We start from the raw sequence: 234,409 nt of genomic DNA, 5'->3' as shown, positions 1-234,409 counted from the left end.
TGAAGAACTCCCCCAGTTTCCATTTGGATTGCATTGAAGCATTTCCTCAGACTCTCCCTTATTCATAACTGCTTTTAGCCTTGCAAATTTGGCATTTTTGTAGCGCTGAGTTCCTAAACACGTGGTGCCTGGTGGAAGTTGTCACTCAGCACATTGCAAACAGACCAAACTGTGGTCACTTCCAGAGAGCGATGCGCAGCACAGCATCTCCCTAAGCTGTTGTGTCCTCTGTGTGTGCGCTCACAGCTGTTTGCATTGCCTTTGTAGCTTACCCAAACACTGTTACACAGCTCCCATTGCATCTCACGCAAAGCCAGTCCTCTCCTCGCATCAGCTTGGCAGAGCAGGATGAAGCTGCCCTTCTTCCCGGGCTGTGCAGTGAGCAGTGGTGCTACGGAGGCTGCAGGGAGGGCATGGGACAAGAGGCAGCACTGCCAAAACAGTCACATGAAGGCAGGTGCACCAAAATGGGTGCTTTTCTGCTGGGATATTGAGAGAAAACCAGAGGTAGTACACATAAATGGGAGTAGCAGACATCCATCCATCCATCCCCAGAAATGAGGCTGTGATGAGGAAAAGTCTAAGATACTTTTTGGACTAAGTACTGGCTGGTGAAAGAGCCTACCATATGACTCAAAGGAAAAATATTATGAAGTTATTACTGCTATTAAACAGAAGCTCTTATTCCGTCATTCCCTATTAGTAATAAGAGTAAAAAGATTTGCTCTGATACATACTTTAACATGTTCATCAAAATTCCTGTAGTCATTTTCAATTAAAGGTTAACTTCTCATCATTTTTTTCAACCCATTGCGTATTCCAAGGTATTATCTTGATCCACATTAGAAGGTTTCCCTTACACCTAATTGCTTTTCTTTTTCAGTCTCTGGCAAATTTGAACTTGTTTATTGCTTCACAAACCTCAAACCATGCAGGCTTTTATTAATTCAAAGATTAATTTTGTGGTTGGCCTGTTCCCTCCACCCATCTCCTCAAGCTGTTTCAGCTGCTCTCCAGCTCCCTTGGCATTACTCTGGTTTGGAGCACTGCAGATGCCTGGCAAGCTCAGCTCACCAGCAGCACTGCTAGCTACATTTTTTCTAGGAAAGAGACAGGTCACAGGACAAATTGAGTTATGGCTTGCCAAGAGATCACTGTGTTCAGTTCTTTTAAAGCATCAGGTCTTTGACTTGGTAGAAAAAAGAGGGGGAAAAAAAAACACACAGTAGAAATAACAGTTTTTCTCTGCTTAGTTCATCTTTGTGAGACTTGCTAACACAAGGAACCGATCCAGAGCACACACTGCAGTGCTGTCACAGCTTTTAGAAACTTTATGTCCATTTACAGCCAGCATAATTCCTCGAGACTTTGCTCAAAAATGTGGGAACACAATAGCAGCCCGAGGCTGGAGGACAGAAGCAGCTCTGTCAGCCTGCTTAAATCAAGTCCAGCAGCCTTTCTTAAAAGCTTTCCCATGATTATTTGGATTTCATAGGCACATATATTCTACCCAAACATGTTGTCTGGTGGATCTGAACTGGGTGCAGGACCCAACAAAACTGTTTCACTGGCCCCTTTACAACTCCGGCAACTAGAAGTGTTGCCACATGCAACATCTCGATCGCTCCCTTCCCAGCCGGATCCCCACGCAGCAGGTGCATGGTGTCCCTGCGTGTTCCCTGGTGGATGTGCTGAATGATGCCAAGAAGATATATGGTGTTCAGTGAGTGCCCTTCCTCAGGCTGACTGATCGTATTTTATATGTTTCCCCAGTCTGAATTTATCTCCTGTTATCTCTCATATCTTAAACTGTGGATTCTTGAGGGCAGAGATGTCAGCGTTACCTGCTGTACAGCGCCCAGCTGCCAGGGGCCAGCTAGGTTTATGTGCTTCTGCAGCACAGAGCGTGAAAAGCATTCTGCTTTAAGAACATTTGCAAGGTTTTTTCTCCTTTGTGCATGATTTCTAAACCAGCAAACACAAAAGCCTAACTGGAGATCACATTGGTGTACAAAATCTATCCTGTGCCAAAACTAAGATATCCAAGTAGCAGAGAAAATAAATCAAAACCTACTGTTTATTTATTCACTCTCCTTAGTGTGTATATGTTAGCGTGTTCCACCCTGCCTTTTCTGGTAGGGCTGTATAAATATGTGCCTTAGCTCCAAGTAGGTTCTGGGAAGGTTTCTCCCAAGTGCACGGGCGTGCAGCTGGCCACAGCTGGCCACCGAGGCTGCAAACACACCTCTGCTAGCCCCGTGCCACCCAGTCCTCCCTGGGGACAACCGCAGGGCCTCCCATGGAACTTTCCTGGCAAGGAAAGCCTCTTCCTACCTTTCCTACCTTTGTTTGCTTTTCCTGACCTCAGCTGCTGGCAGGCTGGGGCTCGCTGCTGGCCGAGGATCCCCAGGTCAGCGGGCTGGCAGCAGCACCGCAGCCGCGCTCTGTGCTCCTACGCACATCTGGCACCTGCACGGGAACATCAGACCCCAGCCAAGTGCCTCAGCTCCCGAAGGCACGGCCAGGTGTACAGAGTGTCCTGTGAAATGGGGGCTGGCAATCTGCAGTTATGGTTTTACTGTTCAACAAGATGAGTCATCAGCAGTCGAGAGGCACAAGTCTTTAAAAGCCTCCTTTTAAAGCTCCTTAAACTAAATTGGCAAGTCTGAGTTGTTAAACAATTTATTATCACTTCTCTGCCAGAAGATCTTGAGAAACAGCTTAAAGAGCAAATAGTGCAAAGTGCCCAAGATTGTCACAGCTGAGGCCTTTCTTTTCTCTCGTGTCACCCGATCCTTTTTACCCTTTCTCCAGACATTCAGCTCTTCTCGGATTAAATAAGTCTTGCTAGTAATTTCCATTACAACAGCAGCATATCTAATAAGTCACATGTCTTCAGCAGCAGTCACAGTGAAAGGGGAATTCATCGCTCCATTTATTAGAACAAGATCTTAAATAGTCACTTTTTATAGCACACAGAACAAATAGTATCGTGCTCTCCCATTCCTCTTGCTATCCCCAGGCCTGCCATGGAAAGCAGCAGGGAGGCCGCGCCTGTTTCCAACTCACTGCTCAGGCGCTTCCAAGACGGTTCCCTCCCCAGAGATTCCTGCCACAGCCTTAAATGAACCTCTCTGCAGCTACTGGGCACGTCACTAGCTTTCTTGGTACTTGTCCCTGTTTGTTTTTTTCTGTCTCTGTCTTTAATGCAGAAGTCTTTCAGCTAGCAGGACAGTCAGACTTTGCTTGACCTGCACTGTAGCTCAAGGGAAGTGGGCAGTGAGAGCTTTTCTTGCTTCCACGACTGCACCATGCTGTCCCGTAGGCTGCTGTGCTGAGCACACCCAAGTGTCTCCAGTGAGGATGCCGCTGTCCCGAGGGTTTGCACAGGGCTTGTCCCATCCAGAAACCTTAGGGCACCGTGGCAGCATTGGTGAGAGCAGCAGCAAAGCAGAGGCTGCAGCATTTTCTCCTGCGAAGGGAGGTTCAGTTTGGTAGCAGGTATCCCAGCCACGTGGAAAAATTGCCCAGGGGACCTGGCAGGTCCTGCTACAGCTACTGACTTCACTAAGAAGTATTCCAGTAAATGCAGGGAAACTCCACCCACAACAGGGAAACCCAAGCCAGCACAGACATACCAAAGCAAACAAGTAAATAGGTAAAATGTAGGCCAACCTCAAAGGCAGGACTCTTGAGAAACCATCGCTTTTATCTAAGAGGGTACATTTAGCAAAGGGCAAGCACTCTTGCACTTATTATTTGGCTGTAAGCAAAGCGACTGCAAAATGAACCTGCCTCTGCCCACCCGGCACAGAGGAAAAATTCAAGCTCTTGGGCAGCTTTCGCAACTGGAAAAGCAGATATGCTTTAGAGCTGAAGAATGCACACACACCGCTAATGGACCTCACTATCTAGCAGCACGATGTTTTGATTTCATATTAGAATTGCTTGAAAATGGGGCCTTTAATACCTCTATTGTTGTACATTTCTCCCTCAAAGTACGTTTGAAGGACTTAATCAGACTCATTTCCTTAATTTCAAGCATATCTCTGAAAATGTATTATCTGAGGCTGATGGCATCAAAGAGTGAATTAGGAATAAAGCCAAGTGAATAAAAACAAAGATATATTTCCTTTCAGTTACTGTGCAGCCTTCACAGGCTACAGAGCATTAGATTACTGAAATACCACTGACACATTCTTCAAGATCTCCAAATTAGTGCCTTGCTTTTATACCCTTAGCATGAAGCAAGAATGCAATCCTTGTTACCACTCAGCCCAGCGAGAGCTATGCTGTGATGAGCAGCTTTAGCTTTGCAGCACTGGAAAAATGTCTTTGAACCAGTGCTGTTTGCATTCCCAGTTTCCAAGACATATTTGTCATAGCAAAATTCCCCTATTGAGCTGGAAAAAAAAAAAAAAAACACCCTGGATTTGATGACCGTTTTGAGGAAATATCTGACAGTGCATGCACCGCTTGCTTTCACCGCCTGTTCTTTGACATCAGCCGTGGAGAAGCAGAAGCCCTTACTGCTGCCCTGGGTCAGGGTGAAGGTCCCTGCACCCCTGTCCACCTCTGATGGGAGCTGCTCAGAGAGGACATGAGACAGGGGTAGGCACGTGCTGAGAAGATGGAGTGAGCTGAAATCAAGGGCAAGGGGACAGCTCCCATTCCTACCCATTGGGGAATCAAGCACAAATCCCCCTTCTAGTGCTATGCTAACAGCAACTGTAATGGGGGCAGAGCAGGGGAAGTTTGGTATCCATGGCTTATCCAGAGTTTTAACACAGAGCTTAAACCAAGAATATCCCTCTTCTGGCAAATTAAGAGGCATCTCCTGGCCGCCGCTGTGGCTGGACCCAGAATGCGATTTTAACAGTGTGCTCCAAGAGAAATGATTGCCACACTATCCACAAGCAATGGCGCCCAGTTTCATAATCCTGGCAAAATTACCATATAAATATAACCTGAAACAGCACCCTCACCGTACACACAACTCGCGGTTGTTATGATAGCATTCCTACACCATATTGTCATCTTCTACTACTCCCTCCTGAAGCCTCCTGTGGACGGGACTTCACAGCACCGCAGCCCTCCTTTGTGCATTTGTGCAAAGTGGCATTTCAGGGCCCTTCAGGGCCCTCCCGCAGCCCCAGGGAGAAACACAGCTGTATGAGGGTCACCTCCAGCCTGGCCGTGGCTGCCCATGACCTCCCACAGCAGCAGAGGGTTTCTTCCCATCCAAGCCCTCACTCTGTGCCTTGTGACACTTGCTGCTGAGAGCTGATCTTGCACCGACAGAAGCAGAGTCCTCACTTCCTTACCATCACTCCTACATTCTCCTGTGCAGCCCCAAAGCTGGAAGGAGCAGAGGGGAGGAAGCAGGCTAGAGGAAAGCTGATCCTTGCCAAAGTGCTCCCACCCCACCAGCTCCTGGGAGGATTTCTCTGCCTCTTGGTTACGTTGAATTACTGCAGATGCATGGATTTCCTAATTTCCCTTTTAGGTGGAACAGTTTCCAGATCCCAACTCACTTCAGTGCCACTGACAGAGAATTTTTCTTTTAGCAGGTCTGAGACCACCAAGTCCTGAGGAGTCCATGTGCAACAGTGGTCTGGTTTGGACCAAGGACACGTCTTTGAAGCAAGTTGTGCGATCAGCCCAATTAGCACCGTGCTTTGCTTCACATCAAAGTAGCCGTGGAGCAAAAGAACCAGGTTCCCTTTGGGTGAGCTAAGCCTGAAGCTGCTCTCCAGGATCCTGCCTGATGTGGTGCAAGTGCTAAAGCAGCTCAGCCTCCGGAGCCAGGCTAGGGCCTGTCCAAGACGTAAAACCCTCTGGAACATACCTGTGGCCCCTCCTCTGCTCTACAGGCCTGGTCCTGCTGTGCCACGCTGCTTGCTGGTGAAGGCATAGGTATCAGCTTTCTGGAGTGCTCCAAAGGGCCTCCGTAATCAGACCTATTAACCATAATCAGACCATTAACAGGTGTGCTGTTTCCACTGCCTTCCCTGCTCACCCCACTTCAGAGACAGACACCTTCATCCCCTCACCACTGCCCGTGCCCGCAGAGGGCACACCGATGCCGTGTCCTTGCCGTGGGTGCCCATGGAGCCATGACACATGGGGACAAGCTCTCCCTACCACCAGCAGCTCTGTGGGCAAGCCACGCTGTCAAGGGGAAATCCACGGGCCCAAAAACTGGGCCATGGAGGCACCGCAGGGCTTGGACCCTGGCCCAAGGAGGGTGTGCTGCAGGTCGGTAAGCACGGGCCGAAGCCACAGCTCCAGCACCAAGCGACTCTCTTGAGCCATGCCAGACAGACAGACTGGTTTCTTTGTGCCTGCATTCCCCAAAAATTTCTGAAAAGATTCTGAAGGCACGAGGCAGGAGGAAGATTTGAGGCACTTAACTATGCAACAAACGAGCAGCCTCTCAGCTGCAGGACACTCATGGTGTTTCCACAGTTTTGCCAGACGGTAAATACGCGGTGTCTAAGTAAGGATGAAAGCAAGCCTCTGGCAAGAAGGCAATGTTCTCTCACTGGCAGTAATTAAGCTGAAATTACAAATGGACGCAAACTGCTAACATTTTTTGTGGCTTTATGCAGACTAAATTCTCCATCCAACCTTAAATTAAGCTCTGCTAAAGACAGGGCAGGGAGAGGGCTTGGCGCAGCAAGGAGGCGATGGGATGGCCACAGCTGCTCTGCCCATACCCATCTGCCCTCCTGGGGCTCTCTCCTGCCTGGGCCATTCTGCCTTGACATGACTTATGCAACCTTGTTCTTCCAGTATTTCTCAGGAAACTGCTTTGCAGCTGGCAGCCCTTGCTGTTACAGCAAAGCTCGAGGCTGGGAGGCCTCCTCTGCCCCGTGCTACCAGGAGGAAAGCCGTGCCCGCTCCAAGCAACGACTGTGCAGGGAGCCAGAGCCTGAGGTGTTGGAGCACCTCCTCGTTGGTCTGGGAGGCAACCCCTTGCCTTCCCTGTGCGTGAGCCCCATCTGCCCCAGTCAGGGAGGCTGGATTTGCTCAGGGGCAGCAGCACCCCAAGAGCACCCTGCCCAGTGGCTGCTGAAGCAGAGCTGCACTGGGGGAGCCTGGGGTTGCAGTCAGACCCACACACTGACACGCACGAACCAGCCTCACAGAAAACAGATCATGTCTGAGGCTCACTGTGCTTTCCTGAAATTGTACAATAAAAGTTACCTGCCCACTTCTCACCCCCTGCTCAGGCTCACTGCATTACTCTGGGCTTTCCTCAGTAACAGCCAGACCTGGGGGGCTGCCAAGAAGCCAGCGAGGGCAGTCGCCTGCTGTCAGGAGTTAGGGATTTCCATCCCCACCCCAGGACAGCACCCAGCAGCCCCACAGAAGTGCTCTGGACTCTCCTTCCCCAGGCCCATGGCAGAAGAGGGCCTCCCATGTGCTCTCCCTCCCAGGGCTCAGCAGGGCAGCAGCTCCAGAGCCTCCACTGCCAAGCAGCTGCTCATCACACTGAACAAGAAGCTGCTGGATCCTTTCCACCATCCTTTGCCCTCTGGGGTCCTTTCTCGTGAATCTGTAAGGTATTAGCATAAGAAGTGACTAATTACTTTTGCAGCTCCACCCTAATGAAGCAAGCTCACCTGCCTCCTCAGGACAGGTCATGCCCTAACAGCCACCTGGCTGCTGGATTGCTTCAGACACCTCCCAGGGCTCTGCAGACAGCGCAGGCTCCAGGGCAGGAGGAGACAAGTGGCTGTGAATAGCGAAGGGCTGAAACAGCTGCTCCCTGTGGCTTTCAACCCCCTGCGCTGGGCGAGCGAGTGGCAGCATGCTCGTGGTGGCTGGGAAACTCAAAGGGAGGAATGTGCAAACACGGTGCTTGCGTGACAGCGCTTCCCACTGCTCACACACGTGTGCAAAGGTGCTCACCCACCTATGTGCCACACTGCGTCCTCCTCCTCCCGAGAGGCAGCGTGCCACGTGCCGATGGAGACCTCACCCAGCAGCTGTGCCTGTGGCAAGGACGGTGTTGGCACCATGGTGTAGCCCTGGACCTGCCTGTGCCAGTGTCCTCGTCTGCACCTCACTTGCCCGGAGCGTCCCCTGCACTCCTCCCGGAGCAGGAGCAGAAAGATGCAGCAGCAGCCCCTCAGGAAAAGCCCTCTCCAAAGCTGTGCCTGCTCAGAGCATTCCCACCCTCACCATTGTTTTGGGAATAGCTGGAAAATGTCAGCAGGGCGCTGGGTGCGGGTGGGGGGTGGGCAGGAAAAAGGAAAAACAGATGATTAGATTTTTTTAAATCAGCCAATAAATTATATTAACTTTTCCATTGACCTTTTGTGGGGTCACATTATCAGACCAGTGAATATGGTTCATGAAGATAGTATTATACTCAGATTTCAAGCTGTGCAGAAAATGCATCCCTAGCAATACCCCAAAATGGAAACGTCAGCTGTGCCAGAGGGATGTGCCGCTGGGCTCATAGGTTCTGGGTGCTCCCTCCAGGAGCAGGGCAGAACCAACACCCACAAATATCACACTCCGATTCCTTGCAGCACCCTCTCTGTTGTTATTTAAAAGGCCCAGTTCCCCAGCAGGCTGGGATTTTGTAAGGCCTGATTTTGCCAGTGGTGCCATTTATTGCATTTTCTTTGAGATTGCCTGCAGAGAGACCTGCCTGTGGTATGTGGCTAGGACAGCGGGGACGAGGGCATGGCTGCAGGCACCAGACACCTACACAGGGCGGGAGGGACTGCATCCCCATGCAGCACCACATCCCTGTGCAGCTCTGCATCCCCATGCAGCATGCACCTGCTGCATGACCACGAAGTGACTCATGCTGGCTCTCCTGTGGCTGTGATGCCTTTCAGGAGGCCCATCAGGGAGGCTGGGGACATCAGTGTCCCTGCACACTGTGCCCCCAGTACTGTGCTCGGTGGGGACAGTGTGACTGAGCCTTGGCAGGTAGGGAAATGAAGCAGGGCAGGAGCCAAGCGCTCCCAAAGCCACAGGGGCAGAGCTTGCCAAGGGCCAAGATGGGTCACCTGCAGCGGTGTGGCTGGCAGCACGACCCTGCCCTCCCCAGGCCAGGGCTATCCTAGCCCCCGTGCAGAGCCCCCCTCACCCTCCGCTAGCCCAGCGAGGCCAAAATTAGCCTCCCCTCTGCATGTGCCGGGTAGAAGAGCCACAATTGTATCTCAGGAAGGCATTATTGTACTCCATGAGCCCTATCTTATCAGGGAGAGAAAAATGGGACTTTGACAAATTGCCTCTGCCGTGGCTGGGGTGAGCACATGATTTTCAGGAATCGCCCACCACGGCCACTATTGTTCCCAGCCCTGGCGCTGCGCGGGGCCGTGCCGCACGACCCTCCCGCTGGGGAAGGAGCACACGGGGCCCCGCACATTGTGTCTGCAGCCCGGCGCTGTGACGGGGAGGCAGCTGAGGTTGCATTGATCCCTTTATCGCCAGCCTCGAGCGCTGATAAGGTGACATCACCCGCCGGAGCGAGGACTCGACCTCTGTTGCAAGAGGAGATTGTTATCGGCGGGCCCTGGCAGGGCCGCGCTGTCCGGCAGCTGGAAGCAGAGCCACCCCGCAAGCCTTTGACACGATAGGAAGGGCTTGTTTCACCCTGCACAATGGCTGCTCAGATCCTGCCCAACAATGCTGCAGCTCGGCACGGGGCAGCCCCAGAGCACACCAAAGGCACTTGGCTTCTCCTCCGCGGTGGCCCAAGGGACCCAGCGGCTGTCCTGGGATGCTCTGCCCAGCCCCAGGGAGTGCCCAGGCCCCAAAGCACCCACTGGGCCCAGGTGGCTGCTGGTCCCAGCCCCAGGCAGCCCGAGAGCAGCCTGTGGGCCCATCACAGCCCATCCCTGCAGGGAACAGGGGCTGCTCCTGGTGCCTCTCCACCGCCAGCACTGCTGCTGCAAGGAGTAACCAGGAGGGAGCAAAGAGCCTCTCGAGCAGGTCCAGATAGAGGCAGAAGACCTGAAAGGCAGCTGTGGTGGCTATGCTCCCAAACAGCCAGCACAAGCCCCCGGTGATGTCCCACATGGGATGTCCACCTGCCCCAGAGCACTAACAGCACAAAGACTGGGCTGGCTGCATGCAAACAAACACATCCTTCAGGCACTCATGCCACTGTGGATGTTGCATGGCCAGCCTGGCAGCAGTGCTGGATGTTGGCTGGAGCCAGCACAGCCTCAGCATGCAGGGAGAGCTCCTCTCCCTCCTGGGTGACCATAGCTGTTGGGGGCACATCCCCATCAGAGGTGCTGGTGCTGCTGGAACCCCCCAAGCACCCCAGCAGAAGGGGGTCTAGAGGGAGAAGCAGTCACTGAGGGCTCCAGGGAGCATGTAGAAAGGGTCACAGGTGACAGCAAACCAGCCATATCGCATTGCCATGCAATACCTACCTGCTGTCGTGTGCTTTGTGCCCTTTTCTGCTCTGCTGCTGGATCCTGGGTCCCAAGGAAGGACGAAGGGGCAGAACGCCAGGCGCTGCAAGCGTCACAGCTACCCAGCCACTAGCTCCTCATGAACCTCCCTGTACCGACAGCACAGCTGAAATCCCTCCTTGTGGCTCATCTCCATCACTTTGCCTACAGAACACCTGGTGATGGCCGTAATCCTCCTGTGTTCTGCTCACTACCCCCTGTGGTGCCCCCACCTCCATTCCAAGCTCTCTGGGCAGGGTCTCTCCTGGCCGGTACCCAGCTTGGTAAGAAGCAGTTCAGGGCACGGGCTGTGCATGAAGAAGAGCCACTTCTTGCCCGAGCACGTCAGGTCCCATGGGGCAGTGCTGCCTGCAGACATGGCCCACAGCCCCCGGGACCACCCAGAAGAGGTGACCTGGCCCTGCCACCTGTTTTATAACAATGGGACACAAAAGAAGGCAATGGGGCAGGTTGGGGATCCACCTCGTCCTGGCGAGCCTGGGCCAAGCATCAGCTGGAGCAGGACCTGTGTGGACAAAGCAGAGCCAGCAGCACAGTGACCTCCTGCCGCCCACCCTCCTGTCCCGGCGGCTGCAGCCTGGGGACTTCCCGAGCAGAGGTGGCAGCCCTGGCCTGTCTCCTTGAGCTCCCCTCATCACTCATCTGAATTTCGCTGCCCAAAATATCCCACAATGATTTCCGCAGCTAATTTGGGCCGTCTCTGAGTGTTCCTCTGGCCGGTTTCATATCAGACCTCTGTGTCCCTGTGCTCTGAGGCACGGCACTGGCACTCGTCCTCGCCTTTCCCCTGCTGCCCTGACAGCACCAGCCCCGTCACATCCCCTTTTTGAGAAAGGCTCCCACTCCACGGTTCTTGCCGTCTGGTCACTTCTCGTTCATACACCACACAACCCCGTGTCCTTGCTCCCCATCTCACAGCCCACACGCCTCTGGGTGCTGTGGACAGCCCTGCTCGGTGTACAGTCCTGTCCCTTACAGCCCCTCTGCAGCCGTGCACAGCCCAAGGACACAGCTGGGCCTGTGTGGTGGGGCAGGAGTGGAGCAGCCTAAGTCACCTCCTGCTCCAAAACAAACCACGGGCACCGCTGCCTGCTCTGGAGGCCCCGTCCTGCACAGATATCCTCCAGGGATCAGCTGCGGTGCCCACCCCACAGCCTGCCACACGGGCTCCTGTTTCACTTGGTGTTATCTTATCGCCATAGGAAAGGCAATACAGCAGAAGAATTTCCTTTCCTTCATGGTTCCAGCCTCTCCATTGTCTAGCGTCTGGATTTCTGAGCCTTGCCACTCAGCAATTCAGCGTGGGCCTTTCGAAATGTGAACGCAAAGGCTTCTTATCAGCACGAGCTCTGCAAGTCTCCTGCCACTGCAGGCAGGCCAGGCAGGGTCTGCCCACCCTGGGGCCCCATCCTCACCCTGATAGCAGTTTCCCCTTGCCTGAGACAGGCCCCAGCTGTGCCCTACACCTGGGGACAGCAGAGCAATGTGACACAGAGGAGCAGAGCAGCAGCCACGCAGGTCCCCACGTCCCCAGCCAGGATCCCCCTGCGGCTCCGACACAGAGAGCTCAGGCCCAGCACCAGCGTGCCCACCGCCTCCCCGCCTGGCACAGCAGGGCACAGCCCGTGGATTTCAAAGCCAAGGCTGGGGACAAAGCAGTGCTTGATGTGTCACAGCTACGTCAGTGTGGGCTGCAGGGCCCCAGGGATCCCACACACTGCAGCTGCGGCCTCACCAGCACACGCGTGGCCCGAGGCACTAGCACGTGTCCAGTGCTGTGCAGGCGAACTGGCTGCTTCCTCCCCATCCTTCTGGGGGTTCCCCCATTTCTGCAGCTTCCTCTGCTCTGCACCATGCAGGCTTTAAGGCACAATGTCACCCCAGGAAGAGAAGTTTGCCATCTCGGAGGGGCTGCGGGCTGGCCGAAGGTGCCCCAACACAGCCCCAAGCTGCTGCTGAGTGGGAGAGGCTGAGGAGCAGGGCTGAGGAGCAGGGCTGGGCCAGCTGCAGGGCACAGCCACATCTCCGAAGCCCTGCTGGGAAGGGAAGGAGCCGGCCACACGTGAGGAGGGCACTGCAGGACCGAGCCACCTCCCCCCAGAAAGGGGAACCAGCTGCATCTGAAACTAGAACCTGCCATTTCTCGGGAGCAATGCAAACAGAGCTCAAAGCAGAACAACTTCGGGTTTCTGTTTTGCTCATGCACTCCCTCCCCACCCTGCGACATGACAGAAGGGCTGAGGAGCCCAGAAAGTGCTGGCTGAGGGAAACTTGGAGCATTTCAACAGAGGGAGAATCCGTTTTGCCTGGGAGCTGCACAGCAGCATTTCCTGACCACGATCTGTGCTGGGGACACAGAGAGCTGTCCCCAGAGCCCAGGCAAGGATGTCCTTGGCCCAACCCAGAGCCCAAGGGCCTGGTGCTGCTGCCACTCCTGCAGACAGGCTCCTGTCCCCTGCGGGTGCCAGGACAACTGGGTGGCACACAGCTAAGGGCTGCTCTGCAGGGGCTTCCAGCTTCCCTCTTCTCTTCACTGGCTCCCTGGAGTGTGGTAACTTCCCACTGGGGACATGGCAATGTTTGTTTCTTTGTCCCAACAGTTATGATTCCAAAGTGACAAAGGGCAGGGGGACATTGCCAGCCTCAGTCCAGCAGTGCAAAGCCAGGTTTGCTTCCCTCAGCCTGCAGGGCCCTTCCACACCACCACCACCCACGGGACAGACCCTTTCCCACAGCCCCAGGACTATAGTTCCTCTGACTCAGGAGCGGTTTCTTTTCCTCTCACCTTCACCGTGACTTCTCTTCATGCCCCAAGATATCCTGGGCACCTCAGGCATTTAGCCCCGTGACACTGTACTCTGACATCCTGCAGAGCTGCTCCTCGCCTCGCTGCCACCAACCAGCAGCTCTCCAGACCTGCTCTGAGTTTAAGGCTTCCCAGTAGGAAAAAAAAGATAAAGGAAGAAAAAAGCTGGACTTGAGCCATCACACAGCGGGGTGACAGCACAAGGCTGCTCCTCACAGGGACGTGTGGAGCCCCCAGGCCAGCTTTGCAGGAGCCCCTACCTGGCAAAGGAGCAAGCACACTGTGCTGGGACCGTCCCCAGGGCTGTTTTTTCTCCAGCTGGGCAAGGCCGTCCCCTAACGGCAGGAAAGGGGGATTTCAGCCTCCTCCGGAGAAATCCGAAGTATTTTTGGAGCAGGCAGCGCCAGTGACCGTAGGACCATCTCAGCCTGGGGCCAGCTCACCTGTGCGGGCAGCATGTGAACGAGGGGCCCTTCCCCAGCAGGCAGAGTTGCCAGCACTGACACTGAGGTGCTGTGTCCTTCCCTCGGGCAAGCCCAGGGCAGGACTGCAAAGCTGAGAGCAGGACAGCCCCTCACCAGGGTCCTCCTGGGGCCAAAGCTGTCATCTCCCAGATGCCAGTGCTGAGCCCTCAGGAAACAGCCACAGAAACCCTGGCCTCTGGCCTGATCAGCCACACGGTGTGGCACACAGGGTGGCAGCTCCACAGGGTGCTGGAGGATCATTTTTTTGTGCAGTGCTGGCTCCATAAAGCTGGAAGTACAGCTTACGCATCCCCTGCTGTGTACTGTAAGGTCTTCATACCCCAAACCTGGCCAGCTGTGGAGCTGCAGCAGGAGGTCAGCCAGCAGCCGGAGCCCCAGGACATGCAGCCGCACTCCCCAGTCAGGTCAACAAATCATCTCTCCAGGTATCAGTGCCACAGGTAATATTGGCCAGGAAAATGAGTTGCTCGTGCTGCAGAGCAAAGCCTCTCAGGGAGGCTGAAGGTGCTGCAGACCCCAGCAAACAGCCTGGAACTGGTCACAGTCCACACGCTCCCTCTACACGCACAAGGTGCCCTAAGAAAGCAGCACTCAGAGATGGAAACTTGACTCCCGCAGAAAGCAACTCGACTCCTGCAGAAAGAGAAGTGGAGAAGGGCTCGCTCAGCAGGTGGCTGCAGGGAAGCACAATGTCTCCTTTGTGCAGGCTCATGACAGCAGAGCAGCCTCTGCATTGCCTCACGCCTCGCAGCTGCTGGTGGCTGCTGTGCTGAGCTGTCAACACGGCCAGCCTGGCATTCCCCACCAAGGGTAGGGCAGGGCGGATGCGGTTCAGCAACAGACCAAACCACCACAGGAAAGCATTAAGGCATTAATTTAACCACAGTCCTTGCCTATTATTTAGTTTGCCCACTGTTCAATAGCAGCATAAATATTAATAGGCTTTTGGGCCCAGAACTCTTTTTTTTTTTTTTTTTTTTTTTTTTTTAATTGTCCTTCTTCTATAGAGGCAATAGCCTTTTAGCACAAGCAGCAGTCTGCACGTAACGAACTTGAGCAAACATTACTTACTCAGTCGTATTTACACTGTCCTCCGTTCACTCATGGAAACAGCACAGGGGTTCAGCAAGTCTCATGGCCAAGGGTTTCTGTGAGCAACAAGCAGAATTGTCCAAAGCAGGAGGCTTTGGAAGGGCCTGCCCACCAAGGAGGCTCACAAGAGACCTAACCCTACCCACGTGGCAGGAAAAGGATGAGAATATCGAAAATTCACAGAATCACGGAATGCTAGGGATTGGAAGGGACTTTGAAAGATCATCTGGTCCAATCTCCAGTTCTGGTGGATGCAACATCAACTAAGAATGCAAAATGCTTTGAAAGGAAAAAAAAAATACAAAAAAATATAGAGGGTACCCCAAATTCAGTTTGGCAGGTATTCTGACAAGTAATAGCTTCAGACAAAACAAAAAGAGGTGTTTCTGAGCAATGAGGTCCCTAGCATAGTGGTAGGAACAAAACCACAAAACATCCCCATGAGGAGGGTGGGGAAGTCTGGTAAGTGACCGGTTTGGCTGAGGCACATTCTCTTCAGGAAACAAAGGCAAAAAGCATCTTCTCCAGGCCAGCCAGACAAAATAGCCTCTTTTGAGAAGCCAGTTTCCTTTATGGGACATTGACTCAAAATACCACTGACCGTATTTGTTCCGTGTAATTATGCTTGACTTCTACATGTGGCAGTGAAATATCTTCCCCTTCAATGATTCCATTAAAAACTTCAGAGCAGGGACTCAAGGGAAAAGAGGAGCCAAGGTGACACTGTGGGAAACAGAAGCTGCTGTCAGGGGACCCTCTGTATGCACAGCGCAGCAAAATTGTACAGGACAAGCAACAAAGGGTCCCAAAGGCCACAGCAGTTGCTTGCATGCCCCACATCTGCTGTGGCTCTGCTCAGCAATTGTTTTCATATTTCCATCCACACTTAAGGCCTGGAAAGTACAAAATTACAGGACAGCATTCTCTTTTTAGTATCAGAGACCCGCGTCCACATCTGTCACTGCGCTTCACCACCTAAAAGCAAAACAGAAACTGACTTTGTGTTCCCAGTCCTATCATTACTTCCCATGCTGGACTAGAAACGAAAAGCACTGACCACGTACACAAACATTTTCTCAGCAGGGCAACCAAGAAGTAAATCGCACATCTGACCCCAAGTAAGCAGTTTTTTTAGGATCAAATGCTAATGTGTGCACTAAGACCTGTTACGACATTTCTGAGATGAGACCCATGTATAGCAGAACAGCAAGACAGAACATGACAACATGTGAAGTAAAATCCTAAACATGTTTTAGGACAAATAAGCACCATTTTTTTTTTTTTTGCCAGCCATGTGGAACTGGTGTTTTAAAATACCAGTGGGAAGTCACACAGAACACAACTGATACCAGCTCAGTGTAAAGGACACAAAAGCAGCATTTTCCTCGTATGGCATTCCGTGCTCTGCTCTGCCTTAGGCTGGGAGATAGGAAGTGGTTTCAGTGCAGGATTTCACAGTACAGGGCTCACTGAGCAGAAAAGGAAGAAGGCAATAAAGGTTCTTTTAAAGAAATTTTTCAACACACTGAAGTATTCTGTCAAATCAACAAATAAGCTTACAAAAACGGAGGATGAACAATAGTGTCTCACAGTGTAATAAACATCACTCATTAAGATTCAACTGTTTAAAGATTTTAGTCAAGTTTTACAGGGCTAGCTTTGATCCCTAGTTATAAAATACATCCTTTATGGAAGGAAAAAGCACTTCTGCACCTATCTTCTATCACTGAAAGGACTTCTCAGCAGCAGTCAAATGTCCGGGCTGACTTCCAGATAACACGAATGACCGGGTCTCTTTTATTCTCAGAAAGGATGAGCTCCGAGTATCAGAGCCCATTCTTATCAAGGCCAACCAGAGCACAGAGCTTGCAGGTGAGCCAGTGATGCCCACTTAGTTCGTGCCTGCAGGACAGTGCAGACCCTGCCTTGGGAAAGCCAGATAGTAGTGGCACGGCTAAGCCTCTAGATGCTTAGTGAGCCTGCGAACTTTCTCCTTCTTGTTCCTGTTCCCGTGTTTTTTCCAGGGCTTTCCCACCACATTCCCAGAATTGGCTGTAGGCACAGACACAAGGCCACTGCCAGGCCGGTACCCCATTGTAGCCCGGGCTCCTTTCATCAGGGCACGAACATTCTCCTGGAAAGGAAGACACAGTGACCAGATGAGAAGATATTTAATCACAAGGAACTGTGATATGTTAATAAAACCAGACACAGGCAAGTTCAAACTCTACAAGACCTGCTCAGGCCCCAGCTCCAGAGCTGCAGGAAAGGTCAAGCTGTGCAGCTGAGTAAAGTCTGCCAGTAGTTCCCAGTTCTGCCTGCAGCCATGCCTCACTGAGCCAGGTCCTCAGTGCTCACCGCTGCAAGCAGAGGCAGAGTGTTTACAAGACACTGAACTTCGACAGACATTAGCTGTGGCGCTAGGACTGATTCTCACAGTCTCTGCTTTGCACACAACACATTGTCTCTGCAAACAAATCTGGCGTCTGTGAAAGCCAGAACCTAAAATAACTTGCTGGAGTCTGGAGCGTGGGTAGCACTGCTGGGGCTCACAGCCAGACGTGCCAGCACTTTGGGCAGCCAGAGGAAGAGTCTGGTAATCCCAAAAATTCTTTTCAGGTCACAGCTTTCTGAAACAGCTTGCTGTTTCTGAAAAGGGTCTGAGTTTTTGGTTTCAAAATGCATGACTATCTTTAGCTGTGCTGAAACAAATACTGTTCATACCCAACTACTCAAGCTGAATGGATCATGCTGTGACACATTTACTTCACTGCTAAACACTCCATTCTGATCTCTGTCAGGTGTGCAGACTTCATCAGTCATGCATTTGACATTTCACTACAAGTCATTAATATTTCTTTTCAGTAGTGTAGGTGCAGAACAGATCCCTGTGGGACCTAACAAGAAGCATGTACGTTCAGAGAAATTCTCATTTTCCACTTCAGGACTTCTCAACTCAATTTCAAATCAGTTTCTATGTTCTATTCTTTCTTTCTGATTTTAAGTTCTGAATCAAAATAACCTCACAGTACTAAACTTGTCTTAAAGATGGTTATTACATCTCCCTCTAAATACATGATCTCAAGAAAGAAAAGTAAGTTTGAAGGACCTTAGTTAGTCCAAAACCACACTCTTGGTTGGTTGCTGTGTCATACCACCTCTTTCCTTTGTCTTTCTTCCCAGTCATTCTCCTGTTTGCTCAAGATTGATGTTAGGCTCATAATGACAAGGGTCACCCTGCTGACACTTTAAAATCAACTTATGTGCTCCTTATTAGCTTATCTTTCAGTCACCTAAGACATTCCCGGTGACTTATGAGATAATAAAAAGAACACAGAGCTCTTGGGTAGAAATTAGGTGTGGATCTCATAGCTTTTAACACCATTAACTCAACCCAGCAGCCCTCCACCCTCAAAGCTATTTTTTCCAGTAATTATGACACACCAGTGCCGCTGTAAAAAATTCCTTTGAAATTTCCCCCAGAATTACCTGGTGGAAAAATGTTTTGTCCACCACATTTTCAATTTGTTTTACTTTGGTATTCTTCTCAGGCTTCGCCTGTCTGCTGGCCTGGACAGTTCTGCTGTCTGGGCATCTTTTATGCTGGTGCTGAAAATCGTTTGGGTCAATGCCAGGAGGTGGATGGCAATATAACAGCTTCCCCTGTGAAAACAGTGGTGTTGAGTTGTTATCAAAAAAGTCAGAGAGACCCCCAGAGAGGAAAAAGAACAACTTCAGAGCTAAGAAGGGCCCCCAGAAGTTCAGGGCCTCACACTGGCAGACTATCAGTACACCTGGTGTCTCTTTCCAGGCAAACCCCTGGTTCAACTTCTAAGTTAAAGCACTGTCCCACTTGAAAGCATCACTCTCAGCTGCAACATTCAGCTTTGAGCAATGCAGTACGAAACTCTCAGAGGAGTACTGGAATATCCTATTAAGAAATACTCAGTGATATGTTGCTGAGAGGTGCTGTAGAAGCATGCAGTACTACAACACTCAGAACTGCAGTCCTTCGTGCCAAATATTGACCCAACTAAACAAAATGGTTTCATTTCCAGAATACCTGCTCCCTCTTTTAAAGGGATCATGATTCCATTTATTTAAAACATTAAAATAGTATGATTTAAGGAGTATTTTAATGTACAGCGATTTTATCCAAAGAAAGTGAATTCACTTTATTGTTATTCTTCATGCTGGAGTGAAACCTTCAGTTCACCTCTTATCAGGAAGGAAAACACAGATGCAGAAAGAACTTACATTGACGTAGTCTTTTAACACGTATCTAGCCGATCTTGGCTGGTCTGGCTGTCCATGGGCTGTCATAAAGCCTCTCATATCTGGAAGACAAATCAGAAGTACATTCCATGTCAGTACGAGAGAATTAACACATTCTTCTTGTCTGCCTAACTGCACGTTTGTATTCTTCCTCGAAAAACAAAAAAAACAAAAACAAATAAACAAACAAACACAACACACTCCCTCAGAAAGAGGTTTCTGTTGGGGAAAGCATGAAGTAAAGGAGAATTTCGCTGACTGCAGAAGAAATGCAGAAGCATCCTAACCTAAAAGGAATGATGTGAGCTGACATCTCCCTACCACCAGAAAATCTGTGGTTTTTTTTTTTAATTTCTTTTTAAAACCAAAGATAAGCTGCATCAAAGAATCAGACAAGGAACATAAACCTTCACTGCATTCTTCACAGCCTAATTCAAGCCACAGTTGATGGGAGGTATCAATAAAGACGAGAGTGACAGAGAACAACTGGTAGCTTCAAGGATACAGCAGCGTACTACTGGCAGGTCATTTCATGAACCTCCTCAATAAAAACACTACAGCTGTTCTCCTGCCGCCATGTTCAGGAGCAGGCACAAAGTAAAGGTTTTAAAGGTCTCATCACTTACATCCGTATGCTGTTAGCAGCTCTTCAGCTGTTGGCTTTCGATCTGGATCCTCATCTTCCCTTGGCCTTATGATACTTATTCCATAGGTTGCTTCCAAAATGTTTCGTGGGATATGCTGGCAAACGTAAGCTAGTGAAGGAAACCACCTTGTGCTTTTTGGCTACACGAGTAATCCTGCCCATGTCACTCCAAGTGCACGTTAGAAATGGTTATGGACTTTGGCACAATGCAAAATTTATTTATTTTTTTTGGTCAAAAAAAACAATGCAACTCTGCTAACAGGATAAACCAAAAATGAGGCAGGGAACAACAAACCCAGCAGGGCTGTTTTATCCAATATGCTCTCAATGCATGACCACACAAATGCCTAGCAGGGCTGGAACATACTACATCCCATATTCCATATCCAACACTTGCAGCCACCTTCACAAAGCCCATGCAAAGGATATTAAAGAAATGGGGGGGACATGGTCCCTCATCTGGTCTATGGGCAGAATTCCAGAACAAATCATCTCTGCTTTGGTGGAGATGAAAGATGGCATCACCAGACCAGGGCAGTCACAGAGGCACAGGCCAGGCTCCACATACAGGGTCTACACAAGAAATAATCAATGAGTTCACCAAGGCGAGGCAGTGTCCATGGAGGAAAAAGAAACGAGATCAAATGCATTGATGAAACAGAGATGCAAATGAGAATAAGCAGAAATTTTACTAACAGCTATCTGCCCTGCCAGCCCCAGCCAGTGAATTAAAAAAATCCCACGTCAAAGACAGCAACACTTCCAGGGTTCATAAATAAGGTGTCCAGATGGGGGCAGCAAGATCTTCAGCTCTCCAGTCTGTTGGGTCACTGCCTGTCAGAGGAGAAGCACTCCAGAAACCTTTAAGGTGTTGGACCTTTTGAAATAGGCAGGAGACCGCAGAAGTATAAACATCACAACGTTCACTGTAGTGCTGGAGCTGCCAACCCAAAATTATGAACTCGATCAACATCAGGCATAACTAGACTTATTCATAGCAATGACTGAGGACAAGAAGGTTGGTTTGAAGCATGACCTTAAGCTACTCAGAAGAGCACTTAGTTTTCAAAGGTTCTCTCCTCAAGGCCAGAGTTGAAAAAAGAAGGGCCAAGCTACCTAAATAAAATTAAGACAGAGAAAATATATTCCACTGCACAGCAGCTCTCTTGAAAGATCCTCAAAGCATAACAAGAGTTTGGAAGCAAGGACTCAAGTTTCAAAATGATATACACCGAGCCCACTCTCTCCAACTTAAATGCTGGTGGGCAGAGTTCAGGTTGGCAGACAGTTCTCAGAGAGTCCACACAGCTGCAACTATTTCACAAGGAAGTTCTCTTCTACCAGGGAACAAAATAAATAAAGCAAAGCTCTTTGTCAACAATACCTGAAAGTGTTTCGTACGTCCTGGTGTAGCAGACACTGACACCTTCTTATCTCCAAGGATTGTGTTGATGGTCGAACTTTTGCCTACATTAGGGTAACCCACCTAGATAACAAAGTAGAATGGTAACAATGACATTAGGCAGGGTCATTCCAGAATACCAGCAGAGCTCTGACAAAAGCACTTTAATAAATAGTATTGAAAAATCAGGTCAGCAGCAAAGAATACCAAGTTCCAACACTGTAGAATTAATCTTTCCACAAAACCCTTAGTAACTTGCGCTTGCTAGTTTTTTTATCCTTACACAAAGCCAGGTTACAGGATGAACATTGCCCATGGAAGGTATATGGAATTAAAACTTAGATTTAGCAAGTTCCATTTTAAGCACAAGGTCCAACTCACCAGTCCAACATTTACTTCCCCATCCTTCACCCTTGGTCCATTGTGCATGGTTTTGAAGATTTCCAGCAGTTCATTTCTCTGTACCAGATGGCTGAAGTTCTTGATGTTCCTTTTCTGCTCCTGCACTGCATGTTGCACTGCAGTACCATCAGTTCTTTCTACTCTCTTTGGGGCAATACCATTTACTTTGCCCCCACCTTCATCTTCAGAACAGGTTTGCCAGGCATCCTCTTCATCATCTTCACAGTCTTCATATTCATCACTACTGTCATCATCACTAACCAGAACTTGGTATTGCAAAGCACTGCCTGCAGATGTGCTTTCTGCACTATTGTCTACTGTGTCATCTTCTTGACTGGAGCTTTCCTCCTCAGAATCACTCAGGTCCTCTGCTACATCTTCAGTACCTAGTTCCTGTGTGAACAGTATTTCACAGGTGAAATTTAAAGGTGGTTCTAAGTCTTGTACTTTACTGTACTTACTGCAGTGCAATCGCATATTTTTTCATTATCCAGATCCCAAGGACTGACAATCCAGTCCTAATGTCTCACGTTTTTTTTAGGGGTCTTAACAAGGATTTGGAAAAAACTAACCCACTTTAGGAGACTGAAAAAAATATTCCTGATTGTATTGTTAGCTTCACTGTGAAGGTATTAGAGATATCTCTCTCCAGGACCACAATTGTCAGCGTGCACACGCTCACTTCCTTACACATAGCAGCAGCAGAGCCCAGCAAATAATTTTTTTTAATTTGTCAAATGTTCCTAGTAATAGGAATGAAAAAACTTCCAGATGTCCAGAACACAAAAATGTTCTGTCTCGTATCTAAACATAACAATAATTTCTAGCTGTCTCATTTTTAGTCTAAACCATTACATTTCTTCCCTGCAAGCAGTTCACATTTAAACATAAAGACCTTTTCATAAGGGCAGTAATTTTGACTTTTTTTAAAAAAAAAAAAAAAAGACAAGAGAACCAACACATTTTACATCAATCTGTAAAAACATTTTATCCAAGAACTGTGAACCAGCTGAACAGGCTACATATTTTTGAAAGGAGATAATGGATATTCCATAGCTGAGTGGCAATGGCTCTAACAGAAGAACCTAGCAAACCCTGAAAGTGGAATTTATTGATAACATATAACTTGAGGCAGCAACACATTTTGTTCCACTGTGCAAGAAAGGTTTCTCAGTTACTTTAGGTTCTCAAAGAAACACCACCACTCAGCAGGAGAGAAAAATCCTCTGTATAGATAACCACATACCTCACAGCATCCCTCTTGGAAAGGATTCCAACTCGTTGAGGTATTGTTTACAGACAGATATACAAGGACTGTTTCTGTAGCTATTCATCAGTAAGTTCAAGAAACAAATTCACATTCTACTTCAATATTCTTTACCATTTCATTAACTTTGAAATTGCAAGCTCTATGAACAGCGACAGAAAGGTGTACCGCTTCATTCACCATTTTAATTTCCTCGTTTTTGTCTCTGAATCAGTTATTAAAATGCTGTTTTAGAGCCAGTCAGGTCCGCAGAGAAATCCTTCCATGAGACAAAGCCTCTGCCTTTCTTTCCTAGAAAGGAGCTCAGGTATATCACAAGCTTAACTGCAAAACAAGTTACCAGAGGCAGCCAGCACACACCCAGTTCGAACTGGTCATTTACAGTACCTTCTCTTCTCCAGATAACCGTTTGCACTCTGCCAAAGCTGACCAGAACACCACTTTTACGCCCTCTTTCTCAAAGAACTGTGCCCAAGCAGCCCGCTGCTCTTCACTCAGCAAATCTGCTTTGTTTATCAGGATCATGTTCTCCTTGTCACTGCTGACTTCCTTGACATAACTTTCCTGAAGAAAATAAGAGAAAAAAAAGTAGTTCTTACTCTGGTCTGGACTCCTCCCACAAGGCGATATAAAAGCAGCAAGGCAAGTTGTCACATCCAGCTCCATGCGAGTGTAGCTAAGCTTACTGGCCCTTGGGCTAGATAGATCTGGTGTTGAGCAGACACCACAGGCACAAATGGGAGCACGCAACCACTGCAATACAGGTTGTTTCTGGCCATGCGTGCAAACGTCTTTTCTGCTTAGATTGATGGCAAGACATTAACCAGCACCTCACAGCAAGAACTCTTAAGATCAACCGTTTGAGTAATTTCATATTGCATTGACGCAATGCAATGATGAATGCATTGACTGCACTGCATGATGGAATAAAAATGGATGGTTAAGTGTGGACACTTCCAGAGCACAGTCAGGAGCAGAAATATATCTGCAATATAACACCAGCAGAACTGTCTCTAAATCAACTATGTTTTGTGTGAAATATCAAAAAGCACTTAAGAAAAATAATGTAATGCCAGAATTCTTGAATAGTAAGGCATCCAGTTAAACACAACAGCTGAACAGCTTCAGCATATGTGGCTTAATGTATTGAAAGAAAATAAATCACATGAATAAACTCTCAGAAATAAAAATGAAAATAGTCAAGAAGGTGGTTTACTTACCAGATCTTGGCATCTAAACAGAAGGGGGTTTCGAGCATCCACAATCTGGACTACAATGTCGCTGCAAAAAATAAAAAGAAGCCCCATGAAATACTCCTCCTTACACTGCCACAAAAAAAAGCAAGAACACTTTACTCACTTTCATTTTTTAAATGAATTTTACGTTTTAATTATATTATCTTATTATGTACCTTTACTGAATTAACAAAGTGTCTTAGCATTCCACATGCCCTAAGAGAGCCACATTCATGCCACACGGCAGCATTGCTGTACAATACTTTTGCTTGTCTTGCTCAGCTAATTCTCCAGCACAGTAAGCAAAGGGAAAGCAGGTATACATGGTTTGCCACCTAACCTTTGGAAATGTTCAGCAGGCAAGAACAAGACTACAAGTATTCTATCACTCAGAATGTTACACAGCTTTGTCTCTATCTGTTCTCAGACCCAAACTGCAGCAATGTGCTACAGAGGAAGAAGAGGTGGTTTTCCTACACAAGAAGATTTTCCAGAACACTGTTGTCCCCTTTGCATGGGGGAAGATGTACAAAGTCTCCAACAAATGACCTGAAGATACTGAGCATTTGCTGTCAGGTATCTTCAAAATTTCTTTCGTACTCTTTGCTTCACAAAAAGCATAGAACAGTGGAAGAAGTCTTACACTTCAATAAAACGTTGTTCCTCCACGTAAGAAAGGCCTTGTAAGTCTGCTTTTAAGAAATCCAGCCATCAGGCTGCCACCACATACATGACAAAGACTCATCAGTTCTATGTGCAAATTAAATGCAATGGCTTCAGATATGAGCATTCATGTCTCTTCTTTCAAAAGGGTGGGAAAATATAACTACATCATCTTCCACTAGAACTTCTCCAGTTACATGATTTAAAATACTGGTTAGCAGATGCTGATTTTATTTGTCTGATGATTCTATTTGTTGTTTTCTGTTAGCTCCAGACAACTTCAGAACACTACAGGTTGAACGGAGGGATTTCAAGTCTCACAAGACAATTACTTAAAAATAAATAAATAAGAAACCCCAAGGAAGTCATTACATAAGTCACATGGGTACAAAGTATTGCACATTTACAGAAATTCAGAGATCAATTTGAAAGACAAATGACACCATGTACTGTGATAGGATACAGAAAAGTCATTGAATGACACTGCTGGGAACTAGCTTGAAACAGTGATGAGAAAAGGCTGACAATGAATCAAATCTAACTGGCAACAGAAGGGACTGGGTGACTTTCCCATTAGGTTCTAAGACAGTATACTCACCCTACCTGAAATAAAGAGCTGCAAGAAGAGCCAAAAAACATTAATAACACTTTCCAGGCTCAAAACACACACTCATAGGGCACATCATGATATGCTGTAGCAGATGCTCCTGACCCAGCCCTCACAAACTCAAAGCCCTGGTAGCACCCAGCACAAAGACACTTCTGTGAAAGGATCAGCTCACCATGACCTCACTGATGAAGTATTTTTCAATTTTATGAAAATCAGAAGAGATTCTCAAACTTAATTACTAGTGAAATTAAATGCCCCAGTCAGATTAACTTAGGAAAAAGCACTCCTATTGTATTACAGCTCTGCAGAGCAAACAAAGCTATTTCTGTGATATGACAGGCTGCTGCCTTTTCTGCACTGCTGCAATTTCTCTGCATGACGAGAAGCCAAAGACCAAGAGGCTCTTTCTTTCTAAATGCTACTTCGTTTTTCTCCCTTCTCTCCCGCCCCTGGAAGTCAGGATACAACTGTGTGGTTAAAAGAGAGGGGCAAGGGTTAATCTTGGCTTAAGAGCTCAAAGAAACATTCTTAGAAGATGCCTCCCACACAGAGTTACTGGAAGAAGCCAAGAGCAGCAGCATCTGAAGAATCACTGGAGACTCACAGTGAACTGTCTGCAGAATTGCCATGCTGAGAGCTAGCGTGCACTATCAGCTGCTCTTCCTGACGTCACCTTTTGATCGCTTCAAAACAAAATCACTTCAGTGCTGATAACAGAACATTACTTACTGTAATTGCTTTTCCAGTGCTCAGAAACTTGATATGTGGCTCAAAAACTTCAGTTCAGGAAAAAACATTAAACGTTACTTTTAAAAAGCAGGCAGTAATTTTTTTTTTTTTTACCTTCTTTCAATGACTCTCCAAAGTTGACGCCAAAACTCCAAGTTCCGTTCAAATGGGGTTAGAATTAACTTTTTTTCTTCCTCAAGGCTATGGTAAAACAGAGTAAAGACATCGTATTTGGTGCACGTCAGGCAAAAAGCACACCACTGGCTCCTCCTTAGGCCCATGAGACTTTAGTTACAGAGAGAGCTATCAAAATCAGACTCAAATGCAGGTACTGTTTCTGCTAGTTTTGCAAATAGATGAGGCGCCCAGGTAAAGTCATGTCAGTGGCACTGATTCAATAGGAACACAATGGCTCCTGACTGTACCAACAGGGAAACAGTAAATAATGAAAAGGGCAAAAACTCATCAAAAGACTTCCTGTGAAATTTCAGAGCTGTAGTAACGAACCTGGGAAGTTATCCCAAATGCCAGCAGTTATTATGCAACCAAGTATCACCTTGAGAAAATAATGCATTTCAGGACAATACCTGAAATAGCTCTATACAATCTTTAACTCACTATTAGCAGAGCCCGAGCGACTTTGCTCAGGGCAAAGCAGGCTCACTGTGTGCATGCTGATACAACCTAACTCCCCAGGCCAGTAGAGGCAGCACAGGACCAGCACAATCTGCTGTAGACAGAGCTGGCAGCACCACTCTCAGGGCAGCACTGCTGCTCTTAGATGACACATTCATCACTCCAAAGTCAAGAGCACAACACACTCCGTCGTGAACATTAGGGAATCACAGGGGCAAGGCTGAATGCAGTACTTTTAAAAAAGCAGATAACACAGTTTGGAGATTGAGAAACAGCAGCTATGGGTAAGCAGTGCAAGAATTTGGGCTGTAAGCAGTACAAGAATGTGCACGCACAGTAGAACTACGTGCAGCTCACCACAAAGGTGTGTCTGTACTGTGACTGGGATGTCCAACCTTCTAGAAGAAGTAAAAGGAGCCACTGAGAAGAGGTTAATTTTAGATGTCTAACAAGGATAAGTACAACCCATCTCTTCCTGGGGAAGGATCCAAATCTGAACAGCCATACACCACACACTCGCAAATGCATACTCACTGGGCAAGTTGTCGCCTCCATTCAAGAAAGCTTTCCCTCTCAGCTTGTTTCAAGTCTTCTGCACTGGTTGTCCTATCCCAATATGGCCTGCAACAAATGTATTTTGGAGCAGATGGTCAAAAGTTTTAGTGGTTATACCAGTTATATTATTATAGCAAGCATCTACAAAGAACACAGGTACCACATGCTCAGTTACAGTGACGTGGTTGTAGGTCACATGTACAGGCAACTATTTTCTGCTGCTTTAAGTACTTCTCATTTCCTTGGTCCCTTTAAACCCCGCCAGCTAAAGTGAAATGGACATTACCCTACACACAGCGTATCTCACACAGTTGGTCTCCCCAACTGAGATTTGCAGGGCGTTGAAAACAGAGGATTCATCTCTCTGTCTATTGTGCATAAAAGGTCTGAAAGGTTTGCAGGGTGGAAGGCCAGGTCACGGCACCCCCCAAAACACGGGGCTGACAAAGCAGCGTCCCCAGGCTGACAGAGCCCACACGGGAGCCCACCACCTCAGCGGGCGCCCAGCCCAGCATCACCCACCTCCTCGGGATGCGCAGGAACCGCCGGTTCTCCTCGTGCAGCTGCTGGACGTGCTGGGCCTCCTGCGCCGTGAGCAGCCCGGTGCGGCTCTGTGCAGACACAAACTGGATGTTCAGCCGCTCTGAGGGACGGGACGGACAGAGGAGATCACACAGAGCCTGATGTGCCTGGCAGCACCCCTGCTGCCTGCCCCCATTACCCCAGCCCCCCTGCCCCATTCCCACAGCCCCACAGCCCCCCCCCGGCCCTTTCCAGCCCCTCACCGGCCACGAAGCGGGTGCCGGCCAGCTCGGCCGTGGCCAGGAACTCCTCCAGCGGGCTCTGCTCCACCGCCGACCGCTGCTCGGGGCCAGCCTCGTCGCCCACCTCGCTGGCGTGCCGCTGCCGGGACGGGACAAGAGGCCGCCGTTAGCCCGCACCGATACCCCCCCGGCCATACCCCCCCGGCCATGCACCCCCGGCCCCATCCCCGCCGCCCTACCCATGAGGCGGCCCCGCGGCGCCCCGCGCCCCGCTGCAGGCAGCGGCCGAGCCCCGCGCCCCGCTTCCTCCCCATGCGGCCCGCCCGGAACCGGCCGCCCGGCAACCGGAGCTCCCCGCAGCCGCCGCTCCGCCGCGGCCCCGCTGCGCCGTTCCGGGGAGGGAAGGTTCCGCCCGCTGGCCCCGTGGCCGGCCTGGGTCCCCCCCTTGTCCCCGTCCTGCGTCCCCGTTGTCCCCTCTGTGTGCCCTGCCCGGCCCCGCGGCCGCCGCTCGCTGCCCTGTCCCGCCGGCTGTCCCTGTGTGCAAAGAAAGAAGGGCTCGGTGGGATGCCCGCAGCCCGCTCAGCTGCCTCTTTCCCCTCGTTTTTTCCCCAAAACCACCACACAGAGGGCACACGGTGGTCCTGGTGCCTCAGGGGACCCTCAGCAGAGGACTGAGCCAACGACCCGCTGCTCAGCACCTCACCGGCTTTCATCCAGCCTCCTTCCACAAACCCACCTCAGGCCTTCAGCAGGGTGCATCAGCAAGGGTCACTGCACAGAGCAGTGCTGAGGGAGACACAGACTAGGTGGCCAAGTGACAGAGACAGCCAAGTCTCGCCTAGGTCCTTAATTCCCTATTTTTAACTGCAGCATTCCCCAGCCCACCCATCGCTGTGCTGCGTCTACCTCAGCAAGATGGTTGTACCTCACCTGGCAACCTGCTTCTCCTAGATGACATTTACTGAGGAGTAAAAGTCTTCTAGGAGAAGACACAGGAGCTGCGTAGAGGTGGCCTGGGTACCCATGCACATACATTAGGGGCTGAGAGCTCGGGACAGCATGGAGGAGATGAGTACAAAATCTCCAGCAGCACAGCCCCGCTTGGCTGCACCACCAGGCTCCTCTGCTCCATGTTAACAGAGCGCCTGGCTGGCTGGAGGGCAGCCACAGCTGCTGGGACTGCTCACAAAAAATCCTGGACAGACAAAGGCAAAGTCTGCTCCCCTTCCACTGCAGGGTAATCATCTGCTAGTACCAAAAAGGCTGGCTTCCCTCCCAACTTCTTCTGCCTTGGAGCAAAACCATTGCTCCAGTTTTTCATGCAAATCCCGAGAATTATTTAGTAGCAGCAGCTCATTTTCAAAAGCCAGCAGTGCCAGTGCATTTTGCCTAAAGGAAACATTGTTCTTTCTGGACAACTTTTCCTCCATTTTCCTTTAAGGCAGCACTGGGAGATCTCAGGACTGTGTCTCTGAAATATTCATGTGATGGCTATTCATTATTCATGCGGTTTCACAATGCTTGATTCAGCGGTATTACCGGCTCAAGCCTGACAAGCAGATAGACTAAGAACCACCCCCTGCCCCCCAAGGCACCCCTGAAAGGACACACGGACAGTTCTGCTCTGTGCAGCATTGCATCTGCCTGAATCCCCTTGTTTGCAGCTGCAGTCAGACACGTGTCAGCACGGCAGGGAGATGGGCCTGAAGAGCGGCAGGGCTCCTGCTGGGCAGGAGGGCACCATGTATTCACCCAAGGTCTGGAGAGCAGCTGGGACAGGGCTGGCCAGGGAGGGGACAAACTGACACGCAGAGCCAGCAGCAGCACCAGGCTGTCCTCACGGGTGGGACAGAGGTGCCAGAGGAGCCCTGGGCCTGGCAGAAGGGCCACCACGACGTGCCACAGGGCAGGCTGAAACCATCCTGCGCCTGGGACCACCAGGAAAAGGGGGAGCCTGGTCTTTTGGGAGTGAGCTCACTCCTCTCCAGGAGCAGGCTGAGTGCTGGGAAGGCACCAACCCTGCTGGTGCCCTCCAGCAAGTTTTTCAGACTCCGCTTATTCCACCAGCCACACGAAGATAAAATCACCTTCCTGCCTGTTGGGGTGGGGGAAGGTTAATCAGGCAGGGCCACGTGCATCGGAGCAGGCAGGGGATTTCTCCAGCTTCCCAGGCACTGGCTCGACCTGGGCTCAGCCCCGCTGCCCCGTGGCTCCCCGGTCCCCTCCACACGGACAGGGGCAGCCCTCGTGGCACTGGGACGTCAGGCAGAGGACACCGCCCTGACGCCACCTCTGCCCCTCAGCTGCTGGCACAGCAGGAGGTCAGATGCTTGGCACGGTCTGTGAGCACCTCCCGGGGGCTCTGCCCCCCGCTGCCCTTCTAATTATAGCAGCGGGCGCAGGAAGCACGGGGCTGCCTGTGCAGGAAGCGGGGTGTGCCCGCCCTCGGTGTCTGAAAAACAACTGCGGTGGCAGAGGTGTGCCGCGACCGCCGCGGCCTCAGCTGCCCTGCCCAGAGGCACATCCCCGGCCCCGGGGCTGCGGCACCCCGAGCTGTGCCAGCAGCAGCCCTCGGTGCGCCAAGGGACCCAGGGCTGTCACCGCGTGGGCACCCTGCGCTCCTCACGCCCTCCTGGCATCGCTCCTTCCAAGCCCTGGCCCATCAGGATGGGGTGCTGATGCCCTTTGGCACCCACGCAGGGTGGCAGGAGGTGTTAATTAAAGGCCATTAATGACCCTTTTCCTTGAGAGCTGGGGTGTGCCTCACGCCACCCCCTGCCCAGCTCATCTCGGGCTGCCCCAGCTCCATGCAGCAGGTGAGAGCTGGAGGAGCAGCACTGCGACAGGGCACACTGCACTTGTCCTGCCCTGTGGGGGCCTGGGCTCTGCTCAGGCTTTCGTTTTCATGGGAAATCCTGACATTTCAACGCTTCCTTTGTCCCACTTGGGAACAAAGGGTTGAAGCTCCGCCGCTTATCACAGTTACAGGGCCTCGAAAACGCTTTGTTTTGGAAAATACCGAAATGCCGGTTTGAAGCGTTTCGCTTTGACTGTGTCACTTCGTCTGCTGCAGCAAGATGAGATCTGCTGCTATCTAGGGTGTGTTCACATGCTGACAAAATCGATACAACCCCATGAATTATTTCGGCCTCCTCACATCCACTTTCCTCCATCGGCAGGCTGCTCGGGCACAAGCAGCACCCACTGCCCTCCCTGGCCACGCAGACCTCCGCCAGCTCCAGCTGCAGGGCACAGAAACCACCCTGGTGCTGGGGCTGCTCCCCGCAGGGTGTCACCCATCCGGGAAGCACCAGCGGGGCAGGCAGCACACGTCCCAGCAGGGGCGATGAGCAGCACACCCCGAGCCCGCAGCCGGCAGTGGGGTGCAGCTCTGGGCCTCATCCTGCAGAGCGAGGAGGAGGAGGGTGGAGCAGGGCAGGAAGGGGCAGTGCTGCCAAGGGCCAGGCACAGCGCTGCAGCTCAGGCTGTGAGCAGGGAAGGCTGGGCTGCTGGGGAGAGATTGTATCTGCCAGACTTTCCCACGCCGTGGAAAAGCTCTCCAGGCGGGCGGGCGCACAGAGGCAGGTGATGCTCGGTAGCTGCTGGTGTGTAACGTAAATGGAGAGCAGGCTGCTTGGCTCCCCCCGGGCTACGGGGCTGTGTAGATAAGCCCCTGGAGTGAATGCCCTGCAGAGCTCGGGTCCTGCTGTCCTCGCAGGGAGCCTTGTGCTTGTCCCGGCCCTGCAGGGCTGGCCGCTGTCGTGCTGTACCTCAGGTTCCCCTCCTGGCAATGAAACACAGACATCCTCGGGAGCATCCACACGCTTAGGGCTGGTGTCTCAGACATAACTGAGCCTCTCTGTGCTGCCAGACTTCGTGCAGACACCCAGCAGCAGCACCACCCAGCCTTGGGCTAGAAACACCGCAGCACAGCCCCCAGCTCAGGGCTACAAGGGGTCGGCCCCGAACCGAAGCAGACAGAGACGGTCCTGATGCTAATCAGGCCCACTAACGAAGCATGGAAGGCTGCAGTGGTCTGGCACTCCAAACGGTGAGAAAGTACAGTTAGGAGCCGAGCTGAGACAATTTCCATCCTGAGACAGGGTTTAAACCACAAGGCGCCTTCCCTGCAGCTGCACTTTCGGCTGGCCCACAGGCAGCTGCACTGGGTGCTGCTCCCCGGCTGCGGCACCCGTCGGGCTCCGTGATGGGCGACGCTGAAACCTGCACCCCGTGTACGTGTGCTGAGCCCAGAGCAGCATTTCAGAGGGTGCAGGGCTTTACACTCAGGACAGAAAACGAAGCCTGCCCTTCCCAGAGCCAGCGACAGACTTTCTAAACCTGCAAAAGTGCTGCGCTAGACCCGCCAGAGACAGGAAACGCCGTGTTGCAGACACACACCCAGCAGCGCCTCTGGAAACAGATGCGGTCATGGGTCCCTGCCGCCGGCCCGGGCTGGGCCCCTGGGGACCGCGTCTGCAGCGCTGCCCGCGGTGCGGGGCCGGTTTGGAGGGGAAGCAGGAGGGCAGCTGGGCTCCGAGCAATGGGCCCCGGCCGCCGCGGTTGCCTGCAGTTCCCGGGCACGCTGCTAGGTGGCACGATGCAATAATAATAACGCCAATTAGCTCTAATTGATCCAAACTCTGTAAACGATTTGTCAAGACGATTTAAGCGCACTTTTGCCTGTTTTACCGCATTAATAAGTATTCGCTCCCGTTCTGCCGGGCGCTTCTGGACACCCCGACAAAGCAGCTCGGGACTCGCTCCGCAGAGGGCAGGACACCGCTGCGGGAAGCTGCGGCGAGCAGCCGGGGGCCGCCTTTTCTGAAGCTCTGCTTTAGGGGACCGTGCCCCAGCATCCCCACCAGAGAGCTGCAGGAAGCTTCTGCTCTCCCTGCTGCACCGGGGGGGGCCGCACAGCACCTGCCGGCCTCCCCCCACCGCAACCCCCCCGGTGCCCGGTGCGCGGTGCCCGGTGCGCGGCGCCCGGCGGGGGCGCACGGCGGCGGGGCCGGGGCGCTGCGGGGCGGCGCGGCGGGGCTGACACCGCCCCCTGCCCGCCCCTCGGTGGCGGTGGCGGTGCCGGGGCCGGGGCCGGGGCCGCAGAGCAGCGGCGGCGGCGCAGAGCAGAGCGGAGCGGAGCGGCGGCGGCGGCGGCGGCTCCGCGGGCCGCGGGCAGCGGGCGCTCCGCCCTCGGTGCGCGGGGCCTCCCCTCTCCGCGCCCGCGGAGCGCCGGCAGCCGCCCTATATCTCCGGTCCGCGGCCCCGCGAGGATGTGAGGCGGGCGGGCAGCCCGGCCGCCCCCGCCGTGGCATGAGCCCCCTCGGCCCGAGCCGTCGGCGCGGCGTGTAGCCGAGGCTGGGCTGGGGCGATGCTGCCCTGGAAGCGGAGCAAGGTGGAGCTGGGCGCCGGCGAGGCGAGGCGGCAGGGCAAGGCCAAGGGCTACGCGGTGAGCGTGCACTACTCGGCGCTCACCTCGCTGGCTCGAGCGTGCCCCGAGAGCGCCCTGCACCGCGTGGGCAGCATGTTCCGCTCCAAGCGGCGGAAATTCCGCGTGACCAGCGAGGATCCCACGTACACCGTGCTCTACCTGGGCAACGCCACCACCATCCAGTCCAAGGGCGAGGGCTGCACCGACCTGGCCGTCTGCAAGATCTGGAGCAAGAGCGAGGCCGGCCGGCAGGGCACCAAGATGAAGCTGACCATCAGCGCGCAGGGCATCCGCATGGCCCACGCCGAGGACAAGGGGCTGCGGCGGCCCGGCCACCTCTACCTGCTGCACCGCGTCACCTACTGCGTGGCCGACCCGCGCCTGCCCCGCGTCTTCGCCTGGATCTACCGCCACGAGCTGAAGCACAAGGCGGTGATGCTGCGCTGCCACGCCGTGCTGGTCTCCAAGCCCGAGAAGGCGAAGGCCATGGCCCTGCTGCTCTACCAGACCTCGGCCACGGCGCTGGCCGAGTTCCGGCGCCTGAAGAAGCGGGACGACGCGCGGCACCAGCAGCAGCAGCTGGTGGGCGAGCAGAGCATCCCGCTGGTGCCGCTGCGCAAGCTGCTCAACGGGCAGTGCTGCTACAAGCCGCCGGTGGAGCGGAGCCGCAGCGCGCCCAAGCTGGGCTCCATCACCGAGGACCTGCTGGGCGAGGAGCAGGAGGAGCGGGCCATGCACTGCGAGGACTGCGAGGACATCCTGGAGGCGCTGGGCGAGCCCGAGGGCGAGCTGCTGCGCTCCGGCGCCGGCCGCGGCGAGGCTCCGGAGCTGGGCCAGCTCCTGCGCGACCTGGGCGAGCTCAGCCTGGGCAACGACCTGCGCTCGCTGCGCGCCGACCTCCGCGTCCGGCGGCTGCTCTCCGGGGAGAGCACGGGCAGCGAGTCCTCCCTGGAGAGCAACGGCCCCGACGGCGCCGCCCCGGCCTGCAACGGCGCCGAGCAGCCGCCCCCCGGCGACCCGGAGACCGGCTGAGCGCACGGCGGCGCCGGGGGCGCACGGCTCGGCCCGGGGCACCGGCGGCCCCCCCGGCAGCGAACGGCCCCTGCCGGGAGTGCGAGGCTCCGCCGGGCCGCCCTCGGAACACCGGGGTGCCCCCGAGCCCCCCCGGGAGCACCGGGTCCCCTCCGCAGTCAGCGCACGGTGTCCCCCCCGCCCCGGAGCCCGTGGCTTCACCGGGGAGCACCGGGACCCCCCTGGCGGCACCGCGTGGTCCCCACTCGGTTGTGCATGGCCCCTCCGGGTCCCCTCCGGGTCCCCCCGGCCCCTCCGGGAGCGCACCGGGTCCCTCCGAGCTCCCCCGGCCCCTCCGGGAGCGCACCGGGTCCCCGCGGCGCCGCCGCGTCCCGAGACCGGGGGCCGGGGGCTGCCGCGGCCCGAGGACGGGAGGTGGCTGCGGGCTGTTTACCTCCGGCTCAGCCCTTGAAGATCTGCCAAATTCCTGGAATAGCTTTCCCCGGGGAGGGAGGGAGGGAGGAGGGAGGTGTTGCGCCTTGTTTACAGTCAGAAATCTCACATCCGAGGGGAGGGGGGTGCGGGGGGGCGCCGTTTTCTACATTAAAGTCACTCCATCGTGCTGTCGTGTCCGAGAGGTTTGCACTGTTGTGAATTTTTTTTATTATTATTATTTTTAATTTAGACCCTCTTTTTTTTTTGGGCCCCGGTCCTGTCCCCGGTCTCAACGCTCTAGATCTTTTGCTGTGCAAAAGAAAACTCTACTTGTGGCTGTTCACCTGTACATAGGGAAATGTATGCAAATACATTGGGTTATTTTTAAGAACACCACCATCGCGATCTCCTCTGTTTGCACATACGTGAAGAAAATAAAGATGACGATAATTTAAAAGAACTGGGGTCGCTGTGGTGATTTGTCCTCGTTTGTGTGCGTTCCTGGAAGGAGTGGGGGGGGTTAGCTCCCTTGAGACACGTTGTACGGGGTGCTTAAGGTCTTTTCTGAGACACGGGGATGGGATTGCCTGTACCAACAGGGACAGGAACGTGCACGAGGCCTCGTGTCTGCTGTTGGATCGTAGCTCTTCTATCACTGCTAATTATTATAATCACTGAGGCTGCCTTCAGCCGCAGCACCTGGGCTGTGCCCCGCTGGGCTCACCACTGCAGCAGGGCCGGGATGATGCTGGGTGCTCTGGTAGGTGGGAGTGGGACGGGACTGGTGCATGGGATGATGGTGCTTGGGTAAGCTGCTTCTTGCCTCGCCATGCACTCTGGGGCTGCTGTGAGGCTTGCAGCTGGGTGCTGCAGCACGCAGCCACCGCTGGATCCTCGCTGCTCGCGCTGCCAGCCCGAGCCAATTTCATAACCTCAGCTGGGTAAGCAGTGAAGTTGATTAGCCACAGGACTGCCGTGGTATTTTTAGCTCTAAATCTGTTTGCAAGTGGCAGGCTCCTGGGGTAGTAGGGATGTTCCGGTTTCATTTGTCCCCAGGTGGAGGTATCAATTAAGAGATAATTAATCTGGCACTTCTGATGTCTCCGTGTTTTCCCCCGTGCTGCAATCAGGCAAGGTGCAGGAATGTCACCCCATGGCCCAGCCACTCCTGAGACCATCAGCTGCCGGGGCCAGCCCGGACTCCTTGTGCAAGGAGCCAGCCGCCGAAGCTGTAAATACCTCATTAAAACATTGCAAAATCTGCCGCCGCACCAGTGAGGAGCTTGTACAATCGCCTCGCTGTGAGTCAGCGTAAGGAGGGAGGAACGGCGGGGCTGCCCGCACATGAAGGGGATCCCGGGGAGAGAACCAAGCACCTTTTGGAGGTGGTGAGGGTGAAACACAGCAGGGAAAGTCCTGCAGCCTTTTCCCCTGCCCCGAGCTGCTCGCCCTTCAGGGGGGGACCGTCAGGGTGCTGGAAGTGGTGCGTGACCACAGCCCGTGTGTCGTGGGGTGCAGGGAGCAGCTCGCTCAAGTATGGCGGTGTGAGCAGAGCCGGGCAAGCCCGGAGTGTCACAGGCTGTTCCGAGCTCACGCCAGCCGCTGAGTGACCCGGCGGTGTTTGCTTTTACATCCTCCGTGTGTGCTTAGAGGCGGTTAATGGCATTAGCTCAGTCAATGCCTTTCCCTTCTCCAGGAGAGCCATCATGTCTGCAGAAGTAAGGAAGCGATTTTATCGCATGCCATCGCCGCAAGCAGAATTCCCCGAGCAGCGAGAGCCGCGAGCAGGGCCTGGAGCATTTCCCCTCAGAGCCATTAGCCGGGCTGCCGTGCAGTTTCCTTGGGAGGAAGAGGCCAGCACAGCTCATTAGCTGCAAATGCAGAGTTCAAATCCCTTTGTGATATTTTCGCACTGGAACCATTGAAAAAGCTCACACAGAGCTAGCGTGCGAGGCTATCTGCATGCGCTCAGCTGCCCTGCCCTCCCCTAGCAGCAAGCACGGGCCTGCAAATCCCAACAAGTGCATGTGAGAAGAAGAAAAAGGTCATTAGATTTTCTGCACAGCAAGCCTGAAGGAGCATCTCCCTCGGGTGAGGAGAGAGACCCTCTCTGTACTAGGTCCAGGAGAAGCCCTGAGCTGCCGATGGTTTCCCTTTGAGACAAGCAGCGTCTTGCCGGGCTGCAGAGCCTGCTGGCAGGAGGCAGCCCTGGGAGAACGCCCGCGCTCCCGGCACAGGCTCTGGGAAGGGCTCCACGGGACACGCAGCCCCTGCTGCCTGCCGAGGCCGCTCCCTGCTCACGGCGGAGCCTCACGTTCCCCCACGGATCTGTCTCCCTCCGTCAGCGCTAGCTCGGCTCCGCAGCTGGCAAGGGTGAATCAGCCCCTGACGCAGCTGCAGCGTGTGGGCTGCGAGAAAGCACGGCAGCCTTGGCGGCTCTGCTCCCCAGGAGCCAGCCACCCCGTCCCAGCACCCATTTCCCAAGGACAGCCCCGCAAAGGAGAGAAAAAGCAGCCTAAATGCTCTGCCGGTATGTTTGGGCCATGCGGGGAGAAGTCCAGTGTTGGAATTGAGGTTTGCCAAACTACCTGTCCAGCCTTGCTGGCACAAATCACCCCCTTGCCCAAATGCACAGCAGCCAAGGGATGGCGAGCCGTGCCCTGCCTGTTGGGCAGCCCAAGGGGGGTTAGCACCAAGCTCCACACAGCCCTGGCTTCACAGACAGCGTGATGAGCTGGCCAGCCAGCACCCACACAGGTACAACAGCAGGAAAGGCCAGGGTCCCGATAGACGGGTGTGACACAGGGCAGCTGCCGGCTAGGAGATGGCACGCTGGGCTGGTGCCTTGGCAAGCCACCTTCACCAGCGGCCTGAGCTTTGCCAAACATGTTATGGCTGATCAGAGCACGCCGTTCTTCCAGGCAGAACACCAAGAGATTAAGGGAAAAAGAGCACTTGATGCCAGTGCCACTTGTGGACTCTGTGTTTGCTGGTGTCTTGCTCCTGCACGTAGGGAAGGAGCTGAGGAGAGCTGCACAAATGTGCAAGTGTTTGTAGGATCCCATGTGCAGCCTCTTGCTTTTCTCTGCCCTTAGCATGCCCTTCTCCAGTCCCTAGGCCTTCCTTAACCTCGACAGGAAAAAATATCATTTACAACCAGAAAAACTAGCCAGCGGCCGGGTGGTGTGAGCCAGGTGGCGAAGTGACTTTTAGCACAGACTCTGGTGCCGCTTCAGGCTCAGTGCTGGTGCCTTTCGGGTCAATGTCATGCCTGTGCAGGAAGCAGCCCGTGTGCCTGGCCAGTGGCGGTGCTGCAGGAATTGCTGCCGGCGGGGCTGCTTTGGGCTCCCAGGTGCAATGTCCGGCCGCACGTCCCCAGGCCAGCGGTGAAAACCTGATGTCTTCTGCAGCACACGGCCAGCACCCTGCACCGAGCCCAGCTCCAGCTGCGAGCCACCCTCAGCTCACACCTCGAGCCCCCAGGAGCAGTGGGAAGGAGGCAGGATTTCCTGCACAGCGCTGTGCTGGAGCACAGCATCCGACCTGCCCCATTGCCTCTTGCTCATCCCCAAGCCACCAGCTCTGCCCCATTGCCTAATTCCCGACCATCAGAGCAAACCAACCATTACTTAGCAGGGGAAAAAACCCAAACCCAGCTGTCGATGGGGAAAAACCTGCCTCTCCTGATGCTTCTCCTGCAGCCAGGATGAAGCCCTGCATTCCCAAGGCAGCCCCAGCCCCTGGCTGATGCTGAGCCTGCGTGCTGTGGGCGTGCTGCCCCTCACCGCCCCGCTGCCCCACCGGGGGGATGATGTTTGGGGACAGGAATGTGAGGGCAGGGACAGCATGGGGCCAGGGTCCAGGCTGGGTCAGTTCATCCGAAGGTGACACCTCGGGCTTGCAGGGGGACGGGAAGGGGCCACAGCTTGGTTCGTGCCCTGCGAGGTGGGTGAGCGGCGGGGGGCGGGCTGGGTGTTGCTGCAAGTCGGCGGGAGATCCGAGTTATGCGCTCGGAAAAACATGACACCCCCCTCGCCGGTGGGAGCTCTGTGTGCTGCGAAAACACCAGGAAGACGGTTACATAAGGAAGGGCACGGGGCCCATCCTGCCCTCAGCCTGCCGCTGCAGCTCCACGAGGTGCTGAGCCCCTGCAAGGGGCTGTGAGGCTCTGGGCTGCAGCTGCTCAGCACCCGCCAGGATCTGGTCCTGGTCATGAGCTGGACGGCGTTCGGTGCTGCTGCTGAGGGCAGGAGAAAGGCTGCAAAATGCTTTTCCTGACCTGGGAGATGCTCTGTGGGCTCAGCCCTTCAGCTCCATCCCACGGCCCTGTCCCTGTGCTGGCACATCGTGCTGTGTCCCTGGACCTTTCCCCAATACCCCAAAGTGTCCTCACCTCTGCGTGACGGATGCCAGCTCTACCCTGGGGAGCTGCCCCCAGCAATGGGGTTGTGCAGCTCCTCCCGTGCTCCCTGCTCTGAAATGGGGCTCTCTGTGGCCTGTCCCCTGCTGCCAGCCCCGCCACCTCCCCACACAGAGGGGTGACACGCTCTGCATCACGTCCCCGCTCTGGTGCGGGCTGCCTGCTGCCCCAGGGGACGTGAGGACGGGAGTCGTGGCTCTTCCCATGGCACCGTGGAGTTGCAGGCAGTCTGCTGGGATCTGTGAGCAAGCTCCACGGTGACATTAATTGCAGCTGACAGCGCTCCTGGGGAGCCATGGTGCCAAAGCTGCTGCTGCCGGGGGACAGCAATCATCTGTGCTGTGCTCAGAGCGGGACTCGAGTCCCACAGCGCTGAGCTCTGGGCTCACCCTGTCTCCTAACATCATGGTGGCAGGGACACCTCAGCCCCAGGGGACAGGAGGCACCGTGCTCACCTGGAGCACTGGCTACGGGGGGAGCAGAGCAGGCCACAGTCCCAGCCCCTTTTCAGGCCCCATAGCAGCTTAGCTCCGGCTCCCTCCAGGCGCCAGCAGGGACCGGCGAGCCCTCCTGCTGCCCAAATCCTGCCCTGGCACAGCCTCTGCCTCCCCCAGCCCTGCAGGCAGGATGCACACTCCCTTCCAGCTTTCTCTGCTTTCCCTGGCTCCCTGTGCCTGGCAGCACCTCACGTGCTGTATCTCACACCCCAGTTTCATGCCGAGGAAGAGCTGCCACTTCTGCTGCTTCAGCCAGCACTGCTGAGGAAGGTGAGAGCTGCCTGCACGCAGCGTGGGCAGCCCAGGTCTCCTCCTCCGGGCAGCAAAGGGTTAAGGGAATTAGGATGGTAAGTTGATAGAAATAATTCACTAACTCCTGTATGAAGATTGCGATTTCGCTTAATTATCATAATTACATCTTCAATCTCCCTGATGATAATTCTGAAACAATAGAGCAAGATCCAAACACAGCCGCCTGCCTCCCCTGCCAGCTACGCAGGGACACGCTGCTCCCCTACCCCTCACTCTGACGAGGGCTTTCCTCCTGCTCTGCCCAACACCTTAGCTCCAGCATCTGCAACTGGAGGGAAGGTGGAAAAAAGGTCCTCTGATACCTGCTTCAAACCAAGTTAAGATCACCCTGGTGCTCAATTGGGTTCCCCGAGCAACCCAGGGGCTGCCCCTGCAGCAGCGCTAGGGCAGCCACCAGCCTGTGCTCACCTCCACACTGCGGGCACCCCATCGCAGACAAGGAATTTTAGGCATTTCGCTTTTCATTGTCCTCCCCCACAATGGCATTCTCCTGCTGTCAATAGCCGCTGAGCCGAAGACACAACAAGGCACTGCTTCCCCCAGACAGCTCCAGCAAAAACAAACGAAGGAAGCACAGAGGGGTCTGAGCAGAGCCCGCTGCCGGCTGTGGGACACCCCACGGACCCCACAGGGACCCCACAGCCCCTAGAGCACAAGAGCCAGAGGGAACAGCATCAGGGGAGACAGGCACAGCTGCTTCCAGCCGTTAGGGCACTGAGGCAACCCCTCACCACCGCCTCCAACACCGTGACCAGCAGCGAGGCTTTGCTCTCCCTCCCCGAGGAATGCTGCTAACTGAAACCGAAGCGCAGAGGCAGGGCAATGGCTTGGCAGAGCGGTGTGGCAACTGGTAAAAAGAAGAACTTGTTTTCTTCATCTTGCAACTGAAAATTGCACAACGAGGCTTGCAGTGTCTTCTGCCCTGCGTGTTTGCAAGCAAAGGCTTCGGGGAGATATAAAATTCAGGCTGCTATATGGACCGTGTGCTGCCCGTAAAGGGGGCAGCCGTGGAGGCAGGGATGGTGGTGGTCACACTCACCTTACCAATGGGACACAAGCAAGCAGGACAGGGCTGCACAAAGGAACAGCAAGTGATGATTTCCCTACTGGGGCAATGTGCTGAGGGCTTTGAGGTCTGATTACATAGTGGGTTTTGCTAGGCTAAGGGCATAAATGGAGGCTGTTGTCACACAACACGCACCCAGGGCAGCACCTACAGGTTGCCAGGAGGACAGTGGGGACACTGGTGACCCATCCTCATTTCACAGCCTCCTTCACAGCCTTTGACTCATAAAAGCCACCTAAAGCCCTGTGGAGGATGCAGCCTGGGGCCTGGATGGGGTACAGCAACCAGGGAGGAGCCAGCACCTCTGTGGCGATGGCCTCTGGGCCCAGGGGTGAGGCAAGAGATGCACAAAGCAAGGAGAGCACTGGAGAGCTCAGTTCTCTGAGTTGCCACAAGAACAGTTGCAGTGATGATGAATTGGTGAGGGGTCTAGGAAACAAGGAGCAGCTGAGGGAATCAGGGTTGTTCAGCCTAGAGAAAAGGAGACTCAGGGGAGACTTTAACATCCTATGCAATTGCCTTAAAGGAGGCTATAGTGAGTTGGGGATCAGGCTCTTCTCCCAAGCACCAAGTGATGAAACAAGGAGAAATGGCCTCAAGGGGAGGTTTAGGTTGATTTCAGGAGAAATGTATTTACTGAAAGGGTTGTGTGGCATTGCAATAGGCTGCCCAGGGAAGTGGCTGAGTCACCATCCCTATGGGTTTCTTTAAGAAACCGATAGATGTAGAACTTAGCAGCATGGTATAGTGGTGATGGGCTTTAGTACTAGGTTAAAGGCTGAACTATGTGATCTTAGGGGTCTGTTCCAACCTGAATGATTCTAGGACTGGAGCTGTTTAACCCATAGCTACTCTTCACATGGTGAATGGATGCTCTGTATGTCAGCCTGGAGTAGAAGAGAGCACAAGTCCCTGGCCCCTGTGACAGCCCGTGCTCAATTAGGATTTACTGCTTGCCTTGGTGCGACCACTGTCTACCCCAGGCACAGATCTGAGATGTAGAGAAAGATAAGAAAACCCTAGCAGTGCTCAGAAGAAGATGAGTGAGTGCCCCCTTGAAAATGAACACCTGGCCATGCGCTGCCTGGGCACACCAGGGGGTTCCTGGTGGGCACAGGCTGCTGCTGCCCTGTCCTGGATTTGCCACTTGGATGTGAATAGGAATGTTCCGGCATGGGTCAGCAGTCAGGGACACTGTATTTTATTCAGCTCAGAAAAGGCAATTAGGTGTTAAAAAGAAAAATGGGGAAAAAAATAACCCACAAAAACCTTCCAGCCCAGTTTTGTCCCAGTTTTAAATGGCAAAATCTGTACTTTGTTCTCAGCTGTTGTTGCAAAATTGAACCACTTTCAGTCTCTCGCCTTACTTAACCACAGGCTACATCCTCGCAGAGCTGCTGAGTGCGATGCAGAATCAAAGACTGTGCCTGGCCCAGAAACCTGAACGGTGTGAACTTTGCTAAAAGTACACAAGGAAGCCTGGCTTCCAAGTGAAGCCGTCACGAGCCAGTGAGCCCCCAAAGAACCGCTGGTGCGTGCTGTGCCAAACCAAGGAGCGCGCCTCCAGCAAAGACATGCTGTGCTGCACATCCATGCAGGGCCCTCCCCAAAGCTTCCCCAGCCCAGCAGCAGTGAGGTGCTACATGGGGCTGCACCTCATTTCCCAGGCAATTTGTCCATGAACAGAGTCCTGGCCTGTTCAGGCACCACTCAGGAGTGTTTCTTGATGGAGCAAGGTGCTCCAGTCAGCATCTCTCTGCAGGGGAGGCACGGATGCTGCTGCTGTCAGCAGGTAACGTGGGGAGGATAATTCACTTATCAAGCCATTTAACGTAATTCTTAGATATTAATGCTGTGCTTTCTATGTCTTTTAGGCCTTGAGTAATCCCTTCCCTGCTCTGACTCACACCACCCCATAGAGCCAGGGCCGTGCACTGCATTACTGCTGCTGCGGTCCCTATGCACGAGCTCCCCAGCCATGCCTGTCCTTGCCAAGGGGGAGCTTCCCCCATGTTCCTCCACCTGGCAGCACCAGCCACCAAACTGACGCCTGCGCCTCAGCAGGAGCAGCCCAAGCTCTGTAACCATCAGCCCTGCCGCAGCCAGCAGCGGCTCGCTCAGCGCCAGTCTGTCTGCAGTGCCTCCCTGGTGACTGTTTTATCTGAGGCCACCCTGAACGCTGGAAAAAGTGTGATTCCAGCCCAACAGAAGGGCTACATACACAGTATACATATAACTATATATTTATATGACTGAAAGAGTCAAACGTGCCATGCTATAAGCTGTGTCTGACACCCAGCTGGTGTTTCCCCAGAGTGTCTTCCAAAAGCAGGGGCCCCCAACCAGCACAAAGCCCTGGCCCCATGAGTGCCCAGCCTACACCCACCGAGCCCCAGGCAGGCTCGGGGTCTTTCCTCCTCCCCACTTCTCCACCCCTGGGGCCTCCTGGAGGCCAGGAGGGTGCAGGGTGCCAGCTGCCCGCGAGCAGCCCGGCTTTTGCAATGCACTCCAGCCCTGCGGCGCGGCTCGCCCGCCCCAGCCTGCTGCTGTTAATTGAGTTGCCACTTTATCTGATGCCTCCCTTCCCAGACAGCACGTCTTGCTCGGTTGCAGCTTTCATAGCTTCATTACAAGTGACGTATCTCATATCACGGGGGATGTTATTTACACAGCAGCTCTCGCTGTCTGACATCTGCATTTAGATTACAGCGCAGCAAAGCCCCCATGCTCCGTGCACCCAGGACCCAACGCTTCCCCTTCGGCTCCTCGGCCCCTTCTCCTACAGGCAGGGAACTGCCACCCCCACAAGCCATGCTGCAAAGAGCTGCGTGCAGGGGGTTGTGCTCAGGTGTCCCACAACAAGGCCAGTGCCACCCTGCAGTGCCACCCCTCTCCTCCGCAGGGCTCTGGGTGCTGAGGATGCTCTGTGTGGGGCAGATATCCAGACCTGGTGTGTGGTGGCAGCGAGAGCTGCTGTAGGTAGCCAGACACGGGCTGGACTTGAAACCAGGCTTCATGAGTTATTTATAAGCTACGGGAGGGAAGCGTCAATAAATAATACATCAGCACTCTCACATTCTGCAAGTGCGTGTCTACAGATAAATATTTCATTCTCCAGGAATACGCACAGACTTGTTGATAAATAAAAATTGGAAAATGTTCCATTGGATGGTTTTAAATGTGACTCCAAACTTGCATCCAAAGAACAGTGTGTACCTTGTATACAGCACAAAGATGCTAATTTTCCCCAGCAGAGGCTGCCTCAAATGTATCGTTGCAGCACACTGGGCACAGTGCCCGGTGCAGCACGCACACCCCAGAAACACACAGCCCCAGCTTTCCCTTCCACACCATTATTTTAACATCACTTCTATAACAACAGCATTCAAGCAGCTTCTCTAATTATACCTTGTACCGCCTGGGATCGGGACACAGCTGTCAGGCTTCCAAATATTAGCGGAGAGACCCAGAAGGCAGCACGTTTCCTCTTCTAAGTGTCACTGAAGATCACATCGTGCTCAGGCGTGGCTGGCGATGCAAAGCTTGCTGCTGCTGTTTAATCAGGCAGGTGGCTTCTCCCCTAGGAAGAGCATGAGATACAGAGCGTGAGATACATGTACAGCCACCCCCAGCAGGGGCTCATCGCCCCTGCCCTCCTCCTCAGCAGGGACAGTCCTGCACCACCACCTTTTCCTTTGCAGGGGGCTTTTTCCCCCACCTGCTACTTTATGAAGCACACAGGGAGAGAGAAACGTGCTAAACGTGACAAGTCTGAAATGACACAACGTGCATCTTCTGTGCAACAAGTGCAGGAATTTCACTCCTGGTCTGATCTGTTCCCTGTGTTGCAGGTCCCCCTCTTCTTCCAGCCCCATTAGAAACCGTCCAGGCTCTGTTACATGTCAGGAAATAAGTTCAGAAAGAAGATAGGGCATGGGAAAGATGTATCTCCTCCTCCTCTAATACTGGTTTATCACCCTGAATAAACTGGAGTAATTGTGCAGAAAATTGCTCGATCCACAGCGTGCCCATGAGGAATTTCTGCCCTGGGTAACTGGCTGTCACCAGCAGCCAGGACCCCAGCAGTGGTGTCCCAGGCACACGGGGTCATGTAGGGGTGCTGTGTAATGAGGCAGGACATCCTCCTGCAGCCCTGCACTGGGGTGGGCACAGCCTCTCAGTGCCCCCCAGCTCCCACCCACATTGGGCAGTGCTGTGCAGGGCAGGGGGGAGAAGCACCATCCCCATCCCCCCAAAAACACATCTTCTCCCCCAGCTGGGTGCTGAAGGGTGCCCAAACCTGGGGTTTGTTCCCTGTGGGGTGCAGCCCCCACATCCTCACCCTGCTCGTCTGGGTGTGCTGGGCTGGCTCGCCTCAGGGGTGGCAGGGCTGCCACAGGGACGTGGGGCACCCAGGCACTCTGTTCCTCTTTGCAACACCGTGGTGCTGGCGAGCATTTTGGCAAAAACTGGACGGTGGGTCCTGAACCACACACAGGTCCATCCCTCACCATGGCAGCTGGTCCCTGGAGAGGCCTGGGAGAGATGCAGGGCAGCAGATGTGGCTTGGCACAGACCCGTGGGGAACACACCATGATTTTCACCGCTTCATCCCACAGCAGGGCACAGACAGGAGCAGAGCTGTCCAGAGGAGGGTGGATCCAGGATGAAGCCAGTGCTAAAAGGGAGAGCTTGGGTGAGTATTTAAAACATTAACCCTGGCAGCAAACCCCATCTTGCTGCTCCCTGGCAGCTCTGGGCACAACGACAGCTCTGATAAATAGCCAGCACCTCACTGGAAACCTTCACAGCCCTCACCAGCACTCAAAGTCTGTCCCTACTTAATCCCTGCGCAGTAATTTCCTTCCTCATGAGGGGTATGCAAATACATTTAATGTTGATAAATCCCTTATGTATCAACTTCCAGGGACATTTAGGCAGCAAAACTTCACTTCATTGCAATGCAGATGGAGGAAGCCCAGTCACTGTGAGTGGGGAGGAGCGCTCACACCGCCTGCCCCTGCCACTTCATGCCACACGAGCACCCTGGTTCTGCTGCTCCAGCACCAATTGTGCTCATGGGGCACAGCACAGAGCTTGGACGTGTTTCAGTGAGCAGGGACAGGGAAGTAACCAGCCCAGGTTTTAAGGGTGAGGAAGCAGATCCTCCTCCCAGCAGCTCTTCCACCAGGTTTCCTTCCCCAGAGCCTTTTCTCACCCTCTGCCCCTCCCCTGAGATAACTATCAGTGATACCGCGGGTTTAATTAATGTTTTTGACTTCCAGCACACTGATGGGATTTCTCCTCTGTGCCTTTGCCAGGAGTCTTATGATCCTGCCAAGCAGCCAGGAAATCTGGGCCGGCAAGAGCAGCTCCCCACCTGCAGCTGCTGGCCAGGCAAGGGGCCGTGCATCAGGCACTCAGGTCTTGTGCTGGGCATCGCATGAAAAGCAGCAGTAGCTGGGTGAAACACTGGCCTCCCAGCACCACAGCACCAGTCCCAGCCTCACTGGGGCAAGAAAAGGGACCGTGACCCACAGACAGCTGTCACCACGTCCCCCATGGTAGCACAGGCTCCTAGTGTGCTTGATGGCACTCCTCCCCAGCTCTGCTCACTCCTGAGGCGAGGGTCACCCCTCTGGTGTCACGGCCACATCCCTCGGGCAGGCACACGACACCTTCACCTCTGTTCCTTGCTCTGCTCCATGCCTCCAGCCCTTGCAGGCTGCCTCCAGGGTCCCAGACACCCGGGCACGAAGCTGCATGCAGGCCGGCACGTGGCAGCAGGGAGACGTGCACCCAAGCAGCACCAGAAGTGGCCAGGAGCCTTAAAAGGGCTCTTTAGCTCTCTGGTCCACTGCTCCTATCATTACAATTAATTACCAACTAGCCAGGGTGGCTCCCCTCCATCAGACAGGGCTCCCATCCCCATGGGACAGGTTTGGGGAGGGCTGGTGTCCCCAGCCACCAGTGAATAGAAAATGGCCAGGACAGGACACAAGCTTGACCAAAGGCACGGGCAGGGTGTGATGCACAGGGATGAGCAGTGAACAGATCCTCTCCAGCAGAATATATGCCCCGTGCTCCCTGCAGCTGCAGAAACCAGGACCACTGCCTCCATCCCCACCATGCAGCCCCGGCCCCTCTGCACCAAAATAGCTGCTCAGCCCCAGCCTCCAGCTCTGCCTCCCTGCTAACCGAAATAGCCCTGCTAGCAGCTGGTGCACCGCCGCCGTCCGGGGCCTTTCTACTTCTGTCCAAGATGCTCAGACGATGTAAAATTAGATTTCCTTTAAAATGCAGCCCTACTCTTAAGAAGAAATGCTAATAACACGTAGCCCAAGGGCTAAAGATGGAGCCAAGCCCATTAATACACTGGCGCCTTTGCCATCCCAAGTGGGATTTCAGAGCCAGCTCGCTGCACCACAGCCAGGGATGTGCTGCTGCTGCTGCTCCAGAGCCGACTCCAGCCATGGCTCTCTCTCCTGCAGGGAGGCAAGGGAATCCAGTGCAGGTGGCTGCCTCTAATTACAGGGAGGGCTTCTTCCCAGGGTGTTTAATTAGTGCCGGAGGGCAGAGAGGTGCTATTAGAGCCAAGGCAGCCTCAGTGTGGTCTGGCAGACATGTGGCAGCGAAGGCAATCAGGCAGCAGTGGAGTGGGGAGCTCACTGCACTGGATTGGAGGTCCCCAGCGAGATCAGAGAGTGGTGCTGGGGACATGCTCACCTCCTGGCTGCATCCACACCATCACAGTTTCCTTTCTGCAGGAAGGACTGCAGAAAGAGGAGGTCATGATCCTGCTTCTCCCCATCCTGCTGCATTGCAATGCTACTGTGATTTTGTGAGCCCCAGAAAACCCTCACAAGGACCACAGCATTTTGCTAAGCCTATTAATGAAACCAAATTTGAGAGCTAAAAGTTCCCCAAGAAAGGTGCTGTCTGCACTCGGAGCAGACGTCCCTGTCCAGTGGCCAGGGCTGCAGGAATACTGGTGGGCAAAACACCCCCCTTGCAGTGAAGTACAGAGTCACTGGGCAGCAGCACACCCTGGGGAGGAGCTGTGCCTTTCCCAGCCATCATCAGCCTCAGGAGAAGGCTGTGAACTTCTCAGCTGTGCTCATTACTGCCAGCGAGCTGTGAAGCCCCCCCTGCAAGCCTTCCCGGCTCTGCAGCTGAGCCAGAGGTGCTGCTGTCTGGGCTGCTTGGTTAAATGCTTACTGCGAAGCAGGCTGCTTTCTGTGAAACTCACTGCAGAGACCTGCTTGCTTCCAGCACGGGCGATCGATGCACACAGACCTCACTGCATACAAGCCTGGCTGGTCAGAGAGCTCAGCCCTGGCTCTGGCTGCTTCCCAGCAGCCGCTTAACCATTGCCTGGCAGCGGGGCCCCAGCAATAACATGGTCACTGCCACAGCCACGGGCAGCACTGGGCCAGATGGGGCTGGCATGTATCCCTGCCACAGCCAGGGTGCCCATAGGCACCACTGCACCCGCACCTCCAGGAGCATCCTCGCTCCTGGTGGTCTCTGTCTCTTCCTGGGCTCCTCCACACACCCCACAGGCACTCCGGCCATCACAAGGTGCAGTAGTGCTGTGCCAGGGATGTCCCAGTAGGGAAGACTTGCACCAGCCTTCCCTCCTGTGGTGCTGCCCAGCACAAATCCCTTTAAACACTCCAGGACACCACACCTCAAGCCTCTCTGATGGACATAAGGTTACTTATAACACCCTAAGCTCCTCAGCAGATGACTGCTTGAGACCATCAAAGAGGACTTAAAAGCTTAAGGCAGGTAAACATTTAAATTGCTCTAAGCCCCCATGGTGCCACAGCCAGGCCGGAGGGAAGTCCCCACGATGCAGCCTCCTCTGGGCCTCCAAGGTTTCAGCCACCCCCCGACCAAAACCACACTGTGGAGGCTCTCCCCGCCACGTCTCCCCCGGCACCATATTTATTTTCTGTCTAGACGCTGGTGGATTTGATATGCAGCCCTCTGCACCTCTGCCAGGGCTTCTGCGCCGTTTCATCAGGAGAGCAATAAAACTAATGGCTTTCTGTGGGCAGTTGCACGCTTAATTCGAGCTCTACCCACTGAAAAAGCCTGAATGAAATTGCACAGAGCTCAGTTGGTGCCCCAGGAGTGTTGTCATAAATAAATCTTGAGGTTTCAGTGGGATCTTTAATACACACTAAGTGGGAGTCTGTCACAAATATGTCCTCTTGCTAAGGGACAGCAGAATAGATCTTGTTTACAACAGCAGATCAATCCACACATATTTTCCTCAAGTGGTTTCTCAGTGTCATTAATGACTCTTCCCTTCTGGTTGCACAGAACTGTATTTGCAGGCACTGGGTACTGCAAATTACTTCATTCACTTTCAAGGCACCGAAGCTGCCCTTAAGCTCAACATTGCAAGTTATTGCAGGTATCTGCCCTTCTCGTCTCTGAGGAGCCATGAGAAGAGCCTTGCTGCCTGTCTCCCTTCCCAGTTCTTGTGCTCCAACGTGATCGTTTGCAGTGTGGGAACAAACCGAGCTCTCTGGTTCATGCCATGTATTTGCCCTGGGGGTGGCTGTAACGGAGGAGGACCCTGGGCACAGGATGCTCGCCCTCCGCAGGCTCCTTTAGCCCAGCCAGTGCCACTGGCACAGCCTTTCCAAACGAACCCTGAGGGGCACAACCAACCTGTCCCTTCCCAGAGCTCGCTGCCCACCTTGGAGCAGGGCTGGCTCTCAGATTCCCTGTTACGACTACAAATATTTATTCCTACAGCAGCAGCCTTGCAGGCACTTGAGCTTGCTATTTAACTTCACTGGGATATACACCACCTGAAGCACACAGGTGTTGCAAAGGCAACAAGGCAAATTAATGTTTTACTTCAGCAGAAGGAAGATCCCATCCAACCAAGCAACTACGCACCCACACAATTCCATTTCAGCACCCTTCTAGCTGAGCACAAGGGCTCCCATATCCCATGCTGTGTGTGGTGCTGCCGCCATTCCCACACCTTTTCCACTCCTGGCCTCTGTTCCCCCTCTCGAACAGGCACAGGAGGAGCCCCAGCAGTGGCAGGGATGGCAGGGAGCAACCCCCAGCAGGCGATGGATCACTGCTGTTAGCCCTGCAACAGCCATGGGAATCTGCTCTCGGGTCTCTCACGGGTTTTATCTCTGTGTAAAGCCATAAGCTGAGGGGGAAAGGCAGCCAAGCACTTTGATGTGGATCAGCACAGAGTTCCCAGTGTTCAGGCAGCCACTTCAGGCTCCCCAGGTCAGCAGAGGATGCTGGCTTCCTCCAGCTAAAGGCCCAGACCTCTGAGAAACGCTCCAGACCCAGGAACCCCGCCAGGGGCGAACACACACTTGGAGGGGCAGGAGGATTTCCACATGAAAGGTGGAATCCTCCATATGAAAGCAGGACTTGGGCAGAAGCACAGAGACTGCAGCGTGACGCTAACATGAAAAGCGAACTCATGCATACGGACTGTGTGTGAGCGCCTGCAGACGCCCGTTTCCACGCTTCACAAGTGCGGGCTCGCACCACGCGCAGCAGGAACGCCCGCAGGGCCGGCCGGGCCCTCACGCTGCCAGAAGCCGCTCTGAGAGTCCTACAACAGTGCTAGGAGCCCAGGGGTGCTCGCCTGCCTCTGTACCACCTCAGTGGGACCCCACAGATGGGCACAGCTGCAGGCCCCATCCCAAAAAGCACAGCTCCACGGTCACACCCTGGAGGCCCCAGGCCCTTGGCACAGCAGGCATGAGGCACACAGCTCCCTACAGCTGCCGTGCCTTCACGCTGAAGGATCCCCACATCCGCTTCACCACTTCTTTAAACAAAACCCAAGCCCTGGCCAGCAAATGGAATCCTTTACCACGGTGCTAAGCTTCGTACGAATTTCAAGCCCTAAAAAAGCAATTTATTATGAAGCTATTTAAGTAATCACCATACAATTACATCATGAGAGACAGGGAAACAGCGAGAGAATTTATAAAAAAGCCAGGCTTACTCAGCTTTTAATGTAGCACAAGTGTTCACTCAGGCATTCTTGGAATGAGAATTTTAAATTAAGGTTGATGATAGCTTGAAATAATAAGCTCCACACTGTCTACAAGGCTTTTATTCTATTAACTGCTGCATCTCAAACAGGATGATAAATCCACTCAGTACTGGTCAATTAGCACTTTTCCTTCAGCCTGTGTTCTCTGCAGATACATCCTCTGCAATCCAGTCTGTGCTGGTGCTGAGCTCTTGCAAAAAGCCTTCCTGTTCAACTGAATTTAATGACTGAGAGGCTTGCTGTTGGGCAAGTCCTGGTCCCTGGGGTGAAACCAAATGGGACATGCCTTCACATCTCTCCACTCAATGCTTTGACACTTCTTTTTAACTAATATCCCTGAAGCCCCAGGGAACAGGGTAGCACATTCCTAACCCCAGCCCTATAGTCTCCATGCCCTGGTTTGGCTTCCTTTCCCCTTTCTAGGTTCAGACCCACTCCCATTTTTGGGGAATATCTTCACCCCCTAGCTGCCATTTCTCTCTCACCCTGCTCTGTCACCAAATTTGTGGCAGGGTCACCACTTGGCCTCCACTAACAAGGGTGACAGGACACTTGCTGATAGGTGAGGCACCCTGGGGAGCCTCCTTGGCTTGGGACCCTGGGAACCTGCTGGGAGAAAGAGCAAATGACTTAAGGAAATGAATACGCAGATGGGAGCAGCTGCTTTGCTGGCATCTTGCTCAGGACGCCATCTCACCCAGTATCTCAGCCCCAACTGTGGCCCTAAAGAAAGGAGCAAGCAGAAGGATGTTTTAACATTGTGTCCCAGCACATGCTAACAGCCATGGAGGATTTGTGGTGCTGGGACTTTGAGCCAGAGGTGATACCTTGTCTTTCTAGCCTCCAAGGGACACATTTTCAGAAGGAACTACCCCAGTTCGCTGCATCCTAAACAACAGCCCTAGAGAAAGCAGAGCTGGCTCCCAGGGAGAGCTCATCACCTGCCTGACCAACAGCAGAGCCCAGCATTCGCTGCAAGGCCCTGCCCTGGCTGCAAAGCATGAGGCTTTCTCAGAGCTCCCTGAGAAAACCCCATGCACAGCCCCTTCCTGACACCTCCCCACAGTGCTGCAGAGGCGCTGGGGATTGCTGTTAGCATGGACCATCTCCTGCACAGAGCGCTACCTCCCTGGGATGCATGCTCCTGCCAGGCTCAGCACCGAGCAGAGCCCTGCTGGGAAGCTGGGAGATGCCCCCGGGCTTTGCTGAGATCAGGAGGACAAACTGGGCAGACTGGTCGCTGGGTCTGCTGTGGGAACGCAGAGCATTCGAACGAGGCCTGGCCTAAATACAGCATCTCATTTAAGGACATGAAAGGCAGCAGCAAAGAGCTCTACTGATTTATACTCAGGATAGAGGTACAATAAGCAATTCAGTAAATAAAATGAAATGCCAGCTGGGGAGGGCTCACTTATCCCCTTAGAAATAGCAATTCAACAGTCTGACATTGCGAGTGTCCTAAATTCCTTAAACTGGACATGTAACTGGAAAATGCCATGGTGGCACTACCTCTGCAATGACACAGGAGAATTCAAGTCCCAGTTCCCCCATCCCCTTCCCCTGCCTGGTGTTTTTCCATGGCCTGGTTATCCTTTGGACACATCCCAGGTTCCTTCCTGTGGTGGTCTCTGAAATTCATTTAAATCAGGAAATTACCCTGCCTGTTTTTCTCCACTGGCTCCATGTGTCTGGGCTGACAAATGACAGCACGACGGGATGTCAACCATCGTTTAACTCTTCACCACCAGGGCAGGACCCTTCTCTGTGACACCTGGCCTCTCCAGCACAGAGCTGAACAGGGAGCCAAGCTGCATCTCAACAAGACCAGAAGGATCAAGGTATATCAAGGTATCCTGCTATAGGACAGGGCATGGGGATTCCTATCCTGTTGGAGAGACCCCAGGTCCTCTGCAACAGCTTGGTGAGCTCACATACATGGGGTATCTTCAGCCCCATGGGGACCTCTGCAGAGGGACCGGGAGCCCAAAGAGCCAGGCTGCACCCAGGCTCAGCCCAGCCAGGGTCCCTGCATGCTCCAGCCCAAATGGCCAAGCAGAGATCTCTGCTCAAAGAGTTGGAAAACATGATTAATAAAGACTTGGAAACAAAGCTGGCTTGATTTCTTTCGAAACAGAGAGCAGTCCCTCAGACAGCAGCAGGCATGAGCCTGCACAGCTTTCAGTGGTGAGGAAGATAAGAGCTTGCCTGGCCTTGGTCCAACCCAGCTCGAGGGAGATGCATCACGAAAGCAAGTGGTTCAAAAAACCCACTGCACCCACTCCCAAGGAACTAAGGTGGGCTTGTAGGACCTGGCCAGAGGCTGCACAGGGAGCCCAGCACCATCCTGGACCATGCTGCTCCTTGCTTTGCACCTGGAGTCAGCACCAGGCACAGTGGCACTGTCACAGCCACCAGTGGGACAGTCACATCCTTGCCCTGCATGGGGCTGGGCAGGGGTCAGGTGCTTCCAGCAAAACCAGCTGGGCCAGGAGCTGATTCACAGCACTGGTAGGAGCTCCAGGTGCTGTGGCAGGAGCTGGTCAATGCGAAGAGAAGCACTGTTGGTTGTTTCACAGCCTGCACTGGCCCTGTAAATCAGATGGGGAGATGTAGCAGGCTCATCATGGTGAGATTAAGGTCTTTTTTTTCTTTTGGTATTATGCCAACACCACTGAGCCTTGCTTCATCACCCTCTCATTTCCAGTGGCTTTAAATAAAAGCCTCTTCCCTGCACTGTTTGTGATGTGGGTAAACAAAGCGCCAGCTCCTGGCCGGAGGGCTGGGGAAGGCAGCAGGGCGAGCCAGCACCATGCACCCCTCTGCTCGCAGCACCAGGGTCAAACGGGGCTGAGCTCCTGTCCCTGCACCCAGGACCACGGCACCCACTGGCCCACCCCAGTCTGCAGCAGGTGGTCCAGGCACAAACCACACCAGCAAAGGGAACTATGGCTTTAATTAGAAACAAGCCTCCCCTGTTAAATAGCCTGCAACACTTCGAGTGCTGTTTGTAAGGAAAACATTTTATTTCCAGGGAGATAGCTCACTTACATAACAGCTGTAAAACCCCATTAATGAGAGGAATGAGAGGATAAGAGCTCTGTAGCTGTTGCAAAAATCCACTGGCTCATTTTTTTATTTTTATTTTTTTGCCTTTAGTGTTGCTTACAATTCAGTCTGCACTCAGGATCACTCATTCAGCAGATGTTAGCATGGCAAGCTCAAGTTATTGGCACTGATGGTCCAAAAAGCCACTCTCTGGGCTCCCACAGCCCCCCACTCCCCCAGGGTTGGGGGCAGCCTGCAAGTCAGCCCACCAGGACAGCACAACTCCCGGGCTCGGGGTGTGATGGCACTAGGGTGGGAGGGTGCCCCAGTGCCATCCCCCTCCCACAAGGGCAATAAAAGGCACACAGGAACACCTCCCAGCTTTACAGATAGAGCAGTGAGTCAATTCAACCTCTCTGCAGTTTGCTCTGTACAGTATAACTAACCACGACTAACAGCTTCCCTCCCTCCTCTTTAAGGGGGCACAAAATCCCCGCTGTAGGAACCACAGCACGAAGTTACACCACAACCGAAACCCCAGCCCAAGCATGCAGGAAACATTTGGGGCAGAAAGGCTCTGACAGCACCCGCCCCAAGCGCCTCCCATGACTGACGCATTTAGGATGCTGAGACACAAGTGCATTCTGTGTTGCACAGAATTGCAGTGCTGTGTCTCCATTTATTTGATTTGTATTGCCTGAAGGAAAATGCTTTTGCTGTCTTCATGCACTCAACTCTAAGCATTCAGCTTCAAAATAAAAGCTCCAGGGACCTGTCATCATATGCTTTCTTCCCCATAAAGGAAGGGCAAGAAGCAACCTTTTCAAGCTGAACTGCAGAAAAGTGCTCAAGACCTCTGCTGCTCCTACACATTGCCCAGAGACGACCTTGCAAAGTTCGCTTTTTAAAGCAGCTCTCTCCTCCTGCTGCACTTTTACATTAGAGCTGCCATACCCTGACTTCCCTGCTTTACCTGGAGGACTTTGATAGCTTTTGGAGGAGATGGAAAAGGAGTAGCACTTAGCACTGCTCAGGCTCTTCCACCCTGAATAAATGCTCTCAAGACTTGACCCAGCACAGCCCATTGCATGAGCGACCTCTTCCACCAGCATCGCAAGCGCTCACGTGTAGCAGCCTGGTGTGCCTCTGTGGGATGGGAACAGGTCCTGGCTGCTGTGGTTGGGGCAATTCCCCTCAATGCCTGGTGGGCTTCAGCAGGATTTCCTCCTCCCCAGCTGTGCACAGGGCTGCGGGTGGGTACATGATGTGTGCAAACACCACGCTCAGCCCTGCTCCTCCAGCCCCATGCATGTATGCATAACCCAGTGCTGCTGGGGAAGAGAAAACCAGTTCCTCAGTTTCTCCCAGTGCAGGTACTGGTTTCAGCCCCAGGTGCCTCGGTTTTGTGCAATGAACTTCCTGCAGTGCTTGCCCCAGAGCCCATCCTGAAGCAGTGTGGGACGGTGCTGCCTGCGGGGTCCCCAGCACCTGCTGCTACCTGCAGCACCACAGCCTCCCTGCCAGCCACAGAGCTCAGTCCTTGTCCTTAGAGTAGGGAAGGGAAAAAAAAAAAAAAGAAAAAAAAAAGAAAAATATTTGAATCATTTACTTTGCAATGGAACAGTAATTCTACAGCCATTTCTACTTCTGCACTGCTGCCAAGCATTGTTTTGTTCTAAAAGCTTCAGCTTGCTCTGGCAACGCTGTTCATGTTGTACCAGCTCTCTCACCCTCTCCTTCTGTCTCTCACTTTCTTTTCACCTCCCCTTCCTCCCCCTCCTGTTATTTCCATTTCCGTTCGGGGAAGCAGCAGAGATGAAACACAGGCTTCCCTGGCTACTCCTGCAGGCTCTGAATTGCCCAAACCAGCCAATTTGGTTCAGCCTCTGCTCCTCTTCTGCACGCCGCTGACGGTCTCTGCAGAAATCATGATGCATTTATTCTTCTGGCACAGCGAGAGCAACGGGACACAAGTGCTCCGAGCATTGTTAAAGACTCTGCAGATGGAGGCTGTGCAGATGCAGGGGCTGGAGGATCCAGAAAGCTTGAACTGGCCCAGCATGGGGCCCCGCTAAATGACTTTCCTAAAACCAATGTCTCAAAAAGCCTTGCTGGAGTTGAGCTGTGCCGATCTGCACCTGAACCAGCCCATGCTATGGCTTCATTTGCCCCCCTGAGCCAGCGCTCCTGCCCAGCAGCCAACACTGCCTACAGAAATCACCAGCCAGCTCCCTTTGCTAGCTTTCCCACTGCTCCTAAGGAAAATACGAGCCTTCAACACTCCTGAAAACTCTGCAGTGAACTCAGGCATCAGGGATGCACAGAGGGGACCTGAAGCAATCACAGCTCAGTCAGCAGCGGGGCCGTGGGTGTTGCTCACCCCGAGAGCTGGAGCCTCCTCTGGCAGCTCCCTGGCCTACTTCTCTTTCATAAATACATAATTGTGACATGGCATTACATAATTTATCACGTTACATCGAGATTGGGGCCATCCTTGTGTAGTTTATTCCACCGAGCGCTGGAGCTGACAGGGAGGAGACACAAACTGTACTGCAGGAGCGCTCACAAGGGGTTTTCTCATCTGAGGACTGATTGCCAGAGGCCCCCGTGCTGTGTGGGCTGTGACCCCTCCAACAGCCCTCTCCTGATCCAATCTGCCTGGAAAGCTTTTGAGCTGAGAACAGAGTTTGAGAGGTGTCCCCAAGGACGTGAGCAAAGTGCCTTGCACAGAGACCGAGCTCCGTGCTTGCTGCAGAGCTCCACACACCGTCCTGCCTCCACCTGCCCCACACCCAGCACAGTCCCGTAACCACTGTGGGCTGGAAAGAACTTGGTACATCAGCAGACTTATCCAGACATCCTGCTCCTTCCCCAGAGCTCCCCAGGTGCTGAGCAAACAAGGGGCAGCCAGTGATCAAGTCACTCACACCCCCCAACACTCCCATGGCACAGGGAGGCTCAGCCAGGAACTGGTGGGAGCAGCCAGCAGTGCTTGCCCCCACAGGGAACTTGCTCCTTCAACCACCTGCAGTTTTCGAGTGATTGTCAGTGACTTTTGGAGAGGCCCTCGGGCTGCAGCTCAGGGCAAGACAGGGTAAGGGTGCCCAGGTGCCACCAATTTCCTCCCACAGCCAAGCATCCAAGCCACCAAGCTGCAAGGTGGTGCCCAGGCACATTATGCCCTGCCAGGCAGCATGCTCCTTGAGAGAGGTTTGTGAGACAGCTGCTGTTCCTAGGCTTTTTTTTTTTTAAACACTACAGTCCTGCCTGACAAGCGGGCTGATGCCTTGTAATCTCCTTTCCTCAAGGTTTTTAATGTCACCTGACATCCCGAGCAAGGACACTGCATGCAAACAGATGCTCTGACCAAATCTGGAGTGCAAGAGAGAATTAGAGATGCCATTTGACTGTTCTGAGCAGCTCCTAGGGATCAGTTCCTAGTGTTGCATAATTTAATGTTTTAACCAATTAACTAAGTGACTAGAAAAATCTTCCCTCGTAAGACAAGCAGATGACACAGGTTGACAGTGCCATAAACAGCACAGAGCACACGCTGCTAATGCCGGTCACCTGAGTCACCCGCAGGATGGCCTCAACACCTTAAAACACTCAGAGCACAAGGGCAGGTTGGGACCTGAGGGCACAGGCGATGCAAAGGAGGAGAGATTTGGTACAGGGAAGCAATGGCTAAGGATGTGACGCAGGGGACATAGCTGATAAAAGCCTCTGAGTCCTCGAAACTGGGCTGTCCTACACTACAAAGGTCAGAGCACCAATAAACCTGTGCTGAAGAACAGTAATACAGGTTGCAAAGAATTTCTGGAGGACTCTGGTCTAACCTCCTGCTCTCTGCAGGACTGTCAAAAAAACACTGGAATGAGCCACTTCGGTTTTGGAGACCCCCCACAGCCACTTCTCTGGGGACCACTTCCAACACTGCACCAAAAGATGAAGGAGGGGGCAGTCCAACAGAGAGCTGCCTTGCTGATAAGGCAAGCCCTCAACGGGAATGGTGTGGAGGGAGGTGCTGCAGGCACACTTGTAGAGCACAGACACACAGGGTGGGGACACGAGCCCTCCATCACTGGGCAGAGAGGCTAAACAGCACCTCAAAGACATTCACCAAAAGCTGCATCAAAACCTCTAGCAGATTTCCCCACAGCCAAATGGATCAAAGGCTGACTGGGGGTCCCGCTGCCACCCCAGCTCTTGAGCACCTCCCTAGAACAGGAGTCTTGTCCTTGGCCAGCCCAGGAGGCTGCTGACTCCCTGAGCCCCATTACCTGTGCCTCTCCCAGGAACACAGCTTCCATGCGCCAGGGGGACGGGTGCCAAGTGAACCTGGGGGTGGCCAGGACCAGGTCCTATCCAACAGTCACAGCATGAGGTGATGAAGAAAGGGCACAGCACCCATGCAAAAGACCACCCTCTGCTACCTGCATCACCTAAATAGCCTGGCCAGCACCAGCTGGGGTGAGCAAAGCCCGTGGATGGCCAATAAAAAAACCAAACAGTGAGGGCAGCGCACAGCTGTGCTGCGTTATGGGTTAGTGCTGCCCAGGGCAGCTGCTGGTGTGCAGCTGTGTGAGAACCCCCTGCACCAGCCAGATCAGCTCTCCATCACACCCCTGTGAGCCCATTTGGTGCTGCTCACACCTACTGGCCTTTGTCACTGCAGTTTCTAGGGCATGGGGCTGTGGCCAGGAAGCAGCGCCCTGTGCTCTGGGATGCTGCCCTTCCCCTGAGCACCTTCCTATTTCCTTATTTCCTTCCCCCTTCTTACCACTGAGTCAGTCCCTGCACAAGCCTGGTGTGATGGCAGCAGATGTGGCACACTGCTGGCACTGCCTTGGGACGGGACAGGGGACAGGGAGCAAGTCTGAGCCATCCCATCCCTTCTGCTTCTGGCCCGGGCTCTGCCCGTGGAGCCAGAGGGGCTGGTGTGGGCTTTTGGGGTGTGGAGCAAGCCATGAACCTGTGCGTGAGCCTGGCTGGGGAGCTCGCCATTCCCCAGCCTCCCAGATCAGCCAATATGTTTCGGCTCTCCAGTGACCATAGGGTGAAACATGCCCCAGCCACACCGCGGCCTCCCTCAAAGGGCGTGCAATTAAAAAGCAAGACTGCAATTTGGTAATTTGTAGAGAAGAAATTAACTGCTGTGTGCATCTCGCCTTGGTCTGCCCGCTCTGGTGGCGGCTGCTCGGGGGCTCCTGGGGAGGTTCATCCCCGGAGATGCTGCTCACCCGGCCGGAGCCACGCAAGCAGAGCCCTGCGCCCTGCCCCAAGGGGCGCCGTGGTGGCGAGGAGCCTTCCCTAACACCAGCTGGATAAAGCTGTCATCACTGGTGCCTGGATTAAAGGCCGGTGCCTTTAATCAGGCGCATCGGAGTGGAGATGTGCGAGTTATAAGGCCTGCTCCCTGCAGCGGGGTGACGGCTCCGGCATTCTTCGCATTTTCTCGTTGTTGCTGGAAGCCAAACGCGTGTCCTGTGTGACGCCCCGTGGGTCACAGCCACGCTCCCCGGGGTGAGGAGGGATGCTGGCTGCCCTGGCCACAGCCCAGGGCCCCGCGGGGAGCAGCACATCGTGTTGATGTTGTGTGGATCCAAAGGCACGGCCTGGGCGGGTGCTTGCAGGACTGCAGCTGCGCTCATCTGAGTCCATGCCTGGGGTGGCTCCTGTCCATGGGGGGCTCGCCTGCTACACGTGGCACGAGGCAGCTGAGGAAATACAGAGCAAGAGAAAGACCTTAGGTTTATAGCACACTGCATGTACCTCTGGAGCCTACACAACTGATGGAAGAAGCAGTGAGCACAGGGAGAAACCTCTGCCCGGCCCTGAGAGGCAGAGGGTGAGAAGTCATGTAAGAAGTCATGGTACTTGATAAATATTTCTGTTCAGCATTTGGAGGGCAAGAGCCAAACAATACAGTGTGTTATAAAACATAATCGCTCTAAAACACTTCCCACCCTCCAAGGGCTGCAGGAAGATGTCAAACAATAGCTACCGAGCTCAGATTTTTAAATCAGCAGCTCTGACACATGGCAGGGCGTAAAGGAGCCGGGTGAGGAACCACCTAATGAGCGTCCCCAGGTGCCGGGGACTTCCCCCAGTGCTGGTGCTGGTGACCTGCCATCGCCTGGCCGGAGTAAACAGGATGTCCCAGGTCCATGCAGCCCCTGCTGGCACCCGTCCTGTGCCACGGGACGGGACGGCCACTGCCAGATTTCATGGATAAAGGACTTGGAGCGGGGAAACGCAATCAGTGTCAATTAGCACGGTTTTATGGGAAAGGGATCTTGGCATGCATGTGATTAGTGTTACCCGTATCAGTCCGGCTTGTGATGGCTCTGAGGTAAGAAGCTTGCGTAAGGTACTTGGCAGTGGGAGCAGCTGGGACGAGGGCTGGAGTGGATGTGCCTGAAGCCCAGGCGCTCCGTGGGTCCCGCAGCGTTGCTGCCCCAGGCAGGGACCTGGGTTTTCAGCTGCCAGCCTGTGCCTCTCGAGCCCCTGCTGCATCAGCCTGGGGCAGCAAGTCCTGGTCCCAGCAGCCTCATCGCTTGCCCGGCTTTGATGGAGCCTCTCCTACACAAACCTGGGGTGAGACACCTTTCTAGAAGAGATCTCGCTGCTGACAAGAAGCAATAAGGAACGCCTGGCTGATTAATATCCTGTCATCTTTGACATGCATGCCAGAAATAGAAGAGTGGATAAGAGGGTGACTGTCAGGAACATGATTAGAGACCCGCAGAGGGAAGGGAACGCGTGCTCCAGACTGCAAGGGGCCGAGCACAGCACCTGAGCCTCTGGCTAGAGGTGGGTCCTGCAATCCAGGCTGGTGCGGAGGCTTCTCTGTCATGGGCTGTTCCTGCCTGGGGATGCAGCGGCTCCTCGCAGAGCCCCCCACAGTGCCAGGCTGGGATGCTGAAGGGGCCGGCTGCTGTCACCAAATCTGAGGCTCCTTGCACTGCTGCAAGCCTCATGGTCCCTGACATCTCCATCACGGCCCCCTTGGCACCGCCGGCTCCTGGGCAGCCTGGCAGAGGTGGCGGCTGGCCGGGACATTGCTGCCTGCCTGCAGCCACTGCTTCTGATAGAGGGGAGGAGTGCGAGGGGCTGGCAGGACAGGAGGCTGCATGTTTTGGAACCCAGCTGCGAAGCACTGAAGGCTGCTCCCCATAAGCACCAGGGCGCAGACTGGCCCGTGGCCCAGTTTCGGTGGTTCCTCTCCCCCATGCAGGAGCAGAGCACGTCTGGGAATCGGGCGGTGACGTTGTGCAAGACTTGCACACAGCCCCTGCACGCAGCTGGCTCCCCCTTGGCCAACTGTCCCGTAGCAGGGGCAGAAGCAACGCCCTGCATTTTGAATGAAGCCAGTCGACGAGCACTGGTGAGCCTGCTTAAAGCTTTTTGCTTATGATGTCTAATAACGATAAGCCTCCCGAAAAGATGAAAGATGTCCCTTGGTGTACTTAGGAAGCCAGAATAAGGCAGGAACAAACACCAGCCTTAAATTACTGTGAAAGCTGACACTGCCTTTTAACATTTAATGTGTAAAAATCCCGTGTCCCACCATATCTTGAAAGGAGTTCTGCATTATAAGCATGACTGATAACTACTGGAGATAATTCGTGCCTCCTTCTGGCTGGTGCAAAAGCTGCCAGCAGGTATTATCTTTCATGCTATCATTTTTCCCTCTGGAGCCATAGGTTCACAGGCTGTGAACATAAATCCATGCAGCAAATACAGCTGATGTTCTCCTAATGCAGCATGCACTGCGCAGAACAGGACCTGGCTACGGCATGACCTGGAAAGGAGGAACAGCAAATGTTCGGGACTTTCCCCTGGCCAGGCAGCACGCAGCACCAAATCTGCCCCCATTCTTCATGTCCCAGTGACATGGGGCTCTCAGAGCACTGCAGAATTGCTCAGGGTTGCCTTAAATAGCCCGGTGCCCCCGAAATTGGGATGGAGACATGATTTTTCTTGGTACACCAGAGGCCAGGTGTGCATCTCCTCCCTGTGTGAGGGCTACAGAGCAAGGTGTCTGTGACCAGACATCTCCACAAGGCCCTGTGTTGCAGCAGAAGCTGCTCAGACCCCAAAACACCCAAGTCTGGGGCTTAAAGATGGTTATCTAATCAAGGAGGAGCCGTGTGGTGCTGCTGCTTAACAAGGACAGTGTTCTCACAGCAGGGCACAGCCCTGCAGACACTGAAGTGCCGGCAGGTCCTCCGAGCAGATGCGCTGTGGTGGGACCCAAGGCCATCTGCAGAGCAGGAGCAGTCCCTGGTCACCCAGCCTGTGCCCTGAGCTGGTGACGGTGCACTGCCACCAGCTGAGATGCTCCTCGTGTCCCCTGTCCCTCCTTGCTGGTGGCTCCTGCTCCTGGATGGTGGCACACGTCTGCAGGGGCCATGGCCTCACCACAGGTCTGCCTCATGAGTCCCAGGCATTGACCCTGCATGTGGGCTGCCCCACAAGGTTGATTTTGCTCTGATTTATACCCAAAGACTCCAGGCAAAACCCACGGGAAGTGGGCTTTTTTTTTTTTTTTCTTAGGGGTTGAAATTGTTTACTGGAATCAATGCAGCCAGCACCAGGTTTTTAGTTTGCTCTCAAGCTCTCAGGCTTTAACGACAGAAGTGCTGGCAGGTATTTCCACCTAGCAGAGTTCTGAATGAGGAAAAATAGCTGAAGCCTCTGGGATTAGCTGCCCTTTCTGTGAGAAGCATTTATCATTGTTCATACAGCTCTCTGCAATCTTTATTTCCACCATCAAACGTGTGTGACCAGAGACCATTGGTCTATCTGAACGCGTTCCTTCCCCATCAAGCACAGCCCCCATGCATACAAATCCCAGTTCGCAGGAAGATTTCAGGTTGCAGACAAGCCGGGCAAGGAGCGTTGCAAGCTCAGTGTGCTCGGTTGGCCACAACATGCTGTTTATGTCCCTAGGAGTTACAGAAAGGACAAATATCTGCCCCCAGATCCCTGTTATCGCACAAGCGTATCGGAGGCAAAGCAGATTTTGCAGCAGGAGGCATGATGGAGCCGGGGCTGCAGCTGGGAGGGAGGTGGGAGCCATGGGGTGGGGGGGACCAGGGCTCTCCATATGGCACACAGTACACTGGACCTCCTTTCAGCTGAAACAAACAAACAAAAATCTATTAAAGATTTGTGTAAAACAGGCATTCTCTCTGATTGATACTCCCAGCTGTAGAAGCATCAAAGTATTTCCAGCGGTTGTTTGTTATGGCAGTCTGAAGAGAACAAACCATCGTCTGGTTATTGCCCAGGCAGCAACGAGGCTGCTTTGGGAACATTTGAAAATATAAAAGCAAACTACAGGCAAATGGTTTGAGCTTTGACAATGTTTGTACATGATAATGGCGATGTTAAACTTGTGAGACACTGTTCTACCACACACTCCAGGAAAATGAGGAGGAATATTTGCTTCCAGCTAATTGCTGAGCCTGTACGCCACGTAACACAACAAAGAGCATTCTAAATAAGTTTCCATTTGATCTTGGAGGTTGTGCAACAAAACTTCTCAATTGCCTTTTCTCATCATCAAAAGAATTTGGGATTACAGGGGAGATTTCATTTTTTCGGCTCTGAGCACATGGCGATGCCGGGGCGAGCCCTGACAGGCCAGCCAGCCTCGTGCTTTGCCACCTGCGGGGCTCTCCTCATGGCTCCCTCCTCATGGCTCCCGGCCCCGAGACCTGCCCTGGTGTGCGGGACCGGGCCGCGGCCTACAGTGGGCAATGGGATGGGGCAGAGGAGGTGCCCGTGGTCCTGTGCAGGTACCCGGTGCCCTGCTGGCTCCACTACTGCGTGGGATTCACTCCCTTATCGCTGGCAGCCTGTTATCATAGCCAAAGTTATCGTTTCGGTGTAACCGGCAGGCCACGTGCTGCTGGTGCCAGCCTGCTGCCCTCTCAGCCCCGCCTCAGCTTCGCGGCACGGCTCCGCAGCTCCTCCACAGCCACCACGCGGCTTTTACCAGGCGTGGTTCAAAATAACACGGTTTGATCTTCTGTACATGAGAGACTGCAACATCTGGTCTCTGGGGGAGAAATTAGAAGGAAGCAAAAGAGTCGGGCTCCCGGCTATCCCCGCGCCGCAGCAGCTAACCGCACCGCCTCTTAAGCTGCTGCTGGCAGCGAGGGCCTGCCCCACGCTCCCACACCTGGGATTTCGAGGAATTAGCACGCCTTTCGCTGTTTTGAACTTCACTGGGCAGCTGGACCGACCATACGAGGTGCAGTGCCCCTGCCCCATGCCTGCCCTGTGCCCACAGCCACCAAGCGGGCAGTGTTGGACAAACGGCTCCCCGGGCAGGGGCCGGACAGACAGACCCCGGCTGGCCGTCAGCCTGGCGCTGTGCTGGGCTGGATTCACCTCTGGTCAGGCTCACGCCTGCTCTTGCATCACCACAGGGCCATATTTTACAAGCAGCTATAAAGGATGCAGAGGGTATCAATTATGGTTTCCAAACAACTGATCCGCAAAAAGCAAAGCTATTTCGCGCAGGATAAATGCAGCCGAGGCCATTACATGTAATTCACATCTGCCCGCAGCATTCCTGCCCTGCTGACTTCGGGAGCTCGGTGGCGGCTCGAGCTCCCCATCCTGCCCCAGATGTGGCTTTGGGGACGGGGGGGTTTTGCTTCCCAGAGCTGCTCCTTCCCCAGCAGGATGACATGGGCCTTTTGCAGGGGCTCAGTGGGCACGGGCTGCAGAGACCCTCGGGCAGGAGGGGCTGCAGACCTGCACCCTCGTGCCTGAGACCACAGAGCAGTTGTCAGGATCTGTGCATGATGCTGCACCCAGCCTGGCTGTGCTCCTGCCCAGATTTAGCTGTCACATTTATTCATTAACAATCCAGTGCTCAGTTTTTATGACAAGCATATGACTGCCTTGGCACTCCCTCCTCAGCCCAGTGTTATTTAAATGTTTCCCCCATTCTTATCCAATAATGCATCCTACTACATATAGCTCTTGAGGGGAGAAGTCGATCAAATGCTATTCACATTTTATATCACCCTTGTTCTCTGCTGGAAAAACTTCACCATAGTGATGACTGGCGGAAGAAATTCAGCAGGATCTGCTGAAAAATTTTTGAGGTTTACAAGTAAATGACTCATGATAGCATATTTTATTGCATTTGGTTTAACACTGCTGACTTCTTGCATTTCCTACTTCTGCAGTGTCTGCTGCTTTGAAAACATGAAGCACGGGCGGGTCAGCGTGGGCACGGAGTGCCAGCCCCAGTGGCTGTTTCGCCATCTGGCATTTTCTCCTCCATCAGTTTCTGCTCGGGAGGAGCACTGCAGCCCCTACAGCACCAACCACTTCCCAAACCACTGAGCAGAGATGCTGCCCAGCGGCAGGACTTGTTTTGGTCCTGGAGACTGTCTGAACATGGCAGATTGAGATAACGTCTGACTGGTTTTCCTGCAGGCCCACAGGGACTCAGCTCAGCTGAGCATCCTTCACCTGGCCGGCTCTCTGCACCCCCCTCCAGAGGCAAGGCGCTCAACCTCACATGCCCTGTGTTTTTCCCTGCTGCTGCCGGTGTTTTTAAGTGCCCCGAATGAAACTTCCCTCTTCTGAGCACGGCGGGTCTTCCTGGAGGGGTTTGTCTTTGCTGTGGTCCCCAGGTAGCCCAAGAAGTCCTCCAGCATAGAAAAGAGATGAGTTTTAAAGTAAAAAGCATGCAGGAAAAAATAAAGAACCCTTCCTTCTGATGTGGTGCCTAGAACCGCATGTGCCACAGGCCATCTGCAGGTGTTTTGTTCCCTAGACGGAGACTGTCCTAAAAGGATCTGTCCCTGAGAGGATCCATTTATCTGAGGAGGGGGTACGTTACGACAAAGGCCCCGAGCCTTTCAATATCTGCAAAATGCACTTACAGCAAGTGGTCTGTAGGAAATAAAGGGAGAAACTTCATGCAGTGCCCTTGTGAGTGTGCAGCCCGTGGCTTGAGCCGCTTTAGGACTGTCACCAGCAGGGTGACAAATTGCTGCTACGGGATTGCCAAGCATCTCTGTCCTCAGGTACAAACCACCAGACCATGGTAGATTCTGCCAGCTCTAAACTCTGCTTTGTTTCAGCTTTTCTTTTTTTGCTCCCCAACAGGCAAATTGCCTAAATTAACTTTGAAATCTTAGGCACAATGCAGCTAATTCCCCTGAAGTATCTCCACAACATAATTTGCTCCCCCCATTAGCAGCTGGTTGGCAAATAAAGAAGTCCCCAAATTTCACAGAGCGAACCCCGACAGCTCTGAAAGAATTACAGGACCAGGCAGCAATTTCTCAGCAATCAGTAATTAAGCCACAGAAGCTCAAGACAGTAAGAGACGGAGCTACCAAAACCTGGCTGCAGTGCTCCCAAGCCAGGTGCCCCTCTGTGGCTCTGCAAAGCGTTTGAGGAAAAGCTCACAAAGCAGTGAAGCTTACTAAAAAGCTGTGCTGAAAGGATAAACTGCCCATGTCCCAGCCTCCCTGCTCCAAACATCCTCTTTTTTCCCTTTCTACTTTCCCTGAGGGCAGCTGTAATGCTACCCGCTGCCTTCCCGAGGACAGGGAGGTGGTCAGGGAGCCCCCCCCACTCTGCTGCAGCGGGCACTTCTTAGGAGGGAAAAATAATAGGGTGGCTTTTTTGTTTTGCAGAGTCAGAAACTGCATCCCAGCGCTTAAGCCTGTTGTTATGTTTTGTGTTGTTCTTGGCACGCTGACCGAAGTGCGCTCGGTATGAATAGCAGAGAGCTGCAAAGTAAATAGCGTGTCCTCTGGGAGCAGCGAGCAGGGGAGGGCGGCTGCGTTGCTTAATGGATCACCCCCAGCGCCTGTTTGGGTTAGGCTTACAGTAATTGCTCCCTAGGTGAGTTTATACCAACAATTGATCATTTCAAATGGGAAAGAAGTACAAATGAGTAAGAGAATAAACACTGACAGCATTACGCAACGCAGGAGAGGTGAGCAAAAATCCCATGCAGCTCGAACGCGGACCTGAAAGCCAAGCCGAGCAGGGATCAGGCGATGCTGTTTGCTTTACACGCAGCTCCTCGTGAATGCTCAACGACGCCAAGCCCGGCAAGACGAGAAATGGAGCCGCTTCCCAGCCTGATCTTCTACAAAGGGCTGGACTGCCAGGTCTGAAGCTCCCCCTTTGCAGGAACAGAACCCCCAGGGTTTTTATTTTTCCATTGGATGAGGCACTAGCATCCTCCCTGGGGTGACATGGGGTGACACAACGTGACATGGGGTGACACAGCACGACACGGGGTGACGCCAGGGATGATCCCCGGGGCCGTGCCCAGCCACAGGGTGTCTCGCTGCTCATCTTGGCCATTCCTCAGCTTGTTCAGTGAAGCCACCAGTGGAGCCGTGCAGGGCTATGTGCAGCAATGAGCAGCTCTGCGTCACGTCCCGAGGGACTGCGCGGGGCCGGGGGGTGAGGGAGAGGGCCCCGGGCACGTGCAGCCGAGGCCAGACGCCAGGACCCGCCGTGTCCCCAGTCACGTCAGCCTGATAGTGCCGGGGCTTTGGCTCTCCCTTCCTGCCCCGGGTGGAAATGGCTCCCACAGGAGCCCCGTGTGTCACCAGTGCCACCGCCGTGCCCCAGCTGAGTCCTCCCCGCGGTGGCAGTGCCCAGAGGGGTGTTCCTGGGCAGCTGCTCAAGGTAATTGCAGGGTCAATGGGAGGTGCCAGCACGGTGACAGAGCAGTGATGCCAACCATGGGACTGTGACACCACGCCAGGAAGCCCTGCCCTCTCTCTGTTCCGCCCAGAGAGCCCCAGAAAGCCCCGTGTCACTGCAGGGGACAGGTGAGGGGCGCATGTCACCCGGGTTGGTGGCCTCTGGGGCTGCCCCAGCCACCCCATGCAAGGCTTGGAAATGCCAGGGGCTGGGGAAACCCCTGCCCTGGGTGGCTCCTTGTCACCCCTGTCCCTGCACCTCAGCAATGCACCAGGCTCGGAGCTGTGCCTGGGCACCTCTCCTGGAGCACCACGTGGAGGAAGAGCCACGGAGACTCCCCAAAATCTAGCCGTGGTGTCAGCGTGGGACGGCGGCAGGGAGGCAGCCCGGGGCCCTTGTATGGGTCAGAGGGACGGGAGCTTCCTCCGCATTGCTGGGCAGCACTGGTTCATTCACAGGCAGAGGTGAGGGAAGCCAGGGAACTCCTGCCACATGCTGCGCCTGCCGTTACTAGGTTAAGCTGTAATTAAGTCCCCAACTCTCTCTCACACGTGCATGTCACACAGATGCGCACACACAGACACACAGACACACAGACACACACACAGACACACACACAGACACACAGACACACACACAGATGCACACACACAGACACACAGACACACACACAGAGCTCAGTTTATAAAAAAAGCAGTTCTGGAAGTGGGTTGTTGTGTTTGTGCCATCCCCTCCTACAGCAGCCTCCCACCGACCTGCAGACAGAGGATGTATTTGGGAGCGGGGCGCTGCAGCCCGGAGCCTGGCATTTGCAGTGCAGGCAGGCCCCAGCTCCTCCCGGACAAGCCCCAGCTACGGGGAGTGATGAGCTTTTTAATATGCCCCAGCATGGGGGCTGCGAGCTGCAGCAGCCAGCGATGCCCTAACACACCTCCCCAGTTGTAAACCAGCTACAGCCTCTTCCAGGTAGCTGGGAGGGGAGAAGTGTCCTTCCTCTGCCTCCTCTTCCTCCTCCGGGGAAACTATTCCTCTGCCCAAGGGCTTGCCAAGCCGTTCTCAAAAGCCCCAAGGAGTCCAACCTCTCTGCACCACAGCTCTTTTGTGGTGAAGCCATCCCGGTGATCTAACAGCCTCTGCTGGTTCTGGAGCTCATCTCAGCGCTGCCTTCCCGGATGGTTTGGGAGATGGAGCAGCCAGGGACCGACAGGTTTCAGCCTGGACAGGGCTTGCTCACACGTGTGGCTGCTGCTGGTGCAACAGCATCGCCCGGCCACTATCATCTGTCTCTGCTGGTTGCCACCCCTGTGGTGTGCACACGCTGCGGTAAGCACAGTGAGTGGATCAGGGCAGGATTTATCGCACCGCTCGCTGGGGGCAGGCATCTCATTAGGCGCAGTGCTAAGCCACGCAGGGCACCGCTTCCATCTGCCCATCAGGTACGTATCAGCCACCTATCAATCACCGTAACAGAACACAAAACCTCCCACGGCACAGGACTTCAGTCGTGCTGCAGAAAAACAGCCAAGTGGGTTTTGCGTTTGCAGCTTTATTACAGTACAAAAGGTTAAAGGCAAAGCTAGAAAAATGAACCAATTTGTACACGCTCGCTGAATGCTTTTAAGACAAGGTATCGCAGTAAAGCTTTTACTGCTAAGGAGAACCAGAGGAAGGCTTTAAAGCTCATCTAGCATTCAATTTTTGTTCACAAGTAACCCAAATTTAAAGCAGCTTTTCAGTCCTTGAAACCCTCTCGCTTTTGTGGAATGCTCAAAAGGAAGATGACCTGAGGACAGCGTCTGCTCTCAAGACGGACCAGACTGATGCTCTGCATGAGGTGCAAAATGGGCCACCAAGGAATGCCAAAACAAAACCCAACCGCCTGGCTCTGAAATCTCGCTGTCAGGCAGCACGATGCTGCACAGCACCCATGGAGCCAGCCCCCAAGCTGTCCCTGGGGGCTGTGGCACAGACAGCACTGTGGACGTGCCCCGAGACCTAAGGGATAGCCAGGAGCTGAGCCCAGGCATATCCACTATAAACATCCTGCTCTAACTCCTGGAGGGGTGAGACTAGGGGTAGTGGGAAACTGAACCCTCTTGGGATTCCCAGGGCTCAGGGATCTCCCTGGGATGCAACAGATCAGGGCTGGTCACCCTTCTGGAGGGACTGGTGCACTGGTCCCTTCTGGAGGGACTGGAGTCACTGCAGCTCTGCACAGCTTTCCAGCACTGCTGCAGTCAGAGCTGCTCCCGGAGGAATTGCTGCCCTAGTCTTCGGGGATCGGGGTGTTGCAGTTCCCGTGGTAAATTTTGACCTCACCATCGCACCGAAAGTACTGGTCAAAGACGTCGCTGTAGCCGTGGTCCTTCCACCACGTGCAAAGCTGCCGGTTCCAGGTGCAGTCGAGCACGTGGAAGAGCTCTGGGTGCTCCATCCCCACCATGGTGAAGAAATCCTGGTCCCCGAGGTGGCCCTTGAAGCGGTACTTCTCGGTGAGCTTCTGCACCATGGCGGGCTCCAGCAGCTGGTTGTAGAGCTTGGAGCGCCTCATGGCCTCCAGGTTGAGGAGCAGGACGCCACTGTTGAAGCCGGGCAGCCCGTCGGGAGGGGGCTCCCCCACCCTGGTTTTGGGGTTCTCGCGGCGGTACTGCCAGAAGGTGTGCCTGGGGAGAGAGCAGAGGCGAGAACAGGGGGTGAGCGAGCACAGAAAGTGGCCAACAGCACTCGGGGCAGGCCTGGAAATGAGAATTGGATGCACCCTGTGAATGCTCAGAGCACCTCTGAGAATGCAAAAGACTGAAACCTTGTGCTGAGACCTGAATTCCCCTCCATATATGCCTGCCAGGTACAAGAACAGCTTCAAGAGGACAAAAGACCCCCCCCCACAGGGCTCTCAGCGCTGTCTTCTGGTGGCTGGAGGCATCCGGCCCCCGGAGCAGCCCCGTGCCTCGCGGGCTGCCCTCTGCCTCCCCACACAGGATATCGCCCAGACCTCAGGCCACTCTTGTTGCCCTCTCCTAAAGCCTCCTTTGTGTTCCTCGGCATCCTCGGGCGAGTGAGCTGGGCGCAGGACCCTGTGACTGCTCACATGGCTGTGCAGGGAGAGGGAATCACATCCCTCGCCCTAAGATCAGCCGACCACGTGCACCCCTCGGCTGCTCGGTGCCGCGTCCCCGCAGTGCTCCCCTGAGCTGGGAGCAGGAGCTGGCATGCAGGGTGTCTGAGGGAGCCCTACAAAGGTCAGGTCTGGCTGCAGGACACGGCTGGGCACTGCTGTGAATTCTATCAGCGTGTTTTACTTCTCTCCAGAGCACTAGTGGGCTGAGCAGGATAAAAAGAGAGCTGTCCTGAGCCACCACACCTGCGATTTACTGCACTCCTCAGGACCTGTCCCCCTCAGAGCCCCCTGCCTGGGGTCAGCTCTGCAGACCCCCACCAGCCAGGGCCTCTGCCTCGCGCCACGTGGATTTGGGGCCCGTGGCTCCCATTCAGCCCCGTGTCCTGCCTGGGGACCTCTGTGTGCTTCACAGTCAGCACGGCCCCTGGTCCCTCAGCACCCATCGGGGGTGGAAGCAGTGGATGGGAAGGTCGGGAACAGAGGCAAAACAGACACCAAGGGGTTTGGGGGTCTCTTGAATAGCACACTGTGCATCTTCTGAATATCTGGGCCTCTATACCGAAGTTCAGCCCTCCCGTGACAGCCATCCCTATCCTCGTCACCCGTTTCCAGAGGAAGGAGCTCACAACCAAGCTGAGCCCCGCTGCACGAGCTGAGGGAGATGACAGAGAAGGGGAAAAGCCAAGCCGTGCCCTGGCTCTCGCTGTCTCTCCCCATGACCGCAGCTTTGGCCCTGCTCCCCCACCAGCGCCCCGTGCGCGGCGCAGGAACCGCTCCCCGCCCTTCCCGCGGCGAGCAGCCACTAAAACCAACCCTCTGGCAGCAACCGCGGTACGGGAGCTCCCTGCAGAACCAGCTCAGCCCCTTCTCCTTCCTGCCAAAAATGCTCTCTGGGGCCCAAGTGAGCACGGTTTGCATGGAGACCCTCCGAGCAGCACCCCGTTGGGCAGCCCGCAGCCCGTCCTGCCCCGCTGTGAAGGAGAGGCGCAGCGCCACGGCCGGCCCAGCCCGGCTCCTGCCCTTCCTGCGGGGACATTGTTGGCGGCAGACAGGACACAATGCCGAGCCCGGCCAGTGCCGGCAGCGATAGCGCGGCCCCGCTCGCACAAAAGCTCCACGATGGCAAACACCGAGCAGGCCCGGGCTGGCTCAGCCTGGCTGCAGTGGGTATGGGGCCGCCAAACCCAGCTGGAGGCGGGCGAGATGGCTTCGACCACACCAGGAACACCTCGGGGACTGCTGCATGAGCCTGTGGTTTGGGAGGGTGAGAGCTGGGCTCAGAGCCCGCAGGGTGCCCCCCTGGTGGGATGCCCAAACACCGCTCACCTGCTTGGACACATGAAACATCTCACTGCTTACCCCACACCCTGCATTTAATGGGATCAGGGTAGCAGAGCACGCGGCATCGTCGCTGTGAGGTGATTACAGGGAAGCGCCACATCAAAACTTGGCCTCGTTTTGAGGCTGTGCAAAAGGGCTTGAAATAAATCCCTCCAAGTAGCAGAAATATTTCTCCTTCTTTTTTTTTTTTTTTTTTTTTTTTTAAAGACACCCGATAGCAAGATCTCATTAGTTAAATAAGCACTGCCTTCAGCATCTGCAGCCCTGGGAAGGCTCAGATGCAGCAGCTCTGGCAGGCGTGATCCTCCCTAGCTCATTTCCAGCTGCCAAGGAGAACAGTGTTGCAAGTTTAGGAACACACGAAATTAACTCAAGAGAGTGATTCAATTGGGAAAAAATTAGACTACCTAAGCAAGCAGCACAAAAACGTCTCTGGCTCCTTGCACAGCCCCGGGGCAGCGAGCACACCCCGCCGTGCACACGAGCTGTTCCCACTTGCAGGAACTGAACTCGTCCCCTGCCATTGCCCAAGCAGCTTCTGCTGGGGCTGAACCCACCCCCACGAATCGGGATGGGGTCTTCTGCCCCTGAGCTGCATCCCCTGCAAGCTGGGGCAGCCGGGAGCTGGCAGAGCTTGTAGGGCAGGGGCAGCCAGGGGGGAGCCCGCACCCCCCAGCCCCGCTGTCTGACAAGGGGGGGGCAGCCCCGCTCTCTCCTCCCAGCCCCAACCCTTCAGGCAGAGCTACAGCACGTTTTTGCACCTTGCTGTGAAGTTGTCAGAGAGAAACGCTGCTGCTGTTAGAGAGAATAAATGAAGCCTGCCCGATTCCTCTCCGAATTTGCCAGGCGCTGACCGAAGGCTCAGCACAGCTGCACAGAAAAGAGGAATTTGTCCGAGCACGGCTTGGATTTCGCACCCAAAGGTGATAAATGCTCCTGTGCTTGGGAGCCGAACTAATTCAGATGTAAGAAGATGCAGGGAAATCAGCCCCTGCAACAGCTGAGGAGTCATGATGGGCACTCCCCCCCTAGGAAAATGTAAATCCAAACGTTTGGTGAAGGCAGCTGTGTTCAGCTCTTAACACGGGGTAGCTGGAGCAGTGCTAAGGCTCGTGCAGAGCACCCACAATTGCAGCACCCTTCTGGCCTCCTTGGGATGCCCTGCGCCTCGAGGGGCCTTGCGCAGGCTCAGTGCAGGGCTGTGCGACCAGCCAAGGCCAGGGCTGGGACTTCACAGCCAGCGGATGAATTATCCCAGCAGAAAATGTGGATCCACTAATAACGACAGCCGGGAGCACGTTTTATATTTCCTGAGCAATAAAGGCAGGAGAATCGGAACTGTACAGCACCAGCACTCCCGTGCTGTTCTCCATTTAAATGCTTCAGATTCAAAACTGAATTTTCTCACTTTTTTTTTTTTTTATGGTCTTTACAGCATTCCCTTTTGGCTGGTTCAGGGCAGAAAGGGTTTTTCCAAGCGCCAATTTCCCCTGGAAGGAAGGACCCAGCTTTTGAACAGCTGTCTCCACACCTCCTGGGGAAGGGGGAGCGGAGCACTTGCTGCAGGCTCGCTGCCTCGTTGGGGAGCGCAGGCAGCAACGCTCCTTGCATCTAAAGCAGGGAGAGGAGAGAAAAGGGCTCTGCCCATGCAAGGAGCAGTTCTGTCCTGGGCACAGACACCAGGCCACTGCAGAGACGATCTGAGGATGCTCACGGGAAAGGAAGCAAAGCACCCCTGGCGTGGCACTAGAGGGAAGCTCGGTGCGCAGAGCCGAGATCCAGCCTCGCACTCACCAGCCTGACGAGCTGCTGGGACGCGGGCTGGTTGGTACACGCTGGCTGGGAGCAGAGCCCCAGAGGGAGGTGCCTTACAGCAGGACAGTGGGGCCCTGGCCACTGACTCAGGCTCTGAGCAACGCCGCTCCCCGGCGGGCTGCTGCAAGAGGGTTGAGCAAGGCAGCAGTGCTGCTGACTACAGGGAGATGAGGTGAGAATGGAGCAGGATTGTTCCAGCGCTTCCTCCTGGCAGGACGGGGCCGGGGATGGGGCTGGGGAGGACGGGTTGTCCCCCGGGATGCGGGGCCGGGGCAGAGCCGCAGGATGCGATGAGCACAGCGAGGCGCCGACGGCTCAGGAACCTGCCCCAGCACTGCGCCGCAGCCTTCCCAGCGCTGGGCTGGGGCCAACTGAGGGAAAGGTGTTTGGGCAGGGCTCAGCTTTCGTCCTTCTAATGGTGGCTTTCCGTCCTCTCCTCCTCCAGGGACTGCGATAGAGAAGAACACGTCTGAAAGGTGCCTCCAGGAGTGTCCTCTTTGGAGGAGACAGGGCCAGGAGGAACGCAGCGACCAGCCGAGGAGCCATCCCAGCCCACACCCCCCTCTGCTCCCTCCCATTGGAAACCACCCAGCTCGAATTTTAGAAAAATATGGGGGCAAAATCCCAGAGGTTTGATGAACAGACTGCCAGGACCCAGGGAGGGGGCTACCAAATCTTGAAACAACCTTCCACTAAGGAACCAAGGCCTGGGTCTGCTGTGCCCATCCCCAACTCCCGCAGCCAGATCAGGGCAGAGGGTCCAGGCAGTGCCCGAGCTGCCAGAAGACCCCTGGCTGGGAAGGGGGTGCCTCCTGCGGTCCCCAGCGGGTGCTGCTGGCAGCTACACCCCGTCCCCTGCTGCTTTTCCTCTCTAACCGAGCTGCCCAGCGCCCAGTTTTTGGCCGCACCCTGTACGATGCGATGTTCTCTGCGGGAAACGAAGCTGCAGGTGCTGGCCAATGGGGAAAGCACACGTGGGCTCATCTTGGCGGTTCTGGAAAAAATGGCATTAGCAGGTGCTCAGCAACAATGGGACAAGCTGCGTAAAACACACAGTTCCCCCAAAACACAGGAAAGGCAGAGCTGGGTGAATCACACGGCCCACGTGGCAGGGAGATACCTGCAAAAAAGGCTGGGGCTGGGCACTGCCCTGGCAGCATGGGGGGGAGGGAAGGGGAAAAATGGAAGGAAAGGGGCTCGCAGGAGGCTCACGCAGGACACTGGGTCTCCTGGGATGCTCTGGGGGCAGCCCCCGCTTCTGCCAAGGCAGGGCTGAAGCCACCAGCAAGCACAAAGCTGCAGCACCGAGACTCCCCGTGCCCTCCTCCCTGCAGCACCGCTGGCCTTGGCGCTGGGGAGGGCTCAGTGCCCACACCCCCAGCAGCGAGAGACCTCCAGCAAGGGCAGGAAGGCAGCGCCAAGCCCCCGGCTGCCACCGGGATGAAAAGCAGCAGGAAACTGCTTGCTGGGAGGAGGGGAGGAGAAAGGAAGAGAAGGCATTTCAGGCTTTTGTTAACCACCGGGCTGGCCGTGGCCCCTCTCGAAGGGAGGGGAAAATTCCTTCCCAGCGGTGACCCCGGGCCCCTGACACCGTAAGAGTTTGGGGCCGGGGCTGCCAGCGCCCGCCTGCGGCCCCGCTGCCCCCGGGCCAGCAGCTGCAAGAGCCGAGGGGCTCTGCTTTGAGGCGCTGTTTATAAACAGAGCCTGCGTGTGCTAGGAAACATCTGGAGAACAGCACTTCCAAGCATTCAAACGCCGGGCCCGGGCAGCCCAGATAAAAAAACACTTCCACCAGGACTTCCCCTGCTGGCCAAGCACGCGCTCCTCCGGCCCGGCCTCCTCCCGTGCAGCCAGCGTCCCCCCTGCCTCCCCGCCTGCGGTCACCAGCCCTGATGGGCAGCTCCAAAGCTGTGCCATGGCAAAAATGCTGGAAACCACAGCTAAAGGGGCAGGGAAACACTGCTGGCAGGGTCAGCACAGCCAGCTGGAGACACCCTGGGGTGGGTTGGTGTGCCGGTACCCAGGGGAGATGCTCAGGAGGCACCCAGGGAGATGGCAGTGCCCATGAGGCAATGCCCCATGCAGACGGCGGTGCTGTTTGAGCAGAGCCTGCCTTTTGAGCCCATTTGCTCAGCACACAGGGGTGCGTTTAACCCTCACACTTTGGGGCAGAATTGTCTTCTGGTGTCCTCAGCACCCCTCGGCTGGTGCTGCCACCATCCCTCGCTGCCAACCCGCAGGCAGCTTTCCCACCTGATCCTCAGCAAGAAGGAAGAGCGTGGCCAGGACACCTCCCCGCAGCCTTCTCTATGCTAAACCCGGCCAGGTGCTCAGATGGTAGCACCAGCACGGCACCAGCACAGCCCCAGCTGCATGGAGGGACGCTCCCCTTCCCCGCCACGGCGCTGCCAGACCTCAGCCAGGACTTTCCCTGCTGCCCAGGGAGGCTGTAACAAAGTGGCCCTTGTTGCTGATTGCTTATTTCCCACGTGCAAATGCTAAACCCTTTAAGGAGCTGAGGGGACAGGTTCAGTACCAGCCCGGGCTGGAGCGCCTTAGCTCAAGCTGGGCAGCTTGTGTAAGCCAGGAAATCCCAGCTTCGCACTGCTGGGGAGCATGGCTCGCCCAGGGGTGTGCCAGAGCTGCAGTGCTAGGGTACTGCCTGCTCCGGAGCTAAAAACATCACCCCGGGGCAAAGCAGGTGCCTCCAGCCCCTGCATCCAGCCCACACGCCCCGCCGCCACCACACCTCGTCTGGAAATCCTTGTGAATTGACAGATTGAGTGCTCAGAGAGGCTTTGGTAATTCCCTAATAAATCTTCCACGTAACGCACAAATGATGTCTGTGCAGCGACAGCCCCTACCAGAAGGCCGTCTGCATGCCAAACCTGTGAAAGGCCTGGTTTTGGGGCAGGAAATCCATTCTGGATGGTTCTATTTCTGCATGGACATAACAATCCAAAACCAGACTCACTGCAATGGCTAATTAGCAAACTCCCTGAGAACGCAGCTCATCACTGGGTGATTAATGAGGGCACTCCCCATGCCCCTGTGGTGCTACTGCCCGGGGACGGGAGCTGCAGCCTGGTGGGATGGGGCCGGAGGGCTCACAGCAGCTTTGGGGTGGAGGAAGCAGCACCAGCAGTCCTGCGCCTTACCCTGAGGTACACACGTGTTGTCGCTGTTCAAAAAAACTCATTTTAACACCCAGAATCTCAGAAGGCACAGGAATACAACTAATATTATTAATAGCTTTAATCCTACTCGATGCCTGTTCGTGGCTGTTAGATGCTGTCAGGTTTATTCATTGCTCTAAATGACATTTCAGCTTTGGTTGGTGATGGGAGAGAGTGCAACGGGGCTTACACATTAGTGATGTGCACAGATGTAAGCACCGAAAACCTCTACCTTCTGGGATTTCAGACATCAGGAAGGAACGCTAAATTCCCCAAATCAATTCTGCTGCCAATTCCTTTCAGGTTCTGCTTGTTCCGTAATTTTGGCTTTTTCTTGGTAGCAATTGCCAAAGAATTCCTAGAATCGTTTCACCCTCGCATCAAGCAGCAGCACCTGCTACAAATCAATTCAAAGCCTCAACATGGCGTAAAATCCAAAGTGCAAAGGGTTCGGCTTGGCTCTGGCTCCCAGGGCTGTGCGCAGGCTGCCACCAACCACCAGTGCCCCTGGAAAGGAAAGGCAAAGATCTCCTGCCTTCTCCAAGAGGGCACTGAGAAGGACGGAGCTCCCTGCTCTCCCAAGCAAATGCACTTGGAGAGGAGCAAAGCCTCCAAATCGGGGCACCCTGCCTGTAGGAGGGGCCCACGATGCCAGGGGATCTGTGGCTGCCCCCAGCCCTGTAGGCCCAGCCGGTTTGCAGGTAGAAGCAGCAGGGTTTCCTCACCCCTCCAGCAGCAGAAGGGGCCGGGGAGGAAGGGAAGCAAGGTCTGGCCATGGTAGGAGCAAGCACAGGCACAGGAGCACGAAGAAAAACCGGTGGGACTGAGCTCACACCTCCAGCAGCTCCTGCTTGGCCACAGTCAAGGACAAAGCTTCTCGTCCTCTTCCCTTCCACGAAAACAAGCCCTGCTCGAGCTCTTCCTAGGCTTGAGGCAGGAGCAAAGACAAACAGCCTGGCAGCCATAAAAGGATCCAAGTGTGGATCCTTTGCAAGCCCTTTGATGTAGATAGCCTTTCCTGCACGATAAACTTTCCTAATTTCCAGTGCCGTGGATTTCCAAGATGCCTCAGGCTTTTATTAGCTCCTTGGGTAATAAAATAATAATTCATCAGGGCCAGCAGTGAGGATCTCACCCTGCAATGCCAAGGAGGGGGGTCTTGCGTGTGTCTGCTGTGACACTGGCAGCTCCAGGCCCCCAGGGACATCCAGCACCAGCGGTCAACCCCAGCGCTCCCCAGCCCCACTGTCTGGGTGCCAAGAGGAGCCAGCAGCTGCCCTGTGCCAGCAGGCTGCTCCGAATGCACCTGAGGAGGATTTGGGAGGTCCAGAAGAGCAGGGTTAGGTGGGGACAATCCCTGCTGTGGGCACACACACCTGCAGCCAGATCTCAGAGCATCTCTGTGCCGTGCTTTGCAACCCCTGCAGCCAGCAGCCGGCACTGCCCAGCAAGCTGAGGGCTGCTGGGGAGGCTTCCAGGTCCCCCTCGGTGCTGAACCCGTCCAGCCCTGGGGTGCCATCCCCAGCGTGAGGCTGCTGAGGGCAGCTGTGTCACCAGTGCCACCAACCTGCTGCAGCTCACACGCCATCGGGGTGATCTCTCACCAGGAACCTCAGGTTTAAGCCTCCTGTAACCTGAACGCTTCTGAGAGCGTTCGGAACATTTCTGGGAGTGCCGCGGCGTCTCCCCGCTCCTCTCAGCGGAGGGGCTGCTTGGACGCTGCAAGTTTCTCCCTTGGGCAGCTGCCAGCACCCAGCTGCCGTGCCCAGGGACACGCAGTGCTGGCAGGGCCGGGCTGTGGCACCCTGCTCCCCCAAACGCCCTGGCTGTGTGCTGGCAGAGACCCGTGCCGTGCCTGCGTGCACGTGGGCGCACCCCAAGCCTGCAGCTCACACCTGATTGTGCCCCATCCCCTCCTCCAGAGGGGTCACAGTTGTGCCAAGCCATCCATGGAGACCCCCCCGGTCCCGTGTGTCCTGCCAGGCTGCTCCCGGATCTGCTGCACGCCCTGGGGACACTTTGCCTGCCCCCCTGAGAGCCTGTGACAGGCTGCACCTGCAGCACGTGCCCGTTAGCAGGGCTGCTGACAGAGCACGGGAGGGGCTGGTCTGCTGAATTGGTTCAGGATCTGGCACGGGAGCCCCAGCACAACATAAATATTGATACAGCACATCACCGCCTGCCCTTTGCAGTCTGGTGAGCAGGACACTGCCAGCACGCCTCAGTAGCTGAAATACTGCAGGGAACAGCAGGGTTTTTAATTAAGACCACGACTCCGCAGATGCACATCCTTTCATGGGAAGCCTTTTGAACCAGACAAACTTCAGATGCAGATTTTAATCTTTCTATCAAAACCATTGACACAGAAGCACGAGGCCCTGGTCTCGGCCGTGGCCTGGCTCCCACGCAGGCAGGCACACGAGCAGACAGACGTCGGTGCTGGGCAGAGGCGCCGGCTGCATCCTGAGCGGGAGCAGGAGCCATCCGAAAACCCACGGGTGTCCAAGAGCCTAGAGCACAGCACCGAGTGTCCTCAGCTCCCTTGGGAGCAGGGGGCAGCTGCAGGTACCCAGCCCCTTGCAGGATGAAGCTCTGCCTCTGCAGCAACTGAAGCCCAGTGTTTCATTGCGGAGGGCCAGGGGATCTTTTTGCTCACAGCAACACGTTTTATCCAAGACAAACAGCGCCCGGGCATTGTTTCAGCATGAGTCAAGCGCATGGAAACACTCCAGTGCCATCCTGTTTTGCTGTCTGGAGGTTTCCCCCTACCTTCCGGATACGCCGACAGGCTCTGGGACGTTTCCTATCTCCTGTTCTCCTGCTCCCCCATTTCCCGTAAGCGCCTGCATGCAGCGCTGCTCAGAGCGCCGCCGCGGCAGCCGAGCATCCTGCAGTCCCAGCCCCTGCCTGGAGAGCACAGCCTGCAGCCCGGCAGCTGGGGGGAACAGCTCTGCCTCCCAGAGATGGTGTATTGCTTACAAAAAATGCCTGCGTGCACACGTTTGCATCCTCTGCTGGGCCAAACAGGCAGCGAGCATCAAGACTGAGAACCTAACACAGCGACCTGATGGATCTCCATCCGTCTTCCCACCACCGTGCAGCCCGGGGAAGAAGGCACACGGGCATTTTGCTGTCAGTGAATGGCTTACCCTGCCCGTGTCCCTGCCAGCCCGCAGCTCTGTGAGCGAGCAGCAGCTCAGGAAAGCTCCGGGCTCCTCGCTGCCTTGCCCTCACCTTTCGGACGCTGTGCCCCACGCTGCTGCTTCCAAGCCCCCAGTGCTCCGAGTGCAGCCGTGTCCCGGCCCACAGGGGACAACCCGGCCACGAGTGCCACGTGGAGCACAGCTCCTGTGCTGGGAGCAGCTGCAGGGCACCGGCACCGCCTGGGGCTGCAAATCCAACCCCGGCGCCTCGCTGGAGATGTTTTGAGCACAGCGGAGGAGCAACACCGGGATAAATACCCTGGGGCAGAGCTGGTGTCATGGAAAGCTGGGCCATGTGGGGAGGGAAAGCAGGAGGGGATTGAGACCCCCCCCATTGCCCAGCAGCACTCCCCCACCCCCAGCCACCTTCCCAGCGGGTGCTCCCAACCTGCACGCATAGCAAATCGCACGGCTCGAGCTGACACCTCCGCTTCACGCCTAGAACACATTTAACTTGCTAAAAATATAAAAATAGCAAAGATTATTATTATTATTTTTTTTTTTTTTACAAACACGCTCATGCTTTGCCAGCTCGTGTTTTTGCCTGGAAGCCCTTTGAGGAGGGAGGTGCGGGGAGCCCTGCGGGGGGCAGGCGGCGCGTTTGGACAGCTCGCCCCACACAGGGCGGCCGGTGACGAGGGACGGCAGGAGCTTGTTTTCACATGGAGAGCAAAACAGCACAACAAGGGCAGCACAACACAGCCAGGACTGAGCCGGCACATCAAAGCCACCCGACAGCGGGCTCAGCCCGAGGCGCAGCACTCGAGGCCCTGTTACTGCTGGGCTGCCTCGAGCCCCCCGCCTGCAGCAGGAGGCCACGGGGCAGGCTCTGCCTCGGGTCGGATAATTGTACAACATTTTTCAGCCCTGCCTTGTCCCTGCCGTGCTGGAGATCTCCTCCTTTAGCCGAGCACCCCGCGGCCCCACTCGGTACCCCTGGCGTGCCCTTTTCTGCAGACCGCCTCCAGGCAGCCGGCCACCATCCCAGCTCTGGCTGTGCACGGAAATGCTGCAAAGCTGATCTGTGCCTGGGCAGAAACGTGGAGGAATAGCACCTGGGGCTGAGTGCAGGCAGAGAAATGCTTCCTTCACCCTCCTCATTGAACTGCCACAGGCTGTGTGGCTAGCAGAAGGGAGCTGGCCTGTTGGGCAAGGCAGGCTTAAGCTCACAATCCAACCGAGCCCCAGCACGGTGCTCAGCTGCAGCTCTTCTCTCTCTCTGCTATTTAAGCCCTAACAATTGGATGTAATTAGCTGGGGCTGGATTTACCATTCTGGGCACCAAAGTCCTGCCAGGACACCCAAAGCGGATACAGGAGCCCTCCGTGCTCTGGGTGTGGTTTTGCCTTTCAGAGAAGACACCTCAGCCTCTGCTGTCCCACTCGTTTCCAAGCCCGTGATCCAGGAGGACCCCGGAGACGGCTTTTCGCAGCCAGGCACAGGGGGGATTTCTGCAGCATGAGCAACCAGAAATGCTCTCGTGAGTACGCTCTCATTTGGCTTCTAGGAAATGATCAGCGGTGATTAATAACCACACGGGACACCAGAACCGAGCAAGGCTCTCAGACTGGAGACACCAGGACAAAACTCATACCCTAATAACAGTGCTGTGCAATTTGCTCTAAAGCCACAGTCCTGGGAGAAGCCACGCAAACTTCAGCTCCATCCATAAATCACTTCGAAAAAACCCAAACTCGTGTTTGGGAACAACCTTATATCATCGAAATGTCGCTGAAACCTTGGTGGAGGGTTGCAGAAAATGATGTAACTTGGCAAGCTCCATCCCTTTCCGCTGACAATCTGTTTTCTCATATGTTTAATATAAAGAACATGGGAAATGTCCAAATCCCTTTTCTCTGCTCAGCATGATTCACTACCTCTGCTCCTGCCCGCGGCGTGACCCTTGCTGGCTGTCGGTCGCGTTTCTAGAGCGAGGAGCAGCACCACGGGGGTGCCCTGGGCACTGCCGACCGGGGAGAGCACGGCACAGCCCGGCCAAAACGTGAGGCAGAGGGTGGGGATGAGATGCGGCTGTGAAACATGGCCAGAAGGGATCACGGCCACACTGGGGCTGGCAAAGCAGGCAGCTGCCATGAGAGCACTGGCCCTGGCCACCTCCACGTGGGCCGTGCCAGTGCCCCCTGTGCCACTGCGCCTTCTGAGCTGCCTCCACTAACAAGGAGTTATAATTAGCCAGCAGCAATCCCGCTGCTGTGTCAGCAATCCCTGTGCACAGCGAAAACCTGGTGTCCCTCACGTGCCCGTCACGGCCCTGCTCCTCGAGGATGCCTGAGCTTCTGCACAGGACGCCAGCTTCACCCCCTGCTCCGCAGGTCAGCGCCGTGATGCTCTCTGCTCCTGGCCTCCAGCAGCTTGCAGGCAGCCCCCTGGCTCCTGGAGAAGTGCCTGCATGGCTGCTTGGCCAGCAGTCCCCTCCTGGAGCACTGCTCTCTGTGTCCAGCCTCGTCCCACCCTCTGGATTCCTGCAGGAGGCCGTCCCGCAGCAGGCACACACAGCACACCCTGCCCTCTGCTAAGGCACACTTGCTGCAAGCTCAGCCTTTGCCTAAGAGCGTTGCTGGCCGTGTCTTTGCAGGTTCAGTTATTGATCTCCTTAGGGCTTCCAGTAGGGAAAGAAAAGGCAGAGAGCTCTTAAGCTTTTTTATCTTTCCCTGAGAACGTTTCCATTAGGATTAGCAAATCTGGCCAGGCTATCTCAGACACTCAAACTCGGCTCAGCTGAAAAGTCATTAAGGCATCCTGAGTTCATGATCTGATTCACCCTGGATTAAAACAAAAACGGAGGTTCATCCTTGGCAGGATACATGTTAAATTCAATCAGTGTACTTAAGTACCACCCCGAGCTGATATCTGATCCCACTCAGCACAGCACCTGCTCAAACACCAACCAATTTCCAGCCGTACCATCCCTCAGGGCTAGAACCTCCTGCGATGCCTCAAAACATCTCCAATCCACCCCTCCTCTAGCTCAGCCCGACTGCGTTGCATGTGGTGACCCAGGGAACAAAGCGAGCGGCAGCAGATGGGGTTGAGGAGAGGCCCCAGGCTGGGGCTGCGTGCTGCCAGCAGCTTTTAGGGCAGAAAGCTGGGGCTGACTTTTCCTCAAGACACGTGTGCTCCGGCTGACGGCAGAGCTGAGTTACGGACCCCAGCAGGACGGCACAGCGACGTGTGATTAGTGCTAACCCCATTACCCCTGCACCTCACACCCCACGTGCCACAGCGCCTTCGCCCCTCACTCTGCGAGCCCTGGCAGAGCTGTGACCGGCCCACGGGGCACGCAGCACCCGGCTCCCCCCAGCAGGGATCCCCTGGGTGCAGCACCAGGGCTGGTCCTGCAGCACAGCACCAGCAGCCAGGAGCCTGCGGGTCCGTGCAGACATCGGTCAGAGCAGAGCCCTTCACCTCCCGCTGAGGCTGCCCGATGTCTGTGTGTGTGAACAGAACCCCCTCCGGATCGCCCAGCGGGGATTTTGCCCTGTGCACGTTTCACAGCCGGCACAGGGAGCACGAAGTCAACCCTCAAGCACAGCTGGAACGAATCCACGGCTCCAGGGCTGCACACAACGGAGGGGACAGCAGCGCCCAGCTCCCACACCGGGAACGCTGCCAACAGCTGAGCCTGGCCTGGCTGCTGCTTGCAGGACCTGAAGGTCTTTTCTGGGAGAGACAAAGTCCCAAAGCCTCCATCAGCTCTGGGAGAGACCAAAACATCTGCACAGCACACCACGGGACTACAGGCATCCCTGCCCATAGCAGGGGAGTGGGACCAGATGATCTTTAAGGCCCCTTCCATCCCAAGCTGTTCTGTGATTCTCTCTGCATGCTTGCAAGCCCAGGTCATCAAGAGAGGTCCCCCTCAGGCTTCTCTGAGCGAACACCTCTTCAATACAAGGTGCACTGCAGCTGGAAGCAGCACCTACTCGTTACTTGGCTGCCAAGACAAGCAGGGGGTCAGATACCGAAGGACCCGCAGCTGCCCCACCTGTGGTCGATGTGACGGGACGCCCGTCTCTCCAACGTGCTGGTCATCTTTGGCACTTCCCAAAAGGTTTCTCACACTCACTGCAAGTAATAGTAGAGCAGGCGGACTGCTCTGCTTATACCGCATGCCAGTGGGATTCCCTGGATGCTAGCTTGGGTATTTTGTGGAAAACATGGGTGGAGAGCAAAGAGGGAAGCTGGAGAGCAGGACGAAAGGCAAACACTGCTCAGAGCCAGGCCCCAGGCAGTGCCAGCCACCTGGCTGCACGCTCACCCCCGTCAGGCTAACACAATGCACGAGTGTAGCCAAAAATAGACTCATCCCAGGTCCACCTGGAACAGGAGGTGTCACCTCTGCTGGGGCAGAGCAGCATTATTCACAGCCCAAACCTCCGAACCCCAGCACGCAAGCTGACATGCCAAACTTCAGTCAGAGCACCTGAACAGGAACAGCTGGGCAAACACACCTCCAACAGGTATTTTGTGCATCTATTTATGGATTAGGCACTCGTTATCAGGAACTTGGCTCTGACAGCCTTGTGACTGTCTGTGAGAACAAGGAAACCACAGCGGTGCTGTACGCTGTGTTCAGACTGGCCTACAAGTCTCAGATTAAATTCCCCTGCAGGGATTACAGCAGGAAGGCTGTTTCTCCCCAGACTTTGTTCCGATGGCTGATCTGAGCTGAACAGAAAATACGAAGGCCACCCGCTGCCCACCCCCTCCTCCCCACGCCATGCCCTGGGCACGCGGCCGTACCTGTACACCGGCTGCATCTCCCTCGCGATCCCGATGACGGCTCCTTCCTTGAAGCTGTCGAACTCCTCAAACAGGTCTCGGATGTTGGCCTTGTACTTCAGGTCCAAGTCTACCTGGATGATTTGTGTTATTTCTGGAAGCACAAGGAGGAAAAATGAGTAAGGCAAGACAAAATCCTGACCAGCGATTACCAATGGCAAGGCGAGGCGAGCAGTTACACCCACCGTGGGCCTGGTGGGGTCAGCCCAGGGGGCAAGACTCAGCTGATTCACGGCAAAAGCAGCTCGGCTGCCGCCTCCATCCAAAGCTGCCAACCTTCACCCATCACGGCAGCACTCACCGGTTTGTATTTTAGGTATGACTGAGTTATGAAACCACTTCTGGTAACGTTCTGTTTCTATCAACCCTCTCCTTTCTTCCAGAAAAATGGTTTTGCACACAGCTGAAAAAAGCAAGAAGCAGCTTCAACGTGGGCTCCCAGCGGGTTTTGGGTATTTCCTCCCTTTCTGGAGGTGCCTCTGCACTCACCTCATGCTCCTTCGAGAAGCTCTACAACCTCACCGAGTGCTCCCCACCTCCAGCCCACGCAGCCAGCCCTGCCTGGAGGTACGAGAGCAAATCCCACTGCCGACACCGTCGGTAATTCAGGAAGGCACACAGCACCTCACAACACCTGCACAGGCTCACGAGCTGCCCGGGGCCTGACATGGGCTTTCCCATCACCTGTGTGCTGTGAGAAATGGGACCCCAGTGATGGGCTCCCCCAGCCCTGGGCAAAGCCGTGGCCATCTTCTGGCCAGCCAAGCTCAGCCCTGCCTGGGGGCTGTGAGGTGTGCACAGTACATTGAGCTGTCCCACGGCCACTGCGTCAGGTAAGGCCACAGCTATTTCTGTGCTACGAAAGCCAAGAGCACGTTGGCCGGGCTGCTCAGCACTAACTGGATTAAAAAGACATCAACCTGTGTCAGTCCCCGCTTACCTCGTGCAGGTGCCACAGCACCTTTCTGCAGGCCAGATGGGCCTTTTATTGCCACTATTTCATTGAATCAGCAAGTAGGGCCCTCATCCTTCCCCCTGCCATTATTTCCAGACAGGAGGATGTCCCCGTGCTTGCCACCCCTCTCCCCACCAGGGCTGCAGCATTGCTGATCGCCCAGGACCCGGGAGGCTGGTGCTCTTGGAGAGCCTCCTGGTGCGGGGCTGGGCTGCTCGGTGTCACCATGCTGCTGGAGGCAGGAGGAAATCACTCGGTTTTCAGCCTCCAGAGCAATTGCTGGGACTGGAGGCCCAGAGACGACGACAAGCAGGCAGACACAGCGATCTGCCAGCACAGGAACCTGACCGTTCCCTTCCAGGTGCATCCATCGCTGGGTGTTTGTTTCCACCAGCCACTGGGCTGTGCAGCGGCTCCGAACTTTTTGCAAATCCTGCCTTAATCCCGGGCTCTCAGCACTTGGCTATATCTAACGCACCGTCCTCAGTTAAGAAGCAAAAAGCCCCGTGATGGTCGGCAAGAAATATACTGCTTAGTCAGTGAAGTACCCGAGCAGGAAGATAAATCACCCAGACGCAGCACCTGAGCTACCATCCCAGCTGTATCTCAATTTATTTTCTTACCGTTCATCACTCTCTGCCTGCTGCAGGGGCAGGCTGCCTGCAGAACGGCAGTCCCCCTGCCCACCTGGTATTTACCACCACCCTAATCCTCTGTTTGCAAAGATTTAAAAGCCAGGCCGAGTAATTCACTACAGGCTAAAGCGGGTCTTGACCTGAAAGCAATTTCCCTCAGCCTTCCTAACGGCCTCGGAAATTGCTAGCACAATTCAGGCAACTGAATAGGCTGGGCAGAGAATTTCTGAATCGGGGAACAAGACGTGTGTCCCAAACACCCAAACCTAAGTCCCATTAAAGCTCTTCCGCAGCTAAGCCTGAACCTCCTGAGCAGCGCAAAACCCCAGATCCCTGACGCTGCTGCCCTCGAGGACAGCCAGCAGGCAGACATCCCAGAGGAGAAAGTCATCTCCCAGTGCAATGCGAGGAGGCACAGCCCCAAAACAAGCTCAGGCAGCACCAGGGAGGGGAACCCAAAGTGTTAGAGGTGCTGCAGAGCTGGGGAGAGGGCTGGGGTCCCTGTCCTGCTCTGGGCAGCAGCCGGGGACTGCTCCAGCACAGCTCAGCCCGGCGCAGCAGCCTTCAGCTGGCTCATCAGGTTTCAATTAAATCAACCGCAAGGCACGTCATCTGATTGTTCTCTGCAATTACAGATGAGCACTAAGTGCAATTAATCACAACTGCGGATGGAAGCGGAGCTGGGGGGGCAGCTCCCACTCCCCCTCTCCCCCATTTTCCCAGCCCTGCCCGCCCTGGCACCAGCACCCCCGGGGAAACACTACCCAGCCAGACCCAGAGAGCACGAAGTACTTCTCCCTCTTTTTATTTTTATTTTTTTGAAGCAAGCATTAACGACAGCAGTGGGACAGAACCAAGCACAGGTCCCGGTGCTGAGCGCTGCCTTGCCAGCTGCAGCGGGCAGGGCCAGACCCATGGCCGGGGCGATTCCTTTGCCACCACTGTCCGCGGCTGGCAGGGGGCCAGGCACTAATATTTCTGATTTATCCTCGTGTTTTGTCCTCTCGCCGAGCACTTTGCCCTGACTGCTGCGTGGGGGTGGACGGATCACATGCTCTTCTTCTCTTTCTGGCACAAACTGCTTGGAGGGGCCCAGCTGGAAGCGTGCAGAAACCCTGACAGCGTTTTGCTCGGAAAGTGCGTTTGCTAACTTTGCTGTGATATATTTTACCCTCTGCTCCACTCTACTCTGGCTCTCCCAGCCACTGCACATAAAGAGGAGTTAAGCCACTCAAAGCAGAGATCTCCATTAGCAGTGACAGTTTTATGACACAGGCTGGCCCCACTTAAAGCTTGTAATTTTTTACTGCAGCCTCGTAACAGCAACCCCAGCAGGGCTGCAGCATGGGCTTGGTGCTGCTCGAGGCTTGCTCAGCCTCCCCCCGAGCTGTGGCCCTGCAGACTGGGACACATCCTCACCACAGCACTGATGCTGCACCGCTCAGGGCTCAAAGACTGACTTTGCCACGCTGACTCGAACCTTCCAGCTCAAATCCTCCCTGCAGAGGTGGACGATGGGCTTCAGGAACGCCTGGTCCTGCCGGGAGCTCCTGCTCTCTGCTATGCAGAATTGAAAGCCAGCAGCAGCACCCAGCACACCTCCTGGCTGTCAGGAGAGGGGGAATCAGCCTTGTGCCAAAGCAGGACTCGGGAGAGATGCTGGCACGGACCCTCTTGTGCAGACACTCCCCCTTTCTGCGCCTTGCTCAGGATGCAGGAGGTCACTCCCTCGTGTCCTGGTATCCCAAGTCCTCCTCCAGCACCCGGCAGAGCTCTGCAGGCAGGACAGGCCCTCGGGGTGCGTGCCCAGGGGCATGGCATCTTGCTCAGCTGCCCGGAGCAGTGCCCAGAGCACCTCTGGCAGGAGGCAGCTTCTGGAGTGAGTCTGACCCAACGCACCCCCTAAGAGCCAAGTGCTCTGCGAGAACAGGCAGCGTACCCCGCTAACTGAGGGCACGTGCCTGGAGCAGGGGTGTGCAGGAGGAGGAGGTGCTTTGGCCAACCCAGCTGGAGCTCCGAGGATGCTCCCTGGCTCCGTCAGCCCAGCCACACGCTGCACCCGGGGGCAAACACCCTCCTGGGCTACCAGCCCTGCCAGGCAGCCCTGCAGTGCTGCCCCAGCCCCTCCTGCCCTGCAGTCACCGCTCAGAGCAGCCTGTGGGCACCTGGAGCTGCACAGCCCCGAGCCTGCCCTTAGCTAGAAATGTTCTGCCCTAAGTCTAAGCTTTGTCTGGATTTAAAACTACAGAAAAGGGGATGGATGGAAGGTCAGGACGCCAAGAGGAGAGGCAGGAAGAGGAGCCTGGGGTAGGTGCCACGCAGAAAAGCCCAGGGGCCCGATTCCCTCGGCTGCTCTGGGAACACCAGCAGCCCCCCAGCTCCAAACCCTCCTCCTGCAGGCAAAGCGGCCAGACCTGGATCAGCGGCACACCTCCACCTCGTGGCTCTGCACAGAGGGGAAGCGAGTGACAGTAATAACGACTCGTGGCAGGTAACAACTGACGGGAAGGAGAGCTGCTGTCACAACGCAGAGCCCCGAAGCTGTCCAGTAGATGCCATGGGCTTAATTGCTGTTAATTGAGCAGTGCTTTGAATAGCGCTAGACTACAAGACGCAAGAAGATTGAAGCGTCCTGCAGCAGCTCTCCAGCTGACGGATGGGCTCTCTGCACAAGCTCAGCTCCCTCATCGGAGCAAAATCCCTGCCTGTAGCAGGTCTGGCAGCAGAGCTGCTGCGCTGGCCAGGCCTTTCCAAGAGGACAAGGGAGTTCCAGGGGTGCTGCTGCTCGGCATAAAGCTGCCCTGACCCAGGCCCTGCAAGCTGAGAGCCTCCCAGCAGCGCTCTGTTATAGCTGCTGCTGTGGTCTCCCTCACCTCTGTCCTGCGGAGATGAGCTGGGGGAAACAGGGAGGGCAGGAGGGGCACAGCCATGGCCCTGCCATGGCCACACAGCGCCTGGATCTCACACATGGCCCTTAAGTAGATGTCTGCCTCTCGTGGGAGCCAGTCGGGGTTTGGCTCTGCTCCCACCACCTTATACAACACTCTCCACCTGTTTCAACAAACTTGTTTGTAAGGACCTAACCACTCTGGGCTGCTGAGCTGACACAGAGACACCCCTCTGACACGTCTCGGACACAGTCCTGCTCCTCCCAGGGGCAAACGCTCTCCGTGCTCCATCACCACCGTGTGCTGGAACAGCTCTGGATCCCCGCAGAGCCTGTTTTGCCTGAGAAATTTGTTTGGGCTTGAGTTTTATTATTCATAACCCCACCTGCTCACAGACAAGCTCCCCGCTTCACCAGACGGTGGATGCTGATCTTCAGTGATTCACTGGTCAGGCTCCCAGCGGGACGATCCCCACCTGCGTGTCTGTGCGGCGATGGCACAGCCAGGGGCCTGACGGTGACAGGCTCACCACCCTCACACACCGAGCCAGCACCGCTGCCTGCACCCCCACAGCCTGCTCCTGGAGCCAGCACAGCGCCCACATCACGAAGGGGATCCTCACCTCCCCCGGGAAGAGGAGCTGTGAGCCCCCAGACGGCCGCCCGAGGCAGCTAAGCGCCCGGAGACACGCGTGGCTCTGACCTCGCCTGCACCGCGCAGCTCCGCACAGCCGCTGGTGCTGGCTGTGAAAGCAGGATCCTCTGCCTGCTGGCTGCGAGGTGTGCGGCCAAGAAAAACACGGCTCCCACAGCCGCTGCCAAGGCTGGGCATGGGCTCGGCTTCCCCAAGAGCCTCCCGCTGCAGCTGCGGCAGGGCACGAGGGCGGCCGCGGTGCCAGGCGGAGATGGCTCAGCCGCGGCCAGCCCGCTGCCACCACCACGCTCCGCTCTTCTGCCTGCCCTTTGTTAGAGGCTTCCTTTGTTTTGCTCGCCCCCACGCTCCTGGCTGCTCCCGGCAGCTTTCCCTTTGCTGTCACGGAGCTCTGAGCAGCTTCCTGTTTTGTTGCGTGCTCCCCTCTCCAGGCCTCGTTTTCCCCTCCGCTCCCGGCGCTAATCACCGCTGCCCGTGCCGCAGGAAGGCAGCGAGGCCGGGGCAGTGCCGACGTGACACCCGCCACAGAGCCCAGCGCCAGCACGTTTTGGGACAAGGGGGAAGCCCCCTCCCAGCACTTTCTTGTCTTTCTCCATAACCTGCACCATGGACCACTTGCCTGGTGCAGGGCAGTGTTTCTGTCCTTGCTCCCGTGTCCCCGGCTGGCTCCTGGCCCAGGGTAACTCGCACATCCCCCAGATCTTAAGCGACCCCACAGCAGACAACGCTGAGCACTCGGCAGCTTTCAGGGTGAGGCTTCAGGCACCGCTCGCTGTGTATTTAATATACGGTGTCACCGGAGGAGGAGTGTGAAGACACTTTTTGGATGCCGGAGTTGGAGCAGCAGGAAACCTTATAATCAGACAAAATAAGGTTTAATTCCAGGTTGCCATAAGACACAAAGCAGCGTGGATGGAAAGCTGTAAAGTAATGAGCGGGTGAGACAGAAAAGGAAACCGAAAAGAGATACAAGAAAATAAATGCAGCAAGGTAAATCATCTCTCATCTTGACGGTGGGGGAAGGAGCTGCAGAGCTGTAGGCAGATTTTGTCCGTGGTTCTTCTTGCTGAACTCTAACAAGCCACGGCCCAGCCACCAGTGAGCTGGAGGGGCCAGCAGCTCCCACCGCCACGGCTGAGCTGGAAGCAGGGCCGGGGTTTTAGCATGGGGTGAAATCCAGCAGCTCCCACGCCTCCCCCTACATATTGGCAGAGGGGGGCTGGCTAGGGATGGAGAAGGGTCTCCCCTCCCTCAGGACAACCAGGAGAAGGCTCCCATCGCCCAGCCCCGCCAGGCGGGTGCCTACCAAGCCCACTGCCCCAACAGGCAGGGGCGAGACCTGGGTGCTCTGTGGGAGGCGGAATCACAGCGTGTGCCTGCCCCGGGCTGACAGATCTAGGACAGCCCAAATAACTGATGCCAACGCTAAGGCGAGGGGCAGCCGATGGAAATAATGAGGAGCGACGCCCCCCGGGGGGCTGCGGGTCACGCTGGACCCAGCAGGGATGGTGCTGCAGGGAACAGGGCTGCCGCGGTGCCGCAGTTCCCCAGGGGTGGCCCCGAGCCGCCTCTCCCACCACCACACCACCATCACAGCTGGGCAGCTCCAGCAGTGCCAAATGCCCCGTGAAACTCGGAGCAGATGGGCTCCCGGCCACAGGGACATGTCTTGCAGGCAGCTGGGTGAGCATTTCACTTCTCCAGGTGGGGACCTTCCTACCACGCTGCAGCCTCCGGCACTTATCTGGGTGGGTTGCAAGGTTTTCTGCTGCCTGCTCCCCCAGAGCAGCATGAAAACAAGGCACAAAGCACAACGGGATTACCCCAACGAGGAACAATGGCTGGCACCACTGTCCTATTGCTTGTCAAACCCTTACTTCAGTCTCTTCTCCGTGCTAGCTCGCCACCAGCGAGTTCGGCTCAGGAGCAGGCTGGGGAAGGAATCTGGCTCTGCTCACACGGCCGAGACGTGAAGCAGGGAGGGAGGGCATGAGAGCACACCAGAAACAATCAACACTCCCTCCATCCCTGTATAAATGGGAACGCTTTGCCAGAAAATAAACCCTCCTGCTACTGCAACGTCTCCTGGGAACTGCGGTTTGAGAGCACGGGGCTCTGGAGCCGTCTCCCATGGCTCCACCACAGCCCCACATTTTCTGTGCCTCTTCACGACATCTCCGCTCCGAGAGCACGATCAGGCCTGCAGCATCTGGGACGCAGGCACTCTCCAAACCTGCTGCATCACCACGTGCCCCCGACACGGTGCGGCTCAGTGAAGATGGCAATGCTCAGCCAGCAGCAAAAGGTCAGGACTGCTGCGCTCTGGAAACGCTCATTTATTAACGCGGAGCACTCACCGAATGATGCAGGTAGCTGGGCTGCGTACACGGCACTGCTGTGCAGCTGGCAAGGAAGAGGAGGTTGTGCTCCCCTCTGCCAGGACCCACGGGACAGACCTCTGATGCCCGTTCAGCATGTAGGACAGGATTAATGCACCGTAACTCGCTGCCAGCAGGTGCTTTACCGAGGATCCATCATCTGCAGGGACTCACCTGGCATCCCAGGGGCACACAGAGGTGTACACAGGCCTGGGCAACCCTGCAGTGCAGCTGCAGAGGCAAACCCCCAGACACGCACGTACGGCTCTGTTTTACAAGGGCAATATATAACATTTCCAGGATGCTGCACGCCTGCTTTCACAGGCTCGCATTAACAGAAGACAATGACTTGTGAAGATGCTGTTCCAGCTAACAGGCTATTTATTTCCTGATGCTTCTGCTTAGTGCTTTCCCCCGGCCCCCACATCAGAGGATGGTTGGGTGAAGCCTTGCCAGGCCAGGCCAGCTTTGTGTCGTTCCTCTGGGCACCAAAACGCATTTGAAGGCACCAAAATGTCTTTCCCTGCAGAAGCTGGGCCAGACAATGCAGTACAGCTCAGTGCAGCGTGTCTCCACCCTGCCCTTTGCCCTGCCTGCAGCTCGGCTCTGTGGGAACGGCACAAGCTGGGGCTCACAAAGGCTGCTGTGTCCAGGCTGGGACTCCCAGAGCGCTCGCAGGGCCGATAGCAGTTTCGTGGGAGATCATCCCCTCAATCAAGCCGGAGCCAGCAGCTGGAGCCTGTTCCAAGCTGCGCCGATTCCCAGGCGGTTTGTGGCTTTGTCATTAACAGGCTTTTGGACAAACATCGCTGCAATCTGGTCTGCGCTTCATAACCAGTCCGACCGTAGATAACGAGCTGGAGAAGTCACCAGAGCCAGGGTTTGAGGCCAGGGAGAGCACTGATCTTCCAGTTTGATCCCAGTGTGTCCCAGGCCTCTGACTCTCACCGCTGTCTGGGCACCCGCTGCAAATCTGCTGGTGCTGCTCTCTGCTGGGGGCCACTTCCCCCCACACCGTGCTGCTTGCTCACCTGCAGCAACTGCCTTCAGGTCCCCCCGAGGTATGCAGGTGATGGTTATCTGCTGTACAACAGCCTTCAGTGGTCTCCTTCCACGCCAGTCCTCCGTACGGCTGGATAAATTTTAGCTCTGCTGCAAGGAGCTCCACAGATTGCGACAGCAGGGTGAATGACCGCCTCTGCTCCCAGTTCTGCCTGCTTTACATCTGCCTCTTGCTAACTGTGATGCCCGCTGGCTCTTGCATGAGCCTGCCTCCTGCAGCTCGTGGCTTTGCAGACTCAGCCGTGACCCCCTCAGCCAGCTTGTCTGCAGACAGAGGGTCCCCACCCGTCGGGGCCATCCTGTGCAGAAGGCGCTGCTCTTCTCTGAGCCCTTCCCAGCTCTTTCCAACACACTATGTTGTGTGCCATAAGTTTAGGAGGTGCATAATGACCGCTTTGTTCTCCCCTAGCAGTTCTCCATCATTTAGCCGTATGAAAACTCACCCACCTCTCCCACTGCTCTTAGTTTCCTTGTGAGCCTTTGATGCACAAGCTCACCCAAGGCACCTGGAAATTGAGCTCCCGAGTTGGCAGCCAGCAAGCACCTGGTTGTGTCCTCCCTGTGGAGCACTGCCCAGCTCCTACTTCTCTTATCCATCGTGTTTCTTAAGTAAGCACTGCAACCAGTGATTTTAATGATTTAGTCAGGTGTATCACCCCCCCAGCTTCAATTATGTCAAGGATTTCTCACCATGTATTTTCTCTCAAGAGTTTCCCAACACATCCAGCCTCATACCCAGATTCCTAACACTGGAATAAATGAGACAGGGGTTTAACTCTTGTCCCCTTCTTGGTCCCATGCTTTCAAAGTATTGAAAGCAGAGCGAGTTGAACTGTGCTTGTCCCTCCCTGGCTGGCAGAGACACCCCTGCCATGGCTCCCACACCTGATGTCTGCATTTGGGACCTTCCATGTTCACACAGGTCACCCCTAGGATGCAGCAGACATCAAATCAGTAAGGAGGCTGGGCACAAGCAGGAAGGAACTATCCTGTTGAGCTGCTTTCCTGGAGATCTCCAAGCCTGATTATATATATATGTGCCTGTAAGAGATCCTGTTAACTGAATCAAACAACGCGTTCACATCCCACCCTGCTCTGCACTCCTCCCTCCCCTGCCCTGTGAGGACGCAGAGCCTCATTAGCGCAAACGAGGACCCACCCTGTGTGGCACTGCTCGTCCTGCAGAAATCCCAGCTGCAGTTCTGCTCAGCTGCATCCCATCAGCTTCAGAGCAGCACAACCACCTCCCTGCCCCTGCCCACCCAGAGCAGCAGCAGGATTAATGAGTCAGTGCTTCAGGGTGCCTGGACCATGCTCCAGGGCTAAGCTCCTGCACTGCAGGAATTGGGAAGCCCGGGGGCCCTTTCCGCCCTGTGCTCACCTCTCATCCTTGGTCAGAGCTGCTGCCTTCACGCTGGGCTGCTCAGAGGGAAAGAAACTCTGAGAGCCTCCCCTCAGCCTGCAGGTGTGAGGAGCAGGACACTTACACGGAGATGATGCTAAGCCCCTCAGGAAGGCCGCCAGCTGTTCGTACAGCTAGCAAACCCTGCTGCCTCCACTCTGTCAAATGCCATTGTCAGTCAAGCTCTGCTACATACCCTGACTCCACATGACACACGTTACCTCCCAGCCAGGTCTCAGAGATTGCCCTGCAGATAACAAGGCTCAGCACCTCTGGTCCAGCCAGCAGAGACAGCCAGGAAACTGCTCCACTGAGAATCTCTGCCAGCTGTAGACAAAAGTTACCTGGGCTTTGCTTTTCCATCCTGTCCTGTTCCCCAGGTACTCTCCCTCTGCTCCTTCCCCTCCTGCCCAACATGGCCATCCTGCAGCACTCAGCAAAACCAGGGCAGGCAAACAAGCCCAGCAGCTCCCACCACTGCATCACCCTCCTGGCTCCCAGAGCAGCTGCTGCCCGCAGTTCCCATTTGTTACTTGGGCATCCCAGCGAAGCTGTGGAGTGCTTGCAGCTCCCTGGAGAAAGCCCTGGATGGAACCAACACCCCACGGGAAACCTGTACAGGGACACACTGACTGCGGTGCTAATGCCAGTTGTTCCACAGAGAAATGCTGCATCTTGTCAAGGAGGCACGCTGCCAGGTACCTGTGCCTAAAAAAAAACACCACAGCAAATTGCTATAGCCAGGCCACGAGACAGCAGTCCCAGGCAGCAGATCATGGTCATTCACGAAGGAAAGCTTCTCACTGGGGGCAGCAGGGAGGAAGGCTCGTGGGTTACACCATGAAAGAGCTGAGCAGGCAGAGGGAATTCAACACCAGGGAGAAGCAGCAGGCTGTGCCCACAAAAATCACAACGCGTACGTGCTGCCTGGGCTCTCACTGCTCTCCCCAGACGTTCCCCCCCAGCCACACGGCACTTACACACGGGCTGATCTCACCCGACACATAAAACTGCGGTGGGGCTGCAGTGGGACAGAGAAATGGAAGGCAAAGCAGCTCTGTTTCACACACAGCCAGGCCAAAAGTCACAAGGGGGCTGAGCAGGGAAGCTGCAGGCTGCTCCATCAGCTCGCCCCCAGAGCTTCCACCCTGGCGCCAGGGGCTGGGGTCTGCTCTGGGGCTCACCAAGGCCAAGCCCTGGGGTTAGGATTAGGAGGGACACCAAGCCTACATCTTCCGCTTGAGCTGAGCTACAAAGGGCTGCTAAACTGCGGGTTGCTAAACTAATTGTTGCTGAAAACTTCCTTACAAGGGCCAGGGACGGGGGAGCTTGGCCTGAGGCTCACCAGGGCCACGCTTGGGGTTAATGCAGAGACAATGGCCAGAGCTCCTAACGAAGGCGCTGCCAAAGGAAGTTGTGGGCTGTCAAAAGATTTCTCCATAATTAGACCAGGACTCGCAAGAGCAGTAAGTTTTCCCAGAACAATCTTTCTGACAGCCCAGACCTCCGTTCGTCAGCCCCTGTCTGACTGCAGCCCCTGGTGCCCTCAGCCCTCGCCCTACCCTGAGCCCCTACCCAAAGCCTGGGGGTCCCTGCCCCTGCCTGCCCTCAGCCCAAGCCCCCTGCCCGGGGAGCACCTTCTGAGAAGCCCTCAGCTCCCCAGGGGCCCTGCCCCAGCTCCCCAGGGCCCTAGCCTTCCTCTGCCCCCAAATTTAGGCCTGGGCAGGCTGCCTGGTGAGCTCTGAGGCCACGACCTGGCTACCACCTGCACGCTGCGGCCGTGCCTCCCGGGCGTTACTGCTTCACGTGTCCCTGCTGGGGATTGCAAACGCTTGCTGGGTCCTGTGCTACAACACTGAAATGACAAGTGATGAGGGGGATTAAAGCCAACCAGCAGGATGTGTACTGAAAGTACAGTAAGAGGCCCCAGCCGCTGCCCTTTCTCTTCCTCACCCAGATGCAGCACTCCTCCCAGGCCTGGATCCCCACGGATCCCAGGATCATTTCATTCCGGCATCGTCCTCATCTTGGCAACCCCTCCTAAGCCTGAACCCCTGAACCCTGCTCATCCTCTCCGTGTGACTTTCCCATCATTTCTCCCTTGCAAAACCACTGGAAGGCACCAAGCCTCCCCCAGCTCCCCGGGCCCGGCCGCGCCGCCCTGAGCCAGGATTGAGGCGGCTGAGGCCCAGCCGGGAGTTAGGCCGTCTGCACTGCTGCACGCCGCATACCAGCTCCCCAGCTGGCTTAAATCAGGTTAACTCCACTGCTGTCAGACATTTAAGGCAAGAGAGTTACATGATTTACAGCAGCTGAGAAGCTGTTGTATTATAGCTTGGCAGCTGTAGGTTTTAGATACAAAGTTCTGCGGGCAAGGATCCCACGCGGCGGTGAAAAACCCAACAGCTGAGTGGCAAAAAAACATTTATTCTCTGTGCAATACGCACGCAGTCATGCAGATGTTCCACTAAAACCTTTAAAAAAACTGCTGCTCAGTTTTTGAGAGCCATCAATCTGCAAGTCAGTGCATCACCACAGCCCTAAGGCTTCAAACAGATCACTAACTCGTGGTCATACAGGAACGCCAGGGCACTTCGAAAATGATAAAGAGGGGATCCTAAAGCTAGGGAACTTTAACACAAGGGGTGCTAGCACTGAAAAAGACTAGAGACAGACTGATACAAATGGAAACAAACATAAGAGAGAATTTAATATTCAAATCATGGCCTTCGTTTCTGCTGGAGCATGTTTAAGCTTGCAATTAAATCCAGCTCCCACAAAAAAATGGTGCTAAAGCTATGGAGACAGACACGCCTGCAAAGACGCAGTGTTCCTGGCAGGTGAAATGGCACAGAAAGGCACCAGGAAAAATGCTAATGCAGCATGAAAATGAAGCTTCAGACATTTCTTCTCCACCCTTAGTAAAGCAACAGCTTCTTCCAGGCCATGGAGAGCGGCTTCTCAGAGAAACAGAGGCAGGGCCAAGGGAGCGGACAGGAGCACAGCACCGTTCCTACACCACTCACAAAATTTCAGGAGGGCAGCAGAGTGTGTAGCCCTGCCTCTCCCCACACAAAAAGCTCTTTTTGTACTTAACAAGCAGGTGGGTAAAAGCACAAGTCCCCCAGCAGAAACCCTGACCTTCACACAGCTCACAGCCGAGGCGGCTGAGCTACAGCGGGGACCAAGAAGCAAGCACCAAATGCAGCTGGAGCAGAACCAGTATCACAAAGCAGCAAAGCAGCTGTCCTTGGTCAAAGAGCATGTCATGTCCTCGCCGCAGCAGCCTGGTTCTTGCCAGCCCGCAACGTACGAGCCTGCTGCTCCTTGTCAGGTCCTCGATGTGCAGCTGGAAGGCAGGGAAGGGGCCCGCGAGCCTTGCCAGACCCATAAATCACCAGGCGCTGCAGGCACCCGGCACAGTACATCTGACCTCCCTTGCAAGGGAAATATAAATCAGCTTTACTAGCAGCTTCTGAAACAAAACCTAAACTCGTGAAACTGTAAAATGCCTCCTTAAACATCCTGCGCACCAAACAGACCATTGCAAGCCCTCATCAGACTGCCAGAGAGCGAGCAAGCTTTTCAAGAGACAACACTACTCACAGGTTGATGAACTGAGAAGACATTTCAGAAGGTGTGATCAGCTTCTTGCTGGAAGGCTGTACAATACGGATATCTTTAGCACACAGCAAAGCTACAGTAGAGGTATCAGCACAAGAAAATTAGCATTAATACCGTCATTTGTATTCAACATACTTCAAAGCACTCACAATGCAGACATCGCCAGACAAAAAACTAGCGAAGTCCAACGAAGAGCTAAGTGCAGCACGTTCACTTAAAGCCCCCGAGTAACAGAACTGCTGAGGCTGGAGGGGATCGCTGCAGCTTACCCCTGCCCACAGCAGGGACACCCAGAGCTGCTGCTCAGACATTGCCCTCTTTGGCTACAGGCCCTCCGAGAATGGAGCCTCGGCAGCTCCCTGGGCCTGTTGCAGCGTGTCACTATTGGAAAATTGTTTTTTTCTTAGATTTAAGTGGAATCTCCCACGTTTCAGTTTGTCCCCGCTGCCCCATCTTGTCACAGGGCACCACATTGAAAAGATTGCCTTTGGCCTCCCTGCTGCCCCCGTTGGATGCTTACACGCATGGATCAGATCAGCTCCCCCAAGCCGGGCAGGAGCACAGCAGGAAAGGGTCCTCCCTGCCTAACGGGCCTGCTGGCACAGCCCCCAGGGCTCTGCTCCCCGGCACATCTCCCATCTCAGTCCTTCTCCTCCTCCTGGCAGCACACCAGCTCTGGCCGTGGTCCCCAGCCCCAGGCTCCTCCATCGCTCCTGTCCCTGCAGCTCACCGGGCTCTGAGCGATGGCCCCGCTGCCTCTGCAGGCTCCGGTAGGACGCACGCCTCTTCTGCCCCTGTGTCTATCCAACAAAAGTGTGCTTATTAAGGTCAATAATGATTTTCTGATGTTCACCTCACCCCCTCTGCAGGACTTTCCCATGCAGCAGACAGGCAAGCCTCTCAGGGAAAGCAAGGCACCTCTCTTTTCCCGGAGAGCACTGAGGAGGCAACCACTGGGCAGGCTGCAGGGCTGCAGGAACGCGGTGCCTGCCTGACACGTGGCCACTGAGCCAGCACTGAGCTCGCAGCCCGGCAAGAGCAAGGCCGTGCCTGAGCTTTGTGGCAGCAGGATTGCAGGCGATGTTATGCCTGGGCAGCCGCCAGCACGCGCTGCCGCTCCGGCCGCGGAGGAAGCCGTGGGAGCCAGCTGAGCACGCCAAGGGAAGAGCTCTGTCACCAGCACACGGCAGCAGGAGCGGGCTGACACCGCACGCCTGGCTTCAGGAGCCTGCAGGGTAATGCAGCCAACACGGAGAGGGCCGAGGGCACAGGACAGCCGGCAGCCCTGCCGCAGAGCACGAGGCAAGGGGCCGGAGCTGCCCTCCGTGCGAGGGAAGTAGTGGTGGGCGTCCCGGCTCTGCAGGGCCAGGTCGGCCAGGGACTTGGTAAGGCAGCCAGGAGTGATCTGCTGCCTTCAGCAAGCGCTCACCAGGCGTTTGAGAAGCGGCTTCTAGATCCTAAAGACGTGGGACATGGATGCTCAAAAGGCTTTCTGGGTCTCCAGGGGAGAAGGGCATCGGTCTGCTTCTTGGAGCAGCCACAGCAGCTGCTTTAATAGCAGGGAGCAGCAGGGAAGCAGCTCAGAGCCCAGGAGCCCGGCAGCCCGTGCCCCCCGCCTGCCCCTCTCCCCCAGCCCAGCACAAGGCCGGAGGGCTGCAGGCTTCGCAGCGGGGCCGCCCCAAACCTCTGCCAGTGCCTCTCGAGTGCGGGCTTGGCGCTGTGACCCTCCCCAAAAGGATGGCCTGGGAACACAGGAAGGAAAGCAGCGTCTGCTCCACTTCCTTCTTGTCTGGCAAGCAAACAGGGTTTGTGAAACCACAGTGGCTCCAGGACATACCAGGGCCCCGAGCAGGCCCCACTGTTTTTAACTCTCTTGCAGAGGCCTTCCCAAATCGCCCTCTCTCGGAGAAGACCCTGCCCCGAGGCGGCCCAGAGGACCCTCAGCGAATGCAGACAGGCCCAGGCACAAGGATGAGCCCTGCTCTGACGGGCAGAGGGGGCTGTATGTGCTGCACCTCCTGCTGTGTGGGGGACAGAGGGGGCCCCTGCCCCCGATGCCACTGTGTCCCCGGGGAGCCCGGGCTCAGCCTGTGCTGGGCTGACACACGGCGTTCGGTGCTTTGCTTGTAAGGGACTACACACCAACAGCAACGTGATCCCGGGCCATCAGTCTTACGGGAAAGCCTCTGACCTTTCTCCCAGCCCCGACCTCAGCGTAAGAAAAACAAGCCTGACCTACAAAATGAGAGGGACACTGAGTGATCTGAGGCTACAGAGCACGTAGGTCCCAGCAGAAATACCCGCACACAGGCGGGGAAGGAAAGCATGGCATGGACCGAGCCGAGCTCCCTTTGCCAGCTGCCTTGTTTCCTTGCAGATTTATTGTTGGTCCCTCACTAACAGCAGAGCGAAGACAATAAAGTTAAGTGATCGGTGGCTGCTACGCAAAGCAAAGCTCAGCAAAGCCCCAGGAGAGGAAGGTGTACGCGGTCACAGCGCTGCTGACACCTGCTAGGGCAGTCACTGCGCTGCCAACACGTGGCACCTCTCTGCTGACACACCAAGGGGAAGGGAGGTTGGAAAACCACCCATGATAAATACACTGCTGCATACGGCCAGACCAGCTCCAGTTTTGCCTCCTCTCACATCTCGGGGAGCGAGGGCAGCACCATCCCGCTGTGCAGCAGCGGCCTCTCCTCATGGTGCCTGGGTCCGTGAGCTCGCGTTGCGTTTCTCGTAGCACCGACCGCTCCCTACAGGCTGAAGAAAAAGCAAGCCCGTGGCTGCAGCTCAGCGGAGGCTTACCTGGGGGCATGATCCGATGCATCGCGACTGACAAGAAGAAGATGGAGTCGCTGTAGTAGGTCCCTGTTCCAGCACTGAAGTGCTTCTGCATGGCTTCGACTATCGGAAACAGCTTTTCGGTCAGCTCGTTCACATCGTGGGTTATTACCTAGGAGAGACACCAGAGACACCCGCTCAGCCACGACGTCCAGCAGCTCTCTCCCCTCGTTGGCAGCCTTTGTTCAGCCTGCACCAGCACGGGCCTGCGAGGCTGTGAGCCCCAAGTATTGCTGCTGGCATCCTGGCTGCACAACGGGGTCTGCCCGTGCTGGACCCTGCTTGCCTCCCCGCCCCAAGAGGCAGCTACATGTGTGGGGACCAGAGGGAAGGATTTTTATGGCCATTCTGGAAATGGGAGGCAGGCACCGAGGGACTCAAATCCATGCACACAACCAAGTCTGTCCAGGGGATGTTCTCCCACAGCCTCTGGTCCCAGCTGTTGACGCTGCCTAAATGTGACCACGGTTCTGGGCTCCCATACGGAGGCGATCACAGGAGGTGTCAGCTCACTCCAGGCTCTGGCATCCCGCAGCTCTGAGGCGAGCCAGGCCACGTCATTTACCCTGAAGACCAAGCCTTGCTCCCTGCCACAAAGGCAGGCTGGGCCGGGGCCAGGAGCTGAGCCCGGATTTCCTGAGCCTCAGCCCAGCGCTGAAGCAAGCTCCGCAGCGTGCCCCCACCGGGGCTGGGGGAGGAAAGGGCGAGCAGGCCACAGCAAGCTGACGAAAATCCAGACATCAGCAGTTACCAGAGAGCCGAGCATCTTCCTTAGCTGGAGGTGAGCCTGCTTGTGCTGGAGCTTCCCGGTGCTGCCCACGCACTGCCACGGGGCAGAAATGGGCCCCAGGGGAAGACAGACCACTCACACCACCCCACACAGCCCCTCTCGTGTGCTTATCCTTGACAGAACACAGAGAAACAAACTTTTAAAATGAAGCAAAGCCCTTCCACGCTGGTTACCGATGACCAAATCAACACTCACAGCCCACACACTGCACCTGTGCTCAGGAGCGACCCGAGAGCTAAGCGATGAAGCCCCATCTGCTCCAAAACCAGGAGCAACTGCGAACAAACTGTCAGCTGCTGGAATTGTGCAGGCGTACACCTAACTGCACGCTGAGTCTGATGAGCAGGAACGCGCAGGCTGCTGCTCGTTACACGCACACGAGGGCACGGGTCACTGACTCACGCCAGAGAACCAGAGGGATTTTTGGTGTAATTACCAGGCGCGGGGGACACGGCCCTGGTGCAGATTAGGGAGTTCAGCAACTCCGAGCTCGAGACTCGAAGTCATGCTGCCTTCTTCAGGCAACAGAAAGCAGGAACTGAGTGCTGGCCAGGACACAACTTAGCAGCAGCACTTCAGTTTTGGGAAGGGAAGCCTGGTTTGAGGATGCTGAGATAGCGCCCGCAGCTGGCCCTGCCTTCGGCAGAGCATTCAGCCCCGGGATCCCCACCGGGCCCTTCCAAACTAAACTACTCTGTGCTCTCACTCCCTTTCCCTACTAGAATTTTATCTGCTTAAAAGCTAGGAAAACTGCACTATACACTTAAACTTGTAGGTTAGACCATTAGCTTTTTTTTTTAAAAAATAAACCCAAGTCAAGTGCCTCAGAAGAGCTCACTAGAGCCTGAGCTGGTGCTGCAGCCGGGCTCTCTGCAGGATGCGCAAGGGGATGCTCTGACACCCAAGGAAGCAGGCACAGACATGGAGGCAGTGACAAAAAGCAGCCTGCAGCTTTTTCCTCCCACACCTTCTTGCTGAAATTGTTCCCCAGATCACAGCTCTCGTGTCAGAGCAGAGCTTGCAGGAGCTGGGGAGCTGTCGGTGGGCCCAGCGGCGCTGAGCACAGCGAGGTGCGTCCACGTCCAGCCTGGGTGCTGGCAGAAGCCCTGAAGCCACCGGGCACAGCACCAAGCCCCCAGTGGCGCGTTGCTGGGGCAGAGTTGAAGCAGCAGCGTTTTGATTTCCTCCTGGGGAAGCGCCCACACACCCGCTCCAGGCCAAGGGCACGGTCTGAGAGCTGGAGGCTCGGCCCTGCGACTTCACAGCAGCGCGACCACGCTGCGAGCTGCGTGTCCTGCAGCTGGCCTCACGCCACGCGGCCTCGGGAGGAAGGCAGGAAGAGCACAGGACAGCACGTACCAGGGAAGTGTGCTGCGAGAGCTCATCGCTGGCCACGCTCCTGTTTGGACAACACGGCGTGCGCAGAGCTTCCCCGAGACGCTGGAGAAGGAGAAACTCGGTTACCAGCAGCATCTCAGCCCAGCTCCCCGAAGCACAGGAGGATGCTGTGCCCCAGGGGCTGTGCACGGCCAGCTCTGCCCTCACCATTAGCACAGGATCACACAATTGCAGCAAGGAGATTTGCAGCACTGCTGCTGGGTGCTGAAACACAGCTGAATGCTGCTGCCCAGGCACACAGAGCCAAGCCCCAGCCCAGAGCACCGACCCAGGGAGCCTCCCCCTGGGAGATCCCTGCCCTGCCACGGCACCGGTGGGAGCAGGTCTCCCTCTGAGAAGTGCCCAGGCTTAAATCACCTCCCAGGTCTGGAGATGATGAACAGCAGAGCAGGGGAAAAAAAAAAAAAGAGAATTCAAACCAACTCCAGTCAGTTCTGGAACGAGCAGAGGGGTGCCAAGCACCGGTGGACAAAAATCAGGGGAAAAACACTGCTGAAACTCCAGACACAGTATCATCTGTCCTCCCTCGCCTTCCAAAGTAAACAGAGGAAAATGTGTTTCTGCTGCCCATCCTTTGGGTAAGCACTTCTGCAACGCAAGCTCCTGACACGACAAATCCTCCTGCAACCACAGGACTGCTGTCCTCACCAGTACTGCGGAGGCTTCTCCTCTCCCCAGCACTGACTGTAGCACAGCTTGTTTATCTGCTGCTAATTTTGTACTTGGTTATTTATTTGCGTAGCAGCTTTCAGTAAATCCCTGTGGCTAAATCTGACCAAGTTTGCTGAGGACATTAAAAAAAGTAAGTTCCACGGGTTTCCTGTGCAACTTGCTTCACAAACACATCTCACGCTGAGAAAAGACCCTTTCAATTGGCTCACTAAAAGGCCACCACACTTTCTCTCTGACTGTCCCTCCGTCTCGTGCCAGGTGCCTCTGCACAGATCCTGTAGGTGCAGGGGCACAGCAGCCCAGCTCGTGACAGCACCAGCCCTGCAGAGGACAAGGAGAGCTCAGCCTTCACCCGCGACCCCGGTGCGGTTCCCAAAGCACCTCCCTAGAGTAGGTGGGTAACTACATCTCACAGAAGGGGACTGAGATGTAAGAGTAGGGCTGACCTGCCCAGGTGAGGAGCACCAACTTGTAGAAATCACCCTCAGGCTTCCTAAAAGGCAGCACTTGAGCCAGCAGTCTCTAAAGCCATGCTATCTCAAATAGATAGCCAGGCCCTGCCAAAAAGCCGGGGCAGGCTGCTCCCTGCTGCATCCACGTCCCGCAGCCCCATGCAGGCGGCGCAGCGCGGAGCACCAGCTCCATCTGCCGCCCGCACGCTGCGCTCCCAGCCCAGTTGCACTTCTGGGAGGTGTCCACGGGCTCAGACACGCAGGGCTGGTGACACCACTGTGATGACTGTCCCGCAGCTTGGGTCTGCCCACCCCGAAGCACTGCTGCTCACCACCTGCACGCTGCCTGCGAAGCTGCAGCCGGCTGCCGCATTCTCCAGAAGGCTTTGAAGTACCTGAGCCCGCACACATGCTGTGGGGGAGATGAGAGCTGGCCCGCTGCCTTCCCCAAGGATCAGGATCCAGATTTTGTGGTGCCTGGGCTCTGCTCTAGCAGAGGTTGTGCCTGATCCCAGCTCTGCTGGGAGGGGGGGCAAGGACAGCTCCAAAAACACAGCCTGAACCCTCCCCATGAAGAAAAAGTAAAGTTCAGGGTTCATCAAACCTACTCAGCAGCTCCAGCGGCCTCCCGAGCACTTTGTCAAGCCTCAGCTCTGGGCCTGCTCCAGGAGAACAGGGTAAGAACGAGGAGAGTGTGCTGGGGATGCCAATAGAAGCCAGGAGGAGAGGTCTCAGGACAGAGACTGGTGACTGCTGACGCAACCAGATGAACAGGCTGAAGGTGAACCTTCCTCAAAACTTTAGCAGCACGAAAAGTCCAGGTTATGCTGATGTCTTCTGCTAACAATGAGGAATGGGAGAGGCTCCAGCAAGAAAAAAGAGGCACTGTCACCTGTTAAGCACATCAGAAATGTCACAATATCACAGGCAAGACTAAGAACTAGTACAGAAGCCTGTGTATTACCAACTGTCTGCCTAAAAATCAGGTAACTGCAGAGATATGAAGTCTGCTGCCAGCCCCAGGCCAACAAACCAAACCAAACATCTCCAGGAGGCATCACGCCTTCCAGGAAAGGGAAGGAGCTCCTGCTGTAGCAGACCCTGGTGAGATGTCACCTGAACTCTCCAGACAACGCTGCTTGATCCCACCCAAAACAGCCCAGCTCTGGTGCAAGAACTACTCCCAGAGCTGAGCCACGGTTCGGTGGAAGTCTGCAGACACCTGAGACACACACAGGGTCACCCCACAAAACGCTCCCGCCTCACACAACACTAACTGGTAAGCCCCACAGGGCCATACCCTCCCGGAGCAGCAGTGCTGGACAGGCTGCCCGCAGAGGAATTTGGCTTCAGACACGAGCAGAGGGCAGTAAGGCAGCTGCACACCCACAGGGGCGTCCGTGAGGGATCCACGTGCTGTCACGGCCCAGCAGCTGAACCTCTCTGAGGGACACGATGCCACAAACCTGAACCAAGCTGCTGCGCTGCACACCTAATGCCAGCTCAACTCCAGCTCTGGGGCAGAACGGCAGCCCCACAGCTGTCTGCTGGCACCGCCACGGGGCACTGCAGGCCACAGCACCGTGCACAATGCCAGCTCTCAGGGCTGCAGCAGGGGAAGGTTTCCAAAGCTGTTACCTGCCACATCCAGACAGCTAGGGATGGCTCGGCAAGGCACAGCGTGTCTGCTACGGGTGACATGGCAGTGCTAGTGCTAGTACAACGGGTTAAGAAGAGAGATGGGATTATTTGCCAACAAGTGCTGTGTGTGAACAACGTGCAGGTTACACCTCAGGCTGTTCTGGTGGAGTTTGGCTAACATGAAACATCTGAAAAACGAGAAACAAAGAGCTATGGCAGAATTAGAAGACTTCTAATTCTGAATAGAAGCATCTCAGGACGGGAGGGTCCCTACTTGGCGTCTCACAGCTCGGTGCCCCCTCCGCTCACCAGCTCCCTGTTAGACGTGAGCCAGCTTCGCACCGGCTGCCTTCAGGGGGGGCTCCGTGTGCCTTCCCCGAGGCTCCCCCCACCCCTCACAGCCCCCGGGGCCGCCTCACCTGGTGCGGGAAGGCGGCGCGGCCGAGCTCGTCCCGCAGCAGCCCCTCGGCGATGTCCCTGCTGTTGCGGTCGGTGACGAGGTGCAGGCGCAGCGCGTCCCCGCGGCCCAGGCGGCCGTGGCGCAGCAGGGAGCGCAGCGCGGCGCGGGCCTTGTCCCGCAGCGAGGGGCCGCGCTCCGCCTTGGTGAACAGCACCAGGAGGTGCAGGGCTCGGCCGCGCCGAGCCGGGCTGGCCGGGGTGGCTCGGAGCCGCCGGGTGGCGGTGGAGAAGGTCTCGCCGCCGCCGCCCAGGTAGTAGAAGGCGCACACGGCCAGGGCGGCCGCCAGCGCCAGGGCGCAGGGCTGAGAGCGGGCCCAGCCCGCCCGCCCCACGGCCATGGCGGCCCCGCTCCTGCCCTACCCGCCGCCCGCCGCCATGCTGAGGCGCGGCCCCGCCCCGCCCGCACACGGCACGGAGCAGGGGCACGGCCGAGGGGGAGCGCGGCTGCTGGGTGCTCGAAGCAAGGACAGGGACACGGAAAAAAGAGCTCGTTTCAGACAGAGCAGGCGCAGGAGCAGTGATTTCTCGGTGATTTCTAGGAAAACAGCACTTGGATTCTTCACAGGAAGGCGAGGGGGATGTCCTCCTCCTTTATCATCTTCTTTCGCTGCCCATGGAAGGAAATAGTGTGCAGAACCAAGGGATGGGCCAAGGTAGTACGCGGAGCCTGGCCCCAGCTCTGCCTTGTGGGCTTGGCCCTGGTGTAAGGTGTTTGTGGCAGCACAGCAGGCTGGAGGATGGTACGAACAGGAATAAACACAAAAACTAACTTACATCTCACCCTGGGACTGGGCAGAGGGCAGCTTGCAATACTGGCTTTTAATGTACTAAAGAATCAGCTCGGTCATTTTGACAGTGGGAAAGCATTGCTTCCTGGGTACTTGCACAGTATTTGTAGCTCTATGAACTGGTCCTTTGGTAATCACTGCGCCATGGGAGGTTCTCGTGATGAAGATGCAGAGTTAACAACCCTATTTTAAAACAGGTGACTGCAGATGAGCATCATCTAGTCACTCCTGTGCTTATTCTAGTTCTTGCTTTTTTCTTTAGTGACTTGAAGTTTCTGCTCTACCAAGCAGAATTCCAGTAACTCAGATGTGTACAGATGGCATACTGCAAAACAGGAGAAGCTTCCTTTTTATGGGGAATTGCTGACAGCAGTAGGAAGATGGGGGTGCATTTACTAAAACTAATTCAGCTCAGTATATAAACTGGTAAAATATAAAACCATAGGAAATGGAAAAACAAAACAAAAAACACAATGTTAACACAATCCTTTAACACAGCGACAACATGAACTGTGAAGGGTACAATCCAAAGCCTCTGAAATCAGGGGAAAGATGGCCATAGATTTCAGTGAGTTTTTGGGTTAAGTCCTGATTGATAAGGAAACTTTGACCATTTACTGTGTTCACCCAAACTTGCGGGAATTTCAATGTCTAATATAATTCAGTAGCACTATTCAGTATAATAATTTAGAAGTTTTACATACATCGTACCAACATTAACAAAACATGAAACCTTTTGAACAGTCAAAACAGTACAGATCCCTATGGAGATACCACAGATACCATCTTAACACGCAACGTAAGTTATACCTCTGAAATTAAGACGCATTAGAATATACGTTGAGATCTTACACATCTGTCTTTCCAAGAGACTTTTGGAACGTGATCCAGCTCTGTCTAGGAGGAATACTTGAAAATCTTTTAATGGACTGTATAGTAAATTACAAAAAATCCACATGAAAGCTGATTTTAAAGTGTTTTTGGAATCTACTGCTTTGTACCCCATTGATTACTGATGACACATTTCATATATAGAGAAACATGAACTGGAATTGAAGCTTTCCATTATCTGGTACAGGGTACAAGGTGTTAACACATACCAGAGTCTTACAGTCTGCTACTCGAGTTACACTCAGCTTCATACTGCAATAAAGAAATGGAAGTTTCCTAACATTATTGTGCAGAACATCAGCACTTGAATCAGAACTTGAGGAAATCCAGATCTCCATAGCACTGGAGTTAATCAGACTTTGTTTTACCAAGGGCTGAATCCTGTAAGGTACAGAGACCCTGGAGCACTGAGCCTGCCAGTGTCCAACAGGACTAAACCCTCGATACATGTTGAGGAACTTAATGGCATATTAATTTTTGCTGATGAGCAGGATCTCCAGACACGTATTGCACCTGGCCTGAAAAATGCAGTTTATCCTGGATATCATAGTGTACCTAAAAGGATCAGGAAATGAGGTTCCAGGATCAGAACTGATACACCTGCTCCCTGAATCACTGAAACTCCAAATCTCCTGAAAAGTCATACAATTTGTGGATTGGGTACGTTACTAGTCCTTTAGCATAAACAGCCTGATACTGCAGAGTATCAGACGAGAGCTGGAAAGCAGTAGATGAATCAGCAGAGCTACAGGGAAAAAACTTTTTGTTGGTAGAAAATTGTCCTGCAAAATTTGTCAGATTTTTTTTTTTTTTTTTTTAGTAGGAAAGAAAACACCAGTGGAGATTGGTTAAGCGTCTCGGATGTTTTCCCAGCAGCGTGGAGTAGGACAGCGATTATGCCACTAAGCTTTCGGGAGCTGTACATTACCAAACATTCACATTGTACACCGACCGTCATGTAGATGGCAAAGGATACAAATCTTCTGAAAAACCCTATGTCTACAGTATATACTATACATAGCCATATCTTACATTGTCCCATCTGTACACAGGGAATTTTACTTTCTCTAAAATCTACTAAATAAATGTCCATTGCTGTTAAATACTATGGATTACAAAGTATATTGTCATTTCATAGACAATTATTTAAAATAAACTTATGAAATCATCTGTAAGCAGTAATTTCTAGTAAGTTGCTTATTATTCAATGAAACACGCTCTTCAAACGGGCAGAGTCTGCTTTTCCTAGCATAATTAGAACACAGATTAAACAAAACTTTTTTAAAGATTCTTTTTCTTGGAAAGACCTGTTGGACACTAAGATGCTATTAACTTCACATCAAGAATTGTCCAGATTAAATGCACTACTATACATTTGCTGCAAAATGATAAATATTTAAAATACATTGTTTAAAAACTTAACATGCCAGGAAGTTCAGTTTTTACCACAATTTACAGAAATTCTTTACCCAATTTTGCTTATACAAGCCAGCCTGGAGAAAAGCCAGTTCCTAAATGCACTTAAACAGAAGGTTAGCATACTGCCATGGCTAATAGGATTATAAAAAACTCACACTGATGGTATGTAACTTAAAAATTCTCCTTAAATTGTCCATAGGGTAGACAGATACAATATGAAGAATTGCATCTGCTGGTTTGTGGCTTCTGGTGATTATTTTAGTAGCACATAACCTGATACACAAGCATGTATCTACAGACACCATTTGTGCATGCACATCAGCAGGTGGAGCTCATCAAAAAAAAAAGCAACTTGCGTTGTTGCCCTCAATACAGCTGGAAAATATTCTCAGTTGTTACTTGGCAAAAATGTGCAGTATAATTCCTAGGTTTTCTTCTGCAAGCCTTAGTTTAGACACACATACATCCACACCTTTGTAGATTATGTTTACCATGCTGTGCTATAAAGGATTGATTGACCTAAATTTAGGGTAGCTGTATTACATATGCATTTTTATATATGCAGCTTAGGGCTAGTAGTGAGAACAGCAAAGAGAAAAGGTGACAAACAGCTGTCATGTGACTGTTCTACACAGACTCCTTTGGCTTTCCATTTTTACTTGGATGTCTCAAATTTCAAGTTTTGGTGTCAAAATACTGACAAACCCCATATCATGTCCAGCAGGATTACATTTATTTCTTTCATTAAAGGTTCCAAGTGCTCATTTAAAAGTTACTTCCTTCACAGCAATCTTCATTTTAGAAGGGGCTCAGGGGAGAAGAGGGGTGCAGAAGAAAATTGACTAACTCTTAGAATTTGGTCCTCCAGGATATATACTGATCGTGACTGACCTGCAGCCACTAGTATAAAAGCCAGCCTGGTGTTAAAACTTCTGCTGCAAAAGAGTTTGCAAAAGAGAAGTTACCACATCTTGTTATTAACAGCCTACCTCTAACCAGAGTCAGGGTAGGAACAAGAAAAGTTACAGGCCCACAAACGGAAGGACAATTCTGTAAGTCATTACCTGATTTCCCTTCCAAACAGTCCAAGAAAATGCAACCTAGACCTTCTTGTCAGAGGCACATCTTTATGGCAGCAGTGAGACCGATGACAGTATAGGATACTAATTAGCAAAGCGGATCCGGTCATCCTGCCACTCAGAGTCTGCAATACATACAGCTATGCTCTGCTACGCTCTGCTAAGTACGAGCTGCAGATGAACTTCATACTTGCTAACTGGTCCTATTTCTACACCAAGCTAGCAGGTATTCCTTTAACTTTAAAACGTTTTCTTCAGCTGCTGAGGTATATGTACTGTGGAACATAAAACTCTTACACATTTCCCCAGCTACCATGATCTACAGCTACATTAGAGTGGTCGTTTTATCCAAACTATCTAACAAAATGCACGTAATTCATTCTGTTAAAGACGACTTGCACTAGAAGGAGCAGGTTCTTTTCCTTCTTGACACTTAAGGCTTCTGGGAATCTGACTGCTGGAAACGGTTTAGCTTCTCTGGATTATTTGATGCCATTTGAGAAAAGTCACGAAAAATGTCCTGATAAATTTCATCTCCTAGAAGGAAGAAAAAGGGGAAACAATTTTAAACACTTGTGTTAATTAACATCATCCATCATTGCACAGACACCTTACCATGCTACCATTTACTGTATAACATCTATAGTAATGTGTAAAGACTTCTTACACAGATGGAATGATGCTGATGTGAACTGGGACTGTTTAATCACATGCACATTCTGTAGAAGCAAATTAAACAAAGCCAAACTATACCTGAAATAGTACCTCAAAGGCAGCCACATAGAGGAAAGTTCAGAGTTAGAAAGGAAAAGTGCAAGCGTTTTTAAGCAACGTAAAAATAAAAATGTTTATTAGCTATCAGAGAAAAAATACTTGGTTTTGGAAAGGACGTGCTAACCAAGACTCATCAGTAAATTAGAATTATGGCATAAAAAAAGATTTACTTGGAAACAGAGGTCAGAAGTCTAACAGCCATAAAAAACTCTCCATGAAAGAAACAATTAGCAAACAAGAGTATATATATAAAAAAAAAAAAAGCAATCCTAAGTAACCAGGGAAATTATTGTTCATAAACATTTTTGGTCTATTACTTACATAAGTATAAATTTTTGATGCATTATCAGACATATATCATTACTTTTATAAACCTAGAAAGTATTTTCTTTAAATTCTTTTTGTTTGCTGCTTATCTTTACCCTTTTTGTCTAAAACCAACTGACTACTAGTGCAAATATTCCAAAATGAGAGCAGGCAGCAATTTTTATCTGCTCTGTCTCCATCCCTTCCTCTATCTACACAGGAAAACCACAATCCAGATAGAATATTTCTTAAGTCATTCTTCTACCATCTCATCTACCATCTACCATCTTCTACCATCTCATTCTTCTACCAAGTCATTCTTCTACCATCTTAAAACGGAGATTTTCACATTTCTTTAATCTGCTGCAGCATTTTGGGCCTTGAATTAACCTTCATTTTAAAACATTAACCGTACCATATTGACTTCAAAGGGAATTAAAATTTGGTCCAGTCAGGAAATGTTCAGCCATCCAAATTGTGCTGTCTTCCCAACATGGATGACTGCATGGGATAAGTTCCCAGCATTACTGCTCCCTGCTGATACCTTGATTAATAATATGACAGAAGAATCATCCCAAAATCTCTACCGTCACGTACATTCCCCCACCCAACCCCCAACAGGATTATGGAAGAAAAAAAAAAGCATCGTTTGACCACTAGTTTCAAAAGGGAAGACTTACAAGGGATTTTATGTTATAGACTGTACTACAGTGAAGAGTTACACTGTTTGGATTTTCCATTTTTTTAATGTACATTTCCAATATTAGAACCATTATCCTTTTCCAGTGTTGGAGATGAGATTGCATTCATTTGAAAACACTTTCAGGAATGACAACTGACTTTCCACAAATACTTAACACTGCACATGGGTTTATATGAAAGTGTAACCGCAGTTCTGCCCAGACTTTAAAGGACAAATGAATTCAACACTACTCTACTAGGAAAACTTAGGTCTAGTAGAATTCCCTTTTGTTTTCAGGTTTAGTTTCAATTATGTTCTAGATATCAAACAGGCATACAACACATTTTATCATTAAGTTTCTGGTAACCGCTTGCACTGAAAGATAAGCACTGAATGAAAGAAGAGTTTGTAACATCCATCAAAAGAACAGGTTCGAAGAGAACAAATGAGAATCAAGCTTGTGTGATGCAAGCAAAGCAACTATGTTTTTATTACAGAAATGGGTCCCATTCACGAACTAGTACTGTAGTTCAAGTTGCTGTATTCTTTCAAATAAAATTGAAAGAAAAAAACCAAAAGCTACTTTTGCAAGGTACATTGTGGCTCTGTTTTTGGCTATTACATAACAAAAATATTACATACAAAAATAGATTAAAATAAAGTGCCCCTTTATGCTGCATTAAAATATTTAATACTGTAAACCTTATAATTATTTTAAAATCTTACTTTGAAACTTAATTCTGGAAATTCCCTTTCCAAGTAATGTTTTCCCTAAAGTGCAGATTTTATATACAAAAATACTATAACACTGCTTTACCATTTAACACCAGAATCAATTAAAAGGCACACATCATACATTCAAGAAAAGATAGGAAGAGAAAAGTAGCAGTACTAATATCAAATAGTTAGCAGACATATTGTAGCACCAGAAGATGAGCACTCAAGTATTATACAAGAAACAGCACAATGGTGCATATGGCTTCTACCACCAGCAACGACCATTTTGTGGAACAAGCTAGTTTCAGCTAGTTCCCATTCTAAGAATATTTTGGAAGACCAACTATACTTTGCAAAGCAATATATACATTCCCTAAGTAGCTCAAACCAGGCAGGTATATTTAAATCAGAGATGTTGACGCTATTAGCTACATTAGTAATTATCAACTGCATTACTAAAGCTGAGCAATATGCAGTTAGCTTCACTGTGATGACATTCTTACATCGATATTTACCCTCACATATCTCCCAACAAACACACAATTGTCTTAAAAATCCTCATTTTTTTCTAGAATCATAATTTTGGAAAAGAGGAGTTCTACAATAAGGGTAATGCAGGTATTTTAACACATCTATGCAGTGAAAAAACCTGCCTTGTCTATGACCAAGTAAGGGTATTTATACATCCTAACAGCTGGACTAAATGCTCTTTGAAGGTCCTTTCCAACTAACTGTTCTATTCTAACAGCAGAGGGGCTTTGTGCTTACACTTACACATTTACACAATCCTTCTAGCAGGCTAGCAGACATTAACATCTAAAACACTCAAATATTTACTTCAACTTTTAAAGAGACCTCAGCAAGTAATATTGCTGTATTCAAAGATACAGCAGGATCATCTGGCTGGGACACTGTGCTGTACAGCTTGTGGTCTGAGTTTCAGTAGGTATTCTAACAATACCCTCGCTTTGATTTTAGGTAAGCTCTACCCCTTGCGGTGGCTCTACTTTCCACTGTCAGTCTTGCCCATTTACAGTGGCTGGAAATTGTCTGTAAAATATCTAGATCAGAATGCATCAGCTGCAGTCCCTAGATTCTACTGTAATACAGACTGGTAGAAAGGTCAAGATATTTTCAATAAAAGGCTCACCTGCTTTTTATCTGCCTAACTGAAGAATCTAAAAATCTTTTAAACAATAATAACAGGGAATAGTCTCCACCCCATCTTCAGTTTGAACAAACATTCATATTTTCATGTACGTAGTGCCTGAATTTATGAATTAGACTGTAAGCCTTGTAATATTTAGGAATCAACTTTGGCTTTTTGTACAAACTATAGAAACATTTTCTACTTCATAATAATTCTCAATTTTTGACATGTCAATTAAGCAATCTAGAATATTCATTTATGATTTAGCACATAGCTTTTGAATCAAAATACCTAATTCACTTAAAATAAATCCATTTCACTATTTTAAACTGAAAGTTTTATTTTTACCTCTTCAAGTGAGAACTAGAAGATTCAAAAATAATTCAATACTTGTTACCTTCAGGCTGTCAGTAAAGTAGTATACATTATATCAGAAAACAGCCTCACATTCAACATGACCAAACAGGTAATAGGTTCCCCTCTCCACGTATGTAACCTGCTACATTTAGAGTGGAGAACTCTTCCTCATTAAGCTCACAATTGAGTATTCATCTCTAAATTATTTTCTGCTCCTCTAGAGAGAGCTTGTGAATGTCTGAGTGTCTTTAGTACTTTCATGGTTTTAACTTGACTTTCCTGGTTTTGTTTACAGATAAATTTGCAGAACATCTACTCTTCAGGAGAAACTTTGTGAAATACATACATTTGGTTGTGATAGCACTAATCTGGGATACTGACAGGAGACTCAACATTGCCCCTTGAGTATATTCCAGCCCCAAACTGGTAAAAGATATAAGCACACAGTCATTATGAATTAATGACAAACACACAAATGCTCCATAAGAGCGAGCCAAGAGTACTCACTCAACCTTAAAAGTAAGGTCTTTCTTCCACTACTGCCCAGCAGACAATGTTTTTGTGCCTACCTTGACTAACCTGACAATCAACTGTGCCTTCATTATTGATCTTTACATGAGATTAGATAAGGTTCTTAGGTAAACATAATAGAGGAAATGGCTTACATAAATATCACATCAGAACATAGTATAAATAGAGACTGACTGCCTGAGAGTAAGTTGCACAGATTCATTAAACAACCTTATTTTCTTGTACTGGTTGCCTCAAATGCCTGCCAGGTGCTTTATGCTTGTTTTTAAAAATCAAACAGTAAGATATTATGCATACAAAAATACGTACTTAAGAATAACTGTTCTGTTACATATCTTAACATAAAATATTTTAAAATAAAAATGGAGGAAATAATGCTTTCCTATTTGTCTGGAGTTATTTTGCAATATTTGATACATGTTTGTACAGTGTAGAAGGATTTTTTTTCCCCTAAAAAAATAATAAAAACAGGTCCATTCCACAAGAAGAAGAATGGTATCCTGTAATAACATGAACTCCTCAAGTGTCTCTGAGCAACCTGGCTTAACAGGCTGCTCTAACTGTCAGGTAAATCCTAACATCACATGAGTTTCAGTGGAATGTCAGTAGGAGAAAACCATACAACAAACAGCAAAACAGATTGGTAATGGTTGTACTATCAAATTACCATAACTATGTACTTTAAACACTGTCCTTTCAGGTCCCCTATATAATCTGACAAAACCGCACCATAATGAAGCTTTAATGTGTGTGTAACGCTTATAAAAACTATTAGTGTATGAAGCTATCTTAAATTCTATTCAGACCCTAAGGATCTAGTTGTAAACTGATAAATTCCTGAATACACTTTTTATACTGCATCTCAGTATGGTTATTAGTAGAGTATTGACCTGGCTGTCCATAGAGTCCTTCTGATTCACGCATTTCTTCATTCATCCTTGCTAAACGCAACCTGTGATTTCAGAAACAAAAAGAATAATGTCACCTTTAAAGCAATGAAGACAACTGCAAGTAAAGTCCCATTTATGAACTTCAACAGCGAGGTCATCTATGGATACTGCACTCTGAATTTTCTTTTGCTCTTCCTACATTTTACGTTTTTACATAAAGGAATTTTGACACTTCTTACATTTTTAACTCGAAATGATATGAAAACTTAAGACACTTAGTAAAAAAACATAACATACAACTTACAATGTTACAATATCTGCATTTGCAGCTTCTACAGCTATACTCAATGGATCTTTCCCATCTTCATCGGTGGCATGCTGGTTTGCTCCTCGTTTTAGGAATAAACACACCTGTCTGTTTAGAAAAATAATTTAAGAACAATTTCCACAACAATAATAGAAAAAAGCAAATAAAGCTGGATGCAATGTATTTGACTTAATTTACCAAAAGTCTCTTGAACATTTCAAAATGGCACTATTCATCTACAGTAATTAAGATGTTAACACAGAAGTAAGCAAAGCTTTTAGCTATCTTTCCAAAGAGGAATAACTGAACTGTCAAATCATGCTATTATAGCAAGGAGCTGAACCCTTTAGAAGGTAAGCCTCTGCCTTTATCATCTTAGGTCACAGAACCAAAAAATTTCATTCTTTTTACTACAACAGAAGAGAAATACTGATCAGAATAAATCAATACCGTAAAGAATCCTCAGACACAGGTGCCTGTTTTACTCTGTAGAAACTGATCTGATTTTTCTCTGCTGTTTTTCATCTATATATGTGCATATATAATATATATGCATGTGTACACACATTTCTTCACCTACATAAACATGGCATGCTGACTAACCTTACACCTCAAACTCTCTCAAGCTGTAAACTTGCACTTTTTCAGGATTGATGCATGCAAAAAGCACGGGCACCACACAACAGATGATGTCCTCATTTGAGCTGAGCTGGCATGGAGTTTCAGTTAAAAGCCATGATTGCAAAATTCAGGATGTGATGTGATACATTTTGAGTTGAAATACTTTCTGAGCAACACACAGGTCAGGTGAAACAAACGTCTTGCCTCACTCACCCCTATTTCTCTTACCATACTTCTCAACAGAACGAGAAACATCTCATGAGCCTTCACCAGATGTCTATGTTATTCCAAAACTTTACTAAATGCACATTTTTCCAAAATGGACTGAAGTGTTTATAGTCATGTGCTTTGCTAGCAGATGAGACATTCAAAAATGTTATTTTCTCGTTACAAAATTTTAAGAAGAAACTCTATCACCTGAAATATATTAAAATGCCTGAATATATTGAGAAGTGAAGCAGCTTTGTGTTAGTAGAAATAGCCCTTTACAGATTCTGGAACAGTGAGTTACCCAGTGTGTCCTAGAACTGTGGCATGGTGCAGGGGTCCTCTTCCTTTTGTGTCCCTGATGTTCACATTGGCACCATTCTGTAGTAAGAATTCACAAGTAACCAATGAGCCCTGTGGAATAAGAGCAAAACAAACAATTTAACACCACATCTCTAGAATCAGAGCCAAACCTGTCCTGCCACCTCACTTCTCAGTCATGCAGTAAAGGGAATGAAAAAGATTGCCTCCATATCAAGTTTAAACGCTGATAGCATGTGCTAAACACTACATGTATAGCACTAGCAAGCAGCAATAGTTCAGAAACAACTTTGAGATAACTTTGTAAAGACAATTTCAGCATGACATTATCATTCAAGAGCAAAGCAAGCAGTTTAGAAGAAGCAGTGACACAAATATCCTTATTACTCCCCTTCCCCTCCCCCCCTCCCACATCAGTCAGGATGTTGTATACCACATACCCCTCGCACTGCCTGAATGAGTGGTGTTGCTTTGTTTTCTTCTATATTGACCCAGTTTACTTCAGCTCCGTGGGCTAATGCTTCTGCCATATCAGGAAGATTCTTCTCAAAAGCAGCTTGATAAAGCTGCAACCCTGGACTAAGCTGTTTGGAGTCAAAGAACACAGAAGACTCTTGCTTGTCTCCTTCTGAAAGGAAAAAGAAATACATACATTGCTTACCTGTAATTCCTGCTTCTCTAAGGTACCTCCTAGAATTCTGACCAAAGACATAACTTCTCTGGCATAAGTCAGCTCTGACTTTGTGAAACACTCTGCACTTTGCCAGAAGTCACCACACACACCTTTAGCTTGTGCCAGCATTCAAGCACGGACACTTCACAGAATTATTACTGCCCAGGAAACCTTCCCTCCATGTTACTGGTGTGTGTGAATATCCTTCAATCTACCTACTCCATGTCATTTCTAAGAAATGGTATTAGCCAAGCAATGCATCTTGTCCCATACTGGAAGATATGAATACAAATAATTGCCTGCTGAGATGTAGTCATACAAATGTATCTTTCTGCAACAGTTTGATACGCCTGAATATATAATGAGGCTAATCCTGTTCTAAGAATTTTCATTAAAAGACACTATTGTCACATACCAGTTATGTGCTGGGGCTATAGTCCTTTGGACTACAGCATAATCTTTCATCTTGAAAAGAGTAATACAGAGTGGAGTGTGGGAAGTAAAAACATTTTTACATATAAGCTTTCATGAGTTACAGCATCGTAAGTGTTTCTACAGAGGATCAGAGTCAGAGGATCTAAGCCCCATGCTGCTTGCCTACAAACCACAGCTGTGAACTATTGCATTTAAAACGTACCTCAGAGCGCTGTGATGTACTAGAATAAGCTTGCTTTGTAATTGTTTTGGATATTTTGATAAGCCATAGTCCATATATCTGTCAGCCCAGGACAATAATAATAGTACATAATTTTATCACTCTATAAAGTTTGAGTAAAGAGCAGTAGTGTTTAAGGGCATGGTCAGTTCAACGTAAACAGAAAACTGAAAAATTAAGCAAGACATTCAAGTAACATGCAATGTTTATTGTCTGTGACTTAACAGGAATTCTTTCTCCAGATATTTAACCATTTATGAAATTATTATAAATTTCTCTGGAGGCACTTCTATAGTAAAATGAAGCACTGCTCCATCCACTAAAAAATTAAGTTTGGGCTCAATATCATCTGACTAAAGAAGTTCTCTGAACTTATTTAGGAGGATTCTATGCCATTCTCCGTACCAAGTCTGGAGGAGAAAAAAGGTCACTCAGGCAATTACTACCCTTGTTAAAATGTTTCAGAACACCAGAACAGAAGAGAGGTGAACATTATCATCAAGCACTAATCATTTTGACATGAACATGTTAGCAAAAAAAAAAAAAGATTAAATCTTCATCTTAAAGTACGAAGCCTAGAGCACCTGGTTCATACAAACTGTTAGCTGATATAGTAGAGGCAAGGTGTTCTCTGCTGTCATCAGCACTCTGCTGGATCCCACTGTCACTGCTTCTTACTGTTTGGGGGAAAAATGGGAATTACTATGCAGACCATAAGTTACCTACGTTTCACAGACATGACAATAAAGCAAGCTCTTATACTTGGTCCTGAATTCATCTTCATTTTTTTCCCCTCCAATGACCAGTAATTATTCATTAATTTAAAAAAAAAATCTGAAGTCACATACTTCAACCATAACATTTACAACAATAGTGTGAAGGATTATTAGAAAGTTAGAAGATCAGGATAAGTAAAAAAGCTTAAATTATTTCATGAAAACACAAAGCAATGCAGTAGCCTGGAGACAATGGATTAAAAGCAGGGAGATGGCCACAACACACAATGGGTCACTAGTGCAAACACTGAACATGCCATAGCTGTAGTACTTACTACTACGTAGTTTTGAAGAGGTATCAAAGTAGGAGAAGAGTGAATCTAGTTCATCAGGACAGAACAGAGACTCCCGCCTCGCCTCGTCGCTAATTACAGCAACCGCTGGGACATGCAAGTTAGCAAAGCACAAAGCAGGCAGTAAGGAAGGGATAGGGCAGGAAAGAACGTTATTGGAAAAAATAAGGATGGAAATACGGAGGAAAGAAGGTGGTTAATATGTTTCTGAATGGTAAGAACCCCCACTCCACACACTCTTCCCATCTCAGAAGTGCACATTGCTCAACAATTTTCTTCCCTGTACTTCTGAACTAGGATATGACCCATTAAAAGAAGGATTTGATTTCTCTGCATGAGGCAGAAAATACAAAATACAAAGAATTACTTTAAAGATAACATGCATAACATAGCTAAGGAGAGAACTGTGTAAATACCTTTGGGGGATGCCACACCTTGTTCCCCTGCCAAAAGAGATTTTTCAGGGGCACTGTGCCTTTTCTCTTCCTGACTTGGAGGCAAAACTTTTGTTCCAGACTCAAGTGGAGATACAGCTGCTACAGGCTGCTTTTCTACAAACTTTCTTTCCACATATTTTGCTTTGATGTACGCCTCTTTCTCCTGCCTGTCATATACAAAATGTTAGGAGTTAGTAAGCTCATATTTTATTATTTTCCTATGTTATAAGACCATCCATTTCACACTACAGCCAGTAATCAAACTGCAATCTGGCACTGCGCATCGGACACACATGACATTTTCAGAAAGATGAAGGGCATATTGTCCCACTCTCTCTGGATTCTTAATTAAATTTTGCGTAAGCCTTAAACAAAAGCAGCTTATGAAAAGTTAAGAATTAAATGTTAAAATAAAGTGTTATATTCATATAGGTCCATTTTCTTTCAGGCAGAGACTCTAGAAAGCAGTACGTGGAAGAAAAACATTATTCACCACATGTTATCTATTAGTACCAATCCCTTAATAACTAATGAATATAGCATATATTTAAATTCTTCAGTAAAAACATTTGTTAAAGGAACATCAAGAATGCATAAGAGAACAGTAATGAAAGCCCCAGGTAGGTACAACCACCAGATGAACCACCATAATGAATGCTGAGATATTTTTCCTTGAAACCTAAGGTTATCATCATACGGCACACACCAATTCTGACACAATGAAGAAAGCAGTTATAAAAGTACTATTACTGAAATCATTGAAAAACAGTTACCACTAGAAGTAATAGCTAGCAAATCTCCTACAGTATTAATGCTATCATTGTCTCCAAATTGCTAGCACTTTATAAATCATGGCTTTCTATAGCATGAAACTGTTTGACAGCAAGCAGCACAGAACTAGAAAGCTAATAAAAATGTTTTAAAAGACTTATCCTTTAAAATAGAACAAAACGTTAGGAAACTACCTTCAAAGAAATTAACATCAAACAGAAACAGTGGACAGGTGTATAGTCATTAGAAGGTTGTTGTAAAATAGAGCTTGTGTGCAATGTAGGAACAAAGAAAAGAGCATATTAGGGATCAGGGAGCAAAAGTCAAACTTAAGAATGAAGTATAGATAGCAGCAAGTGAAACAAGCAGTGGGATATACAAGGTAAAACAAGAGGAGAAGCGTCGCAATGGTACCAACCAAAATCTACAGAGCCTGGAGAGCTGAAGCTAGAATGGAAATTAAGATAACTTTAACTTAACCTGACCCTAGGTCGGGTGGACTCAAAAACACGTGAGGAGAAAGGCAGGCCCCTTTTAGAGAAGCAGACAGGTGAATGATAAAACTGGAATGGGAAGAGGCAGAAGCAATGTGAGAACAGACTGCTAGCTTATACAAGCAAAAACCTTTAATCACTAGAGGAATGCATTGACCCAAAAGATAATCATGCAGCATTTGAAAGCCACAGAAAGTGTATATCCCAGAAAGGCAGTGGTACAAAAGAAGAAATAATAGATCAGGTACTAAGAAGAAAAAAATCATTTGCATTTATATTAAATAATGATGCAAATCATTCAATTTAATGTCATTTATGACTATAATGAACAAATGAAATCTAGGTATATTACTACCTTTGGCTTCCAGGTTGTGGCTTCTTCACTCCCACTTTCTCCAACTTTGCTTCATATATTCTATTTATGACATCATTTCCCAATTCACACATAAGCTATGAAGCAAAATAAATTCAAACACAGTTACAAAAGGCTTTATCTACTTATTAAATTGTTTTTACCTCACTAAGCCTATTTTCCCAACTCACTGAGCTGGGAAACTCAGTGTTTTCACTGAGTTTTCTAAGTCCACTTCCAAAAATAAGCATGGGTTTATTTCATGACAATGAAAAAATCAGTGAATAAAGGGAGCAAATTCAGAATAAGATAACAAAAATACAGTTATTATTGTAAAGTATTATTCCCTTCTGAGAGGGGATTACGAAAATGAATCTGTCATTGAAGAATCCTTTTTTCTGCAATTAGAATGACATTTGCAGGCCTCATCAACAAAGACATTCTTTTCCACCAGCTTTGCTGTTATTCTTATCCCAATCCTTATTTGGTAAGACACAATTTCCTCATTTCTGTTCCAACTGGTCTAATGTACATTTTTGCTGAACCACAATCAGTTACATCTATATGATCAAAGACAAAGCATTCTGCAGATACTACTTTTAGGTGAGCTCAGTCCATGAAAACTGACTTTCTCATGGCAACAAAGATTTCTTGCTTCTAATAGCAGGTAAAATATTCAGCTTTTATTTAAATGAACAGGAAAAGATGTGGGGTGTATTTTTGTTTGGTTTGGTTTGCTTCCCTCCTCCCACCTCCCAGTATGAACTAAACTACTATTCAAAGGGTATTTGTGAACCTGAAAGTAGCGTAAGGCTTTCTGGCTTGCAAGTTCGTATCAAAAATGACTACTAATACTGCAGGCTGCATAAGAATGTATCAATAGAAACAAACAAACAAAACACACACCACTATAAATATTTTCTACTCAAAAGTACAAGACATACACCGGTTACAAATGCAAGTTTTTCCTACACTGAACATTCTGATGCCATGGCTGTAGAACAACAATCTAAGTAGAAACTGTCATTTCAAAAAATTATCATACCTTTAGCAGTTCAGGTTCCCATGAATCCAGTGTTAAAGATCTTACTTTTGAGAAGTGGACTCCTAGGCTCCTAAAGAGGAAAAAAAACAAACTAGTAACTGCATGCAATGTCTTACCTCGGATAGCTTTACCATTGGTTTATGCAAATAAAACTAGTTACCTTCACTCTGTTTACAAAAAGGGTTTCTAATCTTCATTTAATATATACTTTAAGAGGCCAACAACACATCATAATTAAGTCAATGTGAAAGTCAGATTTACTTCTGAAGAGCCAACCAACCTGTGTATCCCAGAGCACTCAATACAAAGCGTGATTCCTAGGTTGATACTGGCCCAGCGAGGATCTGCCAAACCACAGTCACAGCAGGCAGCATTACCAGGAATACACTGAACTCGCTGTAGAGCACTTTCTCCCTTTAACAATTTCTCTTTTGTCTCGCTGCCAGTTTCTAAGCTTCCAGTAGAAGGGGATGGTTTCTTTTCCTGTTTCTAAAAAAGAAACAAAATAAAAGACAAAATTTAAGAAAGAGATCCTAGAAATGCTGATCCTGGCTGTGCACTAGAATCGTAGAGAAGCTTCTGCATTTAAAGCCAAAGAAAGCCACAGAATTGAAAAGAAATTCTTAACCTTTTTTGAAGAAATATAGAACTAAGTATAACGGCATCCAATAATCCTATAAATTTTGATCCCGCTACAGAAAAAATCATCAAAACATACAGGCCGAAGTACCATTAGAAAGATGGAGTGAAAGATAGATCAGACAATTACTGACAAAGTTTCATTGCATTTACACTGAAAGAGATAGCAAATGGATTATTTTTTTTTTAGTTCTCATTAAAAAAAAAATGTTCTCTCTATTTTTAATTCTCAAAATTCAAAAAGAAATGCTTGATTTTTAAACTCACCTCAGATTCATCCCCTTTCTCTCTGTATGCTGTAGCAATACTGGTCTGAACTGCCTTAATCCATGCCTGCCGCAGCTTTTCTGAGTCAGCCTGAAGCATGCAGCTTCTGTGAAGAATCACATATGCAATCAGAGTCAGACTGAGCAAGCCGCAATAAACACACTGTTCAATATAATTCAGACTCACGTCAAAGTCTCTTGCTGTCAGCACAAGTACACTATTTAGTATGCATTGCTTAGTATCCATTTCTTTTCATGTAACAATGCAGCTGACCACAAATTTATTGTCTCAAAACTATTTATAGGTAATACTAAAATATATGACTCTTCAAGTAACCCAGAGAACAGCTTAACTTGCTATTCCCTTTTTTATTAATTCCAAATTTTTCATGTTTATATCCTCACATACAATTTACCTCCATGACTACCTACACAAGATGCAGCTATCAGCCCTGGTGAACACAGTTCATTCACCAAAATAAAATGATTTTGAAACTCTCTTACAACTACTTTTGACACTAACAGCCAAAGGAAACAAATCATGAAGTGTACAGCTGTTGCAACACTTATGGGCTGAAAAACAAGAGGCAAGCAGGAGCAAAATACATATTAATGAACCACAGGCAAGGATGCAAGCATTAGGACAGCTGTCTACTAAGAGGAGAAAAATAAGGATTGGGAAGTATAGATACACCAGAACCTACAATAAGTTTGACTCAGCATCAAAAACTTAAATATGACCACACTCAAACTGTTAATGAAAAAAAAAAATCTTGCCCTGACTGCAGCAGGAACTGCCATACTTACCCAAAATACAACTAATGCACCGTGTTGCCAGAACCCCAAAATATTCGTATTTGGTAGTTTCATTTAGTGCATTCTGAAATGTAATTTAATGTTGCTGACTCAACAACTCATTCTGTGTTTGTTTTTCATTATCTTGATTAGAAATTTAGAGAAACTGAACTATTGTCTACACTACCAGCCACCCTACTTGTGTGGAGTAGAACTACACATTTTCTACCACTTAGCCACAAGAGCTCCATGACCACAAGCCATTTATACATACAGCACAAGAACGCATGTTTATTTTAATATCAAAAGTAAACTAAATACTAGGAATACTTCTCACAGCACCAGTTACTCTTAGCCAAAGTTTCAGAGAACAGAATTGTTCAGATATTTGCCCTGTTTGTCCCAAGAGACATATTCATCTCGTGTTTCACAGCAACCAAGTGTAATTTCATTTATTCATTTTTTAAGTAAACAAGTGCTGCACCACTTCTCCTTACTTTGTTGGAGAAACCACCTCAAAACAGAAACGTCTTTCTATGTCTTCACAGTGTTTAACCGTACAAAGCCGCAAATCTTCAACAACTACTGTGGGATTATCCTAAGAGAAAAAGAGAAAATAAAGGCATCACAGATGAACAAAACAGTTGCTAATACTCTCAAATTACTTCTCATTTCATTTTACTTTCTTGCTTTACGGATTTTTTTCCCATGGATTTTTTTTTTTTTAAATAAATGGTATTAGACATACTTGTCAATAAATATTTACTTCAATTCTCATGCTTGGTTATATTTTGTGAAAGTTTGGATGATGCCTTTTGATCTGCAATCTAATTACCAAATAATCAACACCTTAAACAACAACATTCAAAGGAGCTCAAAGGTAACTGTTTCTCTTCTCAGGACATAACTTCGAAAGAAATCAGAAAGGTTACACCAAAAGAAGCTGTTCTCAGTACCAGGTACAAATACAGAAGCTGGGATGCAGTGGTTTTGAAAGTTTGATTCAAATCAGAAGACATCTATTCTAAGCTAATGGCATTTTAAAGGTTCCTTTTGTAATATAAAAACATATCAAAATGTAATTGGAAATTATAAACACAAACTGCCTAAAACGTGCTAACACAAATTCAACCATTTGTTTCCTTGTCAATCACAAAAACAAATATCTCATTTCCTGATCTGAGAGCATCAGATAACAGGCTCTGAACCTGATCTGGTAACGCTGAATCACCATAAAGGTTTTTTGTTTTTCTTCTTCTTCTGCACCCAGTTCTCTGCTAGTTTTTTTTTTTTCTTTTTCTAAACATCAAGGACAGTTAAAGCCTTGTGGCAACAAATTGATTCTAGAACAGTAAATCAAAGGGACATGGGCCCAAAGGTTGATTGAAAAAGCTGGTTTTAGGCTTGGGCAGAGCTGCTCTTGCTGCTGTATACAGCAGCAGTGATAACAATTGCACTTTGCCACTGGCAAAAAGGCAGACAGACATCAACTGCTGAATTGCCTGATGTGTTTAGTATTAGATGCACGTATGTAGCATCCATAAAAATATGTGTTACAAAACAGTTATGTCTTTTTATTTTCCTCTCTCTCCAAGAACAAAATTGGATATGAAAGACTAGTAACTGGAGAGAGCAAGTCCTTAAGGACTCGAACAGAACAGCCCAGAGAACAGCACGGAGCATTTAGTCTGCCAGCAAGTGTGTACAAGCCTTTTGGGACCAACAACTTCCAAGTCTCTTGGTTAAGTCTTCTCTGTAACAAGGTAACAAAAATGCATTAAATGAAGTATATGATTACAAATACCTGTGCGAGAGTCTGAAAATCTGTAAATCCAGGTGTTAATCTCATTTTACAAAGAAAGAAATTAATTTTGAAAATAAAGGTTGTTCAAGACCATACAGGTCGTCCCTGCTAGCACTGTTTTAGCTTCCCCGTGTCAGAAATACCATCACCCACACCAAACTATCTAGAGACAAATTTTGATACATACCTTAAATTTCTTCTGGTACACAAGTTGGTTATTTTGTATTGAGAACCAGCGCCTATTAGAATAAAAAGACATCCAAACAATATGTAACTGGTTTCACACTTAATTGACTGAAATATGCTAGCATACAGTCTACTTAGAGACTGTAAGAAAAAAAAGAATTCACAGAAGTAACGCCACTCAGTTTTGACAAGTATTTCATGAGACTAATGAAAGAAGGAGAGCAGAGACAAAACAGAACAGGAAGCAAGGATTCAAATAATTCAAGTCCTAAACAAATACATTCGTGTTATGGCAACATTAGTAAAGCTATCGTACACAACACCTTCATTTCAAAGAACATTTACTTCTGTATTTTAGCAGCAAGCTACAATTTTAAGTGTTTTGATAATACAAATTCAGATGGTTTAAATAAGAAACTATGCAAACTACTCACTCCTTAAATATTTTCAGTAGAAGAAATAACTTACCAAAGCATTAGAAAAAAACTACACTGTTACTATTCCATGCAAGTTTCTCTCTGTCTGGCATTTCTTAAAATTTTAGATAAAAAAATGCACATAAACATAAAACAACAATGGAACCTTTTAAGTAGGATCTTAAGTTAAGCCTTCGGTTTATAGGAAACTATTAAAAACATTAAGGCATCTTATAAAATCCAGAAGATAACACTTGAGGAAAAAATCCTCTGAACTGTATCATCCCTTGTCAAACTCCTGTTCAGATAGGATGCAATTGAAAGAGAACAGAAAAACCATTCATTTTTGGGGAAAAATTCTGACCATCTCAGACCCAGAACAACTGCTTTTAATCAGAGCACAGAAAGGTTTAAAAAAGCAAATACAACCATCCCCTTCTAGCTTTTCTGGGGATGTGCAAAATAGAAGCTCATCAGTCACTTGTTTTGAACTGACAAAAAATACAGGAATGCAAAAAGTAATTCAGTCCTGTGGTGAGATTGGCGCATATTTATTTTCCTCAAGCTTAGAACATGAGCCTTTGTTTACCATAACATAATGGCTCAGTTACCTCAAATTTCCCATTTGTACTGCAAATTGCTTTTTCTCCTGCACTGCCAATTCGTTTGAGTGGCAACAGTACACAAAACACCGCTGAGAACGAGATATGGTGCAGTACAAACTGGTGAATATCAAGCTGCAGGTCACTAAAATTAGTAACAAGAGGGCTCCGTATAATTATTCAATCACCACAAGCCATCCATGAAAAGAAGCACACACATTGCACATTGTTAAGAAAATACAAAGGGAAAGAAATTACAAAAGTTAGATTCAAATCAGAAAACCTAGTATTTGTTAGGAAAGTTAGTACGTAGTAGACAGATGAGATTCTACCTTTTAACAGGTATTCTTTTAAAATGTTGTGCAGATATATTTCATTTAAAAGTAACAGAGTCTTCTTTCAATACTGGATTTATGTCAAAATAGCTGTAATCTTTTTGGATTAAAATAATTGAGCAGAATTATGCAAAAACAACTCAGTTGATTAACAACAGTAGTTTTGGTCACTGCTATTTAAAAGGTATCCTTTCTAACATCTATTTAAAAAACATATATAGTAATTAAGCCTCTAATACAAGATAAGGTGGGTAATTGCCAAGATTTAAGTAGGGAACCCAACAAAAAAAAAAAAAAAGCAGACTGGAAAAGGAAAATAAACCAGGCATTTGGTTTTTATTTTATGGAAACTTAATACCAAAGATAAGAACATGAAAAAATAAAAACATGAAAAGCAGTGCCTAAGTTACAATGGAGAGAAAAAAAAAAAGCAGTCCTGGCCCAAGATAACATGCAATGGAGCTTATCTCTGAAACTGAGATTAGCGTGATTTACTTCATTAATGTCATACTTCAGTTGTTCTAAAGCCAAATGTTTAGCAAATTACTAAAGTAAAAATCAGCTCCATTTTCATACCAGATATAAACAAGCACAACAAATTGTACAAGTTTGTGTCATCTTTAAAGCCTAGTCTAGAAGTTTTCAAAAATATTCCAGGCCCCTTTTTTCCCCACTTCCATTAGAGAAATGGAATCTGTTTAAGAAAAGTTGCCAAGTTCTGTCAAAAAGCATTGCTGTATGTGTGTCACTTCTTGACTTTTGTTTTTTTTCTTTTTTTTTTAAAGAAATTTTTACTGAACATGATAAATAAGTTAGAGCACAGCATAATTTATATCTCTCAATTTTGAAGTAGACTTCAATGGAAAATAAAGCTAATACACTTTATTGTACTCTTTAAAAAAATGAAGTGGTGCCTTCCTTCCAAAATGTCAGCACCACAGCAATTTCATTCGGGCCAAAAACTTGATATTTTCTAAATTTAGAATAGTTCATAAACTTTACTGTACAAAACAGAGCACTTGGAGCTCGCAGCAGTAACAGGCAGGAAACCTTTGAGCCATAACACAGGTACTGGAGGTGCTGCTGTGGGGTATACTATAGCCATGGCCTGTGCTAGGATTTGGTGTTCGTGCATCTTTAGGCAGCACACATGGTATAATACTAAAAGTTATTAAAGTTTCCTTAAATGTGACATTCTGTCAAAACAGGAGAGAAGCATGGTGAAAGAAAACACACCGGGAAATCTTAAAGTAATTTGCACTGCACCACTGAGTTTATAGCAGTACTTATATACAGTTGTTTGGGTTTAGAAACTACGTTTTCTGTCATTTACACTAACAATTTAAAAAAGGGTTTGTTAAATATTCATTAAAAAGCACTTCAAATTTCTGAGAACTGAGAGAAGTAATAACAAAAATATTTATTTGAATTTGATATAATAATTGAACCACGCTTTCCTTTTGAAAAATCAGTAAACATTTTCTTCACAGCCATAAGCATACAAATAAAGCAGCGATTAAGAACGCACAACATTTAAAAGTTACATTTCTATTTCCAATGCAGTTGGTGAGAAAAATCCCACCAATGTACAAAGGAAACAAAAAGTCAAGACACTGATCTCATATGCTCAGAAGTTTGAATGCGTAAACTTTGCTTTGATTCCTTTTTAGCTAAAACCAGCTCAACCTTACTAATTCTTTTGAAAGCATTGAGCAGCAGGTGTATTGGTGTCCCAGGCAGAATCCTTCTGTTATTTTCTTAGACTGAGCCACTTCACATCCATTGCAAGTAATCAAAATTAAATGCAGGGTTAATTTAGAGCTTTTGCGTGCCAAAGAAACATTGGGAAGGTATAAAAGAAGCTGGTTGGTACCTGATGTGATCTGGCTTTTTCCTGTCATGTGAAAAAATGGGGGAGGATTAAAACATAAGGGAAAGGAGGAAGAGGAATGAAAAATGCAAAATGAGCAAAATAAGCAAAGAATTAGCATGATCTGAAAATACAGCAGAATTAAAAAGGAAAACATCTAATGCACCAACCCAAAAATTATGCAGAACACACCAGTGTTTGGTGAAGGCTCTCTAGCCACACATACATTTATTCACACACACTTTTTTTTAATCTGAATTCCTAAGAACCAAAAGTATTTTTTTAAACCTATTGTTCCATAATAAATTCAACTGATTTCATTTTCTCATACATCCAGAAAAAAATGCATACAAGATGTCATTTCAACAGAGAAATATACAACCAAAAATGTCTCCATAACAGCTGCTGTGAGACTTTGCAGTAAAGACTTCAATAAAGATTTAATTTTCTTTCCACTAAAACATCTTATCTGAAATACAAACTTACATGTTACATTTTCAGTATAAAAGGGTTCTAAAATCTCCACCTCTTTCAATACAAAGCAACATCAAATGACAATTAGCTCTCATGGTTTACTTGGTAACCTCCCCACAAACCATTTGTTTCTTAACCCAGCGGTGTATCGAACTAGCCTGAGACTAGGAAACTTGACACAAACGTCCATATTAATTGAAGTCTTTGGACAAGTGAACCAAGCTAACAACTGTCTGAAAAACAAATAAAGGAACAAACAAACCCTACATCATCCTGGCAAGAAATTAATTTGGACTGGAAACAAGTTTTGATACATTAGAACAGCTTTGTCCTTCTTCAAAGGTCTGCATTATCTGGTTTCAAGCTTTTCTCTCCACAGCAATTGTACTTTTCCCATTAAAATCCTCTACAGTGTCCATGGATTCCCATACCAAGACATGCACAGAGAAGCATAACGCCATCTAAAATCATAATGACATATCCAAGCCAGGCAAAACTCATTGCACCACTTCCTTTTCTCATGTTTTTAATGCTGGCAATTATGCAGTAATGGTGAAAAAATGTAATGATTTTTCATACCTTTTCCTAGTTTTGTTGTAAAGGTGTATTTTGAAAGGCCTAGAACGATCAAAATACCAACAGAGAGAAGAGAGAAAGTACTGTATTGTAACTGGCACTGCCATCAGCAGTTAGCAAGAAGATGAGTGCCATCAGCATTGGTTTGGAATATCAGGAAACTCCTGTTTTTCTTTCTAGATGAATTATTCTAGTTTTGTTTCAGCTGATTTATTTTACATCCCTCACTTTCCCCTCAAAGATGGGCATATAATGAAGAAGCAAGCTACCTACCTGACCAGAACACTAGGCAAGTATCTTGTCTATATCAGGGGCCTCAGATTTCAGCTCTGAATTCGTCATATAAAATACATCATTCTCTAAATGTTTCCTCCGTTGGTATTTCACTGCACGTTCTCATGCACAGTACAGCTTAAAGCAGTGACAGTCCTTCCTTTGGCTGGAAGTACACTCTAGCCTCCGCTCTATGTCAAACTTCAGCCAGTATTATCGCCACGCAGGTGAAACTGCAGTACTATGAAGTAAAGCATTCCATCAGGGGAAACAGGCAGTGGAAAGAGGCAATGACCACTTCAGTGCCTACAACGTAGCAAGCAATTACAAATGACTCAGAAATAAAAATAGGTTAAAAAAAAAACTTCTGGTTTTAATAAAATGTGAAAAACGAAGCTAGATTCAGATAACAGTTGTCTTCATTAAGGTCACTTATTTGATTTAATATAATAGTAATAAGTTTCACAATTAGTAATGGTTTGTAATTATAAGAAGTACAAAATTAAAATGATTCATTCATTTTTTAAACCATGGATGTAGATGGCTTGTCCACTGCTTAATTCTGACATATCCATCTAGCCTATCACAATGAAATAAATTAGTTTGTCAGTCTTGTGAGAAATAGAAAAAAATACAAGCTCTCATAGCTTTGTTGGGGGATACAGTCATTTTTCTTTGTAGAGGCTTGTGTGATGCTGCATTTGTTTTTTTTATGAAAATAGCAGTGACAGCACAGATGTTTTCAGTTGTTTCTGATTGTCTCCCCAATCCCACCTAGGAAGAGCAAGTGAGCAGCTGCGTGGTGCTTGGTGCCTGATGGGGTTAAACCACAACACCAGCAAGTATTAACTGTCTGTGAGAAGTAGGCTGGCTCTGAGTCATTACTGAGCTGTTTACCTTGGCTCTCTGAAATGACTTCTTGTTTGAATGTTTTGATTGAGTACGTTGAAACATGTAAACTTACACTATGACCTTCCTTCAGGATATCTTGATTTAATTATGACTTCCTTTGTGCCTGTATTAAGTTTTCAATAGACAAATTGGTTTTAATCAAAGCCTATACCCAATCGTCTTAAAGAACGATACAGTTACAGTAATAACAGGTACGAAGCCATGTCGAAAGAATTCTCAGCTACCTTCCAACACTGCTGTCCTGCTTCCTTCTGTTACCCCCCCACAGAGCAAAGCCTTGATAATACACAGAAGAACCCAAAGCAAGTTAGAGTTTTGTCTTCAGTCACTTATCAAGAGGCTGCAGTCAACCCCGCAAAACACCTTGCAAAAAGGACTCTTTGAGCCTGCCGAATATTCAGTGAAGGCCTGCCTCCCGCCCTGCTACTGCAGGGTTTTCTCAAAGTGTGCTTACACTAACACTTCACTTCTGACCAGGCAAGTGCTCTTCAATCAGATCTACAAGGTTTCTCCCTTCACCATTCTTTGATGCCTCACAGAACTCCAAATGCACTCAAAACCAACCCAGAAGGATCATTACCATTACAGACAATCATATCAGCAGAGCAGACTAGAGGTAGTCCAAAGCAAAACCCCTCAGAGGAGCTGCATGCTGCTTGCTAGTAAGTACAGCCTTACCAACGGCAGCAGCCCTTACATCAGTCCAAGGATATAGGTGAAACAACCCCGACTTGCTATGGACTGGTGCTGTTCCAAGATGGTCACAGAATTATTGAACTGGAATTGAGGTTGGAAGGGACCACTTATCTGAATACAGATTCTGGCCTTGGAAACATGGAAAACAGTAAAACAGATACACTGCTGCAAAAAACGTGGAGTATAAGACAAGCTCTATATCAAGACAAACTAACTTTGAAATTCAAGGACTGTACCCAACTATACTGTAAATGCTCCAGAATATTTAACATTTCCTTGAAAAAAAGCATACACCATTAGAAATGCAAAAGAAATCCTGTTCAGTAAGGAAAACATTTAACCAATAGTAAAACAAACATTGTTAAAGAGACAAGAGTAACAGTATATTTTGAATTCCCAACAGGACCATGAAAACTACTCAGTAGAAGTCACTGCACAGCACAGGAATTGTAAAGGAAAACGGTTTCATGCTTTCAGGAAAAGTCACAGTATTTCAATCCTTCACTACATTTCCCTGCTTACAATAGCCATACAACTTCATTTTACATTGTCACCTAACGCTTATTTTCCCAGCATACACATTTACACAGCATATTGTATACAATCATAAGAATTACTCTGTTTCAACACGAAAGTAAAGCCAAAATACCATCACAAAGCCAGACTGTGAATGATAAAGCAAGCCTCCTATACTCAGGACTTCAGTACGCTCCTGAAAAAGGCTTGCAAACAACTAGGACAGACAATAAAGAGAAACAACCACGAAGTGCCATCTCTGCATCAATTCAGAGAGCAGTCCAAAGGTACTGTTGAAACTGGAATCAGTGGGTTGCACAGGTTATAAGTAAGGCCAGAATTCAACTTAACAAGCAGCATCTTACGAAGCCAATAAATAGAGGTTCTGAGTAATTACCTGTTCCAAGTCTTGAAGGCATTGCTGGCTCGCTTAAATAGATAGCCTTCCATAACAATACCATTGGCTGCATCTACATTATATTCTAGTTTGGTATCATCACCGGAGTAATCCTAGTACAAAGGAACAAGACAAGAAAAAACAGATTGTAGTTTCAATTAAAAAGATCAAGTATTGGCCACATTAATGTCAAAAACAGTACTTAACAATAATCTTTCCCTTGCAACATTCACTAGTCATGCTATGACTCTCAGCCCCAACACTTCTTTAAAAAGTATTTTTAGGAGATCAGATGCAGGAGATAATTTTTATTTTGAGACCAGGAATTGCAAGATTGCATTATTTATTTTACTGTTTTCTCAAAGATTAGACGAGAACAAAAGGAAGACAAGGACTGTCTCTGAATCAGAATAGTTGTATTTCAAAGAGGCGCACACTTATCTAAACCCTAGAGAATGAGTTTAATCTTTCACACAATTTAGCTTCTAGGAAATGTTAAGGTTAAAAAAACATGACCATATAAAGTGTTATCATTTGATTAGTACCCAGCATTTATTGTTAATACATAACAAATGCTGACAGCTACTGAAATTCTAAGAGGAGCACTTTGTAGGCAATTATCACCTATATTAAAAGCCCTTGTCTTTGTATCTTTCCTGAGCTTTGCATAAGTACTATGAGTGGGATTTCTCTAGTTTTTCAGAGGTCCAAGTCATCTCATTCCCATCTGGACAGGCATTAAGTAGGCATTCAAATGTATTAAACCTCCAATATCTCCCTCAAGTTCCACACAAATGGAATTTAATAATGGGAGAAGAATTCGTGGTTCTTCACATTCACTGAGTATTTGAAGACTATCAAGTCTTAACATGGTCTTCACTAGATATGAAGTCCAACAGAACCTTTTTACGTTCCAGAGAAAAAAAAAAAATATATAAAAGCATCTGAGTCAAAGATTCAGAGAACAAAACCCACCAACTTTAAGTGGAGGAGCACTGCCAACAACAGACAGACAATGCTACCAGTGTATTTACTGTCCTTTAGATTTGGGATTTAAACAAACATCTCCAAAACTTATCTCTGTAGCAGATGAAAGAAAAAGACACCAGCAATTTCTAACTCCACCCTGCCGTCCACATATTCAGACTTGCTTTCATTAAGACTGAATTTGCTGAGCCAGAATCCAGCCATCTGACACAAGGAATATTTCTTGCTCAGGTATTTGTGACCTCTTTGGCAAACCATCTTGTGGATATTTCAAAGAAAAAGAAGAATAAGGTAGAAGAAAAGTGGCAATGGGCATTGAGCCAAAATTTAAAATGAACTGCAGCCTGGTGCTGAGGACTGTATACAGCCAGCCTTGTAGCATTTTCTTAAGCTCTGTCATCATGACAAGTAAGCCAGATCAGAAATCTGGAGACAAGTAACTTGGACAGCATTGTATTTATTTGTTATCCCTAAATTAAAGTAAATCAAGGTGCTGGCAGAGATGACAACCACCTAATTAAGTTTTCTTCTTCACAATCTGCAACAAGAGTGTGAAGCTAGAACTAGTAAAAGCAATGTTTGTTTTTAATCTAGTAACAAATAACTGCTAGTAACAGTTTTACAATTTTTAGAAAGCTACCATGTCCAGCAAAGGTTGACTAGACTAAGTAGTAAAATGTATGGCAATTATAATCACAAAGCCAAATGTCACAGTACAATTTTAATATAGTATTACACAACTTATAATATACACAAACATTCTCAAACTGTTCATAGTCCTTTCTTTTTTTCTCTTATATCCCAAATAAGAAGAACAGAAGAACCCCCTCCCTCCAAAAGCACAGATTTCTTTTACATGCTGGTGTCAACTCTCTCCTGAACCCCCAAATCAGAAATGAACTTACCAGCTCCCAAACATAATGAAACCTGCTAAAGATTTGCATCTTTCCTGCCTCAGTGTTGCCTGCAATTCCTTGTCTAGTGTAAGGCAATATACACTCCCTCAGTCTTTTCTATCCAAACTACCACGTAATCACATTTTCCTTCATGTTCGGAAAACTTCTGCAGAAAATGCAATGGTCTTTTCCAATGAAGCTCCTTTAAGCTTTGAAGGCACTTAGAAGTAGAACAGGAAAACTCCTTTGGATCATTTATCTCGCTACCCTCTCAGTCTAAGGAGTCCAAACTAGTAAGCCTAATTCATGAAGTGCATTTAGTTTTTATTTTTAATTGCTCTCCTGAATGATTTGCACTTTTACAGAGCAGATAAAGACATAACAGTATGCAGACAGAAGTTTGATATTTTCCTAACTATGCATAGACTACCAGATGGGGGGGCAGAGGGATTGTTAAAGCTTTCATAAGCTTCATCCATAAAGCTTCACTGAAGGTTGTAGTCAAGAAAAAAAGAATAGAAATGAACTTCATTACAATTAAAGGGATTAAAGCAGAAAAAGGAACTAGATAAGCTGTGTCTCATCTTACAGTCTCTTATTTCATAATTAAAGAACAGGGAAAAGCAGTCACATTTAATTTATTTTTATCTTGGCTCATGGAAAAGTTTAATGAATCACAAAAAATAATCAGGGCCGGAGAGAAATACATCCTTATCTTTCCAGTATCCCACATAAGAGAATCACATGTTAATGAAACCAGTCACTTTAAGTGACTCAGAATTTTATATTCTTTAAGCAAACACACAGCTGATAAAGGCTGAGTTTTAAGTATCATTTATTTGCTAATTAGGAGGCAGTTAGAACTACAGTATGCTTCACCTAATTAGCTAAAGAAATTAAATTAGTATGGAAGCTATACTGTAGTGAAATATTACACATTTCATTCAGATTTGAAGGAATCAACACCTATGGCTTCTGTTCTCATTAATTTTTCAAGGTTGGCCAACTACTGGAAGAGAAACATGCAGAAGGGAATTATACAAGTGAAATATACTGGGTGTTTTTATGCCTTTTTTTTTCTTTTAAACAATATCCACGAGGAATAGGAAATCAGATGGCAATAGAAAAAATCCACATTTGCTATTAAGCTGTAGGTCACAGTAGTCTCAAGAGCTTTCAGTGAACAAACATTTCTGTACAAACTTACCAATTTAGCACATACACCAAGTCATTTCATAGCTTACATGCTTTTTGTTTCTCTACTAATTTTCTTGTGCCCAAAACATCACAAACCCTGCTTTTCAGGGGCAGATTCACTTCCAATATGAAGAATACTTCTATGTCAGAAAAGCCACTCAAGCCATTTGATAAGTAAATCACAGGGAGTGTATAAGCATTCTACTTGAAATTTGTATTCAAAGACGTTATTTTTCTTTAAAGAAGCAGAATATAAAAAGCAGTAAAGGGTAGAGAATGAACACCAAAGAAAAGAACAATCTGAAACATTACTCCAGCTGTACGTAGCACAACAGAAGACATTCACTGTGCAAAGCCCAGCTTAAATTCCATTCCCATCCCATAGGATAAGCAAACTGGAAGAGGAGTTGGTTAAGCTGAAGTTGAAAGCGCCTTGAGGAAGAGCTCAAAACAACAACACACAAGTCACAGTTTACAGTCTAAGACAAAGTGCAAAAAGTCAAGGTCATCACTGAACATACAAGTTCCTTGAAATACTGGCACATGTCTATTTTTGTGACAAGAATTTGTCAGCATTATTTCTCAACAGCAGTTTGGGTTTATGCTTGCTTTATGACTGTGGTAGCATCTGGTTTCCTATTACCTTGTTTACTCCAGATGTAAAAAGCTTTTGAATCATTCTTACTACAGCTGTTTCCTGAACAGTCTTTCAGAAACAGGGGTTTTGTTTTTTAAATTATAGTTATTTGAATACAACAAAAACTACTTCAAGTTCCAAGCAAACATTTTTCCTGCATTATTTTCCTGTTTATTGAAAAAAATATTAGCTCTATCACAAAACAAAAAAGCCATAATGCTGCTTATAAGCACTTTTACAATTATTTCGTAATTCAACGTTACTCAAGTAACAGGCTGCAACAAACTCATCACGAAACACAAGGTAAAGATTCCTATAACAAGAACATTTCTAGATTAATCCATACTATGTGTTGCTTCAGAAAAACAAGGAAAAGAAAAAGAGTGTTTCTTACACTAAAAAAAATCTTGCACAGTTGCTGAGTAAATAGAGCACAAGAGTTAAAACAGAAATCAGACACCAATTATCTTCAACAAGAAAACAAAGTAATAGTGGTGACCAAACCCTTCCATGACTTTTACATTAGCCACTCTAACAGTCTAATTAAAAAGGATGATGATTATAAAGAAAAGTGTGATGGGTTATTTAATTAGTGCAATTATTCTGCATGCATATGCACATATATGCAAACACAGGTAGTGGGTGGGTAGGTGTGTGCACATGGGCACTTACCTATGGATTTCAGAAAAGGAACTGCTCTTTATCCACACAATGAAGAAAAGGCATCATTCTGAAGCATCAGATTAAAACTTCAGTATATTAAAAGCATAAATACTTCATGGAATATTCAACTCAAGAAGCATAAGTTTCAGTAGCTATAAAACATGTAAGGATTTGGCACTGGAAGATTTGGGTACATATGCTTAAGGGGCAGCCAGTAGAAAGAAACATGAAAAAGCATGAGAAGAAAACAAAAAACAAAGCTGCCATCCTGGTCAGGCTGACTGGATGACAAAATGTTGTAAAGAACAAGATCCAAGGTCTACAGCAGTTCAAGATTCTGAACTTGGTGGCAAGGCTGGGAAAAGCAAGTAGGAAGAGACAAAAAACAACCAGACAGTATGGTTTGAATAACAAACGAAATAAAAATATATATATATTTGGAGGAGCGCTGAGAGGAATTTCCAATAAGCATGCCCTCCAAAGCCTAGCTGTATTCTAGGCATTATCGTCACAAAACACATTAGTAACTTGACTGACATGGACAAGAGACAACATTTAGTAGAGACAACATACAATACAATCTGAATCTGCTGATTATATTTTTGCAACAGCATAAAATAGTCATTCAATTAAAATACAGAATAAATCAATGATCTCATTATGATGAAATCTCATTATTGCTGTTTGTACAAGAAACCAAGAGAATTTTTATGCATACACACACACACCAGATACACCTTATCAAATCTCACAAAGTTTAGAAGTTTCAATAGCTATTAATACTATTAGAAACAGTTTACCTGTAAAGCAGCCTTAAGCAGCATTTGAAGAAAAAAAAGTGAACATCATTGGCAACAGCAATGACCATAATTCGTGGTAATAACTTATTACTTCTACAGCCAATTAAACATAATTGCCCACAACTAACTTCTTTCACCAGGTACTGCTGTTAGAGCTCTAACAGCAACCCCCCCACCTACTGCCCGCTCCTACAACTAGCCCTGTTGAGCCCAAACAATTTCAAATTTGAACAAACATTAACCTGAGTTCCTTCCCATTCCCCCTTCATATTGATTCCTACTAATGATACCTGAATTGAAATCTTAGCACGTTTTCATTCCTGAATTTACTCAGACTTCAATTACATTAGATTTATTTATTTATTTAAGTATGACACCTGAATAGATACAGAATGTATTTGAATGAGAGTAAGAAGCATTCCATTACCTTCAAACTGGTATCTAATCCCTTTCAAAAGTACCTGCAGTTTTAGCTCACTACCGGAGAGTTCAGTGGAAATATTTTTAACTTCTAGCATTATACCTGCAAAATCAATACTTATCTAGAGCTTATGAAACATCCAAACAATAGAAGTTATTCCCCCCACAACGTGAATTATCTACATTTTTCTCAATAAGCAAAAAATAAGAAGTATTGTACATACAAATGTGTCCAAAACAGCAACTTAATGTTACCACTTTCATATTAGCATAGAGTTGAAGACCATACATTGGACAGCCATTACAAAAGTTTACTTTGCCTCTTTTTAAGCAATAACTGCTGCCATACTCTACAAAGTGCTATATTCATTTGGCACCATCTGGGTAGAAAGTGATACATCAGACTGTAGGACTGTGCAGCGTGTATATACATCTCTTCTACAGGTATACAGGAGGAAAAGATAGCAACTTGTACAACTATACTAATTCCAATCCTATCTTGGATTCAAGAGTTCTAATGAAATGTTTAGGGATCCTCATATAAATCTACTGCTATATTTACGTTTCAGTCAGAAATGAACATAATACCCTGTTCTGCAATATAAAAATGATGATCTGCAATCCCACCCCATGCTTAATAATGTGCAAGTCTAATCATCTGTACTAAAGATAACACCGTTCACAGTTCTGATGCAAAGATGCACTGCTGGGGAGAGATGCGAGAGACAGGAAAATGTATGTGCAGTCTACCCTTTACATTCTCTCAAGTACCTTTTGTTGAATAGTGGAGTGCTTTTGCTCCATATCTCTCTTCTCCTTTGCAGCATCTACAGCCAACTGATCCAGCTGTAAAGAGAAACAGAAAATTGGATCTTTAGATTTCAAAAGAAATTTGGCTCTGTAGATTTCACAATGCTGACAAAAAAAGAACACATTATGTCTAGACATTGCATGACTTGCTTTATTTGCATAGTAAAAAAAAAAATCACTTCTCTGGTCACAGTGTTTACCTTTAATAACCACTGAAGCCTCGTTTAAAGCACTGCACTACCATCCTGAATTAACCTCTATGAAAGGTGTACGTTTCTTGTAAGCCTTCGGAGGAATGTTTGAAAGAACAGCATGGTGCCAAGCATATGCGACTTCTATACCGCATTGGTGCTCAGTCTCTGAAGAGAATGACTCATGCTTTAGCTGCTCCTGCTGGCTGACCGGCCTATGCAGCACTGCTGGCATTAGCAGCAAAAACTAGGAAGAGCAAATGCTAGTGATTTTTCCCCCTCCAGAAAAAAGGAGCGAATTGCCCCAACCAGGCTTTTGCATTGATGGTTTCAATCAAGTCAGCAGCAGTATTTGAGCAGGATTGCTTGGAATTGTCAATAGAACCCAACTGCTTCCAGTTTCAGAAATAATAATCTGATTTTGCAAACAGACTGTCACAACAGAGAGGATTTGATTAAAGTTATCTGTCTTATCACAGACTTTGTAGGGATGCTACCAAAAACGTGTACATCCATGACTATAATATCGCCCTTTTATTTTTTTCTTTTTGAAACCCTAAGGAGAATAAAAAGTAGAAAAATAAGACATCCTGTCAGACTGTAAGTTTGTTTGTACAGGCTCTGATTTTTAACTAAGAAATCTGGTGAAGTGGAGAATCAAGTGCTGCCTGTACACGAAACGCTACAGAATCAGATCAACTCCTCCTCTACCTAGTCTGCAAGGCACAAGTGCCATTATACCCACTCATGGCATTCTACTGGATAATGGCACAACTGCATCACCTACCACAGCTGTACAGCCCACAGCTGTACACCACGTGTGAGGCAGACCTCGTTCTACTCCAGCCCTAGAACCAGGAGACTCTGAACAACGTGCAACTCCAGTTTTCCAGCCTACGTCAGTCATGTAGCAGAGAGGACTATATCAATAACAGACCCTCCCATTTACACACAAATTATATCATCTCCACCCACTCTTACAGCCACAAATGAAAACCCCTGCCAACTCGGTCATCTTTCTCAGTGTTGCATTTCCCTCATTTGAAATGATACAAGTGAGAGGGGGAAAAAGGGCTGCTAACTGGCTCTTATGCCCCTGTATGAGACAGCCTGACAATTACAGCCCCAGACCTCCCGGCCATCTGATGGTTCCAATTCCAAGCTCTGCTAATTTCCTGCAGTCTTCTCTCTCTGGCTTGTTTATCCCAAATGGCTACACGAGCACTTTCCGTCTCACGTGTTCATGTTAACAGAGAGGCACTGGCACAGGCTGCCCAGAGAAGCTGTGGATGCCCCATCCCTGGAGGTGTTCAAGGCCAGGTTGGACAAGTCCCTGGGCAACCTGATCTAGTGGGTGGCATCCCTGCCCATGGCAGGGGAGTTGGGATGAGTATTATACTGGTGTGACATTAATGGTTCCCCTACAATGATCTCATTGATAATATCAGCCTGACTTAAAACATCTAGAAAGCAAAGTTGCTCAATTCTATTCCATCATGTGAACCAGATATTTTGAAAACACACAAAAAAATACAATTGTACTACCTAAGACCACCCTAATTTTAATATTTCATGAGCAATTAAACCTTATAATTAGGATCGTACATAACATTTACCTGTAAATGAAAATTCACTAACAAAAGCAGTTCATAGCATTTTCAGAAAAATCTAACAAACGCCTGTCCCAACATACCTTCTATCTAACCCATCAAAGACAGAAACTTCAACCAATATAACCTGCAAAATCATCAACAGTTAAACTTTAATGAGCTTTTTACAAGTCTGCTTCTGTAGGAAAAGCTATCCGTTACTTAAAACTAAGGTCTGCCACAGGAAAATAATTCAACAAGTTGTATGACTTCAGGGCTTTCACTCACTATCTTTGCTCCACTGTCAATATATTTCAAACATTCAGCTTTGGATTCTTCTAAATTTAGCTCCTTCAGTTGCTATGACACCTGCACCAAAATGAGTATTGCACAACACTCCTTACCAGGTGAAGCAAATGGATGATGAGCCATTAAAAAATAACCTTGTGCTCCTAACTCAAGTAATCCCTAGCTGGTAGCATAAACCACTACCAACTACACTGTTCTCATCTCCTTTCCGCATCCCCTCCTCTGAAGAGATATAGGAAACATTCTATACTCTCACGACCCTACAGTTCAACAATGACAACTCTAAATAGACGGATGTGAAGGAACACGGTCAGCTACGAGCAGTCACATGCACCTGAACCTTTCAATTGCTATTAGAACACCAAACACAAGGGGCTGCAGCTAAACAGCCTCTTCCCTTCTTGATGGAGATGCCAGTTCAAGTAGCCTCTCTCCAGCTCAATCATTTACTTTGCCACACACGTGTGTACACACAAAAGCATATCCTTCTCTGACAGGCATCTATACAAGTAATTATAATTATGAAGACCCATAGTAACCACATTAGGGTACTAATCTATCAGAAGAGTAACTCCAACAATCAAATGTCTAAGTAGTAATTTTCTACAGTTCTCCATCTGCTTCACTGCACAACTCCTCAAGCAGGTTGAGAGGCACGGATGACAACAGCAATGGGGCAGAAATATGCAGCCAGAACTAGAAACTGTTTCAAACCAGGCCAGAACAATGTAATTTCATAAACATTCAACAACGTATCTGCTTGAGATAAATGCAAATATATCTGCTTGCTGTCATTTATATGCTTTCATATATGGATTGACGTTCAGAATTTGGGTTGGCTTTGTTTTGTAGATCAGGTTGTGGAGTGGAAACAGAGGGTGTTAATCAGTGCAGTTGTCGCAAGTCCTCAGACTGAAGCAAAAAAAAAAAAAAAAGGTACAAATATTTCCAGCTACACTCACTTGCACTGAAAGCAAGTCAAGAGACACTGCTGAGCCTTCTCCCTGCACCACAGACAGATCTTCAATTAAATACTCTATGTCCCTAACCTATTTTGCATAACTATTTTCACCGTTCTCTTTTGTGCAGTTGTCCACAGTACATACAATGTTTTGATGATCCTTTCACTGAAAACCCAGAAGTTGCAATTATGTGTTCTTAGAGAACAGAACAGGGCAAGAAGGATTTAATAGTATGAACTCAGTTTTGCACCAGTTATTAAAATAAGACTTGTGTTTTATGGTCTAACTTTAAATTGCTTACATCAATTTTTACATACCAAACAATTTACACAGTATATAACATATACAAATTGAAGGAATCAAATATTATTTTTTTCTTGTTAAATATGTAAGATGTGGCACATATACACTTTTTTTTTTTTTTGAAATAAAAGAAAACCCAGTGCCCTAAATACCACAGAGTACCTCAAGTGGCATCATATGGCTATGATTAGGTATGTAGACCATAAATGCAGCATTACCTTTAATAAAAGGACAACTAACAACTTTAATTCAAACCACTTCAGTATTTTAATGCTTTGCCTTTATCACACTAGTTTCCTTTTCATTGAATAAATCTGCAAAATATCTGATATATGCACATTTTCTTCCATTTCAGTATATAGTTATGAATCTGTAAAGTAATTTCTTACCTGTGCACCAAGATCTTTCATATAGGGCCCAAGCTCGCTGAAAAGGTCATAGCCTTGGTGGAAAAAAGCCAAATGGGCGTACATAAATGATAACATCTGGAAGAAAAGAAGTAGATATTTAAAAAGCTAAGTATTTCAGATATCACAGAAATATGTTCTTTAATTAATCCACATGAATAAACCAAACAAAAAAGGGCAAAACAAATTCCATGGTTATTTTCTGGTATGTTGTCATCTTGCCGCTTTGCATCAATATCTTGTGCAGCTTCCTGTGTTGTAACTAAACATGAGAGGCAAAGGCAGCTAAGAACCATGCCAAAAATCTCAGAAATGAGTTACGGGATTAACAAATAAAAGCTAGTTAAGGGCAGAAAATTACTTCTGATTCTTGTAATCCAAAAAACTTTTGTTAACTCCTGTTTAATTAGGCTATGTACAATAGAGAGGACTACAGAATATATTAATGATCCAAAACCGTAACTTCCATGAACACAGCTGAGAAGAATGTCCAGTGTTGAGAAAGGAAACAAGTTGGGAAGATGCAGAGCGCAACGGCAAGCAGCTAGAAAGCTGCAATTCAACTGAAGTTCTTGCTATCTTTAAATAGCATTTAAATTAAATACAACTTTAGACCTTTGAAAGAAAAGCACCATTTTATCTGGTAATCTATTTTGCAGACAGCATACTAAAGCATATCACGTACTAGCTGACTAAGCTATTTATACAAAAACACCATTTTTGTAGAAAGAGCTGAAACCATCTTAGAGCAGACTACAAGTACTTATCGTTTAGAAATGAATATAACAGGCATAAATAAAATTGAACTTTGCTGAGAATCTTAACTCTTAAACATTTAGGTTTTTACTGCTCTTTTTGTTGAGTGTTCATATCTGAACCATAATGATTACCAAAAACCAGCTGAATATCTAAGCGAGGTTATAGTAAAGGCCAGGCTGACCACCACAAAGTGCCAACTGTACTACTAACGTTTGATGGGCAAAAGGACAAGTTCACTTCATACATTGCTTTGCAGTCACATGTTTAACTTTGGATGTATTTAAATATATTCTAATACAGAAATCAAAGTGTATCTTACCGATTTTAAGATTTCTGATCTTCTTTTAGACTGAAGAACATTGATCTAGAAAAAATAAGTTGCTTATTTTATTCAATTTGCAAGTTCCTCCCACAGAAGTAAGCTTCAGATTCATTCCAAATAATCATACCAAAGCTTAAAACATCAGACAAATATAACTCAGTATCTGATTTCACAAAGCACTTTCAAAGCTGCAGAAGATGCATGCTAATTTAGTAATATTGCAGTTATATTTAATAAAAAAAAGTTATAAAAGCTTGCAAAGCTAGAATTCCACAGTTACAGCCCCACAAGTAAGGAAGTTTGACTCATTTCCCCTTGGGCTAACACCATCTCAAGTGTCCTAAAACTTGGATTAGCCCCAGCCACTGAAACAAGCAAGATTGCGACATCTACAATAAGTAGCGTTTCATATATACTTGCACTTTTAATCTGGCTGAAGTCACTGACCAACAGCATTGCCCTAGAACCTTGAAATATTTCACATTATGTAGAAAGAGGGACATTTTATTTTTGATGTTCATCCAATTCTTTTTTGTTCCCTAATCTTTCAAGTTGCCATCCTGCATTTTACTACATTTGCTTTAAAAGGTCCGTAGAGCAGGAAAAAATGTGCAATTTTGTAATTTAACACCTCTAGATCAGTTTAAAGATTCCAGCAGAAGAAATAAACTTACTGAAGCTATAATCAAAATCAGACTGCACTTCCATACTTAAACAATCAGTATTTTGGAAAACCATCTGCAGCAAAAATAATTAAAAACCGTACAGAACAAACCCTCTACTTACAGGACAAAAAAAAAATAAATAGAGCAAAGCAATGGTTTTGAAGTACAATTTAAAGTCAATACAGCTATAAAGAGACTGCTGTTGTGAAGCCACTTTTCCAGCAGAAGAGTCATCTGAGTAGAAGGGATTCCTATGGGTGAATTCATTTTATGCCTGCACTAAGAGATGCTGGAACTTATCCTCGCTGCTATAAATGCACCTTTATCACAGGAACTGTTCAGCTTTAGAACATACAAATTCCAGAAAGCAAGTGAGTTGCAGGACAATGCACATACAAGTTACTGGCCTACAGCAATGTAGGCAAAAAGCCAAGTTTCCCCCCAGCTCTCTGACAGCTCTGACAGGTCTCTGCCACTTTTTTCTCTTCCTAAGCACTGGAGTCTCCCTTCCTTCACCTCCCTCCCGGGCTCCCCAACACTGCTCTGCTCTCATAGCACTGCACAGAAGTGCATGAACATACGCAGCAGCCTAAGAGGGCAAGGAGGCACCCACTGTGCTGCAGTCACCCCAGCTCCCTGTCGCTGCAGCACTGGGTGAGCTGAAGCAGGGTCCAAGCAGAGCAGCCCAATGTCAGACTGATGGCACAAGCCTCTGTAGCTGAGAAACAATGACCTGGGCTCTGAGAGGAGCATTTCAGCTCAGTAATGAGACCAGCACATGCTGCTAGCTCAAGTGAGAGATGTCAAACTCACACCATTTGAGTACAATTCCAATGCACGTCTCTAATCCACTTTATTGAAACGCGAGCAGAGAAAAGGGGGCTCTAAATCAGCAGCTCCAGTCTCTTCCCATCACACTCACTCAAATCATAATCTCTTTAGGCAGCTCACGTGCTGGGACCCCATAACAGTGAGGAGCAGAGTGCTGTAACAAGCTACTGTTTCAAAACTTCAGCTGGGCTTATAGGACTGGGCACTATAATTTCCTACAGCACAACAGATGCTCGATTGCACTCATGGAAAGGGTGTTAGTACAGTGAAGTGCTACATAATTCACCTGACTTCTCAAACATTGAAATGAACTTTGTCCTTGGTGTCCAAGAAGCAAAAAACCAGGGCTGATCACTGTGCACACTCCAGCTGATCGGATGGACAACCTCTCTAATAGGGGCTTTGAAAATGCCGCCTCACAGACAATACGTATGCACAGGCAACATACACAATTTAAAGAACATGAACTAAGCTTTGAATAACCAGCTGGACTGTCACAAATCAAGATAACTCTTGATATGAAACCAATTTTTAAAAGGATTTTTCTGTGTTTGTATGATCATGAGAACACCAGACACATTTAGGAGTTCACACCCCTTGTGCTGTCCGAGTTACACAGTCCTGTTCTGCTGGAGTTATGGGAAACCATGAGGCATGAATTGGAAGTGTCCATAAAAATATTATTATTTCACAGGCTTCAAAACAGTAGGACAAAGAACACCTCAACACCCTACAGTAGATCCATACTAAAAAGCAAAACAGTAATGTTCTTGACTTCACCCATGGCACAACAAAGTCCTAGGTTCCAGATAAAATAGGATTTATTAAATAAAATTCAAAGCAAACAACTGAAATTGTAGAAATAGACAACATTCTAGATCACAATTATCCATTGAATCTGTGTTTGCTAGGCTACAGTTTATTATTGTTTTATTTATTATTATTACTTGAAATACTTAAGGAACTACAGCACAGAAGACTTACAAAACACATTTAGGTAAGTATTGTTAAATTTGAAGAAATAACATTATTGCTGCGCTTACCTGAAGAACGTAATCCAGAGCTATGTGCCGAAAACATTTCCGTGTTGCAGTCAAAATATTTGTTGCTTCCTCTACTTCATGTTGCTTATTTCTTTGAACTTGAGCATTTTTTACTAGAGCATTCTCTTTTTCTTCACTAACTTTTTCAAACTGTTTCTTTGCATCTTTGAATTTCTTAATATCTCTAAAGAAAATGAAAGATAGATGGCAAATGAATTCCAAAGCACGAAGTAATTGTTTAAAAGAAACACTAAACAGACCCTGCTTGTGACTGTTAGAGCTAATTTCTTTGTTTTCGCATTCTTTTAACAAATGCTCATAACAAATAGAAATCATACAAAGTACGATGGCAGCCTTCCTGTCCTCCTCTTTTGGGGAAAGGATAAACTGAAATTTAAATGCATCTCATGCTCACCGGGAAAAGCTTTAGTAATGACTTTTTTTTTTAAGGCTGGACAACAGCACGTAATTTAAGATTAATAACTTAAACTGTTACGATTTCAACATTTCTGCAGCTGGGTTTGAAGCCTCTGATTTTGAGTGATTTTTGCCAACTTTAACATACATTTCTCAACCTATGGCTGATGGCCTTCAGGAAAAGTGTTTCACCAACTCTCTGAAGTCACATGCTTTTAAATTCAATTTTATGATTTTCCCATTACAAGTCCAAGTTGACTTACTCTTTAACAAAAGTCTGAAGCTGTGCTTTAATTGATCTTTGGGTTTGGTCAAACAGGATCTGAAAGAAAAAGTATTAATATGTAGTTCAGTAATTTTGGCACACTCACAACTTTTCATTTTAGATATGCACAGACAGTACTTAAGAATCCTTTCTGTAGCCCTTTCTAAGCCATGGCTTTCTCACCTGATTGAGAACTCTTGACCTAACAATAGCTTCTGAATTTATTCTGTGTGTCAAGCTGAATACTTTTTCACATTATATGTCACATCCAGGGTTAAAAACATCTTTGAAATCCTTTGCAGAACTTCATTACGTAGCAAAAAAGAAAAAAGGAAATAGTAGTATAGCAATAAAATAAGGCTGATAATATTGCGCCAGCTCACACAGATGTTTATACAGGAAGGCACGAACTTGGAAATTGAGTTACCCATGGCAAAAAGTATTTTACCTTGATGTTACACCAAAAAATAATTATTTCTTAAATTCTCAGAGGCATCTGGATTTTGAGGGATTGGTCACCAATCTTCCAATGCTACAGTAAGTGAAGCAAAAAAATCTTTCACAATGCCTTTGGAAAAAGATGGGTTTGAGTTAAGTGTGCCCAAACCGGCATTGCTGCACGCCCATTTGCAGCAACACACTGTTGGCACAGTGCAGAGATGCTGACGCACGGTGCAAAATCAAAAAAGTGGAGTGGAACCACAGTCAAAGCCACAGCAAAAAGTCTAGCAAGTTATGTCAAAGCAGAGCGTACCTCACCTTCTGTGAGGTCACCTGTTCTGTTGGCACCCAGACAAGTTCAAGTGCAGCACCAATGGCACAGCAAACTATTTGTACAGCTTCACTAATGCAACTCAGCTTTGACCCACATTATAACTCAAATCCAGTTCTTGTCTTTTACAGATGACGGGCAGCCTCTGTTCACGAGCTACATGTATGTTGAACCACGTGCTTGATGGTGCGATCTGGACAGATCTTGAGGTTTAACCCAAGATCAGGAACTGGATTTAAATACTTAAATGTCAGGAAGATCTGTTTTTTTCTTCATAGGTCAAAACCAAAGCGATTTGAGGCACAGTTTTAGCACAAATACATGTGGTTATCACGGAGAATTAGAAAAGAACTCTTATTAGATCTATCAATATCTAACACCAATATATAAAATCCTTCAAAATTGAAGTTGATACTGAAAATGTAAAAATACACAAGTAATTAATAACATCTTCAGATAACAAATTTGTAAATGAAAAACACCCGCAGCTGAACTGCTAAGAAGCAGGATTGCTCCTTTTTTGAAGTGTTCTAAGCCATGCTTCTTAGCGACTTCCCTAAGATTTGGGGAGCCTGAGGGAACAGGAAGGGAATAAATCAACTTATTCAAATTGGAAAGTCTGATAAATTTGTGAAGTTTCCAAGGCCAAAGCACACCTGAATGTTTGACAAATTATTTTCTCTTACGCCCCCAGAGATCCTGGTAAACAAATGAAAATGCACATTCCTTCAGCTTTACACTTGTCTTTCACGTTTCAGGACAGAATGGAACAGGTCAATGGCAACAGGACAAATCCTTTCCCTATCTATCACTGTGCTGACTTGAAATGATGCCCTCACTTCCCACTCTTCTACACCTCCTATTCTGCATTATTAAAAAAAAATGAAGAGGTAAAAGAATACAAGGAAGCAGCAGCTGTTCCAACTGAACAGAATCTCTTCCAAAGGGTACAGATTTAAGCATTAAATAATAACATTGACAGAACAAGTAAAAAACTCAAAGTTTTAAGTCCAATAGTGTTTTCTTGAAACATGTTCTCAGTTTTTGTCACCCTACTCACAAAATCTGGAGGGGTGGGGGAACATGTAATACCAAGTACTGACAGCAAAATCCTTACCAGCTTGTTTTTTTTCCTCTTTCTAGAAAAAATGAAGGTCAGAAAATACAACCGAGTGTAAGTCATCCATTAACAGTGGTACCATACCCTCTACCCAGTCTCCATTCTTGAAAGCTTGAGACCAAACAGGATAAAACACTAAGCAAGCTGCTCCAACCTCTGAGGTGACCTTGCTTGAGGCCAGCAGTTGGACCAGACATCTCCTGAGGCCCCTTCTAATGTGAATTATCCTTTATCTAACAGTAATACAAGGAGCATTCTGAAGATCCTGTTTGTATTTTCACTTAGTGGGGAAAAATAAATCAGAAAAAAAAAACCACACAACAGATAACTAGAATAGATGAAGTACTTCTTGACAAGCTGGAAGTCATACTGGGACTACTCCCACTGCTGACATTTAAGCTTGCCAGTGCCTGAGGAGTGCACCAATCAAGATCAATACAGAAAGAATATAACCAGATGGCAACTCCACCGATTACTGGACTCCCAGAAGCATGAGCCTTATAATTCTACTTACAGTAACAGGGGGGAGGGCACATTAGGCAGAAAAATACACACAATTTTCCCAAAGGAACAGAACAAACTTCCCAGCCCACAATCCGACTACCTTTACACCTTCCAGCACATTACCTTTCATATGCTACAAACCAAGTCTGAGAAAGCTGCGATGTGCCACTAGCTGTAAAAGCCACCTGTCCCCCTGCCACATCATGAGGATGTCACATCAGTCTGGTCCTCAGCCTTTTCCATAGCTACGCCATATACAAGAACAGAGACAGTAACCCACATCCCACTGGGACTATCTCCTACCCCTTCCCTCTTTTTCCTGCAGGGTGCCTGCTCCTCCTTTCTTCCTCTGGCTTTCCCCCACTCACAGGGGCTCTCCTGCCAACATGGTCAGCAGCTGAGCTGACACTGAGCTATTAAGTCCTGCTGAACTAAGCAGATTCACAAAAAGCTAAGCCAGGTCACAGCGTAAATCTGACAAAGCCCTACTTTAGAATCCCATCCCATGCCTCACTCCTTATGCTCGTGCCTTTTGACAGGAGCCACTGTTCTACTCAACACACTTGAGCACAGCAAGAAAGTGGAAGGAAAAAGCAGGACGGAAGACAAGAAGAACCCTACTTTGATATGCAAAGTTTTCTTTTAATATGGCTTGTTCTTCGCTATCTGCACTCAAACTGCCCCAGAGGAAGAGCTGGGATATGCACAATCTTTGCCAAAGCCACAATCATGTAGAACAAGAATAACAGTAAGAATGTAGGGCCTAGGTGAGGTGTGTCAGAAGGAGCATACTTACAGCAACGACATGGTTAAGAGGGTAACCAGCAGCAAGTATCACTGTGCACTCACTTCCCTCTCTACAATTTTCATTATATTTCATTAAGAGGTACAGATACCCAACTCAACAGTATTAATCCACTTCCCTTTGTTTTCCTTCCTTTGAAGCGTGCATTTTAGAAAACGCTGTTCAAACAATTTTGTTAGCATCAACCTAAAGTTGGCCCATAAAATGTAATGAGGGGAAAAAAAGACACAGCTTTAAGCTCCTAGTGGTGGGGAAAAAAAAAAAAAAAAAAAAAAAAACACTCCCAAAGTTTTAAGTGCCCTGCATATCTTCAGCACTTCGGAGATGACTAAGTTGCTTTCCAGCAATTTTCTGGAAAAGGAAAGAAAAGCAGAAGGTGCCAAGGGGAGAAGAAAACAGAAGAAAGAACACACGCCTTTGGCTTTCACAACACAAAACTGGAATCTTTTGTCAAAGGAGGAAAAGTCAGTTTTCCATCCAGGCAAAACTGAGCTTTCTGATGAAGTCTGATATGCGACAAGTCACTATTGGGCATTAATCCCAGTATTTTCTCCTTTCTTTACACTTTAAATTGCTCATATATCCCAAAAAGAAAACTATACAAACATTAGAGGTGCTTTGTTTTGTGCATTACAGAGAACAAAAAAAGGCAGAAAATACAGGAAAGATAATCAGCATTCCAGGGAAGAAATATGCTCATAAATTGCCACTGCTGCCCATCAGTGTGATTAAAATAAACCAAGAATCATCTGTCCTACTGCAAGCACAGCAATGGACTTCAGCAAAGCTTACAAATTCCAGACAAAAAATAAAGATAAAAAATTTGCAGAGAAGTGAATATTTATAAATATTCCATATGCATTACAAACAAAACATTTACAAGCAGCAAATGATGAATATTTACTAACACTCAATTAGTAACTTTTCAAATACTATCAACAAGAAAATACTCTTATTATTCTACTATTAAATATAACTCAACTTAATATATCAGGGTCTTATTCCATCTAAAGATACTTACATTGTGATAATTGATCATTTCCTGTAAGGTGTCAGAGAACTTTGTCAAGCTAGTCTGTAAATAGGCAAAAATACACAAGTTGTTAAAGTTCAGTCCTACTAAATACACAGCACAAAAGCAATGTTTACGGTGTTTGGTAAGAAACTTAAGAATCAATTTTCCTTAGTATGATTATTCCAACTAAAACCATTATGCTAGGAGAACACAAGGATATCATCAAGTAAATTTATTACAACTACAAGCAACAACAAAAAAATGTTACTGCTACCTACCTATATATAAAGGACCAAACTGAAGCAAAGCAGGAAAAATACAAATTAAGTTGACTAAGCTATAGGAAGTCTGCATGTTTTAAAACATAGATTTACAATATTAAACATTAATAAAGATGTAGTACACTAATATTAAACACTAACTCCAAAACCCAATTAATATGTCATAATAATCAGAACACACATTTATTGTGGGAACTGCTGCTTCACAGCTGATATGTTTAGCAACATCAACATGAATCTGTAGAAATAATGTCCCAATTAAAAACAGTTAAAAAATAACAATCCCTAATATATTTGGCTAACTGCTTATCTGACAGTAAGTGTAAGAAAACCTACTTGGAATCAAATAATTGAGTATGTGATAATAAGTAAAACCAAGATGAGTTTTAGGGATTTTGTCATCACTTGGTCATCAAGTTACGACCAAGTCCACTTCCAGACAACAGTCTCAGGCACACACAAGAGCTATACTGAAGTTCACGGGCATTACGAAGTCAACCAGTGTGAAGACACATACATGCGACTCACATTCTGTAACATAACGTGCATTAAAGATGCATGATATACAGACATCTGCACATAATTACACCTATATATTACACAACTTCATTTCAAACTAATACACATGAAACATAAGGTGTTCCAAATTAGCTTAATGAGATGTCAATCTGAGGTTACAACTTCAAAGTTGGCTCTGTACATTTAAAAATCTAAAATTTCTGTGTATTAGATAGAGCTGGATCCAAAACGCAAGCGATCAACTCAAGGAATTCAGTTGCAGAGAACTGGCATTATTTAGTAAACAGGGAACCTGTTCACCACAGCAAACTGTCTTTCTCTACTCTTCCAAAATGACTATTCCTATCCAAAGAGATTTTCTGGGATTTGGAAAATTCTCATCATCTCAGGTTAAAAGTTGAAATGAAACACAGACAAATGCAGGGCACCACAGTCAAAAAAGCTCAATCTTAAAGTATATTCCAAAGAAAAACGAGCTACAAGTAATAGTATAAACTTCAACTAATTCTCTTGCCAAATGTTCTGCTTTGCCCTTTTAAAGTTATGCTTTTCTACTTTAATTTTAACCTCAAGAACTTACCTCAACCAACGCATCTTTACAGGAATATTGTGCAAGGTCTCGAATTCCATTCATGAACTGCTTGTTGGCTGTGCAGAATGCTTTCCCAGTATCAATCATTGCAATGCAAAGCTTTACGAGCTACAACAGAAGAGAAAAAGTGACATGCTAAAAGGTTGATGTTTTTCTTTGTTTGTTTTTTAAACACCAACATAATTTTCTTCACTTTTGGTTCATTGCTTAGTGCCCTTTCTTCCAAAGCAGGGGGAAAAGCAAACAGTGTAGCCCAGAAATCATAATTGTAGGACAATACAGCCAAGTATAATATGACTAACCAAACAAAAGAAGTTGCCATCCAAGCCTACACAAATCATTACCCTTGGGCCATAGTTATTTCAGCTCACACACAAGAAGCCTGGCTTTAGATTAAAGTATTATATTAGATCATTTACTTCATATTACAATTACACTGCTTAAATACAAGTACTTTGTAAACTAGCTCAGAAGTACAAAAGAGCAAAAGGGTTTGAGGTGTTTTTGCTTTGAGGAATACTAGGGCACTGTCTCAGGGTAAAGATTAAATGGATTTTACATGATAACACGGCATTTTTGGCACTGGCCTTCTGCAAGCAGTTCTGCAGTGAGGGTCAAGGCCCCTTAAGGAATTTGAGAATTCTTCCCCTTATGCCCCCAAATGACCCTTTTAGCCCAGTGGGAAACAGACTTTGTAGACAGATGTTCATATCCTTTAAGTGCTTACATATTCAGTCTCACGAAACAGATTAATCACTCCTACAGTAACAACATATCTTAGCCATCACTGTCACCAACATTCACATTCAGCCCTTTGAAAAAAAAGTTTTGAAATAGCAAATGGTTACACTAATTACAAGGAAATAAGGAAGAAGTCTTCCCACTTAAAATTACACTTGACACTGACTTTGCCTCTGTGCAGCCAACTCACAGCTGCCAAAAGAAAGGTCCACATTCAAAACACAGTGAAGGAGGCCAACAAGTGACATCTGTCTGCCACATTACAACACAAGCAACAAATAATTTTACGTATTTAGCATAAAATACAAAGACAGGAGAGTTTCTGGAGATTTAAAACAAAAACAAGCTACACACAAAATGCTAAGAATAAAAGCCTCCAAGTACTACTGGTTAGAGAAAGTGGCAAATGAATTGCAATGCCCTGAAAAGATGCTACACAAATGTCTATTTTACATACGTGCACAAAGCATGACAAAAAGCACGATAAAAACTTACAATAGTGAAGTCCTCCAGCCTGAAGGATGGATATATGTTTATATACACACACCCCTACCATGCTGTAAATGTGCCTGCAGACTACCAGAGACAAAGCATTGGCTTGGGATTTCTACAACAAGACTATCCAGATGTGGCCGTGACCACGCTGGCTCACGCTGCTTACACAGGCTGGGGTCTCTGGGTTGACCCAGGTCCTTCCCCTCTCCAACAGCCACCTCCCAGCTGTGACCTTGAGTTACACCAACCCGAACACATACCTTGTCAGATTTTTTCCAAAGCAGACTTTGTTGAATTAGAAAGCTTACCTTGTCAAGTTTCAGTTCCAGTTCTGTCACATCTCCTTCTACTTCTTCTAGAGCTGCCCTGCATGGATAAAAATGATTCCCTGTAAAACTTTATACAAGAATACTCTGGGACTCAGGGGAAGGGGCAGAGACACATTCATTTAACTCATTTATGGCCACTGAAGTTTCACCTAAATTGCAGCTATTTAACTCAGCACAGATTTCATGTAACTACAGAAAAAACTGACAGAAAAAAAAAATCACATTACTAGAAAAAAGTACAGATAAACCAGACGGCTTAGTAACAAGGATTTGAGATGTAGTATTATACCTTTATGACTGCCACATTTAAATGTTTCCTCTGTCACTGTACAGCCAGTAACCTATTTGTCTGGAGGCCATAACCAAGGAAAGAAATTAAGAATCTGAGTAAAACTGTATTTTTTTTGCTGACACTCGGGACTCAGACAGTCCTCTCCTCGTTCTTTCTGCAAAACTATGGCTACTGACTAAACCGCCTCACAGCAGACTATCAAAAAATACAGCATTTGCCATGAGTCAAGTGACTTGCAGTCAAGCTGAAGATACACCATCAGTTGTCATTTGCCCCTAGTCTAGACCGATTCTGTCCTTTGGGCCAGTGAAATTTTACATGCCAGTAAAAGTTGCCTTCAGAAAACGTATTTGTTAGAATAACTCTTTTGGCTAGAGGGCTGATGTTTCCTTTAACGCCCTCTTCTCTGCTTATTGCAACATGAAAAACAAACAAAGAAACAAAAACCAGGAGACTGAGAAAGGAAGGCACTTTGTTCGGAGAGGTCGTGAACCTAAGTTTCATCAGGCTATTGCCTTGAGAATTTGAACGGACCCATTTCTAGCAACAAATGCTACACTATGAAAACCTGTACACTGAGGCTGTGATTCCCCGTTACAAAAGGGTTGGTTGAAGAGCTGTATTCCTGTCCCTTGCTCCCATCACGGGGCGCCTCAGTCTTTCAGCTCCTCCAGCCTAACTGCTCGCGGAGCCACATTGCTTACCAACAGCAGTCTGCCTCGGGGGAAATAAGAATGAATAGGAAGTTTTCTGCAAAGCTTTTTGGAAAAATCAGGTCAGATATTTCACGTTTCAGTCCCAGCAGAAAAAACACACCACCCCGTTCCTGGAAAAAGTGAGACCAGCAGGGAACTACGATTTGGAGCAGGAATTTCTTGAGCCAGCTTTACCACCGAGGAGAGAGTACACAGAACCACAGCTTCACTGCCTCTTGCTAATTCCGTTCTAGTTCACATGAGTTCAAGCCAAGAAGGAAAAAAAATAAAAAAGCCTGGATCAGGCCCCAAACGCAGGAAAAGCAGTTTTTACAAGAACAGCTCTGAAAAACACTGCCAGTTGCCTGCAGTGCTGAAACACAAGGCATGACATTCCCAGCTTTCTGAGTTTCACCAATACATAGTTACATTCCAGTCCTGTATCTAAAGGCATTCCCACAGCTACATCCTGGGTTTTATATCTAAGCACATTCCCATACAGTTACATTTTGGCTTCTGCCTGTTCTCTGACTTCACACCACAGAGGATTTCAGGCAAAGGCAATTTCTCTTACTTTCTTCTTTTTCTTCCATACATGATTAACTTTCATGTAAGTCTAGAGATTTAAATCTTGTTTCTGAAAGAACTGGGGAGTGCAAAGGAAGGAAAGGATAAACATCTCAATATTTAGCCTGCTGTATTGTATTAGTTTGCTTATAGTCGTGGTGCAAACAATTTTGTTTGTTTCTTTGGCATTAAAAGAAAAGCATGATTAAGTAGATTGTTTACAGAATTGCAGGAAGATCAGATAAGAGATTTTTTTGGTGTATTTAACTAGCAAAGAGTCCTAGCTCCACGGAACTTAATGAGCTAAAAAGGTTGCGGGAGATTTAAGATTAAGAGGGGAGATAAAGGCAGCTGGAGCGGGCAGCGTGAAGGCAACACATCTGCTCAATAATCACACTTGTACTCACCAGGGGGCAGAAACTCTAAGACAGAATTGGCTAAACTGGAATAAAAGCCAGGACAGGATCTCAGAAGACTGAAAAGAGGAGGGCAGCTCAAAAAAGCAGCGTGAAGCCAAGCAGAGACAGACAGCACGGGCAAAGGGAGCACGCAGCCCCTCCGCTCGGCTGGCCGCAGACTCAGCTGCCACCACCAGCAGGCCTCACACCACATATGGCCAAACCCATCCCACTCCCTATTTCTCTGCACCGAAACAGCAGCTTGTACTGCTTCTGTCATATCAGAACGAGTAAAGTTCCCTTCATGGACACAGTATGTAACCAACGCTAGCTTGTGAGCATACGGGTGATGGGTCCAGGTGCCCTCTGGCCACCAGCGAGCAGTGCAAACCTGATAACCTGTAAACATGACAGCACCCATCTGTGCAGAATTAATTTCACACTGGGTTAGGGAACACCTTAAGAACAGCTGGCCCGAGCTCTGCTATGTCCATGTTGTTATTATTTTTTTCTTAATTTAATACTTCATGAAGCCACAGGATACAAAGGTACATTTTTCTAGAACATCTGTCTCAGGAACTAAAGTTCATGGAAAATTGTCACGATTGAGCAAAACCCACGCCCGCGGCCAAGACAAAATCTCCAGCCCTAAACACAGGAAGCGGTCATAAAACAGCACCGAGTGCCAAATGTGACATGTCCCAGGAATGTTTCTCCTTCGTGAAGTGGGAGCTGGGACTGGGGTTTGCGTCAGGGTAACCTCAGCCAAAAGGCTCTGGCATCAGGAGCAAGGATTCAGCCCTTCCAGTCTGCCTCAGTACATGAATCAAAGTCAAACATCTGTGCCTCCCCGAGATGCTCAAACAGCGCAGAGTGAAACACGAAGCCAGAACAGCTGCCGAGGGGCGGAGGACAACTTCTGTGAGCAAGCCTCCTCTCATTTTCTCCATGCTGCCCAACAAGGACTCCCAGGAATGTTTCTCTCAGCCGCTGTCATCCTCTCCTCCATTCTGCCCCTCCCAAAACACAGCCAGCCAGATGCTGTGCAAACATCTTGGTCGATATTTGACCACTACACAGTGCTGACCACAAGGCCAAGCAGCCTGTGGTCACAGACAAGTGCCTGCCTGGCCTGCATCGCCCCATTTAGCCCTACAGTGTAGGGGGTGACAGTGGCCAGTGCTTTTAAGATGGCTGTTCTTCAAACTTCACCACCAGCCTCACATCTTCCACTCAATTTGTCTCATCCACTTGTTCTACCTCACATTTTTATGCTGTATTCCTGGGAGTGAGGAGGCTGGAACCAGTACTCACCATAAATTAGGTGCTGAACAAAGGCAACAAACTGGAGAAGTCAAAGGTGATGTGGATGACCGATTACTGGTTGTAGAATATACCCCGGTATCAAGTTAATAAAGAGAATAACCTATTAGTATTTTCCTGTAGTTTTCGTTTTGCTTTCATTTTCATTAAGGAAACCTGAAAGCCTGAATCTTGAGATTCACATTCTCAGTACACTTTCAGAAGAGCAGAAACAATTACACAAAATCAAGTGCTATTCAGACTGTGTTCATACATTTGGGTCTGTGAAGTGAGAACAGCAGATTCTCACCTTTACAATTTCAACAACATAAAACGTTGTCTTCAAACCTTGGAAAGACACAGATCTCCTACCTGCACATATGCTCTGTGGAATCGCCCCTTAATGCCTGATTGCATTGCAGATGACATACCCTTTCAAGTAACATTCACAACAGTATAACAGTATAAAATTGACATGTAATACTTGCCACAAATTATCAGTACATAAATCAAAGCATTTGAGAACACGTTCAAGTACTACAACACTTTAAAAGAAATATACGTACATTATTTACTGTGGAATAGTTGCCTGAGACCAGCTGTATGTCAGAAGAGTAAATAAAGCAGCTTTAGCATGTCCCACTGCCAAAGCACAACAATTCAGCCTTGGACAGACAAAGAACATTGAACGTGAACCAACAAGTAAATGGAACCGTGATTAACTCCCTTTTGTCCTCTTCAATTCATTTCACTTTTAACATTAAGGACATCAGGAAAACTGAGTAGCGGTTGCAATAATATGTACAGCTCACCAGCTGAAAGGGCCCGAGCTGGATAAAGCTGGTCCATCACTGGATAAGTAAAAGCAACCCATCATTTCAGCTTTTAAATATAAACCCAATACAGACACTATTGGAGACTAGCTGCAAGCTCTCTGTGCATCCCACTGTTCTGGACATGTGTAAAATCAAACTATCAGAATTACCAAGCCCTCATGTTACAGCTCTGTATGATACCAGATGGGTTTCAACCTGTGCTGCCCTGCTCTGCAGTGTCCACCAAGATTCAGATGAAAAGGTCACGGAGGTGACAATTCCCTGCCTTGCTTATCAAACCAGAACAAACTCAGCAGTGGAGGTGTTTATGAACCACTCCTCGTGGTGACTGCATTCAGCATTGTTAACGACTGAAGGGAATAGGAGTAAGTCACTACCTGTATGTTTTACAGTAACAGATACTTCAAAGCAAAAGAATTTCAAAACACCCTATGGACAAGTTGAAAAATTCCCTCTTCAAAACAAACAAAACAAAGAGGACCAACACACATCTCAGTCACAAGGGCCTGTAACACACAGCTGTGGCAAAAGACGCTAAGAAGGGGAATATTTGATGCTGCTGCTCCACCCACGACAAGCTGTAAGTGCTCTATAACCAGTAGGCCTGGTGCTCTCCCCTTGGATGCGAATGGAGGATGGAAGTAGCCCAGGCTGTCTGGGCACCCCATTCCCATGCTTAACCTCCAGTGCACATCATCTGCACTGCTACAACTTTTAACTGTCATCTCCTTCCAATATGCACCTAAAAATAAAATCCCACACCTAGATCTACCACCTAAGTCCCATAACCTCTCACTAGGTAACTGAGGACAACGATGAGCTCCTCCAGGAGCCTTCTCAGCCTGCCGAAGGCACGGCTCTCATCCCCTCCTTTCACACCACGCGATCCAGTACAGCAGCCCTAGGCTGCACGTTTCATTTTTGCAATATCCTTCCTGTACTGTCAGGGCCCAAAATTGGTCATAGTACTCCCAGCTTAGTCTTGTGACTCCTAAGAGGAGCAATTCTCTCTTCCCTCAGCTTGCCAGCTCTGCTCTTGCCAGCGCAGCCCAGCACTCGGCAGGTTTTCACTGCCAACAGACAGCCCATTTCTGTTCACCAGGATGCTGAGGTGTTCGCCCACCAGTACGGCTCTGTGGGGCTGGTCCTCTGCTCAGTCTTTGCATGGCTTGGTTGAAATTCATGAGGTTTCTACCAGTTCTGTCTTCCTCCTCGTCCCTCTGAACAGCAGACCTACCTTCCAGCCTGGCGACTGCTCCCTCCACCCACCGTGTATTTAATTTGGTTTCTTTCATCTCTAATTAGATATAAAAAGAGTATCCTGAGTTATTTTAACCAGCATGCTCACAAGGAATACATTTGGTACATGTAAAATGGTATCAGAAAGCCACTGATCAAAAAAGAAACGTGATGCATGGAGAGTCAAAAGCCACGCACTGACCAACAGGGCCTTGCTGTTGTGGATAACAGCAAGGATACACACATACAAGAAGCATTTCATGACTTACACCATGTCTCATAACCATTAAGATGCTCTGAAGAAAGAATGCTGTTGCAGCCTGTCACAGAGCCCATTGAGGCGCTGGTTTGGCACCACAGAGATTTTTCCCTGCTGGCACGGAGCCCCTCCACGCTGAGGAACAGATGATGAATGCCCCAAGACATGCCGAGATGAACTTCCTCAGTCATACGGATACACTTCACATTATTAATTCTTCAGTCATTACCACAAAGCATTTCATCGATAGCTCAGAAAAGCTTTACAACCTGAATAGTGGGGCGTGGAATCTGAAATACAGCATCCATTCCACCCCCACTCTGAAATCCTATGAATTTTCTGAGCTTGGTGGATTGAAACATGGGAACTGATTTCCTATAATTCCTTTGGATACAAGGAGGGACCCAAAGGATTCTGAAGATTTTTATTTTGGAAAAGGCAAATAAATAAAACAAGTTCTCAGGTTTGTAGCAAGCAACAGATAGATTTCAAGTTTCCCCAGCCAAAAAACAAAACAAGAACTAAGTCCTCGGTATTAGAACTGGTCTTCAATTCCTTCCAGCTCAGACTTGTCTTATTAAAACAAAAGAGAGAAATGAGAGATGGGCGTTTCTCCTTTGAATTCATCTAATCATTAAACTGAAAGTCTGCTTGTAGGTACTGGTCTTTAACATCACCTTCATCTAGAAAGCTTAGTTGATCCTCAGTAATTCACGTGGTCTTCCATTCAACAAGCAACGAAAGCAGACAAATCCCTTTACGATGCATGCTTCTCTTGATTTATTCTTTACTGCAAGATTACACATGGCTCAAAAGATAACCAACGTGATAAAGTAAACTTCAAAAAGGAAAGTTCTGTTGCACCCAGTACACACGGCTGAAAGTCAAACTGATTACCACTGAACTCCCAGCAGTGCAGCACATTTACCTTATCAAACAGCTTTAAGGGCACCTGTACTACCTGCTGGCCCCAAGTTCAAGCTTTTCCCTCTCCATCTACTTGTGCTGTAATTTGCCAGCAATCTCCAACAGTTTTCCCAGTAGCTTTGTCTAATATTTTTTCCCCAAGCTCAAGCAAACCTGATAGTAAGCCCAAGTAAGAAATTACAAATATTTTTGTTCCACAGAGATTCTAATATTCGGTATTTCCTTCATCTTCCAACTTCAATTCTTTACTCACTATGGCCAGCTGCTACCAAGATGGGGACACGATGTCAGTAGCAACCACACAAGCTTCACAGCCAGAGAGCTGATTACATTGCTCAATGCCAACCCAGATAAGAGTGCAGCACATCACAATACCTGTCCTGAACAACTTTAACCTGTAATTCCAACATCAAGGAGTCAAAAGCCTTCTAGGGGGCTTTACTATCAGCTAAGGAAGCAGGACCAGAGCCTCAGGAAGCTAAGCCAACAATTAAAAAAAAGGCAGAAACCGAGGGTGCTGTGTTCAGCCTCTTGTTGCTGAGGGCTCATGATGCTCTGACTACGGGCAACTACTGCTCACGGTCTGGAGTTCCCAGTCAGACACTAGAAGAAAAGCTGACACAACTCCTTAAAAGCTACAAGTAATAACAATCAAAGGAATAACCCAAGAATTAATCCCTCATGGAAGATACCCCTTACACCCCCCAGGCACAGCTGATATAAAGGCCGGATAGCAGCAGCTGAGAAACAGAAGTAAATATCACCAGATCCCCTCGGTGCAAGTTTCTCAGTATCAGTATGCTCGGAATTGCTAACAGCAAGATTTAAACATCCGTACGCAACAACTCCCACAAAGCAGAAGCAACTGGAGATCAGAGGACTCTGTAGTTAAACAAAACCCATTATTTACAGAGATATCCTATAATCTCTCTACGAGTCTTGTGTTATCTTGGATTTCAGAAGAGTAAGGCGATTTCTTCCCTTTCTGTTTGCAGTTTCCTTACTTGCTAGCTCATACCTGCTACGGACAGAAAAGTACCGGCATGCTCAAACCACCGCAAGAGGCCAAAGCCTCTATAACGAGAGCTTGCGGTGTTAGAAGAGGTAAGGAGCATTAGCTCTCTGGAGTGCTACTTACACCAGGTGGATTCTCTTTACTGAAACCAGAGGAAAGTTTCAGCTTCATGAAGAGAGTCATCAGGAAGTATTTACTTTTCGTCCATTTCAATAACATATTTTTGCAACGTTTCCACAACATCAGAACACCTGATTCCACGGGCAGAGGGGAGGCTGCAGCTGTGTTGCAATACACCAGTTCTGAACTTAAAGCTTCTGTTTGCTGTGAGGTGCATGGATGTGCCTACATCTCGCACAGCTACATCAGCTGCATTTTACATGCACGTTATAGTTTCGTTGTTACTTTGCAGTAAGAGGGAACAATCTTTGTTTGCCTTTTCTAGCTCTGCATTTGCACTGAAGAAGCCAAATGAACCCAATCTCAGACCACAGAGCATAAGCATTAGGAGTAGGAGAATACAGATAAACAATGCGTTGGTGTTTTCCTCAAATTTACTGTTGTCACATGTGGAAAAGCCAGTCTCGTTTCCTTTCCATCCCCCTCAAGTGATACTGGGCAATCGATTCAAAAAATAAGTATGTGAATAGCTATAAAAACAAAAACTGCCAAATGCATAAGGCATACCCCCAGCCCCAGAGAAGGCTTGAGTACACTCTGGGTACATTTAGTTACCTTTCACCCACAGCTTTCAGCCATCAGGAGATGTTGGAGACACTGGGCTTTCATTCAGCTATCTAAGCTAATTGCAGGCACGCTGCCCAACAGCAGCTCACACAGCCTTTATCAACTACACATTAGAGGCTTCAGCCCTAAATTGCACCCTCAGTGACACCGCAGAGATTCCTCAGCCACCTTAACAAGTTTCTGTCCCAGTAACAGCCCCAACCCCAAGGCCAGTACTTCTGTTCTCTTCTTGCCATCTGCCCTGCCTGATCAAACAAGGGTACCCACACCCAAGTTACTCACCTCAGTCTCTTGCAAACAATAGCACCGACCACAGCAGTCCCAGGGTGCAGCTCACCTCATCCTGCCATAGGGGGCTAAAGCAAACCAAGCAGTGCTCAGGACACAGCTATTGCTCTTCATGGAGAGCTGCAGGAGCACAGGAGTATGGGGTCCCATAGAAGGAACAATGACTACCCAGCAGCTGAGATGAAATCTACGTTTCCTCTTCAAGGAAATTCAGAAGGGGCCTGTTTCAGTAATTACTGAATTCTCTGTAGAGATAGGATCTCAAAATGTACACGGATGCTACCAATCTAGGAATGACGCGATGCTGCTGGCATTCCCTGGTGAGCTCAGTGAGTCTTCAACACCTTCAACAATCCCCTGGGAGCTCCGGTGAGTCTCGTTGTGCTACTCCTGGCACAGAGCGCAAGGCCCAGCACGGCTCCACCACCAATTCCCTTATTTTCTTCTTCACCCACCCAGTTAGGTAGGTAGTCCTAAACCTAAAGCATATCAGAACAGTGTAGTACCTAAAAAAACAGCGATATTGCAATACTCAACCCACACCTCACCTTAGACAGGATGGGTAACACACAGCCAGGAGGCAGTCCAGAAATGGGGCAGAACCAAAAGCCACCTTCCCCCACCCCAAGCGAGACAATGGACTCCAACCTCAGCCCACAGAGCGCCTTTCCAAGCAGCGAAGGCTCCCCACGATCTACACAGGGTTCCACCAGTCTGTTTGAAATAGGTACAAGATCACCAGCAATTGAAAATTAGGATACTTAAAAAGCACAGAAACGCTTAGTGTGTTTGATACCCATGTGTTCCCACTTAAATCAACATCTGGCACTCGGAGAGATGGAAATCTGGACTCCTCTTGAACGGAGCCTTTTTTAATTTTGACAGATGGAATACATTTCGCTGCATATGGCTTCTCCGGTTTCTCTTTGTATTACATCCAGCTTAAAACACAAATAAATTTTGGAGGTTTAGAAACTTCAAAATCACATCATGCAAACCGCTCGCTAGCTCTGCTTTGTGTTTATGCGTACCGAATTGCCGCTGGAGCTTCTCTTTTAGCGACTTACCGACTGCACATTGTACAGTCACGAAAAAATCAAGTGCTCTGCTCATATGCTCTAAGTAGTGCTAGACTACACATCCTGTGCAAAACCACATAAAACTATCTAAAACCCTCATTACTACTGACAATAACAATAACAGTAATGACAGCAACTCTGGAGATTACTGAGCTGCACCGTGCTTGTAAGCTGCAGCATCCAGACGTTCGAACTTCACACAGGAAGCCTGGCTCACAGGAAAACACATGCCACGTTAGCAGGTTTGCCCATCGTCTATCTGACAGGCATTTTCTCTGTTCAAAACATCTCATAAAACACTGAGACTGTTTTGCAGTAATTCTTATTTTCTTGTGTCTTAACAATTTGGAAATGTACACAGGACATCGTCCCACAGAAAACTTTTGCCCGTGTAGATGAGTAATCTGCAGTGTATCAGAAGAAAACAACTGACCTAGGTCTCAAGTCTGGCTACTTATAGTGTTCAGGGAAACTCCTCCACTGAATATGCAAGGACTCCTCCTGAAGTGATCCTACGGCCAGGCAATGTTTTAATCTGCTTTGTTGTATGCTTACAATTGTGCAGGTTACGACAGTGACAGTATGTACAATTTGTCACGTTCCTGATCTCATCTTTTAGCCACAGAGAGTGGCAACAACAAAAAGAAGGATTGATACTGTCACAGATAGGTATGGAAAACTCCTAGAGATATTACAAATGTCACAGCCCATATGCTAACCTTTATTTCCTCCTAAAGCTCTCCCACTGCAGACAGCTACATCTGCTGGTACTTGTTTCACCAAATAAACAGAAGCCACCCATGTTACCTGAAGTCCTGGGGACCTCTACCTCTGCAGCAAACAGCAGCTATTTGCTCAGAGATCACTTAGGCATTCACAAAGTTTCAACTTCTGTTGGTGCTTTTAAATTGAGTTACGAACACACAAACAAAAACAAAAATAAAAAAAGTAAATTAGAATTTATTCTACTTCCTGCCCATGCAAATGTAAGGCATTATATTAAGTAACCACTTCTTTTTATTTTTGCACTTCCTCATGACGCTTCTGCAATTGCATCCCCCTGAGATGCCGAACTAATTGATGTGAGCAGCAAGGTCTGCAGCAGGACACAGCAAAGAGGTTACTTTGGCTCTGTAACTTCAGTTGTATTTCTGCAGGCAGTGAGAGCTGGATATTTTCCTTTCCTTTTTCACCCAAAGCAGGTTATCAGGATGCAGTTTGCTTTTAAGACTTCAGAATGATTCACCATAGGAAACACTGACCAATAACTTCAGTCATACTGTTCTCTGTGTGTAGCACAGACAGGAGAAATGCTGTCTAAGTAATGCACTCAAGTATGAAGATTGTTAAGAAGCTAAGTGTGAACAACTAAAATCTATCAATCCCAGGACACTGCTAACAGCTCAGCTGGCACGCTGGGCATTTAGTGGCCAACATTTTAACAGAAACATAGGGAAGAACAAAGCTATCCAAAGCTCACCCAGCCCAACATAGACAGGATTGCTATTTTCTAGTTGCCACCTTCCTAACGAACGTTACATTTAACCCTGCTTTCCAGAGATTTCAACATTGATATTCCCCTCCAGTCCCCCTGGAAAAACATCAAGCTATCATTTCCATAACTTCAGTTCTTAATTAAATTACATGAGATGTGTTTGGGCAACGTAAATGAGACGCTCCAGGTAAAGAGCATAACCTCTCCTATATTAACCACCTGAGTGACTGTAAGAGCTCTGATAATTACAGTTATGATACTCACACATAGATAAGCATTCCCTCTAATTTGGCAAGTATTCATTAAAGACCAGTTGCATAGGCCTAATTAACGTCAGTTCTTCAGCAATTGACCCTGCTGCACTGCCAGCCCTGCACCAGCGCTGCACCTCACACATTGCTACCACTTCTCCTGTGAGCTCCCTTCCTGGCTCTTTTTTTCCCCTTTCAAAAAAAACATTCCCAGATAAAAACTTGGGACCAAAACTAAGGAAGGGAACATTTGAAGTTCTTGTCAGCAATTTGGGCTGTTAAATAAAAACACATGGGAAAGCCTTAACATTCATTGCAATGCAAGAACAAATAAAAATTTAAAAAAATTAAAAAAGATGGAATTACTATTACAAAGCTAACATTTGTAATACAAAACAACCATTTTATTTTTTTTTAAAGAAAACAAAAACACACTAAGTGTACTAACCTAATCAGGACAGTCTGATTTCAACACATTTTTCCCTGGTCTCTGCTAGGAAGGATTGCAACAACTTCTTATGAAATCTTTTAAAACCTCTGCAAATTTACTGAGAGCTTTGGAAGAAATGTATTTGAGAAATATGTTTGATGAGAACTCAGTAGGAGAACTCAGTGGAGAACTACTCCAGTAGGACTACCATAGAAGAAATGCTTTAACACTGGATCCTATCCTGCAATAAGTCTTTCTTTAGATAAATTATTTACTTTATATAAGTTCGAAAGATGCAGTCAGACTTGAGAAATAAATGCACTGTTGACTAGAGGCTGAGGAGAACAGCACATCTGCTGCCATTGCCAGAAAAGTGAAGAATCAGAAACGTGGAAGCATTACTTAAGTGCCTCCAACCAACTCTTAGCAGCATGGACGAAGATGCACACATGTACCTCACCAGTGCCCTGCACATCACCAGCCTGCAGCTCGGAAGTGGGCTGTTCTGCAGCCATACACTGCAGATGATAAGCTTAACACAACAGCAGAAGTGTAAAACAGGTGACAGCAAACTTACAAAGTTGGGCGGCCTTCTATTTCCACTTACTGTATCCTACTCGCTCCTTCTGCACTATTTTCCACGCTGCCTTGCCAATAAGTTACAAACTCACTTTCCACTCCTGAACTCCAAGGGCAGAAAGCCCAGACCTAAGGTTTCTTTGAAAGTCTCCCCTGGATGAGCTACGTGAGTCTGAGCAAGACCAAGCCAACCTCCTTGGCCACACACCTCCTATCGCCTTGGCCATGACCGAACTGACTCCAGCGAGCAGCCTCGCCACGAAGACACGGACCAAGAGCATCCTGTTTGGGCGCTTGTGGCACAGTGGGCCAGGGGCTGGAGCACGGTGGCACTGTTTGTGGGGTCCTAAAGGATCACCCACATTCCCATTTCTGCATTCTCCTCCAGAAGTACTTAGCAGACAGGTTAGGTACGTTTGCTGGGCTCTGACAGCTCAACAAGAGCTATTCCAGAGAGGTGAAAGCAGCCACTTCCCTGCCCTAACCGCATCCCCAGGTGACAGAACTCTGCCTCTTACCTGCGGGACAGGTGCCTATTGACCCAACTTGGGTTTCATAGCACTGAACTGGAGAGAAGATCAGAAATGTAGGAAACCCAAAGTGGCATCGGTGACCCGCTCAGACAGCCATCCTCAATAGGCCTTCTGACACAGGACACGCAGCAAACCAGGCTCTCAGTGGAGGTGTTCAGTGATTAACGCACAACAGAATGCTGCCAAGTTCAGAGATGAGATCTTTCAATCATTATGAATCCATACCAAAAAGAACTACTAGGTATTAGATTACTCCTCCCACCAGATCAACACAACTGCCTAAAAACAACAGTTCAAGGAACAGATTTACAGAAAAATAAGCCTTAGAAAAGATTTTAAAAGAGTTTATTCCAGCATGGCACACTTACTGGCATAAGATATACCGAAAAGATTGAAGTTAATCATGTCCTTCATGTTAGAGAAGGAAAGAGATGTTCTAATCTATGTCCTATTCTTCCTGCTCTACGTGCACGCAAAGGGATTCAATCCTTCCTAAAAGCAAATAAATTGCAACAAACGCTGACAGAAGGTAAAAGCCAGTCTTTATTTATTTTAACAGCGGGAGCAGACAGCTCCCTCTAGCACTTCCCCACCCCATGCTCTGCTCACAGCGAGGCCTGTCCCAGCAGGACCCCCTGGCCCGGGCAGCCCCGAGGTTGCGGAGCACACTGACACTCCTGCCACGAGGTCTGCATCCCATTTCCCCTTCCTGTTTCTGCAGAGTATTTAAATGCTCACATATTTGCTACAGCTGACATGAAGGACTGCTTATTGCTTTTGGAGATGCATACTTAAATATAACAGTGAGTGCAAAGCGGTAAATCCTTCACCAGACTGACTGCCCCGCAGACTGCACCCTGCGCCAGAGCTGAACTACCTGAAGTCTGTAACTATTCCTAAAAGCTTGAGTTCTTGAGTTTTGAAAAATCCCAATTTAACAGACTGTCCATGAAGTTTGTCTCCAAAACAAAAGACCAGAAAACAAGCATTACAACAGCCACAGCTTGTTCTAACACCCAAGCCCAAGTCAGACAAAACAAAGGCAAAAGCACTCGTGTATCAGGGAACGCCAGCGACAAGGCCGCTGCCCCGGTGCTGCAGGCCCCCCACGCCACGCAGAGCTGCAGCTACATCTACAGGGAGGACTCCTCGGACAGGTCCCTTCGAGGAAGGCATACCACAGCCACCAATTCTACTCAAACCACCCCTTACATGCTTTCACTAAGAATGCCAATTTGCAGCTGCATTTATATGCTTTCCTCTGACTCTCCCCCATCATCTGCTCTGCAGCTGGGGTCTCAGGAAGTGAACTCTCTCTGAATGCAAAAAAAAAATCCAGCAACAGTGGCAGATAAGGACAAATAAGCAATCAAGAACACCAACTTTTTACTGATGAATTTTAAAGATTGCAACAGGCCAAAGCTTTGTCTTTTTTTTTTTTTTTTCCCCTAGAGAGTTCTTCCAATTAATCGCTCACATCACAAGCAACAGAATTTTGTTCTGTTATTTATCAAGATCACTGTCACAGCAGGTACGTTTCCACATCACTTAAACGTACCTGTCCTTTCTAACGATTTAGCTTTAAAGTGATCAAAGGGGCTGCTACAGTGCATACTTCATCTATTTCGAGAAATGATTCTTCAGTTACAAGAAGAAAAAAAAAAAAAAAGAAAGCCTGTTCCAATAACCTCTGAAACTGAAATGCTCAGTGTTTAAAGATAAGGAGAAAGTATTATTTCACAACGCTATCTGGATATTAAAAGACACTCCAGGAATTCCTGATTACACAGAAAGAACTTGTCAGCACAACTCCGTTTTTGCTACCCAGGGACTGCTCCGAGGCCCCTCCCTAAGCAACTTCTTCATTCGAGGGATGACAGCAACACACCGCAGGAGAACTGCGGACGCACTTCCTCGCTAGCTCGTCGATTTGTCCACACTTCAAGAATGGGAGTCACGAAGCACATGAGTGCTGAGAGATTATTTTCAAAGCTTCAAAGGAAGAGCACAATTAGGGAAAAAAAATCACACACAGCAAAACATGATTGCAAGTTTACAAAACTGGGCTCAAATTCACAGCTGTTCCTATTGCCCTTTCAGAAATAAGCTCCTAAATGTCAGGTTTCCAGACGTGAGCCAATCTGATCTGACCTAAGTTCATAAGCACAGAGACGCAAGAAGGCCGCCCTTGCCTCAGGTTTTCTAATCCAAAGATTTCTTTATCTGCTGGGAAGAAAGATACCTTACTACGAAATAACACACCGCTCGTCTGATGGAATCTCTGTGGCCATTATCTATCATTGTATCAGCAACTCTATCATGCTACCTTCATCCGCTTCGTACATCAACTAACAACCCCTTCTTGGATTCAGTGTATTCCCGATTTCACATCAAGACCAAAAAGTGATTGACATGACCTTCGTGAGAGGCAGACAAGCAGGAAAGCCATGTCTGTGAAGCTATACGTAGCAGTGTTTTGAAAGGTTTAAGTTCTTCCCTGTGAAAAAAGGGATTTGGTGACTCAGAAACTCTGATTCATCTACTTCCTCCTTGTCCTCTCTGTGGCTGTAAGCACAGTGTAAGCAAACTATGACACTTCCACGCAGTGTGCGCCTCCTGACAGGTTCATTTAACCGCTCCAACAGGTACACTGATGGGACGGACGCGACTACACCCACCTGCTCGGCGAGGTCAGGAGGCAGCCGCGGCTCTGCCTTGCTGTGAGCCAGGGGATACAGCACAAGGGCACTGCTCCCTCCGGTAACGCTCAGCCCCATAAAAGCCTCTCTCTGCATCCCTGTGTGCACCGACCCTCGGTACAACCACCGCAGCCAGACCCACTGAGAAGGCTTCCAAGCGTTCGGATCAGTCAAATGGCACGAAGGCATCGGAATGGCCAGTTACAGAAGTAAACACTGATGAATAACGAAAGCCATCAAGCGGGTGCTGTTTGGCTTTTTGGCTTTCTAAAACCAGCAGCAGCGCAGGGCTTCGCTACACGCCCGTAACCACTTCCTAGCCCTCGAAGCCTGGAACGGCGCCTTGGAGGCTGCGAGGGGCTGCACCCGGCGGCTGGCTGCGGCTCCTCGGGGCGGGCAGCGCCAGGGGCTGCCGGGGGGAACCACAGAGCGCTGACAGAGCCCGACCCGCCGCCGGCTGCTGCCTCTCCCTGAGGGAAGGGGATCGAGGGGGGGGGGGGGGGGCGGTCAGCCCCGATCCCGCCGCCTCAGGAGCTGCCGGCGCCTTCCCCCGGGCCCTCCCCGAGGCCCCGGCACCCCCTGAGGGCCCCCCCCCAGCCCCGTGCCCCCCTCAGCCCCCGCACCTGAAGCGCGGCGAGTCCTTGAGGCACTCCTCGAAGTCCACGGCCACCCTCATGCTGCCGGCAGCGGGCGCGGGGCGAGGCCGGGCGGGGCCCGGTGGCTGCTGAGGGGACGCCGCACCGAGCGCCCCTCTGCCCTCCTCCCGCGCCCCGCCGCGACTGACGGCCCCGAGGGCCAATGGGGGGTAGGGAACGGGGGGGGTGGGCCAATGGAGGGGGAGGGTGGGCGGGGCTTAGCTGGAGAGGAGGAGGGAGGGGGGGTGGTGGCCGGGCCAAGGGGAAAGGAGGGGGAAGGACTGGCCAATCGCAAAGCGAGGGGGGAGGGTGTAACAGGGAGGCTGGCCAATAAGGGTGCCTCTCGCAGGAGGCAGCCAACCGCCGGGCGGCTCAGGGATCGCTTCCGCGTCGGGCCGTAAAAGAGTAACAGCCGGGCAAGCCAACGGGGAGACCGCCGTAAGCCGCTCACCCATTGGCCAGCCCCGTTGCCACGGCGACCCAAAAGCCCAATGACGGCGCTCTTCGGCGAGGAAGGAACCCGCCCCCGCGCTGCGATAGGCCGGGCCGCCTGTCGGTCGCGGCAGCGGCGGGAGGCTGCCATGGCGGGCGGCCCGGGGCCTTCACCACACATCAACAACATCCACGTACCGACACCGAGCCCCCAAGATTATATAAAATATATTATATATAAAATATATTCTATATATTCCTGTATAAACCTCGTGAGTGACAGCATTCTCCTGCTTTATTCACTCTCTCGGATTTCATGAAAGCTCACACTGGAGGATGCAGGTAACTGTAAAATAACTTCCATTCCTTTATTCAAACCTCACATGTACAGTGGACAAAGAGACATTTTAAAATAGATCCATATAATTATATGGATTTCTGCAACATATCAAATTCAGACCAAAATTAAGATATGCACTGTATTCCATAATCAAGCTAAAGCTCAAGTGTATACTTCGTTGGTGTAATAGAACCCAGGAACTATTCTGAATACTGGAACATTCACCAGGCAAATTCCATCGAGTGGGAAGTTGTTTACAGCAGTGTGGAGGTTCAGAATCCCTCTTTACAAGGGCTACACAACCACATCATAAACAACGTATCTGAATTAGGCAGTTTCCCTTCTAATCTTCCAAACAGCTTTCATTTTGCAAAAGCAGCTGCTGTAATTAACTTACTTGGATGCAGAAAGATTTAGACCAGTGGTTTTCAGTATGCAGGTTACAAACCCCAAACAAGCAGATCACCAGCAGTTACCTTCACATAAAGAACAGACAGAGCCTAAACTCAGCCCATCTTCAAGTCCTGATGTGGATTTTCCTTATGGATGGGTGTTTTTCTTCAGGTGCTAGTAGCACAACTCATCACGCAACCGGAAAGGATCAAAAGCTTGAAGCAAGAGCCGTAAGAATAACAGTTGATGTGGCTTTGAGAGAAAAGTCAGAGGGAACTTTCATGTTCTCAAGATAAACCAAGAGAGCTCCAAAAAAAAAAACATCCAGTGGAAGAGAAAATGAGTTAAATTCAAAGTTCAAGTTAGCACGCTTCCAGTGTAAAACACTCCCTCCACCAGATGTTAGCACTGCCTTAGTCAGAAGCAAATAACTGATTCCAAATACTGGTCTGAAAAATACAGCTCTTCTAGAGATTGAGGAAGTACACTGAAATCTAGATTAGGAGGTCAAAATTGTTTTTAAAAAGTTCTAAAACTTCTATAATCCCTTTTTATACTGCTTAATACATCTGATAAATACCTTGCGTGTCAATCTGATATATGCTGTACCGTTTAGCTCTTGAATCCCAAACCCTTCCATAAGGGATACCACACCTAGAGCACTGTCAAATAAATAGTGAAAAAACAGAGATAGTGTCTGTGTTTCGAAGCATGAAGAGTAACAGTACATTACGCAAGATAATCAGCATTATACATACAGGGAATGCCATTCTGGTTGAACAGATAATAAAGCAGTATTCTCCATGAAATACTAGGCACAAGAATAAATCAATTAGACAGATTTTTTTCTGCCTAATGGACAAGTCTAAAATTAACATTCTTGGCAATACAACATTGTAACTGATATGCTTCTCAATATTTAAGAGCCTTAATAGCAAAAACCATGAAGCAGTGTTTATATTTGTGTCTTTGACAAGCAGTTACAGTTCTGGACAGATTTCTTCTACGCTGCGTGTTCTACCTTCCAGCTGGTCTTGAGTAGCATGTGCTGCAAAGAAAGATTACAAAAAATAGGTAACTACAGGTAACACTCATTAAATATGTAAAACAACAAAAAACAAAACACCACACAAATATACTCCTGAAATCATCTTTGCTTCCCCAAAGGCAGTGTTTGCAACCCATCTTAGCCGCCTGTATGCTTTTAGTTTCAGAGTGCTGAAGCCTCCAAAATAATTATTTCACCCTCATGTTTTGAAGAGAGAGCCAAAGCCGTTCAGCACCCCATGCACTGAATTCTTGACAACCCTGGAATCAGAAGTATTTAACCCAAGACTTAAGAGAGCAATTTGCAGAACATATAAGGTTCCTGAAATGCCACTTAGCATAGTGCTATTCTGGTCAAATTTCAATTCCAGATGAGACACTTTAAAAACAAAATAAGCTAATAAAGGAAGTAGCACAGCCTGATGTGTTGTTCACCAAGTCTTCAACTCATGGTTTTGAACTAAAGAACAGTAATAAATCAGAGAAGAGGTTCCTTCTCATCAGTTATTTCACATGAAAAAACCCACTGACAAAGGCTATTTATACACGTGTCTATGTGAATATGTGCATATATTTACACACACATATGCTTGAAAACTCAGCTGCATAATGCAAAGATCAGAGAAGGCCACGTCCACACGATAAGCTTAAAGCAAGCCAGTTAGGCTCGTGCATGAGTTATACTCGGTCCCAACAAGCAGGAACAATTTAGGCATGACCCCAGTCTTTCCAGGTAAGTCATCTTCAGGGCGCTGCTCACCATGGTTAAGAAAACACAATGTATTCTGTATCTATCAAAGTCCAAAAGAGCACGCCCGGTCAGCTGACAGCTAATCTGATCAGCAGTACCTGAGTAAGTTTATCATGCTGCAATAATGCTAAATGAGCCATACGCAGAAAACAATAGTTTTACTGCCTGTCAGGTGAATTACTGCAGATCACACCCTTGTCTCTCCTGAGGAAAGATACTTCTGTGTAGCAGAAGACAGGCCTGCATGTCAATCATTATGCTTAAATCAACTTAAATGAAGAACCTTTCCTTCAGTGATTTCAAATAGAATTTGTAAAGGAAAGGTGTTTGCAGAGAGGAGCAAAGGTCATTATTTTACAGGCAAAGCCTATTGCGTTGTTCACGGAGTCATAAAAAGGGAATAGCCAGAGAAATGCCAGGGGAGCTGAAATGCTGAATCAACCTTAATGCAGACTGCTACAACTTCAACTTCCTTTTCCTCCCAAAGGCTTGACTGGTGTAACCCACATGCATGGGGATACGGTACAGCTACTTAAGGCAAGAAAGGAACAACCCATCCATATAAAATACTTTGTAGCCCAGGATGAAAATAGGGGCAGAAATACACAAATAGTTCTCACCATTACTGACTGGACTGGTCATCTTCATTTCAATCAGCAAGAAATCTCATTCTGTAACCAAGAAGCGCAACTTACATTAGTGGACTCAGTGGTAAATGACAGAAGCCTTCTTAAAAAACTTGTCTCAAATCCTTAGCCCCTTCCTCAGCCCAGACATAACAAAAAGGAGAGTTTGCAGAGATCAGGAGAACACTGCTAGCTTTATTGAAAAACAAAACAGATGGGTTTAGAGGGTAGAAAGAAGCATTGGATAAGAGAAGCAAAGAACCTCGAAGGGATCTTCATGGACCAAACGCTTCCAAGTGACAAGAGGGTTTCACATCGCCCCCAGAAAAAACAAGGAGCCAGAGGAGTCCTGGCATCACAACAGACCACTGCGAGATACCGCATGTCACATCTGCACCTGAAGCGATCATCAGTGCTATGGAAGTCATGCTGCTCCACTGGAATAAACAGACACTGCATAGCAGCTCTCACTTACATGGATTTACACTCTCAGACATAAGGTGAGTGGTAGCTACATCACTAGATGATCTCTAACTTCAGAAGAATTGAAGTCAATTGGAAGAAAATTATCAAAGTGTAGCTAATACAACATGCAGTTAAAGACAGACATTTCCTCTGCACTTAAACACAGAGCTGTTAGTTTCACAGACTGAAGACAAAATAAGCCAGAGTCATTGCTTCCATCACCCAATACATTGAACAAAACTCTACTTCTCTGCTACTAAAGCACCTTAAAATACAATGATTTGAAGTTGAAGAGCTCTTTGAAAGCTATCCAGATGAATTACAGACTTTCCACACAGCTTCAGAAAGATCCAAGAGCATCCTAACACTTAAAGTTCTAAGGAGGCAATTTCAGAAACAAAATTATTAGCATTTTGATCCACTTCCATGAAGGAAATGAACAAATCAAAATACTGTTTAAATATCCAATTGCCTAGCACAACGAAAAGTACAGATTAGAAATGAATCCAAGCAGCAAGTTTTAAAACCAGCTATTTCAGAAATGTTCTGTAGCTCAAAAATCTGTAATTAACATTTGTGATTCTTTTGTGCCCCCTGAATAAAGGTGAGAGAATAATCAAGAGATGTCATCTCCAAAAAGTTATTCCAGTAAAACTTTGGCATTAACACAGCTGCGTTACTGAACACTTATCATCTCAATGTAGGAATTGCTTAAAACACGGGCAGTGGCAGAAGACAGTTGCTTACTGACAGCTTTGACCAGATTTCCTTGCCCTTTGACCAATCCTGCACGCTATCATTCAATTCACTAGCCGCTACAAGAGTGAGACCAGTATTGAACCTCAGAAGAACTGATCGAGTACAGAGCACACAAACTGGGATAGTTGATGTAGAGATTAGGAGATACTGAAATGCCAGGGCTTGTTAAGCAGAATAATACAAAAACAGAAGTGAAGAACTGAGAACCACATCGAGTTAATGGAAAGTATTTCTATAAGCCATGGCAGAGGTGAACCAGTTAGTTAATGGACTGATAACCTGCCAAACAGTTACATTTATGGAACCTATTGGCCATGAGCAGTCTGAAATAGATAATTACCAGTTGTGGTTCAGAAGTTGGTTATGAGGCAAGGTGGAATGGACTTCAACAATAAAGATGGAAAAATGCTGCAAAGGTGTGCCTTCAGTCCACTGGAGAATGCAGCTGGGGAGCGCAGTTGCCTCTGTCTTACAGCAGAGTGCAGAGAGATGGCAGCTTCAAGCCATGGAGAAAGGTCCTAAGGTTGCCTATTGGAGCCCTCCTTTCCCCTGGGGAGTGAAGTTCTAGTAAATAGCCATTATAAGGCGTATGACAAGTTACTGTAGCAATCCAGGCCATTACTGGGTCTCAGACATGTAGCAAGTGACCCTCTTAAAGCAAGTATGAAGGCATTAGCCCTTCCATAAGAAACAATGGAAGACAAGAGTGCAATCCACAAAACTTTTTTTTAAAAAATGCAACTCGGCAAATCACCTTTTTATTTAGTGGAATTTAAACTATATTTAGAAGAGTTTCTAGTTCATGTGGTTGTGCAAAGCAAATGTGAACCAATTTAAACCCATGCAGCATCTTCCCAAGTCTGCAGGCTGTTTTAATGTCTCTAGTTTTGCCAAGCAACAGATGAAGGAGGCTTACAGACTTAGATTCATCACCACTAGTCTCATTAGCAAGAGATGGCTATTTTTTTAATGCCAGAAACTTGTTAAATGTGCTGTTCCACACAGAGGTAGGTACTGAACAGCTGTAGTTATTCACCAGAAGGCCTGGTGAATACATAAAAATCAAAGACTTTGTTATATAGCCCCAGAGAGAAGCTAAAGATGGCAGAGGAGGTGTCACCCTCTGTAGTTCTAAGAGATTGCTATCAAGAGACGGCTCTGCAGCAGGCTCCCAAAACAGCTCCCAGACAGGAGTCCTAGACTTTCTTCCAGCAGCTGTGTTAAAAGGGGCGGCTGAGGTTCTCATCCCATACTTTAAGACTGAACATTAATGCCTAAGGACAAGTGATACTAAACTCCTAACAGCACAGTTTTAAGTTACCAAGAGACAGGCAGAAGTTCTTTAGATGCACTACAGGGAAGAAGCCTTCATGCTAGCTGCCCATTGCTGACTACAGGATGGTTTGGGAGTGGAATGGGAAGCATGCCACAACACAGGGCCAGGCTCTCCCTTGTGGCCACAGCTTTAAATGTCCTGCACAGGAAAACTCCCCTACAAAAAGAGATGCTGGCAACTTCACTACCAAGAGTCAGACATGCTGTAGAGATACTAGTGGCCTGAAGCAGAGATGTTTGTTTTTCTGTTGTGCTCTAACAGAAGCCCATGTGTTTAATTAACAGTGCTGATTGTTTTGTTACCGCACCGCAAATCCACCTATCACAACAGCACACAGTACTGCACGTTGAGCATTACATCGATACCATGCCCTCTCTATTCTCACACTTGAGCATATTCACCCCAACAGCTGAAAGGATCACAGGTTAAATAAAGCTTTTGATTAAGCAGCACCTCACCATGTTCAGTAGCTTCTGTATTCATCGTTTCTACATCTGCAGCATCACACATCTCTTCATCATCTTCAGCAGGTAGTTCTTTTGCGATGAGCTGTCTTGCCAGTTTGATGTTTCGTCCTTCATTGTAATGCATTTTTCTCTTCATTTCAAACTGCTTCTTTTTTTCTGTGGACAAAAAGTGCAAAGATTTGATATTTTAAAATAAATAAATAAAATCATTTACTTCCTCTCCAGAGAGGCATGAGCACCAACCACTTCCTAGGTCAGGTTTATTCGTACCATGACAGTACATCGTTTTTATGACCAAACAATCCTTTTTTTTTTTTTTTTTTTTTTTTTAAACAAGTCTGACTTATGAAAAGGGTAGTAATTAATGAACTGGAATGGCTGAAGGGCTTTTGAAAGAACCTGTCCGCAAGTAAAATGAAGTCTGAATGAAGAGAAACATCCAATAAGGTAAAATTTCCACAGTTTTACAACTCTGGTTTCTAAGCAGACTTATGGACAAGCCAGGATGTACTGGTGGGACAGCAGACAAACTTCTGCAGATGTTCGACTTGACTACTGGCCAGCTACCAAAGGCTAGTTATAAGAGAGATGTTTACCACATGTAGAAGAAAGCATTTTCATCTTTCCCTGTGGCTTGAAACTTATCTTTGCTTCATACACCCAACATTTCCAAAGCAGGTCTCATAGTTAAACTTGGTTTATTGGCAGCCCCAACACTACTTTCCTAACACAGCCCTGAAACTTCGGAAGTGTTATTGCTTGTCTGTTTCCTCAAAATGTTCTAGCCCAAGCTAATGTAAAGTAACATCTCTGTTGAATATCCATGAGGTAATTTTCCTCTGAATAATTGTAGATTTCTTCCTGGATCCATCTACCAACTACTATGAGAAATAAACAGCTGTATTATTGCAAGCAAGTAGTAGAGTCTTAATCACAGCAGTTCTCATTAAATTGTTACATCTACCTGAAATATGTTCAAATTAAGTACTTACCTACCCCCAGAATGGAAGAGCTGCTCATTTGAGACATCTAGGTTTCATAAGAGGAATTAAGCTTCTGTACAAGTGGGCTGCCAGTAACAGCAAACTCCTCTGTATATGTAGATCCCAAACCAAACAGTCCTGACTGAACAACTGATCTGGTCATTTCTAATCTTTTACTTTCCCTTCAAAGACTCTGTATCTCCATTTTCAAATGACAAAGGCTTGGTAAGATAGTAAGAAATACTTGGGAAGATAAAGTACTGAAAAAATGAAACTACTTGTGTGTATGTATATGTATAAAAACCACCAACTTATGCCTACCTCGTTCTTCAGGTGTTAATTCTTCATCCTCATCCTCCTCCTCACTGCTTTCCTCTAGCCTTGCTATAATCTTAGGTCCCCTACCTTCAGCTGCAGCTGCCAGTCTACATAAAGCATACAATACAAGATTCTGAGCATTGAGATTTTCACTATATGAAATACATGAAATTCTATAACACACGTACAAATATAGCAAAAATAATGAATATGATTTATGTATACTACCAAGATGCAAGAAATGTTAAGTACCAGTGGAACAATCAATGCAGAAAACTACTCTGAAAATAGCAAAAATTCAGCATCTAGAATACACAGTGATGCCTTTCCAAAAAGCAAACCACTCTAGGAAAAACGAAGTGATCTTTAGTCAGTTCTCTATTAAAATACTTACTTTTTACTCAACACATCTGCTTTTAAGGGCTCGTTTGATTCTGAATCGCTCACTGCATCTTCATCGTCATCTCCTACCATGCTTGGAAGGCAAAGAAGAAAAGCAGCCTTTATCAATAATTTGCTGCTTAAAAATTCATTCATAAAATATTCAAGACATTGCAATGCTCAATTAAAAGACTCCTGTAGTACTTCATAAATTGTCATTTATATCAATACTTAATTTAAATTTGGAAAGCTGTTATTCTAGCACACAGACGTTAACGAAAAATGTCAATACAAGCCAGACTTACTAACTCCATTGAAAGACTAAAACCTGATACATATAGACATCCCCAAAAATTTACTTTGGCAGTACATCTTGATAGCTATAACCCGTTATTTAGAAGCTCTGTAAATGCACATCCATTGTATATATCCAGTAGGACAGCAAAGTCTGTCAGGCAATCATCCATAACGCAGTTCTGCAGCAGAACTGTCACCTGCTATTATTTAGGACAGCAATTCAGCAAACCTACCTGTGATACGGAGTACTAGGTTCATCTATTTTCATCAAGCCATAGTCTTTGCCTGCTGGGTGGTACGTAGCTATGATGTTCATTTCATCCCACTTCTGGGATTTTTTTCTGAAATAAGAAAGAGAAGTCAATCTTCTTGAATCTTCTAAAAACAATCTGTTCTGTCTGGCCACAGAAAACAAACACTGAGAATGTCTTTGAGCCTTTCCTATATACTATCCAAAAGCACGCTGTTATGACACGCAGGCATGTTCAAAGTATAAACATGGTTATTAAACACTGCCTCGTACATACTTCTGTTAAGCCACAACAAATTACCATCGTGACTTGACTTTCCTTAACAAGTCACAGGAGTTAAACGAACTCGATGCTGTACAAATACATTGTGCACATCTTCAGGAGACCAGCACTCTTTCAATCACTGCCCTATTAACTGCCTGCTCTCATTACAAGTTAACCTAAAATCATTCTTCCTCTTATCACAACCCACAGTGCTTGCTGCAAAAAGCCATGGAACTTCCACCTCACCTCTGCTCAGTGAGCTGCTACAATTACAAGCAAAACTGGTGCACAAACACCACAAAGCAACGAATAACTTCCTGCAGTAAAACAGATTGGACTGAACAAGCTGGTAATTAATACTGCTTTTGTCCCTCTAAACTGGAATCTCAAAACTGTACTGATTCACTGGTGTAACTAAGCCACAAGAGTTTCATGCTTCACATAGTTAGGCACCAGTGATGGCAGATTATGTAGAATTTCCTCAGTTAATCAGAGAACATTCCACTTTGTGTACATTTGCAGAAATAAAAGCCTACCCAGAGTGACAGTGTATAGGCCAGAAGGAAAGCAGCTGCCTTGTGGGCAGAGGAACAGCCACAACTCTGCTATCTGGAAGTGACTGAAAGGTTTAGTCAACAGCACCTAGCAGGTTCCACATTTTCTCTAAACTGCTAGTGCCAGCATCACAGGAGGCGGTCTTCCCCTTAGACTAAGTCAAGAAATGTAACATTAGAACAGCAAAATAATCCCACTGTTTAATATTTCTTTATCCATTAAGGTATTTGTGAAGTGTTGGAAAATTATTATTTAGGGAAGCAAATGTTAGGTTTGTGTTTTATTCCAGGGGTGGGGTCGGCAGTTGGCTGAAAGAATTTAGTTTAGTTACTCTTATTTAAGCGCAGACTGTTCCAATAATAAATTACAAGATTTACAATATATATTCAGGTGCAATAAAATAACTGCTTTTAGACAGCATACCACCTGCAAAACAAAACTGATTACGCAAAAATCCAAGTACAAATTAAATTTACCCTTCATGGAAAGCTCTGCATAATACAAGGGAAGAAAAATTAAGAGAGAAAAAAGTATAAAAGTGGAGGAGCTGATGCTGAACTCCACACGCCACGAACTTGTGCTCTAGAACTGCATACCAATAAGCTTAATCACCTTAGCATATACTAACCAGGTCTTATGTGAAGTTTCCTATCTATTTGTCACTTTGTCCCAGCTGCAACACCAAGATTGCAATCTGAGCAGACAAAGCATGAGTCAGATTGCCTGCTCCAGCAGGGTGGGGAGTCAGGAGCTTCGTGATGACAAAGCAAGAGCCCTAGTCCAGGAACGCCAGAAACTCAAACCTACCTATTTAAGATCCTTAAAATGACCAGTTAAACATCAGCTAAACACCTGCTTAGAGTCCATGTACGACAAACATAAGATGATCATATGGTTACATGTCGAGTGCCTCGGATTTTTTATCAGCCACAGCAGCCAGACAATGGCATGTATGCTGCAGGGCCAGGGCTTGGTCGCAGAGGAGATGTGACAGATGGGAGATGCTCCCACCAGGTGCCTTTGTGCTCCCTGCACTCGCCCAGAGGACATCCAGGATTAATCCACCCAGCCTCACAAAGCCAAACCTAACAGTAACATTGGCAAACCTGGAAAAAAATATTTCACATACAGTAGTCTCGAAACTAGACAGTCTACAGTCTGATTCAGTATCTTACAAATACAAGACTGAGAAATATTTTAGTGGTTTCTTTTTTCACATCCACTTCTTTAAACTTAGATTCCAACAGTAAGTGTCTCAGCTGTGGAACACCTCCCAGAGCACCATTTAAAATTCAGCTAGGAAAAAAAGTTATCATTAGTGGCAAACAGACAAACGGGTCATTTCACCACTTCATGTAAAAAGTTGTCACAGGAGGGTGACTAAGTGCTCTGAAAACACACACCTACCTTGACTGCCTCCAATTTGGCATGCTTAGGCATGCCACAGCAGCATAACATTAATGATAAAGCTTAGGAGCATCACAGGAAAACGCTTCCTGACATGATTTCAGGGGGCCACGTTCATATTTCTATACCTGAGAAATATGAAATCTAATCTTCCTAAGTAAAATCAAATCTAAAAGATGAGAAATTCCAGAAGTGTTCGCTTGTATTCTTTCACATCCCTAAACATGTAAGTAACCATTTATTTTGAGACCACACCTTGACAGGTCAGTTTCAGCTGTATTACTCGAAGGAACACCTCTCACACCTCACTCGTTCCTACCATAGCAGACTCCAACACAGCTGCTGGCAGGACTATGCTGCAAACCAGATCAGGGAATTAAGAGTCTGCTAAATACACAAACACGGTTAGTTACTCTGTAAAATGCCAGATCAGATCCCTCAGATGCTCTAACCGGAGCTTTAAGGAAAAAAAAACAACATACCAGCATTGCCAAGAACGTATCTACCACAAGCCATCATCTCAGCTCTCAGGATGCTGCTCCAGTGATGTCCCAATTTCACAGACTTCTCTTTTGCATCCTATCTTCATTAAGGAAGTTTTGCAAAGAATTTCACCATCGCTAACAGTACCAGGTCGATAATGATTCGAATACGTGAGAGCTCTTCTGAACACGGTGCTTTACAAGATGACAGCTGACACAATGAGTTCCTTTATCTGCAGCTATTTTTAAAGGAAAGTCAGATCTGACTTTCAGTATTAGAAAGAAGTATGGAGGCTGCTGATTGAGGTGCACAAAGAAAACATACCTTAATTCATATGCCACTTTTCAGTCTGCAAGGAACATCACAGCCACACTGCTTCTAATTCTTTTAGAATACAAAATGATTTTGCTAAATTTAGAAGTAACGCTGATGTAATGAAGTCACCAACTAAAAAAAACGATATCTGCACGCAAACTAGCTTTAAATTCCCTATCCTGATCTTTCCAGGAAATCTTCTAATGCAGTGTGCCAGGTTTAGGCAATGTGCTTTAACTTGCAAGGCAATTTCAGAATTAATCTAATAATACATTTATTGATTCACGTCAGTAAATAAGAAAAAGAAGCTGGATTCCTGTCTGCTTAACTGCTTACCCCCAGCTATACTACACACTCAGCTCATTTGCTTGTACTTCTGAGCACTCTTGAAGCTGGTAGAAGAAAGACCACAGAGAATGAAACAGAGGCCCCTCACAGCCAGTTTCACTGTATGCCTGGCGTGATAATAAGTATGTAGTGCTTATATTAAAACTAGAGGGGGAAAAAAAAACACACACAACTTATGCGCAGTGTATTGCTACTTACACTCAATTCCTTCAAAAATATCAGGCCATTCCTTCAGTCATAATAATGTCTCTCTGGAAAGCAGGAGCCTTTGCCACAGGCAGTACAGAAAATGAAAAACTTTTAGTTCCTACCTGGCTGACTCAGACTAGGCAAAGAGGAAAAGGAACATGACCACGATAGAAAGGAACCTGCACGCACATTTTGATGGTTATTATTCCTCTCCCTGCAGTACCAAGTGAGGTCCCAAACGAAGAAAACTGCCCAAAGAGATCCTACAAACACGGGTGTGCAGAATCCGGTCACCACGATGCGATGGCGTCTCAGGGCGCTGTCACCGCACACCGGGCACTCACAGCAGGCAGGAGGCAAGGTCCCCACAGCCCAAGCCCACCTCGAGGCTTTCAGACTAACCCAGCGCGCTGCTGCTGCCCAGTCTCGAGGCTGCTCCCTGAGCAGCGCCGAACACAGCTGCTGTTACTGCCCTTACTGCCCTTACTGCCGTTACCGGCAGCGTTACCCTACTGCCCACACCACAAAGCAGCCCCGCGGCCCCCCAGCACCCCCCGGTCCCCAGCAGCCCCCAATGGCCCCCAGGCCCCGCTCCTCCTCCCCTCCGCGGCCTCACCCGTGCTCGTCGTCGTCGCGGGCCGGGCTGGCCCGCCTGGCCCCGGGGGCCGCGCTGCCCCCCGCCGCCTTCCCGCCGCCCTTCTTCAGGATGCCCTTGATGGGCCCTCGCCCCGCCGGCGCCCCCGAGGCGGAGGCGGCCGGCACCGAGGACACCGAGGGCGCCTCCATGGCCGAGCCGCCCGCCTCCGGCCCGCGCCTCACGGCCCCGCCTCGCCTCGCCTCACGGCCTCGCCTCACGGCCCCGCCGGGCCCCACCGCGGCCCCTGGCGGCCGGCGGACCGCAGCCACCCGCCCGCCTCACGGGGGGACCCGGCCCCTCAGGGACGGGAGCTGAGGGGAGGCCGAGCCCGCTGCTGGGGGCTGCGGGGACTCCCTCCTGCCTCGCCCCCAGCCTGCCCCTGAGCCGAGGGAGCCCCCCCCCCCGCTGCAGTATCCCCCCCTTCACTCGGTGGTGCTGAGGTGCCAGGCACCTGCTGCGTGCTGAGGGCACGGCAAGGGTTTTATTCCGTGGACACAACGCAGCAGAGGTGGCCGTGGTGCAGGTGGCTTCCAGCAGGCTGTCAGCCCGATGGCATTTGTCCTCAGCGAGCTGCAGAGCAAAAGCAACGAGCACGCCAAGTCCCTCCACTCCCTCCCCAGATGTGTTTTTTTTAAAGTTTCTCCCAGCACAATAAAACCCAGGTGTGTACAAAAGCACCTTGGCTTTGCACAGGGCATCCCAGCACTCCTACAGCTGCTGCTGAGGTGCCTTTTTGCACACCAGGACACCCCCACAGCAGCAGGGGTAAGCCCCCTGCAGCCAGGCCCTCCCAGGCAGGAGGCAGAAGCACGGAGGTGGGCGCCCAGCTGACAACATTGCACACAGGCAGGAAGGCAGAGAGGGCCAGAAGCAGGTGTTTGGATTTCGTTTTAATGAGTTGCAGCGGTGCTATGTGAGCAGAGCTGGAGCAGAGCCTCTGGCAGGGCAGGGGCAGAGCCGGTGGGTGCACAGGAGGCGGTGAGCAGGGGGAAGCCTCGGGAGCAGAGGCCAAGCGAGCAGCCCCAACTCTTTCTGTCTGCTAATGGGTATGCTCGGAGCTCGGGTAGTGCAGGACCAGCCTCGCAAGGGGCACAAGAAGACGTGTACAGACAGCCGGGATGGAGCAATGCTGTTTTTCTGGACATTTTCAGATTTTAAAAAAGGCCAGACCCAAACCCTAGTAAGTAGATCTACTGACTTGGCAGTAGCTTCCACCTACTGCCCCGCACCAGAAAATGTGCTCAAAACACCCAGGCCCAGGCTGCAGCACTGACCCCCTGTGCTCAGACACCCTGTGCTCCCGGCGGGCCCAAAAGCATCAAAACAACTTATGGGTGCATGGTTCCCCCTGGGGCTAACATTTGCACATAGCAGCTCATAACTTTCTGCATCCCCCCGCTGCAGGATTTGCAGCAACAGCAGAGCTTCACGCCTGCACGTCAGGGTTTCTGTTCTGCACCCATCAGCTTTGAATCAGCCACTCTGCCAAAGTCAGGCAGAGTGAGATGAAACAGAGAACAGCAACAGAGGGAACAACAGCACGGAGTGACTCAGGGCTGGCAAACTACCATTAGCAAGGGGATTATTGCATTTCTCTGTTACAAAGAGAAATCTAATGGCTAATAACAAAAGCAACAAAGTTCATAGCTGGTCTGGTGCTGTGTGGCTGCGTGCTGGGAGTTACATCTCAGCGGGGCAGTTAAGCTGATCAGTGGGCATCATTTTCTCAGTGTCGATCTTGTAGGACTGGAGGACGCTCTTCAGGTGCTCCACGGTCTCCGGGTGCATGTCGGGAGTTCTTGACATAATCCAGGCGTAGTCAATGTGGAAGAGCCAGAGGATGTTCGTGCAGGAGTACACCAGCGAGTAGTTTTCGTAGTCGGTGGAGATTACCCAGTAAGGGGCAGAAGGCATGACTAGGGGAAGGAAGGGCTCGGTTACATGCGGCAGGTGACCCTCCCTGCACAGCAGATGGCTACAGCCTCACTCCTGGGGCTGCTCCCACTTCTGCTGCTGCCAAGCTGCACAGCTGCGATCAGCCCGGGGAGCTGTGATTTATAAAGCCCTAGCAGGACTCCTTGTTCTGCCAGAGGGACTCGAGAAAGCCACGAAGCCCTGAACTGGAAGGTCTTGCTGGGAAGTTAACGCTGTGACCTGCACAGCTTGTCCAGGCCACCGAAAAGCAGCCCAGCCCGTAGCCATGTACAGGGTGCCTGTGTGGCATGGGCTGCGGGCAGAGGGGTGCAGGTGGTGCCTCCGTGGTGCCTGGGATGGGCTGGCTGCTCCTGTGAGCAGCACCTGCACCTCCTGTGCTTGTCCACCCATGCTTCCAAATAACCATGTGAGTGCTGTCAAACAACCAAGGGAAAGGTGTGAGGAAGTAGAATAAGAGGGGGCAGAGGGGGGACTTATTCTCTCTTTCCCAAGTGTTGCTGCAGACAAGGTGCTGTGCCATGCGACAGGAACAAAATGCGCCATCCTTCGCAGGCCCCTCTGGTGCGTTACATTCACAGGGGAGGACAAAAGCAAACAAAACCACATTATTAAAGACTATTAAAAGGAGCTTGTAAACAGAGGCGGTGTGGGCTGGTCGCCATACCACCATGCCCACAAAAGCAAGCCTGTTCCTGCCTCCTGCACCAGCAGCGCTCGCTCTCCCCATCTGTGAAATGGCCTGGAGTGCTGGAGATGCTGCCAGTCTCTCTCACTTTGATTTTTTCATAAACACCCTCAAACCACCACTGACTGCTCCAAGCCCCATGCCTTCGCCCTGTGGTACTGCCAAGCCCCCAGGCAGGTTCACCCCTGGCTCTGTGGCTCTGCATGGGAGCTGAGCCCGCTCCACGCCAGCAGCCCCACACAGACTTACACCAGTTGAAGCGGACACTGAGCTTGGCCGGCTCCTTCACATCCGTGTGCATGATTTCTCCTTCAACTTCGTTAACTTTGCCACTGGAACTAAGGGGGAAAGGACACAGAGAGAAATAGAATTAGGTGAGCTTGAAATCACACTAAGCGCACAGTGCTGCACAGCCTGCAGACCGCCTCTGCCCTGCTCTGCTGTCCTGCAGTGCCCTTTGTGGTGCCAAATTATTATTTTATTTTTTTTAGGGGCTGGGGGACAGAGCTCAGCCTGGTGACTCTTGTCACTACTGCCTACGGGCAGCGAGAGCATGGTGCTGGGAGGAGCGGTGCAATGCGACCACAGTGGGACCCTGGCCATAGGCACGTGTTCACCGCTGTTTAACCACCTGCATTTTTTGGAAGGCAGCACACTCGTCCACACACCAATTACCTGGCCCTGCTTGGTGAGCTGGGGTTTGTTTCGCTGTGGGTGCAGAGCACTGCCCTGCTGGCAGCAGGCTCTGCCACTTGGCTGCCTGTCTTATAATTGCATTTATTCCCCACATGCCTCCCGACCTAGACGCTGCCCGTGGGGCAGGAAACTTTCAGTTTCCCGTGAAACAGGAAAACCCAAGGAGGCAGAGTCTCACCAGCAGTGCCCTGTGCCGCTTTGCCTAAGTCACTTTGTATGTCCAGCTCATTTTTTCTGTGTGTAAAGACAAGGGGGAATGTGCATGCACGTGTGTGTGTGTGTGCCCCAGTGCCACCGTCCCCTCTGCCAGCACCAGCTGGCTGCTGGCACCTGTGCTGCAGGGACCTCACGTCTGCGGGGCTGCCAGCAGCAAGGTCAGGGGGTGATGCTGGAGCCCTTGCAGGGCCCTGAGCTGCTGCAATCAGGACAGGAGTGTTCGGTCCCGTTGGGACACCCCTCCTGCATCTCCTGCAGGTGTTTGCTTGCCTGGGGCATCCCCAGCACGGGAGCTGCAGGGACGATGTGGAGCTGCTGGAGAGCAGCAGGGAAGCAGCTCCCTGCCAGACACAAAGCGTGTTGCTGTGGTGTTGTTGTGAGGCAGAACAAAGTCCCCACACCATGCCAGGGAGCGCAGGGACCGCGCTTCCCTCCCTGCTTGCTCACGTGCTCGTCCTGCCCCTGGCACCCCGTGATACCCGGGCTTGTGGTGGAGCCACACAGAGCAATATCTGAGCCTGTGCCTCCCCCAGCACCCCCACACCCAGAAATGGGTGGTTTGGTGAAATATCACCCCCAGAGAGAAGGAGAGAGGTGATGGGAACCCCGCTACTGCAGGCACAACCTGCACGAGAACACTTACAGCAGCTCCTTGTTGATCACTTTAAACTTCCCATTCTCCTTCAGTGAGTAATTCGCCTGGATGCAGCTTCCTTTCTCAAAATTCGAGGGCAGCTTTTCTATCTCGTACCATTTTCCCAAATACTGAGAAAAGAAAGTCCAGAGAGAAGCTTTGAGCACCAGGGGCTGGAGCAGAGCCCTGCTTGGCGCAAGGCTGAGCGAGCGCTGCACCAGGTGGAGCACGGAGAACAGGACCAGCATCACCCCGCAGCCATCGGGCTCCCAGGCCGGACCCTTCAAACCCACCCCATGCCCGGTCACCCCCCTGCTGCCCGCTGTGAGGTTTCAGAAGGCGCGTCACACCTTGGAGATATCGAAGTCCTCCTGCACAGGGGGGTCTGGGCACGGCCCCATGTGAAACATCTGCCCCTTCCCGAAGCCGAGGAGACCGAGCAGGACTGAGAGCCGCACTGCCGTGCCCAGCATGGCTGTGCCGGGATGCAGGTGGGAAACCTGGGAAGGAGGAAAGTGGCTGAGGTGGGCCCCGCGAGGCAGCGGAGGGACAGCACAGCTTCATGTGCCGGGATGTTCACAGCGCTGCGGGAAGCTGGTGAGGATCCCCGTCAGCACCAAATAAAGCACAATCTGACCCCCCAAGGCGTGCTGTGAGGAAGGAGATGTGCCGTTTTCCTGCAGCACACCCTCCCAGCCCTGTGCCCAGGGGCACGATGCTGCATCCCCCTCCACTGGTGCTTGCCCAGCGCAGCCTCAAGGTCAGGACACTTTCTGGGCCAGCAGCTCCTTGGGAGCAGTGGTAGCATTTTCCCCAAGTTTTAAAGACAAGTCCAGCCCCAGGCTGCGAAGGGGCACTGCCTCTCTTCCTTCAGACACGTACCTTGGCTGACGAGGTGCAGCGATGCTCTGTGGAGGGCCGGGGCTGCCAGGACCAGCTCTGCAGCAAGCTCTCCGCCTCGTGGCTTTATAAGCGTGCCGGGACCATCATTATTCAGCACCAGCGCAAGCCACTCCCTGGTCCTAGACGTGTTTTGTTTTTTTGGAGGGGCCGGTCAGCTGCTTTAGATCTGCAGCTGGTACGAAGCCGGAGATGGGCTGCGACTTGGCTGCTCACCCAGGCAAACAAAGGCGCTCCGTGTGTCTGTGCTCAGCTCCCCAGCTGCCCAGCCGCCCGCAGCACCCAGGAGCAGCCCTCACCACGGCCCTGGGTGCAGATGGCAGGGAAAGAGAAGGGTCACAGCCCCCAAAAGGCAGCTGCAGCTCTTGCCTTGCTCCCTCTGGCCCAGGAGCAGCCACCGCCGTGCTCCCCGGGGCGATGTGTGACCCCTGCCCCATGCCTGGCTGGGGGCTCTGAACCCCTGCAGATGCTCAGGGCAGTGGCAGCTCAGGGACACGGCCAGCATCCCGGGGGATGCGGCAGGGGGACCAACACCAGGGTGAAACTCCTGCCCGGAGAGGGAACGCTGCCTCCTCCACACCTGCCAGACCACCACGCCGGGAGGACTGTCACAGCACGGGTCTGTTAGGTGACAGGGCGATGGCACGTGGCCAGCAGTGTGTGCAGTGGTCATTCGAGGCAGGCTCCGAACCATCCCCATCCCAGTCAGCCCCGGTACACGGGGAGGATTAAGCACCGAGAGGCATTGCAGGCTCATCCGGGGAGCCGCAAAGTATTTGGCAGGTATTTTTCTAGATTTTTAAATCTCATTATGAGTGGAAGATGCCTGTGCAATTAGCTCCGTGCTGACCTGACGGTTTTTCCAACAAGTGCCCACCAAATGATTCTGACAGCGGCGCAGTCAGCTGTGAACGCTGCCGGTCCCGGGGGTTATGCAAGGAGAGTTGAGTAACAGGCAGGATGCTCCGTGCCTTCAATTACATTTCCAAAAATCTTATCTCTGCTGAGACTTTCACTCCACGTGTGCTCTCACATGCACCATGTGCCCTCCTCACACATACGCACACACGCTCAGGAGCCCCTGGCTGCCCAAACGACACCCCACGAGCCAATGCCACCCCAAAAGGCCATCTGTATAGGGTCAGGCCAGGGCAGCCCTGGGTGCCTTGAAGCAGAGCCGAGGTAGATGAGCCCTGGCTGCTGGACCTGCCTGGGGCTGATCCCACCATCTCAAGGGGCACGCTTCTGGGCTCTGCTGGCCACGGTGGTGCTGTGAGCCCGGCCACATGGAGCAAGGTGTCAGGGAAAAGCTGAACCTTCGATCACAGCTAATTGTGGGGTGGGGAGCGCTCACCTCCACCTGGCAGGCGGCTCCTGCCCGGGAGCAAAGGAGCGGAGGCACATCAAAGGGCAGGAAGCTGGAGCAGGGGTGGGAGGACAGGAAGGAGAAGCCGGGGGAAACCAGGCAAGGGGGGAGCAGGAGACACGCTCCGAGCGCTTTGCGCAGGAATGAAGCCTCCCCCACATTTCTGGGTGATGAAGCAGCTGCAGGGCAGGAGCAGAGGGGAGGGCGGAGCGGGGCAGGCTCAGGGGGCAAGGTGTGTGTGGGGTGTGTGGGCACATGGGGAGGCAGCAGCGGGTGCAGCAAGGGAAAGCCTTGCTGCCATAAGCCAGAGCTGCAGACAAAACCCAGCCAGCTGAGGGCCCGGTAGGACACTCCATGCCACTGAAGCTCCGTCTGCAGGTGACCCCGCTTCGTGTGGAGCTGAGGTTGTCCCATCACGCACCCGACACCACCCTGAAACCAGCTCCTGGCACCTATGCGATGGAGACGCGTTAGCTGGCCAGGCCAGGGGACCTGACCCCGAGGGACAGGCTGTCTCATCACACCGTGTCCCCCAGCCCCCCACCAGGGCACCTGAACTTCTTGCCCTGAGACCCTGAGGCAGCAGCCCTGGCAGGGAGGTGTCTCCTCCTTCAAAATGCCATCTCCTCCGTCCACCTCCCGCACGTACCTGGAGAGCACCATGGTGTACATGTATCTATCACGGTGTTGGCCGTAAGCTGCATGTGGAAGCACCTCTCCAGGACGTGGGGTTGGACAGGGCCAGGCTCGTGGCAGGCAGCTCCTGGGTTGCTGTCGCAGCAGGCTGGTGGGACAGACATGGGGTTTTCGACAACACCAGCACCTCAGCCCTGTGACGGGATCTGATCGGGACAGCCTGGAGCCTGCTCAAGCTCACAGCAGCCAGCAGAGCCTCTGGTGGAGGCCCTGTGGGGCCCTGGGGCTCCGGGCCCAGCCTCTGCCCATGGGAGGCCACCAGCTCCTGCCCGGGAGCCGCTCCCCCAAGGGCTGGCCCCACGAGGAGCCTTCATCTCCCGGTGGGGCCTGAGCATCCCGGCCGTGGGGGGGCTGCAGAGCTGGGACAGCCTGGCCTCAGGGCCCTGCATCCCGTGTCCAGTGCTGGGGCCTCGCTGCGGGACCTGCGGTGTCAGGACAGGGACATCCCAGGTCCGAGACCATACTGAGGGGACAGCTCTTCCCCGTACAGAAGGTGCCTTCCCTCCCTTTCTCTGTCTTCTCTCCTGCAAGTTCGTTGTGGTTGTTTTTCTGCCTGCTCTGAAGGAAACGTGGCTTTGGGAAGGCCAAACAGGCTGAAACGTGTAGAGAGACAAAAATGAGCCCGCAGGGGAAAAGGCAGAGGAAGGGAGGGCAGGTGGGAATTTTCTTCTGTTTCTAGGAGTGGCAGAAAGCGCTTTGAAATCTGTTTGTGCAAAACAGTGCAGGATTTCCAAGCACAGTTACGGTACCAAACGAAGCAGACAAGCTCTGGAAGCGTGAACTGGCCTCCGGGGCTGTGGGAACTCCGTCCAAGCAAGTGCACGAAAGATGTCGTGATCCACCTGCATACAATTAGTGAGCAGTTCTCCACCCTGGAAATTATCCAATTATATATTCAAAACATGAGAAACTAAAGAGGGGGACTTCAGAAGTTGTAAAGCTAAACAAGACGTTATTATTTGAGGGACAGTCCTTGAAGAACAGGCTTTGTGGCAGGGCTCTGAGGAAGGCTCCCCTGCCTGGTCTGTACCGCAGAGGTTTGGCTAGAAAAGTCACTGGGGAGAGAAGCCAGTGTGGTTCCCACCTGCCTGAAAGCAGAGAAAAATGAAATAGAGCAAATGAAAATAAGCTCAGAGAGGTAAAAAACGGAGTGGGACAAGTCTCTGCAGACAGGACTACATTGCAGAGCCAGAGCTGGATCGGCAATAAGACTTTGGTCCAGCAGCACATCACCCTGGGGATGTGCTCACCCTAAAAACCAGAGCTCAGACAGTGCTTGGTCCCAGCTTTGCAGCATGTCCCAGAAGTGCCCTGCACTAAGGTCAACTGTACAGTGATAAATGAGGTCCTTTTTTTTTTTTTTTTTTTTTGATTATCACCTCTTACACTACCAGACACGCCCTGCATTCAGCCCGGCTTTGCTCTCCAGAGAAGAGCCAGCAGCAAGGCGCAGCAGAAGGGGGCAGAGTAGCACCTCTGCAGCACAGGGCGGTCACACCGGCCCCACAGCCGTGCTGGGAGTGCTGCGGCTCAGCACAGGGTGCTGCCACCCTGGGGCTGCCACCCTGGGGCGCCCCGAGCCAGGCAGCCCAGGGCTTGCCTCACGTGCTCCATCCAGCCCCTGGAGCTTTTATTCCCGTGTGTTCATAATGTGTTTTTTTTGCAGTCCTTAAGAGGTCCCCAGCATACCAAAACATTTTCCAAATGCTTTAAAAAATGTCATTAAGCACACTTAGAGAGCTTCTCCTGCAGGGGGACCTTCTGTCCTCCCTGGGGAGGCACAAGGATCTGCTCACAGCACTGCTGGGGCTGTGCAGGAGGTGCCCAAGCGCGGCTCGTTGACCCCCGGCACTACTTTCTGCAGCGAGCACATATTGCAGCACCTTAGCTCAGGAATGCATTAACGCAGTTACACAATTATATCTTCTGTAACCTATATACAACCCACGTGTTCCTCATGCTATAGGTTCACAGCACGTGGGTAGAGGATTTTAAGAGCCCCTTTTCAGAGAGACCGAGTCACATCTTTCAGCACATGCTGCAGATCATAGAGACAGCAGCCTAGGCAGTGGCTTTGCCCATGAATAGTTGCACTGAGGCCACTGAGCCAAAGCACGCATGCCTTACAGTGAAACACAGGGCTAAGTGTTTGCTAGGCTGGAGTTTATGTTATACTGAAAATAAATAACATAAATTCAGGGGTCAGTGCCCTGACTGCATTTCAATACATAGCTACACTTCGAAATGGCACAGAGAGACCTTTCACGGCAAGTTTCAATCAAACGAGTTAGGAGAGTTTAGGAATAATTCAGACAGCATTAAAGCTGCTTTTATCTGTGCTTCACCCGCAGGGACACGAGCCAGGCCTGTATTTCAGTACAAACAGACGTGGAGTGAGGCAATGGATGCTTTATCCAATTACTTTGAATTTTTCCAAAAACACATGTCATAATCTCAGTCCCTGCCATGATTATTCTTACAAAATAGTTGTTATCTGTGGAACAGAGCAAAAGCTTCCCAAGCCAGGACAGACAGACAGGAGCATCACATGAACTTCCCAGGGATGGGGTGAACAACCTGGGACTGGTTTCAAGCCCCTGAGTGCCTGTGCTTGCAGCCACCTCCCTGCCTGCCTCCTGCCGGGGGTCCTGCTCCTGAAGGACGCAGGCAGCTCGTGTGTGGCTCAGGGGCTGGAGAAGCACCAGAGGAGAGAAAAGAGGGCCCAGACACGCACAGGGAAGGTGCTGTGCTGCGCACCCACCGCCTGAGCACCCCTGGGCAGCCAGCACGCAGGAAGGAGAGGCAAGGACACGGGGTGCTGGCAGCCTGCTGACTGATTGCCATGGAGACTGGTTAAAGTCTCACCAGGAAAATGAGTTCTCGTGCAGCACCTGACCCCAGGAGGCAGCCTGATTGCTCTGGCGGCACTTAGGCAGCAGAAGACGATGCGGAGCTTTCCCCAGGCTGCTGTTCAGGGTCAGTGGGCACATGCCCATGGGGCAATGGTTAACCTCGGGGCCAGGTTAAAAGCAGCTCAGCAGTGCTAATGTCTGCCCTCAGCCTGGCACCTTCCTGCCCCAGGCTATAAATGTTGAGAGGACTTTATAAAGCCCTTGCAGCAGCCTTCATGCAGAAGACTGCTGCCATATTTTTTATTCTACCACCAAAAGTATTTCAGCCTATGGAAACTGGGAGAGCTAACACCTATTCTGACATTGGTCCCAACAACAAAACGAGTCAACCAACAGCTAGGCAGTGCAGCACATACTTGTTGGTTTTCCACTTTCCAGCACACTTCCAGGATAGTGGCAGAGGTGGTGCGGGAGGTGAGGGAGCTCAGCACAGGCCGAGAGAGCTGTTCACAGCTTCGCAAGCCAGAGGCAGTGCCAGGAGCAGAGCTGCTGGAGCTCAGTCCTAGCCAGAAGTCTTTGTTACAGCACTACAGAAGTTTTCACATTACAGCACTAAAACAATCCAGCTCTTACCTGATAACTTCCCCAAATGCTTGCTCTACAATCGTAGCAGAGATTTTCTTCAATTTCGGTCACCAGAGCTGCTCCAGCTGTGTGGTGGTGAGGACAGGGAAACTGCAGTGTCCTGCACATCACCTGCCAGCTCCTGCATGGCAATAACCTTACAGACAAGGGGCCAAAGCACCTGGCACAAAGCACCTGGCTTTAGTGGTGGACAGCTTTGTGGCTGGAAAGCAGTACTGCAAAACCACAGGTAGTGGGGTGGGCTGGGGCTGCTCTGTTACTGCTCTGCTTGCAGTAAGGGCTGGGAGGCAAACCACCCTCAGAGAGAGGCATTAAACCACCCGAGGGAAGTGAATTGCTGCGTGTTCACTGTCTAATGGACACGATAACCACACGGGTCTCAGGCTTGGCCAAACCCTGTGCCCGGAGCTGCCCCAGCCCCAGCGAGGCGCTGCTGTCGGCCAGCCCACACCACACGTGCCTGGAGCTGGGGCTGTGCTCGCAGCACAGCTTGGTGGTGCAGTCATCCTGAAGTGTTGTGATGAGCTTTTTGCTATAGAGATGCTGCACGAGAAGGCACTGCATGCTGAAGATCACCCAGCTTTGTGCCTCTTGGTAAGCTCCTGGTAAGCTCCTCTTGGAAAGCAAAACTACTATTTCACACCATTATTTTTAGGTGAAGCCTCAGCTCTGCTACCTCCCTGAACAAGTGCTAGGGGAGAACACATCAGGGCTGTATCAGTAGTACCCTCAGGCTCCCAGCTCCACTGGGAATGAATTAACTCTGGCTGGCTCCAGGCCAGGCCCTGGAGGTGGAGCTGGCTCTGTTACAAATTCTCGTGCTATTTGTAGTATCTCTCCCATCCCCATTGCTCAAGTTGCCAGCTGAGAAACTCGCTGGTATTGGTTTGGGTTTGTTTCTAAGACATTTCTCAGCACTGTGGTCACACAAGAAGCTGAAAACTCACCTTTGGAAACCCCAGCCAGAAAGGCAGGTGCTGCTGTTGCCGTTGCGTCGCTGTTTACACAGCATCACTGCGTTTGGGGCAGCCTCCAGGCCAGGAAGATAAAACCATTCCGTGTTTCCTGGGTCTTAAGTTTGCAAAATGCTAAGCAAGTCTCCTACTTCAGGTGCACTGGGTGGCACTGTTGCAGAGCTGGGTGCAGCTGAGCCAGCATCAATCAGCGCAGGGATTCAGCAGCCTTACTCACACGTGGTGCCTGTTGTAGAGGTTTTCAGTACAGCTTTCTGATCTTCATTTGACATATTATTATTATTATTATTTATTTATTTTTCCCTCCAGCTGATAATGCTGTTTTTCTTTGATTTCTTTTCAAGGGCAACATCCAACTGAATTTCTGCATGGCGGTTTAAACCCATGGCTCCAGCTAGCAGAAGTGCTGGGTAGGATGGCACGTGCATTTCCAGCTTCTGCACCTGAAACCCTGAGCCTCATCTCCTTGTCAGACCAAATGAATTTCTTCTCCAAATGCTGTTTTTCCCTCAACCAAGCAGACTGCAGGGTGTAATTCCAATACAACACAGTTCACTTTTGATATAATCCACCTCCTGACTGATTCTGCAACCATTTGAGCTCTCTCAGCCGTATGAGAACAGCAAACCTAGGATGTCACCCACCTGCAGCAGTGGTAAAGACTCCTGGAGCCCAGAGGAAGAAGCATACAGCCTCACTGGCTGTGCAGCTCAGCGTACAGGTAAAGACATAGAAGACTATCATTGGGGTATCTCCGTAGCAACTTCTTGCCCCTGCCTGAGACGAACCACTTCCTCTGCAGCTCTTGCAGCTTAGACAAGCCTTCTGCTTCCTCTTGACTTTCGTAGATGATCTTTATTTATTCCACCTGCAATAAACTTTGTCTTCTAAACGCCCTCTCTCCCTTTGCTGCTAGTGGAGGTTTCAAGTTGGGTGTCAGCCAAGAGCCACAGGTCCCATGACGTCAGGGACACGCACTGGGACTTGTCTCTGTTTTGGGACTTGTTTTGTGGTCGATACAAAGAGAACCTGGAACTATTTGGAGTCCCCAGACAGGTTCACAGTGCTCACTTGGGGGGCCCCAGGAGTCCCCTTGCCGTTAAGCTAGACCAGAGCAAACACCACGCAGAGGACGACTTCTTGGCTCTCGGAGTTATCACAACAAACCATCCTGATCTGAACAGGAAAATAGAAACATTTTGCAAAAGCTGAAGGATGTATCAAGGAACTGTACTTTGGCCATTTTCCAAAGCATCATAAGGAACATGCAGAAAAAGGAACAAGTGCCATGGTCTGGGCAGCTTGCCCCGAAAGGAAAGCCACAGGCACCTTCGGCAGCCTAACTCCTCACAGGACACCACATCAGCAACAAGCAGGGACTTCCACAGGATTTCCACTGAGCTTTCTTCCGACTCCTCTGTCCTCCAGCTTTGGAGGTCACTCTCAAATGGAATTTTCTTCCTTGTGTTATTCATTAGCAACACAACGATCTGCCCTCAACGTCTGCACAGATGCAACCCCACAGCACAAAGCAAAGGTTTAGCTGCCTCGGGGAACAGATTTCACAAACAAGTTTTCAGTGGACGCTGAGCAGCCGCAGGAAGTTCAGGATGGGAAGGGACCTGCTCGGTCATCTTGGCTTTCTCTGCTGGCTCAGAGCTCACGTGCCCACCTGCACTGTACAGAAACATTTGGCACTCGCTCTTCCCATGCCTGCATTCTGCTCCTCTCACCCCGACATCCACTCGGAGCTCCCACCAAGGCAGAAGTCAGACCGGGTGCTGGCAGCTCACCTGAGCTCTTCTCAGAGGGGCAGAGAAAGGGGCTGGTGCTCACATGCTGTGAAATCGCAGCCGTGGCTCTGGCACGAGGTCCTTGCACGGCCTTGGACAGTTCTTGGCTCGCGAGTCTCCGTTCTGTCTGTAAGAAGAGCTAATCCTTATTACCAGGCAGCTGTAGCACTTGGATTAATTACATGCAGAATGCTGAGGCAACGAATAACGCGTATCACCGCTCCCCCAACGGTGTCATTTGAGGAAACCACATCAAACACAAATACTGATAATGTGTGCGTTTGCAGAGGCCTCTCTCTGGCTGCCTTTTGCTAATGAAACATGGGAGCTGTGAGACTGCAAATGCGCTGTTGTTCTCAAAAAGCCACGTGCAGCTCAGGCAGTGCACTTACGCAGACACAGACAGACACAGTCGGATGCAGCATCCCCTACCTGCACAGCCGAGACCTAGGCAGAGGAGGGACAACTTGGAGACTCGTTAAACACCACAAAGACTGGGCATGGACAGGCACTGTGAATGATTCCCAAGCAGAGCCCCCAAACAGGGCTTTTCTGGGGAAACTTTTCTGCAAGTCCTTCTTTTTCTACCCATTCCCACCAGCAGCCCAGATGGGGAGCCTGTGGAGGAAGAGTCCTGTGCTTGTCACTGCCCCAGAACAAAAGCACCCAGCAGAGAAGAGCTGTACTGGCAACTGAAGCCATCACCTTGAACATCCCTTTGCCCTTTCCTCCATGTAAACCTGAGAAACTTGCTCTTTGCCTCCTCCTTTTACATCCTAAAAATGGGCAATATCATCCCCCTTCTTCAGTGAAGACTACCTGCACTCACTGACAGCCCAAACACCCGCAGAACCATGGTCATCTCCTTAATCACTGAGCCCAATTAACACCCAATCTCAGATTCAGAGGGGGAAAAAGACAGCATAGAAATGAGCACCAGAACCATGGACGTGTGCTTCACAAATCTCACAGTTTATTTTTCTCTCTGTGCAAATCATTGCTCCTTATCATTACTCACATTTCACAGTGCAGGGGGTAGAAGTGATTTCAACACTGTTTAAACAAGCTGAGGCTCAGTGGGATTGCTCTTGGCCCTGGAAACCAGACAACCTCCACGTGCTGGTGATCTAGAATGAAGAACTGCATGGCTGGCACTTTCTGTAGTTACTTGTAATACAAGCTACCTCCACAGCATCTCCAGGGGAAGCCTGCTTTCCTCCTCAGGCATCGCAACACTCACAGCTGCACCCAGACTCCAAGCAGTCACAGACACTGGCATATAAAAAGTTTATGGCACAGCTTCCGAGTCACAGCTAGCTGAGACAGATGAGGGAAGAGCAAATGGCAAGCTCTTTTCATAGTCACTTAAGCACACATAGTTAAAAACAGAACCAAGTTTAGCAGCTGAATGGGAAACTGGCATGTAGAGTGTGAGAGCAGATTCCCACTAGCAGCTTTGCTGGAGGTCACCGCTCAGAAAGGAGCGTGCTGTGAAGCCCAACAGCCCTGGCACCTGGAAAAATGCCTCAAAGTCCTGGATATGGCCAACAGGAGAGACCCCTGGGGATACTGTGCAAAAGTAGCTCCTACCAGTTATCAGGAGTGCTGAGGAGACAATCACATGTGACATGGAAATTTCCTTGTGCGATATTAAGTAAAGGAAACGTGTTACCTGAAGCACCCTTCCAGAGCTCATAGTCAGGCTGCTCTGACTGCACGGTACCTGATGGAGCAGTTAGAGGTGGCAAATTTGTTTGCTACACCAGATTCACGCCTGTCCCACAAACCTCATCTGCAGTGGGGGGAGAGAGGCTGCAGGCGCAGCATCCTGAGGGATGGCTCAGACCTCGCCCATTGTTAGCAGGGCTTTGCCCAGCCCCGTCTGTCTGCAGTCACTGGCTCTGGCAGCCCCTGGCCGCAGTGCTGGGAGGGACGAACCCTGCCCTGCGGTTGGTAATGAGGCTGTTTAGAGGCACTGGTGTTGTCTTCAAGGAAAGAGCAGGCAGGCATGGAGCAGCAGAGCTTCCTACCAGTACCATCAAAACAAAGCAAGGCTGTGACTGACCCATTTTGAATCAAATGGAAAACTCAGCTTTTGTTTCCCATTTTAGATTTTTCCCTTTGAGACATCTCATAGCAACAGCTTTGCTCTGCTGTTACCAGCCCGTCCTTGTAAGGAAAAGCAAGAGCCCGTTAAAGAGCCAAATTTATCACTAAGGGAACTCTGCTGACCTAGTTACACCAGCCACATATTTGACCCATTATGTTAACCTTCCTCTGCCTTCTCCACAGTTAAAAGGAAAATATCTTTCAACTTTAATCAGGGCAGCAGGAAACACAAGGACCAAAATTAGGGAAAAGACGGAAAAGCCATGCTTCTCTCAGCATCCCACAACACACAACCTGAAGCCATAACCCAAAGCGAAAGCACAGGCATCTACAGGGGAGAGGCATCAGCAGCAGGTGCAGGACGGGCCTACGTGAGCTCTAAGCCGTGCATACATACAAGCACTGGAAGGATGCTTGAAGGAGAGCCCTTCACAGCGTGGCTCCGGGCACGTAAAGCCAGTCAGCGAGGGCAGTGGGCAGGTGAGTCATGACCTGCAGCCTCACCCACCAGCAGGTCTCCATGGGGTTGTAGCGGTTGTTCGGACGCGTGGAGGTGAGCGCATCGCTGATGTCATTCAGCACCAGAGACATGTCCTTCAGGCCGCTGCTAACGAAGGACTTCATCGTGGCCACGTGGCGAGCGAAGTACTCGCGCCCGTAGTCCTCCCGCACCGTGTCGCCGGCTCCGCTCCACAGCGCCTCGGCCTGCCTGTCGATGCCGTCCTCGGTCAGGATGCCGGTCGCGGCCACGAAGTTGCTGGGCTCGATGAGGATGACCCTGACACCCCAGCGGTACATCTCCTGCCGCAGGCAGTCAGAGAAGGCTGCCACCCCGTACTTGGAAACGCAATAGCAGGAGCGGGATGGGCTCGCCATCCGTCCTAACATGCTGGTGATATTCACCACGCGGCCTGGAGGGGGAAAGAGCAAGGAGAGGTGATGGGCTGGCTGTTCCCAGCTAGGAGGTCAGGAGGAGCTGCAGAAGAGGCAGTCAGAACACCCCGCTAAACAGGTGCTTTGTTGGATGACACCGATTTGTAAAATCCCTATCTTGAAGGGGGGTCCAAACTCCCTGTCAAGAAGCATCTCTCCCCTGAATCAGGAAAGGCTGACCCCCTCCATGGGCAGTACACGTAACTTCCTCCACATTACAAAAGATTTCCAAAGCATGCAAGACATCTCTCTCCTTCTACTTTCCAAGTAAGGCAGTACCCGTATCTTCTGAGGCTACCAGCTGGGTGCTCTTACAGCAGCGTGCATCAGCAGAACCAGGGGAGGTTTCTCCGAACCTGCAGCACGAGCAGTGCAGCCTGCTCACCCGGCTGGCTGCCCAGGGCTGCCTGGAGTGTAACATGCCTGGGATGAACAGAGAGGAGCACCTGACATGCTGCTACAGGGTAGCAAAGAGCTCTTCTCCTAACTCCTACCCGTAGCCCATGGCAGCCTGATGCAGAGCTCTGGCAGCTTGTGTTCGATCACGCACTGCCCAGAGACAGTGAGAGCAGTAGTGGGCAGCTCTGTCCTTCCCCAGGACACGCTGTGTGTCATTATGGTTTCAGCTGCACTCACAAACAGGCCCTTGAAATCTCAGCAGCTATTTTTGCAGAGAGGATTTGCACAGCCGTGGAGTACGACGCCCTTCTGCAGCTTGAAATTTTAGCTGAGAAACAAGTGGGTGGCTCTGCTCTCTCATTCCAGACCTGAGTGCAGTTCGGAGGGACTGTGCTAGCCACCTATTGACCTGATGGGTAAACGGCCTTTTGTAGCGAGATGGGCTTCTTCAGTGGGTGCTTACTTTCTAAAAATGGTACCTGAGCAATGTGCTCCATGTAACCCCTTTCTGTCCTCACAGAGCGCACAGCTGTGCCAGCATTCTCCCACACGTGCTAAATAAAGAAGCTCTTCAGAGTTTTGCTCATACATAGCTATTTTTTCCCCCATAAAACAGAGAGTTTTGATGGTAACCACCTTCTTGTAAGTTATCTAAAATGGCTCTTCTTGACTCCACCACTCTGCAATCAGCTGCAAACTGAGTAACAAAGGGATTCCGCTGTCCAAACATAACACTTGGTGCGACTTTGGAGGCCAGAAGTATTTTGTCTGGTCCCAGTCACTTTTTCTAAAGGTGGCCCAGGGTCCTGTGTCCTATCTGCCAGCACTGCCTGAAGATCTTTAGTATCCTGGGATGTTTAAGATCGCACCTTTGTAGTGCCTAGACTGACCCCCAACAGTGGCGGGTGTCACTGAATCCTTGCACAACACGTCAAACATTGCTGTCTGTTCTGCCTGCGTGCCTCAGACAGCCTCCTTGGACTGCACGGGCATTCCTCAAAGCAGAGTCTGATTCATCCCTTTTAGCTACAGTTCTTTGCTGTGCTGCTGAAGCTCTCTGAGCCTAGCCACACCGCACATACCTTTAGCTCTGCGAATGAGGGGCAGGAAAGCCTTCGTCACCCTCACGGTACCCCACAGGTTGATCTCTGCCACCTCCTTGTAGTTGTCCAAACTTGCAAACTCCACCTCTCCAAAGGTCGAGACACCAGCATTGTTCACCAGGCCCCACAGACCTGCCGACAAGCGCATGGTTAAGGAGCGAAACAAGGAAGAGTGTCAGAGAGAAGCAGCCCTCTTTGTTCAAAGTAACCCAACTCCTCGACAAAGAAGCGTGAGCTTTTGTAGAAAATAAATTGTACAGGAAAACCCAGCAAGGAGAAAAAATACATTCTAAAAATACCAAATGTGAAGTCAGCAGGGCTTGTTTGGAGCCCCTGGGATGGTGAGGGGGGGGGCATAAGCACAGCTTTCCTGAATGTCTGCCTCTAAGGGCAGAGGCTGTACTTGGTCTGTACAGCTGGATCTCCCTGACCCTCTCTTATGCCCCCTGTAGGTTCTAAGTTTCTCTTCTCTCAGTGACTTGATCACATCCTCTTGCAATCTGGAGGGGGCTGGACTCTCCCTCAATTAAAAAACAAACCAACAGGAACAGAAGAAAAGCAAATATCTTAGAATCTAAATCTACCTCATGTCTCTGGGATGTGACTCACTGGTTTGGGAAGTGCATGGTGTTGATCTGCAGGTTTGTGGCCCAGTTACCAGCTCCTCTAATTTCATCCAGATATTTGGACTCCCTCAAACCTAACTATACCAGGACATGGCAAACTCACAACCAACTCTTAGAACTACTAGCATTTACAAACTTTTATTGTGCATGCAGTATCTGACCCTTCAAAGCGATTACTGCAGGAGTCCCTACGGCAAACATCTGCAGGACTGAGTCCACACTTTGTGAATTTGCTGTAGCACATGTCTCTGCAGCCATAAACTGCAGTAGGAACAAACAGAAGAGTTGGAACAAGATAACAGAGTTGTTCAGAGTTGTTCCTCGTTAGAAGTCCTGCTACACATCCTTCCTTATTTTTCACCGTGTAAGTAGCCAGCGGGAACTGGGGCCCCTTTCTACTCCCCAACCCTCCTCTTACCACTAAGAACAAATGCAGAGCTAGGAAGAAGTTTTCGTGTCCAGGGAGCTCAGACACTGCTATCAAAAGTCACCCATGTCATGCCACCCTGATGATAAGCTTATCAAGCTCTCCAAAAAATTTTGGGCTGTTTGCCCAGCCTCTGCTCTGTATCTCCTGTGCTCTGATGTAACCAAGTCTTTTAATAACTTCCAGCTTGTATTTATTCATGGTGAGATAGTCACCTTATATTGTACTGAATACAGTCCTGCAAGCAAATTGTAGTATCCCAGCTCTGCCCAATAAATACCAACGGAATTTGTCCTCCGGGAGCATTTAAGAAGCCCAGCTTGCCCTTCTTAGACTGGCTGTCTACTCACATGATGACCCCAGTAAGACTCCCTGCCCTGCTGCCTGCTGAGTTCGTTTTCCCTGCAGGCTTTTGGCCAGCTGTGTACAGAGGAGGTCATGTCCTACCTAGTGATAACAATGCATTAACCATTCCCTTGTCATCTGTCCCAGAATAGATTCACCTACTCACCCGTTGCAGCTGCCATCACTCCAGCATTTCCCAACCGTCAGGTTGGTGTCCCAGCACCCCTCCTGCCCTGCATTTCTGTTTCTAGCAGACAGTGGCAAACGCTGCTCCCCTAGGTCAGCTCACTGGCCTGCACCTCTATCCTCCTCCAGAACAACCCCAGGGGCTGTTTCAGGTAACAGCTCTGTGGTAGCCTGCAGCGAAAGCCAAGAAAACATCTTGCTCCTTACCTTATCCTTACCTCTGCTTCATTAATCCAGGTTTCTAAATGCAGCCAGGTAGTTTTATTCCTGCTTTGTCCAAGATCCCCTGCCTGTCACCAGTGCACTTATTGAAGCTGTCAGCTTTAACGGGCCAAGATCACTCAGAAATTCATGCTCATTTGGCATCCAGCACAGCATCTCAGCCTGAATTGGGTCCCCTGCGTTGCTGCAAAGCAGCCTCTAATTTCCAGCAGGGCCTCCATAGTAACAGAGCATTTGATAGTGTAATTTCACGAGTAACAAGAAGCTATGCACATCAAGTTTGGCAGGGATTTACCAAGGACCACAAAAGACCTAAACTGGCAGTCCCAGACTGACATCTGCAGTGTATTCCTGGTTCTAAACTACTCTGTAACCATTTCCCATTTCTTGTGTTATGTGGCTAGATGCGGGGACTTTCACAAAAAAGCTACTTACCATACTTCGTGCTTGGAATTTGTCTGCCCAGCACTCAGGTTATGCTACGTACAGACCCAAGCACTGATAGTTACCTGGTCACGAGGCTGTTGGCAGGACAGTGGTATGTTTACAGAGCAGGGCCTTATCACCATGAGTTCTTTAATGTCAACAATACAGTGGGAACTACATAGGATTGTGAAAACAAACAGCGGCACTCCCATCAAAATGACTTTAGCCTCATGTACATAGCGCAGGGAAGGGGTAGAAAAGTAACAGAACTGTCCTGCGCTCCCTCCTCTGGGGCCGCACTTGGTGTGCAAGGCACCTCAGTCTCAATGCAGACCTGACTGAGCACTATTTATTGTCAAGCCCCAAACCTTCATCACGCTGAGGCTCCTAAAAAGAAGCCTTTACTGCTCTGCACACTGTGCTGCAGCAAGCAACGCCAGGGTAAGGCTCTCAAGAGCAGGAGGAACCAGGCCAACTCGCTGATCAAGGACGCAAGACTTCACTGTTACAGCTACACACCAGGTTTTTTCAAACACTGCTGCGTTTGGAGAAGCAACAGAGCTGCCCCCTTACAAGTCCCCACTCAGCGGGAAATGGCTCTGAGCCACCACGGCTGTTGCTGGGTTCTTCAGGAAAAGCTTGAGGAGCTGTGAAATGTGCAGCGAGGGCTGGATGGTCGCGTAGGAAGAAAAATCATGCAGAGAGAGCATGTGTGGGAACAGAGCTCGTACGTCACTCGGTTACATTTCACATGCTTGTTCCAGGAGGAAGGGTGTGCTCGCACGATTTGCAAGGGTATTAGAGCTACTGTTATTTACTAGCTCTGTATGTTTGTATGAACAAAGACATGCCCATGGCAGCCTCACCCATGCCTCAAGAGGAGCGATCACCCTCTGGCCATACAACCCACAAGTCCTGTAGCCACTGATATGAAACTTCAGCTGCTGCCCAGCTCGTAACTTGCACAGAGCCTGCAGAGAAACCACAGCAGGGCAAGAAAGCCTCACAACCTCACCACATTGGAAGAGGTGAGGTGTTGCACCAGGCTCTGGCTGTAAGCTCGCATCCCACGGCCAAACCACTCACAGGAGGAGCTGTCTGAAGCCCAGTCCAGGAGCCGAGCTGTGCTGCAGCAGTGATGTGGCCATCCATCCTTTCCCAGGCACCAAGCAAGCCCACAGACCAGTGCAAGGGTAGACATCAAGCACCTTGGCACCAGCAGCATCTTGAGCTGCCTGGGCTCCCATGGGCTGCTCCTACCACAAGCACCCTGCTGCTTTTCCAGCCCCACACACATTTGCCAGAAGGAAGCAAGCCCGCTTCCTTCCAGGGACTGTTATCTTCTTCCACATGCACCTAGGGCCCCTGAGCTGGACTCACGCCTGAGGTGGCAGGTGAAATAAGGTGGTCTGTGCTGAGCCCACCCTGGATTATGTCTTCTGTTGCCACCGGAGTGTTGCATGGCAAATAAAACATGGATTGGCCTGGTTGAAAACCAGACCAGGCTTGGGGCAGGTCAATCTTACAGACCAGCTCAGCACTCAATTACACAAGCAGGTTGTGCCAGCACAGCAGAGGGGACAGCAGTAAGCAGCCAGGGCCAGTGGCCTCTCCACTAGCAGGGTCACTACAGAAATGTTTGTGTGAGCCGGGCTCCAACAGCAGCATCAGAAGGGAATCGGGGTCTGGCCACCCTTTCACAGGCACTCAAGGAGAAAGAGGCACACTGTTAGGGACATGCTGCCACACTTCACTTTTTATGGGATGTGGGGTTAAAGCCTTACCCTCTAAGCCAGTCTTGGTCTCTTGCCCTGCCCCTGAAGTGCTGGCCACAGGGGAATTCTCAGCAGCCTGAGCACAGCCCTGCCTGTCAGTCACACACGTGCAGGCCTCCAGGCTTGCTAATTGGGTTTGGGCAGTGCAGAGCAGGAAAAACCTGGCCAGAGTAGGGCCTGCTCCATCAGAAGGATTCCATGAGCACACCAAAGATGCTGCTGGCCCAGAGAAACAAAGATCCCCACATACCTTCCTCTGGGTCCTTCAGGGTCGCCTTCACAAAATCCACAGCCTGAGCCACCTCCTCATCACTGCACACATTCATCTGTAGCACTTTCATGCGATCTGACTTCATGTTCTTCAGCTCCCTGGCTCCATCTCCATTCTTATCCTGCTCAAAAGAGGGGAAAGACGTGCTGCTAAGAGGGACAAGTAGCAGTGATGCAGCCTGCAGACAGGCATACTGACACAGACAGAAAATACGAGCTATTGACACTGCACAGAGCAGGTAAGCAGGGAGGCCTGGTGCACAAACAGGCACACGAGCCACATGAACCAGTGTGCAACCCGTGGGCTGTTCCTATTCCATCAGCGACCCGCTGCTCTGAAGGGCCACAGAGCTCTTTCTATTTGCTCCTCACACAAAGGGTTTCACATCCATAACACTGTCAAATACCGTGCCAGCCTCGAATTATCGTGGGTGACTGCTGCTTCAGTCTCTGTGCTCCGCAGGTAACGCAGCAAACATTTATACACAAATCAGAACCAGATTTTCCAGGCTTAAAAGCAAAAGGCTAATTAGTTAGGCACCTTAGTCATCTAATTCCATAATATTGGCTGGCTTCTAATGAGATATTATTGTCATATTACTTTGAAAACAAGACAGCAGGGACACCTTTGGCATGCCTAACAGCAACTGTTGATGCTACAGGCTACAGCAGAAAGTATTTACAGCTGAACCTAAGTAACAACAATATTCTGCTGTTACAATACAGCAGAGCAGGATGCACAAGGATGCAGTGCAGTGGAGATCAGCCACACAGGACAAGATTATGGACATGAGGCATGAAAGGAGGAAGCTCTGGCCAAAGAAGCAAGACTCCTCTAAACTACAGATAAGAATGTGATGGCTATAATTTCCTTCCTATCATTTTCTTGCCTTTCCTCTTTTCTACCAGGTCCTTCTCACCTTCTCTGTCAGGACTTCCATTTCAAAGACAGATGTGGAAACGTTTAAGAAAGGTAATGCATATAAAAACCACATGAATTTAGGATGGAATAAGGAAGATAGTTTTGAGCCCTTAGTTTCTTAACACCTCACTGCTGTTATCATTAGGGACACCGTTACTATCATTTTTTTGTTTAGCCAAACCTAAACAGGGTTCAAATTCCCAATTTTACTTGGTCACTTGCAGACAGGATTGACGCGTATGCCTTACAGCCATTCTCAGATGGTATACAACAAATAACACTGAGCAGAGCAGAGGTTAGCCATGCGGTTCCCCCAGCAGGCTTGAGATTTAATTCAACCTCCTCGCTGATTTACAGGCTCTGCCTTGTTAGGGAGGCAGAAGTTCTGAATTGGTGAGTCACCGTGCCTGGCTGCCACTCTTCCCTGCGTACTCGATACCAACTCCCCCAGCACAAGGGCAAACAAGGTGAGCAACACTCCCCCAGTCACCTGCTCAGCTGCCTCCACAGAAAGGCGGATGCAAGAACTGTGTTATCGCTTCGTTTTCCTATGCTTATATCAGGCTGCCTATTTAATGAATACAGTATACAACACCTTGCCTCTACCTTCAGTGCAGTGAGCAATGACATGCAATGAAGGAAAAGAGCTGAAATTCCATCTTGGCCTTGAGCAAAACAGGGCAGCTCTGCTAGCACCGACATATAATTATTCCAGAGCTATAATAGCAGATATCAGCTTCTGCCCCCATGGCTGCGTATCATTGCACAATTGACCTATTTCCAGGTATCACAAAAAGAGAATAAGGACCTGAAGCTTTCTAATGCACAACAAACAGTGACAGCTCATACCTAGCCATGAAAAGAAACTCTGGAAGTGACGGTACAAGTAGTAACAGTCATCAGAATAGCATATTCCCTTTCAAGTGGGTGAGGGTTGTGTGATGCCTCACTCAGTTCGCGGAAGATGCTCTTGGATCTCAGCTGTGAGTAATACAAAGTGACTTTTGGCTACCTAACGGTGAATAAAGTGGAGCTAATTCTGCTTGTAAAGAGAGAGGTTTACTCTATCTATGTGGGAACAAAAACTTAAATATATCCGTCGTCACAGAGCACTGAAAAGACCTTTCCATGCATATTTTTATTTTTCATAATCTTCAAAACAAAGAAGAAATACTTCCACTCTTTTTTGTGAAGAAAAACTGTCAGTCCAGTAACTTTAAAATCCAGCATAAATTGTATTATTCACATTGAAGGCAGTTTTGCCCTATCACCAACACAACCCCACCTGCGATGTTACCTTCCCAGCTACAACTTGTTGGCAAAACGCGCTGATCTTGTAAGACTGACTTCACCATGAAGTATCCCCTGGAACCACTTTTCATAGTGGACACCATCCCAGCTGCTACTTAACTGTAAAACAAATCAGTTAACTCTATATTAAGCAACATCCAGAAAGCCTGTGAACAAACAAAGCAGGCATTTATTTTGTGGAAAGAAGTGAACACCGTTTATGTTCTGTGAACTTCAGGGGCAGGAAGCACACTGCACTGCTCAGACACCCACGTGGTGCTTCCTCTTTGTTTTTCACATGGTGGATTTGAGTCTGGCATTTGTTCTTCCTCACATACTGGCTGGTTCCTCCCCCTTGCGAGCAATCCCATGCAAGCTGCCACCAAAATGAGGTAGCCACATCTTGGCCCCGCTGCACTGGCAGTTTTTTTTTTCTCTGCAACCTTGAAATGTGGTGCAAGGACCAAACAGACAGTCCTGGGTGGAAGCTCAGGACAGGGTTAACACAAAAAAAAAAAATACTGCTGGGAAGACGGCATTGAAGGCCACCCTAATAAAAGCCCCTGAGATGGTGACCGCAGCAGCATGTCCTCCTTGGGCGCTGTGTGTTTGCAGACCTGAGCTGTGCTGCGGGCACTTACTGCTCCCACCAGCAGGTCCCAAGGCAACAAAGCCTACACCAAGGAGGGCCACTACAGCCCAGGGGGATCCCAGGAGAGATCCTGGCAGCGCTGGCCCCATTGCTCCTGCAAAACTTCTCCCCACCACCCCCTTGCTGTCACTTTTTTCTTTTTTCTCCCAGCTTCATTAGCGCTAAAAGCTGTCAAGCTCCAGCCCAGCCTGCTGCCCAAGCACCCTCAGGAGAGGCCCCCAGGGGGACTTGGCCATTTCCTCCTGCCCCCACAGCCCTCGACACCTCCTGCTGCCTACCTGACCCTGCGCCTAGCAGGGGCTGCTCCTGCACTCGGAGAACAGCAGCACCACAGCCCTCGCGCCCTGCTCTGACCCGCAGCATCCCGGTGCAGGACAGGCAGCTCTGCAGGCACAGAGCCCTGCTGCCACGGGCTGAGCCATGGCTTCCTTCCAGGGAACCTTGTGGGATGAAGGATTAGATCCTGGCAAGGACCTGGGCGCCTGCAGTGGGATTTCAGTGGGAAGCAAGAAGCCATAAACACAGTGCTGAAAACCCTCCCTGAGCTGCTTCGATGTGACTTTGATGCGACTGCCCCCCGATCGAGCTGTGCCCTGCCCTGCCGTGTCTCCTGCTGACTCAGTGGGTAACACTCTCCTATCACCACTGGTTCCCTCGTTGCCTTGCTGCTGCCTACCCACACGTTCCCTTTCTGCATTTCCTCATCGGAATGCCTTGTATTTGCCATTGCTGGATTTCAGCTATTTGTTTTCAGGCTGGTTCTGATCCTTTGGCGTCATTTTGCACCCTACTCCCCCAGGAGCCTGTAAGCCTCCCTGCTTGGCACCATGCACATTATTTTCCTAAGTGAACTCTCCATTCCGTAGCACTCCTGAGAAAATTTCACTGGGGCTGAAGAGCAGTCACATGCTTAGGGCATCAATCTGCTCACAAGACTATGAGGGACTGTGTCAAAACCCATATTCGAGATGCATTTATTCCTTCCCCTTTAACCACTCTGCTGCTTAGCCAGAACGAGATTAGGCTGACATGGCACAGCCTGTTCCCAGTAAACTTAGACAGTGCAAATCACGCTGTGAGCTAGGCATTTATAAAACTGACAGTTCAGTGTGCTGCAACTTCATCCCGTGCACTGAAGGTGAGCTGCCTGGTCAGTTATTCCAGAGCTCTGTCTCCCTTTGGGAGACAAGTACAGTATCTGTCCTTTTCCAGTCCTCTGAAAGTACCCTGGCCTCCAAACGTTCCTGAAAATATCACCCACGAGACAGAAACCACTTTGGCTCATCCTCTCAATGTTCTTTAGTACATTCAGTACCTTAGGAAAAACTGCTTTCCCGTGAGGGTAGTCAAACACTGGAACAGGCTTCCTACAAATGTGGCTGATGCCCCATGCCTGTCAGCAATCAAGAGGCATTTGGATAATGCCCTCAGTAGCATGCTCTAACTTTTGGTTAGCCCTGAAGGAGTCAGGCAGTTGGACTAGATGGTCTTTGCAGGTCCTTTCCAACTGAACTACTCCACTCTGTGTAATCAGGCCTGGTGAACCCAAACCCATGCATTTACGTAAACATTCCCCATCCTTCCCCTTTTCCATCCTGCAGAACAAACATCCCCACCTCCTCATGAAAATTGCTGTCAGGAGGCATCTGAAAACAAATTATCTTTTCTTCTTGCAGTAAGATCAAAGAAAATAAGCAATAGACTATTTCAGTAGATCTTATTTTCAGGTTATTCTGTAACTGGTCTCTTCACATTTTTCCACCTTAATTCTAATATATTAACGGGATCTTTCCCTGTAGACTTACTTATCCTTGCTAAACAAAATCCCTTGTGCACTTGACCCTCTCCAGCAATATTTCAGCCTGCTTTCAGTACTCACTACCAATTTCAGTACTGTTCATCGTGTAACTTTATTTTTGGCTTCCTGATCCTTAAGCACTCAACAAGGTACCTTCCTGTATTTAATCTAAGAGCTTTCTGCCACTAGCAGTACATCAGGGATCCTTTCATTCTCAGCATAAAAGCACCAAGTAAGTGATGATGGAATAACTATGTGTGAACTAATAGCCTGGCATCTGCTCTTTGACAACTGCCCCCATACCTGCTCTGACCCCGCAGTGAACCTACAGCAGCTCAGTCTTCTTTCAGGACAGGGGAAGTTTCCTCGCATTTGCCAAGAGCAGTTACATGCACACTGACCCACCACCCCTTCCTACAGTGACTATATGCTTTTTTTTTTTTTCCCTTGGAGCAGTCAGTTCTAGATTTATAGCCTTTCATCTCAAGTGCATTCTGCCATTAAGTTTTCAGTAAGCTGCTCATCAAAGTTGAAACTCCTAGGACTTTCTTTCCCATCAACCATCTAAACCACAAGGCTGTTCCATGAGGATGCTGCCTGCCCCAAGAACTGCAGAAAATATTCAGCTGTGCCACTTCAGCAACAGCTATCCAGGTAATTATGTTGCTACCAGACCATGTCCTTCAAATGCACCTAAAAGGAGATAAAACACTAACAATCCAGACAGGAAAACAAAAACAACAAACTACTCATGAGTGAAATTCTGGGGCACTGAATCCTGGTATTCCATAGATTTATTAAATACAGAACAAGAAAAATCACATTCTTCCACTCTACTCCTTCAAGATTGAGTGTGTAGGCAACATCCTAAAAGTACCTGCAAAGCAGCTAGGATTGCTGATGCATTTTCCACTTCCACACAGAATTTAAGCAGGGATCATAAAAAAAAAATTGTCTGAGTAAGAAGCTGCCAGGCCAGATCAGAGAGGATGCCAAGAACTGCCAGGCCAGTCTGCGAATAGGTAATAATCTGTGATCAAGGAATAAATTTATTTTTTTAGTAATAAAACAAACAAACAAGGTTTACATTGGATGCACTTAGTTTCTTTGTGGCTTCAGATAGAGTCTGACCCTCTCTTTTGTGCACTAGTGTGCTGCTTTCTGAAATAGCCTTCTCAGAACCACTCTGTCCCCTCTCCTTTCTGTTCCTTACACCTGCTGCTGTGCAAAGATACCCCAGTGGAGCCTATGACGCTATTACTGAAGGATTTACAGAGCCTCCGTATGGAAATTTCCAAACAATGGCAACTTTCCAACAGGACTTGCTTGCTCTCAAGTTACACAATATGTCAGCTGATAATAACTTTCCCTTCTGGTGTGGGGGAAGAACGTAACCTCCGCTGAGATCACACCGGCAAGGAGGACCACCTTCTTTTTTGTTGTTCTCGCCCTCCACAATCTTCAAGCATCTCTGGTAATCACTCTGAGCACCTGGGCTAGAACAGCCATCTTCAAATAGCTTCTGTTCCATTGAAAAGTAATACAAAGTAAAGCAAAAAGATACAAGATACTCTTCCATGTCATTTGTTAGCACTAAAAGCCATGATTATTACACTGCCAACTGAATTTACTTGAACTTACCTCCTTCCTTAAGCCAAGACGAAAGGAAAGGAAACTAAGTCACTTTTCCTTCCCAGGTCTTCTGTGTTTGTGCTGATGTGTTAGGTGCTTTAGAAGCAGGAAAGTCAGAGTAGAAAACAGCATTTATCTCCATGAGCAGACAATTGGTAGCCCAGAGTTGCAATAGAATTATCATATCAAAGCACAAGCTTAAGAGCAAAGAATTTTTAAAGAACATTTACCAAATCGGGTGCTCAATCCCTGCAGAATAGCAGAAGTAGCACTTGCACCAAAGGAGAAGAGAAAATATCTCAGAAATGAGACACTGGAATTAGGATGTAAATCCATTAAGACATCCATTAAGACAGCCAGCAATTGGCAATACTGGAAAGAAAACACTCTTGATGCTGAAGAACAGCAAGGCAGGTGGCTTGGAGATGGGTTTGAGAGTGTCCCCAGAGGAAAGCAACAGAACAAAAGACAGCAATGGAGACACATGGAAAGACAACAAGCCTTGGTGCCATAGCAATCTTGGACCATCAGATTTATTGTGTGTGTTGCATTATTGCTGAGAGGCTTCCAGAAATGAACTGGAACCTTGCACCCTACTGCGCAAGCTGCTGTACAGGCACGCAGCTGACAGTCTCTGCCCTGAAGAGCTCAGAATTACAGGGATGACAAGATGCAACACGCCGATGAAACAAAGGAAGATACAAAGATCCTTGCCCACCGTACCTCCCACGGGTCTTGGACTAGGGCGAATGGAAGCCACAGATGAAGAGGCTGTTCCTTGAGAAGCATTATTCTCCAGTCACAGAAGAATTTTGATCAATGTTACTACTCACCGCTAGCAAACATCCAGCGAAAACAGTAAATCCCTTTGCATGGAGCTGTTTAGCCAAGGCATGTCCAAAACCTTTGTCACAGCCTGTTACGAGCACCGCCTTCCCTTCAACCTGTATGCAGAAAGACAATAACACAACACCGTCAGACACTGCAGTGGGGTAGGTACCAGCAGCACTGAGCTACACCACAAAGGAGCAGCTCGCAGCTCCACAGCCAGGGCCAGGCTGTGCTTAGAAGGAACCCTCAGCAACTAGGAGGTGATGTGGCTGCTATCTGTGCCCTGGGTGCAACTGAGCTCACTCGACTTGAAACATCCAAGCTATGGCTGTTCGATCCAAGTTAGCAGTAAAAATCCCTTGTAAAAGGCACCCCCTGTAAAACACCTTAGAAGGCATCCAAAGGAGCTGGGATAATCTCCCTCAGTCCAGACAGAGCTCAGATCTGGTGCATAATTCTGGCCAAGCATCACTCTACACGCAGCAATATCCTAAACTGAAGCCAGGTCATAGCTCTGTGTAGCTCAGCTCCCTTTCCCTGTGCGTGGTGGTGAGCACAGACACAAGCCCCAGTGGCCACAGACCTGTTTGATGGCAATCTAAACCCAACAATTTCAGTGGAGTTTTGGCTGGGTCAACCAGCTTAGAGAAGGTAACTGTGTAGAAACATAATCAGCTCCCAGCTGTGAAATCCTAAATGTATTCAATTGCCAGCCTGTACCTATGTGTATTGCCTTGACACCCTACCTAAAACAGCAGCTCATTCTTTCAAGTATTAGTGGCCAAAACAGTAGAGAAACATTTAAAAACATGCCTATCAGCTCACAGGCTTATAGGAAAGAGCAGCATAGAAAACATCAGCATGACAGCGTGTCACCTGCTAAGTGCAGAGCAGCTCTTTTAGCTGCAGTGACTGCTGCCTGTACCCCACCTGCTCAGTGCACCACTCTCCATGCCACGCTTTACATGCAACAATATTTCCTTCTGAAACACTGCGCTCTTAACAGGAACCATTTATCAAATCCCACAGTTCTTTCCTTTCCTTCCTACATTATTATTATCTTTTGACTGGCAGATGAATTGGGAGAGAAGATCTGATACTACATCTGCTTTGACATAGCAGGCCTGTGATAGTTCTGAAAACAGAATCCAAAATCCTGAATAGGATTCTGTACCAAAACATCGCACGTTCACCCTATTTCTTTGCTTGAAAGCCATCGTTCTCCCTCCTTCCTCACCATAGCTGTGAAGCAAGGACCTCGTAACATTTAGCCCAACTTGCAGCCACCCAGCTGCAGTGCTCCAGACTGCTCCGAACTGAAACCCTATCTGTAAGGCAGTAACGTGTTACAGCAATAAATATCTAGAGAATGCAATAAGGAAGTGAGCTCACTTCCATCTCTGTGGTGATATCTGCAGCTAATATTCTCCATTACCGTCCTAACAACATCTAGAACATGAGCATTTGTATTTTACACTACTTATGTACAAACTGTACCGTCTTGCCCAGCCCCTGTTTCAGACAGAAACGGGGTAATTAGCAGCGCTCTGATCTCTCGTTCTGCTGACGTCTGGTAGTGAAACGGCAATAAGGAATAATTGCGGGTGATAGCGATCAGTTACTGCACATACTCAGAATGAGCCCAAGCAGGCAGACAGCAACAGGCAAATGAGCTACACCCTGTCCCGTCCAGTATCTCACACTGAAGTTACTGTTTCAAAGGAAGCTCATAATGAAATGAACAGATCAAAAGTCTCTCCCTCATTTATCATACAAACAGCCACAGCATCTCACATAAATACCAATTCCTACACTCACGCCAAAAGCACCCAGATACAAGCTAGTTCTACCGAAGCTCTAAAGGTAGCTACAGCTAAAGGACAAAAGGTAAGTGAGAATTAACTATAGTGGTCACCCTTCACTTAATTTACAGTGACACAGCTCCAAGATATGCGAGGATCAATAACAAACCAGATCACAGATCTGCCAAGGTCACTTCCCACATTAATTCAGCAACCTGACACTTGGAGAAGATTGGACTTTTTCCTCTGCCTTACCTCCCTACACCCTTTGCCTCTGAATCTTGAAGGAGAGGGACTCCCAGAAAGCAGAGGAACTGAGCAGGAGATAAAGAGATGTGATCCTTTTTCCACAGGCCAGAAGAGGCAAATGGATAAGATGCACAACCCTCAGCTGTAGTCAGCTCTCAGCAGCAGGTCTGAGCGGGACAGAGCTCACTCACGTACACGTAATAAAGGAAGACCTATTGACAAACGGCTGGGTTGTGGTTGTGTCTGCATCTAATTTTAGCTCTCAGCAGTTGATTTGTTTTCTCTGGTATAAAAAACAACAACAAACACAACAAACCAAATACCAAAACGTATACAAAAATGAGGGCATGGAAAAAAAACACATCTCCTCAGTTGTCTATAAGAAGAAAAGTGAGCAACAACTTACAGTACTGAAAGTTCCGGTGATTACTTGTTATTATTCTAATTGCTGGTAATAAAACACGTGACTACTATAACATGGTATAAAACAGACCAAGGTCCCAGCAGCACTAATAAGCATGCACAGAAAACCCAAGGGATCTAACAGATCTATCTGTAGCTGCCCTTGTCTGTGACATGCCTGGTGGACAGAGAGCTTCCAGGGATGAGAACAGGGATCGAATCCATTGCCAAGGCATGCGCCCAAAGAGATCCTATCACAAAAAAAAAAAAAAAACAACCCTCTGAACGCGGAAAAGCCTGACCATCCTCACCCTTTGAAAGTGCCCGAGATAAGGCCTAATAGGCCTCGCTCCTGGAGTTTGATAAGGGTCAATCTGCAGCTCGCAGCTTGACACCGTGGTGAGACAGAAAGGGGTGACTATCGTGCAGGCAGAGAACTGGCTCCTGCCTCACACAACTGTGAGTTACTCACAACACAGTGATGTTAACCAGTATTTTAAGGAATTTCAGGTGCCTCACTCAACAGGTCCTACAGTTCTCAGGGAACACTACAAAGAAAACTGTACAATGTTGCTGGGGCATGGGAGACCACCTAAGAGTGTGGAATAAAACTTTGTGTTGGAGGTGCTGCTGTGGCACCTTGCTAGAGTAACATTAAGGTAATGGTTAGGGTAATGTCTGTATCACTGCCCGTGATCTGTGGCACTTTACCAGTAAAACACGTTCCCCACAGTCCAAATAGCTCCAGTGAGGCAAACTGGTTTCAGCCTGCAGCCAGCTCAGATACATACACTCCACCAGCTTTTCCTATTGGCCATACTTTTGCTTTGTTAATCAGTAAAACCTATTTTACTCAAGCAGGTGACATATCCAAATTACACACATTTATGGCAATACGGGCTAAGGAAGGCACTTTGTCTTCCCGAGGATTTGGGAACCCACCACACTTGCCCAGACTTGATCATTTTCCACTCTGTGCCACATTATTTTCTGAATCCTGTTCCCTTTGATGACCTCCCTTAAGATTTTTATTTATTTATTTATTTTTAATTTCAGGTAGGCTAACTTGAAGATAAGAACAAACAGTTACACAGTAAACTTGGCTTGTTCCTTATTTCCAGAGTTGTGAATCTGAGGCTTTCAATTTGAGGAAAACAAACTGAAAATATTCCCTAAGGAAAAGTTATTTTCCCAACCTACAAAAATCTTTGGCTGCAGAGCATTCCCCAGACACACGATTCCTTCGCTAAAGGAATCTCTGTATTATTGATGTCCTGCAATTCTGGACAGCAGGTATTGCCTGGTTACAATGCAGAAGCACACCACTACCTCTGTTCCAGCATGATCAATGTCCAGAGGGAAAAGTCATACAGGAAATTTTAAGTGCAAGAAGTTCGGCACAAGCTGTCACAGCTGAAAGGCCTTCCAAGCCAAAGGCGTACGGCCAAGTAGCGTGCCATCCATCACCTTCATGACAAGGAGACACGCAACTGCTCCTTGAACCTCTGGAGAAGGCCATAGTGCTACCCTCACTCAGATATACTCTCCTCTCCTTGTTTCTCATGACAGAAATGCAGATAGGATGGAGGTGCCAGAGGAGCAGAGCATAGAAGGCAAGAGGAGCAGGAGGCTGCAAACAGGTCAAAAGTGTTTTCTGCCCACGAACAAAATACGTCTGCTTGCAGATTCTCTCTGGTGCCTGCAGAAGCTATTTGGGGCATAAGCAAGAGCCAAGTTCACTCCAAACCAGTGAAAGCACCCCAGACATTTTTTATTTATTTTTGTAACGTATAAAAGGAAACTAGTTATGCAATTGTTCTATTCACGGGGCTTTTTTTCTCCCTTCCACTCCCAAATTTAGAACGCTGGACCAAAACCCGCGCGTTGCTTGCTTTATGAACGTCGTGGCGTGAAACCGTGTTACAGTAGCGCAGAGGTCAGCACTGCAGCAACACCGACAGCGCCGCCTCACTCAAACCCCCAGGCGCCGTAACAAACCTGGGGGTTTCACCCCTCACCGACCCCATTTTAGCCCTTTATCTGCCCTTTATCCCCTCAGGCTCGGGCCCCGCCGCGGGCAGGGCGCTGTGGCGCGGGGCCGCTCCCCCTGCAGCCGTGGCGGCCCCGCCGCCATTTTGTGCCGCGGGGGCTGCCTCAGCCTCCAGCCTTGCCCCTCTGCCTCCGCTCCAAGCCCCCCTCTCTCCATCCTCTCCCCCTGGGGACCCCCTACAGAGCCGGGCAGAGCTCCCCACGCCCGGCTCTCCGTGAGGCGAGGGCGCAGCGCCGACCCCGCTGGGTGCCAGCCGCCCTCCCCATACTCACGGGCAGGGCGCGGCGAGCCCGCACCGCCCGGAGCGGCGGCAGGAGGAGGAGGCGGTGAAGGAGGCGGCCCAGCCACCGCCCGCCGCCGCCCGCCAGCAGCCCGGCGGCAGCGCCCAGCGCCAGCAGCCCGGCGGAGCCCCGCATGGCCGCAGCCCGTGGCGGCCGCAGCCTATCGCCGCCGCCGTGCCCGGCCCTTCCCCCGGCCCGCCCCCGGGGCACCGGCACCGCCACAGCCTCATTCAAACGGCGGCAGCGCCCCGCAGCCCCCCGCCGGCTCCAGGTAAGGCGCGGCGCGGCTCCACGGGACTCCCCCCCCCGCCGACATCCCCAGGGGTCGGCATCTCCCCTCGCCCCCCCGGGCTGCCTCCACCTGCAGCCTGCTCGGGGCCGGCAGGGAGTTCATAGCCCCCCGGGGCCCCTCCGCAGCTGGCCGAGCTCCGGGCCGGGCAGCAGCAGGGGTTAGGGGCCGGCCGGACCCCCGGCACCTCGCAGCGCAGCGCCGCAAAGCTGCCCTCATCGAGGTTTCTAGAGCTTTCTTTTCCTAGCCTGCTGTCCAACAACAGCTCTTTTATCGGGAATTTGACGTGGTTTTTTTTTTTTCGCTTAGGCCTTTCACGCTGCAGGCCCCGAAGCTGCGGCAGCAGCACAGAATTCAGCAGAGATATAAAAAAGATCCCCAAACTAGGCAGCATTTCTCATCTGTAATGGAGGAAGCTGTGCTTTAGGCTGGGGAGACGTTTTTTGTGTGTCTGTGTTTGCGTAGTGTGCGCTGGATCTGGTTTATCCAAAGGGGGTACGATTGAAATCGACCTTCTGTGCTTCACTCCAGCTCTTGAGCTGTTTTCTTCCCCTAATAACTTACTCATTCCGTGTGCATTGTCCAGCTAATTAATTACAAAGAAATTTATTTTTAAGCACGTGGCTGTATGAGCCATAAAGCCCAGGGATTGCTTTGGGAACACGTAACGTCACGTCACCCGTGGCTTGAACTTCTGTTTTAGTTGAAAATTATTTTATATTTATCACTTGAAATAATATATTGCATGAGTAAACAACTCAATTTTTAGTTATTTCTGATAATATAGTTTAGGATGCATTAAACAAAGAGAAATGGACGTTTTCTTGAAATGACTTCCTGCTCGTCAGTTTACGTGTAATCTTTTTCCTTCTTTAAAGGCAGCTCGAGGTGGCTGAAGGTTGAGCCGTTTATCTCGGTGTGAGGGACTGCCAGGGGGAAAGATGAGTTCTTTGGACTTGATTTTCTCTTTGAAATACTTGGAGTCAGCACGACTTACAAAATAATTGAGCAACTAAAGCTGAGGTGCTATCTTGTCTTGCAGGTCTAAGGAAGGATAGCCTTGTTGGTAGAGTGTCTTAATTGGAAACATGTTGGCAACCAAGCTGTCCCGGCCTCTCCTGAACATCTCTGTGAAAAAACTGAATTTCAAGGACCCAGGGAATGGCTTCAGGTAAGTAACTTGGTGAAGAAGACGTGGAAAGGAACTTGGGTTGGGTAATGAAACTGAAGGTGTTTTTTTTTTTTTTATTTTTTTTTCTTTCTTTTTTTTTTTTCTGAACATGAATTGGCAAAAAATTGCCTACCTAATTCTAACTCCTAGGTCTGAAAAAAAAAAAAATATATATATAATATATATATATATATATATATATATATATATATAGTTCAAATTCAGAGCAAATTGATTATTCTCACAGGGCTTGCTTTAAAGCAAGGTTCCCAAACAATAGTGTGTGTATTGCTAATTGTAAACAAGCAGTTTAATGGACTAAGCCAGAATTGCCACTTCTGTTGTTGTTCCACTGCTATTGATAGTGGTGTGTGGCACCATCACTGCCATGGATGGCTCCTGTGACAGAGCTGTAAAGAGCAAAGATAGCAAAGCAATTAAAGATTTCCTATGCAAACAGGTTGACCCTTTTATCTGCTATCTACACCACAACAGACTCAAGCTGCACCAGCAGGAATCTATCTGCTGTGACCTTAAATATTCAAATTAATGTTTTATTAAGTTCAGAAAAGACTTTTTTTTTCACTTTGTGCTTCTTGTAGTCGGGGCTTGGTACAAAGTTTTGTGGTTTTTGAACTACCCATACACTGCTAAATCTGAAATGGAAATGCAACTGTTTGTCTGAAAGATGGTGTTGACCATGATAGCAGTATCTTAATGCACTAAGGTAACATTTATGTACTTGACTCTTCAAGCTGAGAAATGCTTTTATTAGTGTAACTGAACAAAAACAAATGTGTGGTTACAAGGACAGATTTAATTTGTGGACCATCTGTGCATTTTAAAAGCCTCAGTTGTGATCTCTAGAATTCAGTCATGCAGAATGACAAAAATGGCTCATGGTACATTAGTGTACTTGAGGGCTAGCATCGTCTGTGCTTCTTAACTGTTTCCTCTGATGACATTCCTGCTGATCAGCAGCTGGCATCGATTTTAATGCCCTTGCCTTCAAGTCAAGGTAGAAAGAACACGAAGCAGTTATTCACTACAGGTTACTGTGAATAGAGTGCAGCAAATCAATTGTTCACTGTGTTGCAGTGAAATAACAGGACCAGATGTGACACTGAAAAATAATAATTAACTTCATACAATTAAAAGAAGCATTATGAATGTATCTGGGCACTTTGAAAAACACAGAGAAGCTTAGTGTTGAGACAAACGTTCTAAGCCAGGATTCTGGTCAGTAATGTTAACAGGCAGTTTGGGTCTGGGGTCTGACCTTTGCAGCAATGAAATTGGCCATTGCTGTTTCAAGAGTTGATTGAGCTTCTGACACTGAAAGTTAGAAAAAGAGCGGAACTGCGAAGAGCAGGAAGGTGAGTGGATACCATTACCTGCATGTAGGTCAGCTCCCTTCCCACCTGCTTCAAAGCTGTTGTGCTGTTAGACCCAGTCTTTAGCCCTGTTAGCAGAAAATACAGCTCAGAGGCCAGAGTGTCTGCAGATTGCTGTTCAGTGTTGCACAGGTCACCCTAGGAGTGCCTGTGATGTCTGAGCAGGAGATAACTGTGGGTGATTAAGCAAATTCACTTAGAAGAGTGGCCTGGAAGATAATCTCTACTGAAGGATAGATGTTAGAGGAACCAGAGAGTAGCTGAAATACAGCATGTCTAGGGGAGAGCCAGAAGGCAGGGGGCCATGTCAGGGCCCAGATCGAAATATGAAAAAGCAGAGATAGTCCAGAGAGGTGTCTGGCAAGGATGGAGGACAGGGTCAATCTGATGTGTTGTCTAGGCCTGGTTTTGATTAATGACAGTAAGACCTAAGACGATGTGATGCTACTGGTTGCATAGCTTTTATAAAACAGATACTCACCTGGAAGGCACTGTTGCTTTGCTGTGGTCTGTATTTGTGAACACACTTCGTTTACTTCAGAGTCAGACATACTGTGCAGAGGAACTTCAGATCTGCATGGCAGATACTGCTCAAAAAACGAGTATCTCTTACTTTAAGCAGTTGCAAAGAGGAGATATAAGATCTGTCTAAGAGTATCTAATGCATGGATAGACATTGCAGAGGAAGAAATGTCCAGATTCTGTCCTCTCAAGTGACAGTCTGCACCATGTAGAAAGGTAACACCACATTCTCTCTCATGTGTAATGCTGCAGCACCAGGGTATGGATAAGAAACCCCATGCCTGATTGTTCTGTATTTTTTTAACAGGCCTGTGAAAAGATTTTGCTTCCCTCTCTTGTCCTCATCTGGTAGCCGCTCTTATGCAAGTGAGGTTGATCAGGTGAGTGTGATTGTGGTTTCCAGATTGGGAACCAGTTCTACTGAGCTGGAGCTTTAAACTCCCTGAAGTCTGGTGACCAAATTCTTCTTTCCTATTCGCCCGAAAGACTCTGAGCTGGACCTCTTCAGCATACTCCACATTCTTTCCTAGCACAGCGCTTCCATTGACGCAACACGGTGCATGCTACTAAGGATGGAAATAAACAATCGCACCAGTGTTTTTTTTTCTATTTTTGGAACTCACTCAGCAGATGAAATCTTCCACCTTAGAGTGGAGGGTATTTCTATGACAGGTTCTTAACAAATCTCTTTCCAGTGTATGGTTGTATAAAGTCATGTAAATAAGTTGGTGTGTCCTCATCTTATTCTGGAGAGTGATCCCCTTCTTTAATAGCCTTTTCCTTGAAGGCGGTAGCTTGACAGAAATAGTGCCAAGCAAATGGAAAGGGGTTGTTTTGCCCTGTTGTCTGTCATGTGGCACAGAACTCAGCACTGTAGCAGGGCTAGAGCATGCACATCTTGCTCTGTAAGCCTTGGACAGAATTAAAAGGAATTCAGGTGCAGCCCTCACGTCATTGCTAGGTGGGACTGATCAGTCCCTGTGTATCCTGTTGAAAGCCACATTTCTAGTTTTAACAGAGATGAGTTGGAATGAATTGCAAGCAGTTACTACCTCATCCCACCCACAGCAGCACCTTGCTGCATGCGCACCTGTTGCTGCTAGGATGTTTGATGCACTGTGTGGTTCTCAACATGCTGCTTAACTGTGGCCTCTGTTTGGGCTATGGCAAGGGGTTTGGAGAAGGAAAGAGATGTACTTCTATTCAAATTATAAGTTAGGAAGATCAGAAGACAAAAAAAAAAAAAGACAAGAAAAGAAAATCACCAACTGGTCTTAATTTCAATTCCCTTGATTCTACTTAGCTTTTAAAATGCAGCACTAGAGGTTTTATATACTAGAGGGAGAAAGATAAATGAGCAGTCAGTAAGGTTAACATACCGCCTTTTTTTAGTCTACCTATCTTCCCCACACCTTACAGGCTGCAAGGCACAGAACAATAGGAGCAGTTGCTATTGAAGAAAAATAATTTATTGAGAACTCTCTGGTATATTTTCAGATTTCATGATGGATGTGAAATGCCAGAGAGTGATAGTTTGCTTGGTCTCTGCCTTCAAAGTTGTTTGCCGGAGGTGCTAGAACCTGTTTCTTGTCTTCAGGAGGCTGTGGGTGGCAGTAGCTGGCAATGAACATAGAAAATGTCCCTGGAACAGACTGCTCCTGGCCAAGGACATGGTTTTGTTCTGCGTACTGCAAGTCACTGATTTTGAGTACTCAGTTCCAGCGCATTGTTTTGTTTTGTTTTGCAGATCGGCAGTAGAGCTGTGCTTATAACAGGTTGCGACTCAGGGTTCGGATTTGCCTTGGCCAAGCACCTGCATGCCAAAGGCTTCATTGTTTACGCTGGCTGCCTGCAAAAGGTAGGAAAACCAAAAACTTTGTTCTTCATCTGTGGCACGTGAACAGACACAACAAATCCAGTCTTTCATCTCCGCTCTGCAGAGCATCTTGCCAAGGAGAGGGAGGGTTGTTGGCAGCCCAAAGGGAAAGGCACAGGTGCTTGAATTTCATAGAGTATTATCTAGTCTAGACCATAACCTGCACTGCAGAAAGGTTCTTATTTGAATTACAACACTGCAGTCTGTTCCAATCCCAGTCAACCAGAACCCCACACCTGAGTTTATAGGGTTATCCATAAGTACTTTTAGTACCAGGCTGAGTCTAGATCTTTGGAAGTGCACTCAGTTTATACATCATTATTCAGAGTTTATTTTGATTAATTATTACATCCATCAAACCACCAGTGATTTTATAGCATATGGTATAAGGATTTATTTCTATATAGGTGAATACAGCCGTGCTCTAGTGTGCGTTGGAGGTGCACACTGAACTCGCTGTGAAGGTGGTAAAGTCCCACTAGTGCAACTGAGAGCAGATTCAGGCCACAAATAGCTGAGTGGTGCAGTTGTTGATACACTCTCTAAGAGCAGTCAGAGATGCCTCATCATGGTGAATAACAGCTTTAGCCTTTCCTTGTGAAACACTGGCACATTTTCAGCAGCATGGCCGTTTCCTGATGGAAGCAAACCTACTCCTCAGGATATCCTGGGGTGGGTCAGTTACTTTGATCCAAATCTTTTTGCTCACTTATCACTGCAAATGCGTCCTGAATAGTTGTATTATTTAAAGAGACTTAGTCAGGTGTTGTTTTCTTTTTTTAAATGTTATCAATACTTTTTCTGATGTTAGTCTTTTCATTATTACAAAGTTTTGCTTAAATTATTAGTTTCTTTCAGCCACATTTTTTTCAAATGAGAAATTTGTGTTCAGATAGCTCTGTCCCCTTGCGGTGTCTCAGCCTCGGGTCAAGGCTGTATTTTTTAACATGGGCTCCCTCTACAGGCTTCACAGCAGAACAAGATACTTTCTATAAACTGCTGCTTTTCCAAAGGTATTGAAAAGGGGGAGGGTAGAAAGCTGCTTTTTTTTTCAGCTATTTTTACTCTGCTTTTGTAACTAAAAGTCAACATTAGAAGAGATAATAACACTGAGACTTAAAAACCACTGTTCAGAATAATTGCCTGCCTATATGTTGACAGTAGTCCAAAATTTCAGAGCTACAGGGTTACTTCTGTATTTCACTTCCTCAGTCTGAGCTGCCAGAAAGACCTGATTTTCAGTGAGCATGCGTTTAACTGTTGCTGAAACCTCCCTTCCATTTTGGTGTCTTCAATACACATGCTACTGCAAGCCCATTAGTGGAAAATCATGGACTCTGACAATTTCAGAATAAGCTGAAACAAAGCACATGACTGAACTCCTTTTAGCTTTTATCAATGTTTGTTTCCTCTCCAAGAATCAGCAGAAATCTTTGCTTTATCTCTGTATAATTAAATGCTGTGTTTTTTTTATCTGGATTCATGTTCCATGTTCCAAAATCTGTGTGACCATGGCAAGACTGGTGACACCAACTGTCATCAGAAAAAACACTATAAGCTCCCATGTTCATTGTTTGGCCTACTCTGTGTCTTCAGGTCATATACTTTATGGAAAAAAAAAAAAAAAAAAAACAGGTTCTTAGCCCTGTAGAACTAAACTCCAAGAGACTGAGCTGACTTCTATTTATGCCATAAGTTTCATCAGACAAAACATAAAGAGAATTCTGATCAGTGTTATTGTTGGTGCTGATCTTAGGGACAGAGAATGCCTAGTGTGTGTTAGGTTCTACATGGAACTAGAGGTGGAAGTAAGAAGCATCACGTTTTGCTTGTAAACTGGGTATATTTGTCCTAGCCCTCACTGAGAGGAAATGAGTATGAAACTTGAGTGTTATTTTCATGTGACTGCTTCCCAGAGCACAGCTGCACATCAGAAACATACTCCAATTTGGGGAGCCATCGTGTCCCCTGGGTGTGCACTCTCCTTGCAGACAAAAAGTGTGTACAGTGCTGACCCTTCATTAGGAAGGGTTTCCTAGAGTGGCCATATCGTTAGCACCCAGCTGTTTTTTGCTGAAGGAGACCTGGGAGGTGTTTGGAGTCATGACTAAGGGGACCCTGAGGATGCATCTGTGCTAAGTGCTATTTCACACTGTTGGTTCCTAACATTTTCACCAACAAATGTATCAGTGAGTGTTGATGCTTCGTTGCCAAAAGACAGTAGTAGACTGGATCCCATGAACAATCACGCTGCAGCTGTCTTATTTCTCCTCCTTGGTTAACAGCTGGAGGAGCCAGCTGACACGAGATGAAGAAGGTATTTTTCCAGCAGTATCTGTTACCAGTGGACATATGTGGTGTTGGTCACGGCTGTCAGGAGTGTCGTGCAATCCCTGTTTGCTTTGCTGTGTGTGCTCAGGCCTCTCGGAGCTTGCAGGGGAATGAGCAGGCAGAGGTTATCTGAGCAGCCCAGCATGCAGGCAAGTTTCTGGAGGGCCCAAAAGAGTGCTGAGAGCCACAGGGTGTGACGTGCCACTTCAAGGACGCGGTGATAGAGATCCAAGCTGAGGGCTATGAGAGTGACCGTGGAAAGAGGAAGACGAGGCAGTGGTGTGCTTTTTAAATGTATGAGAGCAGGGTCCTCTTGCCATGGGGCCTGTGGATGCATGGGGAGGCCCTTCCACTGCTGTGTGGGGCCCAGGGGCTGAGGGATGTGCTGTGCCCTGTGCCAGGAGGACATGACACAGTCACAGGGTACCTGGCTGGAGCGCCCCCCTTCTGCCCTTTGTGAAGAGCTGAGGGGATGACCCTGTGGGCCTGGGTGAATGGCTGGGGTCTAACTCTTGGGTCAGGATCCCAGCTCAGGGAGAGCTTGCAGAGCCAGCTCTGTGAGGGAGGAGGAAGGGGATGCTGTGAAGTGTCCAGCAAAGCTTATGAGGCCTCTGACGCTGGTGCACTTCTGTGGCCCATAGACCTGGTCATGCAAAGAGAATCGGATACTCAGAAGTCCACTGCTGCACATCTTTTGCCAAACCTTCTGACATGTCGAACCACATGCTTTTCTCCACCTTGCGCCCACATATTGGCTCCTGGAGCTTTCTCCTCTGGCAGGTGATTTCATAGCACCTCACAGACCTGGCAGTGGAGGAAGAAGCACATTGGCTTTGCTGTTCTCCTTTTAGCTCTATCTGCTGTTTCCAAGGGACTTGTATACTTATATTTGCTGATTCCCTTTTGACAACTTATTCTCTTTTTTTCTTATTCCCCTTTTTGGGCCGTTTGTGTGCTTTCCAGTGCTTTGCCATACGTGCTGACTTAGCACCAAAGTGGGTTTGAGTGAGCAACGAACTTAGCATGAAGCTGTTTTTGTTGACCATAAAACCAAACACCATAAAGCTATGCATGGGACTTCTAATGGCTCCATTTTGTATGTGAGATGCTTCTGTGTGAGGAGAATGCAGTAAATGCCTTCTCTTAAGGACCAGCACTAACCAGTATTAACGATCTGCTTTGGAATAAGGAAGGGTGGAGAAGATAAAGGAGACGCCAGGTACCCCAGTCAGTGAGCTTCGGGGTCCTGTGTGTGAGCCCAGCAGATAAGGCCAGGAACAAGAGGATCCAGGAGAAGGTGTTTTGGAAGATAAGGTGGCCCGGAGACGGAGCAGTGTGTAAGGCCACTCTTGTATGGGCAGTGTGGTACCTAAAGTGTGCTGCCTGGCGTGGGCTCTCTGAGGGGGCAAGTGAGCAGTCTGAAAGCAATTCAGGGATAGCTACAAATTCATACTAATATGGTGTGTAAGTGTTTTATACCGTTACCACCACCACACCGTTTGTTGTGCCCTGTGCACAGGCCAAAGTGACCACAGCACCTGTGGTAGTGGAGCATAGCTTGATCTCAGAGCTGGTACTGGGGCAGGAGTAACCTTGCTGGGCAGATCCAGCTCCTCCTGCTTTCGATTGCTGCAGCAGTTTGTAGCAGCCAACTCGATGACAGGGCTGGTGGTCAGATAGAGCTGCTCAAGGAATGGTGTTCTTCTGCAGGAGCAGCCCTGTCTGTGCCCTTTTGTACTGCAGGACTGTCCTGATCATTCTGATTGCCCTGTGCACTCTCTTGCTTGATTTGGTGGTTGATACATTTCTGATCTTCTACACAAGTTCTTTGGCCAGATTGAAACCAGCTCTTTCTTCCCCTCTAGGACAAGGGAGATGGTGGCTCCAAGGATCTGGACAACATGAAGAGTGACCGAATGAGAACTGTCCAGCTCAATGTCTGTGACAGCAAAGAAGTGGACCGAGCAGTGGAGCACGTGAATAGCAGCCTGGAGGACCCAGAGAAAGGTTGGTGCATCCAGAGGTCTGTCAGGTCACACGAAGATAGGTGACAAGAGCTCCCTCAGCTGGGCACCGAGAGCATTTTCAGGGCACACTTCAGAAGCTGAGCAGTAATACATTGAAGGGCAAAAAGCTTTGAGGAGCAGCAGTGCAGAACAAACGGCCTGTTTAAATGTGCCATATCAGAAGGCAGCTTCCCACTTGCACCTTAAGAGAGCATCTGCAAACAAGCAAACAACAACAACAAAAGGACTTGGCTTTTTTATTCACTAGCTCCCATAGGGACATAAGCAGAAATTGAGGTGGTACTTCAAGGCCCTGGGATGAGTGCTTTACTGCTGTGAACTGACATTTATTGCGACCCCCTTTATGTCTTAAAACCTGGCCAGTGCCCAAAGATTGTGGATTAGCAACCAAAGTGTCTCCCCTATACTTTCTAAAAACAAAGGAAATAGAGATGTTATCAAAAGGATTTCTTATGAAGCTGACTATTATTAATGCTATCACAAATATTACTATATATTATACATTTCATAGTTCCAGGGGTAGCTGTACCTGTCTTTCTTAGCATGCCTGCCTCATTCTGATGTGAGGAGAGCAAACTCTGTTCTGGTACTATGAAAATTCCAGTTGCTCATGCATTCCTAAAACCTTTCCACCCTTTGGTGACCTACATTTTTCTCCTTAAGGAGTGTCCCACTTCAGCACCTGAAGGTTGTTCACAAACAGAACAACCAGTAATTTTTTATTTTGGATTTTGCAAAAATTTATTTATTTTACTTTTTTTTTTTTTTTAATATTTATTTTTATGTATACATTTCTTCTTTATAAAATTTTCCAGCCCTGTATTCTCAAGCATTGGCCAAGAGGACGTTGCTTTCTCTGGGCTGCTTCTGAGAACGTAGATTTAGACACAGTCAGTCAACAGCTAACAGTAAGAATTTATAAAAAGCAGAGAGATGCCAACCCAGACCTTTCTCAGTGTTTCCTGTGCAATTAGAAAATATATGAAGTGAGTTCATTTTATTCCAAATTCCTTTCTAAACCTTGTTTTCATTGGCAAATGAGTTGATAGCTTCTGTTCATATCTTGCTTAGAGCAGAATAAAAGGGAGAGGCCATGGCAGGCTCAGCCATTTCCATATCCTCCTTACCAGTATTGCAGACATTCTAAATCTTATGGTGACACAAGAGATTTTATACCAAAAGAATTACTTTTGTTTCTTACAAAGTCTTTTTTATTCTTATTATTTGCACTTAGAGAGTGTCCTTTGCTGCTTTTAAAAATCATGATGGATAAAAAGAGAATATCAAGCAGAACAGCTTAGACAAGCTGAAATCCTGTTTGCTGTTTCAGAATTTCACTGGAAGATATACTCACAGTACTTTGTGGTTGCAGTGTTGGGCACTACAAACAGATTTTGATTGTGGTTATATTTGTTCAGGAGACTAAGGTTTGCTCTGGGTTCTCTTCTATCTGGTTGTCATCATCACAGGTCTTAATGAAGAGCTTTCTGGTTCAGTTACCTATTAACCAGGCCTTTTCCAAGCTGATCTCATTGGTTTCATAGAGGGAAAACTTTCTGCTTGATTTTACCTTGTAGGGCTCTGGGGGCTGGTTAACAACGCTGGGATCTCCACGTTTGGGGAAGTCGAGTTCACCAGCATGGACACCTACATGGAGGTGGCTGAAGTGAACCTGTGGGGCACTGTGCGAACCACCAAGGCTTTCCTGCCGCTCATCCGGAGGTCAAAGGGTGAGTGATCTCCTCCTGACTTTCATTTGGTGGAATGGGTCCTTTGCCCTGCCCTGTGTCTTACTGTGACAGAGACCAGAAGGTTTACTACACTTCTCCCTGCACCACTGGCCACCTTCCTACCTTTACAGACAGAATGTGACCTACAGCACAGGCACAATGGCTCTGGAGCTCACATGAGCCTCAGCATAAAAATGCAAAATAGTTCTTGTAGTGGGGCCAACTACCTGACTAAATGAGGATATTTTTTACTATATGTGGCCCAGGGAGCATTTCTCTGCCATGAGAAGGTGTCTGCTTCTGTGGTCGAGGTTGCTCTTTCTCATATAACTCATCACAGAGCACTGATAGAAAGTGCAGAGAAAGGCAGACTCTGGTTAGACTGCAGCATCCAGTCTCCTACCAGCGCTCTCCCCTGCCATAATGGAAGAGGAGGAAAGACCCAGCTCTGTGCCCAAAGCCATAATCCAGCTGTCACATGGAGAAGGATGCAGTGGGCTTAGACTGCTTTTTCTGTTTGTGGTACAGGAGCAAGCTATGCCCCTTTGGGAGGCAGACACTATAAGCTACCGCTGGGCTCCTGGATATCGTGCCTTAGCCTTGCAAATAAACAAGCTCAGTCTTGGTGCCAGAGGTTTCCTTTGATGCTGCTTCCTCTTGGCTGGGCTCAGTCCTGATTGCTGCTGAGCAATCCAGTTTCCCACCATGCAGGTTCTGTCCAGCCTCTTCCATGTTCCCCATAGCACCACACTTTGTGTGTTGCTGTGTGCCTGTGCCCTGGGGTGCAAGGAGCCAGGGAGCACCCCGCAGTGGGCTTCTCCTGCCTGAAGGCTGGTGCATAGGGTGGGAATGCTCAGATAGAGCCACCAGCGGGTCTGCCAGGCAGCTCTTAGGGACATGCGGGGAGGGATGGATGCATGTTCAGGGATCTGGTGGGAGGTTTGTGTCAGGTATCTGCTCTGTGCATCTCAGCTCAGCTGTGCTCTACCTGGCCCCCGCCTAGGTCGTGTAGTGAACATCAGTAGCATGATGGGTCGGATGGGCAGTCCTGCCCGCTCGCCGTACTGCATCACCAAGTTTGGCGTGGAAGCCTTCTCCGACTGCCTGCGGTACGAAATGCAGCCCCAGGGGGTGATGGTCAGCATTGTGGAGCCGGGCAACTTCATAGCTGCCACCAACCTCTACAGCCCCGAGCGGATCAAAGCCATAGCCGACAAAATGTGGGACGAGCTCCCTGAGATAGTGCGCAAAGACTACGGCAGGAAGTACTTCGACGAGCAGGTCAGCAAGATGGAGACGTACTGCAACAGCGGCTCGACAGACACCTCGCCGGTCATCGAGAGCGTTGCCCACGCGCTCACCTCCACAACCCCCTACACCCGCTACCACCCCATGGATTACTACTGGTGGCTGCGCATGCAGATCATGACGCACATGCCTGCGGCCATCTCAGATCGGCTCTACGTCTATTGAGGCCTCGCACTCCTAGGCTACCCCAGTGGGAAGTTTGTTTTGAAGAGAGCATTGTACACAGTTCCCTTTTTTTAAATTTTTCTAACCTCATTTCAGAGTACTGTATTTTAGCTCTAAAGGGTTCATCTAAACATCTGACATAACCTAAAGGGCAATAACTTGCAAAGGGTGCTTCATAGGCAGGAATATATTATGTTTGTGCAGGGACGTTGTTTCTTTGCTATTTATTTCATGTAATCCTTTTTTTTTCACCTCAAATGTCAAGTTAAAATCGTTATTTAAATTGCAATTGCTCTGAAGTGGTTTCAAAATAATTTCTGCTGTTGACCGCACACAATTTTCAGAATTCCTGCCTAGGACGCAGCCTTCGCACTGTATAACAGAGGCCCTCCATGCTGTAGTGGCAAGCCACCGCCTCCTGATGACTAAGTGTGTCCAACAGACTTTTCCAGGCCTGATTACAGTAACCCAAGGCAAAGCAGAGACTTCTTTAATTTGGGGATCAGAACTCAAGACATTCGAAATGCTGAAACCAAGCAGCCGACCCTGTCCCTTCTTCTCTGGGAATTATACTGAGAATTACTAGAGAAAAGGAACCAGTCTGCTTTTTTCACATGCTTTCTTGGAGTTCAGTCATCCAAGGACTCAAGCCAGCAGACTTTTCCCACAGGAGTTTCTTAATCGTATGAGCATTCCCATGAGTGTGAGAAGCTTTACTCACAGGGCTGCAGGCATCTGGATTGACCCCTAGTAACATTTCTCCTCTCTTCAGTAGTAGTTGAATGCCAACTCCTAGAGTTTCCCTTCAACTCCTGTAATCTGTGAGGGTCACCACTGACCACAGGGAAGCAAAGAGGGTTATAGTGAATCAGATCAGTGAATGCCATTCTTACCAGGGACCTCAGTGTGAGTTACACTGAAGTATTTATACAGCACCACACACAGAAGGCCCTTAACCCTCGCCAGGGCCTCCAGGCACTACTGCAGTGCAGGTGCCATTAATAACTTCCATTGAAGGAGTCACTGAGCCGAAGTACATCTAACAGGATATAAATCTAACAAAACGTCCATAACACAGTAAAGTTAACTTTAGGTGCAGTGTAATTTCCATGATGGTTATGTTTACATGTCTGTGAAACATTTGTTTTGTACTGTAAGAAAATCAGGAAAGGAAAGGAGAAAGAAAATGAAAGAAAAAAAAGGAAGGAGAAAGGAAAAGAAAGGAGGAAGGAAAGGAAAAAGGAAAGGACAGGACCACAAAAGAGCCTTTCATGGGGAAATGTTGAAAGAGTTAATTTGTTTAAGCTCAAAAGGAAAAAAATAAATAATTAAAATAACCATTGCTAGCAAAGTTGAAGAGAAGGGATCTCATGTGCTATAGTAACATACCATGACGTGATCAAACTCCTTTGGCTTAATAAATGTATACATGAATGGTAAAATTCAGAGGCTCCCTCTCTGGTTTTTTAACATATACGGTGAAAAGTTCATATCCTTTTTTTTTTTTTTAATTTGATGAAGTTTGTGCTTGTTTTTATACATACACGCTTAACTCAGAGGCGTATTTGCAGCCTAGAGTTTTATATGTCCACATTAGTGCAAGACTTTAGTATGAGCGCTGGATGTATCCTCCTGCCTCTCACGACAAATATGCCAAACCCCTGGACTCTGTGATCACAGCTCTTACGCCTGCATCTGTACCAGATTCACACAGGTAACTGAGGACTGTTATGGATCACTCCCATGGAGTGGGAAGAGACTGAGCTACAAAGAGTAGAGGGGATGGCAGTGATTCAGCAGGGCAGGCATACAGCAGGTCACTGACAAACTCTGGGAGAGACTTGCCAGCTGGAGGTGCCTCTCTGAGCTCTGCTCTCTCTCTTCCCACATATTTCTTGCCAAGCAGAGGCACTGAC

General features: G+C 48.9%; 7 protein-coding genes and 1 long non-coding RNA gene across 24 annotated transcripts; 2 read left to right on the top strand and 6 right to left on the bottom strand.

Annotated features, from left to right (window-relative positions):
* Positions 1-14,349: 14,349 nt before the first annotated feature.
* Positions 14,350-15,483, bottom strand: LOC309881183. Its single transcript, XR_014318092.1, has 3 exons — positions 15,436-15,483; positions 14,814-14,890; positions 14,350-14,375 (listed from the first exon to the last, which is right to left on the bottom strand). It is a non-coding gene; the product is annotated as an uncharacterized lncRNA (long non-coding RNA).
* Positions 15,484-16,070: 587 nt separating this feature from the next.
* On the bottom strand, positions 16,071-28,349 carry LSG1 (large 60S subunit nuclear export GTPase 1). The gene is made up of 14 exons (XM_082766733.1): positions 28,258-28,349; positions 28,040-28,157; positions 27,777-27,897; positions 27,234-27,320; positions 26,178-26,264; positions 24,047-24,107; positions 23,214-23,390; positions 21,539-21,952; positions 21,140-21,241; positions 20,185-20,328; positions 19,736-19,859; positions 19,092-19,171; positions 18,324-18,497; positions 16,071-16,968 (listed from the first exon to the last, which is right to left on the bottom strand). The coding sequence occupies exons 1-14, from the start codon at positions 28,330-28,332 to the stop codon at positions 16,789-16,791; spliced, it is 1,944 nt and encodes a 647-aa protein (XP_082622859.1). The 5' UTR covers positions 28,333-28,349; the 3' UTR covers positions 16,071-16,788.
* A 4,874-nt stretch (positions 28,350-33,223) lies between these two features.
* Positions 33,224-34,627, top strand: FAM43A (family with sequence similarity 43 member A). Its single transcript, XM_082766915.1, has one exon. The coding sequence runs from the start codon at positions 33,390-33,392 to the stop codon at positions 34,479-34,481; it is 1,092 nt and encodes a 363-aa protein (XP_082623041.1). The 5' UTR covers positions 33,224-33,389; the 3' UTR covers positions 34,482-34,627.
* A 34,904-nt stretch (positions 34,628-69,531) lies between these two features.
* XXYLT1 (xyloside xylosyltransferase 1) lies at positions 69,532-107,692 on the bottom strand. The gene is made up of 4 exons (XM_082767708.1): positions 107,270-107,692; positions 101,862-102,009; positions 85,423-85,555; positions 69,532-70,668 (listed from the first exon to the last, which is right to left on the bottom strand). Exons 1-4 carry the CDS (start codon positions 107,645-107,647, stop codon positions 70,272-70,274), a joined length of 1,056 nt encoding a protein of 351 aa, XP_082623834.1. The 5' UTR covers positions 107,648-107,692; the 3' UTR covers positions 69,532-70,271.
* An 876-nt stretch (positions 107,693-108,568) lies between these two features.
* ACAP2 (ArfGAP with coiled-coil, ankyrin repeat and PH domains 2) lies at positions 108,569-172,637 on the bottom strand. Of its 2 annotated transcripts, XM_082767738.1 has the most exons (24): positions 172,503-172,637; positions 156,228-156,285; positions 154,672-154,791; positions 153,298-153,351; positions 149,074-149,132; positions 148,394-148,577; positions 145,852-145,896; positions 144,756-144,851; positions 140,974-141,048; positions 134,603-134,715; positions 130,762-130,782; positions 127,537-127,588; positions 126,043-126,143; positions 124,752-124,857; positions 124,126-124,334; positions 123,846-123,915; positions 122,804-122,898; positions 121,163-121,350; positions 120,262-120,354; positions 118,790-118,977; positions 118,333-118,442; positions 117,198-117,308; positions 116,894-116,955; positions 108,569-112,023 (listed from the first exon to the last, which is right to left on the bottom strand). In XM_082767738.1, exons 1-24 carry the CDS (start codon positions 172,553-172,555, stop codon positions 111,920-111,922), a joined length of 2,367 nt encoding a protein of 788 aa, XP_082623864.1. In that variant the 5' UTR covers positions 172,556-172,637; the 3' UTR covers positions 108,569-111,919. The 2 variants fall into 2 exon arrangements, with proteins under 2 accessions (XP_082623864.1, XP_082623865.1); XM_082767739.1 differs by lacking the exon at positions 130,762-130,782.
* Positions 172,638-173,300: 663 nt separating this feature from the next.
* Positions 173,301-185,748, bottom strand: PPP1R2 (protein phosphatase 1 regulatory inhibitor subunit 2). 3 transcript variants are annotated; one of them, XM_082767510.1, is made up of 7 exons: positions 185,538-185,745; positions 181,343-181,450; positions 180,826-180,906; positions 180,435-180,538; positions 179,122-179,286; positions 176,098-176,148; positions 173,301-174,727 (listed from the first exon to the last, which is right to left on the bottom strand). In XM_082767510.1, exons 1-6 carry the CDS (start codon positions 185,705-185,707, stop codon positions 176,144-176,146), a joined length of 633 nt encoding a protein of 210 aa, XP_082623636.1. In that variant the 5' UTR covers positions 185,708-185,745; the 3' UTR covers positions 173,301-174,727; positions 176,098-176,143. The 3 variants fall into 3 exon arrangements, with proteins under 3 accessions (XP_082623636.1, XP_082623635.1, XP_082623634.1); XM_082767509.1 differs by lacking the exon at positions 176,098-176,148 and having other exon boundaries at positions 185,538-185,748; XM_082767508.1 differs by lacking the exons at positions 173,301-174,727; positions 176,098-176,148 and adding an exon at positions 177,674-177,876 and having other exon boundaries at positions 185,538-185,748.
* Positions 185,749-185,997: 249 nt separating this feature from the next.
* Positions 185,998-219,836, bottom strand: APOD (apolipoprotein D). 14 transcript variants are annotated; one of them, XR_014318132.1, is made up of 8 exons: positions 219,672-219,836; positions 214,899-215,009; positions 207,752-207,893; positions 203,474-203,626; positions 201,457-201,970; positions 197,131-199,077; positions 196,172-196,248; positions 192,640-192,774 (listed from the first exon to the last, which is right to left on the bottom strand). XR_014318132.1 is itself a non-coding variant. In XM_082767448.1 (6 exons), the coding sequence occupies exons 1-6, from the start codon at positions 197,193-197,195 to the stop codon at positions 187,239-187,241; spliced, it is 834 nt and encodes a 277-aa protein (XP_082623574.1). In that variant the 5' UTR covers positions 197,196-199,072; the 3' UTR covers positions 185,998-187,238. The 14 variants fall into 14 exon arrangements, 7 of the variants coding, with proteins under 7 accessions (XP_082623574.1, XP_082623568.1, XP_082623569.1 ...); XR_014318134.1 differs by lacking the exon at positions 196,172-196,248 and having other exon boundaries at positions 192,674-192,774; positions 197,131-198,333; positions 198,487-199,077; XR_014318135.1 differs by lacking the exon at positions 196,172-196,248 and having other exon boundaries at positions 192,674-192,774; positions 197,131-198,834; positions 198,951-199,077.
* On the top strand, positions 219,814-233,935 carry BDH1 (3-hydroxybutyrate dehydrogenase 1). The gene is made up of 7 exons (XM_082767441.1): positions 219,814-219,951; positions 221,012-221,140; positions 223,364-223,436; positions 224,804-224,914; positions 229,129-229,270; positions 230,868-231,020; positions 232,024-233,935. Exons 2-7 carry the CDS (start codon positions 221,058-221,060, stop codon positions 232,491-232,493), a joined length of 1,032 nt encoding a protein of 343 aa, XP_082623567.1. The 5' UTR covers positions 219,814-219,951; positions 221,012-221,057; the 3' UTR covers positions 232,494-233,935.
* Positions 233,936-234,409: the final 474 nt, after the last annotated feature.

Source organism: Aythya marila (genome assembly GCF_965140915.1).
Source record: "Aythya marila genome assembly, chromosome: 9".
NCBI classification, from domain to species: Eukaryota; Metazoa; Chordata; class Aves; order Anseriformes; family Anatidae; genus Aythya; species Aythya marila.
This window is presented reverse-complemented; position numbering and strand designations above follow the sequence as displayed.

What these genes read in the sequence shown, in the direction of transcription:
- LSG1 (XM_082766733.1), bottom strand. Translation starts at nt 28,332, where the DNA reads ATGGGGAGGAAGCGGGGCGCGGGGCTCGGCCGCTGCCTGCAGCGGGGC. An exon ending in TGGAGAGTCATTGAAAGAAG is followed by an intron (nt 24,108 to 26,177) that starts GTAAAAAAAAAA and finishes TATTTTTTGCAG; the next exon opens with CGACATTGTAGTCCAGATTG. An exon ending in ATGTCCCCCCCATTTCTTTA is followed by an intron (nt 19,860 to 20,184) that starts ATATCCTTTGCA and finishes TCACTAGCTTAC; the next exon opens with GTTTGCCAGCATATCCCACG.
- FAM43A (XM_082766915.1), top strand. Translation starts at nt 33,390, where the DNA reads ATGCTGCCCTGGAAGCGGAGCAAGGTGGAGCTGGGCGCCGGCGAGGCG.
- XXYLT1 (XM_082767708.1), bottom strand. Translation starts at nt 107,647, where the DNA reads ATGGCCGTGGGGCGGGCGGGCTGGGCCCGCTCTCAGCCCTGCGCCCTG. An exon ending in GCATCGGATCATGCCCCCAG is followed by an intron (nt 85,556 to 101,861) that starts GTAAGCCTCCGC and finishes TTGTGCTTCCAG; the next exon opens with AAATAACACAAATCATCCAG. An exon ending in GAGATGCAGCCGGTGTACAG is followed by an intron (nt 70,669 to 85,422) that starts GTACGGCCGCGT and finishes CTCTCTCCCCAG; the next exon opens with GCACACCTTCTGGCAGTACC.
- ACAP2 (XM_082767738.1), bottom strand. Translation starts at nt 172,555, where the DNA reads ATGAGGGTGGCCGTGGACTTCGAGGAGTGCCTCAAGGACTCGCCGCGC. An exon ending in TGGAACTGAAACTTGACAAG is followed by an intron (nt 154,792 to 156,227) that starts GTAAGCTTTCTA and finishes CTTCTGTTGTAG; the next exon opens with CTCGTAAAGCTTTGCATTGC. An exon ending in AGGACTCTATGGACAGCCAG is followed by an intron (nt 112,024 to 116,893) that starts GTCAATACTCTA and finishes TCTTCCTTCTAG; the next exon opens with GAGATGAAATTTATCAGGAC.
- PPP1R2 (XM_082767508.1), bottom strand. Translation starts at nt 185,707, where the DNA reads ATGGAGGCGCCCTCGGTGTCCTCGGTGCCGGCCGCCTCCGCCTCGGGG. An exon ending in CGCGACGACGACGAGCACGG is followed by an intron (nt 181,451 to 185,537) that starts GTGAGGCCGCGG and finishes TTCTTATTTCAG; the next exon opens with AAAAAAATCCCAGAAGTGGG. An exon ending in CCTAGTACTCCGTATCACAG is followed by an intron (nt 180,907 to 181,342) that starts GTAGGTTTGCTG and finishes TTGCCTTCCAAG; the next exon opens with CATGGTAGGAGATGACGATG.
- APOD (XM_082767447.1), bottom strand. Translation starts at nt 219,815, where the DNA reads ATGCGGGGCTCCGCCGGGCTGCTGGCGCTGGGCGCTGCCGCCGGGCTG. An exon ending in GGGCTCGCCGCGCCCTGCCC is followed by an intron (nt 215,010 to 219,671) that starts GTGAGTATGGGG and finishes TTCTGCATACAG; the next exon opens with GTTGAAGGGAAGGCGGTGCT. An exon ending in TCGCTGGATGTTTGCTAGCG is followed by an intron (nt 207,894 to 214,898) that starts GTGAGTAGTAAC and finishes TCTTTTGAGCAG; the next exon opens with GATAAGAATGGAGATGGAGC.
- BDH1 (XM_082767441.1), top strand. Translation starts at nt 221,058, where the DNA reads ATGTTGGCAACCAAGCTGTCCCGGCCTCTCCTGAACATCTCTGTGAAA. An exon ending in GACCCAGGGAATGGCTTCAG is followed by an intron (nt 221,141 to 223,363) that starts GTAAGTAACTTG and finishes TTTTTTTAACAG; the next exon opens with GCCTGTGAAAAGATTTTGCT. An exon ending in CCTGGAGGACCCAGAGAAAG is followed by an intron (nt 229,271 to 230,867) that starts GTTGGTGCATCC and finishes TTTACCTTGTAG; the next exon opens with GGCTCTGGGGGCTGGTTAAC.